The 215,377-nt window shown below is 42.8% G+C and overlaps 5 protein-coding genes, 2 long non-coding RNA genes and 1 pseudogene across 20 annotated transcripts; 5 read left to right on the top strand and 3 right to left on the bottom strand.

Moving 5' to 3' along the window:
• Positions 1-19,397: 19,397 nt before the first annotated feature.
• On the top strand, positions 19,398-30,894 carry Themis2 (thymocyte selection associated family member 2). Its single transcript, XM_020178808.2, has 6 exons — positions 19,398-19,598; positions 22,055-22,195; positions 22,837-23,247; positions 26,158-27,233; positions 29,582-29,738; positions 30,160-30,894. The coding sequence occupies exons 1-6, from the start codon at positions 19,505-19,507 to the stop codon at positions 30,213-30,215; spliced, it is 1,935 nt and encodes a 644-aa protein (XP_020034397.1). The 5' UTR covers positions 19,398-19,504; the 3' UTR covers positions 30,216-30,894.
• Positions 30,895-33,670: 2,776 nt separating this feature from the next.
• Rpa2 (replication protein A2) lies at positions 33,671-52,274 on the bottom strand. The gene is given in 11 exon segments (XM_020178781.2): positions 33,671-34,362; positions 34,985-35,079; positions 35,365-35,472; positions 40,550-40,666; positions 41,088-41,162; positions 45,395-45,508; positions 45,635-45,736; positions 51,732-51,835; positions 52,041-52,086; positions 52,088-52,213; positions 52,215-52,274. Coding segments are annotated over 11 exon segments (1,032 nt in total). The 3' UTR covers positions 33,671-34,277.
• Positions 52,275-52,498: 224 nt separating this feature from the next.
• Smpdl3b (sphingomyelin phosphodiesterase acid like 3B) lies at positions 52,499-86,218 on the top strand. Of its 7 annotated transcripts, none has more exons than XM_074080858.1 (11): positions 62,550-63,602; positions 64,248-64,574; positions 73,573-73,786; positions 76,001-76,098; positions 78,679-78,822; positions 79,648-79,820; positions 81,163-81,343; positions 81,423-81,556; positions 83,973-84,308; positions 84,777-84,951; positions 86,085-86,218. In XM_074080858.1, the coding sequence occupies exons 2-10, from the start codon at positions 64,514-64,516 to the stop codon at positions 84,939-84,941; spliced, it is 1,506 nt and encodes a 501-aa protein (XP_073936959.1). In that variant the 5' UTR covers positions 62,550-63,602; positions 64,248-64,513; the 3' UTR covers positions 84,942-84,951; positions 86,085-86,218. The 7 variants fall into 7 exon arrangements, 5 of the variants coding, with proteins under 5 accessions (XP_073936957.1, XP_073936959.1, XP_073936958.1 ...); XM_074080857.1 differs by lacking the exon at positions 86,085-86,218 and adding an exon at positions 85,818-86,052; XM_074080856.1 differs by lacking the exons at positions 62,550-63,602; positions 86,085-86,218 and adding an exon at positions 52,499-53,014 and having other exon boundaries at positions 84,777-86,052.
• On the bottom strand, positions 58,424-64,107 carry LOC141424997 (uncharacterized). The gene is made up of 3 exons (XR_012450011.1): positions 63,446-64,107; positions 63,258-63,332; positions 58,424-59,204 (listed from the first exon to the last, which is right to left on the bottom strand). It is a non-coding gene; the product is annotated as an uncharacterized lncRNA (long non-coding RNA).
• LOC141425391 (small nucleolar RNA U13) lies at positions 66,858-66,946 on the top strand (annotated as a pseudogene).
• A 763-nt stretch (positions 86,219-86,981) lies between the features above and the next one.
• Xkr8 (XK related 8) lies at positions 86,982-95,852 on the top strand. The gene is made up of 3 exons (XM_020178727.2): positions 86,982-87,419; positions 89,420-89,616; positions 91,621-95,852. The coding sequence occupies exons 1-3, from the start codon at positions 87,127-87,129 to the stop codon at positions 92,328-92,330; spliced, it is 1,200 nt and encodes a 399-aa protein (XP_020034316.1). The 5' UTR covers positions 86,982-87,126; the 3' UTR covers positions 92,331-95,852.
• A 286-nt stretch (positions 95,853-96,138) lies between these two features.
• Positions 96,139-200,416, bottom strand: Eya3 (EYA transcriptional coactivator and phosphatase 3). 7 transcript variants are annotated; one of them, XM_074080852.1, is made up of 19 exons: positions 200,015-200,416; positions 156,685-156,785; positions 150,868-150,911; positions 149,591-149,632; positions 147,536-147,615; positions 143,589-143,655; positions 140,834-140,970; positions 134,187-134,324; positions 126,010-126,095; positions 122,317-122,500; positions 118,489-118,628; positions 113,333-113,416; positions 112,341-112,430; positions 109,969-110,027; positions 107,652-107,812; positions 106,756-106,870; positions 105,637-105,758; positions 100,688-100,788; positions 96,139-99,415 (listed from the first exon to the last, which is right to left on the bottom strand). In XM_074080852.1, exons 2-19 carry the CDS (start codon positions 156,715-156,717, stop codon positions 99,335-99,337), a joined length of 1,764 nt encoding a protein of 587 aa, XP_073936953.1. In that variant the 5' UTR covers positions 156,718-156,785; positions 200,015-200,416; the 3' UTR covers positions 96,139-99,334. The 7 variants fall into 7 exon arrangements, with proteins under 7 accessions (XP_073936953.1, XP_073936952.1, XP_073936954.1 ...); XM_074080851.1 differs by lacking the exon at positions 200,015-200,416 and adding an exon at positions 179,926-180,084; XM_074080853.1 differs by lacking the exons at positions 134,187-134,324; positions 200,015-200,416 and adding an exon at positions 179,926-180,083.
• LOC141424996 (uncharacterized) lies at positions 192,815-210,623 on the top strand. Of its 2 annotated transcripts, XR_012450009.1 has the most exons (5): positions 192,815-193,310; positions 197,258-197,293; positions 200,311-200,848; positions 202,914-203,101; positions 208,243-210,623. It is a non-coding gene; the product is annotated as an uncharacterized lncRNA (long non-coding RNA). The 2 variants fall into 2 exon arrangements; XR_012450010.1 differs by lacking the exon at positions 200,311-200,848.
• The last annotated feature ends 4,754 nt before the right edge of the window (positions 210,624-215,377 follow it).

The raw sequence follows: 215,377 nt of genomic DNA, 5'->3' as shown, positions 1-215,377 counted from the left end.
TCCCCCAGTTATCCTTTTCCCATTCTGTGCAGTAGTAGTAGGTTGGTGAGACGTATTCCCCAAGTGTAGTCATCCACCCTATCATGTCCCATCCAGAACATGGGTGGTAACACCTTCATAACTACCATTTTTGTAACCAGGGACGGAGGCTGCACACATGTATATAGTCTCAGCCCTAGTCTGGATATAATTCTCAAGATCCCCACAGGGTATTACCATGCATGCATCAAATTCAATAGATATAGGGAAAGTGGTCTGAGTGATACCTATAGTAGGCAGACAGCTTCCCAAATGGAAAAGGAATAACAGCCCTATTACAGTCTCTTTTGTGTCTCCAGGACTTGAAGACACAGCCCATCATTCCTCCTTGGGAGCTCGTTTTATTTAGGTGTAGTGGGTCCAGCCCTTCTCAGTGGTATGAACTGCAGTCTCAGTGGTGAGTAACAGCTGATAAGGTCCCTCCCAAGATGGCTCAAGTTTCTCTCCACTCCAAGTCCAGATTGGGATGTCCTCTCCCAGTGTGCATGCACTGGAAATTTGAGTAGTGGGGTCTGAGCCAGCAGTCTCTGATGCCTAAGGGCAATTTCAGAGAAACTGATCCATAAGCAAAGACTACATTGCAAAAAGTTACAGTACATATGATCAAATATAAAGAAACGTCCACCTTTATTGTACACAAATGTTTCTTGAACTATGGCTTTTTTAAAATACTTTTTCTTACAGTGGGCTAAACCTATAGGCCTTTAGGGAGAAGAGGAATGCCTCCATAGCCTTGGGGGCCTTTTACCCTAAAATAAGTTGCATTTGCTTCCCCACAATAGCAATAGGCTGCATTGCTTTTTCCTTTTTGTGTAGAATGTCCTGCCTTTTAGTTTCAGAGGCTTACCTAAATTTAAGATTACTAGGGCTGTTAATTTAATTTTTTACCTTTAAAGTAAGATTTAGCAAAGCATTTAAAACTTTTACAAGTTTAGGGAGACAGTGTTAGGGCCCCCAGAGAGAATTTGTTTTTATTGGCCAAGACAACACTTGTTCAGTTTAAACTTTTATAACTTTAACCCCATAAACTTTTGTATAGCATTTAAATGAAATTTAGACATACAGCCCACACATTTGTAGCATGATAAATGAATTAAAATCACTGAAAAGACAGTTAGGACTCAGTTTCCTAAAGAGTCAAAACCATGATGAGTTCCACAACCAGTATTTTGACTTTAGGAAATCCCTTCAATAACTCTTAAATTACAGTCAACTTAATTACACGCATAAACTTTTATAAACTCCATCTATCATACACTTTTAAGACTTACTCAGGATCTTTATACAGCATTCTGAACCTTCTGATGGCTTGTCCTATCTCTCTTTATTTGGAACAATCTTTAAGGACAAACCTTTGTTTACAAAATTCTTTCTCATCCAAAAGCACTCTTTCTCCCTTTAACTTTTTCCCAAATACATATACTCAATACCTCTTTAATCCTTTCTACTTCTTGATTTTTTACCTTGTATTTTAAAATAACTTTTATGGGAATTCTAGATTTAAATAAAATTGTCTTTCAGTTAGCCTTATTTTTACTATATAGACCCATGAAGAAAGGCAATTTTAAACTGTTTGTGTAAACAGATAACTTAAAGACACTCCAGTTATGAAAGAACTGAATGTAAGACAGGATGAAACAGATCAAGATTGCTGCCCATAAAATAATGCCTGTATTTTAGTTAGAGCTGGCTGAAATAAAACCTTGAAAACCTGGTTTTTCTAAAAAGTAGTAGCAGAAGAGGTGAGGGAGAAAAGAGAACAGAATCAGCAATTCCTTTACATTAACTCTATAATAAGAATCATATTAGGGAGGTGGCCCAAATAATATATACACATGTAAGTAAATGTAAAAACAATAAAATAAAATTAAAATTAAATAAATAAATAAATTCTAAGCATCAACAAGAATCAGAAAAAAATCATAAAAGTCATTTTAAAGTTGTTTAAGCACACATGTATGTAAAAAAAGCTTTTAAATTAGGCATGCCATAAATGTCAAGTTAAGCACTCATAGATGACCTGGAATTCCAGAACAATCATAAATGCAAGACTAATAGACATACACGCAAACACACATAAAAACAACTAGAGTGAGTGCACTCATAAAAAAACCTTTTAAACCATGTGTAAATTAGAATTTTCTTTAGGGTAGCAACAAGATAAGCTCAGAACCTTTAATTTTTATGCAAATCACAACAGATCTCTTTAAAACTCCTGTTTTAATATGTTCCATCCCTTCCCAATGGGAAGACCAAAACAGAATACGAATTTCTCTGTTAGACAAACTGCAGAAACTCAAAATCAATTTAAAAGTAATACAAATGACTCAAAATACCAAAGTTGCAATTGGAGTCTTTTAAGGCCCAATTCTGAGGCACCTTAATGTTAGGTTTGGCTATGTATTATTTTTTAATCCCTCATTTTAAAAATTTTACACATTTAGTAGTACCCTTAGTGCAGTAAGCAGTGCTTATAAAATCTTAAGGGAGAATTGCCAGGACTGCATTTTCTCCTATGCTGTCTCAATTTGTGCCTAGAGAAGAAAGACAGAAGGAAGAAAAGACAGAAATGGAGCCATGCATATCTGCATCTGTTCCCTTTATTTGGAACAATTATACAACACTCTTAAGGACAGACATCTCGTTACACTTTAACAAGCATGATTAACTAAACCTGTAATGATTTTTATGGAGGTGTCCCTTTCTAATCATTGCACCTTCCCAGTCCTTATTGCTGGTCCCTTACCCGTCCTCTAGAGGGTCCCCTTACTAGGCATTTTGAGACACACAATTTGAATCAAAGAGTGAAATCTTAACTTAAAATGGCCTCTTTTAAGCCTTCAGATTTACCCCCAGGGGGTGCTTTTTAAGTAACCTCTAATAATAATTTAACTCATTCTACAGCAACTTGTTAGTAGTCAAACCTTCTAAAGAAAATTTAGGGAGCCTAGTTTTGAGTGGAAAGCTGGTATCCTATATCTTCCTCTTGAAAAAGGATACAGGATACTTGAGTCCACCCTCTCAATTTACACCAAAAATTAGTTTTCAAATCAGAATTTGTATGTTAGGCAAGGAAAGGGGATCACATCTCCAGTGAAACTGGCGATATCCAACTGTCTTAGTAAGCATGGAAAAGGTAAATGAATTAGCCTATCAAGAGTTAATTTCAGGGAAGGAGCACTTAAAATCATTAAAAAAAAAAAACCCAAAAAAACAAAAAAACCCACCCAAATGCCTTATTGAATCCATAACAGAACCCAAGAAAGGTGCTGTCTTGTTGCCTTTTAGCTAATGTAATTATCTGGAGTACTAAGTTCCCAATTTTAAATGCATGGACATTTGTAGGAAGTAAAGAAAAGCTTAGACAGAAAATTGAAATTCCTATTTGGTCCCTGTAGCTTGTGTGCACATGAGGCTGAGCGCCTCAAAACCCCAACAGCAACCACACAGTGTCCTGGCCAGGAAAGTGAATGGGCCAGTCCATGGTTTCCACCTGCAGTGACCTGGACATGACTTGTTCCCCTCTCCTGGTGTTGACATGTCTGTGATGGGGAAAGTGTCTCATCTTGAAAGCAAGAGTTAAAGGGGTTAACTTTAGACAGATTTAGACTTAGAATTAGGTGGAAAACAATCCAGGAGAGAAGCAGCTCCAACCCTCAGCCACATGTCATTTAGATCAGCTTCACCTTCCTTAGAGCTCTTTTTACTTGTGATGTTTCCCCATCCTGGTGCACCTGGTTGGTGAGAACGCCCCGTAGATGCTCAACCTCCCTAATTTCCTGGAGAAGTCTCGCACATTACCCCACGTGCTTCCTCGCTCTCCAACCGATTCCCTCGAGGGACAATATTCAGTTGGTGGTGCTACTCAGCAATAAGCAGATCAGTATAAGCCCCAACTAGATCCCTATGGACTGCCATGAAGCCATATGTGGTCACCTGGATATCTAAGGAACTGTGGGTTGGACCCCAATATCGCCCCGTGTCTCAGACACGTCTCATTCACTCTCACACAACCTCCAAGATCCTCCCCCACCACCAAGGAATACTCTGCCAGTCCATGGCATTTCCTGCCTTGGTCTGCGCACAGAATTGCTTGGTTGCCACGTTGCTTACTAAAGCCCTTTTTCTCTACATTGCTGAGATAATTCAGGCACAGAATGATTTTCTAGTCCAAGAGCAGCCAGTTGCCTGATACTTGAAGGCCACTGCAATGAGGCAGAGGGATGCATCTCCACTGGGGGAAGGAGCTTCCAAGCACCTCTCCCAGACAGATTTACCTGGGATGAGTCCCTAAATTGTTAGAAATAGGATCCCCTGGAAGACCACTGGTGTCACAACTGAAGGCACAGAAATAGAGAATTGTCTCACCAAGGCAAAATTTACTTCTGCAGAAGGATGCACAGGTGCACAGGCACAGCTAGCACAAGGAGCAGGCAATAGGTCATTTTTATTCCCTATGCCGTGGGCCCTGCCCCTTTACTCAGATTGGTCAAGTTTGGGTACACAATCTGCTCACAATTGGCTAATGCTACATTTGAAATTTGGGGGCGGGATAAGTAGTAATTTCAGTGGGAAAACAGCTCAGTGAAATGCAAGCAGCTAAGATGTCTTTCCTCACAAAAAGAAAAGCAGCCCCCTGGCCTCCAGGGGCTGGCATGGCCCTCTGCTGGTTCTGTTGTTCAGCTGAGCAGAAATCACTTCACAGAATGCAGGTAAGGCCACTCAGACCGTGATGGGAGACCACACCAATGGAACCACTCTGTTACCATATCTGAACATAGACAAAACATGAACACTGCCCAAGCCACAAAACAAACCAATGATCTCTGAGGGAGTTCACTTGTGGCCCCCAAAGATGCACCCTCCCAGAACCTCAGAACATGACCTTCTTTGGAATTAGGGCGTTTTCAGATGTAATAAAGGTAAGGATCTCTAGATGAAGTTCTCCTATATTACGGTAGGCTCTAAATCTCAGGATGTATGTCCTCAGGAGAGACAGAAGAGAAGACAGACAGAGAGGAAGACACATAAGGAGGGAGGCCGAGACTGACATGATGTGCCTATAAGCCAAAAAATGCCCAGGAACAGGAGAGAAGCATGGAACAGATCCATTCGTCCTCTGCGCTCCCAGAAGGAAGCCCTCTCCAGAATGGTGACATCAATTTTTGCTGTTTTAAGCCATCAGGTTGTGGTCATTTGTTATAGTGGACCTAGAAAACTTAAGACTATTCTTTTTACTAATGACAATTTTTGCCTTGGTCTGGTTTTCCTTTTATCTAGATAAACTTTATTAAGATAAGCCAGGACTGGTGGAGTGGTTCAAGTAGATTGTTTAAGAGCTCTAGCAAATGTGAGGCCCTGAGTCCAGATTCCAGTACCAACCCAAAAAAATACAAAGAAAAAAATGGCAAAAGATACTCAGCTAGCCAGGCTTGGTGGCACACACTTATAACCCCAGCACTTGGGAGGCTGAGGCAGGAAGCCAGCCTGGTCTACATAACAAGACTGTTAGGTCCCTGGCATTCTTGGGGTGGGCAGAAGGTCTTGAGGCTAGCACCAAAACCAGACCCCCTGATTTATGACTGCTTGTTTCTCACTGCCTGATTGTTTCTCAGCTTGCAAAACAACTAAAGAACTTCCAGTTACTCAACTAGCCAGGCATGTTGACCTGTTCCATCTAGTGATCACAGATAATCAGAGACCAGACTCTCTCTCCCTCCCCATGGCTTGGCCCCTCCTATAAAGCCCACTACCCAATTCAGCCAAGCTGCTTCACTCTGAAACCGAGAGTGACAGCTGTGCAGTCTGGATTTCTAATAAATCTTTCCTTTCCACACATGGCATGGTCTTTATTCAGCAGTACCTTACAAAGACAAAAAAAAATATTCACCCATCTCAGTCATAGAAGTATCCCTGTTTCCTGGCAGCATCACCAGTCCACAGAATGAAGCCCTCTCAAATCACTGATGAATCTTTCCCAGTACCAGCTTCCTGAGCCACCTCTGGATCCCCATGTGTTTGCTTGTCCTGCCTTCAATCAGTCTTAAACCCAATGTGTTCAATTACCTTAGTGTTTGTGGTGAACTTTGTAAAGTCTTTGCCTAAGGGCTACCATCTCAATGAGGCCAACACAACTCCTTCCAAAATTGTAGCTTTCTACCTTTGCTCCCTGTTTCAGGTAATACTGGAGAGTGGGACTGTTTTTGGTGGTACCAGAGTTTGAACTCAGGGCCTCATGCTTACTAAGCAGGCACTCTACCACTTGAGCCACTCTATCAGCCCTGCTTTTATGTTTTTTTTTTTTTTTTGAGATGGGGTCTCTTAAACTATTTCCCCAGGCTGGCTTTGAACCATGATCCTCCTGATCTCTGCCTCCTGAGTAGCTAGGATTACAGATGTGAACCACTGGTGCCTGGCTAGATAGCAGGATCTTAGGGCACAGAAGCAGTATAAATGAGACCAAACCATGTACTACAAACAAGACAAGCAAGGCTCCTTTATTGGGACTTCAGCTTGAGCCATGCGACTCAAGCTGAGGAAAGCTAGCAATGACCAGAGGTGATCAGGCTGCTCATTTGAACAAAGGGAACAGCAGGCTTTTATTGATTCTTCTTTGGGGGTGGTCTAAAGTTTGGTGATGGTCCATTAGTTATGAGCATGGTTTCCAAAGGTGTTCTTGTGTACATGCTTCCTCGCCTTGTACTTGGTGGGCTACCAGGTGGGGACTTCTTTCAGGAACTTCTGAGATTCAGCAGGTGTCACATCTTATGTAAGTGCTCTGGCCTGGTGACAGTGCATGAGTTGGTCAGAGTGCAAGGGTGGGTTAGAGGAAGCATGTTACTGCCCCCACAGGCGATTGGCCAGGTTAACCCAAAGTCACTGTCTTGGACAAAACAGTTCTCAAATGTATCAGCGTGTATACCGGCAGAGCTCAGTAGTCTGACTCAAAGGTTTTGAGCAGCAAAAGGAACAGACACCACGTCTTTTATCCCACTTAGTTATCTAACATATATCTTAGGCTTCTGTGAAGAGTCATTGTTTTGGGCTGGTGGAGTGACTCAAGTGATAGAACACCTGCCTAGGAAGTGTGAGGCCCTGAGTTCAAACCCCATAACCACCAAAAAAAAAAAAAAAAAAAAAAAAAAAAAGTCAGGGGCTGGTGGCTCACGCCTATAATCCTAACGACTCACGAGGCAGAGATCAGGAGGATTGCAGTTTGAAGCCAATCTGGCAAATAGTTCATGAGACCCTATCTTGAAAATACCATCACAGAAAAGGGCTGGTGGAGTGGCTTAAGTGGTAGAGTGCCTGCCTAGCAAGTAGGAAGCCCTAAGTTCAAACCCCAGTAGTATTGCATGGAAGAGGGCCAAAAAAAGAAATAGACAGGCTGTGTTCTGATGAGATGGGGGAAGGGATGGCAAAGCAGAGAGATAAAACTTAAAAAATTAAAACATGAAGGTCACATAGCACTGGGAAAATAAAATAGCCAATAAAGTCACATGCAGCCACAAGTGGGTTGAGCTTTGCTTATTGCTTCTGTAACATGCTTGCAAGGTGAGACCCCTTTATTCTTGGGGCTCAGACTTTGGACACAAGTCCACTGGGTGTGTGTTGGCACAATAAAATGTTGCTTCCTGCTAAACTGCCTCAGTGTCCCGTAACTCAGTTTAAGATTCCTGCAACAGTAGCACCAAAAAAAGAGTCAATGTTTTAATCCACAGTGGCTTTCATGTTTCTACAAAGTACTAGGCAACTGTTGTCATAGCCACATGTCAGGACAGAATGTTATGCTGCAGTACACTGTGATTCTCCTCTGACAGGCTGCCTGACATCTGAGTTGATTCTGGGGCTTACCAAGGATATTTTGGGATGAGAATTTTGCTCCGTAACAATTCCTCTTTGTCTTTATTGGTCATTTGTGTAACCATCTTGAACCCTACTATTGGTTTGATTTAGTTAGTCATAGGAGCTTCTAGTTTGTAAACATTCTGGTCTTGTGGCCTAACTTGATGTTTCCTGACAAGGCTGTTGAGAAAGCACAAGGCTGGAGGCAGAAGAAAACACATTTTAACGGGAAACAGGATAAGGGCCTTTTGTGCCACAGGCTTTTGTGCCTATTGTCCCCTGTAGTGGTCCTTGTTTCAATTACTCCAGCACCCACCATCTGCCAAGCATGTCATTTATTCACAATGTCTTGTCTATGGTCTGTCTTTCCCATCCTCCATGTGAACATAATTTCTACTCTGGGTAGGGACTGCTGTCTGTTTTGTTTCCTGGTATACTCAATGTGGTGAGAATAAGCCAGGTGTGGTGGTGCATGCCTATAATTCCAGCACTCAACAGGCTGAGGCAGGAGGATTCACAAATTTGAGGGCAGCCTGGATTTCATAGTGAGACCCTGTCTTAAAAAAAAAAAAGGCTGGGCACTGATGGGTCACGCCTGTAATCCTAGCTACTTGGGAGGTAGAATAGCTGTTTTTGATGCTAGCCTGGGCAGAAGCTCACAACCAATAGCTAGGTACAGAGACATGTGCATGTCACCTGTCATCCCAAATACATAGAAAGCATAAATAGGGGGCTGTCACAGTCCAGGCCCACCAGAGGAGAAATCGAACCTAGCTCAAGAATGACCAGAGCAAAAAAGGGTTGGAGGTAGGCTAAAGCCATGAAGTGACTGCCTAGCGAGCATGAAGCATTGAATTCAAGTCCTAGTGCTGCTCTTTCAGAGAGAGAGAGAGAGAAGGAAGGGAAGGAAAGGAAGGAAGGAAGGAAGGAAGGAAGGAAGGAAGGAAGGAAGGAAGGAAGGAAGGAAGGAAGGAAGGAAGGAAGGAAGGAAGGAAGGAAGAAAAAGAAAAAGAAAGAAACAAAGAGAGAAAAGCAAAAAACCTCCCAAACCCACAGTGACCCAGCATGTTAGAGCTCAGTATTTGCTGAGTGACTGGGATGAATGAGTCAGAGCAAGGACAGGAGAACATCAAGGAAGGTCCTGACCAATCTGGAGGGCTGCCCTGGAAAACAGCTATGTGCTGGGTTTTTTACTTATTTAAAAAAAAATTGAGGTATGGATTTGCTGTGTTGCTCAGGCTGGACTTGAACTCCTGGATTCAAGCAATTCTTCTCCCTTAGCCTTGGTCGAGAATAGCTGGGACCACAGCTGCACACCAGGCCTAGCTAGGTCTGGGATTTGAAGGGTAAATAGAAGGTTTTCCAGGCAAAGAGTGGGAAGGAATAGTCTCGGCAAATGTGCAAAGGACCTGGGGAAGCGAGATGTGTCAGGATGGAGGGAACGCAAGTGCTTAAGAGGATGCTTTGGAAGGGGAAGCAGGCAATGAAGCTACAATGTCATCAGGGCCAAGTCACACAGGAGCAGGACATCAGGAGCCCACACGTGACCCTAAGGGCCACGGATCCATGGGAGTATTTAAGCAAAGGGTGGCTTATCAGAGCTACATTTTAAGAAGAGAAAATGGGTGGGAGGGGACAGAGCCATGAAGGTGAGGCTGGAGATGGAGATCAGTGGTCTGCTCTGCTGTGGTGAGGATGCAGCTGGCGAGTCCAGAGAGGAGGAAGACCTGGGTCAGCCCTCTGGATCTCTGCTGTCCAGGTGTCATTCACTGCAGAGGAGCAGGTTATGGGGAAGGTGCTGAGTTTGAGGCACTTTGTGTCATAGGCCATAGGGCAAAGTGCACACACCTGGGCCTGAGGTCTGGCTGTAGAAACAGGCTTAAAAGTGGACACAGGTGAGCCTGAAGCTGAGGGGGAGACGAATCCCGAGGACTTCTGCCTGTGAAGCCACGGACTGGAGGGCTCTGGGGACAGGCCACGGCCCCCTCCCACCATCCTCTCTCTCTCTCTGCTGTCAGCTGGAGTGACTCTCTGACTCTTCCTAGAGTCATAATAGCTCCAGGTTGTAGGCTTCTTCAGAAAGAGCACAGAAACAGACTGCTGCAGCAGGGGCCACTGTGTACCTGATTCTCATGCAGGTGGCGATGGCAGCCTGGCCCCACACTAAGACTCTGGTTATTCTGGGGAAGTGTAGGACTAGAGCTACAGAAGGTGGATTCCAGAGAGAGTCCAAGGCCGTGTCACCATCATAAGCACACACTCTGTCACAATGGTCCAACCACTGTTCTCTCAGACTCTACCAGGGCCAGAAGCAGCCTTGTCTAGATGGGAGGGATGGGTCTCTTAACCCAGACCCCAAGGGCTGTTTCTCTCACTCTCCATTCTGCCTCCCAAGTGCCTCTCCTCTGAGTGGCTTCCCCAGCCACTTGCCTGTCCCTCCCTGCCCACCCAGCCGCTTCCACACCTGGACTTGCTAAAATGCAAACTCCCTTCACATGGCTTCTCTTTCAAACCAATGAGGGGCTCAGCCCCAAACCTTTTAGGTCAAAAGCCAACTCCTGAGGCTGGGATGTAGCTCAGTGGCACAGCGCTTGCCTAGCATGCGCGAGGCCCTGGGTTCGATCCTAGCACCAAAAAAAAAAGACAAAAAAGCCAACTCCTTACTGAGCCCTGCAGAACTGGCCACTCCCTGCCTGCCACTCAAAAGTTCTTTCAGTTCCTCAGTTTGGTATCCTCTCTCCTTCCCTCCTCTTTCTCTTTCACTCACTCACCCTGGGCTGCCCTAACACTTCCTCTGGGCAGTCTTGGCTGGTGCCCAGGCTGCACAGGAAGGCCACTTGAGTAATCCTTACACTGGGTCCTCCCTATCTTTGGGTTTACCACTGTTTCCCAGCAACCCCACTGTGTGCCCTAAACACGTGGGCCAGAAGAGGGTCCATGCATCCAGGAGCTCCTTTTTTCTCTCTCCTCCCATCCAGCCACGTCAGTGGGCAGCAATTACTACCTCCCTCCCAGCTAGATGGAGCAGTGGCCCTTCACTTGTGCCACCCACATGACTTCAGCCCTGAACCCAGTGATCCTGGGTGCTGGAGGAGACACTGCCAAACTGAAGTCACGTTTCAAGGAAACTCTGACCTTTAACAGAAGTAAGAGCATGGGGGAAACAGCAAGGCAGTCCTGCAGGAAGCCTTGGTGGCTTGAGAAAGGGAACTCACCCCAGGGCCTTTCTGCCCCCAAACCACACAGGGGGCTGTTCCCAACCTAACAAACTCCTGAAGTCCCTGTGGGACTTTAGCACAGAGCTTGCTCTCTCTAGGTGGCATTTGCTCAAGGTTGTTGAGCATAAGGAGCCAGCAAGTTTCCCCTTCCCAGAGCCCAGCGCTTCCCACCAGCTCTGCATGGGGACGATTCAAGTCTGCGTGATACCGGGTCCAGTAATGGTTGGGACAGATACAACTAGAGGGAAGCATGCAGGCCAGATGGCTGGGGGACAGGGCACTGGAACTGGGAAATCCTAAGGAACAGAGGCAGAGGGACCTTTGATCTTCCACTTCGAGAACCTTTTCTTTGCAGCTGGGGACACTGAGGTAGTGACTGTTGCCTAAGTGTTACTTGGAACCCAGTTTGGTCCTGCAGCCCTGGGAAGGGGTCGATATGGAGACAAACCAGGTACCCAGGCTCTGGATGACCAGGAAAGTATCCTATGTGTGTGTGTTGTGGGGAGTGGGGACCTGGAAGAGTGAGAATCCTCCCATGGATTATCCAACAAATTTCAGCTCTGCAGATGCAAGTGAAAAAGAGGTGCCAGACAGACCTCATGGAGCTTCTGGCCGAGTGGGAAGAGCTGTTAAGAAGAGAAATCACAGATGCATTAACATGCTAACTAAAGAGGCTGTGGAGAAAGGGTCATGGTACCGTGCAAGAGTGTAAGAAGGGATTCACCAGTTAGCTCTTTGTTGTACTAACTGATCCTTATTATCAAATGCTCTGAAAACAAACCTCAGAAAAATGAGAGAAAGGATCCTTCTCTGAAACTACAGAAACAGAAATGCTATTCTGTTTTTTTTTTTTTTGCTGACTGTCCCAGAAATGCTATTCTCGGTCACAAAAATGAGTTTAAGGGTAGAGTGTTGACCTGCTATGCCCAAGGCCCTGGGTTTGATCCCCAGCCTCCCCCCAAAGGTTTAAGAATCAGACATGATAAGGGTCAAAATAAGTCTCACAAGAGCTTCGCTCTTGTTTTCCTGTCCGGTGTGGCAATTTGCAGGACGATTGACAAAGATGAGTTAGGCCTTACACATGAATCTGTCTTGGGAAGACCCCGTTTGTGCAAGAGTCTTGAAAGCAGCCATACTTCAGATAGCATAGCTCCCAGCAGAAATAACTCGTTCTCTTGTAGCGCTGGAGGTTGAGCAAGCTGTGTACATGTGCTGCCGCTGTTATACACCCAGTCCCAAATAACTTTTTTGTGTTGGAGCCAGGGTCTAGAGGAGGGAAAAAAAAAAGGTGGAGAAGGTAGAATGGTTTGAAGATGAAGTGTGGTCATGCACAGAAAGACAAACAGCGCATGCTCTCACTTGTATGTGGAGGTTAAAAATGCAAGAAGTAGAGCTTAAAACAGTGTTTATCAGAGTCTGAGAAGGGCACGGTGGGGGAGGATGGATGGAGAAAGGGTGTAGTCAGATAGGAAGAATAATTTCTTTCTTTTTTGGCAATCCTAGGGGTTGAGCTCAGGGCCTCGCACTTGCTAGGCAGGCCCTCTCCTGCTTGTCACTTCTTAACTGCACTGGTTACTTTTGAGACAGGGTCTCGCTTTTTGCCCAGTCTGGCCTGGACTGCAATCCTCCCATTTGTGCTCCCCAGCATGGCACCACCACACAGCAGCCATTGACTGGGATGGGGGTCTTATGAACTTTTTGCCTGGACTGGCCACAAAATGTGATCCTCCCAATCTCTGCCTCCCAATTTGCTAGGATTACAGACATGAGCCACAGTGCTCAGCCTGATTTCTGGTGCTGTATAGCAGCACAATAGGGTAACTATGGTTGATAATAATTGACTATTTCAAGATACTAGTAGAGGATTTTGTACATTCCCAAGACAAAGAAATAGTGTCTGTCTGAAGTGATTATAACCAATTACATACTCCATGTGCATCAAGATGCCACACCAATTAAAACAGATTATTATTAAAACAATAATAAGGACTCTTGGAGTGGCTCAAGTGGTAGAGCATCTGCCTAGCAAGTGTGAGGCCCTGAGTTCAAACTCCAGTGTCACAAAAAAAAAAAATATATATATATATATATGGATAAGGTGATGTGTATAAAATCTCTTAGAAAGTAGAACAAAATGATAAGGAGATAAAGAACTGGTTCAGAAGAGTCCACATTTGACTCAAAGGAGTCAAAGAAAACAAAAAGAGTTTTGGAAGTTTCCAGAACTGAGGCACGTGAGTCCCCAGATCCACAAAAGACTAAAAGCAAGAATGAAAGCCATGCAAATGGCTGAGCGCATGAAGTATCAGAGCCCCAGGGACAAGCGAAAAGGCTCCCTCCTTCACACTCTCCAGTCTGGAATAAGAACACCTGACTTCAAAAGCACACAATCCTAGGAGCCATGGTCACGGAATGTTGTTTCCAACCGGGACCTCGGTACCAGCCAGGCCGTTAGGTTTTTTTGGTGGTACTGGGGTTTGAACTCAGGGCCTCATGCTTGCTGGGCAGGCGCTCTACCATTTGAACCTCTCCACCAGCCCTTTTCTGTGAAGGGTTTTTTTTGAAATAAGGTCTCTCGAACTATTTGCCCAGGCTGGCTTTGAACCACGATCCTCCTGATCTCCGTCTCCTGAGTAGCTAGGATTGCAGGCGTGAGCCACCAGCACTGGGGCAGACCATTGTTGAACAACAAACAATGCTAAAGAAAAAGTAAAAAGAAGAATGCTATAAATAATGATGCATGTTGGCATGGATTTAGGAACAGTCTGAGGTAACTCTGAAAAAAAAGTGCTAAAATACACATAACATAAAATTCACCGTCTTTTATTCATTTCTTTGTGGTGCTGATAATGAAACCCAGGGCCTCACAAAATTCACCATGGGAACGATGGTCACGTGTGCCGTTCGCTCAATACCTTCATGGCTGTTGCAACACATCTCCAGAACTTTTTCATCTTGCAAAACTGCAACTCCGCCCTCCCCTGCTCCCCCAGCCTGGTAAGCAGCTTCCCGTCTGTAGGGATTGACTAGGGTCCCTAGGTCCTGCCTCTGGGGGACTCACGCGGTGTTTATCTTTGTGACTTATTCGCCCAGCACACTGTCCTCAACTTTCATCCGAGTGGTAGCGATGGCAGGACTCCCTCCCTGGTAACGGCGGGCTTGTGTTCCACTGTGCGTGCACGCTGCATGTTGGTCATCCATTCGTTTGTGGAGGGACACTTGGGTGGCTCATCCTTTTGGCCATTGTGAACACAGAGTACAAATACCAGCCTTGAACGCGGTGTGCAAATCTCTCTTTTTCAAAATTATTATAAATTTTTATTAGGATCTACAGCAGGAATTCATGGTGAAAGTTCTGATTAGATTTACATTGCACATTATTTACACTGCCTCCTTCGCCTCTTCCCCTCAGCCCCCTCCCCACACCATTAAAGCAACCGCAAGAGGTTTTCTGGGTCTGTTTCATGTAGATACATCAAGTCCATCAGCTGCACACCAAATGTCTCTTTGAGACTCTACTTTTAGTACTTTTGGGTGACTACACAGAAATGGAATTGCTGTGTCATATGTAATTCCTTTTTTTTTTTTTTTTAAATACAGGGTCTCTATATAGGTGGTAGGCTGGTCTTAAACTCATGGTCCTTCTGCCTCAGCCTCCCTAGTGCTGGGATTACAGATAGGCCCACCGCACCCTGCCAAGAGGTAACATTTTATTTAACTTCTGCTAAAGAGGCAAGAGCCCAGCTGCTGCCCTAAAACTAAGTTTTGTGATATTGGGAGAACAAAGTCCTGCCTCTCTCCCAGAATTGGGGCCCCTTCCTTCCCTCTGCTCTGGTGCCAGAGGACCGCGGGGCTGGGGTCCCTTCCAGAGAGATGCATCTAACAGTGAGCAGGGCCTCAGCTGCCGTCCAGTTCCAGTTTGGAAGTAACAGGTGCAAAAGGCCTCTGAGGTGACTGAGGATGGAGCTCAGTGATAGGGTGCTTGCCGGCCTGTGTGAAGCCCTGGGTTTAATCCCCCTGCACTGCAAAAAAGGGAAGAAAAATTTTTAAAGAGCTCTCTGCACTCTTACCCACTTCCCCAGGCCCAAAGTTCCGGGTTTCAGTTTATGTTTTGCCCCTGCCCCTCCCCCAGCTCCTGGATGGTGTCTGTCCTCAGTGGAGTAGCTCTTGCTGGTGCTCCAATCTTGGGTAGTCTTGGGGCTGGGTTGGTTCTGAGCCACCAGACAGTATGACAGTTACACAGGAGTGGGTTTTGCAAAGGAGGAGCCATGCATGGAGACAGCAAATGTCAGGGCTGCCTCCTGGGGAGGTTTGGAGAGAGAGGTTGGAGGTTAGGAAGGAAATGGTCTGAGCCTGCATGATGGGCCTCCACTTCAGGGCCATCAGCCTTTGCTCTACCTGTGCCACTGGAAACTTGGTCAGCTGAAAGCAAGCGCCCCTGGGGGAGAGCACGGGCTGAGCAAGCCTGGCCCTCGGGTTCATCCCAACCCCACGAAAACCTTTTTAGCAAAAGTGACTAAGAGCAGGCAAGGGGTTTACGTGTAGAGGGTTTATTCAGGAACTGAGGTGACACAGGAGATGAGACGTCTGGATGATTTACTCAGGATTTCCCTTGGTTTCACCATCTCTAACTGCCCATGGCTGCCCCGTGGCAGGGGAGGAGGACCAGAGGATCTGAACTTCTCCTGGCCTCCCCTCCTCCCTGCCTTTCTCCCTTGCTGCTCTTCCCTCTCTTCTTCCCCTTCTTTTCTCATCCCTCCTCTTTCCTGCGCCTCCTTCCTTCCTTCCCATCTTCCCCCTTCCACCACGGCTGAGAAGGTCCTCTACCTGTTGCCAGTTCACAGGGTCAAGGGACAAGGGACCTAGAGGGGCTGAGGCCTACAATGGCCTTCACCCCCAGACATCAGCGAAGAGAGGGAGTGCCCCTCCCAAAACATCTCCACAGTGGTCCTTGGTGGGAACCATAGTGTCTTTGTTGTCATAAACAAAAGTACTCAAACAATAGTATGGACGCATCTAGAAGCAGATTTTCTGTTCCTCTATGCACATGCTTTGCAGCAGTCACGAGGAAGTTTCCCACAGTGTCTTATTTCCTAAACTCTAAGGTGGGGTTCGTGGAGAAGGAAATGAGATAACATTTTGTCTGAGACATCTCAGAGGCAAAAGAGGCCCTCAGGAAATGACATAATGAAAGTAGACCTGAGCACTCAGCAATGTGCATATGCCTGTGTTACACTATAATTTTCACCAACACCCCAGCTCCTTCCCGTCCCCATTGTACAAGAAGTGAGGCTCCGAGTGGTTAAGGAACTCACCCGAAGTCACACAGCTAAGAAGTGGTGGTGCCAGGATTTGAGCCCAGCTCTATCTCCAAAGCCCATCCCTTTTCTTCGTCATCCTCTACTGAAATCTAAGCAAAACTGGGCTGATGTTAAATGGCTATTTAGGAGAGCATGTCCACTTTGCATAACCTTATATAAATCCCTTCACTTTTCTGGGCCTCAGTTTCCCCCTCTGTAAAATGGAGTTATGATGTTGACTTTGCTTATGTGTAGGGATGATGGGGTGTTTAGGGCCTGGTCAGGATAAGTGCTCATGAAGTACACCAGCTGGAAACAGAAATGTCCTCTCCACCAGCCCCTCTGCTCAGACCTTCCTGGGCTGGGCTGCCTGCATTCCTCCTCTCAGGTATTTTTTTGTGTGTGTGATGCTTCGGATTGAACCCAGGGCTAGGCAAGTGCTCTACCACGTGAAGTGTACCCCAGACCTTTTGTTTTGATTTGCTTTAGAGACAGGGTCTCACTGCTACCTTTGCCAGGGCCAGCCTTGAAACCATGTTCCTCCTGCCTCTGCCTCCCAAGTAGCTGGGATTACAGATGTGCACCACCATGTCTGGCTCCCTTCTCTCAGATCTCACAAAGGTCCTACGCCTTCCTTATTTCATCCCATCATGCAGAGGCTCAGTGGCCTTAAGACTGTAAAACAAGTACCCTTTGACACAGAAATTCCACTTCAGAAATCTGTTCCAAGGAAGCATTTTTCAGTCATTCATCCATCCAGTTGTCAACAACACTGCTGCATTGTGCACACCTATCGTGTTCGTGAGGCCTATGATGCATGGGGTGGGAGCAGGGAGTGTACCCCCCTCTCTGCTCATCAGGATCTAAATTACAGCGGCAAGAAAATGCCTTCAATATGTCCACGGAGTGTGTGTCTGCCTGCTAATTTGGTAAGTTCACTTCTGGGCTCCCAATGACTGTATTTGCTAGACCTGCTGACAAGATAAAAGCAAGGTGAAATGAGAATTTGGAATTTTCTGTTGAACCTTAACAGCCAGGAGCTTCTCCTTGGTCAGAACCGGATCTGATTGCAGCTGGGTGGTGGGGTGGGCCATGTCTGTAAATGTTTATGCTAAGAAAGAAAAAGACAAACAAAAAGAATAGGCAACCCAGCAACTGGGAACACTCCCAACACCCAGATCTTGGTTTCTATTTTTATTTATTTATTTTTTGCAGCACTGGGGTTTGAATTCAGGGCTTCATGCTTGCTAGGCATATGCTCTACCACTTGAGCCACTCCACCAGCCCTCAGATCTTGGTTTCTAAACGCCATTCTCCAATCAAAGAAATGAGGGCTCCAGGGAGACACGGCTGACTTGAGGGCTGGGGCAGGGAAAGTACAAGAGAGGAGCCAGGAACATGTGTCACTCTGGGCAGAAAGGGAGTGCTCACAACAAGACTTTGGGGGTAGGTCCAGGGGCCTGGGGCCATCCTGAGGGAACTCCCAAAGTGGACAGTGGGCAGCAAAATAAATAATGCAGAATCGGATTACAAACCATGTAATCTGATAAACAGACATGAGTTGATACTGATATGAATAAATAACTGAGCTGGGTATAGTGGTGCAGTCTGTAATCCCAGCACTTGGGAGGCTGAGACAGGAGGATCGAGGACTGAAACCGTGGCTCAAGAGATAAAGCGACTGCTTTGCAAGCATGAAGTCCTAAATTCAAATCCCAGCCTTGCCCCTCGCCACCCCCCAAAAAAAGGAGAGAAGAGGAAGTTGGAGTTCCAGACCAACCTGGGCTGCATAGAGAGACCTGTCTCAAAAAACAAAAAAAACCAAACTGAATGGTGAATGGATAAATAAATCCTCCAGGAATTCCAAAAACATATTCAGATGTTCTCCCTCCAGGAAGAATGCTTAGCTCCCCTTGAGGCTGAGCTGGATTTGGAGCCATGGCTCCAAAAACCAGAGGATGGAAAGGGAAAGCAGTGACCTTAAACCTGAAACACCAGCTTTACCTAGCACTCAAGGTAACACCATTGGTGATGTGCTATTTTCTCCCTCCATGTGATGAGGACACTCACTTTGCACTATTCTCCTTAGAACCCAGACCCCGCTCCCTCGCTCTCTATCATGAGGAAGAATCAGATAGACTCAACTTAGCACTCCTGAGACTATCAAGGTCATAAGAAGAACAGGAAAGACTGAGAAATGTTCAGACAGGAGCCATAATGACTGAATTTCTGGACCAAAAAGGACATTAATGAGAAAACTGATAAATCCAGGTAAAGTCTGTAATTGAGTTACAGTAATGTACTAATATTGGATTTTTTTGTGTCTTTATTGTCTTTAATTAGAAGTCTTCTATTACTTTTATAGTGAAAAAAAGCTAAATACACCATTTTGTGCAATACCTATGTCACCTCATTTAATCCTCACAAACAGCCCCGTTTTACAGATGGGAACACTGAGGCTCAGAGAATCAAAGTGGTTTACAAGCCAGAGGAGAAGCTGGGATTTGAATCTGTGTTGGTCTGACTCCCAGAGAAAGGGAACTGGAAAAGCTTTCGGCTGTCCTGTGGGGCCTGAGGTGGGTGATCGGTCTCTTTAGCCTAGGGCTGAATCTTTAATTAGAATTCCCTGGGGGACATGGGAGTCCTAAAAAGATAACGAGATGCCCATCACTAGCGGTGGTCAAGAAGGGACCACAGAGTGCCCTGGACACCACATCTCCCTCCTCAGACCCAGAGGGCAGGGCTGTCCGGCTTCTCCATCTTCTTCCTCATTGCCCCTACGGGATAGGGTAGCACATCACTGTCGCCCTGGGGAGGTGGGGACAGCTGTTATTCATTCATCGTCTTCCGAGGGTCACGTCCTGATCTCGTTGCTCAAAACGGAGCAACCAAAGTCATAGACAGGTATCGTCACCGGGTTTGGCAATGAGGAAGCAGGTGAAGAAGGGGCGGTGCCTTACCCAACAGTGCGGAGGGGCGTGGTTTCTTGGGGGCGTGGTCTAGAATGGGCGTGGCCTCGGGCTCCCGCGAGGTGAGCCGCCCGGGTGTCCCCGCTGGCTGCTGGCGGGTCACTTGTTCTGCGCCCAACGAGCCACGGGGACCATGGAGCCGGTGCCGCTGCAGGACTTCGTGTGCCACCTGGACCCCGCCTCCCTCCCGCGCGTGCTGCGGGTCTGCTCCGGAGTCTACTTCGAGGGTGAGCGGCCCAGGCTCCCCCTTGGCCAACTGCAGCGGGGGTTCGAGCACCCTCGCCGCCACTGCCCAAGCTTGGTGATTTGGGGTGGTGATAAGTGAGTGAGTTCAGCATGGAAAGTGGGTGGAACCGAGCTAAGCGCGGGTGGAACCTCGGTGCGCATTGATGGAGCTCCGACTGTGCCCGAGATGTGGCACTAAGGACGCTCGCGGTGGTAGTGGCTGTTGCTTGGTTTTTTATTTGTGGTGCTGGGGATGCATCTCAGGGCCTTGAGCATGCTAGGCAAGCCCTCCACTACTGATCTGCACCCGCGGCCCCATTACTTAATAAGCGGGAGGCAGTCCTGTTTTTGTGCCCTCCGCCCTCTCCTCCCTACACTATCTTCCCTGGATCCTCCATCAGCTGCCCCACCTTGGCCTTCTGCAGGACAGTGGGCAGTAGGTGATCCGGTCAGTTCTTCAGTTCTCAGCTTTAAGTGACTCTTCCTCCAGGAAGCCTTCCCTGCTGTTTATGCACCACCCTGCTCATCTGCTCCTTGCCAGCAGCATGCCTAGTTCAAGCAAGGATGGTTCTCGACAGGACGCAGTCCTGCACTAGCTATTGTGCAAAACAGCGGGAGGCCTGGGGTTGACAGTGGGAGGAGAGGAGGCAGTGAAGTGCATGGGAGACCAGGGCTACTGTGGGGGGAACTGGTCTTCCAGGGAGGAACTGGGGCCTGAGTGGGAGAGGTGGAGATAGAGAGGAGAGGGAACTGAGAGGTGCTGGGGGTGGGGTATGGGAAAAGCCGGCTGTTCAGGCCCCTTCCTGAGAGCAAACTTCTCTGAGTGCCCTGCCCCCATCCTGCTCCCTGCAGCTTCCAGCAAAGTGTTCTGAGGGCTTGAGTGAGGGCCGAGACACATGGAGGGCCATCCAGGAGCCACCACCTCACAGTGCTTCTCTCCAGGGCCATTTGGGATTCCAGTGGATCTGGGTTCCAGTTCTGGCTCCACCTCTGGGGGCTTCCTGCATGCAGGCACCTGGGATCTGTTTGCTCTTTCTCCAGCCCCAGACTAAGCCCCTCTATTCCCCCAACCCCATCCCTTGCCTGTCTGTCACAATACCTGAGTTTCCTCATTCGGCCTGACCTAGGGTGCTGGGAAGTGGCAGAAGTTGGGGTGATGTGATAAGAGTGTGGGTTTAGATGACATGCATCGATGGGGCAGGAGCTGGGGGAATATTATGGAATGGTTGACCATGTGGTTTCCACCCCTAGTTTTGTCTCCTCTATCCAATCACCTGTTTTCGCTTTGTTCGGTTTTTTCCATACTAGGAGCTTGTGCATACTAGCTAAGTGCTCCACCACTGAGCTCTAGCCACAGCCCCTTGTCTTACTTTATTTCGAGACAGGGTTTTGCTAAGCTGCCCAGGCTGGCCTCAAACTTGTGATCTTACAGCCTCAGCCTCCTGAGGAGCTAGAATTACAGGCATGCACCACCATGCCCACCCAGCCTTACATGATAATCTTCAGCATCTCACTCGACTTTTTTTGAAGCAGTGTCATCTTCTTTAGGAACAAGAAACTGCTAAGTGTCATTGTCTAAGAAAGGGAAACTGCCCGTCCCCAAGGGCGGTCATGAGTCTTGAAAGCAGTGGTGTGTGTAGCACTTGGCGTGGCAGCTGTACTTTACAACCCTGAGTGCATTTTCCGGGGGGGGTCAGAGTGAGGTTTGCATCAAAGGATGGGAGATATCCTAGTAGGGCTCCCCTGGGTAGGCTCTGGTGGCTCAAGGCCCTGCCACCTGCAGTTTCCTGTCCTCCTTCCGCTGGATGGGGACCTGTGCACTCTTCGTGGTGGACACCTTTATTGTGTATGTTTTGTGCGCTTCAGCTCTTTGAGCCAGGAAAGTGGGCTGCTGGGCTGGAGGGTGGTGTCCAGAACCTTGCCCACGGTCCTCCCTGACGGTGCCCTCCATTGCCTCCTGTGCTTTCTTTAAAAGCAACTTGTTTGAAGGAGAAAGCAAAGTGTGTGGAGAGCTGGATACCCAGCCGACCCTGTGTGACCTGCCAGGAGCTACTGACCCTCTCTGGGCCTGATTTCACAACTGCACAATCAGAGAGTTGAGATTTGCTGGGTTAGTTACTCCTTCGTGGGTTGAATACACACTCAGAGGTCCAGCCCTGTGCTGCTACAGATGCAGTGGGGGGGCCAGCTCCACCTGTGAGCAGGTTAGAAGGCTGGTGATGGAGAAAAGGCTAGAGAAGGGTGCCATGGAGTGCATCCCATGCTCAGAGGAGGCAGTGATGGCTTAGCTGCTTGAGGACAGCTGCGCCAGCTGACTTCCAGTGGGGAAGGGCAGGGAAGGGCACTCCAGGCAGCAGGAACAGTATGTACAAAGGTGTGGCAGAGCATAGCTTGTGGGGAATAGGGCACCCGGTGCTGGGCCCTTGCCGATGAGGAGACTGAGTCCATGTCCCTACAGGCTCTGTCTACGAGATCTCTGGGAATGAGTGCTGCCTCTCCACAGGGGACCTGATCAAGGTCATCCAGGTTCACCTCCAGAAAGTGATTTGCAAGAAACCAGGGACGGGTCAGACCTTGGAACTCGCCCCCAACTTCCCGGGTAAGGTGGACACCTCTGCCTCTCCTGGCACCCTCAGGCCACTTGTGGGTGGGTTTGCCAGCACAGCATCCACTCCCACTCCTCTGAGTGTCACTCTCATCACCAGGCAGCCTCATAGATGCCCCTCAGGGGTGCCCCACAGTGGTCTGGTGATGCCCTGAGGCTAATGAGACTATGCCCTTCCCTTATGTCTTCCGATGATATCTGCTTCTGACCGTTTTTTTTTTTTTTTCTTTTTTTTTTTTTGTGGTACTGGGGTTTAAACTCAGGGCCTTGCTCTTGCTAGGCAAATGTTCTACCACTTGAGCCACACCCCAGCCCCCATGCTTCTGACTCTTTGTCCAGGTGTCAGTCTCTGTGTTTGTTCACACATTCACTGTCAAACATCTTGACACCTATGTGCCCTGGGGGGAGCGAGGGCTGTGGGACTGAACCAGTAAAAACATGGGCGTGGTGATGAAGCTGTCTCATTCTGCCTTCTGTTTCTCAGTCCTGCAGTCTGGATGTCCAGATGCAGGGCCATCCTTGACATTGTCCTCAAGAGGATCCTGGCTGGATTATCTGTAGTGTCAGAGCAAGGCCTGGCCCCAGCAAAGCTCTGTCCCCATCCTTATTCTTCTGCCCTGTGCTGAACCCCACAGGCCACTTCAGTCCCATCACCAGCTTCCACAGCTACAGAACCCTGGAAGAGCTGGTCTCTGCCATAACTCAGAGCTCCACACAGCTGCCAGTTTACTTCGTGTCAACCCGCAGAATTAGCGCACAGGGCAGGATGGTGGCTGAGGACCAGCCTCTCATCCTCCAGGCTGTGGAAATGCACCTTGGGACCTGCAGTGCACGCTGTGTCCAGGGCTCGGGGACCCAGCAGGTCGTACTGCACCTGCCCCTGTCTCAGAAGGGGCCCTTCTGGCAATGGGAGCTTGGTACCCCCCAAAGCCTACTCCAGGTGCTGCAGGACCCAGCTCTGAAGGACTGCATCCTCGTTTGCCCCAGCCTCCCCTGGCCCTCCCTGATCCTGAAGCCTCAGTATGAAATCCAGGCCATCATGCACAGTGAGTGGTCTGGGCAGGTGCGGGGGAGGAGAGAGGCACCGGTGGGTCCTGGTAGCTGCTCTGATGAAGGACATCCCCACTCTGTAATAGTCCAGGGCTCCCAGGTGGCTGACCCAGTGTACACAGTGGAACAGAATGCAGATGCCCCATTGGGTAGAAGAAGACAGGAAAATGGAATAAGCATGGATGAGGTCCCACCTGCTCTGCAGAACTGGCAGAGGCTGCTGAGCTCAATAGCATTGGTGCAGACACACAATAGTGCAAAATGAAAACCTGACCAGTGGCCTTGGGAACTGGACTCTTCCAGACTCTGAGGAGGACAGCATTGTTCTCTGAGTGACAGAGGACCCTGTCAATGTGATACCCCAGCTGTTTCAGAGTTTGTTTCTTCGGTTATTCCTCAGGACAGGCTGGTGGCAGCACGCAGAAGAGGGCTGAGGAAACAGAGGCAGAACCTGGCCAGGGTTGGCGGGGTGGGAGGCAGAGCCTGAGTGGAGGAAGGTGGTACTGGGTACCAGGGCTTCTTCCCTGAGCAGACAGTTGGTGGCCCAGCTCCTTGAAGTCACCTACAGGGCAGGCAGCCAGGGCTGCTGGCACATTGCAGGGCCAAGTGGGATTCTTTGCATGTTTTTTTGAGACACAGGTCTTGCTATGTAGCCCAGGCTGACCTCGAACTCAAGACCCTCCTGCCTCAGCCTCTTTTTTTTTTAAGGTAGTGCTGGGTATGAAACCTGCTAGTCAGGTGCTCTACTAATGAGTTACACCCAGCCCCCAAACTTTTTTTTCTTCTTTTTCTTTTTTGATAGTACTGAGGTTTGAATTCAGGGCCTCATGCTTGCTAGGCAGGCGCTTTACCACTTGAGCCACATCTCCAGCCCCCAAAACTTTTTTATTATGGGAAAATTAAACAAAGCAGGAAGAAGTAACACAAACCTTGTGACCTGTCACCCAGCATCACAGTGAGCACTCTTTTATTGTTGTTGTACTAGTGTTTGAACTCAGGACCTACATCTTGAGCCTACACCAGCTCTTTTTTGTAGTGGGTTTTTTGAGATAGGCTCTTGCAAACTATTTGCCTGGGCTGGCTTTGAACCACAATCACCCTGATCTCTGCCTCTTGAGTAGCTAGGAGTACAGGTGTGTGCCACCAGCCAGACACCCATTTTTCTACTTCCACCCAGGTTTGACCTCCAACCAGCCAGCCCTGGTGGGTACTGCCTCAGTTTCCCCAGCCCCACTCTGGATGCTACCACTAGCCCGTCCAGATGGAGCCCCAAGAAACATATTCTTTGTTTGCCAGCTTTTAAAATGAGTTGGCTCTTTGGCATTGTACAAGGGTGACAGTGTAGGTGGGTTTTTGGTTTGTTTTTTGAGACAGTCTTGTTATGCAACCCAGGCTGGACTTGAGCTTTTTTTTTTTAATTTTGCAAAGCTTTATTGAAAGAAAAAGAAAGAGTAGGCACTATAAAAGAGAGAGTGGTGGACCCTGGCCAGGTGACACAGAAGCCTGGCCTTGCACTTAGTTATCCTCCTGCCTCAGCCTCAGTGCTGATGGCTTTTTTTTTTAATCGTTATGAATGGACAGGTAAAGTGATGACGTGTTTTCAGTGTGTTTCCATCCACTGATGATGTTATTATTGTTATTAATTATTTTTTGGCGATCCTGGGGTTTAAACTCAGGGCCTCACGCTTGCTAGGCAGGCGCTTCATCACTGTGTCATTTGAGCGAGCCATGCCCCTGGCCCTTTTTTGGCTTCAGTTACTTTCCAGGTAGGGTCTGCTGGCACAGTGGGGACCACAGGCATGCATCAACCCCCTCAGTTTTTTCATTGAAATGGGATTTCACTGACTTTTTGCCCAGGCTGGCCTCAAACTGCCATCCTTCTGATCCCTACCTCCTGATTACAGGTGTGAGCCACCAGACCCAGCCCCACTAAAGTTATTCATATTCATGTTCAAATTATCTGAGAGCTTTGGCCAGAGGGAGCCTTTTCAAGTGGGTTCTTGCAGCCTTTTGGCAGACCTGGATGGGCTTGAATCCTGCTTTCTGATGTAGAATGTTCCAGGCTCCCCTTGAACATCTCCTCCCCAGGAACTGAAGTTAGCTTTTATCCAGGGAGCCCTGGCCCCTCTCTGTGGGAACAGTAGTAAGAGACCAGAATCCGGGGCCCAGGGGGTTGAATGGTAGCTGGGGCTTGGGGGCCTGCACTGGATAATAAGGCAGTTTAAGTAATCCATAAGTTATTTTGAAGAATTAAAAAAGAACAGGAACTAGAACCCCTGTGTGAATATCTCCCAGCTTCAACCAATTATCTGCTCACCTGGTGCTTAAACCGTGGTTGAACTGAGGGGTGTTTGGTGCTACTAAGCATCAGTTAGATGCCGTAGTGGCGTTACAGGTTTTCTTTTTAAAGAAATTTAGTACAGGAGGCGTGGCTCCAGTGGCAGAGCACCTGCCTTGCAAGTGTGAAGCCCTGAGTTCAAACCCCAGTACCACCAAAAAACCATTATCAATAAAAAATTTTAGATTATCCTCCTTTTTGTAAATGCACATTGATACAGTCATCATGGTGTGATTATTCTGATTACTCTGATTCTGAATAGTCCAGTGGAGGAGTAGCTGTGGTAGAGACCAAAGCAGATGGACTGTGAATGAACTATTGAAGCTGGTGACGAGAATTTGGGGGTGCATACACCATTCTATTTTATGAATGTTTAAACATATTAATTTCTTAGAAAGAGACTGAAGGAAAAGAGTGGTCAATGAATCCAGTACAACAGGGAAATGGTAGTAGGAGGCACAGATGGAACCAGGAGAGGCCAGCAAGCTGACCACTGCTCTTTACCTAGGGTGGGGACTCATCACTGGGGTGTCATGTGCTGTACCCCTAAACTGCCCTCCCTCCACAGTGCGCAGGACCATTGTCAAGATCCCCTCCACCTTGGAGGTCGATGTAGAAGACGTCACCGCCTCCTCCCAGCACGTCCACTTCATCAGGCCCCTGCTGCTGAGTGAGGCCCTGGCCCGGGGAGGGCCCTTCCCCCTACTCACAGAGATCCTGGAGGTTCCAGAGGGGCCCCCCATCTTCCTCGGCCCCTGGGTGGGCTCCCTGAGGAAAGGCCAGAGGCTGTGCATCTACGGCCTGGCCTCACCACCCTGGCGGGTCCTGGCTTCGAGTAAGGGCCGGAAGGTGCCCAGACACTTCATGGTCTCTGGGGCCTACCAGGGCAAGCTGCGACGGCGGCCCAGGGAGTTTGCCACAACCTATGACCTCCTAGGTGCTCTCCAGAAAGGCAGGCCCCTCCGGGTGGTGGCCACAAAAGACTGTGAGGGGGACGAGGAGGAGAATCTCGAGTTCTCTTCTGTGGCTGTCGGTGACCGACTGGAGGTGCTGGGGTCTGGCCAGACCTATGGGGCCCAAGGCCAGGACATAGATGTCCTGGTGTGTCAGCGGCTAGGTGAGGCGGCTGAGGAGGAAGAGGAGGACGATTATAAAGAGGTTGAGGAGGACCAAGAACGGATTCTGCTGCCCCTCTACCTCGCTAGTGCCTTTGTGGAGGAGATGAATGATAGTCGACGTTACAGCCTAGCAGATCTGACTGCCCAGTTCTCACTGCCCTGTGAGGTCAAGGTGGTGGCCAAGGACACCACCTACCCCAGTGACCCTCTGGTCTCCTTCCCGGGCCTGAGATTGGAGGAGAAGATCACGGAACCCTTCTTGGTGGTGGGCCTGGACTCCCAGCCGGGGATGTACTTTGAGATCCCTCCCCGGTGGCTGGACCTGACTGTGGTGGAGGCCAAGGGGCAGCCAGATAAGCTGGCTAGGCCTCTCCCGGTAGCTACAGTGGAGGAGCTGTCGGAAACCTTCTACTACAGCCTTCGGAAGTTACCAGCCTGTGAGAGCCAAGCACCCCCACCCAGGCCCCCAAAAAGCCAGGGCCTCAGAGAGCAGAAGAGACAGAATGGCAGGGACGGAAGCGTCAAGGTACTGGGACAACCGAAGTGGGCAGGGAGGAGTGACCTGTTGGGACCGCTGTGGGTCCTTCTGCTTCTTTGTCTGGGATGGTTTTCTTACAATCGTGTGGAACTTGCAGCTTGCATCACACGTTCTGCACCCTCCAGTCCTTACCGTCCTAAGGTTGATGTGATCATTTGTATTTTACTATTAAGAAAACGAGCACGAGACTCTGAGGCACATCCAAAGTCCCAGCTAGTATGGGAGGCTTCAACTCCATCTCAAACATTTTGACTCCAGCTCGTGCTTTTCCTCTCTGCCACCCTGCTGTCACTCAAGCCTTGTCATTTCTCACCTAACCTCTTCCAGCAGCCTTTGCTACCCCTCCCCCACAGCTGCCAGAATGGCCTCCCGAACCCTGTCCCAGACACCAGTGGGCTCCATATACAGAAACCTTCAGTGGCTTTACATGGCATCGGGGTCCTTCAGGACTTCAGTCTGGTCTTCCTGGGCCATCTCCCCACCCCTACCACTGTGCAGTCCCTGCTCAGCCCCAGAGGGGCTCCTGAAGCAACCCCTGGTACCAGGACTCCCGCCTTGCACTTTTCAAGTACTGGGCCTCCTGCCGGGATGTTCTTTTTTTGGGCGGTGGGTAGAGGGGTGGTGTGATGTGGTGAGGTGGGGATGGGTGCTTGGGTTTGAACTCAGGGCCTCACACTTGCTAGGCAGGTGCTTTACCACTTGAGCCACTCTACCAGCCCTATTTTGTGATACCAACTATTTTCCCGGGCTAGTCTTGAACTGTGATCCTCCTGATCTCTGCCTCCTGAGTAGCTAGGATTACAGGTGTGGGCCACTGGTGCCAGGCTCAGAATGTTCTTCCTCCTTCCCTCCTCCTCTGTCATCCCACTGCTGCGTCCACGGCTCCAGGACGTGTCATTTTGTTAGTTGTACTTCTCTGGCTAGAAAGAGTTGTGTGGGGGCAGGGACTCCCCCTGCTCCAGTCAGTGACCCTGCTGAACGAGCTTACATTGCAGTGTAGCCTGTACAAGCCACCCCTTGTCCAAGAGTATTTTCTCATGGTAAACCCAAGGTGACCTCACCTGCAGTGCCCTCATGTTTGCTGCTTCTTATGGGGTGCTGACTCCGTGCAGGTTCCTCCCGCACTGTCCCACCTACTGTACAGGGTCCCCCGAGGTCGGCACAACAGCCAGAGGCAGTTGGAGGTGGCAGGGCTGGGGTTTGAAGTTAGGTCTGATGGCATCACCAAGTGCCAAATGGTGGCTATCTCAGAGCTTTGTAAACCGTAGCAAGTGTTTCCTAACCCGTAGGGGGTGGGATGGCAGTGAAAGTTAGAAAGATGAGTTCTGAGCAGTCCCAGCCCCAGGAAGGGCACTTGTCGTGGTGTGGGGGTGGGGCAGAAATTTTCTGACAGGCTAGAACCCAGCATAGAGTTGAGAGTCCTTGACTTCAGATGGAGTGACGTCAGGCCCTTGGACAGCACCTCGTTCCCTCGGGGCACCAGATCACTGCTGGTCCAGGGGAGTGGCACCATTTAGTCTCTGAAGCATGGTGTGGCAGAAAGATCACTGGTTTCAGAGGTCACGGACATAGTTCTGGGTCCAGTAATGGTCTCTCTCCCAGCACCATGGGGAAGGCAACATTGCGAATTGCTGGGAACTGGAACAGCTGCTCAGAGAGTCACTTGAGGATTCATTGAGCAGACGCATATGGCGTGTGGTGGGGCCTCAGTAGATGTCCTCTGTCCTCCTCCTAGGACCTCTTGCCCTGCCCTGGTGTTCCATTCAGAGGCTATGACTGCTTTTTTTTTTTTTTTTTTTTGGCAGTAATGGTGTTTGAACTCAGGGCCTCTCAAAGTCTCTACAACTTGAGCCATGCTCCCAGTCCTTTTTGCTTTAGTTATTTTTCAAATAGTCTTGAGTTTTTGCCTGGGCTAGCCTAGATCCTTATCCTATTTTATACCTCCCCTGTAGTTGTGATGATGGGGGTGTGCCACCATGCCCCACTATTGGTTGTGATAGGGGTCTCACTAACTCTTCCAGGGACAAATTTCTGAATCCTGAATAGCTGGGATTACAGGTATGAGCCACTGTGCTCAGCCTGTGACTGCTTTCTTGAGGAATCTCCACTTTGCTTTTTTCCTGCTTCCAGCAAGATTTAAAGGACATTCACCAGACACAGCCCTTAACCCTGACTTTTTTCCCTGCCAAAGAATATTTCATGTACTTATAGCAAAACCACCTGGGGTCCCAAGAAGCCCTACACTGGAAAATGTCACTTCAGATAGGGAAGTGACATTAGAGATTCTGCAGCCATTTATTAGGACCTTGTTGATTTCTGTTTTTTCTCCTACTCAGTCATTTCAAGTCTCAGGGCCGAAGCAATCGCTTGCACTGCCCAAACCCAAGGCAAAGACCTTGCCGGACTTCTCCAAGGACAAACCAAATCTATACAGCCAGATTTCTAGCCTTAAGAAGGGCCTCAGGCCAACCAAGCCCCCAACACAGGACCCAGGTGAGTCCCTTCGGTCCACCCTGCTTTTCCCCTCCCACCCTGCTCCTCTGCTGCTCCCTTTGCGTCTGATAGCCCTACCTATGGGACCCTCTGTGGTCCCAGTTTGAAGGACAAGGCTCTATGGGGTGGGTCAGGTGGAGAGGTCCCCATGGGCTCCCGAGCTCTGGCAAGCACACTCCCCTCCCTACAACCTATAGGATGAGGAGACGGCTCAGTGTTCAGGGAGAACACATCATGGTTTCTGGGCTAGTAAGGACCTTAGAGCACCCAGGCCACCCTGTTTCCTGTATAGGTGAGGATAGTAAAGAGGGGAAGGAAGTTCCCCAAAACCAAATATCCTCATTGTGCAGGGCCTCAAGCGTGCTAGGCAAACATGCTACCACCCAGCTACAGCCCCAGGCTGACCTGGACTCTTTTGCAGGTATGTGTGAACATGACTATGAAGAAATACTTGAGCACTTTCAGAAAACCCTCTAGGTGAAGGAGATGCTGGGCATCTCAGCTGCTGCCATTCTTGGGGCAGCAGGACACCAGCGACCCTGTGAGCCTCTAAGAGACTTGGGGCAGTCTTCCAGAGCTCAGACACAGGCGGAGACTGGAGGGGACTGCCTTTGGGGCTGGGTTCTGGCCATGGAGGCTGGTTTGTTTGAGCCCAGCACATCACCCACAACTCCTCAGCCTTAGTGCGTTGGTATTCAGAGGAACCAGCTGGCTTCTATCAACTTTGCATCCCACCAGTTGTCCCATCACTGGGTGCAGAGACGAGTCAGAGGCCACCAACCTTGGTGCTGACTGCTTCACCCTCATCACATGCATTGTTGCCGCCTTCTCTGGTCTCCCTCCTGCTTCTGCTGCCCAAGCTTCAAGGCCCTAGGAGACCAGGACTGTCTTCCTCACCTCTGTCACACCCAGCACTTGGCAAATGGGGCCTGAATGAGTGAATGTGGGAAACTAGCTTCAAAAGTAGGATCTCTTTGAAGCTTTAGCTCTCAAAAGCTGGTGCTGGAACTAGGGGAGCTAGTTTAAAAAGAACCAGAGAGGCACAGCTGTGGAAAACCAGAAGTTTCAGCAGGTGTGCTAAGATGTTGTTAAAACTGTGACTATCCAAGGATTATTTCAGTCTAAAGCCACAGAATAAAAATGATGTCTGAGCTTCTCTATGAATGATACTGTTTATTAAGTTCTATGTGCCAGACCCATTAGAAACTAAATCAAAATCCTCAACTCTTGGAGGAAAATCATGGTCTGATTGTAAAGATCAGGGAACAGGCTAAGTGCAGTGGGTAAGGAGGAAGACCTGAAAGCTCACTACCTACCCAGCATAACAATGAACAAGTCATATTACCTAAGGTCATACATTTTAAGACTCAAATGATAGTCTTTGTAAAGCCTCTGGCACAGTGCCCGGCACATAGCAGACCTGTATCATTATTGCTCACTATGGTCTCATAGCCACAGCTCCTGTCTCCAGAGCATACACTCTTTTCCATACCTGTTTCCTAGTCATGGAATCCATTCCGTGTTTAAAATTCACCATGCCCCTAGACTCTGGGCTGGTTGGAGTGTCTCGCTGTCAGTGCCTCACAGATAAGGGACAAATACAGCCTTTGTAGATGCAGGGGTTAACTGAGCTTCCAGGGTTAGTCTGGGCGAGTTCAGTGAGGCCACCATTTCCTGGAAGTGTTGGGACTCTTGGTTTGTGGGCTGATGAAGTCATGGAATTTAGCACGAGGTCAGTAGAGAAGACAGGAAAAAAGATGATTTGAGTCTGATGTGATAGCTGAAAGATGGTCAGATTTCCAGCTCTTGGATTCTGGGCAGTGTACTTGTGTGTCCTCCTTTGCCTGCTCCTCTCTGAGCTGTGAACCCACTGCTGACCTCCAGGCCCCCATATTACCACATGGAGTTTTCCTGGTGACTCCTGACTGGCTCCTACAGGCTGCTGAGTTAGTCCCAGTACTGGCAACCCATCCTCACCTTCCCACCAGTTCCTAGGCCCACCCCAGAGAGCAAACTACACCACGCAGGAGGATCCCAAGACAGGACTATGATGAGAAGCAAGAAGCAAGATTACGGGAGACACAAAGTTCCTCCTTAGCACTGAAGCTTAGGGGAATGAGGCCTACAAAATGCCAGCGGTTCTTACTTCCATGTTTGCACTCAATCTCCGCACAAAACTAAGCAAAGTAAATTACAAAGCTACAAAAAGGAGGGCAGTAGAGGGCTATGTTTCTACAAAACAGGCTGAGTAATCAAATGCTGCAGTATGCAGAAAAGCAGCAAGTTTTCAGAAGCAAATCTGGGCTCAAAGGTGTGACAACGCAACTGTGTCTGGGGGTGGGGTGCTGCTCCCTCTCAGGGTGTGTTTGTTATATCATTAAAATAAGCTGCAGGGTGGCTGGAAAGGTGTTAAAAATCTCTCCCAGTGGTGGTCTCCCAAGTAAGAAGCACACTCCTTTGAGTCGCCCCGGAATAGAAATTGTTAGTGCATCCTGTTATAGTTCAGTATGCTTTCATTCCTGTTTTTTTCTTACTTTAATTATGCAGTGCCGGGGATCAAACCCAGGGTCTATACCTACAATCTCAATCTCTTTTTTTTGGTGGTACTTTTGATCCTATGAGACTAAGCCTTTACTGTGCTCGTATCTGACCAGTGAGTCAACAGTCTGTACCAAATGAACAAACATTTGCCAAATTAACAAGTAGGCTATTTTTAATCACTAAGTTATCATCTGAATTCTATGAAGACTTCCACCCAAGCCACTGATGTATCATCTCTGCTCATGTGATAGCTAGGAGTGCTCCCTATGGAAGCACATCTACTAACACTGGAAGGAAACTAGAAAGCCCACCACCCCATGAAAGTACCACATCACATATGCCAAACGGTTTTTAGCCTGCTTTTTCTTCTTCATCCAAAAATAGATACATTTGCAAATAATGAACTGGTTGACTGAACTTTAAGCATATGTGTAACTCCTCAGATGGAAACTATCCTGTGTGTATAACAACCTGCCAGATGTTTAAGGTTAGAAATGGGGAGGGGTAGGAGATGGGTGATGGTGGCACCTTTTCTGAAGTTGCTAGATCTCATTTAGAAACAGAGCAAATAGAGTTTATTTGCATGTTATACCTCATTAATTTCATCTTAAAATTCTTTCAAGATGTTGCTTACTTTCTGGAGTTGTCAAAATATCTTTGAACTAGTTTCCTCTATCATAAGAAATAGACAAGTTGACCAAAACAGCCATCAGTATTTGCAGTCTCACTTAGAGATCAGATGGCAGGTATTCAATAGTTACATGATCACACACTGCCAGAGTCAACAAGGCCATAGACATTCACTCACTCACCCTGCTGGGGACTGAACCCAGCGCCTCACACATGCGGTGAGGGTTCTACCACTGACCTAGGCCCCTAGCCCACCATCTGTTTTATAACTCCTATTAATGTGAATGCTAGATGCTTTACATGCCTTATTTTTATTCAGTCTTCACAACAAAACTCTGAGGAAATACTGTTTTGTTTTTTTTTTGGTGGCACTGGGGTTTTGAACTCACGGCTTCACACTCGCTAGGCAGTTGCTCTTACTGTTTGAGCCACTCCACCAGCCCTTTTTTTTTGTGATTTTTTTTTTTTTTCAAGATAGGGTCTTGTGGACTATTTGCCCAGGCTGACTTCGAACCTCGGTCCCCGATCTCTGCCTCCTGAGTAGCTAGGATTATAGGCATGAGCCACTGGCACCTGGCCTGCTTTGTTTTCTTGAACAAGTAAATGGAGACTTTCAGAACTGACAAAGCCTGATTAAGATCCTAACTAAAATGTGGGAGCCAAGATTCAAATCCAAGTTTCATTATGCTACATAGCCTCAGGTGATAGAGCAGCGATCACATTGGCTTGGAAAGAAAAAAAGAGGACATTTCACAAGCTACTGCAATGGTAGAACTGTTTTATTAAACATGTGGATGCACCTATTTTATACAAAACATAGTAACATCTCTTTCTCTCCTCTGCTCCAGGAGGCCACCTCTCCATAACCTCATGTTTACATAAACCCACTTGCAGCAGCAGGCCAGGCAAGAAGGGGAAGGAAAGTGCAATTTTGAAAGTAATGCCACAGAACCGGAGCGGGAAGCAAAAACAGGCAGAGGGTAGGTAGTGGGTTCCTCAGCTGGCCCTCTCCCCACAGGCCCTGGTCTTGCTCATCTTCTCCCATCACAAACACTGTAGAATAGAAACTGCCCTACTCTTGTTAGCGACTGTCTTTCAGTCCCACCTCCTGATATCTTAACTTGCTTACTTCCAACTTCTTTAAGCAAGTCCACCCTGCTTTACCTTATCAATTGCTCATTGTCCTCTGAGTTTCTAAACAACAAAAAAAAACAGAAGAGCAGTAAGTTTCAAAAGGACATTAGATGAGACCTTTTGATAGATGAAACCTCCTTTCTAGAAGTCACTTGGCCACACACACAGCTGGAAACAACAGATTGTGAAAAATAGGTCCAGCTGGCACTATCTCAGGTGCCCAGTGAGATCCAGTTATTCCGCGTCTGTGGATTTAAAGTGATCATCATCCACAGTGGAATAAATGTGTCCCTCATTGCTAAGAAAATCCACAGCTTGCCTAGAAAGAAAGAAAAAAAAAAGAAGGGTCATTTGCAAACCAGTGTAGAACAAAGGAAACTGCTATTTGGATTGGCCAAATATGCAAACTTCACTTGTTTGTGCACTTTTTTTATCACAGCTAAAAAGTTCAGTCATTTCCTCATAGAAGGCTCTCACAGAGAAAAACACCAGCAAAATTGCAAAGTTGAGGTTACCCATGCAGGCAATAGCTACTAGGGCTGCCTTAGATCCCTCTCCCAAATAGTATAAAGGCAAAGAAAAGTGAACAAGCATCTAAAGAGTAGTCCAGCTTGCATATTCACCCTCCTGGCATATACAACTGTTAAACGTCTCCCCTCCCATGGGTTCAGTCCTTAGCACCACAAGTAAGTCTTCCTTCTGCACCCACATAATGAAACCCGTTTGCTCCCCATTTGGGCAATAAAGTTGCAGGAAGTAAGCAAAAGGTGTTTCAGAAAGAGGAGGACAACCTCAACCAGCCAAAATTTTTAGAGTGCCTAAGATCGCAGGTTGCAGCAGATAGTGCTGCCTTTTAAACCCACTTTTCATTATCAGGAAACTGTAGACAGGTAAAATGGGTACAATTTTGCAGTCCTAGCTCATGGAAAGCACTCACTCACTTGATTGAGGCTACAGGCATGTGCTGGAGCTGGTTCCTGAGATCCTGAAAGTTCAATCCTTCCGGTCTTGGGCAAGCCTTAATCAAATTCAACACCTGCCAATTCAAATTACAAGAAACAAAGATTTTAGCAACTACTTTAAACCAGCTTGCCTTTGCAAACCTGAGTCCAAAAAGGAACAGATTTTGCCTGGAAGCGAGGGGGGTGGGGGCGAGAGGGAGGGGGTGGAGGATATAGGGGAGAAATGACCCAAATAACGTATGCATATGTGAATAAATGAATTAAAAAAAAAAGAGAGCAAAGTAGCCTTTATCATTAAGAAAGTAACAAATTTAGGACTGACTGCATTTTGCTTTTCTAGAGTCACATAGGAAGTTTACCTGGTTTTGGGTCACAGTGAGGCCATTTGTTGGCATGAAGTTATTCCCAGTGAAGTTCCCTGCTTCAGCCATTCCTGGATTGCTGATAGATGCTCTCCCTGCTGGGGGCTGCATTAAAAAATAAGTTCGTAACATTAGAAAATTCACTAAGTTGAGCTGGGGGTAATGGCTCAGAGGGTAGAACACCTGCCTAGCACAAGTGCAAGGCCTTGAGTTCAAACTTGTTACCTCCCCACCCCCTAAAAAAAAAGAAAATTCACCAAGTTAAACAGAGTCTTTGCTATCTTCAAACAACTTGCTAATAGGCAGCAAGGAAAAAAATTCAAGCAAAACGTTTTCCATTTATATGGAAAGGAAAAGGTATTATCTAATGAGAACTTCAGAGGAAGGCAAAGTAACTTCAGAGAAAGATACTCTAGGGTTCATCTTTTCCTTGTGATGTGAGAGGAAACAAAAAAGTAGCACAGAGAAGAAAATTACCCAGAGATCTGTACTAACGGTTTCCTTGGGAATCAATCACTCATGCATTCATTGTCAAACAGGCATGAAGCACTATATGCCCTTGGCTGACAGTGTAGCTTAGTGGTAGAGTGTTGCCTAGTATGTGCAAGGTTGTGGGTTCCATCCACAACACCACAAAAAAACACTACCATCTTCTCTCTTTCGTTCTTTTTCATCACCAAATTTCTTAATAGCCTATAACCACCATTTACATTTCCTTTCCCTTTAGTCATTCCTCTCCCCACCACTATCTGAACTTTCACAAACACAGCTCTGAAACAATTCTCACCAAAGTCACCAACTACTTTTTCAATCAACTATCCAACAGTCTCTCAGTCCTTGCAACACCTGACCTCTCAGAAGCAGACACTGCTGACTATTCCTCCTGTCCCCTGAAAGGCTCACAATTCCCCTACGATTTCATCCCAGACCTCCTCCGAGGCTACAACCTGTACTGCCAGCCACCTAAGGGATGCCTTCACCTAGATATTTGAGACACTTCAAAATAAAATTCACAGGATGAGGGAATGGCTTAAGTGGCAGAGGGCTACCTAGCAAGCTGGAGGCCCTGAATTCAAATCCCAGTAATGCAAAAATAAATAATAAATAAAAATAACGTAACACAAAAATCACTTATCTCCTCTCCAAACCTGCTTGTTCTGTTACATTTCACCTCAATTAGTAAAGTCTTGCCCAACACCAACGCTGCACACATTAGTCACAGCCTATTAAAATGTATTAATTCCCACAGCCTATTAATCTAGTTGATTCTCCTCACCTTGCTCTCCTGATTGGCACCTCAGCCTCGATCTAATCTCTTAAACTCCAACCGACCCTCCCCATTGCTACAAGTCATAAGCTCCTATGATCATGTCACTCCTCTACTTAAAAGCTTTCAAGTGGCTCCCTCTGCCTGTGAAAACACCTAGACATTTAAGACCCACAACGACTGGTAGTCAAAATCTGCAATTGTTTTTTTTTGTGTGTGTGTGGCAATACTGGCAGTTGAACTGTGGGTCTTCTGTTTGCTAGGCAGTTGCTCTACTACTTGAGCCATGCCCCCAGTCCTTTTCTTTGGTTACTTTTGAGATAGGGTCTCACTTTATGCCCAGGCTGGCCTGGCCAGTGGGGATCCTATTTACATTTCCTACAAGGCTGGGATAACAGGCATGTGCCACCACGCCCATCTTTTATTGGCTGAGATGGGCTCACAGGAACTTTGTGCCTGGGCTGGCCTCTAACCTTGATCCTCTTAATTTCTGCTTCCCAAGTAGCACCTGGCTGTAATTTATTTTTGATCACACCTTCAATACACCTTGCTCCCCAGCTATACTTGAACGTCTTGCCATCCTCAAACATGCTCCTGATCTGAGCGTGCTGCAGTGTCTGGAATGCTCCTCCCTCACTTGCCTGGTAAACACTCTCTTCATCCTTCAAGGTCTAACATACCATACTTGCCATTGCCTTTGTAAAGTGTTCCCTGACATCCCCCAAGCCAAGTTAGTTTTTGTTCCTTCTTGACTTCAGCCTTGGGCCCATCCTGATCACAGCACCCACCGCACTGCTGGCATGCTGGTTTCCTACACAAGTTCCTTCATCTTTGCATAGCGCCTGGTGGACAGCACCTACTGTCAATGTCTTAGCCATTGAACTGAACTAAGAATGAGAGGATCAAGTATGTTCGATACTCACAGCAGGTTAAGAGCACTGTGGAAAAGCCTAAGAAGTTCAATTCAGTCAGGAGAATCATTTAAAAAAAAAAAGTTCATCAAATGCCCACTGTTTTGAGGTACTTTATAATGCAAAATTATAAAAGGGACCAACCATGGTTCCTTGTTTTCAAGCTAGATGCCTTCATATTGCCTCCTGATAAAACTTATAATCCAGTAATACTGAATTGAATGCAGTTTCTTACCAAATATTTTTGCCCCAAAAGACCTCATCTCTTGTTTCAGGTGGCCCCAGTGCCTGTGTCTCTCTTTCTCTCTTCTTTTTGTTTTTTTCCCTCTGTGGTACCAGGGATAAACCCAGTGCCTCACATATGCAAAGCAAGTGTTGTATTACTGAACTACACCCCAGCCCTAGGGGACCTTTACTGACATCCAGGCTAGGATCCAAAATATTTTGACTTGTCAAATGTGTTCACTGCCTAAGTGTTCTGAATCTCCATACTGTAATGCAATCATCTTTGAGAAAAAGAATTACTGTATTTATTCCTCAATATAATGGTCTATACTCATAGTTTTTATTCCCTCACCACTCATTCTGACTTTACAACTATTTTTAAGCTGGGCACTGGTGGCTCACACCTGTAATCCTAGCTACTCAGGAGGCAGAGATCAGGAGGATCACAGTTCAAAGCCAGCCTGGCTTCAAGAGACCCTATCTCAAAAATACTCAACACAAAAAAGGCAGGCAGAATGGCTCAAATGGTAGAGTACCGGCCTAGCAAGCATGAGGCCCTGAGTTCAAACCCCAGTACTGCCAAAAAAAAGAACAAAACCCAACACTTGAACTTATTTGACACATACATGTGTACGCTATGAAGTATAGGTCTAACACTTTATCTACCCCCAGCTCCAGCCTCTCTTAAAGAGCCACACTTCCAAATCCTACAGCAGACCTCTTTCATCAACTTAGTTGACTTCAGGCAGCATTCTACAACTTCTCTCTAAGCTCTCCTTGAAATACTCTAGACACAGCAGTATGCCCCTATAGTCCTAGTTACCAAGGAGACTGAGGCAGGACTGCTTGAGTTCAAGAGTTTGAGGTCAGACTGGGCACTGGTGGCTCAGCCCTGTAATCCTAGCTACTCAGGAGGCAGAGATCAGGAGGATTGCAGGTTGAAGCCAGACTGGGCAAATAGTCTGCAAGACCCTATCTTGAAAAAACTTATCACAAAAAAAAAAAAAAAAAAATTTGCAGTCAGCCAGAGCAACATAGTGAGACACCAACTCAAACAAACAAACAAAAAGCTTGGATGTGATGTTGTACGCCTGTAATCCCAGCACTCAGAAGGCTGAGGTGGGAGGAACATGAATTTGAGACCAGCCTAGGCTACATAGTAAACCCTATTACAAACAAACAAAGAAAATATTCCACAAAGTCACAATTCCTGGTTTTCCTCCTGCCTAGCTAGCAACTTCACTGACTTTCAATGGTTCCTCTTCCCCTTCCAGACCTCTAAAGGCTTCTGTATCCCAGAGTTCATGTCTTTGTCCTCAGGACGCCTTAGTTATCTCATCTCCGAGGGCTTTAAATATCTACACAAGGATGACTCCCAAAGCTCTATCTGTAGCCCTGACCTCTTCCCTGAGTCCCCAGCCTTACATATTCAATCTCCCACTCGGGTATCTCTAACTGGCAACTCATATTTGGGAAGTACAAAACAGAGCTCTGGATTTTACCCTTTAAGTCTAATAGCTTAATATATTGCTTAAGCCCAAACCTAGGGGTTTTTGAACCCTTCTTTTTCTTCATATTCTGTGTTTAATCCACCAACAACTCTTGTCAGCTCTACTTTCTGAACATGTGGAATCCAACCATTTCGCAGCTGTGGCTATCCTCTGAATTACTTCTGTTGCCATTCTTGGTGCCTCAGTCTATTCTCCAAACAACAGCCCAGGTTAGATTGTCCCATGACTCCCTGGTTGAAAGATTCCAGAGGTTTAGTGTCAGAATAAAGTTGCCCCTTACCACATGGCCTACAAAGCCCAACATCATGTGAGCCCTGCCTCCTCACCTACATTTCTCTTCCATTCTCCTTGTCATTTGCTTCATTCCAGACACTCTGACCTACCTTCCTGCTTATCTGAGATGCCAAGTTTGCTCCACCCTTGGGGCTCTGGCACTTCCTATTCCCTTCACTTGGAATGTTCTTCCCCTACCTAAAATTGTACCATCTTGTTCCCACCATCAGTGTCTTCTACTCTGCATTATCTCAGGGCCCCTAACTACCTAAAGTATGCATTTGGTTTCTTGTTTATTGCATTTCTCCCAAGAAGGTAAGTTTGAGAGCAGATACTTTATTACTTGCTTACTACTATATTCTAAGGGCCCACAGCAATGATTCGTACATGGTAGGCTCAATAAATATTTTTCAAATATCGCACTGACTTTATGTTCAAAGTGTCTGGCACAAAGTTGGATGCAAGAGCATCCTCAATGGCTTATCAGTTCTCCAGTCTCCCCCATTGTGTAACCAATCCTTCACATATCTTGTCACCTGAATCCTCTGAGGAATCGACACCTGAATTGACAAACCCTTTGATGGATATGCCAAAGTGAATTCACACAACAGAGTAGCATGGAGAAATTTCAATATGAACTCACAAATAAAATGTCAGGGAAAAGATACCAGTGCACAGTTTTTCTACTCAAGCAATAGAATGGAAGAAAAGCAGCAAAATGCTATTTTGCTTGGGATTTTTCTCTGAATATGGACTCAGCCCCTAGTTGTGTCAGCCATCCAGGCCAGTGGGCTGAGAGGAATACAAAATTCTCAAGAGAAACATGAGCGCTTTACCTGAAACACAACACAAGGGCAAAGCTCATGGGGAAAATGTTCAGGGAGCCGAGTGAAGCCTTTCTGTTGGCTCAACCTTCAGAATGTCAAGGAAATCAAAGCCAGGGCGGAAGGGCAGTCAATGTTCTTCCAAGGAAAAAGCTAAGGGAAGCTGCTCACCTGGCTGTCAGATTTGCTCAGCATCATGTGCGCATTGACTACTTCCAGAATATGTGCAGTGAACTCATTCATATCCTCCAAGGGTATGATCTTAAAAGCCACTAAGCTCTTTTTGTTCTATTAAAATAAAAGAGGAAAATGTAAAGGATAAGGAGATTCAAGTCACTTTCAGGCCAACATACTGGCTCTTTACTTGGTTATAGTATTTTGCCAATATGGGGAAAATGTTACATACTTAAACCTTTAACTCAGAAATGTTCCTGACTTGCTCAGGGTCTCAAAGCCAAGCAGAATCTAGTCTACTGGCTCTGAACCCAGAGTTGTCCCTTCTATACCTAAGGGATGCCACAGCTGCCATTATTCCTTCTCTACCATTTGGGTCCTTTTACAAGGTAAAACCAGTTATTTCCCCTTGAAGAAGAGAAAAACGAAATAACTTCTCATTAAATGTGGAGACTTAAGGTATCCTAAACTCAGATATGATCTAGAAATTGCTTCATGCAAACACATTTACATTACCATTTTATTCTGACTTTACCTGAAAAGCCCTCAGGTGGCCAGCCACTTTCACATATGTTTCTGGAGGAACCACAGTGTTTTCAGCACTTGCGTCCTAACAGATAAAATACAAACATACCTGGGGTTTTGGTGATGCTGGTAAAAGCCCCTTAAGATGTCTAAATTATGTACAGAAAGAGAAGGTTATAAAGTAGAAGACCTAAATCCTCACATGGCATTAACTTTGCCTTTTAGGACTATTTCTAAAATCAGAAATTAGAGTACAAAAATCTCTATAGGCAACTTCTAGTTCCAAACTTCTATGTTATGCACACTATAAAAAAGCAAAGAATTATGATACTCAATGCTCTCAGGCAAATTTTTGGTGCTTATTTTTCAGCCAAGCAATTCTACTTTTAGGAATTTAAGGAAACAACAATATGCATTCAGACTTAGATCAAGCCATTTTTTGTGCTGGGTATTTTTGAGATTGCATCTTTTAAACTATTTGTCTGGGCTGGCCTTGAACCACCATTCTACTGATCTCTGCCTCCCAAGTAGCTAGGATTACAGGCATGAGCCACCAGTGCCTGGCATAATTTTCTTTTCTTTTTTTTTTTTTTGGTAGGATGGGGGGTTGAACTCAGAGCTTCATGGTTGCAAAGCAGGAGCTCTACCGCTTGAGCCATACCTCCAGTTCACCATTTGTCTTGAGTTTTCTAGATCTGGTACACATTACTTATAAGAAAAATATGTTAGTGATTTTTTTCTTTTCTTTTTTTTTTTTTTTGAGGTACTGAGTTTAAAACTCAGGGCTCTACCACTTGAGGCACACCCCCAACAGTTTTTACTTTAGGTTATTTTTCAGATAGGGTGTCTCATGTTAGTTTTGCCCAGGCTAGCTTTGAGTCAAGATCTGCCTACCTATGCCTCCTGTGCTGCTGAAGTTACAGAGGTATGCCACCATGTCCAGGTAATTGTTAAAATGGAAGTTTGATAACTTTTTTGCCCAGGCTAGTCTTGAACTGTGATCCTCCTGATCTCTGCCTCCTGAGTAGCTGGGATTATAGTAGTGAACCCCACATCTAGCCTTATTAGCTGATTTTTAAAGTTAATTTCTGATTATGTAAAATACATAACTTTAGAAAACTAGAAAGTACTTGTATGTAAAAATAAGAAGAGCACTTGAAATCTCATCACCTAAAAATAAACTTCTTTTGCATTTCACTCCATCCATTTATTAACATCATATAGTTGAAGCTATACCATATGGAAAATGTATTCCTACATATAACATTTTAAACCACTTGGGAAAAGGAAAGCTAGAGCTCTACTTCTTTCCCTTTACCAAAATATATTCCAAACAGTTAAAAATTTAATTATAAGACAGAAATGATAGCTAAGTCTAAAATCCAAGGTACCCGAGAGACTGAGAGTGGGAGGATTCTGATTCAAGGCCAGTCTGGGCAAAAAAAGTTCATAAGACCCCCATTTCAACCAATAGCTAAGCGAGAGTCTTTACTCTCATTTCCTGTGTGGGGGACCAGAAAATGTTTCTTTTTTCTTTCTTCTTCCTACTTTATCCTGTTATGCTAAAACAAAAACAGAAAGTTGAGTGAGGTGGAATGTGCATGACATCTCAGTTACTGTGGGAAGCATAAAACAGAAGGATTTCAGTCCAGGCTGGCTGGGGCAAAAAGTGAGACCCAAAACAACTGGAGCAAAACGGGCCTGATGGTGCTCAAGCAGTACAGCACCTGCCTAGTATGCATGAAGCCTTTAGCTCAAACCTTGGTATCACAATAAATAAATAGTAGAAGGAAATATGGACAGTTAAAATATACTTTTGGGTAAGGAGCACAGCTCAGTGGTAAGAGTGTCTGCTTCACAAGTGCAAGGCCTTAATTCACAGCACCACCAAAAAAAAAAGACAAACTAGAGAAATGGTTTGTAATTTATAATAAGTGGTTACTATTTTTCAAGTTGTTATAAACAAAAAAACACTCCTGAGGGTAATCAAAGGACTTAAACAGAAAATTTAAAAACCCTACAAATTATTAAACAGTAAAAAAAAAAAAAAAAAAAAATTCAACCTCACTAAAAACAAAGAAATACAGTAAAAATTTGCTTTTTTTTTTTTTCCCCGAGACAGGGTCTTGCTTGGTAGCCCATGTTAGTCCGAAGCTTGCAACCCTCCTGCCTCTGCCTCCCAAGTACTGGGATTACAGGCATGCACTCCCTCCCCCCCGCCATGCCAAACTATTTTGTTTAACTACCATACTGGCAAAAATTTAAGATTCTCAAAGCTGCTACAAAGCATACATCCCACTGCTAGAAAAGATATGGAAAACTAACTGGGCACTCCCACGCACAAGTGAAGTGTACATCCGCACCTTGAAGGAAGCATGGGGGGGGGGAGTGAAATGTACTATCCCGTCCCCCCACCCCCAGAAAACTGATTTTTTTTAGGAAGTGATGGAATGGAGATTACTATCATGAAGGGATTTGTGTAAAGATACTCACTGAGAACTGGGTGCTGGTAGCTCACACCTGTAATTCTAGCTACTTAGAAGGCTAAGATTGGGTGGATCAAGGTTTGAAGCCGGGCTGGGGCAACAGTCCCAGAGAACCCATCTCCAAAATAACAGAGCAGATTGGCAAAATGGCTAGGTAGAGTGTCTGCCTAGCAAATGTAAGGCCCTGAGTTCAAAACCCAGTCCTACTAAAAAGAAAAAAAAAAAAAAAGACACTCATTGGGGCACTGTCTATAGTAACAAATGAGTGGAAACAAGCTAAAGGCTTAATGCTTCTGGACTGGTTACTATTGGGTAGGGGATGCTGCATTCTTATCATGGAATAGGCATACCATTTTTTAACACGTTCTTTCCCTCTCAACAATTTATGATAAACACTTCTTTGTGACAATGCATACACTTCTACATCATCTGTAGGATTTTATAAATATTCCATTGTTTACTTATCAAGTGCCTTTGCTATTAACATGTCATTATTACATGTAATATTATCGTCAACATTCTTAAACTGAACCTGTGTAGATGTCTCTAATTATTTCCTTAATGTAAGCTCCTGGCAGTAGTCAACATTTTTTATGATTGACAATTTTGATACAGGCTGATTTCTGAGAACCAGTTTATACTCATACCCATCAGGGTATTGTGGTTTCACTTCCTCAGAAAAACAATGACAAATCATTCAACAAATATTTATTAAACACTTCCTGTTAGAAGCATTGTGCTAGGTGCTGCTCTCACCAGAACTGTCACTTTTTTTCTTTGCCAACCTAGTAAGTTAAAAATGGTATCCTAGGCTGAGCGAGGGCTCATGCCTGCAATCCCAGCTACTCTGGATGCCTCCAGAGATTGGGAGGATTCAGGTTCAAGGTCAGCCTGGGCCAAAAGTTAGTTAGCAAGACCTCATCTCAACCAATAAGCTAAGCAGAGTTTCTAGACTCTGTGGTCCTAGCTACTCAGGAGGCCATAGGTAGGAGGATCATAGTCTGAGGACAGCTCAGGCAAAAATGTGAGACTCTACATGAAAAATAAAAAAGCAAAAGGGCTGGGGGCATGGCTCAAGTGGCAGAGCATTGCCTAGGTGGCAGAAGGCCCTGAGTTCAAACCTCTCTACCGAAAAACTTTCCAAGTTCACTAAAACTGCTTCTGTTACTGTCACTGCCATGTATACTTAAGTCTTTTATGAATTACCTGGGCATCTTTTTTTTTTTTTGTTTTCAAATATTCTTCCCAATCCTTTAACCAGTGAAAAAGTATTAACTCAAGGCCCACTGTGACTAGCATTGTTCATGGTGCTGGGGATACAGTGGTGACCAACATAAAAATCCTTCACATGAAGTTCACAGTCCACTATCTCCTGTCACTTGCCTTTGAACTTTGTTAAGAACTGGGCAGAGTGGCTCATTCCTGTGATTCTAACTACTTGGGAGGCACAGGTAGGAGGACCGCAATCTGACGCTGGCCCAGAAAAAATGTTCAGTCCCCATTTGAAAAAGAACTAACATAAAAAAGAGCTGGGGGCATGGCTCAAGTGGTAGAGCTCCTGCTTAGAAAAACTGAGGTACTGAGTTCAAATCCAATTAACTGCCAAGAAATATGTATAAAAAATAAAATAAATTTTGTTTATGGTATTTGAGGAAATTTACAAGTCTTTAAATTTTTATGTAGTCAAATCTATTTACCTTTCATTTTTGGACTTTCGCCTTTGATTATTATTTTTATACTAAGAAAAATCTTTAAAAGATTAAGATTAAAAGAGTTCAATACCTCCAAAGTCTCAAAGTAACCCCACCCAGATCCCAAAATGGTCACTTACATCTGTGTCAACCCACTGGCGAACATCCATGGGTGCAGCTGTCATGTCATCTATTTTGTAAACAACATTGGTTGGAGCCTTCTCTGCATGTCTGATTATTCCCACAATAGTGACCTACATTAGGAAAAAAAAAAAAAAGGTTTGGTTTTCTTGGAAACCAAACAATATGTATGCACTTTTATTAAATGAAGTTTTTCATTCTTCTTATGCTAAGTGGCTCTTCTACAAACTCTTACATACCTGTGAAATTTCAACATTCCCAATTTTGAATACTTCATCAGTCAGAGTAGAAGAAAGCAGCTGAGATATGGTACAGGGTACAATGTGCTGGGCTCGGGTTCTCTGAAGAGAAAGAGTGTACACAAATTCAACTGAGAGAAGAATAACCACCATTCATGTAATGTTTGCCAAGCTCCAAGCACTTCGAATATATTACAACCTTGAAACTTCAAAACAAACCTTACTGTCTTTGCTTTAAGCTAACAAATGCCACACTTTTGAATTTAAACCCACATTTATCTGACTCCAAAGCTCCTGCTGGATGGGTAAGTTAGTTGAACTGTGGCTTCACCAAAATGCCAGAGTAGGCCAGAGTACAGACAGGATAAGGCAGGGTGACCTATCGCCAAAACAGACCTCTAAGAGGAAGCTCCGGCTTTAGGGTGAAGCAGACCGCTCAGGACACTGCAGAAATGAAAAGGTATTAGAAAAGGGTTTGAGAAATGGCTAGCAGAGATAGCACTATGGAGTTGTTCTAAGCCTTCTGATGAGACATAACAAAAATTTAGACATATTATTTCCTTTAGAACAGAAGTTCTGACTACCAGATCCAGCTCCTGTGGAAAATGGGGTAATACCTTTGCCAACGGGTCATCTTAAAGAAACAGCACAGGATGATGGGTAGATCATCTAGTGAGGACATTCATATCACATCCTAAAGCAGTCTGCCAGTTGGGTGTGGCAGACTATAATCTTAGAATTTCACAGGCAGGAGGATCACGAGTTTTATAGGCCAGCCTGAGCTATGAGACCTTGTCTCAAAAAAAAACAAAACAAGGGCTGGGGGCATGATTCAAGTGGTAGAGCACTTGCTTAACAAACAAAAGGCCCTGAGTTTAAACCCCAGTACCAAAAAAACAAGCAGGGTGCTGGTGGCTCATGCCTATAATCCTAGCTACTCAGGAGGCAGAGATCAGGAGGACCATGGTTTGAAGTCAGCCTAGGCAAACAGTTTTCTGAGACCCTATCTTGAAAAGAGCTAGTACAAAAAAGGGCTGGTGGAGTGGCTCAAGTGATAGAGCACTTGCCTAGCAAGTCTGAGGCCGAGTTCAAACCCCAATACCACAAAAAAAAAAAAAAAAAAAAAAAGTAGCCTGCTCGAAGTATAAACTCTTACTTTTGCCTATTGCTGGCAAGAGATAATCTGCAGGTAAGCCTGTAGTCCCAGCTACTTGGAAGGCAAAGGCAAAGGGGCAGGATCAGGCATTCAAAACCAGCTGGGTGACATAGCTGTCTCAAAAAAAAAAAAAAAAAGAGGGCTGAGGTGGAGTACTTGCCTCGAATATGCAAGGCCCTGGGTTTGACCTCTAGCACCACACACACACACAAAAGTGTGTGGAGAGAATAGAAGCATTTAAAAAAAAAAAAAAATCTGCCCTTACAACACACTCCCATACTTCTTGTTTTTTTTTTTTTTTTTTGGGGGGGTTGCTGCATATTTGCCCTCTGCCTATTGTACCCATTCTTTATTTGCCCTCTGCCTATTGTACCCATTCTTTATACAGTTTTGTTTTTGTTCCTTTTGGAGACTGAGTCTAGCTACGAAGGTTAACCTCAAACTCCAAAACTCAAGCTTCTAAGGAACTGAGATTACAGACAGTCCTGCGGTCACACAGAGGTAATATGCGCAAGGCGAAGAAACAGGATACTAAGGATCATCGCATTCTTCTTGGCAGGACAGGAAGCAGCCCAACCTGCTCTGTATGTAAGATGCAGAGCACAGTAGACTCTCAGCCCTCAAGAACTTGGCAGTTGCAACTTTGACCTGAAGACACATATTACACTTTGCAGAAGCATAATTTTGAATGGTGAGTTTGACCAGTATAGTATAACGTAAGCCCAGCCAACCACCAGCACACATGCCATAAAAGGCAGCAAACTTGAGGTTAAGATTATGGCGCTACCCTCAATATCAGTGTGCTCTTGGTCATGTTTCTTAACTCATTTATACCTCAGTCTCCTTATCTGTAAAACTAGGAATCAGAAAATAATTATGAAAACTAAGTACATGACAAAGCACTATGGAATACTACCTGGTACAGTAAGCACTCAATAAATATTAGCAATTACTTTATTAACTATTGGTCCTCAATCTTTTTCTTTTTTTGGCAGTACTGGGGTTGAACTCAGGGCTTCAGCCATGCCGCCAGTCCTGTAACAGCTTTAAATAAGGATGTGAAGGATCAACTATGTCTTTTAATTTCAATTTATTGTATTTTGTTTCCTGTACTTTAATTTAAAAAATAGTGAATCACAATGCAACACCAAAGTGCAGTACCATCTAGTAAAACACCATGACATAAATGTGGTAGAAGATGCAGGATCAGGTTAAAAGAGAACACATCTGGCTGTTAATGGCGGGGAAAGCAAGGTCCAGGGGGCCAGAACTCTGAGTTGAGGAGGTGACCCCAGGAGGGAACACAGCTGCCCTCCCTTGACCCTTTTGCTTCTATCCCCACTTCTGTGTTCATCCCTGTTCTCTGAAAATGGACTCCAGACAAACCCTGAGCTAGGAAGGAAGACAGGCTCAGGAAAAGGGCTCAGAGAAACATTGGGAGGGGAGGAGAATGCAGTTCAGGGGGAGTAGGGAGCTGAGGGGCAGCCGTGTGATGCCCGATCTCTGATTCCTCTGTAAACACAGGAACTGCGTCATTTCCTATAGTGTTTCACAGGTGAAGTTAAATGCTATGCTAATACTTATAGAGCTAAAATTTGCAGGGGTTCCAGGATTTATGTCACGATCTACCCTCTTTTCTGTTTTCATCTATCATAGCTGAGATTCTCACTCTATCTTCAACACTGAAAACAAAAGTGGCAAGAGTATGGGCTCTGGAACAACAGTCCCTATGCCTGTACTCAGTCCCAGCACCACAGCCTATACACACCACCATCTTTTCTGAAAATGAGGTTATCTACCTTTCAAGTTTTAAACAAAACATATGCTGTATATAAAGTACTAATAAGTATTTAGTAAATTTTATTCTTCTGGTTAAAAACAAAACTACACATGGCAAATAGTTAAGGTGTTAATGCCTTCAAAGACATCTCAAACCAGAGATCTGCTTTTTATTTAGCATATATTACATGCCAGGAACTGATTCTGAATTCTCAGTTTGTTCCAAACAGGTTCACAGAGAGTATGCCTGCACAAGTATGTTTAATTTTGGAATATGTAATATTCATAACTGAGTATGAACTGCAGGCTACCTTGAGAATACTGTATGAAACCACCATTTTGGAAATTTCAACCAAATATAACAAATTTACACTCAATAGTGAACATTTCAGAGAGCTTTTACTTAATTTACTGTGGAAGACTAGATTTAAAAACAAAAAAGATCTGAGCTTATTTATAACCATGATTCTTCTCTGAAAAACTTTTTAAGACAGGACCTTATGATATAGCCTAGGCTGGCCTTGAATTTGTGATCCTCCAGCCTCAGTCCCTGGCTTGCTTGGATTATAATCATATATCATTATACCCAGCTTGAGAAGCTGTCTTAATACACTGTTCAGGCTAGAGATTTTAAGGTAAAAATTCTAATAACCAGAACAGAAAAATAGGTAAATTTAGAAAGAAAAAACCAGCATTAGTTGGGTGCCAGTGGCTCATGCCTGTCATCCTAGCTACTCAGAAGGCAGAGATTAGGGCTGGAGCATGGCTCAGTTGTTAGAGCACTGCCTAGCAAGCCCAAGGCCCTGAGTTCAAATCCCAGTACTGTCAAAAAAAAAAAAAAAAAAAAAAGAACCAGAAGGCAGAGATTAGGAGGATCACGGTTCAAAGCCAGCCTGGGCAAATAGTTCCAGAGACCCTATCTCAAAAAACCCATCACAAAAAAGGGCAGGTGGAGCAGCTCAAGGTGTAGGCCCTGAGTTCAAACTCCCCCCCCCAAAAGAAATATCCAACACAAAACAGGGCTGACATAGTAACTCAAGTGGTAAAGTGCCTGCCTACCAAGCGTGAAGCCCTGAGTTCAAACCCTAGCACTGCCAAAAAAATAAAAATAAAAAAATAACAATCCATCTCTTATAGTCGCCTTTAAAAAAAAAAAAAAAAGCCAGAGAACTGAAATCCTGGGGATATAGTTCAGTGAGAGGAACGCTTGGTTGTACAAGGCCCTGGGTTTGATCCCCAGCACGGGGTAGGGGTTGGGGGTGTGGAAGGGAGAGAGAGAGAGAGAAAGAACACTGAAGTCCTGCTGGTCTTCCTGGAAAAGAAAACTACAATACTGAGAAGCAGCTCCTCACCAAACTTTGGATCTGCTCAGTAGCACGTGTGTACTGTCTGGTTCCAGTCACTTACTAGCTATGATGGTGTGATGCTCCCTAAATGTACCTGAGCCTCTGTTGTATGCTGGAGTAAACAATAAACATCTTATAAGCTGACACTCATGGCTCATGCCTGTAAACTTAGCTAGGAGGCAGGGCTTAGGAGGATCTAGGCTGGAAGCCAGCCCCGGGGCAAATAATTCGAGAGACCCTATCTCAAAAAAAACCCCACCACAAAACAGGGCTGGTGGAGTGGCTCAAGGTGTAGGCACTGAGCAAAAATAAATAAATAAAAACCTTATAGGACTATATGAAATAATTCATATGAAAAATATAAAGTAATGTCCATATGTACAGGAATTATTAATGAATCCTCCTCCACCACACACCCCTGCATTAACAGTTTTAGGTTAAAGCTTGTCACCCAGTTACCTTGCCCACCATTCATACAACTTGCTCACCCTGAATCTTTAACACTACATCAGAGTGACACCTACAGAGAATCAAAATGAGCCCTGAATTTATATGATGAAATCAATAGCATCTGTTAAATGCAAACTCATTCTGAACCACACTGTGACATGGGTAGGACTAGTACCATCATCAGTTGAGAAAAACAGAGGGCTCCGGGATGTAAGTTGCTTTGCTCAAGTCACACTGCCACTTAAAGAGACAAAATTAATTTTGCAGCCTATGTATGCTGGCTCCTAACCCCATGTTCTTTTAAAAATGGTATCAGGGACCACTGGTTCACAGTGACAATGAGGTGGGCACTTTGTATTTAACATTAAGTCTCACAACTACCTTGAAAGACAGGGATTAACCCAATTCAGTGGGTGCAAAACTGATCCCCAAGAAGGTTAAAAAACAATCAGAAATCAAAGGGCATTCCAGCCACAAGGAACAGCATGCAAAAATTTGTGCTGAGTCCTAGAAGTTGACCGAGAGAGGGCAGATGTGGGAAGGGTTAAAAGGCAAGGCTACAGATGTCAACAGGAAATGGATCTGACAGAGAAAATTCTGGAGTGGTGATCAGACCTGAATTTCAAAAAGGATAACTGAAGAGAAACACGCACAGCCTACGCAATAATGACAATCACTAGCAGCCTCTCACAAGAGTCTGGCACTTTCCATCTACAAAACACTGTGCACCTCTTAATTCCATGGCATCGCCCAGGATGATGGGGTTTCATCCAGTCTCAGCAAAAGCATCCAATCTATCATCCCTTTTCTCTGCCATATGGGACGCACAGAGGTAAAGGGCTGCCAAGGACAGGCGCGCAGGTCGTTCACTGCACACAGACACGGGGCTAAAGGGACTGAAACCCAGCCTGCTTTGTTTGCTAAACCATGTACCTGCAAGGCTGCATCCGCCCAGAGGGAGTGCTGCCTTTTTCTTTTCTTAGAAAAAAAAATTATGAGCTAAAATTCACAAAACTTACAATTTACCATTTTAAAGTGTAAAAAAAAAAAATCAGAGAAATCGCGCTCTTTCTATCGTATATCGTCGCCTCTCTGTATTTAATTAGAAAATGACTTTGAATACAACAAGAACGCAAAATAGGCTATTAATTCAAGCTCAGAGGCTTTCCACAAGCCTAATTCAGGAGTTATGAGGAGCTTCAAACCCGACCCGAGCAAACGGTAGGTGCGAAAACAGGGACGATTTCAAGTTTTAAAGTTAACAAGACACTCAGCCTTATGGATCGCCCTTCTTTCAAGGCAAAAAAACCTCCAGGGGCTTCGGCAGAGGACAGAGCAAAGGGAAACGATGCAAGCCTGCACCTACCGACTTCTTCTCGGCCTGCGGCGTCTGCGACCCGAAGCCGCCCGGGGACTGAGTGTAGCCGCCGGGGCCGCCGTACGAGCTGCTGCTATAGCTCTCAAATCCACCTGGGTTTCAACAAGTGTTAGTGTCGGCGCCGCGCTCCGAACCCGGGAGAAATCCGCGGGTCCCCCGAGACTTCGTGCCCCCGCCCCCGACACCGCCTTTCCCCGAACCCCCAAACGCCGCGGCCCCGGCTCCCGCCCCTCCCCCGCCCCCCCGGCTAAATCCTCCCGCGAGTCTCCACTCCTGCCCCGCCCCACCCATCATTACTATTCCACATCTCGGTCACGGCTCCGTTGGATCAACAGGCCCACAGGATTCCGGTCTGGTGGGCTAACCGAACACCCCAGAAACCCAGTTGCTGCCGTAGCGTTGTAGCTACTTTTCTCTGGCGCCACAAACTCCTTCGCGCGAATGACGGAGCCAGTCAGCGCCCAGGCCGTTTCTAGCTTCAACCAATCAACGCTCACGAATCTTACGCCTTTTCCCCTCTTCTGGGGCCATGCTTCCGAAAAAGCGCACTGCCCTAAATGGGGTAGAAGCCTCTGTGGCCACCTTTACTAAGGGCAAACCCCGCCTCCCAAGCCAAAGCGACGCAGTGCGCGATGCTGATAGGGCGGTGGCTCGAGAAAATAACCAATCAAAACGAGACTTCCGGAGGTCACGTAATCCCACCCCCGCCAAGCGTGGCGACCTCTTACGCCACTTCCGTTATTTGGCGTCCTCCTGTTCCCGCCAAACTGTCCCTAAACGAACGACGCCTACGCTAAAGCTCGGCTGTGGACTCCCTACTGCAGAATCATTTCGTGTTGTTTGTTTTTAAGACAGGCTCTCGCTGTCCTGGAACGCTGGAGCCTCCTGCCTCAGCCTCCCGAGTGCTGGAATTGCCTTTTCTGAAAGTGCAGGCAATGTCTTCAGCGTTTTATTTATTAACTAAATCTTTTGAGGCACGTAGGTTCTGCTACTGTGGCAATTGTACAGATGAGGCGATCCCGGCGCAGAGAGGCTACATTCAAACGCAGGAAGGCTGATTCCATCAACCGGTGTCGTTTCTGGAACTTGCTTGAACCGGGTTCCACATTAGGGTGACAAGGAGGCCGGAAAACGAATACAGTGGCTTGGATGGCAGAGTGACAACATCAAAAAAAAAAAAAAATCTTCGCAGTGAGAAGAACAACCACACAGCGTAATGATAAATAATAACGGACCTCCGGAGTGTGGGCCCAGTGTTATCAGGTCATCTAGTAAGTTTTTTTTGTAGTTTTTTTTTTTTTTACTTTTAGGGTTTTTTTGTTGTTGTTGTGCTAGGAATTGAACCCACGCGTGAAGTGCTCTATCGCTGAGCTACATCCTAGCCCTACTTTTAGTGGTTATTTTTGAAGCTATGTGAAAATTTCCAAATTTTAGGGCTTTTAAAATTTTTTTTTGGTGGTACTGGGGGATCGAACTGAGAGTCTTGAGCTTTCTAGGCAGGTGCTCTTATCATTTGAGCCATGCCACCCCCCATATAAAATTTAGACTTTTCACATTGGCCACTATAGTTTATTTATTTACTTACTTCCTTATTTATTTTTTGAGTGGGACTGGAGTTTGAACTGCCACTGTAGTTTTATGGGTGCTTGCTCTTTCTGTTTCCTTTTTTTTGGCAGTACCGGGGTTTGAACTCAGGGCCTCATGCTTGCTAGGCAGGCACACTACCACTTGAGCCACTCCACCAACCCTCCTCTTTTTTGTTTTAGAGACTCCCTATGTAGTCTAGGCTGACCTTGAACTTGAGATCCTCTTACCTCAGTCTCAGTAGCTGGGACTACAGATGTGTACTACCACACCTGGTGCCATCTGTGCTTCTTGTTCTGCCCACAAGAACATCAGTGCTTCTTGTTCCTACTTTGGGATCAATTGACTTCTGATACTCCTGTGAGTTGCTTTCCTTTCCCAGGTGAAACAAATATGTACATATATTTTATAAATAGATGTCCAATTAATAAAGCAAAATACCCATATGTGTTAATGTTACTTGCTAAAATTAAAAAGTTAAATATATCCTATTAGAGGGTCGGGTGTAGTATTTCATGCCTGTAATCCCAGCTACTTGGGAGGTGGAGTTCAGGAGGATCAAGGTCCAAGACTGCTGGCCTAAGCAAAAATCATAAGACTCAGTTGGAAATTAGAAATAAGGGCAAAATAGTTTCTTCTGGGTATTGAGGGGGTGGGGGGGAGACGGAGGGGGCAGGGGGGAGAAATGACCCAAGCCTTGTATGCACATATGAATAATAAAAGAAAAAAAAAAAGACTCAGTTGGATGCCGGTGGCTCACATCTGTAATTCTGGCTACTCAGGAGACAGAGATCAGAAGGATCGTGATTTGAAGCCAGCCCAGGCAAATAGTTCACAAGTCCCTATCTCAAAAAAAAAACCCCATCACAAAAAGGACTAGTGAAGTGCCTCAAGATGTAGGCCCTGAGTTCAAGCCCTAGTACTGCCAAAAAAAAAAAATCTTGAGACTATCAGAAAAATAAAGCAAAAAGGGCTGGGGACATGGCTTAAGTGGTAGAGGGCTTGCCTAGCATAGCTCTAGGCCCTGAATTCAAACCCCAGTACCATGGAAAACAAACAAACAAAAAAGAAATTCAAACATATCCAATTAGAGTTACCATTCTTGTATGTTTCAACTTCCTTTTTGTGTTTTTTTTTTTTCTATTTGGAATTTTCTATTTGGAGTGTCACTATGACTTCATGGCCTTTCACAGATGCAACTTGTTCCAATAACTATGATAATAGCAGTGCTAAAATAATGATACTATTATTAATTGCTGCCCATCCTGTCCAGCGAGACAGCTGCTGAGCTTTGAAGTCTTCTGTCTTTCCTACAAGAAGAGGGTGTTCCAGTCCCAAGTCACTTAATTTCCCTTCCCCAAGAGGTGGACTCAAGCCAGGTGCTGGTGGCTCACACCTGTAATCCTAGCTACTCAGGAGGCAGACATCAAGAAGATCATAGTTCAAAGCCAGCCCTGGACAAATAATTTGCGAGACCCTATCTCAAAAAAACACATCAGAAAAAGGGCTAGCAGAATGGCTCATGCGGTAAGAGTGCCTGCCAAGCAAGTGTGAGGCTGAGTTCAATCCCCAGTGTAGCATTAAAAAAAAAAAAAAAAAGCAGGGGGGAGAAATGACCCAAGCATTGTATGCACATATGAATAATTTAAAAAATTAATTAAAAAAAAAGAGGTAGACTCAGTGCTAGAGAGGTGGGCTCTTTTTCAAGCTGAGAATAGTACATGTGAGAATTGCCAACAGGGTGGGTGGGAGCAGCAAATTTCCACTTAGTAGAAAATACTTGTTTGTTCATTTATTTCTTTACGGGTGGCATAGTTTGAACTGTAGTAGTTCTTGTGCCTGTAGGCCTTGTGCTTGCTAAGCAGATGCTTTACCACTTGACCATACCCCCAAGTCCATTTTTGCTTTAGTTATTTTTCAAAAAGGGTCTCATGGTTTTTGTCCAGCGTTGCCCTTGACCAAGATCCTCCTGCCTATGCCTCCACTACCATGTTACTGACTGAGGTAAGTCCAACTAAGTTTTTGCCCTGGCTAGCCTCAGCAAAGATCCTCCAGCTCTCTGCTGATTACAGGGGTGACCCATCAAGCCTGGCTGGAAAATATTTATTTTTAAGGTGAAAGTTTATATTTCTTTTCCCAGTTTAACATAGCATGTTGCTTTACATATCATGTACGCTAACAGATAAAATATGAATTTTTTAAGTATCTTGGGGCAGAGAGCAGTCTATTGGCAAAGGCATCAGCTCTGAGTGTGCCTCACCCAAAAGAGGGCGTCAAAAGGTCCTGCTTCGATCACTTTGTCACAACAGCCAAAGGAAGTAGCATTCTTGTCATTCCCACTTTAGAGATAAAGAAACTCAGCTCCCCAAACTTTGCCACATTACAGACACTTGGCGAAAATAACATTTGATGCCATGCAGGATTAAACCTATGAGGCGATCAGGAGCCAAAGTAACAGTGGGACTACTAGTCCCTGTCTGCCTAGGACTTTCCTGGGTTTAAAACATATTGAATAAAAAGTACATTGTTTTGTGCTGGGCTCTCACACTGAACGCAACAGACCAGACTGAAAATCAGAATGGAACCAAAATAAGGTTCTGTATCACCAAACTGAAACTAAGCTGTTTCAAAAATGCAAGAGAAATTTCCTTTTATTGGCATAATAATCATCCTTACACCAAAAAAGATCACCTGAAGTAACCTGATATTGACCAGTTACTTAACTTGTCCCCATTTTACAAGGAAAGTAACTTTGAAAAGACCAGCCTGTCTACAGCCACACTACCCACTGCCCAGTCTTGTCTGAAATGACCAACCCATTTTTTGTTTTGTTTTGGCTCACTTCAGTCTTTCTCCATCTATAAAACCAACCTTCAGCTGGTTGCCAGTGGTTGGTGCCTATATTCTAGCTATTCTAGAGGCAGAGATCAGGAGGATCATGGTTTGAGGCCTGGGCATAGTTAGCAAGACCCTATCTTGAAAATACCTAACACAAAAAAGGGTTGGTGGAGTGTCTCAAGTGACAGTGCCTGCCTAGCAAATGTGAGGCCGAGTTCAAACTCCAGTACCAAAAAAGAAACCAAAAGCAATTTAAATCAGCTTGTTATGATTTTTTTCTTGACAAACTGGAAGTACATGTCCTAGGGACACTGCCCCCATTTTTCTCCTTCCCAGTCCCAGTCAAAATGAGGTGGTTAGTTACACAACAGAGGTATCTGGCCAGGGGACTCCGGCTAACTTAAGGATGAATATCTATGTCATAGCTCCTGTGACCTTTGAGAGCTGCCTGGTGTGTCTGGATATCTGTGAGATTGCATCTTCCACCTGTGGTCACAGAACTACAAAAAGAGGAGCTGGGATTGAACCCAGCTCTATGTGACTGCTGAGCCCAACTCTTGGCCACAGTGCTTTGTTCTTTCTGTACATCCTTTTTCTCCACCCCTCATCCTTGTCAGCACTTTTAGGCCCTCTAACACTGAGTGCTTCTTTGGTGCTGCTGTCAAAGAGTATCATAGAAGGGGCTTAGACTCACTTTTCCAAAAAATATTTGCAGTTGTGTGTGTGTGTGTGTTGCTGGAGATTGAAGCCAGGACTTCATGCATGCTAGGCAAGTGCAGTAAGCTACACACCCAACCTTTTCAATTTTAATGAGTATCTAGGGAGAAGAAGTGTGCCTAGAAGGACAGATGGTAAAACAGACATCTAAAAGGTGTGATGGTGCCTGTGATGATTAATCTTGAATTGAGAATTGCCTAGGAAATTAGTCAAGCACACTGCTGGGTGGGGGTCTGTAAGAACATTTCCAGAGACAATTAGATTGGAGGCCTCTGAAGTAACAAACGGACTTATTCTTGATGGATTCATAGTATGATGGCATTACTGGGAAATGGTGAAAAGTAGAACATCCTTGGTGGGGCTAAATCTTGTCTTGGCCCCTTCCTCAATTCCCTTTTCTGATTTCTGGCTGCCATGATGCTACCTGCTCCACTGTGCCACTGATACCTCTTCCTTTAAGTTGTTTATGTCAGACATTCTGTCACAGTGATGAAGTCAGTAACAAAGTGCCCAATCTGTCATGCTAAGAACTTTGGACTTTTTCTCACAGTCAGGAGGAACCACTAAAGGTTTTGGAAAAGGGGAGTTAAAGGATTGTTTATAGGTTTTGAGATGATCTTGCTGGCAGAGTGAGGCATACAGAGAAGCTGGGAACTGCCTGAGACTGGAAGCAAGGAGGTGTGTTAGACTGGAATAATAGATGAAGGCACCCATGATGGAGGCCTGAACCACTGCAGAGACAGAAGGAATAAAGGCAGAAGAAAGGGGAAAGTTTCAGATGTCTTTAAGTCATTCATCTTTTTATTCATCCAGTAAATTTTATTTACTCTGTCAGGGGAGAGAGATAGCAAGTCCTTGGTCTTGCTGAGGAAAGATTTATTTATTCAAAAACTAGATTTTATTAAAGCAAACTTGTTCATAAAATAATAGTATATCTCCAAAGGAAGCAGAGGTCAAGCAGATTGACCAAACAGTGAAGGGCCCGAACCCCTGATTTTATGATTATTCTAAGGATACACATATCATTGTGGAGTTTCCCGAGAAATGAGAGGGCATTTCCAAGGAATGGGGGTTGGGGAGTGGTTTTACCTAATAAGGCATCCGCAGAGCCAAGATGGGAACTTGAGGGGAGGTGTGCGCAAGGAACCGCAATGAGGCCTCTGGCTAATCTCTGGAGTTGGGAAATCTCTGTGGGGGTTGTTGCTGGGAACCATTGGCCATATACCAAGAAGTAGCCCCAATCTTAGTCAGCTGTTACTCTAGCACAGTGGTGGAGCAGGATGTTTGGACAAATGTACCTGGACATGGTGCTGCACCCGTTCCCTGGCTCCTTGTGATATTGTTATTCCCTTTCTACCTGCCTACCTATAGCATCTCCGTATATATTTATTCAACAAATACATAGCTTGTACCAGGAGCTGTGACAATCCCAAACTGACTCTTAGATTTTTTCTTTCTTTCTCTCTCTCCCTCCCTCCCTCTCTTTCTCCCTCCCTCCCTCTCTCTTTCCCTCCCCTCTCTCTCCCCTCCCCCTCACCTCTTTTTCTTTCTTCATTTTTTTCCTGTAGGGATGGTGGAGTGGCTCGAGTGGCAAGAGTACCTGCCTAGCAAGTGTGAGGTCCTAAATTCAAACCCTAGTGCCTAGTTTGAATCTGGGTGATAAGGAGCAGTAGGAGGGAGGAACCAGGAGTGGAACAGGCTTCCTCAGTGAATATTTGGCCACACTCAGTTTGTCACATGTGTCCAACTTCAGAATTTCTTTCTGAGATTTGTTTGTTTGTTTGAGACAGGGTGTCACTCTATAGCCTAGGGAGGCCTCCAACTAGTTATCTTCCTGACTTAGCCTCCTAAATGCTGGGATTACATGTGTCTGCCATCATGTCCATCTGATGATCCAGTTTTGTTGGCAACATCCAAAACATCATAGGAGCCAGTTGAACATACACCTTCTCTCCATCAGGCTTGATCAGGGTGTTGACCTTGACTGCTTCAATGTGATACTGCTTCACAGCCTGTTTCACCGGGTGCCTGTTGGCCTTGACATCCGCAAAGAGCAAAAGTGTGTTATTGTCTTCTGAATCTTCTTCATGGCTGACTTGGTGGTGAACTTGGTGATGGTACAGTGGTCAAGCTTATTTCTCTGTGGGCACTTTTCCCAGGGTATTTGGGCTGCTGCAGTGTTTTAGAATGTTGGAAGGTGGGTAATGTCTTCTTTCTATGAGTCTGGATGTCTTTCAGCACTGCTTTCTTGGACTTCGAAGACCTTGCTTTGCTTTTGGTTTTGGGAGGGGCAAGCGCTTCCTTCTTTGCTTTCGGCACCATCTAAGGACCAAGAACAATTCATAGTTTAGCTTAGACGGATCCATCCATGAGAGGGCCGGTCCAGGAGGTTCCCCCACAATAATGAACGAGTGGGGAGGGGCATGGGCGGTTCCCAGCCAGGTCGGGGAGATCTGGGCCATTCCCAGGCAACCTACATTAGCCCCAAATTTTTCCTACTTCTAGCCTGCCTCAGTAACAGGCTGCAGAGGGTTGAGTGGGAAGCAGAAATCTCCCTATGGCTCTAATTCACACAAAGGCCTAGAGGGCTTTTCTACTTGCACAATGACGTCTTAGGGGTTAGTGGTGGTGATGGTGATGGGACCTTCTGGGGACATTGACCAAAAAGCTGAGGTATTTAAGAGAAGCCCCCGTACCCAGCCAGAAGCTGAGAGAGTCCAACACCCCATGAGATAGTTTACAGAGAGAGTTCATTCCCACTCTCAACCCTTTCCTGGTTCAAGTCTAGTCATTGCCAACTCTCTGCTTAGATGTGGGGGAGGCGGTGGCCATAGTCTCCTTGGCTCCCTACTTCCCCACCTGTCCCTTGGGTTACCTTCCAAGCAGACCTTGGTATGTCCTAGACACTTTCCAGCACTTCTGAATCAGGCCACGGGCTCAGGTGTGAGAAAAGTCTCACTGCTGTGCTTTTATAAGTCAACTGCAGCAATAGGGCTTTGAGCTCGAGTGGCAAGAGTACCTGCCTTTTGGACTGGCAGAAAATTCAGTCTTGGTGTTTTTTAAGGCCTTAAAAGCCATCTTTGCAGAGAAGCATTTGACTCCTTGCTTGGGCCCATGGATTAACTAAAGGCAAGAAATAAATGATTTCAACACCTCTTTTCCATAGAAATGGAAGGGATAAACTGACAGTGGGAAAGTGTAACAGGACTCCAAAAATTTGGAAAAATTTGTTGTGTAGCCAGTTTGCATGCTGCCAGTTTATGCTGCTTGTTAATCAAACTGACATTTCCCCCCTGGGGAAATGTCCCCTGGCTGGGGAGGCCAAGGTTAACTCCCTTTACTTGTCAATTAAACCAGGCAGTCTTCTATCCCTTATTTCTCTCTGACAACCAGAGAAGTAAACCTGTCAGCCAAGACGTATAGCTTTGGAGATGTGGCGCCAGACACCTGGACAACCAAGGCCAGCGCCTACTCTGGAACATGCATTTGGTCACGTACTCAAACTGAGCCCCTGAACTCCCCTTTAAAAAGCAGACATTTTCTCTCAGAAGTGGGACAACAGAGCTTCGAGAGAATCACTCTCCCTGTCCTCCTTTTTGTCTGATGAATAATAAACTTTATTTTCCTTTCCTCCAAAACCTTGCTCTTGTTATTTGTGAATTGGCATTGAGGCCGGGGAACTGGCATTCTGGTAATACTGGAGGTTATTCTGATGTCGCCGTCCTCCTTGGTGACCCAGGGCCCTGACCAGGGACAGAACTTTAGCATTTAGACATTTGCGGGCACTGCTGATATATTCATTGGCTAAGCTTGTACTGTTCCTGGGGGCCAAAGCTCTGTGTAGCTCTGACCCCTGGGGCTTTGTTAGTTGCTTGTGTGACATCCATTCTCCTGCTAAATGTCACCTGCACTTAGGCTTTCATTGTTTACCATGGTGTCTGCAGGACCTGGAACTGACATACAATAATTATTAAATCTGAACAAACGTCTAAGGACTTCCTCTCTGCTACCTCCTAGAGACAACCAGGAATCTTTACATCCCAGTAAGGATGCTGCTGCAGCCTGGGTCAGTCTCCTCTCTTTTAAGGGTGTCCCCTCCCTGATTTCATTCCCTTCTCTAGAAGGTCACAGGACAAAAGCCTGCAGGTGGCCATCCTGAAGGAGATCTGGCTTTCTACCCCACCAGGGCCTCTTTCTCATTGAAGGGACCTTTGTGGCCTACTTAGAACAGAGTATAAAAACTTACCCTGTTCTGTGGCTCACACCTGTAATCATAGCTACTTGGGAGGCTGACATTGGGAACATCACAGTTCGAAGCTAGCCCAGCCAAATAGTTCATGAGACTCCATCTTCAAAATAACCAGAGCAAAATGGACTGGGGGTGTGGCTCAAGAGGTAAGCACCTGCTTTGCAAGTGTGAAGCCCCGAGTTCAAACCCCAATCCCTCCAAAAAATAAAACAAAAGAAACCCAAAAAGTACATATAAGGCGCGGGGATCTGGGGATTTAGCTGTCAGTGACGTAGCTCTTGACTTGCACGTGTGAGGCCTGGAGTTCAATCCCATGCATGAGAATAGAAAAGTAAAGAAGAAAGAGAAGAAGAAGAGGGAAGAGGAGGAGGAGGAGAAAAGGAAAGAAGCAGAAAAGAAAAGAAAGAAACAGCAAGAGCACAAACTATCCAGTGATTACCAGTCACATTCTTTTTAACTCCTCCCTATTGCTGTTGTAACAGGTACCTCAAGCTGCTTTTTCTGAAAAGCACTGGCTCCTTCCTTGGGCCCATGAATGAACTAAAAGCAGAAGAAAAGCCTGGCATCCCTGCCTCCATTTTGCACCTGATGTCCTTTGCTCTGAACTGTTACCTCTGCATTCACCTTGGAATGCAGGAAGGACAGGACTGGTTCATAACATGTTTACAAGGAGGGACAGAGGACACTGTGCCTTAGGAAAGAAGCACCACAGCCTCTTTGAGACAGATCCTCAGTTACCGATTATGATTTCATCAGAACCCCTCCCAAAACAAGGACGGAAATCCTGAGCAACCAGGCCATACTTTGATCAGAACTGTTTAACCATTTACCTTTCATCCTCAATCTCTTTCTTCCTTTTTTTTTTTTGGTGGGACTGGGGTTTGAACTCAGGGTTTTGCACTTGCAAAGCAGGCAAAGCAGGTACTCACAGCTTGAGCCACTTCTCCAGTCCATTTTGCTCTCATGTCTGGTGGATTGAAGTGCTTACTTTGCTTCTTCCTGATGCAGGCACAAGCCACGTAATAAACCTCCTTTTTCTGCCATTCACCATTACTTGTCTCTTTATGTGGCATGTTGAGGCGAGTGGGAGGACCTGACATGTGGAACCCCTGGACTTTGGGCTGAGGCCTAAAATCCTATTAATTCCCTAGTGCAGATTCTACCACTTTTCAGAGGACTCCAGCTATGGTTTGAATGTTTATCCCACTCAAAGATCATGCTGAAATTTGGTTGGTTCCATTGTGGTAGTTTTGGAGGTAGCATTTTGGGAAGCCCCACTTTTTTTTCAAATAAAAGTTTGGTTTCCCCCCTTTGTCCTTTGACCTTTCTACCTTCTTTTATTTTTATTTTCTTTTTCTTTTCTACCTTCTTTTTACTTTTTAATTATTTATTTATTTTTGAGACAGGGTCTTGCTGTGTAGACCAGGCTGGCCTTGAACTTGAGATTCTTCTGCCTTAGCCTCCTGAGTGCTGGCTGCTGGGATTGCAGGTGTACACCACATGGCCAGCTGTGCTTTCTACCTTCTGCCATGTGAGGGTCAGGCCTTCCTCCCTTCCAGAAGATGCAGTGTGCGAAGCTCCATTTGAAAGATGAGAAAGTCCTCACCAGACACTAGAGATGCCAGCAGCTGAACTTTAGGTCTTCTAGCTTCCAGGAACGTGAGCTGATATGTTTCTGTTCTTTGTAAATTACTCAATCTCAGAACAAAATGGACAACTTTTCTGCCTCGGCCTCCTTGCCACTCTTCTCCAAACCCAGCTTTCTAATTGAGACCCTTCCATGGCTTCCATCATTCCCAGCTCAAACATCCGAGCACAACCTGCCTGCTTGCTGCCTGCTTTCCCAACCTCAGAATATCATCACCACAATTCCTTGGGATGTGTCAGCATGTCTGTTTCACCAGGTGTTGCTCCTTCTGCCTGGGACACGCTTTTCCAAGATTTCCCCTTCTGCTAACTCCTGCTTGTGCACTAAGATTAAGCTGATCAGAAACCGAATGTGGTGGTACATGCTTATAGTCGCAGCATGCTGGAGCCTGAGGTAGGAAAATCATGAGTTATAGACCAGCCTGTGCTATATAGCAAGACATTATCTCAAAACAAACAAACAAACAAACAACATTAACCTGGCTGGCTGTAGATCAGTGTTAGAGCCCTTGTCTAGCAAGAGTGAGTCCTCGTCCTGGATTCAATGCCCAGCACTGCAAAAGAAAAACAAGACAATTCATCACCACCAAGGGAAAAAGCCCCAATAGGGATCAAGCCTGTGTCACCTCCCAGAAGACTCTCATTTTCCTCAGCGTGAGTCAGTTACCTCTGCGGCTCCTTGTCACTCAACTGCGGAGATGCATCTAGCAGTGTACCCTGGCCTCCTGAGGGCAGGTGCTGCCTCTTCTCACCATCTCCTGCTGTTGCATGATGAATGGATGACTAAGTTTTGGTCCATTTGTATTTGAGCCTCTCCAATAACAGTTAAGTCTCTTTGCTGGCCACAACTAACTGTTTAATTCAGGTTTGTTCGTTTTCTGGGACAGGGTGATGGGAATCAGAAAGCAGGTTAGTTGCCTCTCAGTGACTGAGTTTCCTAGAGATTATAGTCGCTGGTGTCACTGAAACATCTCCAATTCTATTGGACCATTTAAAGCAAATTATAGAGATCATATAATTTTGCCCATAATACTTCTGTATGTATCTCTTGGCTGGGCACAGTGGTTCACTTCTATAATCCAAGCCACTCCAGAGGTGGAGATTTAGAGGCCTGGTAAAAAAGTTAGCAAGACCATATCTTAGGGAGAAATGGCCCAAACAATGTATGCACATATGAATAAATGAATTAAAAAAAAAAGACCATATCTTAATCAATAAACTGGATGTGGTGGTGGACGCCTGCCATCCCAGCTATTTGGGAGACATAAGAGGAAGACCAAGGACTAGGCCTGCCTGGGCAAAAACTTAAGACCCTATTTAAAAAATAATTAAAAGCAAAAAGGGCTGGAGAAATGGCTCAGGTGAAAGAACACCTGCTTAGCAAACACAAGGCCCTGAGTTCAAGCCCCATACTGCAAGAAAGAAAAGAAAAGAAAAAAAGATATGACCTTTTTTTTCCCCTAACACAGAGCAACTGGCAAGACAGGTGCGGCTTCTGCTGCAGAGGGCAAAGACCTCCCTCCTGTGCTGACTGGTGCATCTCCTGGCCCAACCCAGCTCACACCCTGCTGGGCAAAGGAGGAAAAGCAAAAAGAGCCAACTGCCCTGGAAGACTTGGAACACAGGAGCAGCGGGGGAAGTCTTGCTCAGACACGTGGCCTGTAACAACTAGTTGGGAAGCCTGCAGAGTGCACAGCTCTGAAAGACCCACAGCTGCTGGGAGCTGAGTCCCGAAATGAGGCTGCTTAGGTTGCTGCTTTTCCTGGCCCACTGGGGAGTCATCAGGGCTGAACCAGGTAGGGTGACAGGAATACCTGTGATGTCTTTGTTTTGTACTATGAACTGGGGTTTTGTACTATGAGCTGGGGTTGGAGCTGCTGGAAGCTGCTCACAGAAAAAGAATTCTAACTAGCAAGGCAGCGAGGCAGAGTGGAGAGAGTTTGCCAGTGACCCATGAAGGGAACCATTTGAGCCAGACTTTAAGTAGGTGTGGCAGCAGGCCAGGGGCTTACTCCCTTGTTTTTACCTTACAAATGGTGGTGTCTTTGTTTTGTTTGATGCTGGGGATTGAACCCTGGGCCTTCCTCAAGTTTTCTACTACTGATCTACACTGATCTACTACTGATCCAGCCCTGACTGACTCCAGAAGACGATGTGTTACAGAAAGGAAGAATTGGGAGGGCCCAGGAGGAGGAAGTATATGGGGTGACCAGAGAAGACCTGTCTAAGTGACATTTGAGTAGAGTCCTGAGTCAGCGAGGGAGAGAGCCATATGGATGTCAGAACATTCCAGTAAGAGGAGAGCAGCTGTGCATGCCCTGAGGTGGATACATGTGCTGTGCGGGAGGAACAGTGGGGAAGCCAGGGTGACCACAGCAGAGTGTGGGCAAGGGGGCGGCAGAGGGGAGGACTGCAGAACAGCAGGGATGGGCTGGTACCAGCTCATGGGTCACCTTGCAGATAATTTTACAGACTCCGAACTTTGCTCAGAGAGAAACAGGGCTCTCTCAGGAGATGGCTTTAGGAATGTGATCTGACTTGGGCTACTGTATTGAGAAAAAATTGTGATGAGTTCGAAGAAGGGTGACCAACTCATCCTGAATCACCTGAGACTTTCCTAGTTTTAGCACTTAAAGCCCAGCACCCTGGGCACTCCTCAGTTCCAGTTTGGTCACCCTGGAGAAGCAACAAAACTGGGAAGGGCCGTGCACCGGTGTCTAGCTACTCAGGAGATAGAGATCAGGAGGCTTGTAGTTTGAGGCCATCCGGACTAGTTCATGAGACCCTATTTTGAAAATACCTAACATAAAAAAAGGGCTAGAGGAGTTGCTCAAGTGGTAGAGCGCCTGCCTAGCAAGCGTGAGGGCCTGAGTTCAAACCCCTGTGCCGCCAAAACCCCCCAAAAAATAAAACAAACAAACAAATGAAACTGGGAAGAAAGCTGGGAGTCAGTGACTCACAACTGTAATCCTAGCTACTTGGGATGTAGAGATCAGGAGGATCATGGTTCTAGGCCAGCTCAGGCAAATAGTTCTTAAGGACTCATCTCCAAAAATAACCAGATCAAAATGGACTGGAGGCAAAGCCCAAGCAGTAGAGCACCTGCTTTGGAGGTGTTAAGCCCTGAGTTCAAACCCCAGTCCCACAAAATTAAAAAAAAAAAATCTGGAAAGGAAGCTATTGATTGCCTTGTGTGACAGAGGAGGGAGCTGAGAGCAGGAAGGTAGGAATGGGGGATAACCCGGCAGGATGGTACACACCTGTAATCCCAGTCCTTGGGAGGCAGAGCGGTGACTGGAAGGAAATGCTCTGATAGGATGAGATTTGCTGACAGATGGGTGTATGAGACAGAAGGAAGAAGCAAGGGTAGCTTAAAAGTTTTGGGTCTGAAAGTGTGGCTTCGTGCTGTGCTGAGATGGGGACCACTGAGGTTCACGAAGAGGTTCTCCTCAGCCAGAGGCCAAAGTCTCAGTGGCCACAAATGAAGTCCTCTGGCCATCCACTTTCTTAGACGTGACCCTGAGCAGCTGGGGCTTTGGCAAGGTGCTCTGCTGGCATGACCCAGCATTCTCAGAGGCCAGCAAGGAGAAACACCGGCGTTTTTTTGTTTTTGTTTTTGTTTTGGTGGGACTGGGGTTTGAACTCATGGCTTAACACTTGCTAAGCAGGTGCTCTACTGCTTGAGCTATGCCTCTAGTCTATTTTGGTCTGGTTGTCTTGGAGATGGGGTCTTGAGAACTGTTTTCCTGTGCTGGTCTCGAACTGCAATTCTCTTGATTTCAGCCTCCCAAGAAGCTAGGATTACAGGTGTGAGCCACCAGTGCTGGTGAGCTCCTGTGTTTGGTAAGTAGTAGACCAGAGTGAAATGCCTGGGAAGGACTCAATACAGAAGTGGTGACTTAGAGAAGATAAAAACTCTGAGCTAAGCCCTGAGAGGATGGTGTCATTCCCTGGAAGGGCAACTGCCTGGAAGAAGGCTGAGAATAGCAGTCTTCCTTAACTCAGAGACACAAACCCAAGATCACCTTCAGGGAACTTGGCACTGCCAGTCTGACTTGTGGCTTAAGAATGACTAGACGATCCTTTTTTGGCTCATAAGTATGATGATTGGGTGTTCATGTGCCACCCTCAAACCTTGTTACAACTTGTGCACATTGCCCTTCTGATGTGAAAAAAAAAATGAATGACTAGAAGAATCTTCTTCCTCACTCTTTCACTTTTAAATTTGGCACCTTAGAAATCCAAATGCCAGCGGACACCCGCTCCAGCCCAGTCTTTTTTTTTTTTGTGGTACTGGGGCTTGAACTCAGGATCTTCACATTGAGCCACTCCACTAGCCCTTTTTTATGATGTTTTTTTTTGCCTGGGCTGGCTTCAAACCACCATCCTCCTGATCTCTGCCTCCTGAGTTGCTAAGATTACAGGCATGAGCCACCGGCACCCAACCCCAGCCCAGTCTTAGTGGTTAAAAACAATCTCCCTTCTCTCCCAGTGCACAAAGATGTTCATTGTAGCATTGTTTATTATAATGAAAGATTGCAAACAAGAATGGAGTAGCCAAATAGATTATGGTATAGCCATCGTGGAAAATGAGAAACAGTAAGTAATATTTAGTAAGTGCTTAGTGCCAGGCACTGCTAGCATTTCTGCATTATTTTATTTTTATGTAATACCTTCACATCAGCCTTGGGAAGTATTACCATCCTCATTCCGTTTATGGAAACAACTTTGGGGAAGTCACTGGCCAAGGTTACACATGTAGCAAGAGTCTGGCTGCACCAGAATTGGTATTAGGTGTTTGACATATGCTAACCTTTTTAAAACTTATTTGAAAGATGAAAAAAAAAAACCTCTTGATTCTTTTTTCCTTGACATGGCGGTCTCACTATGTAGTCCAGGCTGCCCTTGAACTTATGGACTCAAGTGATCCTCCTGCCCCAGTCTCCTGAGTAGCTGGGAGTAGAAGCAGGCCTCACTACGCCTGACTTCACCTGATTTTGGTAGTCCCTGTAAAGAAGGCACTATTATCACTATACCCATTTTGCAGACAAGGAAAATGAGGCTCAGGAGAGACACAGCATCTGCCCGAGACCCCACAACCAAGTTTCTGTAAACTCCATGCTCTTCCCTGCGTTCTCCTGGAATGGTGGTTTATACCTACTAATCTTTTTCTTTTCTCCAAACTTGCTGGAATGCACACATCTATGATGTTAAATTTAAAAGGAATTCCACAACACCTGTAGGTGTTTTCAGTTTCCCAGCCTTCCTAAAGTGCAGGAGGATGCTGGGACTCCAGCCACCCCTGCTTTGCATAAAGCCTCCGGGGTATCTCCCTCTACCTTCCTTAGCTGAGGGCTTGGAGGAGTGCCAGCTTGCTGGCTTCTTCTCCTCCCCCATGAACCAGGTGCAGCACTCCTCTTATTCTTTGGCTTTAAGTTGCAGAGAAAGAGGAGTTCTTCCAGTGTGGGTTAGCATGGAGGAAAACATTTCCCTGAGGCTGGCCCAGGGTGGAGGGATCAGGAGAGAGTTGGGTAGGGATGAGGAGCCCTAGTCTCCCCCCAGAGGAGCTGCTGGGAGGGGTGATCCATGTAGTTACACAGGGGCAGGAAACATTGGTTTTAGCAACGGAACCCCAAGCCTTTTGCAGAAGGAATAATGATCACAGTGTTTTGGGTTACCGCTTGTTCAATGCTCTCATCTTACACTGGAGGATACAGAGGCCCAAGAAGAAAAATAAGAGAAATAGGTCCATGAGGCAGTGTGGCCCTGGGAATGAGCACTAAGCCTGTCTTGTTCACCCATGGCCATGTGCTCCATAGCAGAGAACTTCCATCCATACAACCATGGGCATTTCACCCTCATTTTACAGATGAGGAAACTGAGGCTCAGCTCCAGAAATTTATTGTTCAAGTTGCCATTGCTGCCAGGTGTGGTACTGCACATCTGTAATCCCAGCTATCCAGGAGGTAGAGGTAGGAGGATCTCTGTCCCAGGCTGGCCCAGGGAAAGTTAGACAAGATACTCTGAAAAACTAAGAGCAAAAGGATTGGGGACATGGCTTGTCTAGCAAGTGCAAGGCCCCAAGTCCAATTACCAGTACTGCAAAAAATAAAATAAAATAAAAATGAGATATCCCTGATTTCAAATTTCATATGCGTCCTTTTAAAACCAACCCTCTGCCTAAAGCCAGAAAGCCCAGGTCTCTACTAGTGCCAGCTAGATTCCGCCCCCAGGTCTGTACCCTCAACACAGAATTTGACCCCAAATTTCTTATATTCTCAATAATTAATGACTGACAATTTGGGAATAACAATAATTCATGAATAATAGCTGAGATTGGAGGCCTTTTTTGTTTTGTTTTTGGTGGGACTGGGGTTTGAACGCGAGCTTCACGCTTGCAAAGCAGGCGCTCTACCACTTGAGTGATACCTCCAGTCCATTCTGGTTATTTTGAAGATGGGATCTCATAAACTATTTCCTGGGCTGGCCTTCAACCACAATCCTCCCAATCTCAGCCTTCCAAGCAGCTAGGATTACAGGTGTAAACCCAACTTGGCTAGCCTTTGTGTGTGTGTGTGTTACTCAGGGCCTCACGCTTGCTAGGCAGGCGCTCTACCACTTCAGACATTCCACCAGCCCTGTTTTTTTTTTTTTTTTTTTAACATTGGGTATTTTGAGATAGGGTCTCAAGAACTATTTGCCCAGGGCTGCTTTGAACCTTGATCCTCCCGATCTCTGCTTCCCAAGCAGCTAGGATCACAAGCTTGAGCCACTGGCACCCAGTTTGTCTGACCTTTTTAAAAACTCAAATAGTACACGAATACTTCCTTACTGTGAAAGATTCAAGCAGGATGGGTCTGTACAACACCTCTTAATTTTAACGAGATCTCAGATGAGGCTTCTTCCCAGTGGTTTGAGAGCTGATGTAAAAGGTCAAGTGTGAGAGCGCCCCACCTCCACCCCCACCTTCCCAGTTTCATTCCTCGCTGGGGATAGCTGCAGGCAATAGTCTGGTATATTGGGATTTTTCTCTACAAGCCATTTCTCATTCACTGTCTTATTTGGTACTCAGAGCGAGCAGGCCAGATGACAACACCCTCAGGCTCAGTGAGGACAGGTGGCTTCCCAAAGTTCTTTGACTTTGGGAGGAGCCTGGATTAGAAGCCAAGTGGCCACTTCCGAGCCAGGGCCCTAATCCTAGGACTTCTCAAGTCATGCCAACTAGGGCTTGATTCCTGGTGTTCAGGGAACATTTCTTCACCCCGGGAGAAGGTCCTGGCCCTGACCTTCTGTGGTCAAGTCCATAGGAGCCGTGGCTCCCATTCTCTCACAGATGACATACACATATTACAACAGCCATCTTCCTGGGCAGCAAGGCAGGAAAGCACTGTCTCAGCTTTGGAGTCAGAGAGGTCTGGGTCTGAGCCTCAGTTTCCTCATCTGTCAAGCAAACAGAATCCCCACCTCAGCTCTCAGTGTGGCGGCATGCACCTGTCATCTCAGCTACTCAGGAGTCCAAGGCAGGAGGATCACATGAGTCCAGGAGTTCAAGGCTAGCCTGGGCAACACAGCAAGAACCTGAACTGCATTAAGAGAAAAGAAGAAAATCCCACCACAGAGAATGGCTGCAAGGATGAAGTGAGGCACATGTGTGACATGTGAAGGGAAGGAAGCCAGCAGAAAAAAAAAAAGCAAAACAAACACACTTCCACAAGGTTTGGGGATTTAGCTCAGTGGAAGAGCGCTTGCCTAGCAAGTGCAAGGCCCTGAGTTCGGTCCCCAGCACCGAAAAAAAAAAGGAAAAAATAGAAAAAAAAAAAGCAAAGGAAGCCAGCACTTCCTCTCCATTCGTCCTCCCCTCAGCCTTGAGTACATATTTGCACATCGTCTGCGATCCTGGCACTGTTCTAGGTGCTGAGGACACAGAGAGGAACCAGACAGGCTTTGTGCTTGCTTGCTTGAGCTCACATTGTACACAGGAAGGATGGACCACCAGCAAGATCCCTTCTTCTGTGAGTGCTCCAAAGAAAATGAGATGGGGAGAGGCACTGGCTAGGGACCCGATGGGCAGGGGAAGTACGATTTGAGATGAGGTGTTCAGGGAAGGCCTCTCTGAGGAGGTGACTTTTGGGCGGAGGCCTGAATGAGGAGGAGGAAGTGGCCACAGATGACTTGGGGAAGACTGGGTGAGGCGGTGGGGGGTAGCCAGGGAAGAGGTCCTATGGGGACAATGGGCCATGGCTGAGGGGGTGAGTTGGACAGAGTGACAATGAGGTCACTGAGGCCCACAGCTCCACCATGAGGACACTGGAGCCCAAAAAAGGGGGTGTGCACCTGCTTGGACCTCTGGCTCCCTCTGCTGTTCTCTCCATGGTCCTGGCCTCTCCTGGAGTCAGGCCTTTGGGGACATGCGTACACACACACACACACACACACACACACACACACACACACACACGTCACTAGGAGGTGCCATCCTAGTGACGTGGAAGTGGTTTCAGTTCTACACTTTGGCTAGACACTGACAACTGACACCAGCCTCTGTCACCAGACAGGAGTTTCTGGAGTGAGCAATGGCCATTGCAGGCCAACGTCAAAGGCTATTGAGAAAGCACTTACCCGGCAGGAAGTAGCTTCTGCCGTGGTCTTTGAAAGAGGACCACACCAGAGAGAAGGCAACGGGCCTCTCACTGCACCGGCCTGGCCAGCCCCACCTCGGCTCAGACACAGGTCTGCTTAATATAGACACTTGGGGGCTTAATTTTTATTTTTGTGGCACTGGGGTTTGAACTCAGGGCTTCAGCTTGCTAGGCAGGTGCTCTACCACTTGAGCCACTCGGCCAGCCCCACTTATGGGCTAGAAAGCCCACAGCTCTGCCCACCCAGGGATTGGAGTGGGGCAGTTTCTTCCTTTACTCTCTAAGGGTTTTGCCCCATAGGAATAATTTTATAAGTTAGGAATCACAATGTGCGTGAAAGATTAAGTTCCCCGCATTATAAACAAAGACCCAATTGGGGTTCAAAAAAATCAAAGTGCAGTTGTACAACAAAAAGACATCTAAAATTAAAAGGCACCATTAGTAATCACATCTTCCTAGAGAGGATTTGAGCTATAGTACCCCCCCCACCACATACACACCATTTGCCATGTGATCTCAGGCATGTTGACCTCTGAACTTTACCTTCCTTCCCTATAAAATGGGGATAATAATCAAAAGCTTCCAGGGCTGTGGAGAGGATGACTGTACCATGCCCATGGGAGGGGTAATGATTTGTTCAGTCAGTTACACCTTAGTGAAAACAAGTTTTCGATTCTTTCCGGAGATCAGGTTTGGGTCATGAGAGGTGGACAAAAACTCGAGTGTCTGGGAGGAAAAGTTGATGAGTGAAAGTCAGAGGTCTGTCCTGGAGCCATACTGAACATACTGGGGCTTGGGTGTGGCCCTGAAATCAACAAAAATCTGGTCTCCCAAGCCCAGGCTCAGCTTCCTGGGTTGAGAAATGTTGACTGTTGCCTTTGAGTGACTCTGAAAGAGGAGGAGGAAGCCACAGCCATGGTGAAGGGTGAAGAAATCCCAGGGTTCTCCCCTGTCTTAGTCAGAAACACAAGTTTCAGGGCAGAGGCTAGACCTGTTCAACCTTCTTTCAATAGTCGCTGAAACTTTGCAGCTGGGCCTGGCGGTGCACACCTGTAGTCCCAGCTACTTGGGAGGCTGAGGTAGGAGGCTCACTTAAGCCCAGGAGTTTGAGGGCAGCCTGCGCAACACAGTGAGACGACAAAAAAAAAAAAAAAAAAAGAAGAAAGAAAGAAAAAATACTTTATGCCAGGCCCAGTGCTGGGTCTACACAAAGAACCCCTCCATACCTGATTCCTTTCCTTCTGTTACCCCAAGAGGCTTTTGGCATTTCACCTTCCCTTGGTTAGGAGCTAAGTACAGGTCTCAGTCAACCTCTTCAGCAGGCAGGACCACTCCCAGCTGTGCGAGCTGCACCCTGAATCCAGCATCACTTTAGGAGCACCCATGTGAGAAACTGGACCCAACCAGAAACTGCATTCCCTCGACTCATCTATGGATTCCTCAGGTTCCCACTGGTGTTCATAGCAAGATCCACCAACTCATTTAGCATGTAAGCCTTCTCCCGCCAGGTCAGATTTTTTTTTTTTTTGGACAGGTCTCACTATTTAGCACAGGGTGATCTAGAACTGGCTATGTCCCAGATTGGCCTCTAACTCATGATTCTCCTGCCTCAGCCTCTTGAGAGCTAGGATTACAGATGTGAACCATAATATCTGGATTGTTTATTGAGATGGGGTCTCACTAACTTTTTGCCTGGCTGCCTTAATCCTACTGTTCTCTGCCTTTCTGGGATTATAGGTGTGAGTCACCATGCCTAGTCTCCACATCAGATTTTTGTATCTATTTCTCTGGTGTATGATAGGGTCTGGGTCTAGGGATGGGCTCAGAGAGTGACTTAGCTTGCCCAAGGTCACACAGCTCATATGTGGCTCCAGAGACTGAGTGCTTAACCTATATATTCTCTTTGCTGCACCCGTCCCTCATCCTCTGCCATGGATCTAGGATGGACAATGGAAAAGACCTTGTCAAGGTCACAGGTCGGGATGGAGCAGACATGCACTCAGTACCCTCCTGACCCTCCTTCTGGAGCCTGGGTACCCCGAGGGGGCCTCTGTTCACCTGTTCACTGCCTTGTCCCCAGCCCAGGTCCTCTAGACCTGCTCATCCAGGCTGAGGGAAGGAACAGCATTGAGAGAGGATCTCTTTTCCCCTGCAGGAAAGTTCTGGCACATCTCTGACCTACACCTTGACCCCAACTACACAGTGTCCAAAGACCCCCTCCAGGTGTGCCCATCAGCCGGCTCCCAGCCCGTGCCCAATGCAGGCCCCTGGGGTGACTACCTCTGTGATTCTCCCTGGGTCCTCATCAACTCCTCCATCTATGCCATGAAGGAGATCGAGCCGCAACCAGACTTCATTCTCTGGACGGGGTAAGAGCAGTCACGACAGCAGTTCCCCTTTGCTGGGCATCTGCTGTGCTGTGCGCCCACCAGGCCCTGACCACATCACTTTCCGTATCCTTCCATCATGCCCAGGATTTACAGAACTTGCCTAAGGGACCCTGACTGATTCCCGAGACTGTCCTCAACCAGTGTCTCTTGGCCTTGGCAGTCAGAGCCTCCACTGAGGCTGGGATATGGGCACCACCAGACTGGGACCATTTTAGACTGGGATGGACACTGTAATTTTGGTCCCCTGTGTTTGGGTTCTTGGCCTGTCCCTAAGAAATTGTCAGGGCTAAACAGCTCTTGGGTGTGAGCATAGAGGCCAGGCTGACTATGTTCAAGTCTTGACCTCCCACTTTGTGGTTGTAAATATTTAGGTATAATAACTTCTGTGCCTGGATTTCTTTGTCTGTTAAATGGGCCTAACAATAGAACCTATGTTGTAGGTTATTATGAGAAACAAATTAGTAGCTATGGCTACTGTAGTAACAAAAAATGCTGTAACAAAATACCTGGGGCTGGGTACTTTATAAAGAAAAGTTTATTTAACTCACAGTTGTGGAGCTTTAAAACATGGTGCTGGCATCTTCTTGGCTCTGGTGATGGCCTTCTGGCTACATATTTGGTGGATGGCTCATGATCAGAGTGTGTGAGAAGGAGAAGGTAGTAATGTGGAAGACGGGAAGCCAGAGAGACTCATGGGCCAATCTCACTCTTTTTATAACAACTCACCCTCAAAGGAACTAACCAGGTCCTGTGAGAACTACCCACATGCCTTTTGAGGGCACCCCCACACACACACTGCCCCATGACCTAATTACCTTCCACCCCTTGAAGGTTCTGCCACCTCTGGTGGTTTAGTCCCTGGATAGTGATCCGGGGACTAAGCTTTTGGCACATGAGCCTTTGTGGACCACACTCAAACGGCAGTAGCCCCAACACGCAGAAAGTACCTGACACAAAGCAAACCCATGTGACCTCTTGTAGCAGGAGCAGCACTAGCAATTACTGTTAAGCTGATTATCGTCCCTGTGTGGGCACCTGGGCAGCAGCTGCCTCACTCAGTCTGGACCAGCAGAAGCCTCAGGATGCGGGTTGTAGAGTCCCACCTGCCTCCGTCGTTCCTCCCTTGCTCCCTCACCTTGCTGAGCAATTTTGGGTGAACCCAAGGATTTGGGCCAGTGGAATGTGGGACAAAATGGTCCTGAGGCAGGTCCTGGGGCTGCCCTTCAAAAGATTTGAACCCCTTACTCTAAACACAGTTCCAGTCTCCTTAGAACTATTTAGAGAAAAAGGAGCGGAGTTCAGAGATGGCTTCTAAAGCCAGAGCTCCCTCGGGGCTTGCAGAGGGGACTCCAGAGCTTCCTTCCCTAGGTGTTAATAAAGAGACACGCACACACTCTCGCCATGGTGTGATTCATCCAAGGGGGTCCTCACCAGAACCTGCACCATGCTGCTTGGATTTCCAGTCTCCCAAATCATGAGCTAAATAAGCCTCTTTACAAAGTTATAAAAATTAAGATAAAAATAACAATGACAACCTAATGGTTGCTATAAATACATTATATATGTATGTATATTATGTATATATATGTATTTGTATATATATTTTTTTCTTTTTTTTTTTTGGCAGTATGGGGTTTGAACTCAGGGCTTCATGCTTACTAGGCAGGCACTCTACCACTTGAGCCATGCCTCCAGTTCTTTTTACTCTGGTTATTTTGGAGATAGAGTCTCACTTTTGCCCAGGCTGGACTGAACTGTGATCCTCCTATTTTACATGTAGCTGGGATGACAGGTGTGTCACCACAGTCAGCTTTTTTCTGTTAAGATAGGGACTTGGGAAGTTTTTTGCCCAGGATAGCCTGGAACCATGATCCTCCTGATCTCAGCCTCCCACATAACTAGGATTACAGGTGTGATCCACCAGCGCCTGGCTACTTTTTCTCCTTTGAATGAAGTCTCACGAATACTCTAGAGTAGGTACCTATAGTCTCTGCTTTACAGATGAACTAATAGAGGCTCAGGTTGCCGCCACAGCAGACAAAGGGCTGAGCCTGGGTTTGAACTCCGTCCTGTCTGACTCCACTCCAACCTGGCTGTTCCCCCTCATGTGGACATCTGAGGCCCAGGTTCACAGCTTTCTTCCCACTGCAGCCCTATCCCTTCCTCTCTGAACCTCTCAGTGGTGTTTTTCAGTGATGACACGCCGCATGTGGCCGACGAGAGGCTGGGAGAGGCGGCAGTGCTGGAAATTGTGGAGCGCCTGACCAACCTCATCAGAGAGGTCTTTCCAGGTAAGACTGCCATCAGTCCCCCACAGTGTTCCCTGAGCCCCAAGCTGGCCTGGCCACAGGAGCACAGCAGCAGCAAGACCTGCTTCCCAGGTCCCAGACGCTTCCCAGCAGCCATTTCTCTTCTTCCTAATGACCTGTAGGGACGAACAGGCTCACCGACCTGTGGATACTAAGTGCCACATCACTGCCTCCTCTCCTCCCTGGTGAACCAGACTCACAAACCTTCACCAAAGTTATACACAGGTGTCCCTGGGGAAACCCCATACTGGCTCACACATGCCCTTGTGTACTGTTTGGTCCCTGGAGTTGCCATCTACTACCAGGACCATCCTGGTTACCAGGACCTCTGGGAGATGCTGCTTTCCAGCCAATGTGCTGCTGGTTGGTGCTTCCAAGGCCTTCTGAGCCTGGCAGAGCCAGCAGAGACCAGGAGTAAGTGAGGCAGCAGCCCAGTGGGACACAGCAGGGACAAAATGCTCAAACATGGTTTTAAATGGACTGTGCCAAACACAAGGTCCTGGGAGGTTGAATCAGGTCTCTAGGCCACCAGCTGGGGAACCTGAGAGTACTGCCCACCAGTGTCCTCACCCCACCTCCTTCCGTTCTGGTATAGCTGCTCCCTCTGAAGGTCATAGTCATGAGTCCCCAGGACCCAGACATGGAATAATAATAAAAATAACAGCAGCATGAATAATTATATATAAAAGGCTAAGCATTGGCCACCCTCTTAATTCATTGGTTGTGATGACAGTCCCAGAGAGAGGAGCTGTGTCACCAGCTCAGCTTACAGAGGAAGAATATGTGCCTGGGGGTCAGGTCAGCTGGTCAAGGTCATGTGGCAAGTGTGAAGCCCCAAGTCCTCATTTGAACACTGCTCTTATCTACTACTCCCAAAGTAAACCAACTTATGCAAAGACTCCTGAGTACTTCCAGCTTATCTAACTCACGCCAGCACACTGCTCGTGTGCGCACACACACACACACACACACACACACACCTAGGGTCATACGGCACATGCCCCTCACCCCAGCAACAGGTATTGTCATTCCTAATGTAGAAATAGGGTGCTATGGCTCCCAGCCACTCAGTTCCTTGAGAGGGATTCAAACTCAGATCCAAGTTTGAGCCTCTTACCTCTGCTCCATACAGGGCTTCTGGAATAGAAGTGAAATAATGGATAAGAAAATGCTTTTTTGATTTTGATTCAACACACAAATGTAAATTGTAGGACTTTATAGTCTATCTCACACTGGAGCACTTCTTGACGTTCCCAACACCTAAGATGCCATTGGCTATAAGATGCAATATTATTTTATGTATTGGTAAGAAAAAAATGTTGCCAGTTAAAGAGTGACACCGCCCTTTCTCATGACCACAGTGGGAAGACACACCTTACTTTTTGAGACTTAAAATGAAGCCAGGTGCCAGTGGCTCATGCCTGTAATCCTAGCTACTATGTAGGCTGAACTCAAGAAGATTGCTGTTCTAGTTCAGCCCCAGCAAATAGTTTGAAAGACCCCATCTTCAAAATAACCAGAGCAAAATGGACTGCAGAGGTGGCTCAAGCAGTAGAGTGCCTGCTTTGCAAGCATGAAACTCTGAGTTCAAACCCCAGTCCTGCCAAAAAAAAAAAAAAAAAAAAGATAAAGGTCTCTTAAAATGAGACCAAACTGGGAGAGATGAAACAAGCTGAGATCTCCACTTGATCTTAGCCAAAAGACAGAGAAATTGATAAGGTATTTGCTTCGTTGAGAATTATAACAATGCGTGTCAAGCAGAGCAGTTCCCAATTTATATATGATGGAGGTGAGGCACAGAGAGGTCAGCAGCTTGTTCAAGAGGAGTAAGGGGACAGGATGGAGCTCAGTGGTAGAGCACTTGCCTAGCATGCATGGGGACCTGGGTTCTATCCCCAGCACTTCAGAAAGAAAACAGATGCATGGATGAGAGAAAGTCCTAAGCCTTCCAGAGTGAGTGAGACTGCTCCCTAACAGTGAGATGGATCTGTAACTGGCAGGAGTAGGGAACACGAAATTACCAAATGGCTGATAATGATAAGGAATTGTTTAGATGCTCTAATTTCCTCCTTAGCACAAGCTCAGGCTTCCTTCCTTCCTTTCTTTTTTTTTGATAGCTCTTGGGTTTGAACTCAGGGCCTCACGCTTGCTTGGCAAGCATTCTACCACTTGAGCCATTCTGCCAGCCCTGGTTTTTGTGTTGGGTATTTTTTGAGATAGGGTCCCATGAGCTATTTGCCCAGTGCTGAATCCTCTTGATCTCTGCCTCCTGAGTAGCTAGGATTATAGGTGTGAGCCACCCATGCTGGGCTCAGGCCTCCTTTCTGACCTGCATGTTTTCTGTCGGGAATGGGGTTTGGGTAACAACTCACTGCTCCTCCTTCCTAGGCCCAAGTAAAGCTCAGCCAGATTCTATCGAATGTGGTTTTCTGCTTATCTTTGTATTTCCCCATCTGTGCTGTCATCTTCCCCATTAGCTCTAATGGCTGGAGGCCAACAGAAAAGGACAAATCCCACCACGTTCTTTAGCACATTTTCTTAATGTGTCTTCTTTTCCTCCAGATACTAAAGTCTATGCTGCTTTGGGAAATCATGACTTTCACCCTAAAAACCAGCTCCCAGCAGGGAGCAACAATATCTACCGTCAAGTTGCAGAACTGTGGAGACCCTGGCTTAGTAATGAATCCATCACTCTCTTCAGAGAAGGTACTTGCTGTATGCCAGGCTCTGATCTGATTTCACCTTCACAACCCCTTGAAGTATGGACTGGTTTTTATTCCCATTTGATAAGAGTGGGAGACTGAGGCCTGAAGATACAAGGTCACACAGCCAAAGTCAAACAGCTTAGCAAAGGCAGCCTTGAGAACAGAACTCAGTACAGACTCCAAGCACCACAGCACTGATAGTCATGAGCCTCTTGCTGCTACTGACCTATCCAGTGTGGGCTGCACAAATCTCTCTGTGGAAAGCTGTCCTGTGTGTTGCAGGATGTTTAGTAGCTTCTCTGGTCTCTATCCGGGAGATGCTAATATAATCCCTACAATTTCATCATCAAAAATCATCTCTGCCCATTGCTAAATGTTCCCTAGTGGTCCAGAGGCACAGCCAGCCCAAGGCACACCTGTCTCTTCTCTCTTCCCTTTCCTGGGTGTCTTGCTGCTGGGACTCCCCACTGATCAGGCCCAAGCCTGTGGCACAAAAGCCATTGATTTAGTTCGAGTAGGTCAGTAAACTGCTTGGAGGAGCATGGACAGTGGATCTGAATGGACAAGCACACACCATTATTATTCCTACTATACAGATGCAGAAACTGAGCAGAGTGGTGAAGTAATTTCCCAAGCCGTACAGCTAATGAATGATAGAGCCAGGATTTGAACCCAGGAAGCCTGGCTCCAGAGCCTTTGGTCTCACCCCTAGAGGCACCTCCTGTGGGCAAGAAGGGAAGGGAAGGTACAAAGGGAGGAGAAGTTCGCAGAGTGAGGTGGAGGGGGCAAAGACTCCCTTCAGGCCCTCCCTGTTGTGACATCCTAGGTGCCTTCTATTCTGAGAAGTTGACGGGTCCCAGCAGGGCAGGGCGAGTTGTGGTCCTCAACACCAATCTGTACTACAGCAACAACGAGCAGACGGCTGGCATGGCTGACCCCGGCCAGCAGTTCCAGTGGCTGGAAGATGTGCTCAGCAATGCATCCCGAACTGGGGAGATGGTAAGGCCTTCTGCTTCTCCCCACTCCTCCTCAGGGTTATTTTGTGAGCAGGTCCCCAACTCGACACAACACAAACCCACCCACCCACCAGAGATGCTCCCATCCTAGAGGGTCCTTCATCACCCAGGCACTGGGAGGGGGCTTCCTCTTCCTCACAAATGCCCTGTGGGCCAGGGGCCTGGAGCAGATGAGGACCTTGAGGCTCAGAAGAAGCTGTGACAGTCCCAAGTCATGCAGTAAATGTGTTAGTTTTTCATCACTGTGACAAAATATTTGAGTTGAATCAACTGGGACAAAAGATTCATTTTGGTTTCAGCCATGGCTGGATGGCTCCATTGTTTTTTGGGCCTGTGGCGAGGCAGAAACATCGTGGTGGACAGCATGGCAGAAAACTGCTTATCTCATGCACGGTGGTTGGGAGAGAGAGAGAGAGAGAGAGAGAGAGAGAGAGAGATTGATTGAGAGATTCCAGGGAAAAGGTCTATCCTCCAAACGCATGCCCCTAGTTTATTTCATCCATGTCCCACCTCTCTCTCTCTCTCTCTCTCTCTCTCTCTCTCATATGATCCAATTACCACTCAGTGGCACCACTAGCTAGGAACCAAGCTTTCAACACATATCCTGCTTTGGGGGGACACCTCATATGCAAACCTCAGCAGTGGTAGGGCTGAGACTGGAACCCTGGCCTCCACACCCCAAGTTCAGAACTCTTTTCATGACTTGCACACCCCACAGCAGCAGCCCACACTGTGTACAGACCTGAGGGTGTCTGTCAAGTCTACTTGTCTGGCAGCATCTCAAAGCCTGGGACAGTGTCTCATGTCTGAGTCCCCACACAGCCTAGAATGTCGCAGGAGGGTCTCATGGCTGGTGCCACTCCATCAGGCCTGCTGTGGAGGGTTTAATATTGATGATCTTATCTAACTGCAAATTCCACCAGGTGGGGGCACTAACAGGAGAAAGCTACAGCTCAGAGAGGTCACATAGAGCCGGGGTGCAAGCTGCCATTTGATTCTGAAGCTCATGCTTTTAAGTTAATTCTGCTCCCTGTCCTACTCCTGCAATGGAGGCCAAGTGCCCAGGTACTGTTAGCCCAGTGACTTGGGGGAATGAAGCCATGAACACACATGACCACGTAGCATGCGTGGCACAACCATGCAAAGATGGCCCAAGCTCTCTAAGAACACTAGTCTTTGAAGGTCAGGAAGGCTTCATGGAGGAGGTGCTCTTGGAGCGAGGATGAGCGAGAGAGAAGATGCCTTTGGGAACACAGGCAGGTTTTGCAAGGTGGAAATGAAGGCCTGGAGGGTATCTCAACCCATCCGCCCCAACTTCTTCACAGGTGTACATCATTGGCCACGTGCCCCCAGGGTTCTTTGAGAAGACGCAGAACAAGGCATGGTTCCGGGAGGCCTTCAATGAGGAGTATGTGAAGGTGATCCAGAAGCACCATGACGTCATAGCGGGACAGTTCTTCGGGCACCACCACACTGACAGCTTTCGGATGTTCTATGACAATGCAGGTATTCAACCGGAGAGCCACAGGCAGCCTGCTGGCCTCCTCTCCCCAGCCTCTCTCAGTTCTGCTGTCTCTCTCCAAAGGTGCTCCCATCAGTGCCATGTTCCTCACACCCGGGGTCACCCCATGGAAAACCACATTACTTGGAGTGGTGAACGGGGCCAACAATCCAGGCATTCGGGTGTTCGAGTATGACCGAGCCACACTGAGCCTACAGGTCAGGAGCCTGTGTCTACTGGGACCAGAGGAGGATGGGGTGGAACCTAAGCATATCACCACCTTCCCTAGCTCAGTAAATCCCCCTGCTACTGACCACTGAGCCTGAAAAGGTCAAGTTGCTTCTTGAGCTCAGGTTCAGAACCCTAGTCAGGTCAGTTCTTCCCCAAATATTCCTTTGCCCTAGATCACTGATTGGCACAGCCTCCTGCTAGGTCTCTGCCTCCAGTCTAGCCCTGCTACGGCTCATCTGCTATACTACAGAGGGATCAATCTTTGTTTTGGTGCTGGGGTTTGAACTCAGGGCCTACACCTTGAGCCACTCCACCAGCCCTTTTTTATGTTGGGTATTTTCAAGATAGGGTCTCATGAACTATTTGCCTTGGCTTGCTTTGAGCCATGATTCTCCTGATCTCTGAGTAGGTCGGATTACAGGCATGAGTCACTGGCGCCTGACTGGGATTGATCTTTCTAAGGCATGGCTTTGGTCTTGTCTCTCTCCTGTTCCCAAACCTTTAATATCTTCCCAGAACCCTCAGATAAAGTCAGATCTACCTGGGCTGGTATTCAAGGCTTCTCCAGGTCTGACCTCAATTCCATCACTCACCTCTTCCTGTCCACTGACTAGGTTCCTGGGGGCGGGGAAGGAAGTCACTGCTGTCCTGAACCTAACATTTTTACAGGAGAGACAATAAACACCTAAGTTACATCAAGTGTGGGACAGAGGGAAGGGCTAAGGAGCAAAGCAAACCAGAGTGAGACAGGGTGGTGATGACTGTGGGGTGTGTATGGTGTTAGGTAGGCGGGGCAGCGTGCATTACAGATGAGGAAACATTTGGCTTCTGAGTAAATTCAGGGAGCAAGCCAGCTGGGTATCTGGGGAAGGTGGTGGGGACAGCAAATCAAAGGCCCCAGGGTGGGAATGTGCTTGGGATGTTAGGGGAAGAGCAAGAAGGCGGTGACCACAGTGGCAGACACAAGGAGATTGGGAGGGGCAAAGCCAGATCATGCAGGCCGTAGATTTGGAAGGTTTGGGACAGCAGTAGGAAATATTCTGACATAGTTTTATAAAGCCACCTTGTCTGCTGTGCAAAACAAACAAACAAACACAGTGCCAGGGCCAAGGATACAGGCACAGGTGAGGTTAGGCGGTAACTAGAAAAACCAGCTGTGGGATGATGGTGGTGACAGGGGGCTGGTGAGATGTGCCCGGTCCTGGAAGTGTTTTGGGGTCAGGATTATCTGATAGGTAGGTAGGGGATGTGGGGTATGACAGAAAGAGAGAAATGCAGCAAGATTCTAAGGCCTTGGGCCTGAGCAACCAAAAGGATGAGTTTGCTGTTTACAGAGATGGGATAACTATGGGAAGATCCAGTCTTGGAGGGAAGATCAGAGGTCTGTTTTGGGACATAGTGACTTTGGGTTGACTAACTGGTATCCAAGTGAAAATGGCCAGGGAGAAGGCAAGCTGGAGTTCCAGGAACAGGTTCCTATAGAGTTTTTTTTTGTTGTTTTTTGTTAGTACTGAGCTTTGAACTCAGGGCTTGTGCTTGCGAAGAAGGTGCTCTGCTGCTTGAGCCACCTTCAGCCCCTATATAGAGATTTGATCTGGGAGTTGAGAGGGGACATTTAAAGTCAGGGATGGGATGGGGTGACTTAGGTCCTTGAGTCTAGGGAGTAAATGCAGACCAGGAAGAGGTCTGAGCATTTTTAAATGTGGCCTGTTGTCCACATGGGCACTCAGCTGCTCCATCCATATTAAGGTAGTAAGGTTACTACTACTAAGGTTACTACTACTAAGGTAGTAAGGGCACATTAAAGTAGTAAGTTTCCTGGTGTGCATGGGGCACGCACAGTGCTCATATGTACATGGCAGCTCTTCTTACCTGGTCTTTGGTGTCCACAAAGCTAATTGTAAAGCTTGCACCAATAAACCTTTCAGATTTCAGTCCTAAAGATAGCCCTAAGTCCTAGGGGGTCTTTAAGTGTGCCCTAAGCCTCATCAATCACAATTCTATAAGCTCTGTCAGCCAAGCGCTCCCTCGTGGCTCATCCCTCTCATCCTGCAAATACTTACTGAGCATCAGGGCTTGCGCCTGAGCGCTTGGTGAGACAGAAAACACACGTGCAGTGGGGTAAACGACCTGGGTTCCAATCCCACTTCTGCCACGGAATACTCGTATAACCCTGTCCAAGTGAGCTAACTTTTTACATCTCCTCATCTGTGAAATGGTGTCATAAGCTCAGTTACCTCATCATATCCATACCGGATAGGGAGTTAAATTGTTGATACCTAACAGCAGCCATAGTAAGGCTATAAAGGACCTGGGGGCAGATGCGAGGCACAGGACTGGGAGTGGAACTGAGGGTGGCACTAGACACCTGCTCACCGCTGCCTGCCCGTGCCTCTGCTGCAGGACATGGTGACCTACTTCATGAACCTGAGCCAGGCAAACGCACAGGAGACCCCGCACTGGGAGCTCGAATACCGCCTGACAGAGGCCTACCGCGTGCCAGACGCAGGCACCCGCTCCATGCACACGGCACTGACCCGCATCGCCAGCGACTCAGACACCCTGCAACGTTACTACGTCTACAACTCTGTCAGCTATGACACCGGGAAATGCAGCTTCTCCTGCCGCGTGGAGCACACGTGCGCCATGCAGCACGTAACCTTCCACGCTTACACTGCTTGTCTGCACGGCCCAGGCACTGCGCTTGCGCCGGGGCTCGAGAGCCTGCTGGCTGTGCTGGTGAGCCTGCCCGTGCTGCTAGGGCAGTGACCTTGGGCGACACCACTGGTTTGCTGGGCTCATCTTCCTCCACGTAAAGTGAGGCCGCATCACTCCATTGAGAGCTGGACTCTGTCACCATCACCCCCATCGGGAATGAATTGGGAAGGGGCGGATGGATAAGGAAATGAAGTCCCCAAACTCCCTCCCCCCAGAAGCACATTTCTTTCAAAGTTCCCGGTACATCTTGTTTCCTGCATTAATTTTTTTGAATAGATAATGTTTAAACTGACTCATTTGTGGTTCTAAACATCCTACCCTCCCCACACTCGTCTGATAGGTAGCAGTTAGACCTGAGCGACGGGGACATGCAAAGGGAACCTAAAATGGAGAACCCTGAGTTCAGTGCATACGTGCTGCAGGCCCCTGCTCTCTCTTCCTCCTGGCCTACTTGCTGGTCTGCCGCAAGGTGAACTTTTCTCCACCTAGGTGCATTCACGTCCTTGTAAACACCTGCAAAACATAAGCGACTCCGGTATGACCAATAGGGAGGAGGCCTGGTGCTGCCGGACTCTCCAAGATCCATCTTGCTTTGGAATGGATGTACATTATTATGTCTCCCCGGTTCCAAGTGAAAAACAAGTTCAGGTCTAAGCCTGTTAAGGTAGGCTCCTTTGACGGAGAGAGTTGCCTTTTGCTCATTACCATGTCATTATAATCTCATTGTACTTTAAAATGTTCTTTCCCCTCCCCCAAGTTTTTATGGGTAGGCATGGGTAATGGCATGCACAGAATAACTCTTGTGACATGTCAAGCACTCTCTGTGGACTGGTCCTGGGGAGAGACTTGAAGCTCCAAGCCCCCCAAACTTCGGTTGAAACCTGTGATGGGGTGCAGGTTGTCATTGTCTGGATCTCCCTTCTGAGACTATAATGTGTACTTAAACTGCTTTTGCTGAAAAGCACTGATTCTTTACTTGGGCCCACGAATTAACCAAAAACAGAAGCCAGGTGCTGGTGGCTCATGCCTGTAATCCTAGCTACTCAGGAGGCAGAGATCAGGAGGGTCGCAGTTCAAAGCCAGCCTGGGCAAATAGTTTATGAGACCCTATCTCGAAACTACCCATCACAAAAAAGGGCTGGTGGAATGGCTCAAGGTGTAGGCCCTGAGTTCAAACCCCAGTACTGCAATTAAAAAAAACAAAAAACCAGGAGAAAAGCTTGGCATATCTATTCTTTTTTTTTTTTTCTTTCAGTACTGGGGTTTGAATGTAGGGCCTCACACTTGGTAGGCAGGTGCTCTTACCGCTTGAGCCACTCCACCAGGCCTTTTTTTGTGTTGGGTATTCTCGAGATAGGGTCTTGTGAACTTTTTGTCCAGGTTGGCTTCGAACTTCGATCTTCCCCATCTCTGCCTCTTGAGTAGTCACTATTACAGTGCCTCCAGCACACAGTGGTTTGTCTCCATTTGTATCTGTCTTTGCTTTAAGCATTTTCTCTGTAGTCATTTTATAATTATTTTGGGTTCCAGGAAGGACAGATAGGTAACAGATAGTCCCTTTATGAGGGACTGCAACTACCCCCCAAGCAAGTGAGCCCTGCATGACAGACCTGGAAATGAGGGCAATCACCTGGAGCTGGAGTAATCACTTCGTGGAAACTAGATTGCTTCCTTCAAGTGATGACAGCAATAACTTCTGCTACTGTCTCTGACCACCAGAACACACCTGTGACTGGTGCTGTTTAACAATTATGCATATGTTTTTCTCCCTGCCTTATTTCTTCGTCTATACCTAAGGCTCATGACTGCACTCCAAAGATGGCTGAAGATGAACTGAAGTGCTATCTTCCCATGGCTGCCCGCACTATGTAATCTCTCTCTACCCTTCACTATTATTCTCTCTTTATTGGTAGTAAGGGTGAATGCCTGGGGCTGACACGTGGAATGCCAGGGGTTTGGGCTGGGGCCTAAACTTCTAGTTTCAAGACCACTTATGCTGGGTGCTGGTGGCTCACGCCTGCAATCCTAGATACTTGGGAGGCTGAGATGGGGAGAATCGAGGTTTGAGGCCAGCCAGGGCAAAGAGTTGGCAAGAGCCCCATCTCCAAAATAACCAGAGCAAAATAGGCTGGAGGTGTGGCTCAAGCGGTAGAACAGATGTTTTGCAAACGTGAAGCCCCGAGTTCAAACCCCAGTTCCATCAAAAAAAAAAAAAAAAAAGTAAAAAAGTGCCTTTCTATTCTAATAAACTTTACCATCACTTTCACTACGAACCTAGACAGCTGCGCTGACGTCGGGTAACACTGGGATCATGTAGATGCCTCCTTTTCCATCCCGTGCTCTTGGCGAACGCCCCACTCGGGGCCTGAGCTGCGATCACACGTGGCTTGCTAATCCCGCCGTAGGGATCAGAAGGAGCCTTTACGTTTCCTTCTTTGATTTTGCAACAATTCAGCTTGAAGAGGATCGCAGCTGTGGCGGGCTTCTAGTCTTCGTGTCATTCCCGCCTTGGGCCTCCAGGCGCCTCAAAGTAAAACTCTAGGCCACTAGAAATCTGCTAGGCGGAGGGCGAGGGTCTTGCGGGACGTCGCGGTCGGCGGGGTTGGGTCGGGGGATCCCAAAGGCAGGTGGCAGGGCCGGATCTGGGGGACCGGCTACCGGCTGGGGTTGGGGGCCTGGGGTGCGCGCGCCTCGCTCCTCCCGGGACCCGGAGCGAACGGGGAAGTCCCGCCCCCTGGGCCCCGCCCCTCGGGCCCCGCCCCCTTCCTGCCCCGGCGACCCCTGGCCGAGGGCGGGGCCGAGGCGCAGAGGGGAAGGCGGGGGCCGAGGCGGACGGGCCATGCCCTTGTCGCCCCGAGCCGCTCTCCTTCGGGACCTGGTCTTGGGCGTGTTGGGCACCGCCGCCTTCCTGCTGGACCTGGGCGCCGACCTGTGGGCCGCCGGCCAGTACGTGCTCGGTGGGCGCTACCTGTGGGCCGCACTGGTGCTGGCGCTGCTGGGCCTCTCCTCGGTGGCTCTGCAGTTCTTCAGCTGGGTCTGGCTGCGCGCCGACCCCGCCGGCCTGCACGGGCCGCAGCCCCCGGGCCGCTGCCTGGCGCTGCTGCACCTCCTCCAGCTCGGCTACCTGTACAGGTGAGCACCCCGCCCTCGGGAAGGGGAGGGGGCGGCACCTCCTGCCGCTGGCTGCTGGGGACAGGGGAGGCACCTGCCACCCGGAAGCGGGTGGGTAGGGAGGACCGGCTCCGGGAGGAGAGGACCGGCTCCGGGAGAGCTCTACCCTTGGGGACAGGTGAAGAAACAGGCTCACAGAAGACAGGGGGCTTTGGAGTCAGACTTCTCTGACATCCAAGGCTGGCTGCGACCTCCTTTCCGAGTTTGTTTGAGCCTCGGTTTCCTCCTGTATCAAAGTCATGTAGAGAGGAGTGGGAACAGAGTGAGGATATGCCCGCATGGTGCTGGCCCGAGTTCTGTTCTTTTACTCATGGATAGGGCCTTGGGGCAAACCACGGACCTCTCTAAATCTCAGTTTACTCATATTTCCAGTGGGGATGGTGAGAGTGCCTACTTCTGTTTTGTGAGGTTAAAGAAAATGTTTGTAAACTGCCACTGCACAGAGAAATCATTCAACAAATGCCAGTGAGCTTCCTTGTCACCTGAACCATCCTGCAGTTTCAGCAGCCCCCACTCCAGGACCGTGCTTGGTCCCACTCGCCCCTTCTTTCCCAGTTGTATTTTTCTCCCCACACATATGCTTCCCAGCCCCAGAGCAGGCAAGAGGGCAGAGGGAGATGGGGTCTGACTCACCCATGCCCCTGGAGTCAGCCATGGCTGGGCACAGGCTGGGACTTGGAAAATGTGTGTACAGTGTTTCTTTTCACAACTGGCAGGGTCCTGAAGAGAGGGAGAAACTGAAAGCCAGGGTTCAGGGTCATGGGATGAAGTGAGGCTGTCTTTGTTCTGGATTGGGACAAGTGGCTGGAGCCAGAACCAGCTCTGAAACTCATTTTTATAAACTCCAGATCTGGCCTTGACAAAGCTGCATCGTCTCCAGCAGTAGAGAGAAGCTTCGAATGTTGCTCTTTTGCCCGAGAAACTGACTGTACAGCCTCACTCCCACGGGTGTGAAGGGCACAGTTGTCCCAGTCCTGGGCAGCCCTGCATGGGCCCTGCATTTGTGCCTACCTCATACATTCTCCGTTCTGCTTCTGCTGAGCTTTGGGTTTGAAAACAGGGTCTCTATTCCTGCCTGTGACAAGGCTGAGATGGAGTCCCCTTTTGGGACATTGAGGGACCAAAGGCAGACATTCCTGCAACAGAGAACCCCAGCAGGGCCTGTTCTTAGTGTGTTATCAGGGCCGTTCAGGGAAGTGACAGTCCACTTCTGATGAATGAGTTTGCAGTGAGTGAATGGGCTCTCCTCCCTAGAGCCAAATGAGCTCAGCTCTGGAGTGGGATGGTTATATCGTGCCTCCTCCACTCCCCCACTCATGCCAGTGCCTCTCCCAAGCCTGTCTGCCCTACCTCTGGGCTCCCCCGACTTCGCCCCCACCTCTCTGGGCCACACTCATGTCCCTTCTCCCTGGACTGTTCCAGCCACTTCTTAAATAGCATCCCTGCTTCTGCTCTAACCCCTCAAACCTGTCCTCCTGCCCATGGCTGGCACACTCTTCCCAGAGAACAAGTGACTCCGACTTGCCTGAGCTTAGAAACTCTGATGCTCCCTCTGCCCACAGAAGATTCCCAGGCATACTAATATTGAGAGCTATTGCCTTGGACAACTTTTTAGCACGCCTTTCCAAATCAAACAGTTTGGGGGCCCAATCCTGATTCCCCCACTGTTAGCTTCCTAGTGCCATCCCCCATCTGTAAAGTGGGGCTCTTGTGAGAAGTGGACAGGACAAGGGTGGTGATGTGCTTGGGACAGTGCCTGAGCGACAGGAGTAGAAGCTGTATTTAACCCCACTTTAGTGACGAGGAAACAGGGTCAGTGAGGTTAGGTGGCTTGCCCAGGGCCCCATAGCATGTAAGTGACAAGCTGGGACTGAAGCCTGTCTGCCTCCATCGGTGGGTAGGAGAGCCAGGAACTCACAGGACACTGACCTGGCCCTGTGGGCATTGTGTGTGCTGCCTAGGTGCCTGCAGGGGATGTGGCAGGGGCTGTTGGTGTGGCAGCAGGAGGCGCCCTCTGCGTTTGACTTGGCCTACGCCGACTTCCTCTCCCTGGACATCAGTATGCTGCGGCTCTTTGAGACCTTCTTGGAGACGACGCCGCAGCTCACGCTGGTGCTGGCCATCGTGCTGCAGAGTGGCCGGGCCGAATACTTCCAGTGTGAGTGCTGAGTCAGCGGCCACCCTCCTGTAAGGCGTGGAAAAGTTTTCCTCCGGTGTCAGCAAGGTTTTCACTCTTCTAAAGGCTGCTGAGAAATGGGAGATCAACCTTTAGGCAATAGATCTGGGTTCAAATCCATAGTCATTCTCTGAGTATCAGTTTGTTCTCATCTGAAAAATGAACATTGCAAGCGTTCCCACCTCACAGGGTGACAAAGTATTAAACGAGGCCATGCACATGCAGCCCAGCACCTGGCAGTTGTACTGTTATGGTGGTCAAGCATCACTGGCCACACTCAAGTTTTTAATTGAGCATTTTCTTCTTTGCCTGTCACTGCTGGGGACACAGCAGTGAATAAGATGCACAGAGCCTCCGCCCTGCCAGGATGACAAACTGTAAAACAGGTCGTTACAGTAAGTGTGCTGAGTGACCAGAAAAGGGAGAGGCAGGTGGCAGAGGCTGGCAGGGCCTAATAAACCATGGGAGAAGTTTGTACAATGAATACGCTCAGGAAGAGTTTCCCAGAAAAGAGAAGTGACTTGTCCATGGCTTAAGGACCCAGCCAGGGGCCACGCTAGTCTTTACCTTACATCTGATTTAGGGCCTGGGGTTCCCCTTGGCATTACCAGTGTGGCACACTTTAAGGCCCCTTTCTATAAATGACACAGCCTCCAAAGGAACCTGGTCCCTGCCAACACCCACAATGTCCACCACCTCCTTACATGGGGAAAGAGGTCAGGATGGTGAAGTGGCTTGCCCTGGCTCACTCGGTACTCACAGGACAGATGTTTTTGTGTGTCTGTTTGAGGGTGGTTAGTGTCTAGGGGCAGGGCCAAGTGCATGCTGGATATTGGACTGGGGGAGACAGATTTCTTCAACTTTTTATTTAGCAGACGTGTGTTATGTGCCAGGTACTGGGCTGTCTGGGGATTCCAGGTGAGCAGAATCTTTTTATTCTCGGGGAGCTCAGAGAAGCACTGTGTGATAAGACTCCAGGCTGATGTGAATGAGGTGTTACAGGGAGACCTGACACAGTGGAGAGGGTGGGGTAGGGTCAGGATGGGTGACCCTAGGGGACATTCAATCAGGGGTTGGTAGGGTGAGGATGGGTAGGCCCAGGGAAGTGGGTCATGTGCTCCAGCTGACCTAACAGCCTGACAAAGTTTGCCAAGGTCAGAGAATGCAGCATGCTGGGCTAACAGGGAAACACCAGGCCTGCTGAGATGGACGGGTTGGTAGTTAGAGAGGTGATGGCCATAGATGTGACACCAGGCTGGGGATGGTTCTGGGCGCACAACAGGTTCCCAGGAAAGTTCTGTCGAATGGATGAGGAAGGGAGCAGGGTAAGACACATTTTAGAGTTCCACCTTCCTCTTTCCCTGGAGAGCCTGGTGCTTCCAGTCCAGGGGGACAACCAGGAGGTTGGTAAGAACCCTAGCACAGACTTCTGGGTCTTAGAAAATTGGGACCATGGACCAGGCTGCACATGGATGGGAGTGAGGAGAGACCTTTGCCACACAGCAGGACATCCCTGTAGTCCTGAGGACAGCTGCAGCTGGAGGCTTGTTGCCACCTGTGGGATCTCCTGCCTCTTTTCTGACTTGAATGAAGAAGGCCTATTGATTTTCAGACCCAAGAAAGCTTGGGCTCTCCTGGGAAAGGAATGGTTATAGGGTGGGGCCCTAGAAGATGCTTCGGGTACAGACAAGGCCCAGAGGTGCCAAATGCTAGGCGACTCTAAAAATCACACACATACCCTCTCATCCTTGAAAAATGTCACCATGATGGCATCTGAACGGAAAGCATTGTAATGAAGGGTGGACTCTGTGTTTGAATCCCTGCCCTCTGTGAACTCACTGAGTGTTTTCCCTGGTAGTTTTCAACTTGAGCTGATGGGGAGTCCTAAGATCTACCTCAAGGCTGCTCGGAGGGCTCCCAGGGTACCTGTGAGTATGCCATGCAGGCTGCCAACAGGGTTCACCTGATTCCGCTTCTTCTTTATAGGTGTTGGGATCTGCACATCCTTCCTGGGCATCTCATGGGCACTGCTGGACTACCACCAGGCCCTGCGCACCTGCCTTCCCTCCAAGCCCCCCCTCGGCCTGGGTTCCTCCGCCATCTACTTCCTGTGGAACCTGCTGCTGCTGTGGCCCCGAGTCCTGGCTGTGGCCCTGTTCTCAGCCCTCCTCCCCCGCTATGTGGCACTGCACTTCCTGAGTGTGTGGCTGGTGCTGCTTCTTTGGGTCTGGCTTCAGGGCACAGACTTTATGCCAGACCCTGGCTCTGAATGGCTGTACAGGGCAACAGTAGCCATCATCCTGTATTTCTCCTGGTTCAACGTGTCTGAAGGCCATACCCGAGGCCGGGCCACCATCCACTTAGTGTTCCTCCTGAGTGACAGTGTTCTGCTGGTGACCACCTGGGTGACTCATAACACCTGGCTGCCCAGCGGGATCCCATTGCAGATCTGGCTGCCCGTGGGAGGTACCTGCTTCCTCCTGGGTCTGGCTTTGCGCCTCATCTACTACCGCTGGCTGCACCCTCGCTGCCGCTGGGAGCCTGACCAGGTGGATGGGGCCCGGAGTCTCCTTCCCCCGGAACGTGGTCAGTTGCCTCAGAACAGGCGTGTGACTCAGTTGGCACGGAACTTTTTCCCCAAGGCTACGGATGAGGCTGCTTTGCCAGGGAAGGAGGAGGTGAATGGGGGCCTTTGAGGCTGGGTAAGATCCAGTCACAAGGCACTCACGGTGAACAAGAGGGGAAGAGCTGGGCCAGAGGGCCAGTGGTGCCAACTGTGGACAATTCACATTGGGAGGGAAGATGAGAATGCCTTTTCTTTTTCTCCCCAGCCACTCTCACTTCTCTGGCCACCTCTAAAGTAATTGGTGGTGGTGGTGGTGGTGTTCCACCCCCTTGGTTCCCTATCCCAGGCTCGAAAGCCCGGGGCCTCTGGGGGGCGCTCTCTAGGACTCTTCCTGCCATGCGCCATTTGTTCACTTTATTCAGCAAATATTTACTGACAGCACTTTATGTGCTAGGAGCATCATTCTACCTTTGGAACCAGCTGCCACCCTAGCTTCATCCCCTACCCACTCCTGGGTAGGTTCTCGAAGGCTGGAGGCCAGGGTGCCCAGCTCTGTGTGGCTCCTGCCAGCCCCGCCAAGGTCTTGATGCAGCTGGCCCAGTGCCTATGGACCTGTCGTGGTCCCAGCCATGCACAGCCAGTGGAGTCTTTTGCATGCTAGCTACTGTATCTCCTACCTCAGTCTGTGTGAGATGAAGAGAATGTGTGTGGACATGTCACTAAGTGGGGACGTGGTATTTTGTTTAACAGTATTATTAGGTTATTAAAACTTGTGACTAAAACTAGACTGTGTCATTAAATATTTGCTACCTCCTCCTGGAAAGAAGGGGCAGGGATATGAAGCCTCTTGAAGTTGGTAAAGGCCCCTGGAACAGAGGAGGGCAGGTGGGCGGGTGGGCTGGCTTAGGTGTGACTTCACCTTGCTCTCCAAGTTTCAGGAGCTGGCGAGCCAGTGTGGGGGTTGCTCATTGAGCTGGGCACTGGACCCCAGGTCTGGGCAGACTCTAGTGCATTCCTTTACCACCAGCTCTGATGCTGGGCCTGATGGGAGTAGCCATAAGCATTGTCAGGGAATGCAATGGCCAGGTGGAGAAGGGGCTCTGCTGGGAGCTCTTGGAGGTTAGGTGATAAGGGGGCTTATGGGTAAGTGGGAGGGATGGTTCTGGGGAGGTGGAGCCTTTTGCTGCTCTGAGAGGTCTATGGTTTAGAGAAACAGGACAGAAAAAGGGTGCTGGAGACAAGAAAAGGTTCCAGTCACCAGTGATGGGATCCAGGATAGTCATTTCTGTTAGTTCTTCATTTATTTAGTGGAGACACAATAAACAGGTTAAGTAAGACAGTTTATCAGTGTTAAGTGCTAAAAGAAAAATAAAGGAGATAGAGAGAGAGAGAGAGAGAGAGAGAGTGTGTGTGTGTGTGTGTGTGTGTGTGTGGTGTATCTGTTGGAGGCTGGAGTTACAACTTCATATGGAATGGTCAGGGAGACCTCCCTTAGAAACTGAAGCTCTAAAGAAGGCAAAGGAAGCCCGGCACCAGTAGCTCATGTCTGTAATCCTAGCTACTTGGGAGGCTGAGATCGGGTGGATTGAGGTCTGGGCAAATAGTTCTTGAGACCCCCATCTGCAGTATAACCAGAGCAAAATGACTGGAGATGTGGCTCAAGCAGTAGAGTGCCTACTTTGAAGTGTGAAGCCCTGAGTTCAAACTCTAGTCCCACCAAAAAAGAAGGCAAGGGAGAGTATGTTAGCAGAGACAGTGACAGTAGCCTGTGGCCTGTGATGAGATAAGAAGGAATAAAGCCTGGAGAGTCTTGAACTACTGAGGAAGCAATGTTGCAAACACCACTCCTCACTGAGGGCGGCCATTCCACTGGGTGAGGAGGGCTTGTAGCAGTGCTGTTGGCCTGGAGCTAAGGAGATACTGAGATGCAGGCTGGGGCCACAGAGGCATTGGTCACTTTCACATTCTAGTGATTTCCTGACTTTTTTTTGGTGGCACTGGGGGTTGAACTCAGGGCCTTGGACTTGCTAGACGTGTGCTCTAGCACTTGAGGATTTCCAGACTTGAATTCCATGATCAGTAAAAGGGTCAACGTGGTTGCCACCTTAACGTTAACAAAAAAGGACATTAAAAACAATCACTATCTTGGCCAAGCATGGTGGCTCACTTCTGTAATCTCAGCTACTCAGGAGAGGGAGGATGGAGGTTCAAAGCCAACCTGGGCAAAAAAGTTAGTAAGATCCCATTTCAACAAACAAGTGTGTTGGTACGTGGCTGTAATCCCTTTAGGCAGGTGGTGTAGGTACAGGGATCATGGTATGAGGCTGGCCCTAGGCAAAAGTGAGACCCTACTTGGACAAAAAAAAAAGGTTGGAGATGTGACTCAAGTGGTAGAGCACCTGCCTAGCAAGCACAAGGCCCTGAGTTCAAACTCCAGTACTGCCAAAACAAACAAAAGCTTTTATCTTCATTGTCTCATAAAACAAATTAATTACCTTAGAATAAAGGGTCCATTCTTTTACCTGAATACATGTGAAACATTCACGCACACACTCACACACCTAAGGTCGTTGTCATTTTCTTCCATGGTCAAGACTTACAGTGGGCAGGCTTGGCTTGGACTTAGTGCTCAACCTAGCCTTAGGTGTTTCACCACAGTAGGTCAAACATTTACTAATGTCCTTTTCTCCCAAACTTCTTGTCATGTGCAATATGGCTCAGGAGAAGCCATATTTGCCCCAGTAGAAGACCCAGTGTTTGAGGCAATGCAATTCCCCACTTCCTACCAGAGGAAGTCCAAAAAGATGTTTCTTGTTTCTAACTTGATTTTTGCTAAGCTTCCATCTCCACTCTACATGAGATTATCAAATGATGGTAGTATGTATGCAACTAAAGCCAAATAATGTATCACATTGTGCTACCTAAAAAGCTATAGAACTGACCAATTCATTTGTATTTTTAAAGTTTACAGAATCAAGAATTAAAAAAAATATTACTTGTAACTAGAATTTTAAGACTCCCATTAACAATTTTTTTGAAACCAAGCATAAATTCATTACATTTTAAAGATGTGAACAGGAAAGTGTGTACTTTGTGGCATAAGGTCTCCTTCAGAGGGGCTGAGGTTAGGGGACAGAGGGCTGCGCCTTGGATGAATGTCAGATGCCCTGGGGAAGCATATTTACTTCCTTCCCTTTCCCCCTCACCTTTGCTGGGGAGCCCTGACCACCCCTCCACTTACTTGCACAGACGTGATCATCCAAGGGCACCTACTGTTAAGAATCTTTTAAACATGAACCTTGTTTTTGAAGAAAAAAAAAAAACCCTCGTGATTGCAACTACTTATTTTCTGGGGGAAAATACCTCATAGTTGGACATGTACAGTACTTGGAAGCTAGACCCTAATTCTAATTTCCTTCACTGGGATAAAAGGCAAAAAGGTTTCCTGAGTGTTTTCCAGACCAGTGGGGGACAGTCAGACCCACATCTGGAGAAATAAAATGAGAGAAAATAGTTTATGTGACATGAAATCAGGCCAAAGCAGGTTTGGTATTAGTTTGTCAGTTTCTCTTTTGTTTGTAAATTTTGTTTTTGTGGCTTAAAGCTCAGCACAGCAACAACTGGTTTTTCTTTAACAATTAAAATTCGGCACACTTGACAAAAAGGAAATCTCATTCTGTTCTAAACCTAAAAACAATGTTAGAAACAGTTCAGAAATAAATGTTCCATTGCAAGTTACTTAAACTGTTCTTTTTACTTTTCCATGTATACTTAAATCGTATCAAATGGTTAGGCTTTTTGATAAAATAAATGAACTAGTTATGGAAAGGGTGACATCCTTCTATTGAGCGCTTCAGAATCTTTATGAAGTTTACATTAGGACCCTACATGGCGGGGCAATGGAGCTACTCCTATTTAGAAATGACCCGAGAGAAAACTGTATAGAAAATAAAAACTTTATTTTTTCAAGTTTATAAGATAGTTCCCATTACATAGATCATTATGGTCAAGGATTCTACAGCCATGAATGCCCGCAGTCACATAAATACATCCGATTCAGTCAATGCCTTTTCCTGCTACAAGAGGCATCTGAAGTCCAGAGGGGGAGAGTCATGTTTGGAGCAGAAGTCGTCCTTAATGGGATGGCTCCTGTCAGTGCATTAGGAGCTAACCAAGGAGCCTTGTTTGCTAGAGCTGACTCAGCAGAGGAAGGACAGGTGGCCTGCTGATGGGGCTGGACACAACTAGATTTTTCTTCCCGTGGTTAAGATATTTGAGAATCTTGGAATTCTGATTTGGTGTGTATGTGGGGAGTTCTGAGTGAAAAAGAAACCAATTTAGTAGAAAAAACAGAAGGCTGCTCAAGAGGGGCCCTAAATGCACCCCCTGGGGAGGAGAGGAAGGCCAAGAGGACAGAGCCAAGCACTGCCACAGGCAGTTTTGTGATACTGACACCCATTCAAGGTAGTGAGCATCTGGGAGCTCCAAGCGCTGTGCTGGAGTTTGTCAAGTGTGCCAATTGGATTCTACCTGGAGCTGTGAGGCTGAGTTTGTGTAAACTGTAAACAAGCCATGGTAGGAGTCTCTTGGGACACTAGCTTTACCCCCTAACTTGCAGAGAAGACAGGAACACCCCCAAATCCAACAACAGCCGGAAGAGGCATCTAAATCTGGAGCAGGCACCCACACTCCTGGACACCACCAGCTGCCCCGGGGCACTAGACAGGGTGATGCTAAGGCACGATCAGTTTTACATTCCAAAGTCCAGTCACCCCTAGAAACAGACATCACCATGAGATGCCCAGATCACAGTACCCAGTGGGGGTAGGACTCATCTGGCTAATTTCATGGGCACTCTTTCCAGTAAGGGGGTCCTCCTCAATGAAAGGATAAACAGTTATCATTTGGCCCCAGCTTCCAACAGCTCTTGATGCTTTCCAGGTCTTTGTACAGGGAATATAAGAGGGTAAGAAGGGCAGAGTTCCCTGGAAAATTTTTGTTAGCAGAGATGATCCAGAAGCTCCTTTTTTCAGTCTATCCTCTGAATGAGGGTGGCAACCACTAGAAAGGAGAAGCTCCTCTGCTCAGACCTCCTCCTTGCCTTTCTTGGCCAAGTCCAAGTTCTTGTAAAGAGCTAAACTGGGCAGTCGAGATAAGAGGGAAAAGGCCATTGGAAAAGGAGTCCAAGTCATACTCTTAAGAGCCTCCAAGCAGTGTGTATATCTGTGAGTGTATGGGTACCATGCTACGCCTCACAAGCCTGAAGCCCAGGGCAAGAAACATAAACAGCTGTAATGGCAATGGGGTCAGGGGAGTGGGGGGAAGGGGGTGTTGAGGCACGAACGCAAAATCCATCCCAGAGCTTTCCGAGGGGGACCAAGCATGGTGGGCAGCACCTGGCAGCTGTGCTGAATACAGACCAGGAAGGCTGGCCTCAGACTCTACCTCCCTCTTCCCACCTCTGCCTGAGAACAAGGCCAAAGAGGTGGCCTAGTGATGGAGCACAAATTTCAGCTCCACTCCCAACCCTTCCTAACTGTAGGTTGCAAAGTATTTCCCATCAGTTCTGAAGGACTGCACGTGCCAGCCCTTCTCCATGGCTATGTGGATGACCCGGCATTGGAAGGAACCTTGTCTCTTTGTGCCACATCTCTGGAGATGGGTATGCAGTATCTCTGGGGACAAGTGATTACAGCTGAGGTTGGTCAAGGACTCCTGCTACTGAGGACCAAGGATGCATCTTCCCCAATTCTGGGGAAATTTGACTGTTGAGCAGGTACCCAGGTTAGTCCTGGAGGATGGGGCATGCAACAAACACAACTTGGCTAGAAGGCTGGGACTAGCGCCTAGGTCCCCACCAAACTTCCCAGGGGCCAGGCTAAGAGACACTCCTACATTTGGCCCAGAGTTAACTTTGCAGGCATGAAGTAGGGGAGCCAGCACCTTCATTTAAATCAGGAAAAGTCTTTCTGACCTTCTGGTTTCCCATTTCAGAATGGGATATGAGAAGGGGAGTGTTCCAGGTAAAACTCTGGGTTTTGACTATAGCTATCTGCTGTCCAGTTCCAGGCAGACTGATGGATAAATACTGCCTGGGATACCCTGCATGTGGCTGAAAGGCTTCCTCCAAGGAAGTAGTTCTAAGCCTATTCTTAGACTTTGACTTCTTGAGTACCATGGGCAGGGACTGGGCAGCTGCATGGAGGTGGATGAGAGGTACCAAGGGCATCTGATGAAAAGGGAAGAAAAGGGGGCTTCTCTGCAGGAGGAGTTAAGTGGAATCTTCTTGTTTCAAGAGCCAAGGAAGTTGAAATTCCCAAGAAGCCTGTGTCTCTCCTTTCCAGATTGGAGGCTGAGTCACATGGAATGTAGCCACTGAATTAGTTAGAAGAAGGCTTAGAATTTACTGCTGAAGGGAAGGGGTTTCCAGGGTTGTGCTACTTGGTTAGAGGGGAAGAACGACTGGCCAGGACACTGAAGCTTCTAGGATGGGAGATACCAGTTGGTGTCCAGTGCCTCACAGATGGAAAGGAATCACTCTTCAGGGGAGCACTGAGCAGCTGAGGGGGATGCTACTGCCAGAGAGGTATTTTAGATATTTCAATCATGACTTCCATGGAAACCTTACATGCCCCTTTCTTGATAGGAAAAAAAGTGTGTATATGTGTGTGTGGGATGGCGCCTGCTTCAGAGACCAGGCCCTTACCTATAAAAATAACATACCCACTCAATGGAAAGAAGCTCTACAGCTAAGAGAGGTTCTTATAAATCTGCTGCATTTACCCATCCACCACACAACTGGGCCCCAAGAATTCCCTTCTTTTTCTTCATTTTTTGAAACAAAACCCAGAAGAATTAAAAGCACTGTAGCTGCAGTAAATCTGTTCTCGCTATCCAACTGTCTCTTGTGCCTTTACAAGCATGGACATGGGGCTGTGGCTCACTCATAGCAAAAATTGCAGTTGTTGGTTCTGATTGTGTTCTCGCCAGCATTCCATGGGGGAGGAGAAAGGGGAGAGACAGAGACAAAGAGACAGAGAGAAGAGACATCGAGGAAGTTCCCAGTTGTTTCTGGCCTCTGGCTCCCTTCAGGAGTGAAAAAGAGCTCATGAGGAAGGTTCTACATTCCAGTTCTTAGAGAAAGTCAAGCTCCAAAGCCTGGTGAAGGGACACTAGGTCTCCATGGTTTGTAATCCTCCAGAAGGGCATGTTGTGCTGGAAGAAAAGGACGACAGCTGGTTAGACCAATTTCTTTGGGGAACATATATATATTTACCCAGTACCCTTTCTTCTATAACCTCTCCCCAAGGGAGGTAGTAATTCCATCTACCCCTGCCCAACTCACAAGGCTTATCATAAGGATGAAATATATTGTATCTACAAGGACTTTGTACATTATAAGACATTTTAACAAAGTGAGAAATTATTAGGTTTTAGTGGTAACTATGCTTTTATGAGAAATATGCCTGTTTCAGCAATTATGTAAGGTCTTCAGGTCAAATAAAATGACCATATAAAATAGAGACGTATAAAACTAATATTGATATAAGATTACGTTGTCTTGCAGATAGTCAATTTACAAACTGTAAAACTACATGGCCCAAATCTTGTCCATGTTTAAGATGTAGCCCATAAAGATCCGGGAAGTGATAATCTCATTATATTATATAGCCAGAATCATGTTAAGAATACTGTGTGGTGTTCTGTAAATCACAACTTCAATGGAGGACTTTGAAAAATCCAAGTGCTGGAATCCATGTTGCATGAAATCTGACTTGTTCAAATCGGATGCAAGTTACTTAGAATGCTGAGGTCCTAGAACACAGTTCTTTTGGCACATAGCTAGCTTTTCTTTAAGTCAACTGCTAATATGTAATATCTTAAAACCGATTAGCACACAGAAAAGGAAGCAGACTGTTATGGTATGCTCAGGACTGCTAGACTAGGACCAGTGTGTGAACATCAGAAATTCTTTTTCAATGGAATAAGGAAGACCGTTACAGCTTTGAGGACCCCACAGTGGAACAGACTACCTGGGAATCAGTGTTCTCATCCTTGGGTACATTTATACAAGGACTACTCTTTGGTCAGACAGGCTGCAGAAAAGATTCCTCACAGGAAGAGGTTGAGCTGGATAAAGCATCCTCCTAAGGCATTTCCCAATGGGCATATTTTGTTCTTTTTTGAAGTGATGGAATATGGAACCCATCTCAGGATTAATGATGGAAGTACCTGTTACAAGGCTAGAAGCTTTTAAGATTCTTGAATGGAGGAGGGGGGAGGTGAAGCTAACAACTTATAGGTCAAACTACATTGGGTGGGTGGGGGGGCAAGAAGTGACCCTCTTCCTCTTTTCCAAAAAGAAAATGGAAGAGGAAAAAAGGAGAAACACTACAAATGCACAACAGACTGCAAAGATTATGTAGTTTCATTGTTTTTAAATTGCATGACGCACAGCCACACAGACTGTCTCTTTACCACACTTACCTGTTTGGCAGCAATTTCTTCATCTCGTCCATCTCCAATTACTACATATGTGACCTTCTTTCCAAACCTTGACACAATTCTCTCAAAGCAGCTCTCCTTTCCTGATGATAAAAGAAATTTCTTGTTAGGGCATTCTTCCCCACCTTCTTTCCACACCAAAGACAAGGGCTGCTACAAGGTTCACCTGACTGTGCTTAGACAGACTTAAGTGGCAGCCTGTGCAGTCTGTTTAGCATGGAGTTAGGGGAGGGGATCAGACATCCACTTGGCCCCGCCCAAAGAATGGAGAATTGTTCCATTATGATAACAACTTATTTTAACCTTCACATTGAAGGTAAAGTCCTCAAAATCTTAGCATGAGGATTTTCTAAAAATGGGAGGTTGTGTGAGCTGTAACCACCATCTCCCTCTTCCTGTACATCTCCTGTACGTAACAGCTTACACATATCTTTCTATTTACTCCTTCACTTAATTACCAAAATCATCCAATGAGATGGGTACCATTTCCTCTTTACAGATGACAATGGGACTTCACAGATTTAATGACTTGCCTCAGATCACAAACAAGCTAGTAGCTAGAATTTGGACTTGGGCCCTGACATCAAACCCAGGTTCTGGTCATTGTGCTACAATAAATGATTTTTGAGGGGAAATTTTTCTGTTAGAAGTAAGTAAATTAGAGACAAAAAGCCATTTCCTATAACCCTTCATTTCCCAAAAATGGTCTGTGTCTTTTGGTGGGGAAGGAGCTCCAGAGCAGAACCAAGAAAACCGATCAATGAATATGCCAGTGACATATGTCACATCCAGGAATTTCCCCATTTACTATACTTCGCAGCAGCAAAGGAGATACTGCCACACTAAAATTGACCTTGTGAAATGAATGATTTAAATCCATTGCAGAGAGTTCTAAGAAACATGCCAGTGTATGAAAATCGAAATCTCATCTGGAACCAACAGCACTTAAAAAAATGCAGAGGGCACTTCTGTGGGCAAGTTACTTCATCTGCATAAACAAAAGGAAATTACAGTCTTTGCTTATTCTTCACCATCTCTCATACTTTTATTTCCCTGCTTCTTCAGTTAATCAGGGTCCTGACTTTACTTCCTTCCTCATCCTGCTCTATTAACCTCATTCTTGTCAGATTTTGTGACTGAGCATCAGGGTTCCTGTATAAGATAAAGGTGCTTCTTTCTTCAAGATGCTTGACTGGCGTCTGCTGGAAAACGACAGTAATAATATACAGAGACACTAAGACTAGCAATTGACAAGACCTATACCTCCCACTCAGAAGTCCTGCTTGGTACATCTGAGCGACTATAAGTCTTTGACATCTCTAATGTGCTCTGGGTTTGTCTCTCACAATACAAGACTTGGCATAGGAGCACTTGGGTGCTTTTACATTTTACAGTAGCAGTCATGCCTTACATTCATTTCTTTGTTGAAGCAGTCAACTGCTACTGCTGAATAAATGCACATTAATCTCACAAGTGACACAGTGAGGACTCAGGAGCCATGTATTGAGCCCCAAATTAGCTCAAACATTAAATAATTCAACTAACAGTGAAGTCTTCTTCTCCTTTTTTTGGGTGGGACTGGGGTTTGAACTCAGGACTCTGTACTTGCAAAGCAGGTGCTCTATTGCTTGAGCCACACCTCCAGTCCACTTTGCTCTGGCTTAGAGATGGGGTCTTTTGAACCATTGCTCTGGGCGGCCTCAAACCTTGATCCTCCTGATCTCAGTCTCCCAAACAGCTCAGATTACAGGCATGAGTCATTAGGCTGGGCTCAACAGTGAATTCTTACTATGTTTTTTGTCTAATTCCATTCCAAACATTACAGCCTTAAAAACTAAGCCAACCTCTGCCAAACCCACAGTCTGGTATGATCTGCCCTAGAGAAGGACTTTTTTTTTTCAGTACTGGGGCTTGAACTCAGGGCCTTCACCTTGAGCCACTCCGCCAGCTCTTTTGGTGATGGGTATTTTTGAGATAGGGTCTCACAGAACTATTTGCCAGGGCTGGCTTTGAACTGTGATCCTCCTGATCTCTGCCTCCTGAGTAGTTAGGATTACAGGCGTGAGGCACTGATGCCTGGCTTGAAAAGGACTTCTGATCAGATTTCAGACTTTTCCCTAAGACCTAACAAAAGGAACATCTCATTTTTATGGACAAGGACATAGGCAAATTTTCATTGCCTTGGCATGTACTACTCAAGGATGAAATACAGTCTGGAATGTCTCTTTTATAAGGATTAAGAGACTTAATCAACAGTTCAAAGTAAAGAAGTAGCTATGTACGTGAAGAACTGCCCCCCATAAAGAGGGCACAACACTTCTATTTGTACTCTGAGAACCATCCTCAGTATGAGTTTTCCTGTTCAGGAGGATGAGGCCTGTGACAGGCCAGTTTACCAAATGTTGAGCAACTGAAGCTGGTGAACCAAGCTTCAAGGCCAACCAAGGCTTTGGAGAATATTTCTTCCAGGGTCTCCTCTATCAAAAACACTGACATTTTCAGAAATTATTTCAAGAATTCTCTTTAGTGTCCAAGATTACAGAGTGATGATTAAAAGAACCATAATTTTGAAATAATTTCAGAAGAACTGAAAAAATATCTCCTTTCCTTGTTCCCATTTCACAGTTCTGTGAAGGAAAGCCTCCTCCTCTCACAGTGCTTACCATAGCACCAGATCCCACTGGAGCTTCACAAATTAGCTCTGGGTGAACTGTGTCAGAGGGAATAAAATAATTTCCATTAATTTGATAAGCCTATAGGTGCAGGATTCATTATAGTGAGCATTACGGAAAGTCTACTTCTTAGGTGTGGAGAATCACAACCAGGACGGCTCCAGGTTCTTAGGACGTGTACAGCACAGCGGCAGAGGCAATAGGTGAGTGAAGCTTTCAAGTCTGTTCCCCTCATCTTTTGTAAGTGAAATATTCAATAATGCAAAAAAAAAAAAAAAAAAAAAAAAAGCACAGAGAACAAAACTCCCAAATGCCTGAGTAATTACTATAACCTACTCAGTTTTGTCAAATCTTAACAGTTCATCATTGATTTAGATCAAAAACAAAAAAAGAAGATATTACAGATATACTTGCAATTTCCTATGTACCCCTAAAAATGTGAATTTTACATTTTTTTTTTTTAATTTATTGCAGTACTGGTGTTTGAATTCAGTCTTGTGCTTGCTAGGCAGGTGCTCTACCATTTAAGCCACACTGCCAGCCAATATGTGAACATTTTAAACCTTCATATAAATGTTACATATTCTACATTATCTGTCTGCAATGTATTTTTGTGTTCCATGTGGTTTTCTCATGTTACATCATTTTATCTCATTTACCTTTTTTTTTTCCATTGTGGGGGATGGAACCCAGGATCTTAGGCACACTAGGTTCTTTCACTGAGTCGCACCTTTAGCTCTAGTCCATGTACTGTTAACTATAAAATACAGCACTCCACTGTTTCTATACTTATCTATGTTCTGCTTATGGCCAGGTTCACAGACCAATTATTTCCAATTATTTTCTGTTATAAATAAGGTTGCATCAAAAAAAAATTCTTGCACATTATGTTTGTGAGAATTACTCTGGGGCAAGGATCAGCAAACTTTTTCTGCGAATATTTCAAGCTTTGCAGGCTACAGGGTTTCTGCTGCAACTACTTACCTCTGCTATGCACTGTGAAATCAGCTACATAAATGAATGGGCAAGGCATGTTAATGAAACCTAACAGAACAGACAAGGGGTAGGAAGCAGACCATGGGCTGTAATTTGCAGAAGCCTGCGCTAAAGTAGAAGTCTGAAAATGGAATTGCTTGATCACAGGGTCATGCACATCTCAAATTGTATTCGACATGAACAAACTGTCCTGTAAGAAGGCAACATCCATTTTCAAGCCTCTATGCACAGCAGTAAGAGCCCTCATCACACCAACAAAGCTTGCCATTGCCATACTGAAATTTTTGTCTGCAGTAGGAAATGCATTACATTTAATTTGCATCTCCTTAATTTGCGGTTTCATTTTATTTTTTTTCCTCTTTCTTCCCACCCCTCCATCCCCCACCCCAGGAGTGCAGGGGATGAGCCTAGGGCTATAGTCTTTCAATTGGTGAGGATAAGGAATTTCTCAAATGTCTACTGACAGTTTTGTTTTCCTTTTCTACAAACTGGCTGTTTCAAAATTTTTTTTGCCTATTTTTCTACAGGCAAAATTGTTTGTTGCTTATTGATTTGTATATGTTCTTCACAGATTCTGTACACTAATTATCTTAAGTATGTTGCAAAAGTCTTCTCTCAGAAAATCTTTGTCAGTTATTCATTAAGTGATTAATATCCAGAATATACAAAGAGCCCCAAAAATTTAAACATCAAAAGAACAATCCAATAAATAAATGGGCAAGTGAATTAAACAGTTCTCAGAATAAGAAGTACAAATGGTAAATAAACACATGAAGAAATGTTCAGCATCCTTTGCTATAAAGGAAATACAAATCAAAACTATATTGAGAGTCCATCTCACCCAGTCAGAATGGCTATCTATCATCAAAGACAACAACAAATGCTGGCGAGGATGTGGGGTAAAAAGGAACCTTCATACACTGTTGGTGGGATTGCAGACATGTAGTGCTTTTTCTATCACACTACACACTGTAAGAAAAAAGAGTATGAAACTTAAAATGAGGCAAAAATAGATTTTTAAGGTAGAAATTATGTTCTTTTAAATACTATAAGAGAAAGGAGCCTATTTATTAATTTACTAGTTGTAAGTCCTTGAGCAAGTAATATAACTGTTTATACTTCAACTGCCTCATCAGAAATATCACAGCATTGTTGTGTGGACAGTATATATACACTGCCTAATAGAGGAGCTGGCAAATAACACAGGCCTGAGTAAAAAATTTTATTGTAAGGTCAGTGATAAGAAACACAACAGACCCATACCAATTTTGGTAGCACTATAGATGTTTTCAATAGGAAAAATTTCTCCTAGTCCATATAAAAGAACCTTGGCCAGAGCTGGAACCAGCTGGGTGGTAGTGATCAGAACATTCACACAATTCTTCCTAGATGGGAGTAAGAAGGAAAAGAAAAGAAAGGGTGAAACTAAATTAACTTGGAAATAAGAATTCAAACCTACCAACTCTTTAGGATGTAACTATTACACATTAACTTCAAAGAGCACAGTGTTATTGTTTAGTATAAATGTTCAGTTACTACTCTTACTACTTCAGGTTTTGTTTTGTGTATTAAAGGGCAGAGATTCTGCTCTTTTGTTTTTCAGTGGACATAGAGCACAGAGTTAATTTGTGCCTTCTCTTCTGACCCCTGCAGCTCATTGGTAACTTGTTAGCAAATACCGCTAACTCGTGTCATCACTGATACTGTACTTTAAAAAACAAATAATGGAGAGTTCTTTATTACTGAGAATAATATTTTGTTTAATGGGAATATAACTCAGCACATAATTGAAGTATAATTTCTCTCTGTTCTTTACCTAACAACAACTCAAGATTCTAGAGCCATACTAATTCTACAAGACTTTTATCTTTGCTAGGCATCCAGCTTTCGGTGTCAGTTATACTGTTCACTAAGTTGTCGACCTAGAATTCTTGCTTCGAGGGAGGGACCACAGGGTATTGGTACAGATATGGCTGCATTTATTTTCCATTCTACACTTCAAGCAGAAATTTGCTCAATCTTCTAATGTACCCTTTGAGTCTTGCCCTCTTGAAGAGGCAAGAAGCTTCTTGAAGCTTCCTGTACTTAGGATCTCTGTGATGTATCTCCTACCCGTATTCTTTGAGTCTCTATCTCCTGGGCTGGAGATTATGGGTTACTTAGTTTTAGTTTGTGAGCAAAAAGTAATGGGGGAAAAAGGATTTCACATATATTCTCTTAAAGCTGTGTGCTGTTAACATAAAATGACCTCAATATTTCCCTGAATCATTTAAACACCTCTCACCCCATTTCCCAAACTTATTCTAGAGGGTGGCCTTGCTTGGACTAGAGAAGGAAAGAGTGTTTCTGGAAGGATGAGCTGTAAGAGAGTCATTTCCATACCTGGACTGGATGAGAAGCAAAGATTTTAATGCAGTTCCTAACCAGGAATCTGTTAAAACTTCGATTTCTGCTCTTAATCTCTGCAATGCTTCCTTTCTCTGGGGACTGAGGAGGCCTTTGGGAATAAAATCAGACATGTCTATCATTTGGCAACACATATTTGATACTAAGAAGGCAACTTAAAAATTCAGCAGGTTGTTGCGGCCATGCCTTTGTAGGGGATATTATGACTCCCACACCTTTTCTTTCTCCCTATTTCTGCCTCCCACTGCCATGTCATGATCAGTTTTTCTCTACCATGACACCACAGACCCAAAACCACAGGCCCAAGGGACCAATATTGAAACCTCTGAAACTGTTGAGCCAAAATAAATCTTCCCTTCTTTTAAGCTGATTATCTTAGGTGTTTTGTTACCAGTGATGGAAACTAACAGAGAATACATTTCCTTTAGAAAGGTATTTGTCTCAAGAAACTTTTCGAGGGCTGGCAGAGTGACAAGCATATGGCCCTGAGTTCAAACTCCAGTATCATCAAAAAAAAAAAAAAAAAAAAAAAACTTTTCGAAGTCAGGTTAAGAGGAATTAGGAATGCAGTTTCCACTATTATTCTATTTATCCTAGTGTCTATCAAATGTGCAGAGCTTCTTCCCCAAAGGGTTTCAATCAGACTCCCACATTTGCTTTTTTTTTTGAGACTGGGGTTTGAACTTAGGGATTCTACCACTTGAGCCACAACTCCAGTCCATTTTGCTACCAGGTTTTTTAATATACTGAGTTAACATGTTACTGTGGCATAAATTCTTAAACAGTTGCCAGGGAGATTTAAGGAATCCCTGGGAAATAAAGCAGGAATCCAGGAAGAAACGGAGCATTAGACTATCGCATGCTATACTTACCACCCACGTTGCTTTTATGTTTATCATAGATCTCTCTCACTTTTCGGTATCGGAAAGCCAGTTTCCTCATCCAGTCCACACCTCCCTGGACGCCCACAGAGGAACCATGGCTACCACTGCCTCCGGAGCCACTGAAACCATCTGTTGAGAAACTATAGTTGCTGAGAAGAGAGAGGATAATGAAATTAAAATCTACATAGCATGGGGTTTTGGTTGAATGCTATGTGAGATTCTCCATCCTATTATCGGTATCTGATAAATAAAGCTAATGACTTTAAGAATCTTCTCCTTAATCTTTGTATGTCAGAGTCTACCTTTGTCTTCTATCTCACCCCTATTACTTGTATCAAAAAAAGTCAGTGGAAGACTTACTACATGCTTCGCCAAGCCCTAGGTTCAATCATTAGCACAAAAAAAAAAAAAAAAAACCCTCAGAAGGGAAGGAGAGGTAGAAATAATTTCAGCATCCTCTAGAGGGTCACATGGGATACATCTTTTTTCATTAATGATAAGAGGGGGAAAAAGCAGAACTGATGATCACAACTGAGAAATGTAAGATGAGGCAAACTTTCTACCACTTGAGCCAGGCCTCCAGTCCACAGATGTTTTTCTTCAGTGACCTGTTGGCTAATTTATTAGGCTTATGGGTAGATAGTAAAGTAATAGCTTTAAAATATTTCCACAAATTACTTGCTACTCCTCTCTTTTAATTCTGCTTTCGTTTAGTATGGGTTATAAATAGACTATAAATAGAATGTAGCAAAAGTGACAGTGTTGGACTTCAGGAACTAGTACTTGCTCTGGAAGAAGCCAGCTACCATGTGAGAGGCCACTTAAGCTCTCTCATGGAGAGGTACATGCAATGAGGAACTAAGGCCCGCTTTTTTCAGCTACATGTGAGGTTGGAAGCAGATCTTCCAGCTCTAGTCAAGCTTGTAGTCAAGCCAAGCTCCAGCTTTCAACTGAAGAGACCGTAAGAACTACCTAACTAAGTGGCTTTCAAGTTCCTGACCTACAGAAATGGTGAAATGATACATATTTAAATCTTGGAAGGTATTAGTTTTGAGATAATTTCTTATACCTTAGGTAACAAATACTGTTAAACTGGGAAGGATGAGTACTTTATAAGTAAAGATTTTGGAATGACCAACAGCATTAGAGACAACTTGGTTCAGTTCAAAGTCAAAATTTAATTCAATATATTGTGAGATTATACACCTAAGAAAATAACTGCCAAAGACAAAATAGGTAATTTCTGATTAGCCACATACCTAAGAGAAAATAAACACATAAGCTAGGGTTCAGAATGGATTATAAACTGCTGAACACCATGCTTTTTCTTAAAAAGACCAATAAAGTCTCCTAAGAATGGTGCCTTCCATGTGCACCACATGCACAACTGGATGCTGCTCCTGCAAGTAAAATCTTCTGATCTCAGCACTACATGATTAGGTCCTTACTAAGGTGGTATGTCCAATCCTGCTGTGTATTTGAGAATTCATGGATGAAATACTTAATTTTAGGGCAGTTCCAGGGAAGACCATTTTACCTATGAAAAGGGATAAAATATTGAAACAAATTAACATGAAAAGATGACAGTCTTTAAATACAAGGCAGATAAATTTTGGAATAATTCTTAGTTAAGACTACTGGGCCAGAAAACAGTAGCCAAGATAGGAATGAGGAGACTGAGCAAAGATTTTGCCACTGAGACTTTCTTGATTTAGTTTTCAATATAATGTAATGGCCAAGACTATCTTCCATAGGGTCACTCCTGACACCATTAGACTCCCCCAGTTAGTTTCCTTGACAAAATCCTTGATGCTTATTTGCATCTAAAATTACATGGTCTAGGCTAGAGGTACAGCTCAAGTGGTAGAGCACCTGCCAGGCAAGTGTGAAGCCCTGAGTTCAAAACCAGTACTGCCAAAAAATGAAATAGACTGGAAGCACATTTTCTCTTGACTAAAAGATCTGTCCAAAGGGAAAATTGTATAACCTTTACTTTGGAGTGCTGTTTCCTCATTTCTTCACTGCTAACCATTCTTGAGGTTCTACTCAAACGCCTCTTCAGTGTTGATATCACCTGTTCCTTACCCCACCAGAATTAACTTTCTTCTCTGTTTCCCACTGAATTTTCTATCTTCACCTTCTCATACTGTATATCGTGGTTAACTTTGTTTGTTTCTGTCTCCTCTAATAGATTGTGAGGTTTTGTTTGTTTGTTTTTGTTTTAATCTTTGCTTTCCTCTGAACCCAGACAGTATACTGCATATAACAAGTGTACTGACATTCAAGACATCATTGTGTTTTTCACCTCAAATCCTGGCCATTGTCATCAGAAGCCACATCTTCCACATGCACCTGGTCACACTCCTATTAAAAGAAAAAATACACTATTTCAGTCTAGGGAGGATAAGTGCTATCACCACTATGACATATTTCTTATTGACCACATCCAATGGCAGGATGATGAAACAACTGACGGTCTCTTTTACGTGCAGAGGAACACTCTCTATCCCCACCCCAAGTTGTCAAACTTCCTTTATGGCCTCATATACATCCCAAAGTCTTCATGAAACCTTCCTTAATTATTTTATCCCTCAGTTCTGCACTTATGTCAACAGTTCATTTCCTCAGCTCACAGGGATAAGTACAACCTCTCTTACACTGTCAGATGTATCTATGTCCTACGCTAGACTGCAGATCTTAGATTGTAAGCCTCTTGGAGCAGAACCCACACCATACATCTCCTTTGCATCCTTCTAGTCTGGTCCAGTGTCCTCACATACCATGTGCCCAATTAATTTTTGCAGGTGAAACAGATGCTGATAGGCTATGGTATCAAAACTGAGAATGATAGGAAACAGAAATGCATAAATCCAAACTTAAGTATAAGAACAAGTCACCTAAGTCAATTTCCTCATGTTCTAAAATGGAGGTGAAATGATTTTCTTAGGATCATACAACTGGTGAGCAATGCAAAGAGACTAAAAAGAACCTAGGTCTTTTCTAATCCAAGGTTCCTTCAACCAAGCCCATGCTACTACTGATGTAAGATGCCGCCCACTGCCTAACTGATGGTTGCACTCCTTTGACATCACTAGGGCACCTGCATCAGAATCCTCTGGGGAAGTTTTTAAAAAATGCATATTCTTGGGTCCATCCCAGACCTACTTGAATCAGGACTTCTGAGAGTGAAGTCCTAGAATCTCCATTTTTAAGAAGCTCCCCAGGTGATTCTTATGCCCCCTACAGTTGAGAACCACTGACCTGGGGTGCAGGAACACATTCAGGTCAAATTCTTCACAGAACTTTCAGTCCTGATTGAGGACTATGTCTAGAAAATCATTACAAATACAATTTGGCAATAATTATTGGTACATAGTAGGTTTTCAATAAATGTTTTCTGAATAAAAACTATGCTGTCCTTATTTATCAACATGTGAAGTTGAGGGAAGAGTAAACATTATGGAATTTAGATAAAAGCATTGGAGTTTAGGGCCATATTAATTTCATTTGTTGGAGAACTGCTGAGAACAAGACTGTATGGAAGAGAAATAGGGTTACTTTGTACTTATAAAATGTTATTTTATTTTAAAATTTTTCTCTATTTTTAAAAGCTAGATAATAAGTGTAGTATATAGTTCAGAATTCAAGGATAGGAAGTGAAAATTCTGCCATCTCTCTCCTGTTTCCCAGCAACCCATTCCCCAAGGGAGAACAACTATTGGTCATTTCCTGTATAAGATGACTGCTTAACTAAGGCCTAGGATGGGAACATGACTTTCCCAACTTGAGACTAAACTCTTCTGATTCTTGGATCCTTCCACTATATCATCTTCACCTTGAAGGTGAACTCAAATGACAAAGTCAAAAAATTTTTACCATGAAGCTCTTAGTGTTTCCTGGTTTTTGTAGCACCTAACTATAAAATGATTCTGTATGCCAAGCTTAACATACATGGCAGTAAGAACCAGGCATGGTAATACATGTCTGTAATCCCAACACTCAGTGGACAGAGACAAGAAGACTGTGAGTTTAAGGCCAGCCTGGAATATAGAGACCCTGTTGTCTCATATAAGCAATTAACAACAAAAAATAATGAGTTAAAGTATTTATAGATTGGACAAATCAACAAACTAACTTTGAAGAAGGTAAAATTAAAGAACAGCCAAAATATAACTAACAGAGGGCTGGTGGAGTGGCTCAACTGGTAGAGTGCCTATCTAGCAAGCATGAGGCCCTGAGTTCAAACCCCAGTACCACCAAAAAAAAAAAAAAAAAAAAAAAAATATATATATATATAAATGTACCTATATATACATTATATGTACATATATATGTATGAAATAAAGGGTATAGATAATAAAGCCCTTTATATATTATTTAATATTGAATAAATTGGAATATTGGTTTACATGTCTGTGTTTTGGCATTTCTCTTAATGCTACATTCAAATAAGCTAACAAAAATCACATTTTTGAGCCAATAAAACTGAAGGCCAGAACCAAAGCTATGGTGATCCACTGGGGTACCATTCCTTCAACATTAGATATTTGTGTCTATGGCCATTAGTCTGTCACCCTTATCCTGTCTAACCATGTATCTTCTAACCATAAACATGGGCTCTCAATAGTTGCTGAACAACGCATCTCACTGAAGCACAGAAGCAATTTTAAATCTTACCTCTAAGTCGTTGAAAAACAGATGTGTATCAGCCACTTCAAAAATCATTTCTTCCATTGTTAAACCTGAACCAATCACTACTGTCGGGTCCTGGGAGACAGTAAGAAAAAATACGCTTTCCTTGGTACTCAGCACTAGTTCTGATTTTCAAGTATTTCAAAATTACTTTGGGTCCAGGCCAAAAAAATACAGACCACGATAGTGTGTTAAATATTACTGATAAAATTTCACTTATAATTAATATGAATCTGAAGTTGTGCAATAGAGGACTGGACAGTTAAAAATTTTTAGACTTTAGTTTTTAGAAACTAGTATTATCATAAAAGTAAAGGAAATTCTAACTATTATTAAAATATTGCTATTACAATATATATTATCCCCTCCTTTCCCCTACCACAAATACATTAGACATCTGACAATCTTAATAACCAGGAAGTAAGCCAGGTGCTGGTGGCACACAGTTGTCATTCTAGCTTCTTGGGAAGCAAAGATTAGGAGGATCATGGTTTGAGGCCAACCCATGCAAATAGTTCACGAGATCCCATATCCAAAATAATCAAGAGCAAAATGGACTAGAGGTGTGGTTCAAGCAGTAGAGCACCTGGTTTACAAGTGTGAAGTGCTGAGTTCAAACCCTAGTCTCACCAAAAAAAAACCCATTAAGGCTAAAAAAAAAAAAGTAAAGGCCAAAGAATCAAAATATTCACAGAAAGACCAATGCAAGTTGCTTTAAAATGAATCACCAGAGCTGGCATAGTAGTGAACGCCTACAATCCCAGCACTTGGGAGGCAGGATCACGAGTTTGAAATCCAGTCTCAAAAGCCAAAAATAAATACATAAATACAACAAAAACCAGCACCAATAGGTTAAGAGGGAGGCAGCAGAGAAAACAATTTTTTTCCAGTCCTGATAGAAGAAAGAGTTACAACATACAGTTATCTGCTCATCCTTTCAGAGGAGAGACATCACAATAAAAAAAGAGTCAGATTACCTTTCCATATTTCTGGGCATAGGATCCAGTAAGAAGAGAATGGAAGATGATGATGGTTTCATCCAAGTCCCACAGAAATACCCGCTGAGGGAAGAAAAAAAAAAAAAAATGAGTATCTTCCAATCACAATGAAATAAAACAAGGAATAGAGGGAATGAAATAAAACAAGGAAACAGTAATAGAAGGAAAGCTGGAAAATTCACAAACATGGGAATTAAACAACACAATCTGAAATAAACAATGGGGTCAAAGAAGAAATCTCAAGTGAAATTAGAAAATATTTTGAGATGAATAAAAGCACAAATACAGCACGCTAAAAAAATATACAACACACTAAAACTTATGGGATACTGTGACAACAGTGTTAAGAGGGAAATTATAATTCTAAATGCACACATTAAAAAAGAAAGAACAAGGAATGGTAACATGCCTGTAATCCCAGCACTAGCGAGGCAGAGGCAGCAGCATTACAAGTTTGAGGCCAGCCTGGGCTACACAGTGAGATCCTGACTCAAAAAAAAAAAAACAAAGAAAAACCAGAAACAAAAACAAACAAAACAACAACCAAACAAAACACCTCAGGAACAAAGAGGGGTAGAAGTACAGCTCAATGGTAGAGCTCATGTTTTGCATGTACAAGGCCCTGGGGTTCAATCCCCAGAACAAGAAAGATCAAATCTATAGCTATATTGCACACCTTAAGGTATACAAATGAACACCAAACTAAACCTAATGCCAACTTATGGAAGGAAAGAGTAAAAGTTAAAGTGGAGATAATTAAAATAGAGAGCAGAAAACAATAGAGAAAAAAATTAACAGTTGGTTCTTTGAAAATATCTATAAAACTGACAACCTTAGATTAAGGGACAAAAAAAAGAGAACACTCAAATTATTAAAATCAGAAGTGAAAGTGGGAACATTACTATCAATCTTACAGACATAAAAAGGATTATAGGACATTATAAGAGAATACTATGCTAACAATTTGGATAATACAGATGAAACGGTTTGATTCCCAGATATGTACAACACAAAGTACCTATCCTGATTCAAGAAGAAATTGAATCACTAATTTAAATCATCCCCCAAAAGAAAAGTCCAAGACCAAGTGACCTCACTGCTGAAATTGTATCAAACATTTAAATAAGCATCAGCACTAATCATTCTTAATGTTCAAAAAAAAAAGAGGAAAGAATACTTCCTAATTCATGTGATGAGATCATCAGCATTGCCTTGATACCAAACTATGACATTATAAGAAAACTATAGAAACTTTGGATGCACCCAGTATAACAACATGATAATTAAAAAAAAGAAAAAGACAAAAAATAAAAAGAAAACTGGTGGTAAAATCTCAACAAAATAGCAGCAGATCAAATCCTCCTGATCCCTGACTCCTCAGTAGCTAGGATTACAGGCATCAGCCACTGAAAGAAGTCTATATTACAACAAGTGGAATTAGTTCTCGGAACATAAGGATGGTTCGTTCGAGATACAAAAATTATCTGTGTAATACATTAATAGAGGGGAAAACACACAATAAACTTCAACTGATACAGAAAATGAATGACAAAATTCAACATCCTTTCATGAAAACAAACAAAAAAATACTCAATAATCCAGAAGCAGGAGGAATGTCTTCAACATGATAAAGGCCATATGAGAAAAACCCACAGCTAAGATCACATTTAATGGTAAAAGACTAAAAGCTTTACCCTGAGATCAAGAATGAGAAAGGATACCAGTTTTTACCACTTCTATACAACATAGAGCTGGAAGGTCTAGCCAGAGCAAGAAAAGGAAAGAAAACAAAAAATTCCAATTGGAAAGGATGAAATAAAGTTATTACTGCTTGCAGAAGACATGATGTTACATGTATAAAACCCCAAAAGACTCATAAAAATTGTTAGAGGTAATAAATGCACTCAGTAATCACCCAGTAAATAGTTTCAAAAAGAATTAAATGCTCAGGAATAAATTTAACCAAGGAAAGACTTGTTTAGCATACTGAAAATCATAAAATATTGTGGCAGGAAATTAAGGAAGACATACCTAAATAAATGGGAAAATCCACATTCATAGACTGCAAGATTTAACATTGTTAAGATGGAAATACACCCAAACCAATCTACAGTTTCGATTGAATCATAATCAAGATCCCCAGGGTTGTTAAAAGACACACGAAAACTCACCTTAAATTCTTGTGGAATTTTAAGGGACCCCAACTAGCCAAAACAATCTAGAAGGACAAATGTGGAGTACTCACACTTTCTAATTTCAAAATTTACTACATAGCTTCCAAAATCAAAATACTATGGTTTTAGCATAAGGACAGATTACAGACCAATGGAATAGAGCTGCATATAGAAACAGACCTTCACAAAAATGGTCAATTAATTTTGACAAAGATTCCAAAATCATGCAATGGGGAATGGAAAGTCTTTTTAAAATTTTATTATTATTACTGGTATTATTACAGTGCTAGGGTCCAAACCCAGGGCCTCCTACATACTAGGCAAGCACTCTACACTTAACTACACTCTCGGTGTTTTTCAGTGAATGATGCTGTGAAAACTGGATATTCATATGTGAAAGTATAAAGTTAGATCTTATACCATATACAAAATTAACTCAAAACAAATTAAAGGCCTATTAAAGGTCTAAATTTAACAACCAATAAAATCTGAGAAGAAAACAGATGACAATCTTTATAACACTGCATTTTTTTTTTTTTTGCAGTACTGGGGCTTGAATCCAGGGCCTACACTTGAGCCACTCCACTAGCCCTTTTTTGTGAAGGGCTTTTTTGAGATAGGGGCTCGAGGAACTATTTACCTGGGCTGGCTTTGAACCACAATGCCCTGATCTCTGCCTCCTGAGTAGCTAGGATTATAGATGTGAGACATTGGCACCCAGCAACACTATATTCTTAAGAGTTATATCAAAAACATAACAATGAAAAAAAAAAAAAAGAAACTGGACTTGATCAAAATTAAAAACTTTTGTGCTTCAAAGGACACAATCAAGAGTGAAAAGTTAGCCCAATAAGGCTGTACCAGTGGTAGAGTCCTTGCCTAGCAAGCTCAAGGTTCCTGATTTGATTTGATTCATGAGGGGGAAAAAAAATAGAACGTGAGAAAATATTTGCATATCATATATCTGATAAGGGATTAATAGTCTAGAATACATCAAATCAACAAAAAACAAACCTAATTAAAAAATGGGGGGCTGGTGGAGTGGCGGCTCAAGTGGTAGAGTACCTGCCTAGCAAGCATGAGGACCTGGGTTCAAACCCCAGGACTACCAAAAACAAAAACAAAAAAAACTTTATATTCTTGGGGCTGGTGGAGTGGCTCAAGTGGTAGAGCACCAGCCTAGCAAGTGTGAAGTATTGAATTCAAACCCCAGTGCCGCCAAAAGTGGGACTTAAAAAACAAAAAAAAAGAAAGAAAGCTATATTCTGATTAACAGTATAAAGAGATTTAAAAGAAAGGAGAAAAAAAGGAAGAGGGAAAAATAGAATGGAAGAAACTATTAAAGAAACAATGGAGGAAAAATTAAAAAAAAAAAAAAGGGCAAAGGGTCTGAATAGATACTCTCCAAGAAAATATCTAGATAACACAGGCAAAGATGGTCAATATCATTAGTCATTAGGGAAATACAAATTAAAACCACAATGAACTACTCCTTCATATGCATTAGGAAGGCTTCTATGCTGAAACTGGAAAATAACAAGCACTGGTAAAGATGTGGGTGAAACAGAATCTTTGCGCACTGGAGGTAGGAATGTGAATCTGTAGAAAAGTTTGGTGGTTCCTCAAAATGCTGAACACTGAATGTAACCTAGCAATTCCACTCCTATGTATAAACCCAAAGTGCCCTTTAATAGCTGAATGGGTAAACAAAATGTGGTTTGTGTGCATATATACACATACACACATAGAGGAACATTACTCAACCACTAAAAGGAATGAAATTCTGATATATGCTACAACCCAAAGCATTATGCTAAGTGAAATAAGCCTGACCCAAAAGGACAAATATTATATGATCCCACTTATCTCAGGTATCTGGACTAGGCAGATTCATAGAAGCAAAAAGCAGAATAGTATTTGCCATGGGCTGGGAGAAGGGCAGTATGAGGAGTTTCTCCTGAATGGTTCAGAGTTTGTTTAGAATCATGAAAAAAAAAAAAACCCTGGACATATATAGTGGTGATGGTTATATATCACTGTGACTGTATTTAATGACATTGAATTATGTACTTAAAATGGTTTAAATGGAGCTGGCAGAGGTGACTCACGCCTGTCATCCCAAAGACAGCAGGAAGGGTAAAACAGGAAGATGGTGGTCCAAGCGAGCTTGGGCAAAAAGCCTGGTCAAAATAACCACAGTGCCTTCTTAGCAAACACAAAGTCCTGAGCTCAAAAACTCCAGTACAGTCCCCCTGCCAAAGTTAAAATGCTAAAGTTTTACATCACATGTATTTAACTACAATTAAAAAAAAAAAAAAAAAGTGTGAGTTCTCAGTTTTTCCCAGGAAACATATCAGAATTTCAGTTTCTCTTTCTTCTTTGTTCCCTCCCCAGGAATGAAGAAGAGAGACTCTGAATACAACTTCAATTTACCTGTGTCTAAGAGCACCTATCAATGGACTCACATTTAAATGTATCTTTTTCTTTTTATTAAATAATCACATTGAAGAAAAATTAAAATATAAAAGTAACAAAATAATGTAAAACTTCTAGGATTATTAGAATTCTGTACATCTTCCTAGTCTTCTTAATCATGAAATCAAATGTACGTCCATAAAAAGTTCTGAGTGCTTGTAGCACACAATCAAGTTAATCTCATTAAGCAGTGTGGTCTAGTCCTCTAAACAGACATGTGAATAAGATGTACTGTTCTTTCTGTTCTCTTTTGGGATACAGAGAATAGCTTGTTCTTTTTGTTATCTGCCCACCTGAATTCAGAAAAGCTTTTTCAATGCCTTGGTGAAAGGCATCTGAAGTGGATATGGTCAGTTACGGACATGGAGACATTTTCTTGAATTAAAGGGGACACAACACAGAACCATGAGTTTCAGACATGTGTTTGAGTCACTTAAGTAGTGAAGGAAAACAAAGCAGGCAACTCAAATGAGTTTCTTCCCATACTTCCAATTCACTGTCCTGGGAAGAACTGGCATCAGCTTTCCTCTTGCCCCGGTTTTTGCTAGTCATGTTTTTCCTGGACTGATCATCAGCATCTTTACTTGGTGTAGCCTGGGACAAAGCTGGGCTTGTAGAAGGGTCTCCTGGAAAGAAAAAGCAAGATACACACATACTACCATCAGTCACAGGTTATGAGAAACAGAGCAGGAAGAGAGTCAGCAGATTATTTGGCCTTAACCACAATACAGGGATAAAGTGTGGAAAACTAAACTTTATATAAACAATTTGAAGATACAAGGTAGACACTGAGCATTAACAGTGGCTAACATCACAAAAAGAGTTATAACAAGCTTTATGTACGCTTGCTTCTGCTCAATGAATTTATCTACAAAGGTTTTTGTTTATTATTATTATTTTTTAATGAGGTCTACGTTGCCCCAGGCTGGTTTCAAACTAGTGGGTCTAAGTGATTCTCTTACCTCAGACTCACAAGTAGCTGGGACTATAGGTATTTGCCACCAGGCCCAACTTACAAAATTGCTTTGCTAAAAAAAAAAAAAAATGTAGCTTGAATTTGTTCAAGCTTCCAGATCAGGGTTTCTCAACTTGGCACAATTGGCATTTTGGGCCAGGTAACTTTTTTTTTTGTTTTTTTTTGGCAGTACTGGGGTTTGAACTCAAGGCCTACACCTTGAGCCCCTCCACCAAACCTTTTTTGTGATTTCTTGTTTTTTGAGATAGGGTCTCTTGAACTATTTGCCTGGGCTGGCTTCAAATTGCACAATCCTCCTGAGTAGCTAGGATTACAGGCATGAGTCACTGGTACCCGCTAGCCAGATAATTTTTGTTGAGGGGCTGTCTTTGTGCATTATGGGATGATGAGTTCAGCAGTATTGTTTTCTTCTATTCACTGGATGCCATAGCATCCTCCACCCAATGTGATAACCAAATGTGCTTCCATATATTGCCAAATGCCCTGGGGGCAAAATCACCTCCACTGAAAACCACTATGCTAGATCCATTCAGTAATTTATAGTAAAACACAGAGGGCAGCAGGACATGTTAAATATCCCGTATGAGTGTAATTGACAAAATTAAGACTGGGAAACAGTATGCAACAAACAATTCAGTTTCTTCAATAAATAAATAACAAGGGGGAAAAACTTAGATTAAGAGAGACATAAAACACAAAATATATACCCACTAATCATAATATAGACCTGACTTAGATCTTTTTTCCTCCTCAAATTTTCTATTCATTTCATTCACTCATTCATTTGTTTTTTATTTTGTGTTTTTTTTTTTTTTTGAGATAGTATCTCAGTATGTATCCAAAGATGGCAATGAACTTGAAATCCTGCCTCCATCTCTTAAATGCTGGGATTATAGAAGTGTACCACCATGCTTAAGCAATATCTCCAGCCCTTTTTGCTTTAGTTATTTTTCAGATAGGGTCTTGTATTTTTTCCCAGAGCTAGCCTGACTATAACTCTCCTACTTATGCCTCCCATGTAGCTGGGATTACAGTAATGATCCACCATATCTGGCTAATTTGTTGAGATGGTGGTCTCACTTCTTTGCCAGGATGATGTCACACCACAGTCTTCCTGATCTCTGCCTCCTGAGTAACTAGGATTACTGGCATGCACCACTACACCTAGTTTTCTTTCTTTATATTTTTTGGTGGTCCTATTGTTTTTTTTTTTTTTTTTTTTTTGGTGGGACTGGAGTTTGAACTCAAGCCTTTGTGGTTTGCTAGACAGGTACTCTACTGCTTGAGACATGCCTCCATCCCTTTTTTGCTCTGGTTGTTTTGGAGGTAGGGTCTTGCTTTTTGCCCAGGATGACCTGGATCAAGATCCTATTTTATGATTCCTGAGGTAGGTGAGATGACAGGTGCTCACTACCACAACCAGCTTTTTTTCCACTGAGGAGTACCATGAATTTTTTTGCACAGGCTATCCTAGAACTGTGATCTCAGCCTCCCACTTAGTCTGGTTAACAGGTGCATACCATTGTGTGCAGCTGTTGGTTGAGATGCTGTAATCCCAGCACTTTGGAGGCAAAGGCAGGAGGATAGACAGCTCAAGTCCAACCCAGGCTATGTAGTAAAACCCCATCTCAAAAAAAAACAAAAAATGAGCAGTGATCCTTCCAATCTCAGTCTCCCAAGTAGCTAGGATTATAGGCATTGCCAGCCCCCATCTTCAGCTCATTTATTTTTAGTTGACAAATGAAAAGTATACAAATTTGCCATGTAAACATACTGTTTTGAAATATGTACACACTATGGAATGGCTTGGATCCTAATTTAAACAAAATGGATAATCAAAAATAAAACTTATACCATTTATTAATGTAATGTTGAAAAATTGTTGAAGGTTTTTAGATGGGATGATGATATTGTGGTTATGTTAGTAAATATCTATGTTTTAGAGGACAATGCTAAAAATTTGGGCAGGGAATTGGAGAAACTAATTGTTGAAGGTAGATGATGGGTACTATTCTGACAACTATTGTCTTTGTTTGAAATTCTCCATTATTTAAAAGTTAAAATTGTTATGAAGAAAAAAGATATTTAGAGAAAAGAATAAAAAACTAAGAGCCTGACACATAATTATTTCAAATACGTAAGTTCAAAGCAGTGAACATGCATGTCCATTTACTTATCAGACTGGTAAGGGCAAGATGCACAGAAAACTATTTAGTTGACATAGAGCACTCTTTGAAAATATGCATCATCAATTAAAATAAACATGATGCAATAGATAACCATTTTCCCTTTTGCTGTTTTTTGAGAAAGGGTCTCACTACATAGCCTAGGCTGAACTCTTAATCCTCCTGCTTTAGACTCCCGGGTGCTGGAATTATAGGCATAAGCCACCACACCTGGCTTCAACACCAAATTTTCATTAAATATAGAATATGTGTATACATTCAGTCAACCTGTGTATAAAGCCTAATTGTGTGTGTGTGTGTGTGTGTGTGTGTGTGTGGTAGTGGGACTTGAACTCAGGGCCTCACACTTGCTAGGCAGGTGCTCTACTACTTGAACCACTCCACCAGCTCTTTTTGTTTTTGTTATTTTTCAAATGTAGCCAGGGCCAGCCTGGACCACGATCCTCCTACCTATGCCTCCTGAATAGCTGGGATAACAGGCATGAGCCATCACGCCCAGCTTATTGGCTGAAATGGGGTCTTGCCAACTTTCTGCCTGGGCTGTCCTTGAACCATGATCCTCCTAATCTTCCCATTCTGAGTAGTTGGCATTATAGATGTGAGCCAACATGCCCAGCAAACTTTTATGTCAAAGGTTTCCAACCTAAACATCAGAATTTATTGCTGCATCTTACAGCTGTGAACCTTTTGAAAACTGTAGGTTAATTTTATGCATTTCTTTGCAAGGGGGTTGCAGAGCACCCATAGCTTTCCTCAGAGTCTTAAGGGGATTCAAGGAAGAACTCCTGCTTTATGTCCTAGCAGGAATCTAAAACATGCTTAGACTAAAACTAGAGTCCTCTAACTTTCAGAAAACATGCCAAAATGCTCAAGTAACCTATGACAAGCATGTTGAAGCAGGGAGGGCAGGACAGGGGTCAGAATATATTTTTTCATTGGTAATACTTTTCTGTTCTCACCATTAGGTAAACATCCTGCCACCAGTAACTCATCATAGCCTGTTTCCAAAGCTTAAATACTCCTCACCTGAGAAGGAAAGCCAACAGCATGTTGACAGTGACTTATACTACAACATAACAATCTTCACCATCATCTGACAACACTTGTTGGATAAAGGGCCCTTCCGACAGTTTTCTGAGCTGCAGTACTTACCAGAGGAAAGTCTCTGTGCTGCCGGTGCAGGCACCATAACACTGGGTTTCTCTGCCTGGTATGTGGTAGCTGCTAATGTGGCACTCTCAGCATCACTGTTAGTCTGCCCTGTAACTCCAAAGCTAGAGCTGGGGTAGCAGGCCTGGTATTGATTCTGACCAAGAATAGTATAGGTGGGATAATCCTGTAGGCCAAAGGGAGTAAGGGAGGAAAATAAGACTCTTAGAAAGAACATGGCATTAATTTCAATACGGAGGTTTTCTTTTTCTTCTTGTTCATATTATTTTCTTAAGATATTAATTTGATTTCTCATTTACCTATCTAGCAGTGTCCCAATGAAACCAATGACCATCAGAATGTAGCAACCTGAGTCCAGAGGAGCTATCACAGGAGCTATCTCTGGGATGAGGGAAAGAGTGAGAAGGAAGGACCCTATGTACAGTCACACACATATACACAGGTCCTTTTTTCTACTCCAACAGCTTCCCCCATCATCATTAGTTTTATGTACTAAATTTCTGCATAGAGTTCTTGAGGGAAAAGTTTCCTCTCTTTAAGATGTTTGCAAACCCCTGCACTAGATGTGCTATAGTACTTCTAAGTATAAATAAACTTAAACAACAACAACAACAAAAACACATATCCTGTTGGGCTGTAGTGGCCCAAACCTATAATCCCAACACTTGGGAGGAGGAAGCAGGAGGATCATGAGTTGGAGGCTGGCCCAAGCTACATACTGAGTTCAAAGCCAACCTGGGCTACATAGCAAGACTCACTCAATATCAAAAAATAAGCAAAACACAAACAAAACAACAACCAAAAAGCACACACCTTACATCAAGTTTCCAAGTTTTAACACTGATTATCTTTTTTTTTTGAGTTTTCTTTAAAAACGAAATTCCCTTAAAATATTGAGAGAGTAAACTTTTGACTATTTCAAGGCACATCTATGACAAAACTCATTAAACTGTACAATTTGTGCAATCTATGCAGTTTGTTATATACCCTAATAAAGCTACAAAAGAGTTTGACATACATATCAAATACAAACCTTTAAAAAATGCCATTGATACCAATCTTAGTGACAAGAAGGAACATGCTAATTGACTAGGCCAATTCTTTATGAAGAGCTATCGAGCACCTATTATATATCAAATATAATTCATAATGTGTGTGCCTGTGTGTGTTTGTGTACTTGTACACGGAAAGGAGAAGGGGATGCTAAAGAAAAGACTAAGTCACAAGAACACAAAGGAGTTAAAAATCTAGCAGGAAAGAAGACAAATTTTCAACAAATTGTCAAACAAGTCAAATGACTGAAATATAGAGGAAGACAGCTATCATTATAGACTGTGGTGGTGAGAAAGCTTTCTGAGATTAGTAGGTAGAGGAGGTGAGAACATGAACAAACCCTGCAAAAGTTTCATTAAAGGGCCATGGAGATTGAATCTGATTAAAACGAATGATCTCTATAAGCTCAAGTAACTGGTTAAGTATTATGACTTGATTCTTTAAGCAATAGTGTAGAGCCATGTAGGTCAGGAAAGGGGGACTCTTAAATTCAAACCAGCAAATAAAAACATGAAAAGAATCTGAGAAGATGAATGGCCTTAATAAAACATAGTATTTAAAAAAAAATTAATCAGATGGTGTTTTAAAGAATGGACAAGCGCAGGGAGAAAAACCTAGAGATGAGATACACAGTGAACCATGGTAATTAAGAATGAGGCGGGGAACAATGGGGAAATGATGGCAAAAGTTGAAAGAGAAGAATGTGAGAAATGGCTAGTAAATTAGAGAAAGATATGAAAAAAATGAAAGATGACTGATCTAGATTTATTAAGAAAAAATGGTGTCATTGAAAGAATTTGTAAGTCATTCATTTAGAAGACAAGGAGACAGAAGAAAGGTTGGAACAAAGGTCTGGTTTTAGATGTGCTGAACTTAGGAAAATAGCAGAACATTAAAGAAACAATAGTCATAATTCAGCTGCAAACCTATAAACATCATGAGGTCAAGATTATAATCTTCATCTTAGTGGCAGTAAATGGGCATTATGAATGTGGTTAAACATTCCTGAGGATGAAGTTATTAACATGTGGAAAAACTAAACAGAGACTGTCTATGTTAGAACACAGGATTAAATAGAATATAAAAGGGAAAAAATAGATGGTTTCTACAAGAGTGTTTCAACTTAGAGGCAGCAAATAGTATTGTGAGGTGGCTAAGCATTTCTGAGGATGAAGTTATTAACATATATAGAATCTGTGTATGTCAGAATATAAGATGAAAAAGAAGAGACAGGAAAAGGAAGCCAGGCGTGGTGGCACATGTCATTAATCTCAGCTACTAGAGAGACAGACAGGAGGATTGCCAGCCTAGGCAAAGTTAGCAGGAAACCTTATTTGAAAAGCAAAAATAAAAGCAAAAGGGCTTGGGGCATGGTTCAAGTGGTAGAGCACCTGTCTAGTAAGCACAAGACCCTGAGTTCAAACCCCAGTACCACCAAAAAAAAGATGGGGGGGGGGGTGTTGGGAGCATAGCTCAAGTGGAGGAGTTCTTGGCTAGTATGCAGGAAGCCCTGGGTTTAATACCCAGAACCATCAGAATAAATTAATTGGTTAATTAAAAAAAAAAGAACAAATGCAAGAATAGTGAAATACAGAAAATAAAACGAGAGTAGTTATGTTAAAATTGTGGTCAGAAAAAAAAAGCTATTCAGAAAAAAAAAAGCTATTCAGGAAAAAAAAAGCTATTCATGGAGATAGTGGTGATATTGTTACAGAGGAAGACAATACATAAAAAACAAAACAATAAAACAAACAAAAACCTTCTAAACCACTGAAGATGTTACCAGGGATGATCTAAGCATAAGTTAATTTAATAGAGATCAAGACTAGACCACAAAGAACTCACAAAGGAATGAGTGGTTTAAATTGGAGGTAATTTTTATTCATTTCACAAATGTTTATGGAGTGCCTTTTATCAGGTGCCAGGCATTTTTCTAGGCTCTGGGAATATATACGTGAACAAAACAGAAAAATAAATCTTTACCCTTCATAGAGTATATATTCTAGTGCAGGGAGAGTTAGGAAGCAGAAATAAAGACAGGCAGCAGACACAACCACATTCTGGAGAGGCTTAGAAGGGAACAAGAGAAACTGCATGGCAACCTAAGCCGTCATCCAAGGTCCTAATTCTGAGGGCATTCAGAAAAAGGGCTCCACAGTACATACTATTCTTAGTTGTGCTTGTTTGTTTGTTTGTTTGTTTTTCCCCAGTACTGGGGCTAGAACTCAGAGCCTTCACCTTGAGCCACTCCATCAGCCCTATTTTTGTGAAGGGTTTATCGAGATAGGGTCTCATGAACTATTTGACCAGGGTTGGCTTCGAACTGCAATCCTCCTGATCTCTGCCTTCTGAGTAGCTAGGATTATAGGTGTGAGCCACTAGTGCATGGCCTCCTACTTATTTCTTATAAGCATATATATATATATATATATATATATATATATATATTTTTTTTTTTTTGGTGGCACTGAGGTTCAAACTCAGGGCTTCATACTTGCTGGGCAGGCGCTCTTACCACTTGAGACACTCCACCGGCCCCTAGTTGTTTCTTAGATGCAGAAATTGACCATGGAAAGGAGAAAGCTAGATGAACCACAACTAAGAACAAAAGTTGCACCATACCTGATTTGAGATGCTGGCAACAGCTGCTGCAGGAATATTGGCAATTGTAGATGAAGTGGATATAAGGCTGGCATTTGTGCTTGAAGCTACAGGATTGAGAATTATTAGGAAATATTAAAGATACTATGTAAAAGGCTTGAAGACAATGAAAACAAACTGTCTTAAGTGAACATATCTACAAGGAGATAACATTGGCAAGGGAAATAAATACTTGTTTTGCTTACTGCACACCATATCTCAATTTAGACTTGACTAGAAATAAAACAAAACTTTCTGTTTCATCTTGAGTCTTCAACTCTTTCTACTAAAGTCCTAGAAGGATACAGGTTCAATTCACAGCTCATACTAACCGTACCAATGAAGTCAGAACTAATGCTGCATCTTCCCTAAAAGTTGAATAATGACTCGCCTATAATATGATCTACTGACAATCAGTAGAGCGCTGTGATAGTGTTTAATGTCACATATCCTAACTATGCCTTTCCTCATGTAACATGTTGAGAAACAGAACTAGTTCTCTGAATTCTAAAGTGCTTGGTATTGTTTTCCGGTCTCTACCAAAATAATGGATTATTAATGTGCATCAAAAAAACCACCATTATCTGACATTTAGACTTATATAAAAGTTCACAAAGTACTAAATATATTGTGGTCAGGTAAAAATGTACTTTATAAGCTACTTGACTATCTTAAGACAAGAAATTTTATATCCTTCTATCACACATTCCACCAAGGTTTTACTGTTGTTGTTGGTTTTTGTGGTACTGGGGTTTGAACTCAGGGCCTTATGGTTGTTAGGCAGACCTCTACCACTTGAGCTACATTCCCAGTCCTCTACCAAGGTTTTAACCAAACCCTCAATGTCTAGTAAATACCATAGGGACTTTATTCAGATGGAAAATATAATTAATATTATGAAGCATTAGTTCTGAACTCTTCTTTCTTATCATAAACACACTTAGAGGGGCTGGTAGAGTGGCTCAAGTGGTAGAGCACTTGCCTAGCAAGCATTAAGGCCTTGAATTCAAACCCCAGTCCCACCAAAAAAAAAAAGAAAAGCAATATTTAGACATGGTTTCTATTGCATTCATACATATCCAAAGGGTTCACCATCAAGTAGATCTGACTGACAACCTACCCACTAACATTAGGGAAAAAAGTGCAACAGAAAGTACACTGGTGAGAGGGGAGGAGGGGGAGGGGAAGAGGGGAGGGGAAGAGAGGAATGTTATGCCCTTTCCCAGGTGTGCTCTGCTTAGAAGACAGTCTCAGGGAGATTAAAGTCAGTTACTGCTATTGCTGAAAACCCAGCTTTCTGATAAAGAATCTGGAACAAGAGTAACTTGTTCAGAAACAGGAAACTAATGGTGGGTAATCAAGATGACAAACTGGATCTCCCAATTCTTCATCCAGTGGTTTTCGTCAGTCAGTTGCTATAAAGAGTGATCTGATTTCCTGACAATTCAGGGTGACTTTCTTTTCTATAGTATTCTTTGCCCCAGAGGTATTAAAGGACTCTTATGGGCTTTCTTTCTTGAACACAACAAAATAAGATAGATTTTACAAGATTCCAGATGGTATTTTCTTCCCATCAATATTCACCTTTTTTTTCTACTATGGCTTAATCCATTGTTTCTCCTAAGAAGAAATACCAAAAAATGACAGCATATAGAGTAGATGGATCAGATAAAGGTAGTTTAAAATCATACTTATAGTAAAAAATTTTTGATTAGCTTCCAGATTCTATTACCAATAGATTATCCTAGGCAGGCCTGCAATAAAACACATGGAACAGGTAACTTAAAGTGGGAGAGGAAAGAAAAAGAACTTATTTATCTTATACAGCAAAGTTCAATTCTCAATCAATTTTTCAATTTTCCTTTGTTCCTAGGTCTGGCTTATGCCCCTCTTTCCCCCTATGATCTTTAAAATTTTGTTGGTCTTCTCAATAACTTACTAAGGATTGCAGACTCAATTATATCTGCTCACCATCCACATTTGGTGTGGGGGGGAATATACTCTGACAAAGTTCCTTTAGAAATTTAATAATCTTTAGAACTCCTTCTAAATAGGGCTGGTGGTTTAAAAGAAAAAAAAGAAAGTAGACCTTATAAACAACTGGTCATGTACTCTATTATCCTTCCTAGGAAGCTTAATGACTTGATCAGCTAGTTGATAATTGTCTGAGTTTTTAAAAGTACTATACTATGAATTACAAATTTCTTTCAGCAATAATGGCTCAGGGGATCTTGGCATGCTGATCTAGAAAGCTCAGTAACATTTCTCTCTCCAACTCAACCAAATCATTTCTATGGTATCATCCATCCATGGAATGGCCAGTGAAACAGGTCTACTATGCACATAGAAACTGTTCCAGTCACTGAGGAGTAGAACAGTGAGCAAGAAAAAGTCCCTGATCTCATGGAATTTAAATTCTATTAAGGGAAGTTAATTAATATATTAGTAGTATGTCTAAGGCTTTTGTAACTACCCCTGAACCCAAGTTAAACTCACCTAAAAATCTACATATCCATTGTATGCCCTACTTCATACAGAACTGTACTAAAAGCCAGGAATTTTTTTAAAAATGTATTGATAATCCTGCATATGTATGTATATATATCCTGGTTATAACAAAAACAATATTTAATTGCAATGGAACTGAAGTTGTGGCTCAAGTGATAGACTGCTTGCCTAGCAAGTGCAGCAAGGTCCTGAGTTCAAATCAAAATATCACAAATTAAAAAAAAAACAACCAAAATACAACTTAAAGTTCTAGGTATTGAAAAACAAAACCACCACCACCAAAAAAAAAAAAAAAAAAAAAAAACAACAACACCCACAAAAAACCCATCCCCCAACAACAATCCCCAACAACAATGAAGCAAGGTAACAAAAATATAAATTTAGAGCTCTGGCTGTTATATATGAAAAGGACATGAGCTCCCTAAGTATTAATAGCATGGCCAACTGTTTTCTGATAGTACTCACTCCTGTTTTGGTAGTGAGGCTGCAAAATCATCTTAAGACAGTTTCTAAGAGCTACACCCCCACTAGGTCAACCTAATATAGTCAACATATAGATATATCTTTGATCAGAAGACCATGGATATAGAACGATGAGTGGCATAGTAGACTTAAGTGATACTGTGCCAAAGCTGTAAGGTTAACCCAAGGCTACTGGCACATAACAGCTTATGCAAGAACCAGGTACAGTGGTCCATGCCTATAATCCTGGCACTCTGGAAGTAGAGCAGGAGGATCTGAACTAGAGGCTAGCCTGGGCTATAATATAGTGAATTCAAGGCAAAAAAGCTGTGCAAGATTTAGTTTCATACTAGAAGGTGGAGGCAGGAGGATCAGGAGGTTAAGGGCAGCCAGGGCTACATAGAGATCCTGTCACAACAACAGCAACAAAGTTAGTTTCTAGTTACCTCTCTAATTTTATGACATTACCTACTTCCCCTGCTCACATTAGCTTTCTTTGAGTTACTCAAAACAAGGCAAGTTCTTTATTATTCAGAGACCTTTACAAGATTGTTCTGTCTGAATTGTTCTCCCTATCCCTGTCCCTCTAGCCCTCCTAGCACTATGGCTCCTCCTCAGCATGTCTGTCTGCTTCCTCAGAGAGGTTCTTTCCTGTTTTCAACAATTTTTTTTTTCTTTCAAAGCACTTTTCTAGATCTTATGTACTTATTTTCTGTTTCCCCCACTAGACTGTAACCTCCATGAAGGCAGTATCTTGACTTATTATCTCCAGCACCAAGCAAAGTACCTGACATTTATGAGATAATGTTCAACTGTGGAATTCAGTCTTGCATATTCTAGGTATGCAGGACAAAACCAAAATTTTCTGATAGAGGCTGACAGATTTGGTGGATTCCTAAAACTTACTCTCAGTATGTACACACCTGACAACTCATCCAACTCCCAGCTTCTGGAACCATAGCAGAAACTATGCATGTTTGGTTAAAATGATAGCCTAAGTGGGCCATTCATTCATTTATTTATCAAATATTTATTGAAGGTCTACTAAATGCAAATACTATTCCATGTGCAGGGGTTACCTCAATATACAAAACAAACAAAACTGCCCTCAAGAAGCTTAGTAAATCAAAGTAATAAAAATCTCCTACTGAAGGTTTTTTAAAATTGTTAGAGTAAGATTTACATCAGCAAGGAATGAAGTCTCCTTGGAGAAATAGCTGATTATAGGTCTTATATGGGTGTATAAAGGAGCTTGGAGCAAGTCATCTTGCCAGAATTAAGAAAGACGTGAAAAGTACAAAACAAGTAACAGGCATATGTAAAAAGGTACAAGAGTCAACTAAAGGTGCTCTTAGTGGCCAAACTAAAACAATAAAATAAAGTGGTTCTGGATTACAACTCAAAGTACGAAATAAATATGAGTCCCAAAACAAATGACTGAATAAATAAATGGGGGAGAAGAGACCAATCTCTCATACAGAAGAATTCCAAATAAGTTATGCAGAAACCATACCCTGAAGGAAGGGTAGCATAACTCCTTAAGTGTGGATACAGTGATTTCTAGCCAATGGAAATGGAGGAAAATGAGTAACTTCACAATGGAGAAACCTGACAAATACTACTTCAGCCAGGTGATCAAGATCAACATCAACAGTCATAAAACACATGGATAGTATGTACACTTGACATAATTGATGGAAGCCTTTGGCCATACCACTCTGAACACACCTAATCTCATTCGATCTTGGAAGCTGAGCAGGTTCTGGCCTGGTTAGTACTTGAATGAGAGACATGATGTGATAGAAAAGGCCTTTCTCCTAAAAAAGTCCATATTCCCAGTCTAATCATGAGGAAAATATCAGACAAATTCCAACAGAGGATTATTTTATAATATTCCCGACCAGTACTACTTAAAACTGTCAAGCTAGGAAAGTCTGAGAAACTTCAAAGTTTAGAGGAGCCAAAGAAAACATGACAACTAAATATAAAGTGATATATGAGAAGGGATCGTGGAACAGAAAAAGGAGACCAGGTGAAAACTAAGGAAATGTGAATAAACTATTGTCATGGTTAATAAAAATGTACTAATATTGGTTCATTACTTGTAATAAATGTAACATATTACTGTGAGATGCTAATAAGGGAAATTATGTACAGGGTGTGTGGGGAGATACGTAAGAACTCAGTACTATCTCTCTTCAATTTTTCTGCAAATCTAAACCTATACTAAAAAACAGACTCTAGGGCCGGGGGCATGGCTCAAGTAGTAGAGAGTCTGTTTAGCAAACAGGAGACCCTGAGTTCAAACCCCAGTACTGCTAAAAACAACAACAACAACAAAAAAAAAAAACAAAGAAAACCTCATGATCAAAGAAAGACTATACTATACCAACAATATTAGAGCCCAAAGGTATTCATTAAGTTAGGATTAAGTTAAAGTTCATTTTGAAACTTCTGAAATTAATTTTGTCATTTGAGTATTATCTAATTAAGTAAACCATCTCAACTGAAGAAAATTACCATAAACAGGGCCACGCAGTCACCAAACTCTAGGAAAAGGCTGGTATAGAGAAGTCAGACCTTACCACTACAATGGGACTTAGAGAAAAAAAAAAAAAGAGGTCAGATCAACTTATCCAAGTGATTTTCATTAGCATATAAGGGCAGTCTTTTCTCATTATGGTACCAGTTTATACTAAAGAAAAGTTTTTGCTTAATCAAGTCAAAGTAGAATTTAGTTTTTAAGATAATTTCCCCTAACTTCCTAGGGAAGAAGGATTGCTGTCATTTGCAGAATGCTTGGGGATAGGATGAGTAGATTTTTTTTTTTTTTTGGTAGCACTGGGGTTTAGAACTCAGGGCCTCATGTTTGCTAACACAGGTACTCTACCACTTGAGCCACTCCACCAGGCCGATATGTTGTTTTGACACTTTAAAAAATAACTGATAGATTGCACCTTGGAATGATTGGGTAATTATACAGGAGGAAAGAAACAGCCTTGGATAGCTACTATTCATTATCCATGCTAAAGGAAAGACAAGGTAGGGGAGGGGGTGATGTGAGGAAAGAGAGACTGATAATAGAGAACTCAGATAATTCAAATCCACTAATACACATATTTGATTTTCGCCAATTGTTCTTCTACCATTTTTTTCAGAAAGGCAAAAATCAACAACTTGATGGCTAACTTCTGCCTTAATTTCCATCCTGTGTCAAAGTGCTAATGAATTAATTAACAATAGGTTAACCAGAAAAAAAGAAGAAAAATGAATTTAGATCTTTGTTAATCTAGGTTCTCGAATATGGGAGAGTTGACATTGATACCATGATTTCAATACTGAAATTAAAATATTGAGCTCATGCTCTGGGGTCAGAATGCCCAACTTATATTCTAACTTAATTATTTATTTACTTCTTGCCTTTGGGTAAGTTACTTAGCTTTTCTGTGCCTCAGGTTCCCCATCTGCAAAATGGGGTTGACAATACTTCTTACTGAGCTGTTACAATGATTACCTGAGTGATACCTATTCATTGCTGAGAACAATGTTAAGAGAATTAAGCACTTACTAAATACTATCGGTTATTAATAGAAAATGAGGGAGAACAGTTTAACTGATACAAAGGAAAAAAATGTACTAACAAATAACAAGGAAGAGTAGTGGTTTGTGAAGTTTAAGGGTTCTCTTAAAGAATGAAATGATTCTTCTTATTTTATAATGAAGGATATCTAAGCATAGATATCAGATTCTTCAAATTCAGAATACAACTCTGAAACAGTGTGGTTCTATACCTTGGTAAAGGTAATTAATGTAAGAGAAGAGAACCCATTCTCTTCCTTCATGACCTACATGTAGTCATCAGGGATATACCTACTTAGCATAGACCTGACTACTGCACTGTCTGTGGTTAGAACTAACAGGCCTGTTAAATGAAAGAGCTATTTTATAAAAATGAAAGGAGAGCCAGGCATGGTGGCATGGACCTGTAGTCCCAGCTACTTAGGAGGCTGAGGCAGAAGGATTGTTGAGTTCAACGCTGGCCTAGGTAACATAGCAAGACCTCATTTCCAAAAAAAAAAAAAGATAGACAGTCATACTCTTAGTTTCACTCCCTTGTTCGTTCCTATTTTGGAAAGAAAGAGGGAGAAGACAGTGAAAGAAAGAAGAGAACATTAAAAAAAAAAAAAAAAAAAAAGAGGGAGGACTTGGTAAATAATGGGGTGGCGGTGGGGGGTAAAGTTTGCTCAGACCAAAGTCTGAAGAACAAGGTGACCAGTTCTGTTCTCAGGGGATCAAATAGTTAAAATTGAAAAAACTGTTGGCCTAATTTACATCAAAAATTTTTTTATCACTGAAGTTTGTATTTTAAGAGGACCTCACACTCATCCTGCTAGTGTCCATGTCATAAGAAATAAGACTAAAACACTGGAAGAAACCAGGATAAAGGAGGTAGATGAGAAGCCATATGGACACAACTTCCCAGTTGAACTGTCTGCATTTGAGTCTGAAGGGGAAGCAATTCCGTATTGCCTAATAGTCCTGACACAATTCTAACCTTTTAAAAGGTTAGAAACCTTTACTCTGGAAAGTAAAGTTCTTTAGAGTTTAATGCTATGCTTTTCTTTTTTTTTTGTGTGGTTTTGGGGATTGAACTGAGAGCTTCAATACATGTACGGCAAGCGCTCTACCACCGAGCTGTACCCACAGCCTAATAATGAACTTTTTTTTAAAACAAGGAACTTTTTGAGCAAGAGAAATGCTCTCACCAAGAAGTAGCAAATGGGGATTGGTATGACAAGGCCACAACAGAAAAGCAGCAAACATCTTACATACCACTCTGACAATTCTTATAAGTCAGCGAAGGTCTGTCTCGTGGAATCTTCTGTTCACTTATAGGACAAAATGCCACTGAGAACAGACTAGGGCAAAATCAAAGAGGTTTTCTGGAAACCAACATGCAAAAGAGAACGCTTCAACTATTAATCGGTTCACATTCAAAGCCTAAACTACTTATAGAACTCTTTGGCTCTGGTTTGCCTAACACAAAAAGCATGCACAAATGCAAATATCACCCCTTTCTATTTTAGAAGATAAAGCTCCTGTATTATCCAATTTGGAGACACAGGTAGATTTAAAAACAAACAAAATATCATAGTTAAATAACACACACACAAACCATGCCTATTTACCTTGAATGGGGTAAGAATAATGTGCTGGGCTTGGCTGGCTTGTGGTTAACCCTGTAGTGCAGGTAAGAACACTGTGTTGACTTGGAGATGGAGTCTGAATTAAACCACTTTCAGATTTCATACCTGGCCACAATGCACCTGAATCAGATAAATTGGACCAATTACAAACAATACACTGGGACTGAAGAGCATGGTTATGCTTTCAAATATCAGCCAGTTTAAAATCTAAATCTTAAAACAATAAATTTGCTTGCAAGAGAAAATTACTGATTCTCCCAGCTGTAATACATCACAAGCAAATACAGTCTCAAGAATTAGGAGCTAGGGCCACAGAAACAAAAATTTTAATAAAAACCCTAATAGTGGTATGTATATAAGTTCATTTCAATAGTTGGGGTAACTGACCAGGGTTCAGAAAAAGAGTTACTGACATCAAACTGAAGTATCTGTCGCAAAGAGTGGCTGATGTTAACGTATAGTGATAAATCATTCATCCAAATTGTTGAACTGGGAGTCATTCCACATTAAGTTTAAAATTCACTTACCCACTAAAATGAGTACCAAGTTTTTCTAAAATATATTAAATACTTCTCTGTTTCCTTAAGCTGATTATTTTGTAACCTTTATGTCTTCTGTTTATTTTTATAAATTAAAAATACTATAGGGCTGGAAGAGTAGCTCAAGTGGCAGAATACCTACCTAGGAAGCATGAGGCCCTGAGTTCAAACCCCAGTACAGAAAAAAAAAAAATATATATATATATATATACATGCATATATATGTATCATAGAATATAAAAATATGTAACTTAGAAAAAACAGTCATATATAATCCTATCATCCATAGTTAACTACTATTAATAGTTTGCAGAAGTCACCCAGATTTCTACACACTTACTGACCTTTCTTCTTTTTAATAAAAAATGTGATGTTGCACATACTATCCATAATTTGCTTTTCCACATAATACCTGAGAGACATCTTTCCACATCAGAACATATAAATCTCATACCGATAGACATCACAGCTGTTCACTTTTATTTTTGCCACAATGCTCCAGAGTGACTATCTTTCTAAAATACATTTATATTCTTTCCTGATTTCTTAGCAGAGAGGAAATAGTGAATGTAACTTTAGATCTTCTTAGAATTATTGTTATAAAGATCAATACTATATGCTATGTATATTACAGAGAAAGCTGTAGGGGTATTGTGATATATAGGACATTTGCATATTTGTTTTATGATTTTTAGGTCCCTAGATCCTTTTATTTTTTTTGGTAGGAGTGGGGTTTGAACTCAGGGTTTTGAGCTTGCAAGGCAGGAACTCTACCACTTGAGTCACACCTCCAGAGATGGGGTCTCAAGAACTATTAGCCCAAGTTGGCCTCAAACTGCAATCTTTCCAATATCAGGCTCCCAAAGAGCTAGGATTACATGCATGAGCCACTGGACCAGGCTGATCATTTTGTTTGTTCTCTGTGGTATGTCACTTCCTGACGCTCTCTCATCTCTGATTGTACCTTCCTTTTAATTTGCAATAAACAGGAAATCATAAACAAAGCTTTTGCTTCTGCATGAGAATCTAAGGATATCCCTCGTGAACAAAATACTCATGAGTGCATAGTTTTCGTGATAATTTTAGCTATGCAAGAAGCCTAGGTTTTAAAAAACTGATTGTCTGATTTTTCACTGTGTTCTGAAGAGCGTGCTGGATCAATGTAGTTGAAGTTTATTATTAGGTCCAGTAAGATTTACCAGTCAAACACATTTCAGGTACAGAACCAATATCAAGGCTAAACATGGCTTCAAGCTCACCATTTATTTCACTTATTCCTCTATAGTCAACTAAAGTATGCAGTAAAAAATATCATACTTTGATAATCAGAACCTTTGCTTCATCAGAGTGCAAAGTACCTCAGTGCAACTCACATTTGTCAAATCTGTTGACAAGTAAATCTAAGAACAGAAAAGGAAGATATGAACATCTTTTAACCATGAGACAGGGTGTATAAAAAAAGAAAATGCCATATGCTTTTCTCATCTATTAACCATATGAAACTTATTTGAGGAGACAGAGGAATATTAACATCTCTAGCATGAATTAGGAGGGTCATCCTTTCCACTTAGTTCATGACCATTTAAATATGTGTAGCCTAGGTTAGTCAGCAATAAGGTACTTATGTATAATTTTCAATAATAAAGATACTTGAGAATTTTTTTTAACCTTTATGATGTGAATATAAGCGCATGATTCTTCATGGTTGTGTATCAATTTTTTTGCTAAGTAAATTATCATTTAATTGTTATAATAACTACTAGGTTTATTGTAATCAACGTGATTTCTTTTTTCCAAGTAGGTTTTGACTCTGAGGTATTAGATTTATGAGCATGCTTAGTAACATTATACTAAAGCAATATCTCATTAATAATGATGTATCAAGTGAGATGATTTCTTGCCTTATTATTTAGCATTTATTTAATTAACTTATTCTTTGTTTTTCTAAGACAGTCTCGCTACGTAGTACAAGCTGACCTTGAACTCTTGATCCTCCTACCTCAGCCTCCCAAGTGATAGGATTACAGGTGTATTTTTTAAACTGTAAAATTTCTGTAAGTTGGCCCTTCTTATTATAAGGTCAAAAATTAAGATCCCTCTTATAAAGGTACAAATTGGTACAAATGTCCAAGATAAGCAGGAGAATACCTAGTTTTGAACATTTTGACCAGAAACACAAATATTTAATACAAAACTATTTTATGAGGAATAAAAGACAATAAGAACACTGAATACAAAATCACTATAGTCCTGTTCTTTGACACCAAAAATTTCAGATAGTAGGTAGTATGATCAAATGAGATGACTTTATTCACAGCACTACTGATCACAGCAAACGAGGAAACCAAATTCTGATTTCCTGACTTAGACCACTACTCTATGTCTACAACTACAAAGCTTCTCTAACACTTTGGGTCACTATGTGATCCAGATTGGCCTCAAACTGGTGATCCTCCCGCCTCAGTCTCCCAGGTGCTAGAATTACAGATATGTACCACGGTGCCCAGCTCTCCAGTTCTTTTTAGAACCAAAAGCCTGCTGTGGTGCAAATATTGGTCTTACAATGAGAAAGGAAATCTGTCCCTGAGTATTAAAGCCACATGGTGTGGCTTTACAGAAACATTACAGGTCTAACCCAACTAATCTGATCACTCAATTTATAGTAACTCTTACCAGAATAGTGTATCATTAAAGATTAGTTTACTAGATTAGGAATTGAAGTATATACCAATGACAGAAAAAAAACAAACATGGAACAGCATCTTGGTTTGTTGATTCAACAGCTTATTCAGATGAGCTATTTTATATACTTAGTACCTGAATCTGAGTACTTTTCTTGATTATAAAAGAAGCATATATTATAGAAAATCAGGATGATAAGGAAAAAAAAAATCACATGGTCTCTCCACCAGAAAAAAAATATAGGTAGTTCTCCCTTTTGCACAGGACTATGTTAACTAAAACCTATACACTTTGGAACTCCAACTTTGCTTGCAGTTACTTGGTAACTAAGAACAAATCTTAATGCCTGTGCAGCTAAACTCCACATTTTTTTTCCTTCTAAATTATCTCTAACCTCTTATTACACATTTGTAAAATTACTAAATTGATAGTGCTTTTACTTTTACAGACTGTGTTTTTCAATTAATAATATTCTTCTCTCAAGACCCCAAATATTCCTCAAGAATATAATTTGGGTTTTTTTTTTTTTAATTTTAAGTTAATTTTATTTTTTTATTCATTTATTCATATGTGCATACATTGTTTGGGCCATTTCTCCCCCCTTCAAGAATATAATTTATTATGGCTATAGCTTTCCATTGTATAGATACACTGAAATTTAACAAATACCTTTTTAGTCCATATGTATGTTGTTTCCAATTTTTTTGCTATTATAAAAAATACTGCCAATATCTTGGTTAGTTTTTTTTTTTTTAATCTCTAATCAGTTCCAGAGGATAAATTCCCAGAAGTGAAATCACTCAGGGAAATGGAATCTTTAAGGCTCTTAATACTATCTCCAAAATTTCCATTCTACATTAAAATTCTTTTAAAATAAATCAAAACATAAAGAGCTAAGGGGACAGTAGAGGAGACCCTAAAAATAAATGAGCATCCTTTCCTCATACTTACTCCTTCAGATCACTAGAAGCTAGTCCTCTAATTCCCTTTTCTAGTCCCTATTTCTATATAGCTCTGGAAAGAATATGAAAGTACTTTACTTTTAAAGATTACTCCTAACAGCATTCCTAGATTTCTTCTAGTTCTTTCCCCACCTCTCTTTAACAGAAGGAAGCTTTTTAATTTCAAATTCAACTCTGAAACATCTGTGATGGTTAATCTTGTTAACTTGATTGAAGCATGCCTGGGATATTAGTAAAACACACCTCTGAGTGTGTGAGAAATTATCCAGAGACTCTGACCTAATCAATAACTTAATCCATTGATAGATTTAAAATCTGAATAGACTATTGAGAAATAATTGAAGTGTGGAAGATGGGGCCTGGTTGGAGGAAGTAAGGCAGAGGGAATGTTCTTGGGGGCTAAATCCTGCCCTGGCCCCTGCCTGTTATAACTCCAATGTGTTTCCTGTCCACCAGAATGTACCCTGTTCTGCCATGCTCATCCAGACACGATGAACTGAAACCTCCGTGAACAAAAGAAATACTTCCTGCTTTATATTGTTTCAGTCAGGTATTTATGAGCCCCTCTGGAAATAAACAGATCTAGGTTCAGTACTAATCCTAGGCATTTACTAGTTGTATGGCTTTTAGTTAACGATTTAACCAATTCTCAATTTCTCCATCTATGAAAATGGATAATGCCACTTTCCTCATAGGACTATAGTGCAGATTAAATTAGACAATAAAAACTGTGAAGTATTTATTCTTAGCATATTTCTTTTGACATAAGCACTCAAAATATATTATTATAATGAGATTTTCCAAATCCCCATTTACATCTGAAATAATAGACTATCTCGAAAATAGCCAGTACTAAGATAAACTATACCAAAATTTTGATTTCAAAAGGAGTGTTTTCTTACATCTAAATGAACACCAAAACAAAACAAAACAAAAAAACAAGAAAAAGCCTTCTAAAGATATAACAACTTTCAAAAATACTATAAACATTTCTTATAAGTTCTCTGGAATGAGTATGTCATATCTGTCATTCACAATACACTAATGTAAATCTCTCACCAGTTAGTCTCATATATTACCTAGGATCAAATTAAGCTAGTGATTATCCCTCACTCAATTGCTAACAAAAACATATTAACACAAGTCTCTCTTGCCCCCAAATAAGCAAAAACAGATTAAGAGAGTCCACAGTCATCTATTTTTCTTTATAGTATAAAAAATATTTCCTACAAGCTTTTTTTTTTTTTTGTGCTGGCACTGGGGTTTGAACTCCCAGCCTCATGCTTGCTAGGCAGGAGCTCTACCACTTGAGCCACTCTGCCAGCCCTCCTCTAAGTTTTTAAGAACCTGGACTGGCTTTCAACCATGATCCTCCTGATCTCTGCTTCTTGAATAGCTAGGACTGTAGGCATGAGCCACAAGTGCCAGGCTAAAATAACACAGATTTCTGGCAACAGGGCTAGAAGAAAGTGCCGGGCTAAAATAACACAGATTTCTGGCAACAGTGCTAGAAGAACAGAAAGAGGCAATAAAGCACACTGCATATATCTGTCAATTAGCATGTATTTGTCAATTAGTTTCAATACTAAGTGCCCAAAGAACCTCAAACTAATTTTTGGTAAATCACTGACTTATAGCTCCCACCTCAGACATCTAAAACTAATAAAAGCAATTCCCTATGAACACAATACAGTTATAGAAAATTAGGGATTTCTCTCATTCTAAAGTGATTGTTTTAGTTTGCAGAAAATTTGATCAGTTTGGGATAGGAGGAGGGAAGAGAGGAGTGGGAGAAAGTGGTTAAAACAAACCAACAACAACAAAACCCAAAAAACTACACAATAAGCTCTGAGGCATACTCTACCTGGATATTTAGACTACTTGGTTTTGTCAGAAACTGGTCTCCTCCAGGGGGAGGGGATGATAAAGGAGAACGGTGGAAGGGGTGAATTCAAGTATGATATATTTGATATATTGTAACTTTTGTAAATGCTACAATGTACCCCCACTCAATATAACATCAAAAAAAAAAAAAAGAAAGAAAAAGAAAAGAAATCAATCACCTCTGGATATATTTATTATGTTTACCTAACCGTGGTACTACGTTACATATAAAGTTAAGTCAAGTCAGAGATAGATTCCTCAAAGAGTTTTCCAATCTTGAAAAGATTCCAAGTTTCAGAGTCAAAATCTTAGAAATAGCTAAATTTTGGTGGGTGAACAAGTAAGTGCTTAAAGCCTATGATTTTACATACATGCATCAAAGATACTATTAGAAAGTCGTATACCTAACTTCTACTATACATGTAACTGAGTAAGCATTCTATAGAGGAAGACACATCTTTTGGTTTTCTGACCAGCCCTGCTTGCTTTCTGCGGACAGACAAGTGCTTCTGGAGGATAAAATCAGTATTCTTAAAAAACTACTTACAACAGGATTCCTTACCAAAAGGAGGTAGTCCATATGTTTGGGTTGCCTGAGGGTAGACAGCATAGGGTTGAGACTGCTGCAATGTTTGGTACTGAGTCTGCCCAGGGTAAGCAGTTTCCGAAACAGGAACTGACAGGATATGTGCATAAGGTCTAGAAAAATTCAAGAAAACAAAAACTTTCATCTGTAACTTATTTTAGTAAAGAAATATAGATAAAGTAGGTAACAGCACTAAAAGCAAATAGTCAGAAACAAGAAGACCAATCTTCCATTTAAACTGACTCATTATGGTCAGAAAGTAGAACCCTTTTTTCCTTTTCGGGTTCCATTATCACCTACCTAAGGAACAATATTATAGAAAATGTAATAGCTTCAAACATCTTTACTAACTAACTTACTAATCTACGAACATTTGTGATGGGCTCCATGTGAAACTCTATGTGAGAAAACAAGGATTATACTTACTTATGCCCTTATATTTACATATAAAACAAAATCCTAACATAATAAAAAACTGAACAGAAGAGGATTGGCAAATGGCTTTCCTTCTCCACCAAGGCCCCTGAGCCAAACTAAACTTATGAGAAAGAGAGCAGGACTTGGAAAAAATGATGCTGAAGAAAAGGCAAGCACTGGAAAGCAGAGTGTAGGGGTGGGCCTTAATATCCTCAAATCAAACCTACAAAACACGAGCTGGGTTAATTAATAAACCTGGGAAGTTGCAGACAGGACTCAATCACCCCACTGATATTTAAATCTGAGCACTATGCCACTAGTTGGTGCCAAGCACATCAGGGATTGGTAGGGATTTAAAGTTAGCAGTGAAATCTCTGGGACTTTATACTGGCTAGCTGACTGAATCATTTCATCCATACTACTACACTGAATGTTTAGATGTCTGTTATTTTATTTCATGTGATGTACTTAAATAATTTAAAAAACCCTGCTATATGTACCATAAAAGTCTTAACAACAAAATATGTTGAGTGGGGGGAGTGTTATTTTAGCAGGAGAAAAGGCTTTTTTTTTTCAGTTTTGTGGGAAGAAGATGATATAAGGAAGGCTACAAGACGCAGTATGTGAGTTGAGCAGATTAGGAGGTACACAAATAGGAGAGAAAGGGTGTTCTAGGACAACAAAAAAGCCCTGGCAAAAGTATAGAGAAAGGAAAGCAAGGGCTTCAGCCTCCAAGGAGCAAACATTATATTAAGTATGTTGAGAAGGAAGCAGCAAGCCAAAGGTAGAAAGATAGCAAAGCCCTTGAATGCCGGGCTAAAAGAATTCAGACAAATGTGAAACAACTGGAAGGCACTGAAATTGCTGAGCAGAGTGACAAAATCAGAGCTATTTTTTTTTTAAAAAGCAGACTAGAAGGGTGTGAAAACTGAAATGGAGGTCTTGTTAAAAAAATTATAAAGAATGGTTCCAGCAAGTGGTAAGGAGGTCTGAATTTAGATAGAAGACATACCTAATACTGTGTCTTGAATGTACCAGGTATGCAAATACTTCATGAATGATTTTGGAATATGTAACATATTCACATTTCAGTAGATTCTTAGTGACTGTATTAGTCAGAGTAAGTCGAGGAAATAGTTTAGGCTATAGTTGTTACTCAAGTCGTATGAAAATAATTTGAAGTAAGACACCTCAAATGGTCCAATTTGCAATGTGGTAAAGACTATAATCTCCTTTTCCGTGTGTTTTTATAGATAATGTCACCATGTTGAAAAAAAATTTCAAAAACGAAATGGGAAAATTGGGTATCTTACTGTTCACTCTTCTCAAACTAAGTAACACAGAATAGCTTGATATACCAGAAAGTTCACAGAGCTCACATGTGTTTCACATTTAGTATCTAATTTCGCTATACTGATCCCTAATGATAGTCACTTCACAGAAGAAAACCACGTAAGAATGGCCCAAGAACAACACTTGTGTTAACATTGGGAGAATTTAAAAATTGTTTTTTTTTTTTTAGTACTGGGGTTTGAACTCAGGACCTTGTGCTTGCTAGAGAGATGTTCTACCATTTGAGCCACACCATCAACAAATAATTATTTTTAATTCAAAAGGTGTAAATGGGCATAAGAAGAAAAAAAATGCCAGCCAGGTTCCCTTTCAAAACAGTCTCATAGGCATCTCTCACCTCTGTTACCAATTTCTTTACGTATCTTGCATTTGTAAGTATGTAAGAATATATCCTACCTTACTGAGGGGACCTGTATGTGTGTGGACAGGTCTATTCTTCATCAATGCACAATTAGTAACTTGTGTACAAAGGCTCCAAACTTACCCATCTTGGAGATGACTAACTTGGCTGGTCTGAAATGCTGACATTACCCTGTGAAGGCCCAAACATACCTCTTTGTGACTTCAACCCACCCAACTTGTCTACCATCAACTTCAATTTTACTCTGCGGACATTCCTTAAACAAGAAGCTAAACACAGTATAGGCTAACTCCCAGTCTGGGGCAGGCTTGAGCTGCTTTTATTGATCTGTATGACAAGATAGGGGTCCATCAGTAATATGCTTTGATCACTATTTTGAATTTCCAGTGCCTATGCATTTACAGTGGATTCCTGTATAAAGTGATCTATTTCAGAGTAACTTTTTTTTTTTTAAAAAGAATGATACATAGATATATTTAGAAGGAAAAAAATGGAGTAACAACAGGCAGAACAAGAGAGGTAAAAATAAGTTAAGTATTAAATTTTGCAATGAACCTAGAGAAAAAGTATATGTATTTTGGAAGAAATTATTCAACTTACTTTGTAGAATACATTTGTGAGGTATAATCATTAGATGAGCGAGGGATATAATCGGTGCATGTCATAACTGAAAAAAGATAATATCACCAGGTAAAAAAGTTAGAATATTTCAAAAAATGAAATGTATAGTCATTCAAACTAAATAACACAATACAGCTTAGATACCAGGAAGTCTGAAAGACTATGTAGCAGAAAATACCTCACTTTTGTATTTACAGACCAGTTATAGATTTTAGGAAATGGTAAAAACAGCAAGAATGGCAGGGGTGAGGGTATGGAAAAGAGCTGAAGGTTGGTACCAACTCGTCTTTATCTTCACTTGTCACTGGGCTAAACTAGAGATGAAGCAATGCCCTAAGTTCTCAGCTGTGCTCACTGGTACATTATGCTTCTTCATTCTTTGGGTACTTACCATATTCTTAGTTAAAGGACATAGAAATGTCTTATGGAAGATTGATCTGGGGAAAATCTTCCTCAAAACTATTCTTACTGCTGTGTTTAATCAACAGCAGAACAGATGTAAGAATGCTTCTATGCTATTTTTTCTGCTTTGTAGTAAAGGTTTTAAGTTTGGCAAATCAGAAATAGACTTGCAAAACTGATGTGATGCTCTGATGGATCATCAAGCAGACTTGACTTCTCCAGCTAGTGTCTCTTGTCCTCCAGAACTTTATCTGGAAATAGTTTCTGTGAAGGCTTGGCAACATAGTCACATCTGGGAGAAATACTGCAAATATCTGACTTAAATTTGACAGGTAGCTAATTCCCATTCATCAGGCACTACTTCTTCAGTCCATGTGGTAGAAAAAAACACACATTAAGAGCTTTCACCAGACTCCTGAACTGTTCAAGGACTTCCTTCAATATCAATAAAAGAAGCTATCCTATTGTGAATAGGATCTGAGATTGAACTAACTTTATGCCTAACTATGATCCCTTAAACAGTGCCTGACTTAAATGGGGGAACCCTGGTCTAGAAAGAACAGGGGCCAATTCATGCCCAAGAATAAGACAAATCAACACCTATGAGTTTATTATAGAAGATCTTATCCCATGCCATTGTTTGATGTCTTTAAAAATAATTACTGGAAACTTGAAGTTCACATTCATCTAGCTTCATTTTGACAACTGGTGATCTCAATCTGAAGTTCTCGTCATCCATCCATAGAATGTAAGGTAAGTCCATTCCTTCTCTGCTAATACGCACTTATAAAAAAACAACCCTGAAACACTTATCCTCCTCCAATGAAAGAACAAACCTTAATCTTGGCAGTGTTTGCGAACCACGAAAGGGTTACAGACTCAGGGCACAATCTGCTATTAAAGAATAGGAGGATGAAGAAAATAATATGTTGACTTATGCCAGAGTACCAACAGTGCGGATAAAGCAAAGAATGAAATATACTCTAAAGGTAAAACTAACAGGACATATTAATGCATTTGGATGTAGGATAAGGAAAATAGGGAAATACAGGATGATTTCTAGGTTTTTAGTTTGAACAATTAGAGGAATAGTGATATCACTTCCTAAGATGGGTAAGTTTGTGAGAAGACTGATGGGCGCTAAACAAATTGAAATCTCTTTTTCAGGTGTGTTAAGAATTATTTTCTTTTTGGACATCTAAGTAGAGATCTGAAAAAGGTGGTCGAATACACAAATGAAATCAGGGGAAAAATCAGAATGGAAATATAAATTTGGGATTTAGTAAAAAAGTATAAGACATGGGCTGGCAGTGTGGCTCAAGTGATAGAGTGCCTACCTACACCATGAAGCACTGAGTTCAAACCCCCCAGTAACGCCAAAGAATAAAAAAATAAAATAAAATAACGACTGAGAGCATAGCTGAAATAAGGCTCTGTGTTCATGTATAAGACATTTAAAATAACAGATGGGAGGGTCGTGAAAGAGAAAAGATGGTAGCTTAGAACCAAGTTCTAGGCCTACCAACATACAGAGTTCAGCAAGAGGAAGGAAAGGTCATCAAAGGAGAAAGGTGAGAGGAAATATGGAGACAGTGAGAATGAGAGAGAAATGTCTACTAGAATTGGCGTATGAAAGTAACTGACACCCTTGACAAGAGCAGTTTCAATGAAGAGTAGGGACAGAAGCAACATTTAAGAGGACTGAAAAGTAAATGGGAGGTGAGGCAACTCTTTTCAGAGGTTTTAAAACAAAGAGAAAGTCTATAACTAGTAGAAGATGTGGCACCAAAAGGGGATTCTGCTAGTTTTTAATGTGGATAGATACCATAGTATATCTCTTTACTGACAAGAAGGACTAAGATGAGGATAGAACATGAAGATGCAGGAGTAGTAGTAAGATAACCATAGTACCAAAGTCCTGGGGGAAGATGACAAAAGAAATGGAACGTAAATTAAAAGGACTTATATTTAAATGACCCAAAGATTGTATGCACATATGAATAAAATAAAATTAAAAAAAAAGGACATATATTTGATGAGAGCAAGAGCACCATTTCCATTCTAACAAGAAGGAAGCAAGACAGCATGGTATAAACATAGGTAGGCTTGAAGATATGGTGGTGATGGGATGAGAAGGGAGTTTCCTGTCAGATAGCTTTTATTTAAGAAAGGCATTTTAAGTTAAGAATGAGGAAATGTAAGTATTGGTGCTTTGAGAGTAGAAGAGGTGGTGTGAAATAATACAAAGCAAAACATCAGGAAAATGAAGGGTTTCCAAGCAGACTGAGTGCTCATCTGAAGCCCTATGGTTATGACTATGGGGTAAGTAGTCTGTTAGGAATATAATCCCATCCAATAATATTTAGTAGTGTGTATACATTTATGGAGAAGGTGGAGAGTCAGATCAAATTAGAACTGGGGTTTAGCAAGGAGACCATAAGAGATATTAAAAGAATTTGTTATCGAAAATATTAAAAGAATTTGTAAGAGAGTGACTATAATAAAGGACAAGAGAATCTATGCTAAGAAGACAAATGAAAACGAGGGAAATGATGGGTACTGGATAAGTCATCCACATAAATGTTGAAAACAGAAACAGCAGTTAAGTTTGAGTGGAGAAGAAAACAAAGAACAGAATGATTGAAAATTCAGCCTGAGGTAAAATGGAAAGGTATAGATATAAACTTCAAGGGAACTAGAGTGTTTGAAGGGAAAAGGAAGAGAAATTATTTGCAGGGAGCGAGAAGACTCAACTTACTTCCTGGCCCTGAAATATTTAACGCATGAGATTTTAGGGAACAGATCTATTTCTTGGAAATGAATGGGGCGTTCAAGAAATTAGAGGAGATATTGTAACAATTTACAGCAGTTTCACAATTTTTTAAATGAAATTGTTCTTTTTATTCTTGTATTATCAAACTGTTTATGACAAACATGTATTAGCTCTTTTCGGAGAGGAGAGTGTACTAGGGTTTGAACTCTGGGCCTCATGCTTGCTAGGTAGGCACTCTTACCACTTCACTCCACCAGCCGTCACAATTTTTTTGTCTGATACATAAGGAGAACTGTTCTATAGGAGAGTGAGAAGTTGGTACACAGAATGTTTCTCTTCTTGAGCTGGATCTCCCTCACGGCCCAATATCAATTAGGGCTCATGGGAGACTGGAAATTGCTTTTCTTCGTTGGCCAAGATCGACATTTGGGATCACTTGGCTTTATTAGAAAGGCAGAAACTATCAAGTCCTCTAGAGGAGCAGTCAGGTTGGCTCACAAACTTTCCTGATTTTGAGTAAGGCAATATTACCTTTAGAACATCTAACCACTAAGCAAAATAAATAAATAAATAAATAAATAAATCATGTGTGACCATGTGATTTTTTTTCCTCACACGGAATGTTTAGTTTAGGGGAACTTTCTGAATATTCTCAGACAATCCAGGCACTCAGTGAGTCCCAATTATAGAAGAATAGCATCACCTGGTTGTAGGAATGCCTCTTCCATCATGCATAGAATATAGTACTTACTTTCCTCTGACATGGTAAGGTTTGAAGCAAGGCTTGATGTTTCAGGTTTCTGATCACTGACATCTGTGTTGCTTACTTGACTAGAAAAACCAAAATGAGTATGTTAGCCCCTGACTGATTTGCTGCAATGCTAAAAGTGATGAGATCAAACCTATTTCCTACTAGGCTATACAAATAAGAGACTAATGAAGAGGCTATCGTGAAGGAAACCTTCATGATATTCTTATTCTTAGTTTTAGGCTAGTGCCTTCGGCATTCTACTGTTCTTTCTCATCTTCCTAAATTCCTTTGAGAGTTTATATTACTCAGAAACTACAGCTAAGTCATGGGCATGTCAAATTTTTCGCTAAGATCATATGTTAAAGAAAAATTCCAAAAATCCAAAACTCTGCTCAGTCACTTCACTTTTTTTTTTTTTTTGGTGGGACTATGGTTTGAACTCAGGGCTTCATGCTTGCAAAGCAGGTGCTCTACCACGTGAGCCACACCTCCAGTCCATTCTGGAATTATTTTGGAGATGGGGTTTCTCAAACTATTTGTCCAGGGTGGTCTTGAACCAAGATCCCCCAAATCTCAGCCTCCCAAGTAGCCAGGATTACAGACATGAGCCCCTGGCGCCTTTCTCAAACATGATATGTATTATGTACTTATGAGGCATAATGTAACATTTTGATATGGTTACACTGTAGAATGATAAATCAAGCTAACTTAAAAATCCATCACTCATATGCTTTTCTTTGTGGTTAAAACATTTAAAATCCATTCTTTTAGTAATTTTGAAATATATAATGCCTTATACACCACAGCCACCATTCTATGTGCTTTGTCACTTTTGTTCCAAAGTATCACAGGAGAGTAGGAAGATCTCCGATTCCAGACAATGGTTCTTAATCAGCTGCAAATCATAATCACTTGAAGTTTTTTCAAATTACACATGCTTGTTTCCAAAAAGGGGTTCTGCACCCTTACAAATGGTTCAACAGGCATTTCTCTTCTGCACTTAAAAAAAAAACTTTATTTTTTTTTTGTTATCATACCTAGAATTGAACCCAGTTCCACACGCTAGACAAGCACTCTACCACTAAGCTATAGCCTCAGCTCTTTTTCTTAAATTAGGAAAATTTAGAGATATTCTCAAAGATAAGCCATGAAAACTAGGAAGGCAACCTATATGTTTAGGATACTATAATGTCGTGAAGATGGCACTAAAATTCTGGAATGGAGATCATTTGCACTTGAATCCCTCACAGTATCTTCTCTTTTCCTTTAATCCCACTCTTCAGTTATTCCTTACCAGAATAGCTTAGTGATTTACAGGGCAGATTCTACACCTAGGCTGTTCAAGTTCATAGTTCATTCTCCCAACAGCTAGCTCTATGACCTTGGACAAGTCACTGGACTTCTCTATGCCTTAGTGTCTTTAACTGTCAGTGAGGATTGAAAATAGAACCCACCTCATAGGGTTGTTATAAGAATAACAGCAATACATAAGAAGCATATAAATCCAGAACATAGTAAATACAATATATCTGGAGCTGTTATTCTACTACCCAGCCCAGACACCCTTCCCATATTCATGCTCCCTAGACAGAAACCTGTTTTGCTCTTTCATACTCTAGGGAGAGATGGAGGGCACTGTACCAGAGAATCCATATGGCTGAAAGATAAAGTTGGCTAGTAAGAGGTAAGAGTAGACTTTACATAGCAACACTTAAAGCTCGCATATCATTCCTGAAAGTGGCCTCTAATATTGGCGCATTAATAAAGTTTTATTTTCCTGGCATAGCCTGAATGTGCAATTAGTTTTTTCTCAAATGAATTTAATTTTTTAAGCTAAATCCTGAAGTGAAGTTTTTACCTCTTGACTCAAATGCTTACATTTGTGGAATAGCACCTAATGTACTAACCAAGATATCACCATGGAATAGATGAGTAGTTGGGCTTAGGTAAGGTTGTGATTTTGCTAGCAAGTATGAAACAGGAAAAAAGAGGAGGAAATTAAGAATGTTTGCAAGGTTGGTTCAGTTTCCTGGGGGATGGGCTCAGCCTACTCACCTCTCCCCAGCTGAGTCTAGAGTAGCAGGGCCAAGTATCTGCCTGTGTGAGAAAGATGTTTTAAGAAAGCCTTGCCTGGGGCTGCTGGAGTGGCTCAAGTGGTAGAGCGCCTGCCTAGAAAGACTTGCCTGGGCTATGTAAGCCACACGTTAACTTTTACAGTAGCTTTTATTATTTAAGCAGTATAAGAAAAAAACTGAAATTCTTTTTGAGGGAAGGTCAGTGGGTAGTAATGAAAATGTGATACATCATTTAATTGAAAGTGTGAGACAACATACGGCTAGCATTATCAGTTCTGGCAGAAATAAGCTAGAATGATAGAATGTGGTGGTTAAGAAATTCATGAAATTAATGTGTGATGCAGTTACTGGCTCACATGGGTGGTGAACAATCTGACAAGAGGTAAGGAACTATGGAAAACTGAAAACTTTTGGGTCATGAATGCCAGAGCATGAGGTACAAAGAAGTTGCCTTCTGTATGGGGAGTGGAGCTAATAACTGAGGTGTCCCATACCTATTTGATAATTAATGCCAAATCCACCAGATTTCCCGTATTTTGGCTTATGTTTCCTATTTTGTACACTAGACATTTGACTGAAGAATTTAACATTTTTCAATTTTACCAGCTCTCCCCTATTCAATACAGTGTCTTGATACATTGTATTAGTCCAGTACATGTTGTTGAATAAATAATGAATGCATCAAATGATCAGTACATGTATTTTGAGGAAAAGTTATCTTTTAGGAGATTTTTTTTGTTTTTTGTTAAAACAGTGTCTCACTACATTGCCCATTGAACTTGTGAGCTCAAGTGATTCTACTCTGGTAGGCAGGTACTCTACCACTACAGTCATGTCCCCAGCTCATGTAATCCTATTTTAGAAAGAAATTTTATTATTAAACAAAAATAATTTCAAAATGTAAAAGCGGATGGTAAGAATCAAAAAGAGCGTAGTCAATTCAAAACATGCTCATATACTAATCAGCATGTGAAAAAAGTTAAAATACATCATTAAAAAGGAATTCAACTAGCTGGGCATCAGTGGCTCACACCTGTAATCCTACTTGGGAGGCTGAGATTGGGAGGATGGTGGTTCAAGGCCACCCTGGGCAAATAGTTCTTGAGACTCTATCTCCAAACAAAAACCAGAAATGGTTGTTGAAAATGGGTTGGAGGTGTGACTCAAGCAGTTAGGGAATCTGCTTTGCAAGTGCAAAGTCTTCAATTCAAACCCAGTCCCACCAAGAAAAAAAGAAAGAAATTCAACTTTATGTACCTTAAAGTTTGCTCTCCTGGTTCCTGCATCTTGGCTTTTTTCACCTGGGGATATAAGCATACAAAGGAATCAATGCAGCAAACTGTTTCTGAAATCTATTACTCAAATAATTTGCCCCTGGGATTGGGTCCAGGGTCCTCTCTGATACCAACTCCCTTATTAAAATGGTACAGCATTTGCATATAGCCTCTGCACATCTTCCAACTACTTTAAATCATCTCTAGATTACCTATAATGCTTAATACAATTTAAATGCTATGGATATAGTTATTATTCTGTATTTAGGGAATAATGAGAAGAAAAAAGTTCAATAGCAATGCAATTTTCTTATCCACTATCTTCAATCTGCAATTGATTAAATCAGCAGGTGTGAAATTCAGATATAGAGGGCTGAGCATATATTAACTAATATATTAAGGATAACAGTTTCTTTCTTTCTAGGTTTTTAAAAATTTTGCATAAGCACTTTCTTTCCCCCTTTTTTATTAGCATATATTAATTATACAAAATGGTGGATTTCATTATGGTATTTTTACACTTGTACATAATGTACTTTGACCTGCTTAGTACCCTCAGTTATTCCCCTTCCCCCCTCCCTCTAGTTCTCTTCCTCTTCTCAAATAGTCCCCCTTCTACATTCATGCCTTTTTAAATTTAAAATCTAGATTCTGCACATGAGAGGACATATGGTGTTTGTCTTTCTGACTGGCTTATGTCATTTAACATGATGATCTCCAGTTCCATCCACTTGCCTGTAAATGACTTATTTCATTCTTCTTAAGGCTGAAAACCATTTCATAGTTAATACAGACCATATTTTCTTTCCATTCATCTGCTGATGAGCACCTAGGCTAATTCTACAACTTGATTATTACTGTGAACTGTGCTTCATTAAACATGGGTTTAATGACTCTATTGTATTGTGATTAATTTCTTCAGATATATACCCAGGAGTGGTATAGAAAGATCATATGGCAATTCCAGCTTTAGTTTTTTGAGGGATCTCTATAGTGATTTCTATAATGGCTGTACTAATTTACATTTTCACCAACAGTATAAAGGGTTCCTATATTATTTCTATTATTTTTAAATAGGGTCTCTCACACACATATGCCTGAGCTGGCCTGTACCATAATCCTCTTATTTATGCTTCCCAAGTAGTGGGCATGACAGTTGCATGCCACCATGCCCAATTTTTTATTGGTTGAGATGAAATTTCATGAGTTATTTTGACCAGGACTTTGATCCTCCTAATTAATATCTGTCTCCTGAATAGCTAGGTTTACAGGCACAAGCCACAATGCCCAGCCCAGTCTCTACTTTAAAAGGATTATATGAAGACCAGCACTGGAGCAAGAACAAGAAATACATACAGGCTGGGAATGTAACTCAGTAAGAAAGCAACTGTTAGCATTAGAGAGATCCTGGGGTTCATAGCAAAAAACCAAAAACAAACAAAACAAAACCCCTGAAATTTACATAGTATGAGTCTCTGAAGAAGTAACATTATTACTCTTTGATACTTAAAAATTTTTTTCCCAGCTTTCTAGTATCACAGATACTTGAACCACTTATAGCTTAAAACTTTAAACCATCCATTAACAGATCCTAGTGACTGTCAAATCCTCTTCTAAGGATTCATGAAAGTCTGTTCAAAGATCATTTTAAAATGCTGCCACCACCAGGCACCAGTGGCATGCCTGTAATCCTACTCAGGAGGCAGAGATCAGGAGGATCAAGGTTTAAAGCCAGACGAGGCAAATAGTTCTTGAGACCCTATCTCGAAACTACCTAACACAAAAAGGGCTGATGGAGTGGAATGAATGAATGAATACATACATACATACGTACATACATAAATAAAAAAATAAAATGTTGTCACTAATCAGCATTAAACTAGCACAGTCTATTGTTTCCAGCATCCAGTTCCTCCTGGCTATTACCTTTGAATAAAAAACAAGTAACAGTAACAAAAAACCAAAACAACACAGCATTTTTAAATCTTCTGTTTTTAAATCTCTGTAGTTTTTCAAAGATAATAAAAATTGGTTTGGCAATCATGCTTCTAAATTTTCAGGTCTACAATTTACTTCCCATGAGTCTGGAGGATTAGAACTCATTTAAAATAACTAGGTGCTTGCTTAGAAATATAAGACTACAATCTTTTTTGAAAAAGATGCTGTCCTTTACAAGGTATAGATGTTCCCCTTGACAAAGGAGCCAGAAAGAAATTCGGGTCTGAGTCAGTTGTTATTTATCATGCCAGGGTCATTCTTTTCATTGATATTTTGGATTTCTACTACAGCCTGTGAAAAGCTGTTTTTCTCCTCAAAAGGTGACATTTACTGTTCCTAGTCTACCTCTTTTGAACAGCTAATAAGTGTTCTGAATTTTCTAAGATTCTGTATTTGGCATCCATTAATTACAAGGCCAAAATGAAGATCCCCTGTGATCCAGAACTTAGACTTTGAATCATTTTACCTACCTCATGCACACCAAGCCCCTATTTCTCTTGTTCTAAATCAACTTAATACCAAATACCAGACAACTAGGGATAGCCCCTAGTCCACAAAGCCTGCTAGAATTATTTAAACTAGCCAGTCCTATTCTGAGCTGTCTTGCCTTTCCTGCAGAAACCCCAATAAAGTCTGTGGCCACATCTTTCCTTGGCTCCTTTCTAGCTCCTGACCAACATTGGTGCTACACCCTGGACTATGTCTCTCATTTCTAGGGGAACTATGTGTAACATTAAACTTTTCTTTCAATGACACTGATGCTCCTGTGTCATCACAGTCACCTTTAAGTCTAGACCTGGGTACAAATCAATAAGAAAATGATCCATCATGAATTAACCACTTATAGTTAGCAGAAATTTTGGTTTTAAAGCACTTCAATTTCTTGGACTGGGATGTGGCTTAAATGGTAGAGCACCTGCCTAGCAAGTGTGAGATCCTAACTTCAAACCCCAGTACTGCTAACAAATAAATAAATAAATAAAGTTCATGTTACAGAAACTGAACAGAATGAGAAAGAAAGTAGAGTAGAAAAGATGACTCATCAGCAGGTCAGCCTCACAATTCTCATTACCCTAAACAGGTAAGGCGTGGCTAACAACAATGCCCATTTCAACAGTACATCAACATTTACACAGGTCTTTTGAAAATGAGTAGGCTTGTCTTACTATATTAAACACCCAAAGACATAAGTTTCTTTGGTACATTTAGAGTCTATAATTAACTATGTGTTCCAATAGTGTATATCACTTTATAGACACTACACACACACACACACACACACACACACACACACACACACAGAGGATGCTTTTTATTACCCTGATTATTAATACCCCACCAAGGATAAGGGATCACATTTTAAATGTTTCAAAATGTTTTTATTAGCTGTTTATATCTTTCTAGTTTTATACTTACTTCAACTAATAAGGTTAAAAGAATAACTGGCAAAGTAATCATCAGTATACAATTCTTAACATGAAGAAAAATATTAAAAATACATTAAAAGACTTCATTATTTAAATGGAAACTAGTGTCTCTCCTTTTGTGACATAAAGAATACATCTAGGGAACTCTTATATATTGTTAGTAGAAACATAAATTAGCTCAGCTACTGTGGAAATCTGTATGGAGGTTCCTCAAAAAACTAAAAATGGAACTACCATATGATCCTGGTATACCAGTCCTGGTAGGAAGCAATCAAAGTCAGGACACAACAGAGATTCCTGCACACCCATGTTTATCGCAGCACAATATACAATAGAGATATCACAGTACCAGCCTAGGTGACCATCAGCTGATGAAAGGATAAAGAAAATGTGCTATATTATTCATATATTCATATATTCATGTGGTATATTATTCAGTCATAAAGAAAAATGCAATTATGTCATATATAGGCAAATGAATGGAACTGGAGATAATCATGCTAAGTGAGATAGCCAGAGACAGAAAGACAAATATATATTTTCTCATGTGCAAAATCTAGATTATAAAAAAATTTTAAAAGACATAAAAGCGGAAGGAGGCCAATGGGGAAAGGGGAAAGAAAGAGTGATAGGGAGGTGAAATACATATTAAATGTCATAATGAAATCCAGTACTCTATAAAATGAATTTAACAAAAATACAAAAGAATACATCTAGCTTGTCATGGTGGTACAGGTCTGTAATCCCAGCACTCAAAGTTTAAGGAGGAAGATCCAAATTTTAAGGCCAAGCTGGGCTACACGCAAGATCCTATCTCAAACAAAGGAAAACAACAACAAAAACACAGAATAATACATCTAGAACAACAAAAGTCATATTCTATTATTTGCTTTCTAAACTTAAAATTTTATAAGTTGGATTTTTCAGAAAGATTCTTACCACTTTGTATTATCTCAGTATGAAATCCAAGAGCCATACTCAGGATAGCAAATTGAAACAGTATTCATCTAACTTCAGAAAAAGAAACTCAAGACAAAAAGACAAGACCCTACACTCACAGGAAATCAATGTGAGTCAATGCCCTGTATAGCTATCCTTATCTCAACCAGCAAAACCCCTTGTTCCTTCCTATTATTGATTATACTCTCTCTACAACAAAATTAGAGATAAGGGCAAAATAGTTTCTGCTGGGTATTGAGGGGGGGAGCGGGAGGGGGTGGAGTGGGTGGTAAGGGAGGGGGTGGGGGCAGGGGGGAGAAATGAACCAAGCCTTGTATGCACATATGAATAATAAAAGAAAAATGAGAGAAAAAAAAAAAGACAAGACCCTTTAACGTGAAAGTTATATTAAAAGAATAACATTATTATACCTCTAATCCTAGCACTTTGAAGGTGGAGTCAGGAGGATCATGCATTCTAGGCCAGCCTTAGCCACATAGCAAGACTCTACCAGAGTGGCTCAAGTGGTAGAGCACTTAACTAGCAAGCATGAGGCCCTGAGTTCAAACCCCAGTACTACAAAAAAAAAACAAAACACACACACACACACACACACAATGATACTATTCCTTTCATTTTTAAAATGTTAAGGGTCAAAAAACAAAAAGAGAATATCAAATTTTTTAAAGAAATTTAAAAATTTAATCTGGTCTCTATGGATCTTATCTATTTGTAAGAGTTAGCTAGTGGTAAAATTATTTTCCTCAATACTACTTTTTTTTTAGAAATTTAAGTCAATTCAAGAATTCATATATAAATTAAAAATAAAACAAAATTTTCCAATAAAATAGCAATATACTGCCTAATGGTAAACAGATGACCTCTTTTATTTTCTAAAAACTGTAACACTAAATTAAAATCTACTGTTTTATAAAATCACATTCCAAATTTAAAAACTCACTTTGTAATGCTGAACTTTTTAAACAGATTCCTTAGCTTTTTTGGGGGGGTGTGGAGGCAGTACTGGGGTTTGAACTCAGGACCTCACTCTTCTCCGCTAGGCATGTGCTCTACCACTTTAGTCACATGCCTAGCCCCTCAGACTTCTTAGCATTAAGTTAGCTAAATATGAGTTTAAGAACATGCAACATTCATAGTATGGTGGTACATGCCTGTAATCCCAGCACTCAGGAGGCTGAGGCAGGAGAATTGAGAGTTTGAAGCCAGTGTGGGCCATATAGCAAGACCCTGCCTCAAAACAAACAAACAAACAAAAAACCACAGAACATTGTTTTCTTACAGGGAAACTATTAAAGAATCTTTTTCTTTATTTTTATTTCTAATTTGGAATTTAAAAGTCTAATTGAAAAATCTTTTAAAATCTCTTCATATCAGCTTTTCTACAATCAACTTTGAATTGTTAAGAAAATACTTACTGGTTGCTCTGGTAAATCTTGCTCTTCTTCCATGAGGACTATTATTTCCTTATTGTACTTATGTGCCTGGATTGCAAGTTTCTTTCTGCAGTCTTCACAATCTGTTTTGAAAAAGAGGGGGATTCAAAGCTTTATATATTGTTAAAGTATTATCATTGAGGCCATCAGAGAATAATTCTTTTAATATTTTGCTACCCCAAGCTTCTACGTTAGTTCCAATCTCAAAATCTCTGACTTGCACGTGGCTTTTCCAAACTGACATGCTGCACCAAGTCAAGGGAGTTGTACACAATGACTTTTGTAATACCTTGTAAAAGCCAGCACGTGGAACCACTTCTGCTGGTTACTATAGTGCCTAATGCATTACACAGTTTACAATGACAACCATGTGCAGATAATAAAACAATTTTTTTTCAGGATTAGTTACATTTAAAATGATAGAGACTGGCCTGGCAAGTCAGTAAGTTCTGATAACATCTAACCTGCTTGAATGTGGAACATTTACATAACTGTTAAGACTGACATACTGAATCATTTTAAATAGGACAAACTGGAATATCAATTAAATACATTAACAATCTGTATGTAATGAATTTAAAGGGAAACTTAATTCTTCTGGGTCGCCTAATAAAAAATAAGTAAAGTGAAAATTAAAATGTTAGAATTAAGTAAAATAATCATGTAAAGCTCATTCTGATGAGCTTTCACTAACTATACTACCTATTCAAGCATTTAAGCAAAAAGCTTTCTTTTCAGACCCTGTTCTTCCTGTTCCGATTTTCAAAGAAAAATAGGATTCTTAGCCCTACACTTACTGGTAAAGACCACCTTTCGGTACCTTGCTGATAGGAGACAGAAATTTTAAAACTACATTATAAAAATAAAATACTTCATTTCTATTTAACCCAACCAGACACAATTGCTTATGGTCTTAAAGTCACACCACTTTCATTTATTCTACCAATTTAACATAAGATTCAGAATCTTACTGTAGAAATACTGAAAACAGCTAAGTAATGCGAATAAGAAAACAAAACTTCAGTACTATTAGTACTACCTCTTTATTTCTGTTACTCTGTTTTGGTGCAATATAATATACTTTATTTTAGAGCCACACAGAATAACAGGAACAGAAGAGAAAACAAGTGAAAGGGACACAGTGAGATGAAAAACTCTGATGATTAGAAGACACAGCTTTACCCCCTGCCCTGGTCTAGAATGCCAAAAGAAAAAAGTTTAAAGGTCAGAAGAATTTGATGCTTCATGGCACTTCCGTGAAGCTTATACACAGAGCTTTACAAGCGAAGTTCTCCTACTACATGACGCAGATAACTAGTGCTGCAGAATTACAGAATGCAAAAACTAAAGCTCACAGAAGCTATTTCCTGGGCTTGTTTTGCTCAGCTCAGAAGAATATAATCTATGTGATCGTGAAACTGATTCATAATTGTGAAAAATGAAACACTTTTTGTTTTACCAGTTTATATCAGTTAGTTCTACAGGTCTTTACTTTTGTGGGATTAAAGTACTACCTAAATGTGCATTATGTACGTACATTAATTTCAACCCATAAGAGCAAAATGAATCAAATCATTAGAGAAATGTAATCTACTGCCTCATTTGTTGAATTTTTATGTAGCCACAAAAATAATGCTGTATGTTTTCCTCAATGGAAAGACATGAATGTAAAAACTGCAATCTCTAATTACTATGTTCTTGGGAAGGAAGAGCATCTCCTTTCCCTTGATGGAAGGGTTTAAAAAATAATACTCAATAACATGTGCTTTAATTTTGTTTTTAAACATAAAAACTAACCTACTTTAAACTTCTGAACATTAAAAAAAAACCATATTTTTTTAATTGATCAAAAAGGGTGATAGGTTTTAAAAGGTAAGAAACGCTGCCTGACGTGGGTAAGTAAATGCTCAAGCTACATAAAACCAACTATTAAAATCCTGAATTTTATTTTTCAGAGATTAAAAAAATTGATTTTGTAGAAAGAGGAATTTGCTGTTTTTCTCAAGATTAATTCTATGGTAAGTTGTAAAATGACTTTCTTTACAGGAAAAATTAGAAAATATTCCTTCCTGCCTCTCCTATTTCTTCTTTGTAAATAAATATTATCATTGTCTTTTCAGCTTTTCACTTGAGGGAAATAAAATGGTCCTAATTTCTATACTTAAAAAAAGAACTTTGAAAAATCAAGCTTGGTGTCTTAAACTAATTGGTAAATGACCAGAAATCATCTTAATCATTTTAAAAAGCAGTCTATAAAAAAAGAGTCTGCTTTATTACAGAATCACCTGCAATCTCAGCACTCTGAAGGCTGAGGCACAAGGAATATGAGTGGAGTTCAAGGATGGCCTGGGCTACACAGCAAGACCGTATCTCAAAAACAACAAACAAATAATGATAATACAGCAATAGTAGTTATAAGCAATAGTAACATGAAGAAGTATCATAAAAAGTAGTATAATTTTTATTTTTTATTTAAAGATACTTTTAAGGGGGGAGGTGACCCAAATAATGAATACACATGTAAGTAAATGTAAAAATGATAAAATAAAAAAAAAAAGCAGAAGGCATTTGTCTAACATCAAAAAAAAAAAAAAAAAGGTAAAAAATAAAATAAAGATACTTTTGAGACCAACTTGCTAAGTTGCCCAAGGGTGGCCTCAAAATTCTGGGCTCAAGCAATCCTTCTTGTTCAGCTTCCCGGCAATCTGGTATTACAGATATATACCACTGCAATCAGTTAAGATGTCTGTTAATGTGTGAATTATATTAGGACTTAAAAGAAATAAGTAATTAGTAAGTGATTACAATACATCCTCAAATATACCTTGTATATAACTTGAAGAATGAAAACAAAAACCAAATACCCTCTTCTAATGACTTTAAGATGATTGCTTCAAGTATTATCATTCTAATCTATTCTAAATCTATTCTGATCTATTCTAAAGAAGATATGATTCATAATCAAGTGTACCAAGTACCAAACCTAAAGCCTAAAGACAGCAGTTTACCTTAAAAGGGAAAAGAAGAAAAGACGTCAGGAAAAGGGTTTCAAAATAAGAAAATATCTCTGTGGTCTCTTGTGGAACAGTGCTTATTACCAGTGTTAGTGAGATGCTCTGAAGTAATAATCTGGATTTCATGATCCATATGATACACATATTAGCTTTCAAATAAGAAGCAAATGAAGGTATATTCCAATATTTACATATTTCTTACTAAAAATTAGAGAATAACAATAAATATTTGGGGGAAAGAAGAGAAAATAGAGGCAATAAAGACCTTTCCTGTCAGTCTTTAAAATCTAATCATACAGGGCCAAGGACATGGCTCAAGTGGTAGAGTGCCTACCTAGCAAGCATGAAGTCTTGAGTTCAAATCCTAGTACCACACAAAACAAATCCAATTATAATGAGATGGATAAGAGAACTAGCATTTACTGAGCATATATACTCCACCTAATATTTTTGGATTCACTATTTCATCAAATTTTATCTCCATGACTACCCTAAAATAGGTAGAATCATTTTCATACTATAGACAGAGCATCTGGGATTCAGGGATTTAAACAATTTGTTCCAAAATAACAACACCAATGTTCCTGCAAGTTGAAGTGGAAGTACATAGACTAGAGGACAGTGATGATGGTTATACACCGTGGTAGCACCTAATGCCACTGGGTTTAAATTTTTATTAAAAAAAAATAAGATGGCTGGTGGAATGGCACAAGCAGTAGAAGTGCCTGCCTTGCAAGCATGAGGCCCTTAGTTCAAACCACAGTATTGCAAAGAAAAAAAAAAACATAAAAGAGACTAGAAAAACCAACCTATGATCATACCTAAAAAGTACTTAAAATATGAAATGAAGAAATATTGTATTGATATGGAGAAAACACATCTACATCATATACTGATAAATTATAAATACACCAACAACTCAGCATTCAAGTAGTTCTGGTTATCTCTTGAGCTCTTGGGACTGGGGGGTGTGGTTCAAGTGGTAAAGCATCTGGCGTTTGATAACCAGTACCACAAAAAAAAAAAAAAAAAAAAAAAAAGGTTTTGGAGAAATTGGGTCTGGTGGTACATGCCAGTAATCCCAGAATTTGGGAGGCTGGGGCAGGAAGATTTCGAGAGTTTGAGGTTAGCCTGGGCTACACAGTGAGACCTTGTATCCAAAAAAAAAAAAGAGGAGAAAACAAAATAGCATATGTATCTCATCTGTGGAAATTAGATAAATTTACAGGCAATAAAAGAAAATATTAGCAACAAATCGGCAGATTTGTGAAATACGAGAAATATGTGAAATAAACTGTCATAATGAGAAAATAAATCTCAGATGAAGAAGACAAGACAAAAAGGGACATTATTTGCAATAATTATGACGGATAAAATTTAACAACTACAATATAAACTAAGCCAATTCAGCATTTTCTGATCATCTATTATTATATGGCAGACAATGCCTGACACATGAGCCTATCCAAGAATACAAATGCACAGTTTAAGTAACCATGAAGATTAAATCAGCATTTGAGAAAAAGACCCTGTTGTCACTACTAATTAAAGGAATATAAATTATAGTATTTTTAAGATACTACTCCTTATCTATTAAACTACCAAAAACAAGTCTAAACAACAAAATCTAAAGTTATCTGTGCTATAAGAAGATAAAACATATTCAAGCACAGCTGTAAAATCATATGTATCTTCACACTGTTCCCAGGATAATGTGTAACAGGCCATAAAATTGGCCAGTGCAACATGAATAATTTTGCTTGGATACCTTTCCAAGAATTACATACACAGGGGAAAAGAGCTAACCATTTTTTGTTTGTGGTACTGGGGTTTGAACGCAGTGCCTCCTGAGTAGAAAAAGAAATTTGAGTTTCTTGTTCTGCTAATTTCTTTCATAAGAAATAAGTTGCTTGAATGCTGCATACAAATTTGTTTTGTGGTTCTAGGCAAATACACTGAACTTTCAATAGTTAAACATTTTTGTTATTAGCCAGACATGGCAACACATGCTTGTGATTCCACATAGGAGGCTGGGGCAGGAGGATCAAGAGTTTGAGGCCAGATCTAGACAGAAACTATTCTATCTTCCTAATACAAGGAGATATGTAACATAAGACACTATTGGGTATATAGAGTATTACAAGTTATTAGAGGTCATCATTATTTTACTGTTGGGAAATTAAGCCAAAGAGGTGGGAGCACTGCCTTATGAACCTGTAAGAATCAGTGGTAGAACCCAAAACTGAACTCTCCTGTCTGTCTCCTTTTTTTTTTTTTCCCCTTCATACAGATTTGAACACATCGTCTTTCCTTTCTAATCACATTCCTAATATTATTACCTTAGGCTACTTATTTGCTTTCTTTCATCTCTACTGTACATTATATTACTTTGACCCTTTGATATAGCATGTTCCTATGGGTTTTTTTAAATGTTTTAAATTTATAAATTCAAAAACTTTTCAAGGTACATTAAGGACCTCCTAAAAACCCAAAACTGAGACTTTTTCCTTTATGATAGCTATTCAATCACTGTACAGTTCAGCAAAAATTGCAAACAGATTTCTCTTTTTCCATAAATCCTTAATTTACAAGGTACTGACTTTGATTTACTGCTAATGAAACAAGTAATTTTAACTAAAAAGTATATGAAAAAAGCATTTTACCATTTCAGAGATAAGCATCATGATTTCAAAAAAGTAAATAAATTAAAAAATATCTCCCAACCTACTGGAACCTTAGTTATTAGTGAAAGAGTTCCCTGCTTCATTATTAGTTAACAATTAAAATTTTTTCAAGCTGGTGGCTCACACCTATAATCCTAGTTACCTGAGAGGCTGAGATGAGGAGGATCATGGTTTGAGGTCAGCTAGGACATACAGTTCTCAAGACTCCATTTCCAAAATAACCAAAGCAAAATGGACTGGAGACAAGCACAAAGCCCTGAGTTTAAACCCCAGTCCCACCAAAAAAAAAAAAAAAAAAAAGAATTCTTCAAACAATTCCTCTGATCTCTACTGTGGTTAGCAGTTAATTCTAGCAAAGGGCTGAAAGGACTGGAGGTGTGAATCACATGGTGGAGCACCTGCTTTGAGAGCACGAAGACCAAAGTTCAAACCCTAGTTCTACCAAAAAAAAAGTAAAATAAAAATAAAGGTGAAATTAATATTAAAAACAAAAATGATATTAAAACCATTTTTTCCTTGATCCTAAGATTTCTGTGAAATACTGATCCTAAATTTCACAATGACAAAGACCATTTTATTCTTAATATCCAATAACATACAGCAAGTATTCAATAAAAATTTGTTTAATCAAGCACAAGTTCACTGTTGATTTCTCTAAATATTAAAACCAGTTCATTAAAAACCTTCAATATACTTAGAGGCACAAAAACCTCAAATCTTTACTTTTCACATTTTCTCCAAGGATGTCTAAGTCACACCTAATTCTTTGGGTGGGGGGCAGTAATGAGGTTTGAATTCAGGGCCTCGTGCTTGCTAGGCAGCAGCTCTACCACTTGAGCCACCTTTTTTTGCTTTTGGTTGTTTTTCAGATCAAGTCTCGAGTTTATGCCTAGGACTAGGATCTTCCTACCTACCCCTCTGTCATACCTGTAATTAGTCTCTTGTCACCACATCCAGCTTGTTAGTTGAAATGGGGTATGGCTAACTTTTGGCTGTGATGGCCTTGAACCTCAGTGCTCCTGATCTCTGCCTCCCAAGTAGCAGCAACCTTACTTCTTTGCAAGGCTTTTTAAATGACTTGAATATCATTTTGAAGTCTGTGTTAATTGAAAAGTTCCCTTCAAATATAAGGAATGAGAAGCAAGGGATATGACTCAGTGCTACAGTGCTTACCTAGCATGTGAGAAACCTTGGGTTCAATCCACAGCATCACAAAATTCTGTATATATACCTACTAATTATATGTATTATTAATTATTTATATAATATATATAATGAAATATTTCAAATGCAATCTGAATGTCACATCCATAACGAGGAATAATATCAATTACTTACTTATAGGTCAGGAGCCCCTTAATTGGCTAAAGTTTTTAAGTTAAATAATCAGAAAGCAGGATGTGGTAGCTCATGACTACAATCCCAGCTACTTTGTAATCCCAGCTACTCAAGAGGGAGGCTGAGATAGAAGGATTGAGAGTTCAAGGCCAGCCCATGCAAAGTTAGCTAGACCCAATCTCAAAAATAAAATGAAAAACAAAAGTGTGTATACCCTAGCAAATGCTACTAGGCCCTGAGTTCCATCCCAAGTACTGGGATAGTGGGGGGGAAGGGGGAGGGAGATGAGCAGGCAGAGGGATAAGGAAAGAAAGATGGAAGAAATCTCAAAAGAAGGGGGAAAGGGAAACCAGAAAATAATGGGTGTTGCGGGGGGTTGGTAGGAATCTCCTTCCCCAAACACACATACACACAGCTTCATAAAATAGATCTCTGGCCAATGACCAGTCTATGTCTTAATGCCCAGAACCTATAAGTGTTACCTAAATTGGGAAAAGGATCTTTGCAGATGTAATTAAATTAAGGACTCTGAGATTACTCTGGAAGATGTGGGTAGGCCCTATATGCTATCAAAGAAGAGGGAAATCTAACCCACACAGAGAGAAGGCATGTGAAGCTGGAGGAGTAGATTGGAGTATTAAAGCCATGGATGCAAGCAGCCACCACCACAGGCTGCAAGGGGCAAGGAATTTCCCTCCAGAGCCTCTGATAGGAACAAGGCCCTGCTAACACCTTAATTTCAGACTTCTGGCCTCCAGTACTGTAAGTGAATACATTTCTATTGTTCTAAGCCTCCCACTTTGTAATTTGTTATAGCAGACACAGGAAGCAAATATAAATAGCAAAGAGGTTTATGCTTTTCCTTTGTTTGTTTTTACTTTTACCTCTCTGCTTCAGCTTGTTGGCCATCTCCTGGCCACTGAATGAAATACACCAACTGAAAACAAAGGTAGGAAATGAAATACAGACAAAAATAGGGTAGAACTCCTTTGTACATACAACAAAAATGCTTCCAAACATTTTTTTTAAATAGGATGAATACAAAACATTCAAAAACTTTTCAAACAAATGGAAATTTTGCCCTCCAGTAAAATTGTCACGTTACTTTGAAGTTTCACTCTGGACCAAACTGTAAATTTATATAAAAGGAATATCCAGGTAACAACACTGTCAGTTCCATGTACTTCACAATCCTGAGAAGCCTTCCAGGCTGTTCCAATGTCTTGTGAACAAACTCAAGTTCTAGCATTTGTAAGGTAGCACTTAAAACTGCCAATCTGATTGATATGGGTTTTGAGGGGGGAAATTTTACTGCTAAAGTTAAACCTGAAAGATATACAAGTCTTTCTTTCAGGCTGATATTAACTAACAATCATAGGAAAAACTATGCCTTATGATTAAGATTGATGTTTTCTATCTTCATTGATGTTTATGTTTTGTTTTGAGAGTTTTACATGATTCTCATGTAGTTATTTTGTGATATCTATACAATAATATGCTTCTCCATAAAAGCATTTACTGAAGATTTAATTATTAGCTTTGTAACACTGTGCAATCATATTGCTAGACACATCATGGGATGGTACTGGATAGTCAGAAGTTTTGTCATTAGAAAAACATGATTTCTGTAACTGAATGAATGGGTGTGTGTGTGTGTGTGTGTGTGTGTGTGTGTGTGTGTATTTTCCTTTGGGGCCTTTTTTTTTGCCTTTTTTTGGGGGGGGAAGGGTTTGGGGTTTGAACTCAGGGCTTCACACTTGCTAGGCAGATGCTCTACCACTTGAGTCACTCCACCATCCCTTGTCTATCTTTTATTAGAGCCTAAAATTCTTTCTAAACAAAATACTCATAGAATATTTCAAGTTAGAAGAGAAAAACTAAAATAGAACCAGGTCAGAGTATACCACGTTTTAAGACAAATTCTGAAAGAAATCATAAATATTTTTGACAGTTGTGTCAAAAATTCACATCGGTGGTGAATATGCCATTTAACTAAACAATAAAAGGTCAAACAATAAAATATAAAGGCACTTTATAAGCACTTGCCTAACATGTTCAAGACCCTCAGTGGAATTCCCAGTACCAAAAAAGAAGAAGAAAAAAAGGTTTAGCTAATTTCACCAATAAAAGCTATTAATTCTAACATCAAGTAACAAAGTAATGAGAAGTATAAAATTTAGAAAATTACTAATTATCTTGATAAAGACTTAATTAAAGCAATTTTCCCATAGACTCTCTATCCTGTTTTCTAGTTGACTAAATGAAAGGATCCAATCTACAGAGACCAGCAGTCCCAAATTTTGACATCTCTCAATACGACTCTACAGGAATGATACACAAATTAAACTCATTAACCAAAAGAAAAACACATGACATTTAAAGCACTCTGGAATAAATATAAACTGAAAAAAAAATTCTTGCAAGAAAATAGAACTAAGACCAGTAACGGTATCTTATAAACTGTAACATTTTATAGCCAGAAATAAAAATTAAAATTATATTATAATGCAAAGTGGTGTCCTAAACTGGATCCTGGAAAAGAAAAAGGTCAGTGTGGAAAAAATAGCAAATCTGAATAAAGTCTAGAGTCTTCTAAATAATGTACCAATGTTTATTTCTCAATTTCAATAAATGTACTATGGTTATGTAAGACTAATAAAAGGAAAACCGGGGGCGGGGGCAAGAATAAAGAGAGCAGTAGAGGGGTGAAATCAATATGATTCTTACAATTTGGCACATTGTAAGAATTTTTGTAAATGCCACAATGTACCCCCACCTAGTACAACAATAAAGGAAAAAAATAAAAATAAAGTTAAAAAAAAAAAAGGCAAACTGGATAGAGGTAAATGGGAACCCACTGTACCTTCTCTGAAACATTTATGGAAATCTAAAAATTTTCCAAAATAAAAAGTTTATTTACATTGGGCATGGTGGCCAAGTCTGTAATCCCAGTTACTCGGAGTGGAGGCTAGACCAGGCAAAATTAGTAAGACCCCATTTCAACCAACAAGCTAGGCACAGTAGTGTGTGCTTACGGTCCTAGCTGTATCAGGGGCCATAGGAAGAAAGATCGAGGTTCAGGCCACTTAGGGAAAAATGCAAAACCCTACCTGAAAAAAAAAGAAAAAAAAAAGGCTGGAGGTACAGCACCTGCCTAGTAAATGCAAGGCCCCAAGTTCAAACTCCAGGGTTAAAAAAGCAAAAAACCAAAACCAAAAAAAAAAAAAAAACAAAAAAAATCCAAAACCCACTTATTTAAAGAATAAGATGCCACTACATGCTTACTAAATGGCTAAAATAATCAAAGGAACACTGGTGCTGGCAAGGACGCAGAGCAATGAGAACTGTACATCTAGCACAGGGCACAACTAAAAACCGTGCACTGCTCATGGGAATGTGAAATGGTGCACTGCAGCCATTAAGGAAAACAGCATGACGATTTTATAAAGTTAAACAGGCAAAGGATTTAGCTCAGTGGTAAGCAATTGCCTAGCAAGCAGAAGGGCCTAGATTCAGTCCCCAGCACTGGAAAATCAATAAATAAATGAGTAACATAAAAACATAAATAATAAAAATAAGTTAAACATACACTTACCATAAAACTTAGCAATCTCACTGTGAGGTATCTTCTAAGGGAAAGGAAAACTTATGTTCACATAAAAACCTGTATATCAATGTGTTATGGTTGCTTTTCTTCATACATGCACGAATCACTAGAAACAACTCAAATGTTCTGAAAAAACAGTGAGTGGATGAACAGCCAAGAGTTTATAACTGCAGTTAACCTTCATTTCCTACTTGCACAATCTCAAAATCAACCAAAACCGTGAACTTAGGGCCTTTTTTGGTCTTTCCTAAGTATAGGCCATGTGCATAGCCTTTTAGATATCCAGAAATCTATCAGAGCCTTACAAATTCCCTTATGGACATCTCCTTCTTCAGTTTTCCTTTAAAGCTTTTGAATTACCCTACTGTTGCCCAACTGTTACTTCATAAGCACTAGAGATGTTCAACAATTGCTTCCAATTGTTTTCAGGGAACACTCCATGGGAGCAAAGCCTGTGTATACTAGGTAAGCTCCAAGTCAGGTCAAAAGCAGATGGTCTTATAAATGAGGTCTTTCAGGCCCCACCAGATAGGTAAAAATCAAAGACCTGAGTTCAAGTTCCAGTACCACCAAAAAAATAAGATAAGGAAATATGTAGTTGGGCAGCATCTGTATGAAATTTGCTTTCTGAGTACGAATCTCTTGTTTCTTCTAAACACCATGTAAATTATGTGGGATACAGCTGGTCTCCTTGTACCAGGACTTCTACTTTAGACAGTCACTCTCATGGCTTTAACCTGCAGAAAAAACTGCAGCTACCTTCTTACTTTGCCTTTTGCTTCCTCTGCTTTTGTTGCAGAGGTCTATGGTTACTTTAAGGTATGCGTGTTTCTTTTGCTAGCCTCAAAATTCATTCATCTGTGAAACAGTTATTTAATGTCTACTGTATGTCAGACACTAGTGTCTTTGGGAACACTGATGAACACAAAGTCCACAGCCTTCCAGGACTTTTATTTTAATGGGGAAATAAAGAAATACATAAGACAATATAATTTCACAAAATTGTAAATACTACAGAAATTAGAGTAGGAGGATACAGAGTAGGAGAGTGACAACAGTGAAGTTATTTCAGATGGGTGACAATTTCTCTGAGGTGATACCTTGTCAACAAAGACCGATATAAGGAAAGAAGAAAGAGCTGTAAGATATGAACCAGGGCTTTCCAGCAGGGAATAAGTGTAATCAAACTGAAAGGTAACATCTTGACTTGAGAAACAGCAAAAGGCCCGTTAGCAAATAAATGCGTGGTAGGAAATGAGTGAGAAGCAGGTAAGGTTCAGATCACAAGTATCCTGTAACACATGAGTAGTCTGGGAAGGCAATGAAGGCCAAGCAAGAAAATGACATGGTTTGATTTATATCCACGAAACGCTATACAGCCAATAGACTGTAAGGAAATACATGCCCTCCCTGCGCAGACTGTTCAATGTGCTTGAAAAGCATTCCCTGGGCTTTGTCTTAGAGAACAGATGCTCAAAATTGAGAAGGGTCAGGAAACTGATGAATGCTGCAGATACCTTTCCACTCTTAGTATTGGTTTACTTGGAGCCTGGCCATTTCTGAAACTTCCACATATACTTTCAGCTGTGATTTTTTTCACCTACTTTTCTAGCAGTTCAATATCACTGTTTACTTTTTTTTCAAAAATTCATTCGTTTCACTAAAGACAACCTTTCTTGATTTATTACCTTAAAAAAAATAAAAATCCTAAGATGTGTACTAACATATGTCAGAATCCTTGTACTCAAGAGTTCTGTAGAAGTACACACAAATATCCAGCAGACCCACACTCAGCTGACCTCTTTAAGAGTGATCCTAAGAGAGGCTTGCAGCTCTCATGACATGGGCAAAAGCACAAATCACCAAGTCACATTTCTGTAGCAAAAAACAAAACAAAACAAAAAACCAACCCCACAACACTGCAACTTCCTATACTACATCTGCTATACTACTTTCTGCAGACAGACAGCATGATCACCATGCTGGTCAACTATTTCCATAAATAAACAGTCCAGCCAAATAACTGTGGTAAAGTTGGTGAATTCTTCTGGCTACTTTATTTGGGAAGCACGGCTGACTAACATGTCATGGTATTATCAGCTGTAGGAATATTTATAGTAACTTTATGTTTACAGAACACATCAGAACTAAGAAAATTACATACATAGGCAGCACCAAATTACTAATAGTAAAAATATGTTATCAGGAATAGACCCAGAACAAGTACTGTTTTTTAATTCCTAATACTATTTTTGGAAAATCATCTTTTGAAGTTATCTATAAAAATATCTTCAATAAAAATTAACACAAACTTATCCCCCACTAGTTTCCAATAAAACAGGTAGATGATATGTTCCACAGGAAAAATTCTAAAACCCCAGTAAAAATATTAAGGAATGTGTTAATCTGAATTTATTATGTCAAAGTGAGTTTAGTAACAGCCTAACAGCTCTACTGCATTCCTTCTAGCACTCTTCAGACCTCTCTGGTTTTCAGTAACTTGCCAGTCACAGAGCATCAGAATTTATCCCTCTTAAGTTTGGAGATCCAGACTTCATAAAAGTCAAAAACCTGAAACTTTATCATCACCCTCTTTAATCTGTGAGGTTAACATTTCTAAGAGAATGCATTTTTTCAGTAGGTACTGTGGCCTAATACATGATATTACACTCCAACATGAATATTCCAAAGATGTACTGCTTCCGGTTATACAGAAAAAACTGTATCCCACTTCATGCATTTCCTAACATTACATGTATCTATTCATCTAATCTACATTATGAATGCTATACATCATATAAGTCTCCAATTTGAACATTTACTATACACTGTACTTACAGAACTAAGTCTTTTGAAATGTATGCATTTTTAGCTGTCACAAGAACTACAAAACCTAGGTTCAGTTCCTTTATTAATGTTTTATTTTTCCAAACTTATTTACTTCTTCAAACATCCACAGGACAAAAAAGCCATCACTCATAATTTTAGTGCTGTCACTTCAGCCCAAAAAGTGAAGAACAGTGAAGCAAGTTTTAACACTTAGTTTTTTACTCTCTGCAAAAAACTCATCTCTATAAGAAGTGGATTTGGCAAGCATAAGGTATTTTTTGGAGCATACACTCTGGAACCAGACTATTGAGGTTCAAATACCAGCTCTGACACTAATGAGGGTGTGGAATCTTATTTAACTTTCCTAGACCTTAGTTACTTCATCTGTAAAATGTGAATAATAATAGCGTTTCTCATAGCTTGTCATGAGGATTAAATATGTTAATATCTATAAAGCTCTTAAAATAAGGTCTAGCACATAACAAGCATGATACATTTGTTAAAAAAATAAATATCTTAGAGATAAGATAAACAGAAGAGAAATCTAGTCTTGAATGAAAGTCAACTCATTAACTAGTTCCTGATAGTTTTTCCAAATGCAAAATATTAAAACTCTTAAGGGTAAGGTCCAAATAACAAGAGATTTTTATGAGAAATTAAACAAACTGAGCCTGTACCCTTGATAGCCTTTGTCACTTGGTTTTAATTCCAAAATTCTACACAAGAACTTTCCATACAAATCCTCAAGAAAAGATGTTTTCAAATTTCTTGGCAATATATAACATTATACATTGTAATATATAACATTACATGCCAATCATGTCCTGTTATTCAATACATGAATGAGTTTGAGTATACAGAACTCATCATAGTCACAAATACACCCAGCAGACTCATATGTGAGTCAATGCTATTAATAGCTAACATTTATGAAATGCCTTTTAGGGGTCAGGCACTGTTCTTAGTACTTTTTGGCAGTACTGGGGTTTAAACTCAGGGCCTCATGCTTGCTAGCCAGACACTCTACAACTTGAACCATTCCGCCAGCCCTGTTTTGTGCTGGGTTTTTTTTTTTTTTTTTTTTTTTGAGATAGGGTCCCAAGAGCTATTTGCATGGGGCTGGCTTTGAACCATGATCCTCCTGATCTCTTCATTCCAAGTAGCTAGGATTATAGGAGTGAGCCACCAGCCTCCAACTTTTAATATACTACTACTTTAATCCTTTCAATATGTTTGTAAGAGGTACTATTTATTACCATCGCCATTTTGCGGAGCCTAAGCTCTCAAATCATAGCTATGTGCCTTATAATGGAACATTACAGAAAATACTAAAGATTTTAAAAGCTGAGCAAGATAAAAATGTATAGTACGCCATACTATAGTCAAAAACAGCCAGAATTCATAGGCAAGGTAATGAGAACACACTCAGAAGGCAAGTTTTTGGGACTAGCAATGTGGCTCAAGGAGTAGAGTGCTTGCCTAGCAGGCATGAAGCCCTGGGTTTAATTTCCCAGCACTGAAGAAAAAAAAAAAACCAGGAGGGGGAGGCAAATTTCTTCTTTGTCTTCTCTCATTCTTCTCTCAGGCCTCCCAAGTGAGTAAAAGCTAATACAAGTGAAGTGCTTTAAACAGTTTTAAATAGTGCCTGACACATAGTAAACCTTCATCAAGCATTAAGAGGTAGTATTGGTAAAAATAGCAAAGTATGTCTGTTGGCCTGGTCTCACTCTAATGGCTAGGTTCCTATCTATCATCTTTTCCCCTCTGCATTTTACTAACTCTAGTGGCTCCTCAATCGTGTTACTTTCACCTGCCCATATATACTTAACTAACTGCTTCATTCCTCAGTCTTTTCTTGGTTCATAAAGCCTGGAGTGGTGCCAGAAGAAAAGTAGAGTAAAGCAGCTTGGTAACCATTTGGCTAAGTTCCAAGAACAGAAGCAATGTTTGTGAAAAGCAACTGAAGAGACCTAAACTTTGACTTTTACATGGGAACTAGGGAAGACTTTTAATGATATAGAAGCTCCGGATAAGAGCACTTTCAACCTCATAATTCTAGCTTACTGTAGTTTTTAAAATCATGTGCCTAGGCACAGTAAAGAACAGAGATGTATGATAGTAATGGTAATCAGGGCCTCCTCTCAATTGTTCTATACAATTATTTGTGTTAAAACCTTTAGAGAATCAAGTTACATTTCAGACAAAACAAAAAAACCTAACAACCTCAAACATTTTCAATCTCAAAAATACTGGAGAAAAGCTAGCAGTCACTAAACTTTTTCAAAATGTAGGTACACTGCATTATTAGTTATTACTGCAATTTAAATGAATGAAGACTAGCAGTATGCTTTAAATGAAATACAATAAAACAAGAGAGATGTGGCTCAAGTGGTAGAGTGCATTTGCAAAGCACGAAACCCTGAGTTCAAACCCCAATCCCACAAAAAAAGAAGTATTACAAAGGATAAAGAGTAGTAAAGAGAAATACTGTTTCAATTTTATGCTTCAATTTTAAATACTAATATGTACATATATATGCACGAGTACTAAATGCCCAAGTACTAAGTGGAAAAAAAAAAGTTTAAAAGCCACTTTACCTGAAATAAAAACTGACCAGTCAAAAAAAGAAAGAAAATACTCACTTCAAACTACATATTCAAGTTTTGGTGGTTTTATAAATTATACCTTTATTTAAAGTAAGTCTCTGAAAGAGGACAATAAAGGATAAAAATCATCTGGACATGAATCAAAAGTTTGGCAGTTTTTCCAAACCTAAACAATTTCACATGAGCGACCAACACTAAATCTGTACTAACAGGAGTCACAGAAAGATAAAACAAAGATATTCAATTTATCTAACTTAAATGCCACCAAATATGAGAAATGGTTAATGCCTTTACAAAGCTCTAGTCCTAACTCAAGAACTCTTAATCATCAGTGTTACCTCACCACCACTGCCTTACTGTATCAAAAGAAAAAGCAGATTTGAAAATTTCTACTATATTTCAAATTATCGTCACAGATGTTTCCTAAATCTTTAAATTTAAGAAAAAAATTCAGTGAAGTAATAACATACTGATTACTAGGGTGTTTTTAATAACATATTTATGTATTATTGTTTACCCTAAAATGTTCTCTAAAGTCTGAAATAGCCCAAGAAAAAATTCATGCACACATATTTTAGATTATGCTGTTGGTAAAAAGTAAAATAATATATTACTATCATCAATCTAGTAGGAAAAAATTAACATCACTATGCTAAATTAAATTTTCTTTTTATTTTGAAAGGGGGAGGGGAATAACAGGTGAAACTGACCTAAATCTTTTTCAAGTACTATGGAAACAAAAGAATAAAATTCAATCCAGACATGGTGGCATACATCTGTAATCCCAGCACCACAGTTGAAGGCCATCCTGGGCTATTATAGTAAGACCCTGCCTCAAAACCAAAACAAAACAAAAAAAGAAATAACGTTCAATTCCTCCTGAGAGTTAATCATTCTAATTTACTCCTGAGCAACAGTACTGAATAGCAACAAACTACCAATTTTCTTAAATTCAGTAATTGCTACATTATTAAATTTCAGGTGAAAGAAAACCATTCAAATTTTAAAAGACAAAATGATTATCTACCTGTCATATAAAAAAGAATTGCTTTGATGAAAGAAACAGAATAGATTTTTTGTATGGAGTGATGCAACTGGGATTCTGTCTAAATAAAGAGTTGTACCTTAAAAAAAAAAAAAAAAAAAGAATTGCTTTGAGCCAAAAGTTAAATCCCAAAAAGTAAATCAGCATAGCGAAACTTAAGCTTTCAGCTCCATAACAAATCTCAAACTCAAGCAACAGGGCATCTACCCTACAAGCACGAAACCCTGAGTTCAAACCCCAAACCACAAAAAAAGAAAAAAAATTATATACCATTGTCACTGTATGAAGTACATTTTCTAAGGACTACAGTTTAATTCTAATTTGTTCAGTCTTATATTCAGATTCATAATTTTAACCTAATTGTCAGCCCTGTAAAAGGTTATCTAATTCACATAAACAGTCTAAATATATATTATTGTAATTGACAAAGTAGGTGCTCAAGTTATATTTGCTAAAAGAAAGGTATTACAGAGATTCTTGCTTACTATTTTATTGGGAGGAAGATAAATAAATAAAGTTACCTGGTCCAAACATTAACTAAGCTAAAAAGTTAAAATATATCCAACACAATCTGAAGTAAAACCGTTAACATTTCAAATGCAAGCTGGATGCTGGTGGTTCAGGTCTGTAATCCTAGCTACTCAGGAGGCAAAGATCAGCGGTTCAAAGCCAGCCTGGGCAAACAGTTTTGAGAGACGCTACCTCAAAAACACCCATCACAGAAAAAAATGCCTGGTAGCTGGGTGCTGATGGCTCACACCTGTATTCCTAGCTACTCAGGAGGCAGAGATCAAGAGGACTGTGGATGGAAGCCAGCCCAGGCAAAATAGTTCACAAAACCCTCTCTTGAAAATACCCATCACAAAAAAGGGCTGGTAGAGTGTTCAAGGTGAAGGCCCTGAGTTCAAGCCCCAGTACTGAAAAAAAAAAAAAAAAGGCTGGTGGAGTGGCATGAGGCCCTAGTTCAAACTCTGGTACTGCCAAAAATAAATAAATAAAGTTAGTATTACTTTTTTTGGAAATACTGGGTTTTTTTTGTTGCTGTTCTTGATTTATTTTGGAGATACTGGGGTACTGAGTCACCAAGTCTGACTTATTTCTTGAGATGGGGGTCTCACTAACTTTTTGTCCAGGGTGACCTCAAATCAATCTTTGCCTCCCCAGTAACTAGGACTACAGACTTCCTGTGGTCTGGCTGATTAAACTACATATTTTCTTTTCTCATTTAAAATGCTTCTGCATACTCAAAATAATAAAGACAAATTTTTTAAGATTCATGTTTGTCTGTTTTTTAGTTGATTCTAAGTAACAGAGAAAATATCTTAATTATTTCTACATTTACTACTTATCTACTCTAAGACTTAGGTTGATGGCACTAAACAAAATCAAGATGATGTGTTCCATCACATGCTGTGTTCGATGACTGGAAAGCATACTGTCTTCAATAGAGTAGTTTATAGATCAAGCCATATATTGTATATGTATATGTGTGTGTGTGTGTATATATATGTTTTTGTTTTGGCAGTAATGGGGTTTGAATCAGGGCCTCACACTTGATAGGCAGGCACTCTTACTGTTTGAGCCACTATGCTGCCATGTTTTTTTCTTTTTTTGGCAGCACTGGGGTTTGAACTCAGGGCCTCACACTTGATAGGCAGGCACTCTACCACCTGAGCCACTCCATCAAACCTATATACTTATATTTTTAAGTTAATCAGAAGATAGAAAGTTTACCTATTTTATTTTCCACTTCACTATAAACTGAGTAATTTAACCTCATTTAACCTTTGGATTGCAAATTCATTAGATGAATGTATGGAAAGAATAAACTATTCCTAGGATTTTAAAATACATACATTTTTATTTGAAGTAGTTTTCCTCCATTTAAATCATACATTGAACTAAAATATCCTGTGGTTATATGCAGTACACAAAAATCTTTTAGATAATTACTAAAAAAGAAACTTTATAGCCTTTTTTTTTGGATAAAAGAGGGTGAAGTCATGAAGCAGCTTAGGTAGATCACAAAAGCCAGGATACTACAAGGTACAAATAGTAAGGACATGTTGAAGTGGTATTTTGTTTCTTGAATATTAAAAACTTCATCTTCCTTAAAACACATCACAGGGTTTAAGGAAAAAATTTAAATATGTACAAAAGTACAGTAATAAGATAGCAAAAAAAATAACAACCAAAACCAATCATGCCAAAACAAAACAAGAAAACTTGGTAGTCATAAAACTAATATGCAAAAATATGTCTTAAATTGAACTCTTGGGTTTATATCCTAAAACTTTGCCAAACTAAGGCAGAAACGTCTACAAAAAAACTGATTCCTCTTCTCAGCTTCAGAAAGAAACACACACTCAGCTGTCTCCAGGGATGGTGGTGGGGAGTGGTCAGAAGGAGAGGTTTTTCAATAACCAAAAAGTCTATCAGTGCTGTGTACGAAAACCAGCAGCATGAACACATCTGCTCCAATGAGAACACAAGATGCTCATTTCATTTATGGGCTTCTATGTAGAATTTATGTTGTAACAGGCCAGTCATTTTAGAAGAAAAAGAGAGATTCCTAAAACCTTTCAACTTCTACACAAAACAGACCCTGACAGCACTGGGTTTGAACTCAGGCAGGGCCTGTGGCTTTAGCTAGACAGGTGCTTTGCCACTTGGGCCATGCCCCCAGCCCGTTTCTTTCTTTAAGTCCTTCTTTTAAGTCAAAATAATTTATTTATGGATTTAAAAATCTGTCATAGATTTCTGTTCATAAGAGATTCATACTTATGACATAAATGTAACAAAATGATCCCTAACTACATTGTGCTCTCCAGCCCATAGCCTTTTTTTTTTCTTTTTTGATGGTACTGAGGTTTGAACTCAGGGCTTCATGCTTGCTAGGCAAGCACTCTCCACTTGAACAATTCCGTCAGCCCAGCCTTTGGTGGAACTAAAACTCACTACTCTGAGTACATGTATAGGACTTTTCATTTTTTTGTTTGTTTTTTGAGACAAGATCTCTTTATGTAGCCTAAACTGCCCTTGAACTCACGAGATAGTCCAGGGTGGCCTCAAACTTGAGATTCTCCTACCCAGGCTGAGATTACAGTTGTATACAAACACATGCTTGCAGAACTTCTTTATTTAAAAAAAAAAAAAAATGACTGGAAAAATCATCATTAATTCTTTAAGCCTTGATTTCCTTATGTGTAAAATGAAGATCCCTTCATTTTGAACTGATTCCCTCCAACTGTAAACTACAAATATCTGTATAGGTGGATACTCAGAAATGCTCAAGAAATAGAAAGTACAAAAATGAAAGACTGAAAGAGGGTTCTGTATCAACCCAAACATAGGTCTACATAAGGATTTCCCAAAGCTTTAAAAAAATTCCACAAACCCAGAGGTAAGAAAGCAACTGGAGTCTGGTGCCAGTGGCTCACACCTATAATTCTAAACTACTCAGGAGGCAGAAATCAGGAGGATCCCAGATTGAAGCCAGCCCAAGCAAACAGTTTTGAACACCCTATCTCCAAAAGGTCCATCACAAAAAAGAGCTGGTGGAGTGGCTCAAGGTATAGGCCATGAGTTCAAACCTCAGTACCAGGAACAAGGTAAAAAAAACAAATAACAACTGGTGTAGGCCACCCTCATTGGTGCTTTCTTTGTTTATTTTTGAGGGGTTGTTGTTATTGTCTGGATGTCTTGAGGTTTTGAAATCAGGGTCTTGCACTTGCTAGGGGAGCACTCTACCACTTGAGCCAGGCCCCAACCCCTGGTGTTAGTTTTTAAGGATGGGAAAAAATTGACAGTCAGGTTGTCAGACTGACAGGTTGACAGTTTCTAGTCTATATGCTATGTACACATAAGAAACTTTCAAAGAGGCTTCCTTTAGCTTAGTTATGCCCTGAAAGCCAACCAGAAGGGTCTTTCTTGATGACATCCAGGACTACCATGGCCAAGCTCCAAAGTCCTTTGCTAAAAATAGGTGAAAAGAACAGCTCAAATTTGGAATAAGCCAATGTCTATGCTACACCCTCACATATATATGATATATAAAGATGTATCTATATATGTATATATACATATCATATAATGAGGGAGAATTCAGCAAAAAAAGAAGCAAATACTAAAAGCATATTTGTTCTGTTGACATTTAAGTACTAAATTTCAAAGCAACTTATATGGTCACAGAAACTGATTACACACAGAAGAAAACCTTTACAAATGCTACATGCATACCATAAACCTAAGGGAAAAAAATATTATCCAACCCTGTACCTCAAAACATATCTTAGATCACAAAATGTGGGGAATCAAACACTAACCATTATTTATTTATTTATCTTGCAGTACTGGGGCCCACACCTTGAGCCACTCCACCAGCCCTTTTTTGTGATGGGTTTTTAGAGATAAGTCTCAAGAACTATTTGCCCAGGCTGGCTTCAAACCGGGATCCTCCTGATCTTTGCCTCCTGAATAGCAAGGATTACAGGCATGAGCCACAGGTACCCGGCCAACACTAATCATTATTAAATCTAATCCCTTGTGTTACTGATGATTTAAAACCACCAGAGAAATTTAAGATGCCCTAAGTATCAAAATGAGGAAAAAGATGGCTTCAAGTCTAAGATAGCAAAAGTAAAGAAAAACAAATTAGTAGGATATATAATTTTTTTTTAATTGGGTGCTGGTGCCTGTCATCCTAGCTACTTGGGAAGCTAAGATCAGGAAGATCTCAATTTGAGGCCAGCCTGGGCAAATAGTTCATAAGACCCCATTTCCAAAATATCCAAACCAACACGGATTAGAGGTGTGGATCAAGCTGAAGAGAGCCTGTTTTGCAATTGCAAAGCCTCTGAGTTCAATCCCCCCAGTCCCACCAAGAAAATAAATAAAATTTATTTCACTGGTTAAGCATTTGCTCTACTGCTTGAGCCACAATCCCAGCCCAGCCCTTTTTGTGTTAGTTATTTTTCAGGTAGGGTGTCATGATTTTTGTTTGCCCAGGCCACCGACATCCTCCTACTTGTGCCTCTCCAACCCTGTAGCTGGGATTAAGGTGTGAGCCTCCAGCACCTGGCAAGTTAGAAAAATATTCTAAGAAGTTCTGTAATACCTGTCTTAGGACAAACAGGAAGAAGACGCTTGTTAATATGGTTAAAAACTGGGTGGACAAGGGGGGAACAATGTGTAAGAGGTAAGGATAGGGATACATATCTGTATACTGTATTCGACTAAAGAAAATCACTTTGAAATTTCGATAGTGAACCCCAGCAGAAACCGCCTCAGTAACAATAAAGAGCTTTAGAATAAGCTTGTAAAACTGGGAGTCACAGCAACTGTCCTCTCAGCAGAAACCAGAGCTGACAGTCCCAGAGCTCCCTATTTTGCCTCAGCTGTGCACATCCATTCTCCTGGGACAGACACCATCAAAGTGACAGGACGCCCTCCTGACCTGTCAATTAACAAGACAACGCAAGCCCAATCGCGAGCAGTACCGTGGGCCTGCCACCTGTTAGCTGCTCTTGAGCGAGCCCCAAAACTCAGCTCGGACGAGGATTTGGGGGCGCCTTTGTTCTCCAAGACGGAAGCGGCCAGGGGTCTTCCCAGATTGGGGCTCCGGCTAAGAAAAGGCTGGAGAACTCCAGGGCTAGCACGAACGTCATCTGCTGGTCCCAGGAGGGGGGAAGGAAGGGTCAAAGGTGAGGAAAGCTGGGTGACCGGGACCTGAAGAAAGGCTCGGTTTTGCAGTGGAAGAGGGTGAGCACAATGAGGAGGTGGCCGTCCCGCTGGATGAAAGAAGAGCGAGATCCCAGCTCAGGAGTTGGAAAGAGGTGCTCAAATGAGAGGGCAGGGAGGGAAACCGAGAGGCAGTGGCTGAGGCGAAAGACAAGAAACCGAGGTTAGAAAGGGGCTGACGAAGCTGAGGAAAGAAAGGCTACGCTGAGGTGAAAGAGGCGAGGCCACCGTGAGGGAAAAGGGCTGGGGGAGGGAAGAACTGCAGGGACAAGGGAAAGGACCCCCACCCACAAGGGCCCTTCCCCCTACTGGCTGTACTCAACCAGCCATGGCTCAGATCCCGTCGGCGGCGGAGACTCACCCAAAGACTGCTGATACCCCACAACAAGACATGAGGACCGGTCCAGACCCACAGTGGAACCAACACAGTAAAGGAAACCGCGGCGCTAGCGTGACCCGGATGCGCATCCCTAGGAACCGGAAGTAAGCGGCCGGGATCACCTCACCCCCCCCCAGAACCCTCTGGGCGCATGCGTTGGACCTCTCGGGGCCGGGAAGAGCGTAGGCCCCGCCCCCTCCACCACTCTGACGAGCCACGCCCCTGTCCACCTCCCCCTACCCCCTCCCACCCCCTCCCACTCCCTCCCACCCCCGCCCCCTCCCATCCCCCACCCCTACCCGCGCTCGGCGCCTCTGAGCTCTGCAGCAACCGATAAAGTAGCTGCTGGTTGCTGCTGAACCATTACAGCCCAGACGGAGAATTACAGCCCGAATTTTTCAAGGGGGTCTTTTAAAATGTGTGTAATCCCCATCTTCCTAAGGGGAACATGAGGAGAAATGCTGGGTGCATTTGGTAGATTTAAAAAAACTGGGGGAGGAAGAATAGATAGGAAGTTTTCAAAGATACTTGGAAGGCTGGCCTAAGGTGGGGTTTTTTGTTTTGTTTTTTGTTTTTGATGGTACTGGAGTTTGAACCCATGGCCTCGCTTGCTAGGCAGGTGGTCTTGAGCCACGCCCCCAGCCATAAAGTGATCTTTTAAATCCCCCAATTTAATTTATGCCTAATATTATATTGCTCTTAGAATTGACTTTGTGCACGTTGTTTTCAGAAACAAAAAATTTTAATGCTTCATTAATTTTAAATTACAACCCAAGTATGGGCAAGAAGCAAGATTGAATTCAGGTTTTGTGGACTACTGAAGCTTATTCAACTTGAGGGGTCCTTTTTAGGAAAAAGAATCAAAAACACAGTATTAGATATGAAAGTAAATCTTCTATAATGAGAAAAAGAAATCACAGTGTTTTATAAATACTGGCTTACAACACCACAAATTAAAAATGGGGGGGGGCATTGTTTTTTTTTTAACTGCATGATCTACTCTAAAATACTTTCTTGCCCTCCTTTTTTTTGGCTGTGTTTTCTTTGCTCATCTCTTCTTATGACAACAATTTACTAAGCAGTATCATTTACTAAGATCCTTAACTCCTCTTTTTCATAACCCACATGTAACTCATCAGCATAATCTGTAGTAACTGATTTCAAAATCTGTCCAAAATCTGAGCATTTACTCCAGCGCTTGGTAGAAATCACAATCTGTGACTTTGAGTACCATATTTATACCATTGCCCATCCTCAGTCTATTAACACAGTCAGTGACTCCTGTTGAAATCCTAATGTCCCTCCAAAGAATTACCTTCTCGGAGTGAAAACCAAAATGCTTAGTTTGGCCTACAGGATCCTCAAGAATTGACTCCTCCCAGTATAACTCTAATCTCCTCTCCATCCCCGGCTGTCAGCTCTCTGCTTAAGGCACACTGGCCTCTTTGCTGTTCCTCAAACCTGCAGGTAGACTCAGGGCCTATGACTTGCTGATCCCTCTGCTTGGAATGCTTTTTCCTCAGGTACCTGCATCACTCCCCCTGTCACCTTGTTTACATCTTTATTCAAATGTCACCTTGTCAATGAGACCTTCCCTGACACAATATTTGCATTCGGAACACTATCATCCTCCTTGTTGTACTTTCTACCCCAGTTTCCCAGATAATTTTTGTCTAATAACATTTATCCCATTGCTTGTAAATTTGTCTTACTATCTCTTCCTCCCCTCCAGAGTGCAAGTGCCATGAAAGCGTGGATGTTTGTCCGTTTTATTCATGGACATATTTCAGCACCAGCACGGAGCGTGGCACACAGTGGATGTCCAGTAAATGTTGTTTGAATGAAAGGGTAAATTGTTCATTTATTTTTGGGATAAGATTGCTCATTGTACTTTGCTTTCACTGGTCTAAAAGCACGCAAGCTGTCACCAATTCCACCAGAGGGAGCCCTTGAATAACTAATGTGATATCTCCATGAATGTTTTTCCTAAAGCATACGCTCTACATAAACCTACAAAAGACCTGCAGGAAAACACATGAATTCCTTCCCAGAATAGAGTATTGTGTACCTTACTAGCAATGAAAAAAGAAAAGAAAACCCTCCAGTGTCTTTTACTACTTTGACACCAAAATTCAATTTTCCTTACTATGACCTACAAGGCCCTGGTTGACCTGCCCTATTCAGCTCTCAAATGGCACACTCAGCCTCTTCCCTGAGTCCCAGCCATGCTGGTCCTCCTTTCTGTTTCCTTTTTTTCTTTTCTTTTCTTTCTTTTTTTTTTTTTTTTGTGGTATTGGGGCTTGAATTCAGGGCCTTCACCTTGAGCCAGTCCACCAGCCCTATTTTTGTGAAGGGTTTTTCAAGATAGGGTCTTATGAACTTTTTGCCCAGGCTGGCTTCAAACCATGGTCCTCCTGATCTCTGCCTCCTAAATAGCTAGGATTACAGGTGTGAGCCACCAGTGTTGGGCTTTTTTTTTTTGGTTTGTATTGTTTTTTGTTTGGTTGGTTTTTTGCTTTTATTTATTTATTTGGCAATAAGAACCAAGCTCCTCGGGGATGTCTCTCTTGTTCACTGCTGAATTCCCACACTAGATGTGTGATGTTGGGTGGTTAACATTTACTGAAGCTTTACTATATGTCATTGACTGTACATAGTAAATACATCAGTGCTCACATTTCTCTTAATTCTTCCACCAAACATGGGAAGTATTATTATTTCCATTTTACAGAAGAGGAAACTGAGGCATGCAGCAGTTAAGCAACTTGCTTCTGGCCAGAAGACTGGCAAGAAGCAAATTAAGACTTAAGTCCAGGCTTGTGTGACCTCAGAGCCCAGAATGGTAACTTCCAGACCATGCTCAGAAGAGCAGCAGGTAGCCAAGGATGGGCTTATTTTCTTACAAGTTTCTCTTCTCCAATTGCAGGAATTTTGTTCCCTGCCAGGTCAACAAGGAGTGGAAATGTTTGTTTTTGTTTTGTGTGTGTGTGTGTGTGTGTGTGTGTGTGTGTTTTGTGTTGTTGTTGGTTTTGTTTACTCTTGCCATACTGAACTACTGCTGAAGACAAATCTAAAGAAATATGGAAAAATATGGTTAAGGTTTATTAAGCTGAGTTGTAAGGACTCCAATATTTGTTATGCAATTTCCTACTCTTTTTCTGTAAATTTCAACTATTTCATTCAAAAATTAACACAAGGGCTGGTACAGTAGATCAAGCGGTTGAGCACCTGCCTAGCAAATGTGAGCCCTGAGTTCAAACCTCAGTACTGAAAAAAAAAATGTAGCACAAATAAAAGGCTATTAATATAGTCCAAAAATGTTGTAGACAAATCTTTCTAAATAAAAGCCAAAATGCAGATCAAAATACAAAACTAATTACATTAAAACTAAATAATTACACTAAAAACTAAAAGAGACTAACAATAAGGCCTCTAAATTGTATATTTCCATTTTTACAAGACATAATGAATATATGACCAGTATTTTCTGATGGGATTAATTTAAATCCTTCTTCTTCCTCTTCTTCTTTTTCTTTTTTTTTTTTTTAATTTTTTGGCAGCACTGGGGATTGAACTCAGGGCCTCATGCTTACTAGGCAAGTGCTCTACCACTTGAGCCACTACACCAGCTCTTTTGTGTGATGGGTTGTTTGTTTTTTTTTTAAGATAGGGTCTCACGAACTATTTGCTTGGGACTGGCTTTGAATTACTATCCTTCTGATCTCTGCCTCCTGAATAGCTAGGATTATAAGCATGAGTCACCAGCAAGCAACAGAGAGAAGAGAAGCAAGGCCTTCTTTTCTTTTCTTTTTTTTGGCTGCACTGGGGTATGTACTCAAGGTCTCATGCTTGCTAGGCAAGCATTCTTACCCCGTGAGCCCCTCCACCAGCCCTTAAACCCTCCTGATTGACATACGTGAAGTACAATGATTTAGGGTTTATTTCTTTTCTCTAATGTACTTAACATATGCTTAAAAAAACATTTGGTGCTGGGGATTGAACCCAGAACTTTGCACATGCTAAGCTCATGTTTTGCTACTGAGCTGCCTTCCCAGACCCAAGACAATTTCTTATTCTGTACATGGCAGGTAAGCCTCTAAAAGCAGTCTATAATTGATAGGATTGTAAAATGGTGCAAACACTACAGAAAATAGTATGGTGGGTCCTCAAGAAAATTAAAAATAGAGCCAGGAAGATAATCCCAGTGATTGGGAGACTATAACAGAAGGATCATGAGGCCAAGGCCATCGTGGGCCACACAGGGAGACCCTGCCTTCAAAAAAATTTTTTTAGGGGGCTAGGTATGGTGGTGTCACATGCCTATAATCCCAGCTACCTGGAAGGCATAGGTAGGAAGAGTACCTACCAAGCAAGTGTGAAAGTCTAAATTCAAATACCAGTACCACCAAACAATAAAAAAAAAAATTAACAGGCGCTATGGCTCAAATAGTAGTGCACCTTTCTAGCAGGAGTGAGGTCCTAAGTTCAAACCCTGATTTTTTAAAAATAGGACTATATAATCCAATAATCCCTGTCTGGGTAGATATCCACAAAAATTGAAGTCAAAGTTTCAAAGAGGTAGCTGCACACCTGTGTCCATATCCATAGAGGTACTATTCACAATAGCCAAGAGGTAGAAGCAACGGAAATGTCTGTCCTCAATGATGGATGAATAAGCAAGGTGTGGTATAGACAGATCATGGAATACCATGTGTCATTAAAAAGGAAGGAAATCCCAATACATGCTTCAACATAGATGGACCTAGAGGTCCATCTACAAGTCATTTGCAAAAGAACAATATGTTATGATTCGTTTATATGAGGTATCTAAATTAGTCAGAGTCATAGATACAGGAAGGAAAGTAGTGATTGCAAGGGGCTGGGAAGAGGGCAAAAGGGAGTGCTATTTAGTGAGCGTAGAGTTTCAGTTCTTCAATGAAAGGTTTTGGAGATATGTTTCATACCAGTGCAAATATACTTAATGCTTCTAACCTGTGCACTTAAAAATGGTTAAGGCCTGGGTGTATGGCTCAAGCTGTAGACCGCCTGCCTAACAAGAACAAAGCCCTGAGTCCAAACCCTAGTACTGTCAAAAAAAAAAAAATTGCATTACATCTCACATATTTTGACTCAGGAATTTAGGCAGGGCTCAGCTGGGTGGCTCCTCTGTTCATACAGTTTACTGGATACTATTCTAGCTGGTAGGTAGGCTAGTCTGGAAAGTCTAACCTAGCCCTGCCCATGTAGCTGGCATTTAAAGAGGAAGGCTGAAAGGCTGGACTCAGCTGGTCCCCACGCCATGTACTCTCAGATTTTTTTCCCTGTGGGCACTCCAACACAGTAGTTGAAGTGTGTGTGTGTGAGTGTGTGTGTGTGTGTGTGTGTGTGTGTGTGTGTGTGGTGCTGGGGATTGAACCCAGGACCTTGAGCACACACTACACTATTGAGCTATATCCCCAGCTCCTCCTCCTTTTTTGAGACAAGGTCTTGCTGTGTTGCCCAGGCTGGCCTCAAACTCAGATATTCCTGACTCAACCTGTACCATTAGCTAGGACTCCAGGCATGCATACCACACCCAGCTTAGGGTAGTTGAACTTCTAACATGGAATCTTAAGGCTCCACAGAGTCAGGCTGAAGAAGCTGCCATTATTTTAAGGTTGGCCTGGACACTGACAAATATCACTTCCATCCCAGTATACTGGTCAAAGCAGTCACAGAACTCAAAGATGAGGCAGCACCACAGACCCTTGATGGGAAGAGTGTCAAAGAATTATGAGGCCACCTTCAATTCACCAGACTATTTTCTTTGCATTTTCTCTGTTGCCCTGTCCCAAGGCTATTGCAAGAGTAACATAGACTTGTTGCCTCTTCTGTGATCTGTCTGATGTTCACTGGAAGAGCGATGTGATATGCATTTATTTTGATGTGTAGCTACATGTTTATTAAACAACTACCTTTAATAGTCTAGGCTCTGAAGACAGAGCAAAAAGTAAATCAGACAAAAACCCCTTTTCTCATGGAACTTAGCTTCTAATCAATCCGTAGGCAGAAATGTCAAGTTGAATGTGTTCAGTGAGGCTCAGCATCTCCTCCCTTTTCATTCCAGGGAGCCTCCCTAAACTGCAGAGGTGGGAAGGCTAAAAATGGCATTCTAGAGCTGGTGGAGTGGTTCAGGTGGTAGAGCACCTGCCTAGCAAGTGTGAGGCCCCAAGGTCAAACTCCAGTACTGCCAAAAAAAAAAAAGAAAATGCTATTATAGTCAGGCATGGTGGCGAGTCCCTATGAAGCCCTAAGTACTTGGGTCACTGATGCAGGATTCCTTGGGTCCAGGCATATGAGGACAGCCTGGGCAACACAGCAAGACTCTATCCAAAAACTCTCTTTTTTTAGTACTGGGATGGAACCCAGGGTCTACAGCATACTAGGCAAGTGCTCTACCACTTGAGCTATGCCCCTTAAAAAAAACTGTGTGTGTGTGTGTTGTGTGTGTTGTGTGTGTGTAACTGGTGTTTGAACTCAGGGCTTCATTGCTTGAGCCATACCTCAAGTCCATTTTACTCTAGTTATTTTGGAGATGGGGGGTCTAATGAACTATTTGCTGTGGCTGGCCTTGAAAGTCCAAAAAAGGCTTTTAAAAGGCATTTCTGTCTCCCTTGCTGGTAAGGTTTTGTATGAGAACTAGATATTGACAATTAGATGCACTTGGGTAAAGTTTGTAAGGTAGGAAAGAGGATGAGGACATTTTGCTGCACCTCAGCTTTTTTACCAGAAGTACTAGAGTTTGAACTGAGGGCCTTAGACTTGCTAGGTAGGTGCTCTACCACTCAAACCAAACTCCCAGCCCAGCAAGGGGTTTTTCTGCAGCAGCAAGCGAGTTATTATTATTATTATTATTCTAAAATTTTTTATTAGAATATATTCGTTGTGCAGGGGGGAGATTCGTAGTGATAGTTTCAATTAGTTTTATATTGTACATTATTTATATTGTCCTCATCGTTTCGCCCTCTCACCACCCGCCCCACCATTGACACTGCAAACGAGTTTTTAGTCTAGTTCTGAAAGGCAGTCAGTGTCTGAGAAGGAAGTAGTTATATCCAATCCTTGTTTTTCTTTTCTTTTTTTTTTTTTTCCTGTGTTCTTGAAACCTGTATTTCCAGATGTGACCTCCCAAAGATCTTATAAGCTTCCAATTTCCTAAGTAAATTTCTTTCTGCTTAAAACACCTATAATGATTTCTTTGTCCTGAGCTGAAACCTAAGTGAGAAGACAGGACATGAAAACCAAAATAACTCTGTTTGCACTCTCTCTGCCTTCTAGGTAGACGCTTCCATATTTCCCATTTCTGATGGTCACATCAGAATCCCTTACATGGAAATCTAAGCATCTGAGATCAGCCCAGACAAATAGTTTGCAAAACCCGTCTACAAAATAACAAGACCAAATGGACTGGAAGTATGGCTCAAGCAGTATAGCACCTGCTTTATGAGCTCCTGCTTTGCAAATATGAAGTTCTGAATTCAAACCCCAGTCCCACCAAAAAAAAAAAAAAAAAAAAAAACTGAACTAGGAATAATGGCACAAATTTATAATCCCAGCACTTGGGATGCTGGGGCAGGAGGAGGAATGAGAGTTTGAGGCCAGCTTGGGGTACATAGAGAGATGCTGTTTCAAAAATAAAACAAGAGCTGGTAGAGTGGCTGAAATGGTAGAGCGCCTGCCTAGCAAGTGTGAGGCCCTGAGTTCAAACTCCAGTACCACCTAAAAAAGAAAAATAAAACAAAAACATTTGAGAGCTGCTGGTCATTGGGTATACTTGTTCTTGTGCTATCTGCAGCAGCCCACTTTGACCTCTCTGGATGCCTGCCTCCACACATGGTCATGCTCCTGCTATGTTCAGCCCTTGTCTGCCAGAATGCCTTTCTATTTTGATTAACAGATAGATCTTCTTGCACAGATGTCCAGTAACAGCTGTTTGGGTAGAGCCTTGGGATACCAAACTGTGGACCATCCTCATGAACAATGTTAGACTCACAGATGAGCCCTCTCCTTACTGCTGCTGAATTCTCCTTTCTGGCTGGACTCCTCTAGTCACCTGCTTCCCTGGCTCTGCCTTCTTCACCATGTGGAGTAAATGGAGGTCACTGAGCTATTTCCTCCAACCAGAGAATGGTCACTTTAATTATGGTGAGGCCTCCCCCTGGGAATGCCATTGGCAGTGACTTTGTGCTCTGTAATTAGATTTGAACTTGAAGCATACACTGTTAGCAATGGCTATTTCTTATGCATAGAATTATAATAATATCAGTTTCTATGTTTTATGTGTCTGTCAAGTTTGCATTTTCTTCTCTTCTTTATTCTCTTTTCCAATAGTAAGAATGTACTAGGACTAATCCCCATACAAGGGCTCTGGGGATAGATTGTGTCGTTCAAATGCTACCTGTCCCACTCATAGCTGTGCCCCATGGACAAGCAGGTCATGTAATTTCTCAGTGCCTCAGTTTTCTCATAGGAATAGTGGGTATTTTAAAAAGCAACACTTTAGAGAGAGAGACAGAGAAAACCCTTATAAGATTGTATGAGGATTAAATATATGTAAAGTGCTTAGAATTATGACAGCTCTGTACATATATAACTGATTGAAAATCAGAAAGGACTAGAGAGATAGAAGCTATGCTATGAATCTTTCATGAATTTAGAGATCTGGACAAACTTGTAATTAACCTTAAATCCTGATCTTTATCGGGAAACTGGAGAAGGTGAGACACTATTAACCTGAGAGGTTTATAGAAAAATGGATGCTGAATTACCCATCCCCCTTTGTCTAGAAAGACAAGGAAGAAGGTTAGTGAGTTTTTATGAGTTACCCTAAAACTTTTAAGTATATCTAAATGAATTCTGAATCACGTCATCATAAAAATAAGCTAAAACTTTTTAATTAAAAAGAAAAACAGCTTTTTTCTAACACCAAAATGCCTGTATGAATAATTCCAGGGAGTATTTACTTGTAATCCTGAAGCTATTCATTTTTATTACAGGAAACTCCATTTTTAAATGAATGTGGTAGAAAACAGTGGTTGTTCATTTAAAGTGCTAAATTGTTCTTGTTACAGAAGATTAATTTTATTCCAGCTTGGTGGTAAATTAACCACTTATGACCTTTCTGTTCTAAATCTAATTAATCAAGCCAATATAAAAACCTTGGCAGCATGCCTATAATCCAAGCACTCAGGTGGCTAACACGGGAGGATCATAAGTTCAAAGCCAGACTGTGCTATGTAGTGAGTTTTGGGCCACCCTGGCTAATAAGGAGACTCTGTCAAAAAAAGAAGAAGAAGAAGGAAAAGAAGAAGAAGAAGCAATGCAGTAAATGAAAGCGGGAGGAGACAACTGCTACAGCATAAATGAATTTTGAAAACATGCTAAGGGAAACAAGTCAAATGGTAAATATAATGATTCCACTTGCATGGGCTACCTAGAAGAGGCAGTCTCACAGAGACAGAAAGCAGAATGGAGGTTACCAGAGGTCAGGATTGGGTAGTAATGGAGGGTTATTATTTGTTGGTATGTGGTTGTAGTTTGAGATGATGAAAAAATTCTGGAAATGGATTCTAGTGATGGTTGTACAACACTGAATGGACTCAATGCCACGCATTACGTATCAGACACTTAGCATATGTTTGTAGTTCCCTCACTCAGGAGGCTGAGGTGGAAGATCACTTGAGTCCAGGAGTTCAAGACCAGCCTGGACAACATAGGATGACCTCAGCTCTCTCTCTCTCTCTCTCTCTCTCTCTCTCTCTCTCTCTCTCACACACACACACACACACACACACACACACAGTTAAAATGGTAAATTTTATGTTATGTATATTTTACCACGGTAAAAATAAGAATACTATCAAAAGAAAAAAAGGCAATGCAAATCCAGGTGTGGTGGTACACGACTGTAATTCCAGCACTTAGGAGGCAGAGGCAGGAGGATTTTGAGTTCAAGATCAGCCTGGGCTACAGAGCAAGTTTGAGGCTAGCCTAGGTTATATAGCAAGACCTTGCCTAAAAAAACAAAACAGAAAAAAAAAAAAGAATGAATGAATGAAAAACTGCTGGGTGTCAAGTGACTCACACCTGTAATCCTAGCTACATAGAAGGCAGAGATTAGGAGAATCTTGGTTCAAGGCCAGTCCAGGCAAATAGTTCTTGAGACCCTATCTTGAAAATACCCAACACAAAAAAGGGCTGGGGGCATGGCTCAAGGGGTAGAGCACTTGCCTAGCATATGTGAGGCCCTGGGTTCCATCTCAATACCACCAAAAAAAAAAAAAAAAGTAAAAAAGTACCAATTACTGAATTTAGATGGAGGGCTCATTGTCTTATTCTTTCAACTATTTTGCACACTTGAGAGTATTTGAAAAATTCGGAATCTTGTTATTTCAAGTGCCTGTAGAGGACACCTGCTGTCTCCTTTTCCAGTAACAGAAGTGCTACTTGTCTTGGGGAATTCATCTCCAGCTTATGAGCACTTGGGAATTTCAGTCAAGGTGCCGTTCAGGTCATAAACCAAAACGGGTCAATCAAATGCTCCCTTGTAAGAACTTAACCTTGGGTAAGATCACACCTTTGGGTTGGAGACACTGACTGCTCAGCCCCTCCTGCTACCTAGGGTCCTTGTGTTCTTTTCAAGACTGCACGCTCAGACCCACTCAGCTTTTCCTTCAGTGAGCAATTTCATAGATTTCCAGTAAAAGTTTGTTGTTTAGAACAACTTTGTCACTGGTGGTCAGCATCATAGCTGATCAAATGTTTTGTCCATAAAAGACATAGCAAAGCGGCATAGAGAAATTCCTAGCGTGAAAAAAAAAATCTATTGCTTTTTTGGGGCAGTTTAATGTTTTCCAAGCCAGAGACAAATAACAACTGTGAAATGCACTGTGAACCTTCAAACCAATAAAAAGCCTTTCGAGTTTGAACCGATGCAAGATGCAAGAGGCATTAAAATGCTCTCTCTCTGGAAAGGTTGCACTTTCCTACCAAAGTAGGCAATGGAAAGGAAAGCAAGTGCAAACAGAACTCTGCTGGCTCCCAGAATAAGAATCTCACGATCGTAGGGCTACCATTGACAGAGCACCCACGAACTGGGTACTGCCTTAATCCTTCATGTGTGTTCTCTCGCAGAATTTTGCCAACTGCAAAATTCATCTCACATTTGGCTGTGTGTACTCCAGTGAACTCCACTTTTCAAATGTGAGATCCCTAACCCAAAGTCCCAGAAATAGGAAGCGCAGGAACTGAACACAGCCCAAGCCCCGCCCCCTAAGAGTCCTCAGCCAATCCAGAGAGAGGCCAGTGGACATTGACAGACTCTGCCTCTCCAGCCACTCAACTGCAGGCTCCCAAGGGTCCCTTGCGTCACCTGCCCTGCCTGCAAGAAGCGGGTGGGGGGTCCGGGTGAGCCCTAGCCACCTGGACGCCCAGCCCTCCCAAGCTGTGGCACCCGTGAAGCCCCGCTGCTCCACGTCAGCGTCATCTCCAAGGTCCAGACTAGTCCCACTCCCATTCTTCTTGAGGTAGGTTCCATCTGCGCCTCGCCACTGCCTGTGTGTAAAATCCTAAATCTTCAGGATCCTCCACTTAAAAATGAGAATGGTGACTGCTATTACCTGACTGATGTTCACGTGCTGAAAACTTGGCTTTGACGCATTGGAAACTTTCAGGGGTGGGAAAGTAATTAGGTCATGGGGGTTCCACCCTCAAGAGTGAAGTAACACAGGCCTCACAGAGTGGGCTGTTTCCTAATACAACAGCCCTGCCTTTTCAGAAGGGTTATTGTGCAGATAGAATGCACTAACCTATAGAAAGCACCTGGCACAGTGCTTGGCACATCACACACTCGATAAATAGGAGCTGTTAATCGCAGGACTTTTCCTGGTCATTCCCATACTATCTAGTCTGTCCAACCTAACTCTCAACCCCAGTTTTCTGGTATGGGGAATAAATCTCCCACCCTCTCTTATCAGCATTTTTTTTCTCTCTAGGAGTGAATCGCAACCCTGGGAGGACTCCTTCAATTATATGGATCTCCCAGAACCAAGAATTTGACCTTTAATAGTTTTATTTATTAAAATTCTTTCCAGGTGGAGTTTTGTTACAATGTCTACCACTTTTTTTTTTTTTTTTTTTTTAGTGCTACTGGGTTTGAACTCAGGGCCTCAGTCTTGCTAGGCAGGTGCTCTACCTCTTGAGCCACTCTGCCAGCCCTTTTTTCTGTTTGGTATGTTAAAGATAGGGTCTCATGAACTATTTCCCCACTGGCCTCAAACCACGATCCTCCTGGTCTCTGCCTCCTGAGTAGCTAGGATTATAAGCATGAACCACTGGCACTGGCTCACTTTTTATCTAGAACCTGAATGTAGGAGGGAGGCTCCTGGGAGAACCAATGAAAGATGGAGGACCAGGAGTGGGGCTAGAGCCTGGCTGCAAGGCAGGGCACATGACATCCCAGCTCTGAACTTTAGTTTCCTCAGCTATAAAGTGGACAGCCTCACACATAACTTGTAGGGAGGTGATGATCATCGTATCGTGAGCAGGGGACTGGAAAGCTCACATGTCTGGCACAAAGTAGGAATGGATGACATCAGTGTCCTTCCCTCCAGCAGCCCATATTGCCTTTTTTTTTTTTTTCTGGAGCACTGGGGATTGAACTTATGGCCTCACACTTCCTAGGCAAGCAATCTATCACTTGAGCTACTCCCCCAGTCATTTTGCTTTTAGTTTTTTGTTTGTTTGTTTCAGATAGGGTCTCATGCTAAATTTTCCCAGGCTGGCCTTGGTCCATGATCCTCCTATCTACACCACTGCAGTAACTGGGATTATAGACATGCTCCACACACCTGGGTCATTAACGTCTTGAAGTTCTGTCAACAACATCCTTACAGAGAGACTCCACCTCTAAGGAAATAGCAAAGTTCCCTCTTTCCCATTGCCCCCCTCTTTTCCTCCCAGTCACTCCCTCCTTTGTTGCTCATAGCTTTAGCCACTCTGAATATGGGGATGAAAAGAGGGAAGACAGGGTAGAGAGGCTGTCCCCAGGGATTTGGCCCACCCCAAAGTGGCCCAGCTAAGATGCCATTTGGTCAAGAGCCAGACTTGCTATTTACAAAAGCACATCCGTTCTGGGCGCCACCACTTCGGGGAAAGCTCTTATGAGGCTTCAAAAATAGCAGTAAAAATGATGAATGAGTTGGAGAAAAGGATTTCTGAGAAAAATGTCAGAACAGGTTGAGGAAGTCTAGGTGAAGGAAGTGAAGGCCAGAAGGAACAGCGAGGCTGCTGAGAGGCCATATCCGAAGAGGCAGATCCAAAGAAGACTGGTAAGTCTCTGAGAAGGTTGGGAAGCACGAGTGCAGGGTGTGAGGCGGGGGCCTGGGGTAGGGAGTGCTTTTTGAGAAGAAGAATACAGAATCATATACACAAAATTTTGAGGGCCCATCCTGGGCCTTAGAAGCATTTGTACAGGCGAGGGGCTCGGAAGTTTAAGTTGGGTTGACCTCACAGGAAATTTACTTCTAACCAAGGATGTGACAGGTGAGCTGGTGACACAGATCTAGGAAAGGTCTCAGAGCTTCATTGTTCTGTGATCCTGCCTGGATACTCCTCTCCCTTCTTCCCTTAACTAATGTCTTTTTAGCCTACAGAATGCAGAGCGGGTGTCTCCTCCTCTCAGAAATCTCACCAGAGGTGGCTCTTTGCCACTCAGTAGTGTCTGACCTCACCTTCCTGTGTGTGCCTGGCATGCACTTTGCTTATGTGGGTCACTCCACTTGGGAATTGGCTATCTATTGCTGTGCAGCAGCACAGCTAAATGTGGTGACTTAACACTACACACATGTTCCGCCTTCTATGGATCAGGCATCTGGCCATGGCCACACTGAGCCCTTGAGTCACTTCAGATTGGACTAGAAAAGATCTGCTTCCTAGGACACAGGTGTTGACAGATCCAGATCCTCACGGGCTGTTGCACTGGGTCACAGGTCATTTTAACATGGCTGTTGGGAGGCCTCCCTGGGTTCCATGTCATGTGTGGGCCTCGCCATCAAGCAAGTATGGACCTTTAGTCTCATCAGAGTGAGCAAATGAGAGAGAAAGAGAGAGACAGAGAGAGACAGTGTTAGATGGAAGACATCACAGTCCTTTGTAAATCTAGCCACAGAAGAGACATCTTACCACTTATAGTCATTAGGGGCAACTCCCATACTCATGGCGGAAAAACAAGGGTATGAATACCAGGAGGCAAGAATCATGGGAAGATTGTCCAAAGCTGCCCACTGCAATTATTGATCCTTTTCCTCATTGCCTGTTGTCCTCCCTGCTTCTGCCACACCCACGGAGGCATTTCACTCCCTCTTAGTGTCCCTTAGTGCCTACTACAGGCCTCTTGTGCTTGTGTTTCCTTGTTTTGTTTTGTTTGTTTTTGATGGATCTGGGGTTTGAACTCAGACTTTATGTTTGCAAAGCAGGAGCTCTACCACTTGAGTCATCCCTCCAGTCCATTTCGCTCTGGTTATTTTGGAAATGGGGGGGGAGGTCTCATGGACTATTTGCCAGGCCTGGCTTCAAATCACAATCCTCCTGATCTCTGCCTCCCAAGTAGCTAGGATTATTGGCGTGAGCCACCAATGCCCAGCCTGGAGTCTCTATAATAAAGCAGCTTATTCTGTTCCTTAATTAATTAGGAAAAAAATGACTGGGGATGTAGCTCCATGGTAGAACACCTGCTTAGCATGCATGAGGACCTGGGTTCAAGCCCCGACCCAAAACAAAAACAAACACAAAAAAACCCTGCAGATCTCAATGGGTGGTAGTTGGTATTTGAAGAGGGATTTGGGGGTTTACATGAGAAAGAGGGGATCCAGATGGAGGCTAGAAGCAGAGGTTTCTGTAAAGGCCTCTGCCATGGGAGGAGGCAATTGCACTCTCACAGTCACAAAAACTTGGACAGAGCAAAGTCAGAAGCCCTGCTAGCTCTGTTTGGTCTGGAATGGAGTTTAGCATGAAGTTGGTACCAAAGCACAATACAAAGACCAGGCTAAAACTAAACATGGCAGCCTCCATCTGGCTCAAAGGCCCATGATTCAAGAAGAGTCTGTGAAAACACATGAAAAAATGCTCACCATCTCTAGCAATAAAGGAAATGCAAATTAAAACCATGCTAAGATTCCACCTCACCCTTGTTAGAATAGCCATCATCAGCAACACCACCAACAACAGGTGTTGGCGAGGATGCGGGGAAAAAGGAACCCTCTTACACTGTTGGTGGGAATGTAGACTAGTACAACCACTCCGGAAAAAAATCTGGAGGCTACTTAAAAAGCTGGACATCGATCTACCATTTGATCCAGCAATACCACTCTTGGGGATATACCCAAAAGACTGTTACTCCAGAGGCACCTGCACATCCATGTTTATTGCGGCACTATTCACAATAGCCAAGTTATGGAAACAGCCAAGATGTCCCACCACTGATGAATGGATTAAGAAAATGTGGTATCTATACACAATGGAATTTTATGCAGCCATGAAGAAGAATGAAATGTTATCATTCGCTGGTAAATGGATGGAACTGGAGAACATCATTCTGAGTGAGGTTAGCCTGGCTCAAAAAACCAAAAATCGTATGTTCTCCCTCATATGTGGACATTAGATCAAGGGCAAACACAACAAGGGGATTGGACTACGAGCACATGATAAAAGCGAGAGCACACAAGGGAGGGGTGAGGATAGGTAAGACACCTAAAAAACTAGCTAGCATTTGTTGCCCTTAACGCAGAGAAACTAAAGCAGATACCTTAAAGCAACTGAGGCCAATAGGAAAAGGGGAACAGGTACTAGAGAAAAGGTTAGATCAAAAAGAATTAACCTAGAAGGTAACACCCATGCACAGGAAATCAATGTGAGTCAATGCCCTGTATAGCTATCCTTATCTCAACCAGCAAAACCCCTTGTTCCTTCCTATTATTGCTTATACTCTCTCTACAACAAAATTAGAGATAAGGGCAAAATAGTTTCTGCTGGGTATTGGGGGGGGAGAGGGAGGGGGCAGAGTGGGTGGTAAGGGAGGGGGTGGGGGCAGTGGGGAGAAATGAACCAATCCTTGTATGCACATATGAATAATAAAAGAAAAATGAAAAAAAAATAAAGTTCCAAAAAGATTAAAAATCAAAAAAAAAAAAAAAAGAAGAGTCTGTGTAGATATGATCAGGTAGGAGGGCCATGGATCTTGGATCTAGGTTGCAAGCAACTCTGATTTGCTCAAACAAATCCAAATCAAAAAGGGCTTCATTAGAAGGATGCTGGGGAGATGGATCTAAGGAGAATCTCAATAGCTCAGCCCAAGGACAGGACAAGATCCTGGTAAGCTATGGGAACTGCACTTGCAGAAATTTCTCGTTTCTCTAGGGCAGTTTTGAATATAGGATAGAATCACCTGGAGGGGCTGTTAACAGCCTGGGTTTCTAATTCAGTAGGTAGGGGGCTGGGACCCAGAACTTTGAATTTCTCACAAGTTCCCGGATTCTGTTGCTTCTGGTCTAGGGTAGAGTTCTAGACAGTTCTGCTCTAGGAGAGTCAAATGACTCATGCCTACTGCTCTCCATCTAGGGGTGTCTTCTACTCTGTTCAAAATCCTGAGAAAACCTAGCTGACCCAGGACTGAGTCACCACTGTGGTCAGAGAGGTGGGGTCCTGTGATTGGCAGCCCTGTAAGAATCACATGGGGTGGGGGAAGGAAGTTCAGCAAAAGAAGGAACTGTGGACATACAAAGCTAGATGTCCTAAAAGTGATGTGAATGTATAACTCTCTCCATCTGGAGCAAAATCTGCTAGAGCAACTTCTCCTCTCAAGACAGAAAGTTCCAGAAGGAAGAATGGGGGAGGGGAGGGATGGACAACTACAGACCATTATTTCTAGTCAACCCTCGTTCTGTTTTCCTCCCAAAGAGGAGACTTCTGTCCCCTAAAAGCCAGTGATGAGCCCCACAGCTGCTTTGGTGTCTATAGAAACCTAGAAGAGGCAGGAGACTGAGTTGGGGCCCGTTTTGGCCATTTAGTCCTCTGTCCAGGACACTATGGCATCTTGCTTCCCAGCCTCAGAGAGGCTGACACTAACAGATTGTTCTGGAAAAACCTAAGGATCTTCTATTTACATCATATTTTACATAATCCTATAAGAGAAGGAAACTTAGGTTCCTGTGGCCAACCTAAGAATTAAGCTGATATAAGACACAGTAACAGGATTTTCTCCTTTACAACTTTTTTCCAGGACTGGTGATTGAACCCAAGGCCTCACAGATGTTAGGTAAGCTCGCTACCATTTGAGCCACACCTTCAGTTGTGGGTTGTTTGGCTGTTTGCTCCCTTGCTTTTGAAATAGGGCCTTGCTAACTTTGCCCAGACTGCCCTCAAACTCACTGTCCTCCTACCTCTGGCTCCCACGTAGCTGGGATTACAGGAGCCAATTACCACGTTCATCTTTGTACAAATTTATTTAATATTTTTGCATGCTCATGGGAATCTTCAAAAGGAAAATGAAGACCTGAAGAAGTCAGGAGACCCCCAAAACTTGCATACATTTTACACAAGGAGTGGTAAATTACAGGGATATAACAAGAAAAAGGGGCCTGGGCTCAGAGCCATAAATGGGGAGGGCACTAAGAAATATATGGGTGAAACTAATGGAAGTAAGTGTTATTTTAAGTTTGTTTGTCAAAGTCTATTTTGGTGTCAGCTCTCAATGTCTAATGATAAGACTGTTCTCTTCCTGGCACTAGGAGGGGCCCTTCTGGTGGGAGTGGGGATTTTGTGAAATGGTTTTAAGTAGAAAGGGGGAGATAAGAGAGCTTTTCCTGAAATGACTGTGTATTAAGTGGCTTCAGCCAAAAATAATTAATATGACAAAGTGGCATCATCTGGGATGGCATGTCCCAAATTCCTTCATTTATAATGAATTTTCTCTTTCAGAAAAATTTTTATAGAGGGGGAAAAAGCTTTATTAGCCCAATTGAACAAGTCTACAGTTACTTAAGTCTGGACTGTCATCTGTCAACTTTTCTTAAAATGGTATCTGCCTGTAATCCCAGCCCTTGAGAGGTTGAGGCGATCATGAGTGCAAGGCCAGACTGGTGTCCACAATAAGACTGTCTTTAAAAAACTGATGATTTAGAAAACGACATTAAAAATGACGACTTAAACATCAATATCTATATTAAAGCCATGCTACTTATTCAGAGCGATTGATACATTAGTAAAGGAAAAAAAGGTGAGTATCTCAATAAACACATGAAAAACATTTGGCAAAATCTAATATCCTTTCAAGGTTAAAAACACTCAACAAATTGGGAATGGAAAGGAAATTTTCGATTGTTGACCTAATAAAGGATATCTAACAAAACCTACCAGCTCACATCATTCTTATTAGTGAAAGATTGAATACTTCCCCAACATGGAATGGTTGACAGGGTCTAGGGGAAGGGAAATAGGAAGTACAGAGTAATAATGGGTGTGGGTTTCTTTTGGGGTGATGAAAATGTTCTCACACTAGCTGGGAGTGGGGCACACACTTGTAATCCGAGCAGTCAGGAAGCTGAGTTAGGAGGGTCTCTGAATTCAAGACCAGCCAGGTCTACATGGAGAGTTCCAAGCCAGTCTGGATACAAAGCAAGACCCTGTCTCAAAAACAAAAGTTGTGAATACATAAGACCACTGAAATAGTAAATTTTATGGCATGTAATTTTTTCTCAAATGAGACTTATTTAAATATATAAAATACACATATATTATACAATATATGTATATATGCTTTTTTTTCTTTACATATGGGCAATTTATGACTCTGAGTAGTGGGAGGAAAAAAATCCCATAGCTTCTGGCAGCTTGCTTGGCACAGAATTGTTACTTAGTTCTCTTTTGTTTACAAAAACTATGGTAAAGGACTTAAGAATCTAATTTTGTTAAAGAAAAAAAAACTTAAACTTTTCATTTTTGTCCCTTCTTTTTGATACAAAAGCACAAAGATTCATTGAACTTGGCCCTTTATTTAGAAGAATACACTGTGTGTGTGTGTGCCCGCGCGCTAAGCAAGTGCTCTGTCACTGGGCCAACCCCCCCATCCCCCGCAGGGCACTTTAGTGAGCAGGTTGGAGGGTCGGTCTGGTACATAGAAGGGAAGTATTTCTCACTTGAGAGGAAGAGAGGTATGGGAGCAGACTTCCAGAAACGAGCCTGGAGCTGAAGAGAGCTAGAGGAGACAAGCAAGCTCTTTCCCAAGGAGGGTATGTTCAGAAAGAAAGTCCTTTTGGTAGGAATGGCTTATGAAAGTTTAGGACAGTGACATCTTGTAATAGTCCTCCACATCTGCAGTTCTCATCCTCAGATTCAACCAACTACAGTGTAAGTATTAGACATTTTTCAGAAAGTGTTGCTGATGGGAATTGTGTGATTAGGTCTTCAATGAGTGTGCATGTTCCGAACATGCACAGGTTTTTCCTTCTCATTATTCCCTAAACAATACAGCATAGGATTATTTATACAACATTTATATAGCACTAGGTACTAGAAGTGACATTGACATGATCTAAAGTCTACAGGATGTGTGGGTTCTATGCAAACACTATGCCATTTTAGCTGGGCACCATTGGCTCACGCCTGTAATCCTAGCTACTCAGGAGGATCAAGTTTCAAAGTCAACCCAGGCAAATAGTTCGTGAGACCCTGTCTTGAAAAAAACCTTCACAAAAATGGGCTGGCAGAGTAGCTCAAGCAGTAGAGCACCTGCCTAGCAAGTGTGGAGGTCCTGAGTTCAAACCCCAGTGCTGCCAAAAAATAAATATAAATAGCCATCGCAATTCAAAGTTACTTTATTAAGCCAGGCATGGAGGCACATGCCTATAATCCCAGAACTCAGTAGGCTGAGGCCAGCCTGAGCTATACAGCAACACCCTGCCTCAAAAAGCCAAAATAATGATAATAATAATTACTTAATCAATATGGAAAAGTTATGGTTTCACATAAGAAGTCTTACATTAGGCTCCGAGGTTGGTTAATTCAGCAGCTCACTGATGCCATCGAGTGCCCGAGGGCCCAAGTTCCTTGCCTTTTGCTGCTCTGCTGTCCTCAGCTTTCTGGCCTGTCTTCAGGCCATCTTGGATCCAGCCAAATGTTTGCATATTAAAGTGAACTCATGTATTTATCAAAATTCTTTTGGTTACAAATGTCAGAAATCCAATTTAGATAAGCTTAAGGAAAGTAGTCCAAAGGGAGTTCAGGCATGTCTGGATCCAGGAGAATGTCAGCACTTTCTTTCCTTTCATCTTTCAGATGGCCTCTTGGTAGTGCCAAGCCTTCACTGCTGTGCTTCTGAGAAAGAGGGAGAGGAAGAAGGAGAGAGTGGCGCTTTTACTTCTAATGTCCTTACAACAGATACCATGACAAAATTCTAATAAACTCTCCAGGCCATCCCTGGACCAATCACTAGTGCCAAAGGAATGCAAACGCTGGACTGGCCAATCTCGGATCCTCTATCTGTCGCTAGAATTTGGGGTCACAGCAACCACAGCAACCACAGAGACGGCTGAATTTGGAGGAAATGATTTCCCATAGGAAGGCCAAGCCTCCAACATACACCATTTGGTTGCAAAATGAGATAGCAGGGTTCTGGTGCATCTAATGTTTCATGGGCACTTTCCAAGAAACCAGCAGGAAAAAGTGAAAGGAGTTTGAATTTCCTGAGGGCCCACTCTGTGCAACCTGGACTTAGATCTATGCATTTTGGTTTTGAAATTCCATATGCTTAGCTGTTGTAATAGTGAGAGGTGTCTGGGAGGCACCACAGAGGGGCACTTAGCCCAGCCTGGAGGTATGAATCAGGGAAGCCTTTCTGGGGGAGGTGATGGTTTAACTGATGCTTAAAGGACATAGGAATTTGTCAAAGTTACAGAGAAAGGAGAGAAGTAAGAAAGAGATGGGTTGGGTAAGCAAGGCAGGCCAGAGTTTCAGCTTTGGACTGTCACTGTGACCATGGGGTGGGGACTTTCTTGTCCTTCCCAGCTCTAGCCTCCTCCCAGCTCTGTTCACAAGCAGATACACAGTTACTCACATGGGGCTTTCCAGAAGTATTCTCACAGTGATTGGGACAGTGGCCTGGGTTCTAGCAGACTATTCTTCCCATGACCACTGACTAATCGCTTTCCCTCTTGGGGATGTATAAAGTTACAGTGGGTGAATTGATGGTGGTAATTACTATACTGCATTTCTGTGTCTACACTAGAAAGCATGCTTTTTTTTTTTTGGTGGTACTCGAGTTTGAACTCAGAGCCTCATGCTTGCTAGGCAGGCACTCTTACCGCTTGAGCCACTTCACCAGTCCTGTTTTCATGTGTTGGGTTTTTCCAACATAGAGTCTCACGAACCATTTGCCAAGGCTGACTTCGAACTTTGATTCTCCTGATCTCTGCCTACTGAGTGGCTAGGATTACAGGTGTGAGTCACTGCATGGCAAATTATATACTTTAAATGGGTGAATTGGATATTATGTAGGTTACATATGAATAAAACTATTTGTAAAAACTGTAGTAGACAGGATGGGGATGTAGCTTAGTGGTAGAACACTTGCCTGGCATGGTAAAGCCCTAGGTCTCATCCCCAGCACCAGAAAAGAAACTGTCATGGGCTAAGTGATAAAAGGCAGCGTGGCACCAAGGACTGTCAGGGCTGTTGCAATCCAGACTCTGCTACTTCGCAGCCATGTGGCACATTTTTTAAGTTTATCTTTCTGAATGTAATTTTCCTTGTTGTGAGAGGGGAATCTTAATTTTTTTTGTTTTTTTTGCAAGGTTGTTTAGGACAGGAGCAGTCTGAGGCTGGAATACTCCTTAGCATACGGCTCCATCGCTAGCAATTTCTGTGGGCCTCTGCTACTTGTCCATCTGTTAAATGGGGATAAGAGAACCTACTTCATTAGGTTGCCAATGCCTGTAAGATTGACTTGATACTTAAAATGTTCTTAGGACTATGCTTGCCACATAGTACCATTAACAGAGGCAAGTTTATTAGATCTATTTTATGCCCTGGATTCAATTTGGGTTTTCCTTGACAAGGTATAAACTGCCCACCCAAACCTAGCACTGCACACCCATGGCCCAGGACTGAGGATCACCACACCTGAGACTTGCCCTCAAGGTGGTACACAACCAAGGGAGAAGGGCCTGCCAACCCATGCTCCTGTTTTCTGAAAATGCCTTTCCCTTGGAAACAGGTGCTAGCTTAGCAAGTCCTGGCCACAACTAAATGGACAAGGACAGACTTCTCACCCAAGTTTGACCAGTTAATTTTTCTCTCTCAGGCACCTAGAATTAGGTTTCTGGGATGTGTTAGCATGTAATGCTGGAGCTGGGTGGGGGTGGGGGTACAGATTCTTGGGTCACACGACATGTGCCAAGAAGGCAGAGAGAGAATCTTGAAACAGATTCAGTGAATGATAAGAAACCAATAGCCTCAAAGGGAGAAGGAAAGACAGAGGGGTTCTACCTTGAATCTTGTCTTAGTCCATTTGTTGCTGCTATATCAAGATGTCTGAAGCTGAGTATTTTATAAGAAAAAGAGCTTTATAAGCTCACAGTTTAGAGACCTGAAAGTTCAGCCTCCCTTGGCTAAGTCACATCATGGTGGAAACATAGGCACAAGGGAGATAATATGACAAGATGGCTCATTGACACTATCAATGCTAATCGCTGCTCAAGAACATACATGACTAGTTCTACTACTTTTGAGCTAGAGAGAGTCAGGAGTAAGGTTTGCCCTTTTATGGCAACTCACTCTCTCATATCCCATGAGAGCTACACCAATCTTTTCCCAGAATAGTGTCCCCAGTGAAACTCAGCACCTCTCACTAGGCTCCACGCCCTGCCTCTTATTACCACCAGATGGGGACCAAGTCTCCAGCACGTGAACCATGGGGGACCAACTATGGCATGAACTAACCATGGCAACTCCCACTCTCATCCCTTCAACAAAAGCATGGAGCATCTTCTACCTGCCAGGCCCCAGGACATACCAGCGAACACAGGGCCAATTTCCTGCATTCAAGCAGACGATCTAGTGGGGAAAACAGGTAAGCAAGTAAATAAAGATAGAATTTCAGGGAAATTAAAATCCAAGCAAGGAGCTAGGGAGGGATGGAAATGGGTGTCAGGCAGTTCTTTTAGCCTGGGCAGTCAAGAATGGACTTTGTGAGGAGGAGATAAGAACGAGGGGATGAAAGTTGGGCTCTGGTGACTCACGCCTGCAATCCCAGCTACTTGGGATACTTGGAAAGAAAAGATCAGGAGGATCAAGGTTCGAAGCCAGCCGGGGCAAATAGTTTGACAGACCCTATCTTGAAAAAAAACCCAACACAGAAAAACAGGGTTGACGGAGTGACTCAAGAGGTAGAGTACCTACCTAGCAAGTGTGAGCCCCTGAGTTCAAACACCAGTGCCACCAAGAAGAAGAACAACAACAACAACAAAAACGCAGGGATGAGAGCTCCAGGACAGAGAATAGCAAGGTCAAGTCCCTGGGTGAGAGGGGTGTCTATTCACAGACCAGCCAGAAAGCATCATGGCTGCAGTGAGTGAGGCAGGAGAGAGTGGCTGGGCAGGAGCCAGATCTCCACCGATCTTGGTAAGGAATTTGGATATATTTTGGGTATAATGGGAAACCACTAAAAGGCACCCCCCACACTAGAAACCCAGAGCCTTGTGCCTGCAAGGCTAGCGCTCTACCATTTGAGCTAAGCCCCCAACCCCTTTGAGGTATTTTATTTTTGAGACAGGGTCTAACTAACTTTCTCTGAACTGGTCTTGAACTCTCACTCTTCCTGCTGCCGCCTTCTGAGAAGCTGGGATTATAGACATGACTCACCATGCCCAGCTTCATTGAAAGGCTTTGTGCAGTGAAACAACACAATTTCATTACTTTTTTTTTACTTCCTTTTTTATTTTTTGGATGCTACTTGGGTTTGAACCCGAGGCCTTACACTTGCCAAGCCACACCCCAGCCCTTGTTGTTTTGCTTTATTTTTCAGGTAGGGTCTCGTTACATTTTTAAAGGCTCACTTGGCTTCTGTGTGAGGCCTGGATGGAGGGGGCAAGGAGAGAAGCTGAGAGAATGAATTGTCCAGGAGAGTGGTGGTGACGGCCAGGACCAGGGTGGTGGTGGAGGGAGGGTGGAGGAAAAGTGGGTGTCTGAAGCTATTTTGACAGTTCCGGTTCCTGGTCTTTGTTCCTCACAAGGCCTGTTTTCTCCTTGTCCCCGAGTTAATCCAAATTCCCCCTGTTAGATTTCTCCTTTTTGCTTAGCTAGTGTGTAAGAAGGATCTTTGCACCTAGGCCATCCTGTCGAGACTTGCTGGTCCCCAGGCTGGCCTAGTTTACCACGCTGCAGGTCATGCCTGTTTCATTTTCCCAGAGTTGAGCAGAGTTTTTCCTTGTGAATAATATGCGCTGGAATGAACCATGTCCCGAGGGAAAGTCTTTCAGGGAACTTTCCAAGGAAGTATTCAAGGAAGATTCACTTTATGATGTGGGAAAAGGGCTTTGGCACCTCCAAGTGATGCCTACCACAAGATAAGAGGTGCAGGAAACGGCATCATGTGCCAAAGCATCTAGCTTATTACGTGCCAGCCCCCCACCCCGCACGCACGGTAAAAGCACAGAAATAGTAAGTGCTACGCGTGTGACAGACCCAGGCGTCTGGATCCCAGCTCTTGGCCAGTGATTCTCATCTGAAGGCTTTTTGGGTGGCAGGATTCTGTGTTGTACAGGACTGTCACTCGTGCTCACTGTGGTGGGCTTAGTATCCCTGACCTTACATGGTCCCAGCTTAACTCTCTTCACAGCCTGTGCCAGGAGTTGTCACATGTTCTCATCACCTTTCTACAGAAGAGGAAAACAAACACAGGGAGGAAACGGCTGAAGTAGCTTGCCTTGACTTGCCCAGCTCCTGGTGGGGAAGAGAGGCAACATTTGAACCCAAACAGTTTGGCTCCAGGTCCTATTCTGGTATCCTGCCTGCCAAGGTTAAGAGAGTAGATGAAGCAGTGGGAAGCCTTTTCTGTTTTAGACACCAGGAGCCCAGGCTGGCCTCGACCTTACGACCCTCTTGTCTCTGCCTCCCAAGTATTAGGATTACAGGCACATACCACCATACCTGGCCAGAAGTCATTGAAGTAGAGTCCAACAGGCCTTTCTGGAAGGACTTGGGAACTCAGGGGAGCCCCTCCAGGCTAGAAAGGCAAACACTGGCAGGAACCAGTGACCCTTCCCTTATGCAGGGCTGGCCAGCAGGGTGTAAGGAGTCTCTTGGTCTATCTTGGGTTGCTATAACCAACGCCTGAGGCTGAATACTTTATGCAAATGAGGTTTATAAAGCTCACAAATCTGATGGCTAGAAAGCCAAAACAGCACGGTGCTAACATCTGGCACCCACTCCCTACCCCCACCTCCACAGACACATCACAACATCGCAGAGAAGTTGGAAGAAAAAACTGCCAGCTGCATGTAGAAGGGACTGTGTGCAGAAGGGATCCCGTGAATGTGGAGGCCTCGCTTTATAAAAACCAACTCTCGTGAGAACTAATCAAGTCACATAAAAACTGACCCTCTCCACGAGCCAGCATCAGTCCATTTGTCAGGGTGCAGGCCCTATGACCTGATTACCTTCCTTTAGTCCACCCACACTCTTCAAGTTTCTAATAATTTCAATACCGCCACCCTGGGGACCAAGCTTCCAGCACACAAAATTTGTCCTTGGGGACATACTACATCCAAACCATATCCATAGCAAGGAAGGAAGAGGATACAGTTATAAAAAGCTACTTTGTGAAGGAGGCAGCACAGAAGTGGGAATAATTAAGAAGTGCGAGTCTTTGGTGCTTTGTCTTCCCCCACCGGTTCTTTCCCACCCCTCCTCCTGCAGCTGTCCCTTTCCTTAAAGGTGTATGTCTTCTTGGGACATCCCAAACACTCTTTTGCCTAAGACTCTGCTTTCACACTCTTCGGTGTGCTCACACACATGGCTAATGGTAGTGGCACCATTTGGGGGCAGAACCATTGGTACCAACATTGTAACCCCACCAAAAAGCATTTCTACAGAAGCCTAAAGCCAGAGGACTGGAGACATCAATGGCTGCTCTCCCTGGCCCTTTACCTTTTAGCCAACCACACATCACAGGCTACAGAATCCAAAAACCAGGAAAAGCAGTGTGGGCCATTGTCCCTGACACGTCCTCCTCTTTGATCACAGTTCAGCTGTGAGGACCTGGTCCCAACGCCTAACTCTGTCTGCTGTCATCTGCCCCATTTCAGGCCTTTGAACTTGAGGAGGATTTTGACTCAGACTTTCTGCTATGCTTCCGTTTCTTTCTGCCCACTTCAGGAGGAGCACCCCATCAGAGCTCGGGTCATCAGGACATGTGTTTTGATCAGCAGGCACTTGGTTCCAAGTAATAGAATCCCACTCACAGCAGCAAAAGGGAACCCAGGGACACCCAGAGTCTAAGGCTGTTACCATGTCCCATGGCAGCCAAGGGACAGGATGTGGAAATGAGATCTTCCCCTGGCTGTGTCTATAGAGATGCTGGGACATGGATTATGGTATGTGAGGCCATAGTAAACGTGAGGCCACCTCCTATGCAGAAGCGACATTACTTTTCCGTCCTTCACTTGGATCAAAGAGATTCAAAGACAGAATTCAAAGTCAGAATTCCAACAGAGGAAAGCATTTGGTGAGGACAGCCTGAAAAAAAGCTGTTGTCCACAGTTATAGTTATTCCCACCTTCTTAGCACAGCGGGATGGGATGGGGTAAAGTGAGGGAGCATGCCAAATGAAGAGAATCAGAACATGCCACCCCAAAGTGTACCATGTTAGTATATTGATTATTTTGAACCGAAGGCAATTGAGGGAAGACAGATGTGAGAAAAGATCTCTTCTCTCCTCCTTCTACCTAAAGGCAGGGCATCAATTTCCCATGAAAACGAGAAGAGGAAATCACTCTTACCCCTGGAGAGGCGATGCCGAGATGAATCCATACCAATAAACCTTACAAAAGTAACCCTTATTTTCCACTGGTATCCCTCAACTACTTCCTGTCACTTTCCCACAGTTAACTTCCCCTAGCCCCCACCCCTTTCCCTGTGTTCTCTGTCTCTACAATTTATCATTCTTTGTTAAGCCCTTGGGTCTAACTCCTTCTTTGGAGTTTTCACTTCTTTCTTTTTTTTTTTTTTTTTTGTGGGCTGAACTCAGGGCCTTCACCTTGAGCCACTCTACCAGCCGTTTTTTGTGATGGGTTTTTGGAGATAGGGTCTCATGAACTATTTTCCCAGGCTGGCTTGGAACTGGACTGCAATCCTCCTGATCTTTGCCCTCTGAATAGCTAGGATTACAGGCGTGAGCCACTGGTGCCCAGATAACTTCTGTCTATGAAGGTGTCAGGTCATGTAAAAATATTAACATCAAATCAAATTCATATCATTTCCTCCTATTAATCTGTCTTTTGTCAGCTTAATTCATAGGTCCCCAATCACAGAACCTAAGAGGACAGAGAAAAATTCTTCCTTCCCTTCTATAGATATCTCAAGCTCAGGGAGACAATTCTTTGGAAATGGGGTGCCTCTCCACACTGTAACCGAGGGCTGACTTCTGCCTAAAAATTCCCAAAGATGGGAGATGACTTGGCAACTGCTTTGGCAACATTTGTCAAGAGCCCTCTGGGCCTGGAGTGTATCTCAGTGGTAAAAGCACACACTTAGCATGCGTGAAACCCCAGAACCAAAGAAAGAAAGAAAGAGAACTGTCCATGTATTAGGCACTAGTATATTTGCTGTACATATATTAACACATTTAACCCTCCCAATAACCTTGTGTGCTAAGTGCTGTAGATTTAAGCCTGATGTTTTCATTTACCAATATATGGCAAATATTTTCCTGCATCAAAAAAATATTCTGGAGCCAGGCCTGGTGACTCACATTTGTAATCCTAGCTATTTTGTAGGCTGAGATTGGGAGGGCCAAGGGTCGAGGCCAGCCTGGGCAAATAGTTTGAGAGACTCCATCTCCAAAATAACCAGAGCAGAATGGACTAGAGGTGTGGTTCAAGCAGTAGAGTGCCTGCTTTGCAAGTGAGAAACCCTGAGTTTGAACCCCAGTTCCACCCCCCCAAAAAAATCTTCTGTACATGAATTTAATGACTGCCCCATCTTCCTTTGCAGAGCCACAAAGTCTCATGGTGAAGTATCTGGGCAATGGAGTCAGCCTGCCTGTTTCAAACCCACCTCTACCAGTTCTATATGATACGGGTCCGTTTTTATAAAGGAAATGAATATGTGTAACCCAGGGATTGCCATCCTGGATGTCCCTCAAATCTCCACCCAGCAGTGTCACCCTGAATTCACTAATACTTCTTGAACATGTGGCACCTGTCAGAAACTGGGGCTCCAACAACAAGTGACACAAATGAATGCCCTGCCTTCAAGGAGTTTTTCTTTCAGCAACAGAGATGGACAGTTATTAGTAAAACTGCTGAAGAAGAAAAGCAATGCAAATGATGAAGCCAGTAAAGGAAACAAGAAGGAGGTGACATGGGGAGATCAGTCATCACTCTTGGGAAGTTAGAGAAATTTGGCTTCAGTCCTGGCCTCTGGAGATCGAGAAGCCCAGAGTCCACCCCAATGTCTCTAAGGGTGCGCGGCTGAGGCTGGAGAGCAGTGAATCTTTGGCTTCTAGTCCACTTTCACTCAACATTCCCTTTCTTGGATTCTTAACCTCCTGTCATCCACTGGATTCCTGGACCAACAAGCTAGATGGGAAATGGCTGAGTGAATTCTTTAGCTACTCATGACCTCTTGTCTGGAACTGTGATCAGCAGATGGGGCAAAATGGGATGGGAGTTCAGAATCCTGGCTCTGTCACTTGCTAGCATGTAACTTGGGACAAAGGATTTATCTCTCTTGAGGCCCCAGTTTGTCTCGGAGTTATTAATGGATGCGAAATACAGGGAGCAGAACCTGCCACGTCGTAAGCATTCTCGATCATTCTTAATGAATGAAAGTGATAGCATCCCGTGCATTCTAACTCATTTAATTTTTTTTTTTTTTTTTTTGTGGGACTGGGGTTTGAAGTCAAGGATTGGCACGGCACTTGCAAAGCAGGTGCTCTACTGCCTGAGCCACACCTCCAGTCCATTTTGGTCTGGTTATTTTGAAAATGGGGTCCCGAGAACTATTTGCCCAGGCTAACTTCGAACCATGATCCTCCTAATCTCAGCCTCCCAAGTAGCTAGGATTGCAGGCGTGAGCCACAGGTGCCCAGCTTCATTTAACCCACATAAGACCATGGAATGCAACATTACACCATTTGCAGATGAGGACGCTGAGGCGTAGAGAGGTCAACTCCCTTTTTTTATTCTGGCTGAGATTTAAACCTAGGGAATGTGGCTTCACGTTCCCACTCTTTCTTCCACATTCTGCTGCCTTCACCCTAAAACAAATGTAGCACCTCCTTTCCCCAACTGCTCTCCGTCTCGGCTTAAGTCCTTCTCCTCCCACAACATGTTCTGCCAAGGAAGTCCTGGTAGGTACTTGCAGACCCATGAACCGGTTCCCCTTCAAATGTAGGGCCCTAAGGAGATTACCTCATTCCATCTCCTCCTCCCCCATTTCACAGATAGAGAAACTGAGTCTTACCACCTTCAACAGTTTTCTAGGGGAATTAAATTTTCCCCTCTGACTTGCAAAGTCAGGTTACAATGCATGCTCAAAGCAACCTAGAAATTGATGAGAAGTTTCATCCAAGCTGCTAAATTGTCACTTCCACATTCCACCATCCACAAATGTCAGAGTGAGGGGAACCGAACAAGATGCATAGAAATGCAAGTCTCAGAAAAGAGAAGTGCAGCAGTTGACAGGAAGATCAACATCCTCAATTTTCAAGATATTTACGAAGAGTGTGGTGGTTTTTTTCTATCTAAGTTCCCTCTTCAAAGAAATTATCCACTCCAAATCCAATGAACTCAATGGGCACAACCTGTCCACCTTAGTTATTAAAGGGACCAAAAGTAAGTCATGTATAAAACACTTTATATATTAGCAAAAACAAAAACTAATTATACAGGGTGTTATAATACACCCCTACAATCTTAGCACTTGGGAGACAGAGGCAGGGGGACCATGAGTTCCAGGCCAGCCTGTGCTATGTAGTGAGACCCTATCTCAAAAGAAAATTGAAAATAGTCAATGCTAGCAAAGATACGACAAAACCAGCACTTACATTATTTGCTGGTGACATTGTAACTGGCACAACCTTTCTTTTTTTTTTTTTCATTTAATAAGTGTTCTTATTGAATTATAACTTAAAGTATGCAAATGTTCAACTTTGAAATTTTTGTAAAAGTACATCTTGGATTTTCGGTTTTTTGTTGTTGTTGTTTTGCACAACCTTTCTAGAACCAATTTGACTGCTAGGGATAGAGCACTTGCCTAGCATGTGCAAAGCCCTAGTTTTGATCCCCAGAACTGTATAAAAAATAAATAAGTATGCCAATGTATTTTAGGAGGCAGTAATTCCTCTCCTGGAGCTTTATCCTAATTAAATCATATTAAAGAAGAAACAAAGCAATGAAAACTTGGAAATGCCCTATGTATCAAACACTCAGTGCTCACTTTGCGGCTGGTGCTACATTATAAACTCAACATGGGTGACCTCATTTAACCCGCAACAGGATTCTGGGAGGTATGTACTATTTCACCCCTCATATACTATACCAAATAGGGAAACTGAGGCTACAGGAAACAATGTAGTTGCCCTTAGTTCAACAGAGTTAAAGCTGGGATGTGAACTCTAGAAGTTGGCCTTCGGGACCACTGGGCTGCCTCTGCCTGTCTTTAGTGCTGGCCGCTCCTGGAGTATTTCCTGTCCCCAGAGCCCACCGCTGGAAGGATGCTGATACTCTGATCTATGGCAGGCTCCTGAAGAGGTGTGGGGCAGGGGAGGAGTGCAACGTTGGGGAATGATGAAGATGCCTAATTCCTTTCCTTCTGCAGTGGCGTATGCAGAAGCTATTTCTTAAGATGCTACCAAAGCTAGGGCTCCATAGGGGGCTCGGCTCCTTAAAGTCCCAGCCCCATGCAGGGGATCACTGGCCTCTTGGATAGGTGTGGAAACTGATGCTCAGAAAGGGGAAGTGGTCAGCCCAGTCACACAACAAATACGTGACAGTCTCAGACTCCAGGCCCAGTGTGTCTGATTCTCGAGTATATCATGCTCTTCCCCCTGGTTGTGTCTTTGACAAGGACTCAGAATACTGAAGCTGAAGTCCCCTGGCAGGTGGAGAATGAGGAAGAGTGTTTGGTGGCTGGGCCTCAGGGACTCTGATGATCACTTGGATGGGAAGACAGACAGTGTCAGGTTTGGGATCCAGGGTGTGGAAAACTTGATGTGGCCTCACCAGGTGTTTAATTCATGTAGCTGAGAGGCAGATGACCTACAAAGGCTGAAGCTATGTTCAGAAGCAACTGGAGAATGAAGTAGGGAAACTGAGGCAGAGTCTTAATCAAGGCCCAGGTCAACACAGCAGACGTCTGTGACACTGCAATCTGTGGGTCTCCAGAGGCACTTGTCCATGTCCACAACTGCTTTCCCACAGAAGAGGGTCAAGGACAAAGATAACATCTGGTTCCTCTCTGGGAATACCCCAATGCCAGCTCAGGGAGATAAAACTGTTACCAAAATCACTCCCCCCACTTAACACAACTCCCACCCTTGCTGGGCCACGTGGGCCAATAGGAGCCCCAAAGGTAGGAGCTGGGAAGGTGGAGGAAGCAACTCAGGGAGGAAAATGCTCCCATGGTCCCCTGGAATATTATTGCATGAAGGACAAGCTGCCATACCCTGGCAATGACCCTCTTGCTGCTGTTCTCTCAGGCCAGTGCTACACTGTCCTCCTTTCTGTCCTGCCCCAAGAGAGCCAGGAAAGGCATTTGCTGAGAGGGGACAAACAAGAACCTGGACTCAAGTCTCTGTCCCATCCACAGGGTTGCTGCGTCCTGAGTGAGAAAATCCAGAGTGAGATGGGGACGACGTGTTCCTAGGGAAGGCAGGTCAGGGACCTGACCCCTCCCCACCCCAGTGCAAAATGAAGTGTTGAAGCATGTTCTCAGGAACTTGCCAGAACAAAGCAGAGGCTAAACCAGGCTGCAGGCCACACAAGACCACTTACAGTGGAACCAAAGATGGGAGAGACAGTTTCCAGAAAATGGGGGAGTTGTACTGAAAAGTCACCACCAAAGGTTTCTACTGGAGGAACCTGAGGCTCTGGAAGACTGAAGGATTCCCTCAAGGTCACCCTGTAGTAAATGAAGAATCCCACATCCCAACTCAGCTTGTTTTTTCTTCAAACCTGAATCCCTTCATCCATATCACACAGCCTCCCTGCAGAAAGTGAGCAAAGATGGTTAGTCTGTAAGTTCACAATTTCATTTTCATTCAACCACTCCTTGCTGACAAAGAGTACTAACCTGTTTTGTCTGGGGCATTGTTCTAAGCACCGGGATTTCATGACCAACAAGATAGATTCTGTCACTGCTTTCACAGAGGTGACATTCTAGTGAATCCACTGAGTGAGGACAGAGGCCCATCCTAGAACTGTGCTCCTTTGCTGAGCCCCGATGGTGTGAAACATGGGAAGAACTTAGATTCTGATGTCTATTGTTGACAGTGGCTCTTTTATGAGCACAAATCATTCTGTGCGTATTACAAAAATGGCACCAACTGATATAACCTCCTCCCCAATGTTTTGTTTTTTGGTGGCACTGCGGTTTGAACTCAGGGCCTTGCATTTGCTAGGCAGTCACTCTACCACTTGAGCCACTCTGCCTGCCCCCAACACCTCCAATGTATTAACATAAGAACTCAAGATAACCTATTCTGCTAAAGAAGCCATATGCTCCTTCCTGCCCTGGAAGACTGTCCATGATGAAGGCTGAGTCCATCAGACACCCTCTCCTGAGATCTTGGTGGATATTGCTCTCATGGTGGTGGTGACAGCACTCAGAGAAGATGGGTCTACAATTTATCCCAGGCCTGCCAGGTTGCCAGTAGTTCTTGTCTTTCTCCAAATTTTTTTCTGGCTACTATAAGTTCTCTTAGCCCTACCCTATCCTTCTGTGGCAGGCTAAAACTAGGAAAGTTAGGGACTCATAGAAACTTAATATTGCATCTCAGATTGACCACGCTCTGGCTCAGGGACAGCCCTCACCTGGCCAGGAACCACCTGTGCCCCTCCCCACTCATTGATTATTGGATGGGAATCACCTGGTTCCTCCCTTCCCATAGGTTGGTGTAGGTTATAAAAGCACCTGGGGAAAAGAAACACATTCTCTCTGCCTCCAGGTTACACCTACACCCACTATGCTTCCTTTTGTACTTCCCTAACTTCTAATAAATTCCATTTACGCCCACGTGTCCTGCCGAGGATTCTTCCTGGTGGGACACCAAGGATTTGGAAGTCTGATCACCAACTGTGCCCACCGGCAACAATTCCACTCAGTTCTCTGTTCAGAGGCCCCCTGTGTTGCTCACAGCCAGCACACAGACTCTAACTCAAGTCCCAAGGCTGCTTCTAGGCAGCTGACATTGTCCAGGGGCTTGCTGGGTGGATAAACTCCCCAGAGGTTCTTTGACTCTAGTACCACAGGAGTCAGTGGCCCCAGGGGCCCTGCATGCCTACTCCCATTGTGCCCTGAAATGGGGCAGACATCTCTTCTCCTGGCAGTGAGGCCATCAGAGTCCGGCCCGGTCATCCATGCTTGGTTCCTAGGATGCTCCCATCTGATTCTCGGAGTCTTGAGGGATAATCTCAAAGACAGGGACAACTGGAGCAGTCTCGGGGAATAGTGCCAGTACCAGTGGCATTATCCTCACCAGCTAGCTCCTGGATTGTGGCCTTGGCTATGTGACTGCCCACCCTCCTGTTTCCTGAGCCGTCCTTGCAGTCCTGGGGTCCAGCCTTTATCCTGCAGATAAATTCCATTTTAGAGTCTGTTTCAGTTGCAATACTTCCAAAACCACTGACAGGAATATTAAGGATGGCAGCATCTTGCTGAGGAGGAAATTGTACTGAGTTCTAATTTATTTTCCAGCCATGACCACTAGTGGGCTGACATTTAGCTCTTTGAGGGCTGTGTTGGATTTACCTCTAAGTCGCCATCTCCCAGGACAGTGTCTGGCAGTGAGCAGGAACGCTGTGCATGTTTCAGAAGGTAGGAGGGAAGGGAATGAGGGAAATAGAGATTAAAGGAGCAAGAGAGAGAGGGAAGAAGGAAAGAAAGAGAGCAAGGTAAATGGAAGAAAAGGAAAAGGTAAAGTTTCTTCCATCCCTCTGAGGTTAGGAAAACCATCAGCCTTTCAGACCCATTTCCAAGTTTCCAGAAGCAGATGAAGTTTCTAGGGCTACATGCCCAGAAATTGCAGAGTCCCAAACCTTGTCCCACCTCAGAGGACAGCAGAGGGAAAAGAAGAAAGGGCAAGTTTGGAGTCAAATCTCCCCTGCCTGGAAAAGGCCTCAGCGTTCTGATCTGAACACGAGCTTGTGTGCTCATGCTTTCAAGTGACATTTAGTGATACAAAACCAGGGGCAGGAGGATTTAGTGGTGAAAAGACACAGTCCTTGTTCCCCTGGAGTTTGTAGGTTCATCATGGGAGTGTAGGGGAGAAGAGGTTAAATGGAAGGAATTAAACAAATGGAAAATCCGAACTGTGTTAGGGCATTTCACAGCTGCCCCAGGTGAAAGGACAATGACAGTTAATGGGGGAATTCGATCTAGTCCAGGACGTTGAAGGAGGACCCAGAAGTAACCATCTGGACTGTAAGAGGTGGGTTGGAGATAACTCAGCACACCGCACTGGCAGGTGGCACAGAATCTGCAGTGGCTCACTGGGTCACTGAGAGAGAACATGGCAAGTGGAGGAAAGAGGAAAGACAGGAGAAGGCCAGCAGGAAGGTGAGGGAAGGCGAGACTGTTGAAACAGACAGGATTGGCTCCTTTAGCACTATGGACACCTGTTACTGGAACGGGGACTTCAAGGCTGTGGCTGTCTCCTTTCCTACCTTAAACTTTGGATCAGAGTCCTGCTCCACTCGGCACATAAAAAAGTTAATCATTCGAGGAGCATCTATCTAAAACTGATAATACAAGTTTGGTTAGTACTGAAGTAATCTAACCTCTCTTGTCCCCCAAGGTGGAAGACACCAAAAGAAGGGTCCCTAAGATATTTTTTTAAATTGCAGGAAAGCTGGGCCCTTGTGGCTCACGCCTGTAATCCTAGCTACTCACAAGGTAGGATAGCAGT

This window comes from Castor canadensis, chromosome 7, assembly GCF_047511655.1.
Source record: "Castor canadensis chromosome 7, mCasCan1.hap1v2, whole genome shotgun sequence".
NCBI classification, from domain to species: Eukaryota; Metazoa; Chordata; class Mammalia; order Rodentia; family Castoridae; genus Castor; species Castor canadensis.
Note: the sequence above shows the minus strand (reverse complement) of the source record. Positions and strands in the feature narration are given on the sequence as shown.

Coding starts and splice junctions, on each gene's coding strand:
- Themis2 (XM_020178808.2), top strand. CDS start 19,505: ATGGAGCCGGTGCCGCTGCAGGACTTCGTGTGCCACCTGGACCCCGCC. Junction 23,248..26,157: donor AATCCAGGCCATCATGCACA/GTGAGTGGTCTG, acceptor CTCCCTCCACAG/TGCGCAGGACCATTGTCAAG. Junction 29,739..30,159: donor GCCCCCAACACAGGACCCAG/GTGAGTCCCTTC, acceptor ACTCTTTTGCAG/GTATGTGTGAACATGACTAT.
- Smpdl3b (XM_074080858.1), top strand. CDS start 64,514: ATGAGGCTGCTTAGGTTGCTGCTTTTCCTGGCCCACTGGGGAGTCATC. Junction 79,821..81,162: donor CATCCCGAACTGGGGAGATG/GTAAGGCCTTCT, acceptor ACTTCTTCACAG/GTGTACATCATTGGCCACGT. Junction 84,309..84,776: donor AGAGCCTGCTGGCTGTGCTG/GTGAGCCTGCCC, acceptor TTCTCCACCTAG/GTGCATTCACGTCCTTGTAA.
- Xkr8 (XM_020178727.2), top strand. CDS start 87,127: ATGCCCTTGTCGCCCCGAGCCGCTCTCCTTCGGGACCTGGTCTTGGGC. Junction 87,420..89,419: donor CAGCTCGGCTACCTGTACAG/GTGAGCACCCCG, acceptor TGTGCTGCCTAG/GTGCCTGCAGGGGATGTGGC. Junction 89,617..91,620: donor CCGGGCCGAATACTTCCAGT/GTGAGTGCTGAG, acceptor TCTTCTTTATAG/GTGTTGGGATCTGCACATCC.
- Eya3 (XM_074080852.1), bottom strand. CDS start 156,717: ATGGAAGAAGAGCAAGATTTACCAGAGCAACCA. Junction 143,656..147,535: donor CCTTACCATGTCAGAGGAAA/GTAAGTACTATA, acceptor ATCTTTTTTCAG/TTATGACATGCACCGATTAT. Junction 113,417..118,488: donor CCCAGGACAGTGAATTGGAA/GTATGGGAAGAA, acceptor TTCTTCCCTCAG/CGGGTATTTCTGTGGGACTT.